The sequence below is a fragment of the Tyto alba genome, unplaced genomic scaffold (assembly GCF_018691265.1).
Source record: "Tyto alba isolate M040663 unplaced genomic scaffold, T.alba_DEE_v4.0 Super-Scaffold_14, whole genome shotgun sequence".
Lineage (NCBI taxonomy): Eukaryota > Metazoa > Chordata > Aves > Strigiformes > Tytonidae > Tyto > Tyto alba.
Genome location: NW_024881276.1, coordinates 44,173,166 through 44,389,766, shown reverse-complemented (window position 1 = coordinate 44,389,766; position 216,601 = coordinate 44,173,166). Strand labels below are relative to the sequence as shown.

Genomic DNA, 216,601 nt, shown 5'->3' with positions numbered 1-216,601 from the left:
CCCCTTGGCATGCCGTTTCCAATGTCTTAGGATTCCGTCTGTTTAAGAATTTCAGGTTTCTGTAGCACCGCAGCATGCCAGCTTCACCCGCACACAGCGTTATCACCTTCAGGGAATAGGGCTTAAGTAGCTGCTGCTACAAAATTCAGCAAAGGCAGTATGAATCCTGAAGTGGGGCCTACAACAGGTGAGAGAATTTGGGGAGGAAAGGGGAAGTTAACGTGATGAATTAAGTACCTTACGGTCTTATGTAAAGCTCCGCCGGAGAACATTCACCAGCAGACCAACACGGTTTTAAGACAGATCAGCATTTTGGTCTGAGCTACTTGACAATGTCCTGTTTGGTAGAGAGATGAAATAAGGCAGAGGGGGGTATGTTCCAGTTCTGGGGCTGAGCCTCAGCAGCACTAAGGAACACCAAAGGGTATCATCTTCCCTCGCCTCCCACAAGCTGTTTCATTTCCTTCCTCAGATTTGTTTTCCTTAAAGCACACTTTGTTTTCCACTTCTTTTGTTCCAAGTGCTCTTTTCTTTGAGAAGTCATTTCTTCAATATCCCTATTACCTATCTATAAATCTAACTAGCTCTTTGAAAAGTCACACAATATTAATACCACTTTTACATAATGTCAGAACAACAATTCTATTAGTAAAGCTTTCAGTGAAGTTCTGCAACCCGATTGGTGTCCGGAGGAAGAGTAGCTGGACAACCCACCTCTCCTCCTTCCTCCCTCCCTCCCTCTCTTCACAAGAGCTCACCAAGTTCACTGATAAAACAACTCAGCCCAATAGCACAATACATGAACATGTACGAGGCTACTCTGGGGAGCAAAGAAAGGAGTCTTCAGGGTCCCTCCCTTAAGAGAAAGACCACACGCAAAAGCTGTTGAACAGACTCTGACCTTGGACTACACTGCTTCCACACTCGAAGGAAAGAAACAGTTTTCCCTGACTGTATCCCAACATCAGCCTAAGACCTGCAGCACTGGGCAAGCCCCCCCCACCGTTTGTCTTCACAGAGCCAAAGCAACTCTGTGCAGAAAAGGTGGGAGCACCCACAAGAGACAAGGTCCTTACAGAAAGGGACACTGACCCAAAGCTCAACACCACCCCCCCCCCCCAGCTTCTCCTCTTACCCGCTCCGAGAACAGCAGAGCTGACAACGTATCAGTGCCTTTGGTTCCCTACGAGGCCACTGGGCGTTCTCCCACCCCAGTGGAGTCGAGCTCCTTTAGAAACCCACCTCTCTCGACCCCCCCCCCCCCACAGCCAGGCGCACACACGCACTTGCACACACCCCCACGCACACCCTCCCCTCTTCCCCCACTCCGTCAGCCTTGGAGGGAGACGAGAAGGGAGCCGGGGGGCCCAGACGGAGGGGGCTGCAACACCCTCCCAAGGCAGTAACCACTCGCTCCTCTGCTGCTCGCACCGCGACACCAAGACATATGCCAGGAGAACGACCCACTCCCTCGCCAACAAGCCCTCAAAGCTCCTCTCCCACGACTGTCTCACAGTATTTCAACCCTTTCAGGCATACCAGCCAGGTGTTAGGAGTAGGTTAGCTTTCACTTCTCAGTTTGGTTTTTTCTTTCATAGTTTTTGGTCTAGACAGGATTAGCATTGCTATTAGAAAAGGAAGTGTTTAAAAAGTTTTCCACCTATCATCAAGCACTACAAGCCCTACATTCAGTAACAAGACGAGGGGGATAAAAGGAACCTGTTTCACTTTTGCTCTCCCAGATAGATTAAGATGCGACAACCGTTCTTCTCCCTCCCCGAAGTGAAACACAACGGACCCAGTTCAGCTCTGGAGCAACCCAACTAACTGAAACGGATTTACACCACCTAGGTTGTTTCTAACCCAGTACAGCCATCTTCTTTCCCCCGAGCCTCCTGGAGACGCGTTGTCTCATCTTTAGATCCCAGCGAAGGGCAAGGAAAGGCCAAGAGGGAGGGAAGTGTGCGCACACTCGAAAGGACCCTGAACAGCAACCCAATCAGTAACCTGCATGCCACCACGTGCTGTGCTGCAGATTAGACCACAGATAAACCAACCAAACAACAATCCCAAACCCAGGAGCGACAAAATGTTTCCTTTGGCAAGACAGATACAAGGAAAAAAATTCATGAGCAAACATTTTCCTTCTAACACAGTCAACCCCCTTCTCTGCCCCCAACATCCACCCACCCCCACCCAACCCTATAAAGTTGTAACCTATAAACAGGATCTCAAATACATACAGCATAATCATGTTTATCAATCATAATAAACATCAGTTCAACTAAACTCTACAGCTAGAATTATCTCCACTATTTATAAAGTTTGCTTTTCTCTTCTGATTTTTTCAGTTTAAAACCAGTTCTGCGACAATGCTAAGCTATGCTGAGGTATTTTATGAAGGTGCCAGAAGCCAGCTGCTACCCACAAGTATTGTTCTCAGAGCTGTATGGTGCTACCTTTCGCTGACGGAAGACGGGGGAAGGAACAAGGAGGGAGAGGGAAAGAGGGAGGGAGGGAGGGAGGGAGGGAAGGAGGGGGCCCAGTTTATTCCAGTTATGGACGGTTCTTAGCAGGGTATTGCAGGTGGAGCTAAAAGTGGCCCCAGGACAATGCCCAGTAGTTGCTTCGGTTCTAGGAATTTGGTCGGAAAAGAAGTACCTGATACGTTCTACATGCTGACCTTATTTGTCTACTCAACTAAAAGGCGTCTTTTCTCTTCTCCCACACTTAAACTATCTGTAATTCCAGTGCAAACTTCCTAACACCCTTCTAACAGCATCCCACAGGGCTAAAAGCTCAGAGCATGTACCCACTAAGAGCGTCCTGGGAGAAGTGGCAGACAGATCCAGTGAAGATAAACAAACCAAAAAAAAAAAATCAAGAAGTTCTTCCTGCATTACTCTGTATGTTTGTCTGCGAAGCTACACAAGTACAGGAATTGCTTCTTTTCATCATTCCAAAAGCACTGAAAGTACTTGTGCTGACATACAGGGAACAAGGTACCATCAGATCACAAAGTCAAAGATCTAAACGTTCTAAGAAATTGCAAACTGTGAGCCAATAACTTTATGACAAAGCCTCCTCTGTCAAAAATCTCTGAAGTATTTTAGGGGTCTCCCTACTGGAAAGAAGAGAAAGAGTCACGAGCAGCAACAGGAGTGAGATGTAATGTCTGACAAGGGTAGAACCTCTGCAAAGTATGTATTCTGAATTCTGTATTGCTATAGTATTTTGGAAAGGGAGGGAGAAGCAAGAGGTATTGGTTGTGAAAATATAAAGGAATTTGTGTTGGCTGTGTGAGGACTGACAACCATAAACCCAGTGGGGGGCAGCAGGGTAGCTTACTCCTTTGGTAACACTCCACCCTAGGCAACAGTCAGGGGTACATCCAACAGGTTTGCTCAGGCCCTGTGGATAAACATCATTTAACCATGTCAGGCAGAACAGGGACGGGGAATAGTTACTCTTAACAAAGTTAACATTGCAATAAACAGATCTACAAAAACCAAGCACCACTGAAAGTTTGGACCAGGTGCCCTATTCTGTCTGACCCAAAACACTCAAATGACCATGAGAAGCTCCTTGTCTCTCTAAGATGATTTTGTAAAGTGAATCTTTATTTAAGAAAATATCGATTGATATTTAAGGTAATTTAGATACTGTTTTGGTTTAGTATTTGTGGTATAGTTACAGGGGTGTTCTGCTCCATTTGTAACAAAGAAAGAGAGAATTTCTGTTTTAAAGAATGTTGCTCTACAGGAACGTGCAGGAAGTTAAGGAGTGAACACTGCTGTCTCCTTCAGTAACTCAACTGCAGAAATGTGTGCTCAGCCAAAGCACACCACAAGGCTTACAGAGGCGACATTTAAACATCAGAGCAAACCAAGGTCTGAGGTCATAGTTCCAAGAGAAGTGGAAAAAAAAAAAAATTTCTATTGCTCACACAATTGTTGGCATGGATGCACACTGAGAATTTTCTCTAACGTGTTTTGGTAACAGCCATTCTCCTATTGCCCCCTGAGTAACTCTGGTTATTCCTACACTTTTTTTTTTTTTTCCTTTTTAAAAGAAATTTTTTCAAGATACCAAAAGATCAGAAGTATAATTTTTTGCCTACATCTCATGCTCACTGTAAAGTATGTAAAATTAAAAGAATTGGATTGCTCTTGCTCAAATGAAAAGCCACCATACTACGAGAGAACATTTGTTGCTGTGTGTTAAGATCAGCAGATAACTTCTTCAACCAGTGTTCACATCCCCCTGATTAACCTAAAAGGTAAAAAAATCACAAGCTGTAACTGCAAATACATTAGGAGCTTTACTGTTTCCACTGAAAATCTCCTTGCCAGCTTGTTCATTGAAAGATAAAATTCAAACTTGAAGCTTCTGATGTCATAAAAGGTCTATAATTCGAGCCATCAGAATAAATTTCTTCCTCCTCATGCTCTGGCACATTAGTTTTCTAGTACAAGATAAGCTCACTAGCACAAACAAAATTACTGCACAACAGCAGCGTGAAGATCCAACTAACTTTCAAGCATGTTCTCCTTGTTGGTTCAGCCGAGCACAGCTTTCCAATTCATGGTAAAGTGACTTTTTGAATCCAATTTAACTCGTGTTTTGACAACTATTTATTGAAGTGGAGGCTCTTAAGAAGTAGCGGAGCAATGATGTGCCATCACAAGTTACCCAAAGAAAGACAAAAAAGTGAACTGAAGTGACACTAGCCTATGAGCTGGGAAAAAAAAAAAAATCTCAAAAATCAGGTACTTGTGCACCTAACAAGCATGGTATCTCCCCAACAATTTTTTGAGTGCACACACATACACACCATCTCAGAGTGACATGATAACAATGTACTTAGACTAACACACACTGCACAGTAACTCAGAAACAAATAAATCCTCTTAAAGAGATTTAAATAGACAGGTGTGACTCTTGCAAGCAGCCATATCTGTGCGTGCCTTCTGTGAGCTGTTCATGAATCATTCTATGGTGAGTACAGAGAGTGTGTTCTGGGGAGATCAAGTGTGCTAAAGCCAAACTGGAATACATTTTATTCACATCAGAACAGATTTCAGTACCAGCCTACACCACCACATCTTGAAGCCATTTCCTAAATTGTTCTTGACCTGCAGGGTGTATCTGTATTTGTGTCTCTGTAAATCTCCTGCTTTTTGAGCTAACTGTCCTTGGCTATAATGAGAGAGTTTTCACCTGTTTTCCTGAATATGTACTTTGGCATGCTAGCAACTATGAAAAGCAACCCACACATCTTTAAATACGAAGACATGGAGCTCTGAAAAAGACACTATTATCCTTTTCTAACAAGCTACAAAATTCCTTCTGATCATATTTACTAGGCCTGTATACAGTTATTGTCTCTTCTCAGATACATCAATTTCTGCTGTCAGCATGGTTATGACTTAAAAAAGAAACTTCTGCTAAATTCTAGTACATGATCTCATATTCCTTTCATGCTCTGAAGGAGTGTACGTGCTCTAAGTGGGCAGACGTACAGCCACTGCCAATCTGATTTCCCTCTTTCACCTCAACACTGGAGGTAGCCAGCATCTGTGAGACAAAACACTGCTAGGGATAAAAAGCAGGCTCCCAGGAGTGACAGTCAGTCACTGGGATGTCTTAGGACAACAAATCAGAGCACGCTGGTGAAGAACACCATGCGGTATGTGCTGTTTGGGTATTATGTCAGCCTCTGCAAGCAAAAGCAAGCCCTTTCTGGATATGTAGCTACTCCGAGTTTCCAGTTTCTCTTAGAAAAAGACTTGCTAAGAAATTCCCTGGAATCTGGGCCCCAGAGGGGATGATGGGGTAGAGAGGAGGAGGGTAAGGGGGTATAAGGTGCTCACACCAAAGCCATGTGACCAATGCAAAGGTAGTCAGGAAAAAAAGCAGATTTTTATAATAAATAAACCATCCAAGCTGCATTAGTGTTCCAGATATGTACTCAACAAGACCCTCTCCCAACCACAAACCAGCAAGAATGGGACATGAAAACTTATTTAGACAGCTAATGGCACAGTCTCTTTGAACTGTGGAGAGAGGATTTTCCGCTGATTTAAGGCCCACCTTTCTTTGTGTTTCCTAGATATATGCAAGGACTGTGCCCCCCCACCCCACCACAAACCCCTCAGGGAGCAGAGGATACATCGGAGAAAAGACCTGTAGTATCCCCCACCCTTTAACAAAAAAATCGTCCTGATAAATCGTATTTTTGCACAGGCATGTAAGTAAGCGGGAACTTTCAGAGTCAGGAACGAACGTTATAGCTGCAGTTTTCCCCATTCTCTTACTTCACTGAACACAAGTCCCAGGGACTTGCATTCCTTTGGTAGAAACTGTAGTCCGTGCTGTGGCCTCCAGACCAGCATAGTGGGTACCAGCACCTCCTCTCCTACTTCTTCCCTACCTCCCTGAAGCTCACCCAGCTATACCTTTTACTGCTCTGAAGCTATTACTGGTGGGCCATTTCCATTTCTGCAGTATTATTCACAGCCCTAGAAGTCTCCTGCCCAGCCTGAACTCATAGAGACACATCAAAAATACTTAGATTTATCCATACTGGTGGGATGAGGGTGGGACCTGTTGGATTAACAATCCTCTGACATTGCCATTCTATTTACACATCAACTAAAAGAAAACAAATTAAAATCAAGTTAAGAGTCTGCCCCAAGGATAACACAAATTACCAACCAAAAAAAGAAAAAAAAAAAAAAGATTAAAAACAAGCAGCAACTTTTATATAAAATTAATAAAAACAAAAGACAAATGAAAAAGAAATTGTCAGTAGCATCTATCGCCTCTCTGCATCTGAACTGCACTTATACAAACTAGTCCATTAGTACAGCAGCTTGCTAGAAATTGACTTTGGTTCAAGCTTAGTTTTAAAAAAATAAAACATAAAAAAATCAAAAACACATTAGAAACGGTGGACGGACATTTGTTAGTTTCCCTGCTTGCAGTTCACTAGTTTTGACATTTTAGGGATAATTGGTTTAAATATTCAGTAAAATAGGAAGGTGGAGAGTTAGAGATGAACAGAGCAAAAACACGGCAGTGGGGGGAGAGATAAGGGGTTCTGCCACTTGAGTGCAAACGCAAATCCCACATGCTCAGGTCACAAACCAAAGCATATGTAGAGTTTAAAGTTGCTGCCTTCTGGATCGTGGATGAGAAGCTCCAGGATCCCCCTGAATCATCAACAAAATGAACATAGCTGCATCAGCTCATTATTTTAGGACACTCCGGTGACAAAAGAAAAGGCGGTGGGAGGGAAAGGGACTCTTCTAATACCCTCACTAGCTAAAAGTAATTTAGTTTTATACACTAAACCTATGGCAGAAACCTTTAAATCCATCAGGAATGGAAAGTTCAAAGTGAACTGCATTGCAGTGATCCAGTCTTCTCTTTTTAAAAATCTTTTTTTTTTTTTTTTTGGTTCAGATACTAGATTGTATATTTAAGAATATACAGATCTAACTTCTGTACAGTTCGTTACTCTTCCTCATCCACGTAAATCTCCTTTGCTACATGGATCAGAATCAACCTTGAAAAGATAGTTCCAGTGGCAGGCAAGCCCCGACACTCTGGTCAGAGATGCTTATTGTCATTTTTACATAGCTACCAGCATCACAGCTCAGAGACCACACGAGATCACCCAGGTATGTGCAAAGTCCCAGAGTCAGCTCTGCTGTGTTGGCATAAACGATGGAAACTTCCGTTCTTATACTGTTGGCTTCTGTGTTCTGCAGTCAGAAACACGTTTTTTACTAGAAAGTTTTTCTAAATACAACGTTGGAAGTGTCAGAATCAATGGAAGAGGAATAATGCTGTGAACAGGGAGAATGTGACCTTCTGGAATCTTCTATCAATTCACCTGGTGGGAACCTAGGACTATAAATGCTGGTTTACATACTGCCAATTAGCTTGGGTAGCTTGACTTTTTTTAAATATTTGTATATACCCTTAACAGCAAAATCAAATCAACAGAACAGAAGAGCCATCGGTATGTCACACAATCCAGACTCAGGAGGTCAAATCCCACTCTCTGAAGTAAAAAGGAACCATGCACACAAAGCTCAGAGCAGAATTTGGCCATTTTGTCTAAATAATTGGGAAGAGAGCTGCAGTTGGTAACTAATTCCCACCTCTGCTTAAAAAGCACAGACCGGCCTGGAAGTTTGCACACAATGATCTCTACTGCTACACTGAGCTTCCTGCACAAATGATGAAGATAAATTCTTCTGACCCCTATGAGTAACCAGTAGACAAATTCAAGGATGAGGAAATTGTTCAGAACGTTCCCAGAAGATTAGGACAGAAAGTCTATTTGTGCTCCATTCTTCCTCTCTACCCTCCCGCCCTCCCCCCATGGTGTGGGAGCTCACTGAAAATAATCCAGGAGCAAAAGACAAACGCGTCCAAACTATATATATAAAAATAATAATAATAATAATCATAATAATAATAATAGAGATACACCAGTAATACAGGCCTGCCTAAATTGTACCAGTTAAGAAAGGAACCCCCAACACGATTGATACGATTATAAACACCTTGTATGACATAATGGCCTGTACAACAGACCTATAAATGATAATTAAAAAAGAAAGATATTTAGACCAAAAAGAAACAAGAAATCCCCTTCCTATGTTTGAGTTGATAACCCACCTTAACTTGTCATTGTGACTGCTGGAAATGATAAGTAGTCCTTTCACTTTTTTTGTCTTTTTTTTTTTTTGTTGGTTTTTTTTTTGTTTTTTTTTGTTTTTTTGTTTTTTACATTTTTGGTTAGAAAGTTCTCCGATCCATGAAGCGATCCTGAAAAGACAGTGTTTATTATAAAATTAGGCAAATGTCTGTCCCAGCTTTAAATCCTTCCTGTTTTGCTTTTGTTTTTTTTTTTTGTTTTTTTGTTTTTTTAATATTTTTCCTTCTCTCCCTTGTCCCCAGCAACATGGTGAGAGGATGCCCATCACATCTGCAGTTTATAAACCCCGCTGGCAGCCAATCCCACCGCACAGTGAAGCAGGCTGCTGGCAGCACAGCTCAGCCCGGCTCACTGTGCCTTGGAGGCAGTAGTGGTGGTGGACGTGGCCCCGCTCGCCGAGGCCACCGTGAGGAGAGAGTTCTGGATGGACTCGGCTGAGGTGGAGGTGGCGTGAAGGCTGGCGACTGGTCCAGAGGCCCCTGCGGAGGCTGCAGCTGCAGAGACCAAGCTAACCGGGTTGCTGGTGAGCAGAGAAAGGTTCTGAGGGTTCAGGAACAGAGGGGCAGTTACGATGTTGGGAGTACCTCCAGCATTGGCAAACACCAAGTTTCCAGTTGCATCCAGTGATGTTATTGGAAGAGAGCCACCAGATGCAAGAGCTAAAAGAGGGAAAATTGAGCAGGGAGGAGATAACATTAGCAGTAAGCAATAATGCTAAATGTGCCTAAAAGCAACTGGTCTCTGCATTTTCCTTCCTCTGATAGGCGTGCTCTCTACACCGCTAACAGCAGTCATCTCGTCATAGGTTGCTTTTTAATTAAACCACTCTTTATGAAGAGTGGACAAGACCTTGCAGATACTGAAGTCCCTCTGTCATCTGCTCCGAAACTAATTCCATCATGCCTTTATTCAGATCTTTAAGTGCAATACAGCTCTGCGTTTCCTGCCACAGAAAACCTGTACATTTGAGCAACCTGTACTGGAAAGGGTTGAGATGCGTGTTCACACGAAATGATAGCTATCACAAGATGAAGAAGGTCATGTAGCCTTAAGCGTAACATTTTAAATGTTGATATATAACCACTGTTACAACTTACTCTCACCAGCCTACAGGGTTCAGTCTGCCTTGGATCATGATCTCCTAAAGGTACCTGTGACACTTTATGAAATGGTTCTTTCTTGTACCCTGAAAACAGGACTTGTTAAGCCAGTTTAGAGGATATTTGAATATACAGGTTAGCTAGTTCTTTAGGCACCTGTACTATCTAGTTTTTACAGATGAGAAACTGTGAACTGAGAACAACTCTTGCCAAAGTCAGTGGAAATTTCTCACTGCGTGGAACATCCAAAATAAATCTTTACTCCTCTGAATAAGGATTTATGGATTTAAAGTTCTACATAAGGACTTTAGGAGGTAGGTTCATTGTTGTGGGTTCTTTTTAAATACATACGAGGACAAGAATTCGGGATCAAGTCTTGCTCGGAACTGCCCTCCTAACAGACCTCAAAACAGTGCAACTCTGCTCAAGCTTACGCTAGAAGAGCTATAAAAAGCAAATCTCTAACCTGCTGGAGATACATGCCAATGGGGGTATGATAACAAAATAAATTCCAGATCCAGATATCATTCAGTATCTTAAATGCCTCCTGTAAATCACTACGAGATCATACACAGTTTTAATCTGCTTTCTAAAGTTGCACCTGCTCTTATCTCCGTGATACATAAAATGTATTTGAGCATTTAAATTTTGTAAAATCTTTACTCCTCTAATATTTATGTCCAGTGCTGAGGAGTCAGTGTGCTTTTTTGGTAGAGAAAACCAAAGCACGTAGACTGAAGTTGTACGAGAGAGATGCATTAAAAGGAACACTACTGACCTTGAATAGTTGCCAGTGTACTGTTGCTCATCAGGGCTGGGCTGAGAGCACCACCTAATGTCCCTGGATTGAGGCTGAGTAAGGCACCTCTGCAGGAAGCAAGACCGTGGAAGAAACAAAGACAAAGGGAAGGAGTGTTACTTTTAAGAAAAGGCTGTCACTGTTCAGAAGTACACCATCATATTAAAAAACCAACAAACCAACCAACCAACAAAAAAAAAAAATAACCCACAAAAAATCCCCACAAACACCACCCCCACCCCTCAAAGAAACCCTAAGAGAAAGAAACAAACAAACCAAAACAGACAAAAAACAAACAAACAAACAAACAAACAAAAAAGCAAAAAAAAAAAAAAAAAAACAAATGGGGTTGGGGGGGTGGCATGGGGGCAGGCAGGGAGGAGGAAAGCCCAGAGATTAAGGGCTAATTTTAGTTTATTTTAGTTTTTCCTTCATGATGCCTTGAGTAGATGTTGCCTTTCAGCTGTGTGGTTAGCGACATGCCTGAAGTACAGGCACTGTAAATACATGACTTGTATTGATTGTTGCTACAAAAATATTCTTGCATTTTGAGGAAACTGCCACTCGTTAGAGAGCTATCATCACCTCCCAAACTCAGATAAGAAGGATGTAAGTCAAGAGGAACTGAAGAAACAAAGACTCATCTCTCAGAGCAACTTTTTTAAAAATAAACCTTCAACAATACATCGTCATGCATCTTTTACAGCTTCTTGCTTATGATGGAGAAATGAATAGAAGTGTGCCATGAGTCTAAGCTAGTTCTCCATTTTACAATTAGTAGAACAGAGTCTATGATTCACTGGTAAGTTACAGCTCTTATGTCAGGCTCTGCAGTGGGATGGATGACTTATCAAATAACAACACTGCTGCAAGACAGCTTTTTCATCTGTCGCATGAATACAATATTTGTGTACACTGATGGGAATGGCCAATTACCATCTACAAGAAAACATTCAGAATTTGAGATACATGACCTTAGAATCACCAAGTGAGCTACCAGAAAATAGTGATACATAAAAGCAATTTATGCCAAGAATTCTCCTTCCCTCTCCTGTCATCTCACCTAAAAGGGTGTGAAAAATTCATCCTTACCCAGCCGCAAACTGTGAGGATGCCATCAAGCCTGGGTTTAGTCCTGCTGCAGCAGCCATGGCAGCAAGACTTGCATTTGCAGGCAACTGTGCAGCTCCTTGTAACGCGGCTGCTGCTGCTGTTTGCAACCCTGATGCCGTTACCATCACCTGGCTGGTCCCAAGAGGGGAGGACAAGGGAGTGGAGGTTGTCTGTGTTGTGCTGGTCTCACTGGCACTGGATGCCTCTGAAATGGAGGCTGAGGCAGAAGGGGAAGGACTCAGGGAGGGTGATGTCACTGCTGAAGAAGCCGGAGGTGCTGTTGAAATCACTGTTGCCATGTTGTTGGAGGTGGTTTCTGTTGTGCCTAGAAGGTTGATTCTGGTTAGATCAGTACAAATCACAGATATGACTGAACAGAAACCACTACCCACCTGAACTGAACTGCATATCCAACTGTAAGGGAGACAAACAAACATTTCTGTAGGACCAAGAAGCACCAAGAGTCCAAATAAGAAGCTCAGACTACAATGAAATGACAAATCCCAACAGGAGGCTGAAGAGCTCTAGAAGCTAGCAGTGGAATATAGCATATTTCATTTCAGCATCACCTGTGATTTTAGCCTCAGAAAAGTCAACAGAACGGTCACAAAGACTGAAGTTTCCTAGTGGAATAACAAGGAACAATGACAAGAATGTCCTGGGATACCAGTGACCAATCCTGAAAGACTTTTTGAAGAGTTTAAAAGGGGAAAACAGTAGGGGTTAACGTGTGGGCAAGAGAAATCAGCCCTTACCTGTGACTGACAGACTAGTTACAGCAGGACTGGTCAGAGGGAGCACAGGGTTGACAGTCAGGGTTGTAGCTGCACTGCTAGTCACAAGGCTTGGCGTGGTTGCCACCTGGAGGTCAAAAAAGAATACAACTGCTCAACTGCTAAAAGAGGAAGAGTTGGCTACTAGACTTGGATTTCTTTCTTCCCATCCTCAGCTGAGGAAGTTATCGGGGAAAACACTGCGTATAAACTAACTTTTCTGTGGTTGCTTTATCCTTCAGTAGACCAACTATAGTACCTTCTCTAATTACCAGAAATATCTTTATTCTTAATCGTTCAGTATTTGAAGTGAGGTAACATCCATTACATCCACACTATCTCAGCACTGCAAATTAGTCCTCCCTCTCTGCCTCCCCCGAAAGACAGCACCTTGTTTTAAGAGAGCTACTCTTCTAGAAAGAGTCACAAAACATATTATTTCTGCATGGGTTTTTTTCTTCTTTAAACATCTTTTCAGCTCCAAATCTCTTTCTCTGATGCAATTATTTAAATGTCCCAGCATTACCAGAGGTATTTAGGGTAATATGTTTACATGGATAAACAGAATAACATTTTGTTTTTACTCAACCGAACTATAAGCTCTACTTTGATAAGCTTCCTCGTGACAGAGGAACGATCTCTGAAATTTAAAACACTCAAATGACATTAGTTAATTTTACTTGTGAACAGCTAATTACAAGAACGCTAACAGTACACTGCACACGACAGATAAAAACCACCAAATATTTAAGGCTGAAGGAACTTGCTTATGAGGAAAATGAAATATAAGGAGAGAAGGACTTTTTATGGACAAGAAATGGTGTCCAACCGTATTTGAAGGCTGTTATACATCAATGAGAGAAATGAATCCTTTAGAATTGCCCAAGAGAACATAGCCAAGGATATAGGCTAAAACCTTTCTCCTTTTCACTCTCTTACCTTAAGTTTATTATCAGAGAAATCTCTCTCATGCTGCATATCCTTTTATAGGCAGTCAAATGCATCATGCATTTTAAACAAGACTGGGGCAACTGGGACAAATCTAAAAGCTTTCTGCCCATCTCAAATAGTGTATGAAATAAAGAAGAGCTAGATACATAGTACACTTCCCACTAATGCAGCCCAGACAATCGTATCTGTCATCAGTCCACCTAACACTTAAGGCCAAGGTCACAATCCATGTTTCAGGGCAGTGGACAACCTAGAATTAATACAGCTAACCCCGTGGTTACAATCACTGACTTCAGCCAATGCAAAAATAGGCTGCCATCAAAAGGAGCATTCCCCTCCAATCCTGCTTCAGAGCCCTCGCACTTGTGCAGCCAGGCTACCAGTCAGATTGGTTATCTAGTCATACTGAAAATGGATCATTGTTCTTCACATGGTTAATTTGCAGTCAAACTATTAAAGCCCAATCATCCTATAGACACATAATCTCCACAGCTGACACAAGGAATCAACAAAACACATAGCCAGTGAAGGCTGGGGGCAGCAGGGCTGGAATATCCATTTGAGTGGTAGCACTGTCTTAAGAGCAGCTTACAATGAGTGAAAATGCTTAGTTAAACATTACTGAAAAAAAATGGAGACTGTGGTTAACACCTCAATTTCTTACCTACAGTGGCACTTTATAACAAAAGGGAAATTTATGTAGGAAAGCCTTCTGAAGTTGCAGTCTGAATAAACTTGCTTGGTTACTAAAACACACTATCATAAATCTTACTACATTCTGCTTTGGTAGCAAGGCATGCAACCTTGCCTTCCAATTGGGAAAAAAAAAAATAAATAAAAAGACTAAGTACATTTACCACATCCCTTCCCCTGAAACGAAAGAGGCATGCATGCACACATCCTGAGACAGGGATGAGGGAAAAGAATGACACATCACCAAAATTAATGGTTTAATGAAGTACTGGAAGATATTAGCTACTACAGTGATGAGGGTGGAATAAATACTACAAAAGGACAGCTACAGGCTACATAAATTCCACCACATTCCTATTAGCATAGCTACTATGAAATCTAATAGCTACTGTTTCTATTTATGAAAACAGACCTCCATGGACATTGGTAGCAAAGATGCTGAAGGAACCTTGATGCATGTGTTTTGTTACTCTTATTTTCATGAAGTTTGTGTTTACCTGAGGCAAATACAAGTGTGGGAAATTAATTACATAAGTATTAGCTAAATTGTTCCTTTGTTCCATGTCTTTTTTAATATAAATCATTCCTGACTAAAAGTGGCAACAACAGTGTCATTGGATTTGTGTGACTTAAGTCTCCAAATGATATGTTGTACTGCTGCTCATCTACTTACCAGGGCAGCCAAAAAAAAAGAGAAGAGGGGTAGAGCTGTTAAGCATTTTTTTTTTATTACTATTATTTTACCAAAAAAAGTTTGGGCAAGAGAGAAAGTCCAGATATAAACTGGAGTTACTATCTGGAATATGTTCAAAGCAATAACCCCAACTGCAATTTTGCTAATCAGAATATTTACTCACAAGCTGACTAATAAAACACCCAAACTGAAGGCTCAACTAGTGCCTGATTTGTAAGTGTTCTCTCTCTTAGATAGTTTGCAAGTGGGGTATTTAAAATGTCAGTAAAATATAAGTTTGTGCGAACAACTCTGCTGTCCAAAGAAGATGGAGCATGTGCAACTTCCACAGTGAGCACAGTAGAACTATCTCTTCCAGTCATCTTTATCAACACAGTTTCTTGATTCTTACCAGTGAGGTTGGGCAAGGGAAAATTGCTTTGATGGGCGAGCTGCTGGTTCCACCACTGCTGGGTGGGTTGATCCTTTTCTCCTTCTGGCGCCGGTTACAGAACCAAACGCGGATCACCTCCTTCTCCATGTTTAGCTGGTCAGCTATCATGGTGATCTCATCCGAGGTAGGCTTTTGGTTCTGAGAAAAGGAAACGGTACTTGAAAAGCTGTGAAACCACCTTCTGAAGTTTTATATTATAGCTGCTTCTTCGCTAGGCAGAAATCTGGATGGGCCATTTATATCCAGAATCTGGTCATAGCAGATACTTCTGCCCTCCATCTTCCTAGCTACAGGAACATTTCTACCAGTAGTAAGCTGTGTTCCTCAGAGACAGGTGATGAAGACTAGGCTCACATGCTTCTTTTTGAGAGAAGGGATCTGACTTGTGAGTTAATCTTTCAAGGAATTCTAGACCTTGATAAGGATATCTTTCTTTCAGCATCTCTCGAAAAAGAATAGGAGAGATTAACTATAGCAATAGCCAAATGAACCCCAAGTTGTCTAGACCTATAATGAAAGACAGGTAGATTGAATAGACTACTTACAGAGGCTATCTGCTCATAGAGCTGCACAAAGTGCCTAACAAGAGTAACATAAGGCCAGCTAAAAAACTCACATTATGTATGTTTAGACTGTCACCCCATTTATCCATCCTCAGAAAGGGTAATCTTTTTTTCTTCTTTTTGATGTGCAGAATATCAAGCTTAGATCTATGGCTCAGTATCTTGGAATGCGAAATCACAAAGTAGTCAGCGAACTGCAAGAACCAATGAGTTTTTTTGAGGGGTTTTGTGTGTGTTTGTTTTGTTGCTTTTTTTTTTTTTTTTTTAAGTGAAGTAGACCTTGATGTGTGCTTCTCAGCACAGCCTTCGTATTCACCTTGTTTAGTACAAGTACTTTCCTAAATAGCACAGTAATGGGTTCACTCTAATAGATATGATTGTTAAGCAAAGTTTCTTCATTTCTTTATAGGCTGAGCAGAGCAACAGGATCACTGACCTCCAGGAAACTCTTCTCTAAGGCCACACGTATGTTGGTCTCTATGCTGGTGCGTTTCTTCCTCCTACGGTTCAAGCCTTCGACCCCCAGCCCTGGAGAATTCAGGGCACTTGGGCTGGAGAGAGTCGAATCAGATGAAAGGTGTTCTGAAAAAGAAAGTAGGAGATTTTATTTGAATGCAGTGCAGTCTAATGCAGACGTTCTTCACCTGTGCAAGGTATGGTAAAACCCATTCTGTATCTATTCCAGATATATAGAGATTTCTGAAGATGACACTCATCAATCATGGTACTTGTAAATTACAACAAATACTTGAAATTTAAAGCTACAAGTAAGCCCAGAGGGTGCTCTCTGCTCCTGTATGATACTGCAGTACCCCTTTTACAATACCTATACAAAGTTTGTCTCCCTTATCTCATTCCACCCCACACTCTCATTCACTGCAAGTCACAGTTTAATGAAAAAAAGGCAATAACTGATATCCATAAGCCACAGCTGTATGTCACAGGCGATTATGAAAAAATCTGAGCAGCCTGAAACTTCTTTTACCCACTCTGCAATACACTAAAGGAAGTTCATAGCCAGCCTCACGGTGTTCAACCTGTTCTCTCTGGAGATCTTAGTAGATACTCAGTGCTGTGCAGTTCTGAACAGCCTACATAGATAGCAGCTCCCCACCCTTAGCTTCACTAGGTCTCCAGCTGTCAACCACTAATCCTGTCTTTTTGGCTCCACAAAAGAGCAAAGAGAACACACTTGACCCCACTTTGTAGCAGAAAGTTCAAAATAACCAACAAGCAGGTTCCAGCAGGAAATTTAAGCAAAATTATTAATTATGGATGGAAATCCCTCACTACACTGGAGTTTGTGGGTGATAAGTAGGTGTCAAAGTTCACAATGCTTAAGATCATTCTGGTAGGCTCAAATAGGCAAGTACATTCAATACATTATATTCCAGATTTTTATTTTTTTTAGTAATGGCACCCATAAATGTGCTGAAACCCCTCTTCATCCTGAAAACCCCCCAGAACGAGCTGAGTTCTATAACTATATATTCTCCAACAGTCTAATGGAATGGAACAGAAGGTATCATTGGTATGCTTCTCATACCTGGTTTTATCTAAAAGTAGCCTTTAAAGTCATCTGAATCTTTCTTCCAAAGGTTTTAATGAAACTGAATCAGAGCCAAAGACAATGATTGCCAACTTTCAGGCTGTGAAGGACCCTGACACTCTTTACAGTCCTTAACTTTACAGATCCAAGTATTTCTTCGGGTGAGCACGAAAAGCCAACTATGACATTCCTTGCAACACTGGACTCATCCAGTGTTGCTGGAAGGTTTGGGGACCACTGGCCTATGGACTAGAGAACTCAGTGTGAAGATCTTCATGTTTTCTATCATAGATCTAGATTACCTAAAGATAACCCTTTTCAGCACAACAGAATGGCACTTCCTTGTTTCAATGCAGGACAGATTTTCTACACTGCATTCAATTGCTTTCAAAATTTCAGAGAATGCTGTAGGCACCAGCATAAAGCTCTCTTCATTTTGGTAAAAATAGGAAGGCACACACCATCACTGCCATCTGTTTAGCAGATCCATCAGTTTTATACTATGTACAGTTGTATACTTGCAAGAGAAAAAAAATGGCTGACAGCACTCTTAAACACTTTCTATCTTAACACCTAGCACCACCATCCAAGTTCCTCTTGCTGGTGGAAAAAATAGAAAACAAAAACTTTGTATCGTGAATAACTTATATCCCAGGAAAAAATAATTCTGGAAGGAAAAAGCAAAACCTAACCCACAGAAAACTCTTCCTATGGCAAGAAAGAGAATCTTTATATGGACCCTTGGAGAGCAAAGAAAAGAATGCACGCAGGGGTGTGGGAGAAGATGAATGCAATAAGCTCTGCCTACTGAAATAACAAAACCATGCAACCCTCTCTCTGCTACACATCTGAAAAAGAAAGCTAGAAGAGGATTAGAAGTTATATGCATTAACATACATGAAGGAGGAAAACCATGACATATTATACCTCACCCCATGCAATTATTCAACTGGCTGCATACTGGAATGACTTTGGATACATATAGGCACATGAGAATGGAGGTATGGACCCTCTGCCTACACCATGGACAGTTACAAAGATTTGTGGCTTCATAAAACCATAAGGGCACAAACGAAGCAGTTTTTCAGAATCCTACTGATTTTGATAGGCTGGTGAAGAAATACACAGACTCATTCACCTGCATCATTGAGCCACTTTTCCAGAAGTGGCTTTAACTTGCACATGTTCTTAAAGCTGAGGTTCAAGGCTTCAAAGCGAGAGATGGTAGTTTGGCTGAAGTCATTTCCATAGAGTTTGCCCATAGCGAGCCCAACATCACCCTGGACAAAGAAAGAGAAAAAAGGGATTCACTGACATAGGCACTTCCAAAGCAAGGAATCCTGTCACATTTTTATGTTACCCACTGGTGTGGGGGATTTCAGTTTCACAGAAACTTGCTTGGCATTACCAAGATTCATGATAAAGCAAATAATAATGAAAAAATGTCAAACCTCAGTCAGTTTAACCATGTAACTCTTTCCTGGAAATCCCTGATGCTTTGTCTTCTTAGCATTATCACTGAGCAGAACTTTCCACTGAATATTAACTTTTAATTTTTTTCGTAGTTCTTTAAAGTTAGTAAAGCCCAAGCTCTCCTTAGGAGCAGATTCAAGAATCTGCATATTTCATACCAAAGAAGAAAGGTTCAAATAAGCAGAAATGCAGTGAATTCATGTTCTCATATTAGTAGAAAACACTCTTGAAAAGATGTCTGCAAACATATATCACATTTAAATAGAGACAAAATCATTCTTATCTGAACTTTTAGTAACTTAGGAGGTTCAAACCAAACTTCACCCCACAGATACGTATTTCAAAGAGGACAAGAAGTTGAATTATTTCAAATAATGATTAACTGCAGTCTTCACTACCATTATGCATCTGCCAAAAAGCTATCCAGGAGATTTACAGACAGATGATCACCTCTTTACATCTGTTACTGCTTTTCAAAACTCAGTTTTAGCTAGCTATTAGACATTCTGCTTATCCTTTAATACACACACACACACACACACGTCTCCCTATGTAGTTTACACTTGGAAAGTCTTGTTTAAAAAAAAAGAAAAATCAATCTTGATTGTGGCTATTAAAAACTCCCTAATATTTTCTTGTTTTGTTTTAAAGCTGGAAGGTCCTGCCCTTTGAAAAAAATCTACTTATTTTCTGAAGTATGCTATTTGGTTTAAAGTAGTTTAACTTAGATTTTTATTTTTTAACACAAAAAAAAGTACAAAAAGTCTACAAGAAGAGATTGAAAAGCTTGAGCACAGTTAGTGGAGTTTAATTGCAAGTGGGTTAGTTGGATTGTGCGCAAAGCCTGCTTTCTCTCCTTTTAGGTCAGATCCACAGCCACAGATTGATACAAGTGTACTAATAGCATGCAGCGTGGCCACATACAAGCGAGGAAGAAAACAACCTTTGGTAAGCTTAGTAAACTGTGCAGGTTGTGTAAAGAAAACAATTTCCTTCCTAGAAGAAGACCAGAACAATGGGTTTGTATGTCCTTCAATCACAGGAAACATGTGGGATCTCAAATTTATACCTCTACCCATATGCCAGGATTCTGTGCATTTTAAAATTCAGAAATCATTCCAAGAGAAGTAATATGGATGCTCTACTGGGCTTATGAAGAAGAAAACCTGGCTAGGTAAACCTTTTTAGAGATAAGTTGATTTACGTCTTGGCAGGAAAGAGTTATGAAATTTGCTCCAGTCCCCCAACTAAATTTAATTCTGATATTTATGTTGTTCTTACTAACATTTGCCATCTGATTTAAAATGAATAGTTAACCATTTCTTTGTCAATAGTTTTCAATGCCAAAAGGTGGCAGTATTTCAGCTGTATGCAAAGGAATTTATATATTGGGATGGGCCACTGAGAGGATGGATGGAACAGAGGATAAAGCACTGTATACACATCTGATCTACTCTGTAGGTTGAATGAAGCTCCAGTACTGAACAAAAACTAACTATAAGACACATCATTATTGTGTGTACTGGTCTGTTACGAAGCTCAGATGAACTAGCAGAGGTAATACCTTTTACAGCATAAAAATAACATCGTCTAAAATGTCTGCTCACATAGCTTGAATCTGTACCAACCAATTAGTCACATATCTGCGATAATGCTAAGATGCAGTATGCTTATCGTGTCTCTGTATGTCAAACATGGAGATATTTTTAAGGAAAATTAAACAAAAGGATTTAAATCCATCACCAACTTTTCAGGGTGGGAGAAGAGACAGAACTGCTGAAATTCAAAACCTGCTATATTGGTAACAAGACAGAATGTAGTGAATTATTAGTTTACAACGCAAACTAAATCTAACAATTATTTTTGAAAGGCAGGGATGGAGTGAGTCTGAAAAAGCTTACAGTACCACTGGAAAAAAATTTCTTTTATCCTTTGGAAGGCGGTCTATGTATCCAACTATAAGAAACCAGAGTAACAGCGGTCTCTAATTATCATCCAATTATACAATTAGGTAGAAGTTATTAGAACTGCCTAATTATACACATACAAACTCACGAGTAGGATAAGAATGATCAAATGCAATTTTATCACTTTCTCAAGATTCCCCTGTTTTAAACTCAAAAGCAAATACCGAAGTGTAAGCCTGAACAGTTGTGTTCATTTTTCCTCACCATGAAAATTCACAACAGGGTCAATAAAGAAGGGTTAACCTGTAACTTAAAAAGTCTAGTTGAGCCTTTATAATCATCTCACAGCAGGGTAGATTAAACATAATAACTAAAGAGCTACATGAACCTCCTCAGTCAGGCTATAGGGAAGCTATTGTATTTTCCTCTATTCTGTTCTGTTCTGGCTTTTGTGTATTTCTGTGCCTCCCTCTAGTGGAAAGAAGAGGGGGAAGGAGGCACACATGCCAGCAAAATGCACTTCATTTTACTAAGAACATTCTGTTCTTGAGTTATAATTAAGATGCTGCCAGGAACTTTCATTATGAACCCTGATTTTTCAAACATTTAGGCCTTTGCCAGAAAAATAAATCTGACTGCAGCACATACTTTCAAGCTAGAGTAGATTTACTTATTCCAAGGGGGGAACAAATCACATATGTTGGATTGACTCCTCTGAGCTCAGACTTTTAAATATCTACTTTGATTTTTGCATGCTATTTCTTCCAGCAAAAACACGCCTATGTGTATCACAGACTCTTGACAAAATAAATTGTTTAAGTGGACACATATTTTAATTTTGTGGGGAAAAAAATAATTTTTATATTAATAAGAAATTACTCTTGGATCCAAGCAGCATTTCCCTTCAACAGAATAACGGAATATCTAAATGCACTTTTAATTGTACTCTTCATTTAACCATTTTCACTATGTTCAAGATTACTCTTCTTCTACTCTATGGGTATTTCTGAGCTTTTAAGCAAACCAAAACAAATCCCAACTCCAGTTCACCTCTTTAAGGAGAGAACTTCAAAGGTGACAGTCCTTTCAGGTTTTGTTTAGGAACCTTAGCAAAAGCATTAAATACAGAAATCATTGATGTTTAATAAGAAAATACGCTTGAGAGATAAAACCCCTTTGACATCCAAAGGAACTCCACAGTTGTGATACACTTTTTAAACATATGGAGCAGTTAATTGTGCTGTATGATTTTTGGAACTTTGTACTTCTGAAGGCGGCTTTAAAGTGCTTTGTCCCATTCATTTTACATCCTACAGAATGAATAGTGCACATGCAACGACATCTGGAGCTGGTAAATGCACGTACCTGCTGGGAAAACGGCTATGCTTTAAAACCAACAGGGAAGTAAGATGGATGTATGGCTTTTTCTGTTATTTCTTAGAAATCCCCTACATAAAGGCCAGAGCATAACCCTATTTAAGAAGGTTCTCCTAGGAAAAAGTGGAATTGTAGTCTCCCTCCAGACTTGAAAGATGAGACCTCAGATTCCACACTGGCAGGCACTAAGGTACACAGTCTCACCTGAGTGAATCCAAGTTTGATCCGTCTTTGTTTGAAAGTCTTGGCAAACTGCTCAAGCTCCTCAAGGTCACTGGGCTCCTCCAAGCTGGGAGTGTCAATTCGCTTTGGTGTTGACTGGCTCTGTGGAAGTGGCTGAATGGGGGTCGCTGCTATTGTGCGTGTTGGGGTTGCTGGCTATTAAGATAGAGAGCAAGGAAAAGATGAAAATCAGACTTAAAAGCATAATCAGCAAAAATTGAATTCAAAAAAGGTATGTGAGGTTTCTGTGAGAAAGATCAATGAATTTGACATTTCCAGCAATCTGAAAGTTCCTCCAATTTATTTACATTCCTCTCAAGAACGAGCAATAACAATCCAGAAAACTGTATTAGTATGACAGCCTTTTAAAGGCTCTGTCAGAACCAATTAAAGAAAAGAGATGTTCAATGCAGCAGATAACCAACAACTTTCGCTTGCTACAGAACCTGCTCAACGAAAGGCTGAACACTTTCACTTGATATAGTTCTATCATTTATAGTCAGCTTGGCATTCATCCCCGTTTAATCATTTTAAAATTGAATTTACAGCTTGTGCGAGGTGGCAGACTGTCATCAGCCCAAAAGATTCTACTCTCCTATTTAATCTTAGAACAGTGAGCACACACAGGTGCAGCAAACACGGCAAGTTTCCTCTAATGCCATCTCTTGTGACTGACTCAACTCTTTCAGTTAGAAAAAATCAGATCTACCTCTAACCCTTCTGTTGATACTTGCAACAGTAAGAATGAATGTACTGGTGATATGAGAAATTAAGCAAAGGCAACCTGAAGAAAATAATTTATTTCAGGTCACATTTTTCTTCTATATAAAAGGCTAATTTTCCAGGAAGTCCACACGAGGTTCACTATTCTTGAACTTTGGCTTACTAGGGCATTTTCTATGCTGTAATAATAAGAATCTGCAAAAAACTGAGCCTCACGGAAAATATTCACAGGTGAACAAAATATATTAAGATGTGATATTGCACAGTTCAGGCTTTATGTGCAACAGGAACACTGGAAGCGTGTTTTGAGTGCATAACCTAACCTTCTTACATGCCATAGATGAACTGAGATGTAGAGACAAATTGTTTACTCTAATTAAATTCTATTCAGTTCAGCTGAGGCTCTGAAGTAAGGGTGACTTCATGCTTTTCTGTCCTATGCCCCATTCTGAAACTACAGACTCCTCCAGGGCAAATAAGAACAGCCTCAAGTCTATGCAACACTACAGTATTACACAAAGTCTATGCAAAGGTCCAGAAATTGCTGTTCTAAAAGAAACAGCCTACATATAGCTGAGTCTTTATGTAGCTCCTTATGTTGTTTTTCTCCTGGGTTAGTGCAGTATTTTGCAGTGCACAGCAGATGGTAGAGGGAGGTCAAGATCCATAATTCCATTACTTGAGAAATAATGTGATCATATATGATCTTTCCAGGATTACAGATATATGTGTCACACCAGAAAGGTTTTAGGGTTTTTTAATTTACATTAAACATAGTGGGCAATTACTTGTAATATGTCTTTACTGACTTCACCCTGTTTATTTAATTTATTTTCTCTTTGTAGTTTTGATACATTTTTTTTTAATCCAAGTATAACCTTTAGTAGGGAGTCATGCTGCTAACTGAGGTATGAACTACAGAGGTGAGACAAATTCTGTTTTCCACATGGTGCATGATAAATACTACAGGTAGTATAATAGAAAATGTAGTTTTCTAAGACTCTGATAGACTCAGAAATCTTACTACAGACTAAAAAATTCTTGTATGTAACCAAGTTGGCAGGAAGATACCATATGATACTACTTGTTATTTGAGAAACAGCATGCAGGTACGTAACTAAACTGCACAGGGAAACCCAGCGTGTAGCAAAACTAAATTTGCAGGCACATGCAACCATAAAATTGCTTTTCTTTACAGTCTGAAAGCTCAAAGGGCTTTAATATTTTAACATATATCTCACAGAATATTTTAATGCCCTTCTAACAATCTTTTCACTTTCACAGAGGATAACTAATAAGATTGCCAATGACTTAGCATTAATAGCAAAAGAACTAGGCTACAATAGATTACCACTGCGATCTTTAGAAAAAGATACTTATCAGTAATCCTCTTTTTGAGCTTTTTAGGTAGCCCACACCTTGGTCCTCTGAATTTCACAAATTTGTAGATTGTCCAAGAAAGTCTTAAATAAAAAAATCAAATGATGCTCTAGTGCCATTAACTCAAGATAGCAGTCATGGTAATTTTCAGCTAAAAATAAAAATGTAGAATATCAAATGCATGAAAAGAGGCACATATTAGGGTAGAAATTACAAGACTGAAGTTACTGATACTTCAGCTCTACACTGAATCTATCTAGAAAGACAAACTCACTATTACAGCTACAATATCTACTCCAGTAACTAATACAAAGGGCCCACTCGCTTGCAGTAGTTTAAATTCTCTCAAAGCAACTCATGAACTGTAGAAATAAGACTGACCTGCGAGGCAAGGGTGATGCTTGGCTGAGACTGCAGGAGGTTGGCTTGGCTTTGCTGAGGTAGTTGCGTTAAGAGATTCTGCGCTTGCAGGAGACCTGGAAAGAGAAACAGGCGGGTTTAGTTTGCCATTTTAAAAGCCTAAAACATTAAATGAGGTTAAATACGGTTCTTGCCAAATAACAAAGGTTACAAAAAGTTTGAGATGCAAGCCTTCGTCTCATCCCTGCATAAATATCTTCAGACTTTGGACTTTTCAGTCCAAAATCCCCTTGTGTCTTCCTGAAGTATACGTGGTGATGGAAGGGTAAAAGGGAGAAGTCTTTTCTAGTCACTTCTGCAGAAAGAGTTTGTAATGATCTAGGTTATCCTAGTTCTGTGTGCAGGAACCATACATTGTGCCCAACTGAATACTAATCAAAACCACAAATCTGGCTCCTTGATCAGCCTTCTTCCTCTCTGTATCACCCCATGCCAGCTGCCTAACAAGAAGGCAACCTTCTCTGGCAAACTTAAGCAGACCACTCTAGAAGACAAAACAAGCCTGGATAACCTTCTCCTGCCTGAAGTACCAAAGGAATCTTTTGGAAAAGTAATCAGAACTTAAAGCTTAGACAAGATACTGAAAACTGCTTAAATTGCACAAATAAAATAAACATTACACTGAATATATGCAAACCCCTGATATGATGAAAAGATAAAACTAAAGAACAGTTGGGACTGATGCAACCAATATACGCAACATGCTGTCATTCTAAAAATAAATTATCTTACAGTTCACTATTTGTATGGTTTACTAAACATCTCTGGAAATTGAGATACATGCTTGCACCTATATATACATTGTAGCTAGAAACTATCTTGAATTTTTTTTTTCCATTTCTAATACTAAAATTTATGTATTTTTAAAGGGTAAGAATCTCGACAAAAATATACCTACATTTAGTCAACCCCCTTGATTTTACTGTGAAAAACATTACTGCTATTCTTTAGGCAACTCCTGGTTACAACTATCAATTTCCTTTATAATAATTTAAGAACTTGATTAATTAGACCTACACTTAACAGGTATCTTCAACATACCAAGTTCCTAAAACTAGGGGGGAACAATGCCATGACAATAAATGGACACTATGGCTGCTCAGAGGACAGAACAACAAGTACTACTTAAATTGTGTAATTTGAGTTTGACATGGTCTGTTCTGGCTCATCAGCTGGCCAATCAATCAGAGCACACCACTCAAGACCAGTTACCTTTTAGCAGAATACAGGTAGGGGATACAGGAATTTAGGACTTGATAAATACTGAGAAACTGGATGTTTTATGTGAGGTTAAGGCCATAGGAGACATGAAAAGAAGGACTACCATGGGTAGGAAGGAGAAGATGTATCCTCAGCGAGGGACACACAACTACACAATTGTCTTCTGACAGTGATAGTACTGTTACTTTTATTGTTGTTGTTACGTGTTGAATATGTATTTTAAATAGAATGTGTTGCTATGACCTACATAATAAAGCCAGCTCTCTTATGCAACATAATAGCACAGCATAGACAACTATGTAAATTTGCTTTGCTCCTCATATTCAATGTGTTCCAGCTGTGTTTTTGAGAAGCCAGTGAGGGAATGGATCAGCTTAAGGAACTTCCAAGACAGCTACCTTACTACTGTTACACAGTGCTTTTTACAATGCAAATATTTGTTCACTCAAAAGATGATTTTGGCTGCCCAAACTAACTGCCAAGTTAATTAGTCAACAGTCACCTCTAAGTGAAGAAGTTTTCACCTTCATTTATTTAGTGACAGTGAATTTTAACTGACAACTTGAAGTAGAAAGGGACAAGCCATCACACTGACATTAGAGTGGCTGAACAGCAATGAAACAAAAAATAGGCAGCTGACAATGACCACATTTGACCTCTAGTCCACTGGTAACACCATCTATCACAAGTTACTGACTCATCTTATGACTGTAATCAGAGTAATTAGGACTGTCCTTTTGTAATTTCTTTGTCCTCAAAGAAATCCCAGAGGATGTTTTTCTGGGAACACTTTCGCTGAAGAGAACAAGATGACTACACTCTTCCTCATTTTATTCTCACTCATATTTCTGAAGTAATTATCACTGAAGGACAGTATTAAATATTCTGGACATGTCTAATCGACTTGGTTTTCACATCATTCCATCCTATTTAAGAAATACTGATACAAGGCATCTCAGGCAGAAAATGGAGAAAGAATAAGTTAGTTCAACCTGCAGCTGACAGAAGTAATGATCAGGAGGTGGGGAAAGCTGCTGAACGGTTTTGGCAAATTATGCACCTCTTCCACTGACAGTGTCTTTCAGACAGTCGCTGTGAACGTGCTTGGGACTCTGGTTGGCTTCCATGGGTGGGCAGTTGCAGTTTTGCTCTTTTCAGACATGACTTGAACTAGACTAAGATTCACCTCTGGGTTTTTTTTGTGGTTTTTTTTTTTTTTTTCTGAGGATACATTACTGGCCTACACTTTGGTCCAAGGTAACTTCAGTGACTTAACTTACAGAGTACATAGCACAGCCTTTTACATACAGTGCAAGTCCAAAACTGCACCTTTTAGGCAACTGCTGAGATACACTTTGCTGTTTCCTTAGGGACTCCTACTGGAATCACTACAGTTTAACAACTTTGTTACCAGTAAGGCTGATGGGATCAAATATAATCTCAGCAGGTTTATGGACAATACCAAATATGGAAAGGTTGGTCAACAGGCCAGAAGTCAGGGTCCAGACAGGCTGAACAAATGGAACCTCATGAAGATCAATACAAGAAAAGCATTCTGCATGGGGGCCAGAAGAACCCTGTGCAGCAGTACAGGGTGGGCACAGGCTGGCTAGAAAGAAATTTTTCAGAAAAAAGACCTAGGCCTCCTGGAGGACAGTAAGATGAACAAGAGCCAGCAGTGTGCCCTTACCATAAAGGCAGCCAACAACGCCCTGGGCTGTATTTGCAAGAGTGCAGCCAGCAGGTCAAGGGCTGTGATTCTTCCCTTCCATTTAGCACTTGTAAGACCACATCTGGAGCAGTGTTCAGCCTTGGGTTTCCCAGTACGAGACACAATGACATCCTGGATTTTGTCCATTCAAGGCCTATCAGGGTGGCTAACAGGCTGGAACACCCATACAAGGAACAGGTAAGTGAGTTGGTTTGTTCAGCTTCATAAGAAGGCTATGGTGAGACACTATTGCTGTCTTCAAAGACAGAAATGGACCCTTCTTGCGGATGCACAGTAATGAGATGCAACAGATATAAGTTGGAACATGGAAAACTCCCAATTAGATATAAGGAAACTTACTTTCTTTTGGTTTGTTTTTTTTTTTTACCATGAGAGTGGGTCAGGTAATTGAAGAGGTTGCAGAATCACCATCCCTGCAGACGTTCAAAGTCAACTAGCTGAGGTGCTGAGCACTCTGCTGTAATTGGACCTGCTCTGAGCAAAACTACATGACCTCTAGAGTTCCCTTCCAACCTACATGATTTTTTGAATCTGTAAAAACTAATATTGTACATGTATACTTAATTTTACAGAGGTAGTATTTCTAACCCTCTGGTTTGCGTTCTAAGAGACCAGTGGTATTATTACATTCAATATGGCATACCAGTCACTTATGTGATGCTCCAAAATAATGACTGCATGGAGGTAGATAAGGATTTATTCAAAAGTATGATGCCTTAGAGGTATTATTTTTACTTTATTTTAATACTTAAAGTAAATACATCTACCATCATTCAGTACTTTTCCTGTAATGTCTACAAGTAGCATGAATAATGGCCCAAGCCAAAAAACTCTTCCTGCCAGCCAACAGTCCTCAAGGACTGATCTGGGGTCCAGTTCTTATGGTTTAAAATTAAGTAAAAGATAAAACAAATATTCAAGTGCAGACTTTTTCAGCGTAGTTTTTAAAAAGTTGGCCCAGAAGCATAATATATCCCTAACTGATCTCCCAAAAGAGTGAATGTTTTCATCTAAGAAGAACTTAACTGCTTTTTCTCTCCCAAAGCTGTTCATCTTCTCACAGACATATACTGGAAGTTAGCTTGCAGGACAAAGCCATTACAATGTCATATTTTGATTAACTGGAAACAACAGCAAGGGAAGAAGGAAGGGTGTTATACCACATATTACATACACTGCCATTTGATCAACTCTGTTGATCACTGTTGATACAGAGAAACTTCTGGGCACTTTGGTGTACCTCATTTTATCAAATTCAGATCTTCCAAAATGGGGACTTGTAGTTGGAATTATACTGGGATCCAGCACAGAAGTACTAACCTATGCATTCCTACACATCTGTTCCACTGAGATGTTGAGTGGCTGAATGCTGCTGCACCTTTTGTAGCATCCAGGTACCCTTTAAGATCAAATCAAGAACATGACGGAAATGTGCTGAAGTTGGTGAACTGCAGTTTTGAAGAGTACAGATTCAGTGATCCATGCAAAGGTGCTGCCACACTACTTCAATGAAAGTCAACGTTTTTATCCATTGATGCTGTTCAGATGGTTAGAAGCAAAGACTTGATTTCAAAGAGGACAGTAGATATTAAGCATTTCATTCATATCTTGGTAATGAGTATTTGCAGCACAGGAAAAAAAAAACCTCATCATTTAAATCACTTCTTCCAAATTCTTCATTCCAATTCAAGCTCTCCCCTCTATATTTTCTTCAACTGTCGTGTCAGCAATGTCTCTTGACAATGAAGAGCTAGGTCTCCTCATCCGCATATTGAGGGGACCAAAGCACTTCTACCTGGTTCACACAGCGTATTATTAACAAAATGAGGAGTCGTCTTGTAAGGGCAGTGCAGGTGCACAATCTCAGATGCAACAAACACTTATCCATTACAAATTTGATACATCTGAGGAGAAACATGGGCAGCTTCAAGCATCTCCATCCTCACAATGAGTGAGGGAGCTGCACTCTAATTTATGGTACCAAAGACCAGCAGGGTAGGTGCCAATGTTTAACATTCATTGTCCCATTTTAAAATTGTATTGTTTTGCGGTTTTTTTTAATGATGACAAGTGAAGTCTCAAAGTCTGCAGGATAAGTACACAAGAAGAGAACAGGACTGGATTTAGCCTGATACCATCATCCCAAGTATTTTTACAATACAAATGAAATCATAAACAAGGTCTTTAAAAATGAGCAGCAATAACTTGAGAATAGGTAGGCCCAGTTTCAATGTTTAAAGCTAATTGGTAGCTTGTCTTCCACATTTGCCTTTCTGGATAATTTATTTATAATGACTGTTTCTAAGCCTTGTTGACAATGATGCAGTCTTTTCTCAGATGTTATCAACTTCTGTTTGCAAGATTAATTTAAATGAAATGCAGCCCCATTTCCCATCTCTGTTCAGATTTTTACCAATACGATTTTTATTGTCAGTATCTTCCAAGTAGAAAGGCAAATGGTCATCTGATGAAGTTAGTATTTCTAAGAAGCAGCTATAATTGCAGTAAAGGATGTTGAATTGATTATTCTAGAAACAGATCTATTAGATATGAGAACAGATACAAGAGGTATAAAGACTGTACGAGGTGTTACATTCCTGCATGTGACTAACAATAATATGGGGTAAATAATTGTTTTGAATTAGTAATTGTTCCAAATTTGTACTTCTATTCAATCTTCTGCATATCTGCTGAGGCTTGAAACAATTCCTTCAGTTACAATGTTATCCATCACAAGCCATGAAAAACAGGAACTTTACAATTTGTTTCACGCAAGCTGCTGAATAACCAGAAATCATGTGGAAAAGGAAGATGACTACATTAGACATATGGCAGTGGATTTATGGGGAGAATTTCACATCTGCTGCTGTGATCTATAATGTGTGTTGAAGAAAGGTAGCAGAATAACATCCTGATTGTTGATTAATATTTTAGGTATTGAATTTTCTAAAATTTTTTAGAAGTTGAACCTAAGCCATGACGTTCAACCCCTTCCAAGAATCTAAATATGATTGCTGATCATTGCATTACTCTGCATCCCATCACCTCTTCAAGTAAAAGAAGCTTTTCTCTAACAAATGTTTACATGTCTTCTACAATCTTGCTTATAGATACTATTCTTCACTTATTTCCCTCAAAACTATTCTCTTGTACTAAAACCAATGTTTTTCATTTACATGACTACATGTACAAAATACATAGTCTGTAAAGCAACAGATTTCTTCCAGAATAATTTATAAATAAATCTGAATTTACATTTTAGTTATTAAATGCATACACATATCTACAAAGCTGCATGCAGTACCAATGAGGCATTCAAAAAAAATCTGAATGCTGCTGGTTTTAAGGAAAGCTCTATGCTAGTTTCTTCAGAATATTTATTATTTTATGAAGTTGACTAAGTGAGTAATAGGACAAGAACAACACGGAAAAGTCAGCTGCAACAGCAAATAACAAAATAAAAATACACACTTTCTCAATCCCTCTCATAAATAATAATATAATGTTTGAGATATCCTAACAATAACCATTAAATACTGCAAAAAAGGCGTACCAAAAAGTGAGATAAGGGGTATTATGACATACATGTTGCTTTATCATTGAGTGCTCATGAAGAAAATTAGATCCATTCAAGCATTTAAGTTTGGAAGGTTGTCACACACTAATGGCCTATGGTTAGAATACAGAATATAAATCATCCTACATTTTTGAGCTATTCAGTTGTCCAGGCTGCACATTACCAGTAAAACATGGGTGTTTCTATACACACTGCGTCACTTATGACGGCAATATGCAGGTCTTAAATTGTAGTGAAGAAATAATTTTCAGAGATGATCCCTGGAGAAGGTAATATGAAAACCTCTTCTGGCAGTTATTCTACTTCAGATTTTAAATAAACACAAAGCCTTCCTTTCTTTCTATAATGCAAACAATTCATTTTGAGAGATGGATATAATTTTCTTCTGATAGTTTCCTGTTTTGTAAAGCATCTTCAGAGATATTTTAGAAAACCAGCAGAAGTTAGTTGAAAAATGTAAGCAGACATTAATACTAGAGTTTTTCAAAACAATGCTTTTGTGCTTTCCGTTTCCTTAAAATAATATATTTATAAAAAAAAAAAAAAAAGAAAAAAAAAAAGAGGTCTATTTTAAAGAATCCTTGATGTAAATTTTGGTAAAGTTCAATTTCTTTTAGAAGAATAAGTTAAGCTTATAAGTTCTGCTTCATTTTAAGAAACTGCTAGTACATCACTATATGCCTCCATAAATAGTCTTTTAGCCATTTTCTACCAAAGCTCTTCTAAATCAAGTCCTATTAAAAGAAAGTTAATTTTGACTAACCTTTTATTCAAATGTGAGAGCACTCAGACAGCGAGAGAGAGCTACAGCATAATGGAAAGCCAGTTCTACCCAAGTCATAGTATATAAGAAGGAATGACACATGAAAAAAATTGAAAGGAACAGAAGAAAATGAGGTGCAAAAAGCTTGCTTTATATGATAGCCAGGCTCTGGAGGACTCTTCAAGCATAACAGGATTTGCCTTCTGAGCAAGAATCTTTGGATTAGCAGACCTGAACAACTAAGTAGAGTTCATATAGAAGAGAAAGGGGGGAAAAAAAGACCATTGGAGTGTATCAGTGTAAGAAGCCATGGCCAAAAGCAGTTTTCTGTGGGCATCAACAAACAGGGTGCAATCAGTCCTGTGATGTACTGCAACCTGAATGCATTAGTTCTTAGAGCAAAGTTCCTGTATATCATCCTAACTGGTCTGGCACACTGCTACCTACCACTGCTTTGGTTTGCCTTTAGCATGTAAGTCATACCCAGCATACCATCAAAATATTATTTCCAAGAGTTGTTATACAAAATAAAGCATTTGTAATTATTATTTCAGTTTATGATAAAATTCTCTTTAGGCTTATGGACTTTTCCAGTCTCCCACAAGGACTGTCAATTTTGTAATCTTTTTCCAGTCTTAGAATTTTGTAGCCCTTTTAGCACTGACATAATCCAGACAGCCCACACACCCTCTAGGCCTCCACCTCCTAGGATTCTGCCTATGAGTTCTGGAGAGTTGTCTTCTCCAAGTTGCCTTCTCAGTAGGCTTCCTTCTTGAGAGCCTGACCCAGAAATTCAGATGCTGCAGTATTTCCCAAGAGGCCTTGTTGTTAACAAATGTTCCCATGACATCTCTTGAGATGTGAACTGCACGAACTTTGACATGGCTGAAGTCTAACACTCAGAAAGGGGACAATCTGTTAGAGTCTAATTGCAATACTATTATTTCTCCCAGGGAATATCAAAAGTTAGTGAAGGTGTATGAACCACTTCAATTTTACCTTCTCCTCTAAAAAGCTATGTCTGATTTTTTTTTTTTTTTTTTTTTCCTAGCAAGGAGCACTTACCCTGCTGCCCCTGCGGTGTTTGTGAGATGATGAACTGTGCTGGCTGCAAGTTGGTTGTTGGATGCACCAACACAAACTGTTGCAGGTTGAGATTCTGCTGCTGAAGCTGCTGCAAGTGCTGCAAATCCTTAAGGAAACAGGAGAAGAAGGAAAAAAAAAAAAAAAAAAAAAAAAAGAGACAAAAATAAAAGGAAAAAAGGGGGGGAAAAAAAAAGGGAGAGAAAAGAAAGAGCTGTGTGTTAGACATTTAAGTCAGCCATGACTCCCAATTTAACTAAATTTCCTATCAAACAGTTACATTCTAACATTTAGAGATAAAAGCGGATGTCAAACACAACAGTCCTGCTACTGAATATCCTTTAGGCTGGCAATGTGAATTTCACTGTCCTTCATAAAATCAAACAAAAATTGTTTATCGAATAACCTAGCAAAATACCTCCAGAATTGTTCTGCTTTAAAAAAAAAAAAATAAAATAAAATCAATCTCCCTCCTCCCCAAATGTAGAAGTTTTCAAATACTTTAGACTTATCAGCACCTGGAATTCTCAGAGTTATGTTTTGAGGATGCAACTCTTACAAAATTCACTGTTGACAAATCAAGCTTATGAGCTGGGAGCTATTTTTGTTTATAACACCACCAATCTGCATTTACCATTCTAATCAGTAACAGGAAAGCAAAAAATTACAGATTCTTAGTTTGTACTCTGTTTTTTCAGGTCAAATTTTGGGAAGTAGCTAACTCAAATAGTAAATAAATATATTTGATTAGTTCTGAAACAAATTACAATAAGCTTAATAGACATGGCTAGATTTAAAGGTTAAAAGGAATAACCCAAAACACTGCGCTATTGTAGAACTATTTTTATTTATTTAAACCATTCAGAACTATTAATTTTCTATAATTAAATGACTAGTCTCAACATAAATGTTAATCTCTGACAAACTGAATCATCAAGAAAAATGCTTCATATTGCTGCTCAGCTGTAGAATGAAAACAGAGAACCACTTAAAAATATACCCCCCCAAACTAGCCTTTTTCTTTACATCTTCTCCAAACAGGGTAACAAGTAACTGAAATTTGAAAATTGAAGCACAATGTGAAGCCAGCCAACATAACAGAGGTAATCTATGAAAACTATCTACACATATGTGTAGAATATTCCCATCTTTCTGAGAAGCTGTTTCAAAATACCTGTCAAGCAGGTGGATAAAAGCCTGAAATATTTCCCACACTTACAAGCTCCCATTAAACAAACCAAACTAACCAAACAAAAAACCTCCCAAAACTCTATTTCAGAGATGTTGCTCAGATACCAGGGTACCTGTTTGCAGACAGATACCCTCTTCTGGGTCCAACTGTGTCAGAAGACAGTAAAACTGCCAGTTCGCTCCTAAACAGTGCTCAGTCTGGCTGTTTGAATGGAGCTGCTCATTTTTATATACTTTCTAACATACTTCAGTTAAAGTGAGCCAGACTAACAAAGGCCTCCTTCTTAAGGCCACTAAAGTAGCCCCCACACGTTTTGACTGAGGCAGTCTGAGCACCTACACAAGCTGCTCAAGCCAGCAGGTGTGAAAGACCATTAATCGCCAGCAACAGAGATGGTGATGGAAAGTCAAGACAGACTGACAAGGACAACTTTTTATTTACACAATACAACTATTTGCAGCATATAGTTATGTGTCTATGACCTTACATTATTTTAAAACTGTTAAGCTAAGACTTAAAAGTTGCAACAAATCTCCTTCTAGGAAAGAGGGCTGGGGAGTGCCAGGGGGTGGAAAGGAAGACTAGGGAGTAGGAAAAAAAAAATACAGAGTCCATTGATTTATGAGACCATAGACATGCATTATAAGAAAACAACTACTTAACCTGCATCACAAAGACACTGGCCATCAATCACTTAGGCAACTTGGACATCTTAAGTCAAAAGCATGCAGTGTGATAATATGGGAGACAGACACCAGATGGATTGGCCAAGCAACGCTCTTTAAGAAATGGAAACTTCCATTTTATAAGAGAATGGTAAATTTTTAAAAAGTGTTCCCCAGTGCAACAGAGTGGTTTTAAAGTTGATAGTGTTGCTTGCTTTCAGAGGATTTGAGAAGTACTACAACCATTCCAATGAAATCAAGGCCAATTTCCTTCCTAAAAAAAAGAGAGATATAACTGCTCCAATTTTTCTCAGGAACGCCATGTTTCTTCTGACTTTTTATCATAAAGTTGCATTGCTACTAAAAAGTCTTACTTCTTGAGCCCAACATGATATGGACCTTCACTTATTTATTCACCGATTTTCAGTGCTGTACTGGTTACCTTTGCAGATTGAGCAGACCCTCGAGAACAGAGGGGCTCATACTGAATTGGATGCAGGGACTAGATGCAGAGGAAGAAACAGAAATAGGAGACTTGGGCAAGCTAAGGCTGTGAACACTGGGCGGAAGAAAAAGAAATTAAGAGAGGCTTAAGGATGAAAATAGAGGTACATAAGAGAAAAAGTAGAAACACAAAGGAAGAATTGGGAAGAAATTTTTGAAGGAAAAAGTACGGGCAGAAAAAAACAGACTGGGGACCTCCCCCACCAAAAGCAAACAAATGAACACCCCCAACCCCCAGATGACCAAGTATATCTCAGATGATTCAAAGCACCACCACAGGAGATGGAGTTACATACAAGAAAGAATACAAAGAAACTGTGGCAGTGTATTTGTAAGATCAAAGGAGGAGAGCTTTTTGTTTAAGACTATAGTATTCATAACACAGGGTACCCAGCTAAGACATGACAGCTCTTATCATCAGGCTCTTACACTTTAATATGAGAAAACCATTTTAAAATTGAGGCCTCAGGGATAACTGGTATAAGCAATCTTATTCTGTGCATCTGCCTTGGTAAATTGTATGCTGGCTGAGTCTTGTTTAAATACAGAAATATAATTCTGTAACGCAGAATGGAAACAATACCTCAAAGGCTAATCACTCTTAAATAGTCCTACCAGCCCCCCAAATGCATTTGAAGTCTGACTTTATTTCTACCTTGGGAAAGTTTTATTATTTAGTTAATTGTAGCATTACAATAAATCTCCCAATAGCAAGCATGTGAACAACCCTGACACTGTTTTCCTATACTGATCTTTTTTTTCTCAATGGTAAAATCTGTATACTAGCACAAGCACATAGAAATGGAAAGACTTTTGGGGAAATATGCATGTCTTCTGGTGCTGCCTAACAATTTAGAAAGATCAAAACAATCCAACTCTTACCTTGACAGAATAATCTGCCAAGTGCAATGTCTTGACATGAGGAAGTTCTTTCTTGTTTTGTTTTGGTTTTTTGAAATCATCTGAAGTACTAAATTCAATGTCATTATCTCTAGTTACAACTTCAGTACAAAATTAAGCACCTCTGTCATTCTGAAGTTTACATCATATAAACACTAATCATGGATCCTGAAAACAAGTAAAATTTACAAAGAACTCCAAAACTTGGTACAACTGTTTAGAGACAATTCAGCATCAGCCCAGCAGCAGCACTAACATCTTACCAGACTGCTGCAGCAGATACTTTACATTAGCTGCAGTGCACATTAAAGAAGTCATGCTTGTGCAATTAGTTAATTAAAATAAATATGGTAATCCCCCTGCTGCAGAGACCTGCCAGTTAATCAATTATTCAAAAATCATCAATTAAAACAAACATTCAGCTATTTGTGTAATCAGCTATATGTTTACAACAGTGATGCAAACAAAGCTGAGTACTGTTTATAAATTGTTGTCACGACGGATCAGAAAGCATGGTGTTATCCACCTACAAACCTAGATGGTACAAGTTTTCCATAAAGTATCTCAAATTATATCCAACACCTGCACAAATTATGCCCTGCACTTTCATCATAAGAAGCAGCTATCAAGATTCAACCAAGCTACATTTATGTATCTTATGTGATTTGAGCACAGAGGGCAACTGAGCACTATGCAGCCATTCACCTACTCCTTCCCCTCTCAGGAATGGGAAGGAGAAAACGAAGCAGAAATGGCTCAGGAATCCAGATAAGGACAGGGAGGAGTGGCTCACCCATGGTCACAGGCAACAGACAGACAGAAAACTTCACTAACTCAAATGCTAACAAGACAGCGCTTAGCAGACAAGGTGGGACAGTGAGAAGGTCATTACATCTAAAACCCCTCCCCAGCACCTCCCTTCTTCCCAGGCTCAGCTCTGCTCCCCATCTCTCCACCTCCTCCCCCAGGGGCACAAGGGGCAGGGGATGGAGGCTACAGTCAGCTCGCCGCTCCTTCCCTCTCAGGAGATGGATGAACGCCGCACATCGCTCCCCTGCTCCGCGGGGCTCCCCTCTCACTGCAGACAGCCCTCCAGGAACCTTCTCCGGAGTGACTCCTGCCCACGGGCCGCAGCCGTTCCCACGCTGCTCCGGCGTGGGTCACCCCCGCGTGTTGCAGCCCGCCCCAGCGCCGAATCACAACAGCGGGGGCCGCTTCTCCCCTCAGAGTCCCGGCCTCCTTTAAGTGCAGCTGCTTGTCCTGATGTGGGCTCCTCCACAGGCTTCAGGTCGGCCTTTACTCCATTGTGGACCCCCATGGGCGGCAGGGGGGGGCAGCCCTGACATCTCACCACAGGATACAGTGCTCTCTGCTCTGGTGCACCTCTCCCCTTCCTCCTCCTTCCTTCCACTAACCTGGGTGTTTGTCCTTCTCACAACTCCTCCTCACAAGACCCAACCCCCTCTCTGGTTACCCTTCTTAAATACGTTCTCACAGAGGCACAGCCACCAATGCTGATTGGCTTGGCTCTGGCCAGAGACGGGTCCAACTTGGAGCTGGGGCAGCTTTCAAGAAGCTTCTCACAGGGGCCACCACTGCAGCCCCCGCTACCAAAAACCTCACCACAGAAACCCAGCATAGTATCAAAATTATCTATCATAAAATAAATTAATTGTCAAACATTTAAGTAACTAGGAATGCCAGAAAACAATTGAAACTTTAATTTGTTCCCCTTGTGCTACAAATACAGATTATATGGTGGAAACTACACCATCACATGCTATTTCTCATAGAGCCTTTAGCTCATTTATGCACACAAACCAGACAATGCTCACTTCAGAAGCTCCTGTTTCACAGCCTGATCTTTTCAACTCTTCTCAAACACTTCTCTAAAGGTTTTGTAAGTTCTAGAGAAAACCCCAGAACTAAATTAATAACTGTAAATGCTTCACACCTTTTCATAGCTTCCCACTGAAGTGGAAGAGCAGGATTAGCAACATCTCACACAGGCAGAAAAATGCCTTCAAAAGCATCCTCTAATTTGGTGGCATATTTGACAAATGTGAAGACAGAAAGTAGAAGGTACAGATTTTATTAAAATGAAATTGTAAAGCTTTGCACTTCAGTAAAGCAGACCTTGCTATCTTAAGCTGCACACCTGGAAGACAAGAGGCACACACCTCTGGATCACTTACATTTAGGTTAAAAGACTCACATAATATCTGGCTGTACATTCAGTTAACCTTGTCCAGAAGTCTAAGAAGTTTCCACACTACTTATGCTAAATGTAGAGTCAGTGGCGCTGCATTCTCCACACTGAATAAAGCCAATCCTGGAAGATCCAGGAGGATCTCTGCCTCTCCTAGTGAGCAGAAATTCCTTGGCAAGCAGTTCTCCAGAAATAAGAATTAATGGGTCTTTAGCAGCAGACCATAAAACTGGACAGATTCTAACACCAGACTCATTCTGGCAAGTTCTTCTTTAGACACACAAGAGTGCCCATTCTTTGTCACCAAACTCTGAGCATTAAGCACCAAGCCAAAATAGCACACAAATGTGTCAATTCAAGCTGTAGCCTTGTAGACCATACAAATGTTTCTCACCAAGCACAAGGACCCCTAATCACTGGCTCCACTGTGTAGGTCTGATACAATCCAGGCCTTGCTAACAACTTCAACATTGAAGAGGAGACGAAAGAATGATAAGAGATGAGCATCCTTCCCAGTTGGCGCCATAGGCCAGATGGTTGCCCAAGAAGCATGAAGTCAGCAAAAATCTGTGGAAACTGGGGAAGAAGTAAAGGCGGCAGGAAGAGATCACGACCACAAACTCAATTCAAGACCAGAAAGACTTGCCCCAGCCCCACCTGTAAGGAGCATGCTTGCTAATTTGCACAGCAAGCGAGGCTAATACAAATATAACTAATCAACAGCAGATGGAATGGCAATTACGGACCAATGAGTGTACACTTAGATAGGTTTTTACTAATCATGTAATAGGATAAATAGGCTGTAGTTCCTTTGTGTTGCATGCTAGCTTTGTGGAATTATCACCTAGCATCCATCTCTGCTCAACTATGGAATAAACTGATATCTTGGCTCTGTGTGAAACTGGCTTTTCCATACTGGGTAATGAAGCCCGCTTGAGGGACAACAAAACTGCCTTTCCTCAGCTCTATCATTTTTCTGTTTGGATCTAACAATCAACCTTTGCGCTACGTAGATATCCCTTCCAATTCAAACAGATCTCGACAAGTGTAGTTTCTATAGGCATCTCTCCATACCCTTTTTTTCTCCTTTCTCAAGCTAACTACAAGGAGTAAAATTTGGAAAACACAGCATCTACTCAGACTCTGGAACAAACTCAAAAGCCCAGTGGAACTGATGAGCAGCTGGTAGGCATTCTTTGCTAGAACTGTCAACTTCAACCTCATTAGCTAAGGATGCATGAGGAAAGACTAACAGTACTCAAGGACTCTACAAACTCACTGAATAAGGAATAAAAATATTATTTGAATGATGCAATTAGTCAAACCTCTTTTATTTTCCACCCTCTCAAGCCTCAAGGCTCACCTGTGCAATCTGTATTGGCTGAGATAGAGGGATCTGCGTCATCGGCGTTGCAGCAGAGGCCGAGATGGTGGCACCAGCAGCGCTGTGCTGCTGACTGGCTGAATGCTGCACTGCAGCCGCCAGCAACTGTGCCTGCGCCTGTTGTAGCAATAACTGTTGCTGGGCTGTCGTCAACGTGAGCTATAAATAATTAGAAAACACAGCCATTAACAATGGAAAGAGCCACTTCAGCTACAAAGTCATTAGCTAGCTCATTACTAGTTATATTAACCAGACATTCCTACAACTATTACTACAGTTCAGCCGTTAACTAGCCGATGACTCTGGCCTTAAGTAAGAATAGCTGTCTACTCAACACAGTGTAGAAACCAACCTGCCACAGACCTGACATAAACCAAACCGCACCAACGCAAACATTTGCACTTACTGGAACTTACAGCACCTATCTTTACTCCCAAGTTTTCTTCACAACACTACCAGGAGGTCCAGGAGAAAGGTAATTAAGTAGCAAGCAAAAGAAAAGAATCAGTATTGCCAGGATTTGAAAGGAAATTTACACCCAGCAGAACAGCAAGTGATTAGCCAGATGAATGAGAAGCAGGAATGCTGGCTATGGCTACTGAACAAACTGATAACACCCCAGCTGCTTCACATTAGCATGAATCCCTGCCATATTCCATCATTTCCATTATGCCCTAAGATATAAGTAAAGAACATGAGCTCCATTTGTTTCTCTCCAAGTCTCCCCATCTGCCTTTTTTTTTTTTTTTTTTCTTTTTTTAAATAGAATAGAATTGGCAAGTTTACATCCCTTCCCTTTCCCAAACACACATTATCTCTGTGAAACAGGTGGCAGCAGTCTCCCCTTTACATATAAATGACTCTTGATACCCATATTTACTACAATCCATATCTGCCTAGGCCTGGAGTTTTGGATGTTTCACTACTGCAAGACAATCATAAATTAAAACAAACCAGTATTTTTTGAGAATGAGAAGAAAAATATGTTGAGTTTTAATAAGGTATTAAAACAGTCTCACTTTTAAAACTTTCAAACGCAATTAACCAAGAACTAAATAGGATGTTTATTTATACACTAGCACACAAGAAGATCTGACAATTGAACATGAAATTAAGACGTCACTTCATTCAAGTGCAGAGATGATCTAACCTAATACTTCAAATCATAAATACACTGTTGGAACAACTGCCCTGAATTCCTTATTAACATTCAAACTCTTAAAACTGCAAAGCTGATTACGTAGAAGCAAACTCTTTAACCAAACCAGTCCATTCACAAAACTTGCTCTTTTTTTAGATGACTGAAAGCATTTATATCAATTCAGAAACACCAGCAATCCTAAAACAACAAGTATTCCATAATTATTCCCAAAGCTTTACAAATTTACAATTAAAAAACTCAAAATTGGTAGGTTAAAATAGAAGGGCTGAATAGACTTAAGGCAAGCACTAACATAGTTACTTAAAAAGAAATATGTTTGAGAAGAGGAAGAGCATCAGCAGCTCTCATCATTTTTGTCCTCCACCCTTACCTGCCGATAAGATTTAGTCTCATGCTCCTGTTGCCTCATTTTAATCTTGCGAAAAAATAAAGAATAAAAAATTCCTCTTTATGACATCAGTGACTTTCTTATTTCTATCGACACCAAGTTTTAATTTCATTGCAGAGTCAAGACGGATACTGAGAACAGAGGGAAATTTTTTTTTTTTGGAAGCAGCTACTTTGCAGCAAAACCCAAAGATTAAAGTCTGCTTTTTTTACAGGAAGGTATTTTCTCTCCCCTCTTTCGCTCAAGTTTCTTCCTGTGTTAAAGGAAATTACAATAACCTTCACTGACAGTTCTATGGGGACTGCTGTAGATCCTGCCATCATTTGCTGGACAGGAGGCTTACTGCAGTATACTTGGGTAAATCTTACCCCAGTGATCTGTCCTCCGGCCAGCATGAGCTGGGTCTGGGGTATGGCCGCCTGCACTGAAGGCTGCTGGGAAGGCTGGCTTGGCTGCTGAGAGTCCCCAGATTCTTCATTAGATTTAGACTAGTCAAAAACAAATACAACTCTTTATAGTGTAAAACAGATGTTAATGTATAACACTGCTATCTCAACACTGCACAATAAAAATCTTTCATCTGCATACAAAAAGCCCTTGGGTTTATTTTAAGAGTGTGTTTAAGCAATGGCTCTATGTGCCCACCATCTCAGTGACGATTGCTCAAACATGCCTGTAGGTAATGCAGTTTAAACAAAACAAAAAGACTCTCAGGGCTTTTGTAACTCTGACATTATTTTCAGGTCTCATTTCATGTTATGCAATGCAACTGAAGCTGACACTACCTTTCAACATAAAGAAAGGTTGTTAAAATCATTCATTCCCTAAAATCCTGAACAATGGAAAGGAGATTGCGTTTCCATTTTCTGGATCTGCATCTCTAAGTCATCATACTGTTGGCTTATACAGAACTGGTTGAAGAAATCCTCACAGGTTTATCTACCTACAGCAAAATACATAATACATACAGTGCTTTTAAATAATGAAATTTTAGCATTTATTTAACTGAATGCTGCTTTATTTTAAAAGATTATTTTTCTGTGTCTGGTTTTGGGTTTTGTTTCTTTAAAAAGAAGAAATAGTGAAGACATGAAGGAGGAAATGCAAGTGCATGAAGGAAGAGAGATAGTTTTATGATAATTAAAACTGGTTATGCAGAACATTAAAATTCTGCATAGATTTGCATATTTTCCACCACCTGTTTTGGGGACTGCAGAGCAGGCTAATTAACATAAAGGCTCTGATTAATTCTGCCAGTCATTGAGCGATAATTACAGCGCAGGACTGTAAACATTCTGCACTGGAGATACAGCCTGTTTGCCAACATCTCTCTCAGGGATGGAAGTTTACCATGGCAACCAAGGCAATTTTCTGCCTCCTTCCTCTTAGAAAGGAAGGTCACTATACCTCCTCTTCTTTCCAAATAGTTATTATGTATAAGCGGCTCCACATTCTATTGCATTTCATGTAATGCACTACCTACATTCTTTAATAACAAGCAATACTGAAACCAGTTTTCAATAAAACTGCATCCCTTGCCCCTTAATATAGTACTGAGAGAAACTGGCACATTAACTGATACACTGAAGTGTTCAGCATCATAAAAAAGTTTGAAAGCTTTGTTGTCTCACGTACATTACTAAACAACAATTACTCTGACTTATTTTGAAATCACTATATGTTATTTACACAAGCAATCTACACTAGCCACATTACATAGTTAAAGTTACATTATACTCCTATATTCAGCTACCACAAGTAAGGACAAATTGCAAAGTAATATTTGCTATGTTTAAAATAAGTGAATAAATGGAAGAACATGAAATATTCCTGGAGTTTTATAGTTTTCATGATACAGCACCTGACTGAAATTCAGTATAAAATTATGATCACTGTATGTTTTAAACTACACCAGTTTCTGAATGCTTACAATCCTGAAGCTGATTTACAGCTGTAAAATGATTATTCCCTCATACCTATTACTTCCAAGACCAGTCAGAATGAAAAAACAGAGTAACATATCTTAGGTTAAAAACTACCTCTAATGGGACCATAATGCTGTTGGGAATGAGAGAAGGACAAGCAGCAGAAGGAAATTGTCTTTACCTGTACACTTAAGGACTGAGCAGCAGCCTGTAAACTTGTTCCAGCGAGCTGGACCTACAACACAGTGCAAAAAATGGAAATTAAATAATGTAGAATCCACAGAAAACTTTAACAATGTAAAAAGAACAACCTCCCCACCCTCACCCCAACAAAAACTCCCCCAAGAACAATGCATGCCCCTCTAACACCTGAATCAGTGAAATACGGGTTGTGCTCCAGGCTGAAAAAAGTCTGTAAGACTCTTCCACAGTGTTATCTGTCTACCTCTTGCTGAAGGTATTCCTGCCTAGGGATCTAGGTATTATCATGAAATTGAGTTGAAACACGAGTATTTTGTGGTGGACAGGCTAACTATTCCTGTTCCTATTAAAAGAATCCAGGCTTCAGGGGAGGGCGCTAAGTTCTACTCATCATCATGCTTCTAATATTTCACAATGGGTCTTAGCCCAAATATGTACACTGCATTCACCTGCTTCCTTATACAACAGAGGAACAATCACCTGCATAGCACAAACCCCACAGCATAAGCACTCTTCCTCAAATCAACCCGTTCAAGTATTTGCAGTCCTCAGCCACTGAAAAGAAGATCTCAATACAGAGGACTGAAGACACTTTACAGAGGCCATATTGATTCAGGTATACTTAAAACTTGAATTCAATGTTTGTGATTAACAGGTCCAGGGAAGTTCTTGCGGGTTAGCAGTGAAGAAAAACTGATGCTTCAGAAAGCGAGATTTTTAAAGAGTGCTATTTTATCTCTAATAAGGACTTTCTCTGTAAAACAAATGCTAAATTTTCATTTACTGAAGACTGTTTTAACCAGTCTCCTCTTGTTTCTACCACCACTCCTACTATAAGGAATGCTATGTAATTAATTACCAACACTTTCAAAGGTCAGAGTTACAGCCTGTAGTGAATTCCATCTCTGGTCATGTTTGAAAACCACTGCTCATTCGAAAACCAGGCAACACGTAAGGATACAATAAAGCAAAGCAAAATGTAGCACTCTTGCCTCTATAAAAAGATGTCCCCACATAATATACATCACAAAAGAGAGTCCACACATCTGCAAGCACAGGAAGGAGGGTATTAATTTAAATTGCAGTACATTAAATTAATAACTGAATATTTGAACAGGCAATCCTTAAGAGTCATCTTGGAAATATTTCCTGCTGCTATAGATGAAGGCACTAGACTTACTAAGCATGTTCTACATCTAAGCAAACACACCCAAAAAAGCTCCTCCTCATCAGAAGCACAATATAGTTTTACAGTTGATGTGATCCGAGCTTTTAACATGAATTAACAGCAGAGAATAACCTAAACAACAGTAGCCTACCATCCAAAAAATATACTCAGAAATAATACTTTAAAAATTACATAATAATAAAAAACCCACATATAAGACTACAAAGGTATCTCATTCAGGTATGGCCAGCATATTCCTGAAAATCGCTTTGAATGAAATTTGGACACCCCTCTGTCATGTCCTGCTCAGAAGAGGGAGACAAGTGACTTAGATTTGTAAATACCCAACAGAGTGGACAACAGTGAGACAAGTCTCAAAGTCCATACAAAAACATTTATTAATTTTCCACAGTGTATTAATTGCATACACAATAATTGACTAAGTATATAACAAATTATGGCAAGCAGTATGATATGCCTTGCATTACTTAATGATTACAAGGAAAGGGAGGAAAATAGAAGAAGAGAGAGAGAAATGAGGACAGAGATCACCAGTCCGGGTTCCTGCGTTGGTCCCGTTGTTAGCAATCACAATCGCGAAGAAAACTCATCTACACAAAGTAGATAAGCAGGAACTTTTATTCCAGCGCTGGGGAACATGGGGGACAGCTCCACCAAAACCATGTTCCCCAGCAGATACAAAACACAACATATTTATACACCTTTTCAGCAGAGTCATGGTTACATAAGTTCTTTTACATAAAAATGCATAGAATGCTCGCTTCTTAGTTTTGACCTTTACAATGATTGGTTTTATCAGTTACCTCACCTTATTCATACTCCTATTCTAAAGTAATCATTGGTTAACTTTACTGATTGTAATCCTTGATATTCAAATCAAAGAGGGGAGGGTGTATTGACAATAGTGATTAGCATATTCATGTTATTTCCTGGAAATCATTATCATACGCAAATGTCTCCAACGCATGCGCGGTTATGTTGGACGGGGGTCGTCTGGTGGTTGTCGATAGTCTTCCTCACTGTGGCTGCTGACTGAACTCCATCCTTGCGCATGCTCACTTCATTCTTTGGCTGATCTCCCAAACCAAGACCAGTTTTTTCTGGGGCCCATTGTTTTAATTCAGAGTCCATAACGATTTCCATAGTAATCAAGGCAAACACAATACTAGTTACTTATTTCTAAGACCTTAACATAGCCTATGTTCTCATAGCTACTGTAACTCTGTATCACCCATATAACCAAAAATCAAAATCATATTCTAAGATCCAAGCTATTTCATTAGGGTAATTGTAACACCATCAATGAGGATTCAAGGATGCATCTGTCTTCTTCAGTCCTGTTATCCTTGCCCCTCCTCAATTTATACACACTTTCCTTGGGTCCCTCCCTTAGGTCAACCCACATATTGACATATCATATGTATGGGGAGGAATAAGGCACTTCATGCGATGTTGCAACTAGCATGATCTTGTTAATCTTCATTAGCATATGCAGAGGTGTCAACTTTAATATGCATTTCACAGATGACAAAGCAAAGGTCATTCACTGGACAGATGGCCCTTGAAACTTTAGAAGATGCACCAGAGCAGAACTGTCCTGTCTCCACAGGGCTTCCTCCTCCAGCCGCAGGTGAGTTTTCTCCTGAATGGGTCACGCGAGTGTCAACCTTATCAGCTCAACAAGCACAAAGATTGAGTAATCCAGACTCCACATTATCCACCCTGTGACTGTAGTTTCATTTTAGGGTACTTGCAAGTGTTTGAGACATTCCTCAGAAAGCCTTTGAGAGCCTCCGCAACCTCCTCCTCCCCCCATTCCTTATCTTTACCAAGTTTCATCGCTCGCCATCGTTTATGCTTCACTCAGGCTACTTATCTCAGTCCTTGTTTTGGGGAGTTACAAGTCATCTCCTACACTGTTCCACCACACAACAAACATTTTCTAATTCGAAATTAAACTGTTCCTGAATGTTGCCTACAACCTAATATTTTATATTAGTCTGGAGGAAAGCACTCTGTGTTAAGGCTGAATCACCCCACTAACAGCAGCCACGCTAGAAAAGGACAGTTTGACAATAGATTCACACACACCTGCAGGTGCATGAAAGAATAGCTGAGATTTTCCTTTGAACTAGAGTTTCAAGAAATGAATCACACTTTATCAAACATGAAGTTATAAAAATCCTGACAACTGTTTAAATAAATACATTTCCAAAGCATGAGAAAGCACTGTGCTAAATACAATTACTGTCCCGGATCAATCTATACAACAAAATGAAGACTAAAACAAACAGAAAATTCTGCAGAACAGCTGTATCTGTCTCCATGTTAAACACATACTGACAACCCAGGAAAACTAGTCAGCTTCTCTCCACATAAAGGCAGCCTACAACAGCCTATTGGCTCAGCAAATTCAAACACTGGCACTCCCTAGGTCCTATATAACCCAATCTACTAGGAAAATTGTAATTATGTGACAAGACATGTGGAATGTTCCATACAATAAAATGGCAGTTCAGAGCTCTTAAAGGAGGGCATAAAAGCTTCAGTACGTCAATTATACCACAATAACTGTGCAACCTCAGACCTCAAACATTCAAGGTCAGCCAATTAGGTACAGTACTGTAAAGTTTAAACTTGCTACTGAGGAAGGGAAAGAAATTAGGACATTTGTTTTCATACATCAAGTGTGAACAGATAAAAAACTACCAAAAAATGCCCCTTACACTTCTCTTCACCTAGGGATGCCCCACTTTGCTTCAGCCTACATCTGAAGTTCAGCTTTGATTCCCTAAACACAGCAGCAGCAGAATAAAGGGATAGTAGTGGAAGCCTGAATATCATCTGACAAACAGATCTTTGAAATAACTTTTTTAAAAAATAAATTTAAAAACTCACAAACCAAATATGCTTAGTAAGTATGATCACTTTATATTTCTAGTTAATGTGTAAGAGCTTGAAAGACTGAAGCATACTTCTGACTACCATTCAATACAACTTGTGGCTTCTTAACTAGGTAGTGACAGTTTCAGAACCTTAGCAACTGTTGGGCCAATACTTTATATATTTAACACTTTATATATTTTAATATTTAATCTTTACTAAAAAGATTAAATTTTACCTTGCCTTTCAATTTGGTATCTCCATTAAGGTTTAAAAAAAACCAAACCAAACCAAAACAAAACAAAAAAACCAAAACAACAAACCAAACCAAACCAAAACTAAAAAACAAACAAACAAACAAACAAAACACTTTAGGCATTCTCAAGTCCTCAGAAAGGGACTTTGTAGTTCCCCCAAATAGATCTCACCCTACCTTGATATATTCTACAGTCTAATGCAATGAAGTAAGGACCACAATAAGAACTTCTTCCCATGCAAGCTATTTAAGCATGTGGTCTATCCATATGTTCCTTTACACAGCTACCCATCATTCACAGGAAGAGACAACATAGAACATACAAGAGCAGCTGCATTTGTACCTGCCCAAGTCTCCCTTACTTTGAAATGGGTCTTCTCTTACCTGATGAAGGTGCCCAAAGAAGGCCTGGGCCTGGGCTGTAGAGATTGCTCCTCCGACAGGCACAGGCTGCTTTTGAAAGTCCAGGCCATTTGTTTGCGTGCCTGGAGAAAGAGAGATATTAACAACTATTAGTTATTACTTTTATGAAATAGAATAAGAATTAATATTCCCAAGTCCCCTGTTATTCTCTCAATACTACGTAGTAGAAAAATAGTCTGAGAGTAACAAGAATTTCAGTTTTTTTACTGAAAAGGGGTATGGGGAAGCAATGTCACTTCTAGACTTCAGTAATATAGCATTTGTCAGCTGAACAAAATCAACATAATATTTTCTTTAGATTCTATCATCTTCCCTACTCTACCATGATTTGAGAACCAAATGGGTGCATGCTGCTACAGTTAAACTGTGTTTCTATTTTCCATGCACTCTCTATCCAGCAGGTGACAACTATCTTCAACTTCAGAAAGTGGCAAGAACAAGGTTCATATTAAGTCACCTTTCATTACAGACAGGTAAAATAATACTTGACTAAAACATTAGTGCCATATATACACAGCAGTTATGGGCCACAGTTTTACTCTTTTGATAAAAGATATCTCCACAATTCCATGAATATTTGTGCAGAGCTCCCATTACATAAGATAACTGCCTGGGCTTGCTTTTGCTCTTACCCACCTTCATATAACTAAAACCCGATTATTTTCCTACATTTTTGTTGTTTTAAACAGCTCATCACACATGAAAACCCCCAGACTATCTCCAAATAATCTGGCTGTGACAAGCAAAAGGAAAAAAAAAAATAAAAAGGAACTAAAATTTTTTTCCATGAGAAACTACCACAGAATTCTCTTCTGCCAAGAGGAACTATACTACAAACTTTTAAGAATCATTCTGTGGGGAGATGATAAAATCAACATTAGGGATTATCAACAACTGGTTTTGTATGTTGGGTATTACTACCTACAGTGTCTAACAAGAAAGGAGACTCTATCAGGCTGCATGGAATTTCTAGAACAGATGATGCAATTTAAAAATTATGTGACTGAAATGAAGTAAAACCAGCTTTAGACTTGCATGTTTACTCTTCATGACAATCAGATTTTGTTCAATGCCTATGGACAGGTGTTCAACTAATTCCTACTTCAAAATTCCTTCCGTTATCTACATTTTTCACCATAAAAATCTAGGTTATCCATTATGCAGGAGAGTCACTGGGGTGACTCTCACAAAACAACAGGGGTTTGTTATTCCTTTGAAACATCTGCAAAAGCAAGTGGGTACAAAATTTGGTTAGTAAAATACACTATCCAATATTTTACATTGCTATTTTGACCTACAAGCAGATTACATAGATAAAATTTCCAAAGATGAAGTCACTGTTCAAATAAATACAGATACAATATAAATAGTCAAGCTTTCTAGTACCCATGTAAGTTATACCTCACATGGCCCTTTGACACATCTTTGGTGGAGGTGTGGTGGAGGAGGTGTTGGTCTACTCTCAAGTTTTTAATTCTATGCTTTGGGCCAGGGTTTATAGACTTGAGACACATGTGCAGCCAAAGATCCACAGGCATGTTAAAAATATTAAGATTTTAAACTACATAAAGTTGTTTCGCTTTAATGAGTCTAAAATTCCAATCCAAAGTGAATGGGAGGACAATCACTGGTCTGAAGTGATCTTGAATGAATGCAACTTAGTAGCATTTCTCCAAAGAAAAGTAGGTAAGAAGGTCTGCTGCAAAGAGGTAGAAGAATAGCATCTATTTTCATTCTTTGCAGTAAACCGTAGAATTCCCATTTCTGAGAGGAACAGTTGGAAGCCTCCCTTAAATAAACAGGTGAAGCTGTTCTAGTTAACTATCTTTCAAAAAGAACCTCAAATCATGATACCATATTAAAAGAGCACTGTTGTGCATGTGTGCAGAAGAAATGCTCCAGTTAGCGCTTCTGCCGGCTCTTAACACAGAAATTTGAAACAAGCCTCCTAGGGTTGATAGTTTTGAACAAAGCCAGTTCTAAGACTGAGCTTAAAATTCCCATGGGTCCCAAAAAAACAGATCTAACTGGTACTGAGAGAAAACAACATTTTCTTTAAATTCAACCTTGAAGGACTCCAACTCTCTCTCCCCACATCTCCCAAAACCAAACTCAGAGCAAAAAGCCCCAGAAGACACCTGTTCACTCTATGTTCTAACTTGCATCTTAAGCTTTCTCTGGTGTTTGGAAGTACAGTGTCCCTTCCCCTTTGGATGCAGCTTTAGTTTTGCAAGCAATGTTACACAGGTTGCTTGCATTTATCACAGGATGCCAGAGTCTCTTGAAGAACATCAGGGAAAATGAACTTTGAGTCGAGCGTATGAGGCCTTGCTCTTTAGGTGATCATAAGGATGTGACACCACTCCTGTGGAATCCAAGAAATCTGATATGGAGACTGGAAAATGGAGCTGTCAAAAGCAGAAAGTCAGCACATTGCAAGGACACGAAAGGACCAGAATGCCACTTCTGCTCAAGGTTAAATGCAAAAACCCATGATGATTAATAGACATGGCAGATGCAATGGCAAGTATTGTGAGTTTAAGAGTGCCAACTATTTATGTCTTTTCCACCTCCATCCCATAACTGCTCCCGTAACTGCTAGAGCTGATCTAACAGCTCACCAACACCAAAAAACAACCATGATGGGTTTTTTTTCCCGATCTCCCATCTCCCCTTTCTTCTTGGTTCCAACTACTTTGACCCTGTCCTGCCCCTTCTGGCAGTTCACGGACACAGCAATAAGCCAATCCACCTTTCTAAGTGAGTAGAAAACTATTCACGTGAACTGTTCCAGTTATGTGAGATTAAATAACTGACTTTAGGGCCCAGCAAGCGGCAGATAATGCAAAGCAGGGGAGGTCAGAGATGTGGTAGCAGGGAAGTGAACCTCACCTGCCCTCAAGTTGTTAAGACTGAATCAAGCCGTAGGATGAAATTTCATCCTTATAGGCCAAATCCAATGCAACTTAAGCACGTTTAAATTCTGGCATAAATTCAGCCATGTGGTTAGCTACTTCATGGAATTGGTTTGGATGAAGATTCATACTAAATGCAATTAATCTTCAGCCAAATCAAATCTCTGAGCTACCTCACTCAGTGCCACTCCAGGGAAAGGAACAGGACACTAAGTACCAGGACACCCTGAGCACGGATGAGTTTATGCTGTCTTGGAATTGTACCTGCAGAGTGTAAAGGCACGACAAAACGAAGCAGGCGAGATAATGTTGCATCTTTAGCCAGGAGAAGAACATAATCTTAAAATTCAAGATCATTAATCATCAGACTTTAGTCTGAGTTTACAAACTACCTAAGAACAAAAGAGGAGTGAGGGACTACGGGTCTGGGGAAACGTGGAGTAAGGTGCACGAAAGGACTCAGGAAGTGGAGGCAAATGAGGAAAAGGAAGATTTCAAAACTAACTTGAGTGGTTATCTGCACTGTGCTCTGGGAGACATCTGCCAGCATCTACAGTACGTGTTTCCATCTCTCCCCCGCCTCTCTGTGTGTGTATGTTGACAGAGAGAGATATCCCCAATACTGAGAGTGTTGATTCCTTGTCCACATTGCTAATAAGAAGTTTAGCATTGTTATTTGCCCAGAATTTTATCATTTCAAAAATTTTTCAGGGTCCCTCTCCCACTCTCCTATAGACTTTCTTCTTATGGAAACTGAAAAAACAATCTCTGGAAATGAAGCAATATAAACAAAAATTCTTAAAATCATTCCAAATACTACACTTAGAAATATTATTTTGCTGCTATGTCAAGGCATGTCAAAATACAACACTTTCTATAGATATTATAACCTTGGCTTTCATAGTACTTAATTTACACAGCTTTTTAAAAAGAATATGCATTAAACAAACAAACAAACAAAAAGGTTTAACTGTTTTGAAAAATGTTATGCTATAACCTATAAAAAGGGAACCAAAAGGGCTATCTGTTTACTGTAAGACACTCTTCTTACTTATCTCTCTTTTTTCCAGTAGATATTAAGTAGACTGTCCACCCACAACTGAAGGTTGGAAAATGTTTGTGTAATTCTGCAATACTGATGACCAGTTGATCAATTAATATTTTTGTGAAAACCACCATGCAACAACTCTTGCACTCATACAGACTTATTCTGTTGCTGGTTTTAGCTCCTTTGAAATATGGGTTGCTCTTTCAGATGCTTAAAAGGGAATTCTAGTTCGCACAATAATTTTAAAATTAAAATCTGTTTCAGGCATTTTATTGTGACCAATGGATTCAGGGGGCTTTTCTGTGTTCCCTAAATAGTCAGAATTAGAAATACAAAAACCTAATTTGATAACTTCCATGAAATTTAGCTGTTAGCTCAGAGAACTACTGATGTTAAGTCACCTTTAACACAGTGGCGACCATATATTTTTTTTCCCCTGAGAACAGTAGCTCTGCCAAATGTAAATTCCATGCACTACTGTAATTTCTCTTACAATTTTCAAATTGCATCAGCTTACTACAGTATAAAACAGGAATGACCCAAACAAACATCCAGTGAGGTTTGAAAGACAGACTAGTAGTGCTTACACAGCAGACAAGTGATTTACAAATGTCACTGGAAAACAGTTACAGGAAGTTACAAAAATAAGAACTCTGAGTGTTTATAAAAATCACCTTCACACATTTTGCTACAGGGCCTATGCTCCCCAGACAATGGCACCTCCAGTTTCTTGGTATCCAAGGCTGAAAGTTGACTTCTTTTCACTAAGTATGCACAGATCCCAGATCCAAAACCTGAGTACCCTGATCAGAAGCCTAAAATTACATTCCTTGAGTTTTCCTATCAGGGTTCAACACCTGCCAGTTGACTAATGCAACTGATGCTTGAGCCCCCAAAGAATGTCACAAATGCCATTAATAATTACTTCCAGTGGTTTATAAGCACTATATTTAAGAACAAAACAATGACTGCAGAACAAAGGGTCCTAAAAATTTCTGGATTATTTTAGTTTTCATCATTTAAAAAGTCAGGAAACAAAACTGAAAGGAATCACTGGGAACGCTTAAATTACAGAAGTAATGTTTGCAAAAGGTCCAAACATGGGTAAAACTTCTGTAATAACTAACTTTAGTATTAGAGTATAAAAAAAATGCAGATGTGTAAAGTACCTACATGCAGCTTTACAATCCGTCAGTTTCTTCATACCATGACCACTACCTTCACACTGATAAAGTATTTGCCTAGGAGAGCAGAAACAGGGTTCTGATGAAGCTGATCACAGAATACCAGGTTGGAAGGGACCTCAAGGACCATCTGGTCCAACCTTTCTTGGCAAAAGCACGGTCTACACAAGATGGTCCAGCACCCTGTCCAGCTGAATCTTAGAAGTGTCAGATGCTGGGGAAGCTGCAATGTATCTGGGATAAACCAAGTCCTCCTGATTAACAGCTTGGTTTAGGTGAAACTGCTAGTTAAAGCTGCACTTAAGGAAGCACATTGGGAATACACTCTTCGGAGAAATCATAGGCAGGGAACTGTGGTCATACAGAGTAGGAAGTCTGAATTTTCTCAGAAGTTTACAACACACCCTCCAGCTATAAGGATTCTATAGGGATATTTAAAACTGTTGTTCTCTTTATGCTGTTTATGATTATGAAATATTTACAGCCCATATGTTTTTTGAAATAATGTTTTATATCATCCTAAACCAGTATTAAATACATAATAAATCATTTTTGCATGTAACAAGAATTTATATCTGTCCTGTTACAAATACAAAGGAAATTATAAAAACTGAGAGGCCAGTAACAAAACACACGTTAATAAGCGAGCAGAATTCCTTTTGACCGACAACCTGTATTGACAGAAAGCATCCAACCACTTGGACCAGTATCAGGAACATTCAGCCACTCTTAGCTGCATTAAAGCCTTGCACAAAGAATAAGAAGACAGCAGCATAAAGTGAAATAAATTGTTAATTTCATCCCAACTCCAGGGTTTAAAATAAAACTCTTATTATTGAACCAAGAGGAAGAAAAATAATTTTCCTCATACAAGGTAACTAGACTTCTCTCAAAGCAACAAGTTCCTTTTCATTATTCTCTTTCCAAATGCTACTCAGCTCAAAGAAGATTCTGAGTTCAGTTAAAGTATTTACTTTCCATTCAGAAATGTTCTCTTGTTTTAAAAATGAACATTAAATTACCTCCAGAAAGGAATTAAAGCATGAGATAGCACGATTGGGTTATAGTGGCTTAACAAGCTTTTTCAATGGCTTAGAACTTGGCCACATCTTAAGGATGCACCAAGAGGCACACTGGCCTTGACACAAAGGCTATTCTTCCCCAGCCAAATTTCAAGATTTTGTTCTAACATATGAAGAAACTACAGAAAAGCCAAATAACTTTTTTTTTTTTTAATGTTGAGAAATTATGCTTTCTCCCTTCGACTTGTTCTTGAGAACTGTTGTGAGAGCTTGAATGAAATCTAAAATGGAAACAAGATCAGCCAATGGCACACATCTGCCAGGGAAGATCTGAACCCGAAAATAAATGACAAAATTAATGGTGGTGAGGGTACATTCTGCCAGGAAACAATGAGACTACTTATGGAGAGCTAGTGCCACCAGACCTTCCGTAATATCAGAAACATTAGAGATAGAGGAAGAGGGAAATGTCTTACATACAAAGTGTGGATAGTGCTCTGATACAGTATGTGTAAATAACGCCCTACATACAGTAGGGTTAATGACAAAAGTTCCCAAGTCTCCAAAAACAGTAGGTGTGGGGGTTTTTTTCTGTTTTGTTTGCATTATTTTTTTAATTCTTGTAAACTGGTGAAGAAATTTTGCTTTTAATTTCCATTCAATTCCACCAGAAAATATCTGTACACCAATTATCATTTCTTACCTGTGTTCCCATCCCCACTCTCCATGGATGGTTTACTGGTTTCTGACGGATTGTTCATTCTTGAGTCTGCATTAAAACAGAAATAAAGATAAGCTAATACAGAGGGAAAAAAGAAAAAAAAAACACACACACAAATCTATTCATATCTACTGGTTCAAGGGAACTACAGCACATCAGGAATTTGATGTGTTTTACCCTAATTCAGATTACAACACAGAAAGAATGATCAGAAGCAGAACTCAATACTGAATCTTCTGATAAATATTGTTTCAAAATTTTTTATGTCATTATTCTCATATGCGAAAACATGGTGTTAAGGGAATAAAAGACAGCATGCTGAGCGGCAAAGATAGGTATGGACTTAATTTTCAGTACAATGAAAGTCATAAAAGCAAAACAAGGGAGGGGCAGGGGAACGGAGGAAGGAACAATGACTACATCAAGATTTTAAAACATTATGTCTGTAGGCCACCACCATGGCCTACATTATTCTTGTGTTGGGTTTTTTCCCCCGTAAGATAAAGAAAATTCAGTCATTATAATTAAATAGATGCCATTTTCCTAATACTACATTTTTATCTTACAAGAATGTCACTGATGTTATTTTATGTTTCCTATATATTCATGCAAAACCATACAAATATAAAATAATTCCTCTTCCTTCTCCCTTTGGATGAATCTATTGTAAAGTCTGCTCTTGGTTTCAAAGCTTGTCAGCTGAATATAGTGCAATGCAGAGAGCCTCTCCAGATGGCAGACAGAGAATATAGTTTCTTTGTATAGAAATCTATACAGATGTTCTGTGTACAGCATCAGCTCTCCAGCTTATTACCTCCTCATTTGTTGCTACCGACCTCAGTATGCCACATTATCACAAACCAAAATTACAAAAAGAATCTCAAGACACACCAGTTGATAAAATGAAGCATAAGCAAATCCTTAAGCACATTCTTCCATTCCCATAACCAGTTAAACCCAAGTTCAATGAACTCAAAATAAACCCTTTACTTGAGGATATTCTCTTGCTAGGTGCTTAAAAGGTTACCTCTGTCATGCACTTTCATCAAACCAGTGATTTCCAAAATACCAAAGGGCTGAAGAATACAGTAATAGTATTAACTGCTGCATCTTTCCCCCAGATATTTCCGAGAATGCCCAGACACTTCACTGCTTGGCAGTCTGTGAGAGCTGGAAATGAGAAGCCAGATCACTGCCGTGTACTATCACCTGCTACTGCCCTGAGACCAGTGCCAACCTCAGGCTACCAGAACCTGGCACGACAGCAGCAGAGAAATGCAAGCACAAGCCAGGAGGAATGCAAGCATGTAGACAGGGCCTGAATGAAAACAGGAGTCCTGATGAAGCCTGGCTGGGAGCACAGGCTGGGAAGAGGAGGGAACTAGTTAGGAATGAAGCACATGTGAGAGAAAAGATAAGAGACATCAACCTTGAAAGAACTTCAGTAAGCAGTCAGGAAACACAATTTAAGACCCGTCAATATTTTTAAAACAAATGTAATTTTCCACATAAGCAACGGCTGCAGTTGAACCCAATACGGCCTAGAAAGCTCTAAGGACTGTAACAAACAGGAATCTTCCCCCTGAGAAGTTAACGCAACCTCTCCAGAGCCTCAACTCTTCTCAGAAAGTTCCTGTGCCCATCCATGCTTGATTCTTTCAAATGTCAACCACACATAAAAGAGATCTGAACTATCAATGTTACTCTTATAATAAAGGCAGACATGTTAAACTGCTTTTTTGAAAGGGAGAATGAGTGAGGAGAAACCTTCCAGCCAAGCACTGCTGGCCCACACTTTGGCAGAAGGCTGAAAGTTTTGCCCTGTTTTTCACAACCTCTGCTAAGCTGATTCAAGCTATGAGTTCATAGTCTTGAAAGACAGAGCTCTGCTAAGGTTGCAGATACAGAACCTATTGCTTCCCAGCTCCTTATTTTGTCATTTTACACATTTGAATAGTATGATCCACAATCTAAAAGCAGAACATGGGTTTCACTGATCACACAGAAATGTTTGTTATTGATGTGCCCCTCCCTGCTGATAGATCTGTGTGTAAAACAAATACAAAGTATGCTCCTATCTAGAAGGTTTTGTGTAGCTTAAATTGAGTTTATTGTTGTGGCAACAGCACATTTATTTAAAGTGATTATGGGCAACATTCATTTGATAAACAGCATTAGTTCATTCCTTGACATGCAGAGAGCTACTAAAATTAGTTTAGGTTCAGATAACACTGAATGAGAGACTTCACTTCAGACACAAGCAGGACGAGTCCTCATCCAACAGGAAAATGTGCAAAGAGGGCTTAGAAGTCCAATACACTTGGTTGTGGAAACCAGGCTAACTCATGGGGCTATTGGACATTGGGTGTATTTTTTAAGCCCAGAGCACAAAGATAGCCTGAACTCATGAGAGCACTAACCACAGAAGGGAACAGGCTGGGAGGATTGTCTCTCAGTGACATAGGGTCCATTCACTAAATCATTTCAGAAAGCTCTTGCAAGAAAAACAAGACAGAGCCCTCCTGTGCTAGTTTGTTGAAGTGTTAGAGCCACTGTGCAGGATACTAATGATAGAATAAACAAACTAAACCCCGAGGAGTGACACAACTGTCCTGTGCATAGAACTCCAAGCAACACACTGTCCATTCCCTCTATGTGAGGAGGCTCATACAACAAATCTTCCCGCATGACCTGCAAGTTTGCTCAGGACAAAGTTATAAATGTACAGACATGGTTTTTGCCAGGCTATGCTGAAAAATAAATCATTTTTTTAAAAGGTTTTCAGTGTTTGCTAGTACTACACATAAAGTTTACTCAACTACCAAAAGCATGTCTAAATGAAGAATATTTTATTGTAAAGATTCATCCCTAACAAAGACCTCAAACATTGCTATTGCAAAAAAGCAGCAAGTTGGATGAAGAAACATCTTTCTGCTATTGCTCAGGTTCAAATGAAGGATAGCATCCATTATTTCACCAGCTGACTATTTCTTGTTCAATCTGTGGGCCTTCTGCATGTGAAGCATCGAGAACAATGCCGCTATTTCCATTGCAAATGCTATGACATACATCTGAAGCACAAAACTGCTACCAGCAAAACAGACACGTATCTGCAGGATACTAAACCTATGAATTCATTATACATCAAATAAAAAGATTATTTGGTTTATACATGTTCATACGATTTCTGCTTTAAAGTTAAAAGAATAAACAAATGAAGTGGGCTAAAAAATCCAAACCATAATGCCCTCACCTTTTCTTTGTCCTTTAGATCTTACTTGGGTTTTAAATAAAAGCCCTGGGTTACAACTTCTGCCAACATTATCTAAAAACAAACTCCACAGAAGGAAGGATCGAAAGCAGCAGGTGCATGATTGAAATCAAACTCTCAGGAGTGGATAACGCTCAGTACTGCTACTGCACTAGCAGGGCTGAGGGTGTCGCAAGGCAGTGCTGTGCCAGGCTTTCATACACCCTCAGTAACATTTCAAAAGGTATTCAGAAGAAAGAAGCAGCAGACAGGACACTGGACCAACCTGGAGTATTAGCAACTGCACAGCTAGTAAAACACAGAAAATCTTAACACGGAATATATCATTAACTATTTCCTTTCACCCATTAAAGTGAAACTGCCTGACACTCCATCAGCACCAGCAAAAATGATTCATTGATAAATATGGAAAAAACAAAGTTCAATGTGAGCAAAAACATGCCAAAATTTCTTTAGAAATTCATTTTCCAAAAATCCTCTTCATATTCAGAAACAAATATCCAGATGTCTGCTTTAAAACTTAGCATTGAAAAATACATTCTCTTTGACATATAGGTTCTTATATGGACTTATATAATGGAATCAAAAGAATAAAAAAAATCTCAACATTTTGCTTTGGAGAAAGAGCCTTGAAAATAAATTAGACCTATTGTAAAATTGGGATGATCTGTTATTATAAATAACCTTAAAAGGCATGAAGAAGAAATTATGGCATGTCTGTTCTGCAGTCCTGATGGAATCTCAGCGCAGGAAATACATTATCCTAGTAACCTTAGGCACAGCTTGCAACGGTATCAATGGCAACCACTGTGCACTCCACCTTATTTTCTAGTGTGCCTGAAGAACCTAGCTATTACATTAAAAATACACAGACATAACATACATTCTGTTGGGGAATGGCTCAATACAGCTACTAAATTCTTTGAGACTGGGACTCTCATTCATTTTAATGCTTTAAAATTCATAACACACCAATATGGAAGTCAAGTCCAGTGTTTGTTAGAAGCCAAATGCTTCTCAGATTGAAATCCTAAAAGCAAAAGGTCTGTATTAATATCATCCAAGCCTAGCAGCAAATCTCTCCAGTGCAAAGGAAACAAATTCTCCTAGAGCAAGGGAAAGAAGAAGAAGAAAAAAACCAAACCATGTATTTGCCTGGTACAGATCTACCTATCTACCAGGCAGCTACTTGCTGCCGATTCACTGGTGAGCTTCAGCCTTACAAATACCTTCTCCAGCCTCTGCATACATGATTAAGCCTCTATGCATAGTCAACCTCACAGCCTCTATTTCCATATTAAAATGCTCATAAGAAAGACCTGAGCTGGTACCCACCTAGAACGTAGTCGTTGCAGTCCAGCATTGCTGTGGTATCTTCTACAGGTTCAGATAGTCCAAGGAATGGGAGAATGGCAATTTCTATCAAATCTACACTACTGCTCTCGACCGAACACGACAGGGAGTGGGGAGGTGGGGGAAGAAATACAACTTCAGTTACACCATAGCAATCTTCAACTGAACAGGGAAACTTCAGTTGCTCTGTGGAGTTTTAGTCTCTCCTACTAGCTGTGTCTGACATTGTCAAGGCGACTGAAGCGTGAAAAGTTCCCCTTTTTGTAATAAAATAGAAACAAAGATTGCAGCTGGCAGTTTCCATAATGAAGCTTAATCAGTATGCGCCTGATTAGGGCCTTATGCAAATCTCCTCTCGTTAGCACAGCAGCCAGCACTTTGAAGTCCATGAACAATTCATTTGCAGAGTACACTGAAAGCGCTCCCTGCATAATTTAAATCATGGTATAAATATTTATCAGCTCATTTGCATATTAATTGGCAGTGCATGAAGGGAAAAATTATCTCCCGAGTGCCAGCATAATAATTAGGGAACAAAATGAATTTTCTTCCAATAGCTTGGCTTCTCAGCCCTAACTCAAGCACAGTACCACAGGGGAGCAGGGAGGGGAAGAGACAAAGTTCTGTTCAAATGCCACTGAAATGACACGTACAAATTAGAAACAACTCTACAGACTTAAGCACCTTTAATCTTATTCCTGCTGGCAACAATAACTTCAATAATAAAGGGGATTTGGAAAAAGCTTTCTACACAATCCAAATAATCCCACGAAAACAATTAGCAAGGTAGAAGCTGAACACAAAGCTGTCAAACTGGTGCTTGCACATCTGCATGGAGTTTTCTACATTCGAACACGAACTGTCACAAGAAGGTCCTGGGCAGGAAAGAGAGTACCACCAGGGCAAGGAAGCGGCACAATTCCCTTTAAATGGCTAAAGAGCTTGGTGATTCATTATCAGGTAATCCCTTTGCCACGGCCAACTTAACAGCAGTGGATATGTCAAGTATTGTGTAACATTTGACACCCACTAATCTATCCCGTGTGAAATCAAAATAGATTTAGTCTTTTGCTTTCCAATGACTTCCAAGAAAAAACAAAAATCTATCACTAATCCCTTCCACAAACGTATACAATATAGCCAAACAAAGCCTACTGCAGAGCTAAGGTTTTTGAAAGGGGAACTTTACACCCGGGTTGCATCTTTGAACCACTCAATGATAACCTGAGCACACTTGCTGCTGTGACCACAAAGTATGCTGAAAGACTGGAGAAGTGGGAAGAGGCTTTGGTCTATGGATTAATCAATCTTCTTTTCCAAAAGTTGCCCACAGAACTAAGTGTACTGATGAACTATGAGGCTAGATTTAACCGTTTCAAATAGTTTGTTTACCACTCAAATACTTGTACCCTGAACAGCAAGAACATTTATATAAAAATTCAAGTGAAATGTGGGCATCACAACATTTGTTATTCCATATTCTGATCAGGAAAAGATAAGGTGATGATGCAGGTGACTACAGAGTTGAGCTCCCCACTTCCAGATATTAATTTGAAATTTAAAGAGTAAATTGGGATTTCCCCCCCCCTTTCTTTTTTTTCTTTAAAAAAGCTAGCTGTACTTTTATTCTCCTCATTTCTGAAGTGAATTCAAGCACCGCCTCTCCAAACAAGAGGGAGCGAGAGAAAAGGGACTTCTCATTCATCCAGTACTGACTGGAATTTATTTCCACGCTTGACCTCTTCTTCTGTTCTGGTTCATATCTTTACTTAACACAAGATGTTCCCTGCTATATATTTAACATGAGTGATCTACACTTGAAAAAGATTGCAAGAAGGGAAGGTGCAAAGGTGCTCCCAACTGCAGGGAAACAACTGCGTGTACTGAATAGGTTTCCCTAGTACCTTGTTTCCAACTTGGTTTTCTACTCATTCACGTGTCCCATTGAGAATGCCCAGGCGTATCTCCATGGTTTGCAGACCTTCAGTAAACTTCACTCTTCCATACATGCTTTTGGAGTGCACTGGGAGATAATCCGTTTGCTTCATCGGAAGAGTCTGGACATAAATGGTATAACAAGCCCAGCACTTCACAAAGCAAGTGCCAGTTTAAGTAGTGGATGAGCTGAGGCAGCCAGTAGCATAGTAAGAGGACAGAAGTGTTATCTTTGGGATCCTTTTCAAACGAGAGTTTGTGTTGAGCTGGTTGAACACAGGTGCAGCGTCAGAAGCCCACGACCGCAGGAAGTGACCGTTAAATGCAGGCACGTGTGTAGTGATGGATGACTTGTGTCAAACAACAGAACAAGCAAACAGCAAACAAAGGCCAGGGAAGGATGTGCCTGAAGCAGTGTTAGTGAGCGTGCTGGTGGCACCACAGTGCTACTCACCGTCCCTAAAATCAACACTGCATTGACAGCTAACAAGGACAAGGCAGAAATTTTCTTCCCATTCCCGACTGTGCCAACCAATCTGCCTTATAATCACAACCCCCACACAAATGTTTAATCGAACTGTAACTTCCACTGCTAATTGTAATAAAACCTTATGCATTGACTTTTCAAAGTAATAATAGGCAAAAAAAGAAAAAATGTTCTTCCAGTGACCACTTAATTCTTTGACAATTTTATTGTCTTTCCTTTTATGCAAGTTGTTGATTTTTGACCAAAAAAACCCCTATTGTTTCACTCAGGCCACACTACTGCAACTATTTATCTAGTAGGCTTCCAAAAGAGACCTGAAGACAAGAGTAGGAAAAGGTCTGGGAAGGAACAGTGCATACCACCCTGCTTCAAAACCAATGGCAGAATATGCTAGTTTAACTTTCTGTTTAGGTTCTGCCATATCATTTGCCATTCTTTTCTTTCTGGATTCTTATATCAAAAGGTAATTAACACCCTGAACCAGTCATACTTCTCGTACTCACATTTAAGCAAAACAGAACAGAACTCTGGACTTTGCACACAGAGTTTCCTTTTTCCTCCAAAGGCACCTTAAGAAGAGAAAGTGGTGCACCTTGTGATCATCAGTGCAAAATTCTCCACATCCTGCACAACTAAAGACATCTCAAAAATTGTTTCTCTCCTCTTCACCCAATTCTACAATTCTTACACTGATGATTTTTCCCATATAAATCTACTCATATTTTTCCTTAAAACCCAAGGAACTAAGTCACTAACATGGAGCCAGGTGTGGTAACAAAGGCACATGTCCTTCAGTCAAACACTTCAGAGTCTGCAGATAAGGCTTCAGGAGACAATTTCTACCCTATTCTAATGATTATACTTGATATTTTAATACTTTACTTTTTGGAAAGGGAACCTTATTTTTCCCTGCAGGTTATGCAACTCTTGGTTAGACCTGCTTTTGCATCTTCTCTTTTATTTCTCCTTCTGTTTTGTTTTGGGTTTGTTTTTGTTTTTGTTTTTTTTCCCCATTCATTATGCCCAACTGACTGACTGTAAACTCCACAAAATTATTCCCCAATGTCATCTATTGTAAATAAGTGTTATAGATACTGAAAATTATTACAAACTAGGGAGAAATGATGTTGAAACCCTTGTCTTCTGATGGCCAGTTGATCTCTCCTTTTTCTTTAAAAAAACAACAAAAAAAGCCCAACCAACCAACCAACCAAAACAACACAAATGAGGTACAATTAATGGCATAATGGGCCAAATTGTTATCAACATTATTCTATCCAACACCTTTATGAGGGAAAACAATCTTCATTTTTATGTAGATATGTTTCCATATATTAGCTAAATGTCATTTACTACGTGCCCTCAATGAGAGCTAGGAAATTTCTGCCACTAGCCAGCTCTGTGACAGGCATGACCTTTGTAAACTTGGTGGGCATGCTTTCTGAAACAAGATGGCAAGATTAACCAATAAACCAACAACTGATTATTTCAGTTTTGAACAAGGTACTTGGAATAATACAAGAAAAGGAAGTAAGGTATTAATTGTAACGTATTAGTATAATGCCTTCCTTAGCGTATCAGTGTCCAGTATATTTTGTCTTGAAGAACCACTGAAGACTGGCCACCAAAGCTTTGAAAATAGTGCGTGAGTAAGCACAATGTCAATGAATACCAGCAACACTCAAGAGTAACACTGCTTTCTACATGCCACACCAGCCACGACCATAGATACAACTAGCCCTGAACTGACACTACACAGAGCTACTACATTTTAACTCAAGACATTTCCAAGTCTCCATTCCACAAGCTAAATGAAACCTAATAAAAATTTCGTCAAACAGAACTTCAATGTGCTATTAAAAAAATTATTAAAAAATCACGTACTTCAACAAAATAAACTGTTATTAAAGCTGGCACAATCCTCTTAGAGTAATTATGGACAGACAGACAGCAGCCTGTTCATAGTTAGGGCTGAAAACTAAGCTCTAATTTTAGCCACCACCTTTGACTTCAACTAACAAAATTGATTTTATCTGAAAATTGCTAAGTTTGCTCTGAAAGCCAAAGAGCAGTTGTCTGGAAAAGTCAAATAAAATTGGCCTGCTTTAGAATAACCAGTCATTACGCAATTGCTATGAATTGGAATTTTAGTCTACATTTAATTTTACTTCTCTTTTACAAACTCCAATCATAACTATCCTTTCAAACTTTCCACCACACAAAATGTCTTTCAAAATTCTTCCGTGTACCTTTTTTGAAGAAAATTAAGTATGCAGACAGCTAAGCAGGAATGATAATTCATCCTACCACTGCAGGACAGCAGATACTCATAAGCACCTGACACATTATATAAAGGGGGTTGTTGGTGGGTTTGTTTTTTTAAGTCTCGCTTATTTTTGTCCACAGGAGGTTGCAACTATCATGGTTTAAGTAATTTTTTTATTGTAAGAAAACTGTGGTCATGACAAACTCACAGTACAGTAACACCCTATGAGGAGGGAAAAAAATGGGTGGCTGCCGGAGGCGCAGGAGAAAAGAAAATAAATATCCTTATTCAAAAACTACAGCAGGATAGCTTTCACAAGAAAACTGAGCCTTATTTGAAACTTATGGCTAATGCTACCATTCTGGTGCATTATCTGAAGAGTTTTGCCCTCCCCTTACTGCCTACAAGCCATAAAACATAGGAAAGGATCCATATTATATTTACATCATTTTTTTCTTTCATTCTGTTGAGTGTTTCCTTGTCAAAAGCAAAGGATATAAATTCAGTGCAGTCAACCCTTGTTGTTCAAACTTGATCCATGAAACCATCATAACATTTACTTAGAAATCATAGAATATTTTGAAGAGTAGCAAACATTAAGTCTTTACATCTCCTGACTTAAGCACTCATGTTTCACTCATATTATGTTTTCATGGTTTTCATCACCATCTCAAAGTTACTTGAGACCTATTTATTTATTTATTTATTTACGTACATCAAGCATTACATCATAAGCACTGACTCCAGGAGCTTAATTCAAAAAAAAACACCCAAAGTGCAGCACATTTGAAAACAAATTTGTGTTATTTAACTAGCATGTTGCACCTGCCATACAGCTGTTGCACAGTAGCACTTTTTAGTATTTGCAGGAGGGCACTCACCTTTTTGAATGTAATGAGAAGTTAGCATAGAAAAAGAAAAAATCATGCTTTGATTCCACCACACTTGAGGTACGGTTCTATACAATTACATATTCATTGCTCTAGTAAACTTGCACATGAAAAGTAATATCCGAAGTGAAACAGGACTGTTTAAAACACACACACAAAGAATTTTAAAATGTAAATATCTTAAGGAAGACACCTGTTTGAATTTTTATTCCCATATAGGTGGGTCTCAACTTCCTTTAAAATTACTAGGTTGTCAAATCTGAAATACATCACACTGAAAAGTATTGAACACCTGGAACAGATGTGTATTGTTTTATTAGTAAACACCTCTTATATTTTATTAGTTTTACAAGATTTGCATGCCTCGCATTGCTTTTCAAAAAAGTACTGCAGGACACACAGTACAGAAAGCCTGAAATGAAGACTGACGTGAAGCTGCATGTACAAAATACAAGGGAGGGCTGAAGAACACGATCAGTAAGTCTTCAAAATTTATCAGAATAAGAAGAAAAAGCAGCAATCTAAGAGCACAGGTCTACAGTGGTACTGAAACAAAACAAACTAAACAAAAACAAACAGCAGCAAAAAAACCCCACCACCACCTTGAAAGCCTGCAAACTTTTATGGGAGACTGCAGCTTGGGGCAGTCGGAGAACCTGGGGCACCGCCAGGCGCCAGCCATCGTGAGGAATGGGGTAACCTCAAACTTCCCCAGCCTGGGCTGATGAATCCCCTGGACCTAAAGTGGTCATCTCTTACTAGTCGTGTGCTGGGGTGACATTTATAGGAACACATCTTCTACACATACAGTGGCTACTGAAATTATGCACACATTTGAATGGAAAAGGTAAACACAGTTCATACCACCAAAACACCATGTAATGAAGATGGCAATAATATTGCTAGTTTCAAATTGCTATTCCAATACACATCAAAGATACCAAGTATTTGAGTAAAATAAATATTCTCTAATATGTAAATCACAACACAATTAATCTGACAACATATGAAAGCTACTTATGCCAAGCTCAAATAGTGAATGGCAGTATCTGTTTTAGCAGTTGTATGACCTATACATTTTGGAAACATCACTGTATGTGCATTCCAAAAGCATTAGATTTGCCTCCCCGTGACCATCCACATAACAAGGACAGGCCCTCAGAGCTTAAAAACATTATTTTAAAACTCACCTGTAAATAAAAGCATAATGCCTTATGCAAACGCACTTTTTCTCTGTTCTCCACTTCTCCAAAGTAATAATCGCTAGTCTAACCTGATGAACAGGGGCCCTACAAATAATAGACTAATTCAGTATATGACTTAATCATGCATTTCAGTTCAATTCAAAGCCCAGAGTCTCCTTGCCACTTGTCATTAAATACACTACAGGTCACTCTCAAAATATATAAATCAAAGTCACAGGTTTAGGTTTATTATGATTTCTGCTGGAGCCAACTGGACGCATCAAGATCAACAGCAGAGATAGTATTTAGCTCTAGTTAGCATCAGACTGCTTGACAAACAAATTAATAGAAAAAAGCACATGCAAAACCTCAACAGTTCATGGTATGAATCAAAGTTGCACTGTTGTTATCACCATCCTTTGCAGAAACTGCTTTTGCTCTCTCTTCCTTAATAACTATCTCAAATCTGAAGGAGGATATTGCTTTAATGCCCTCAGCACACTGATCCAGACACTATTAACACCTGTAGGAACCACAAGACATGTCATGAGAATGCTTCTTTCTGAAGCTTAAATTATTTGATCTCAAAGAGTAAAAGGCCAAATTCCAGACAAGCTGCTTTGTATGTTATAAATTGAACAAAAAATTGCCAGATGTAAGATCTGAAGAAAGAAACGGAGTTATTCACCCTGCAGACACTGATTCCATCCATCAGCACACCTATCCAAATATCTATCATTTTGGATGGTCAGAGCTAACATAAGACTGCATTTGCTATCAGTCAGAAAAAAAAAAAACAACAAAACAAAACAAAAAACAAAACAACCAATCTACAAAGTTCCTGGGCACCTGGGTCTTTAACTTATGATAATTTAGGGACTGTAGAAAGTGAAAACCACAGCGTAACTACACATATAAAGTATTACCTACATAAGCTTTTCCAGGAAATGTTCACAAGCAGAGTTTTGTCCATTTTAGCAGCTGTGCTGTGCTAAAGCAGAAAAGGCATTGATTAGCTTTTCCAGGAAATAACCACCCGAACGGGTTTACCAGCAGCAATGCTGGAGTGCACGCAGTATGACTATCATCTATGGCTGTCCTTGCAGAGAATTTGCTGGGAAGACATGCACATTTTATCTGCAGGACCATGGACACACAGCACTGAAGACAGGAATGTCTTCGTTATTTCTTCAGCAAACCTAAGCAGAGGTAAACTTGTCCGTGCTGCCCTGCTTTCTGTAACTTATTTTGATTGGAAGTCCTAGGCTGACTGATAGAAGACTCTCAAAATAAATTAATGACCTAGTCGCAAACTACAGGGCAAAAGAAGCCAACTGACAAAATTTGGTCAAAAGACCTAAGAAAAAAAAAAAAAAAAAAAAAAAAAACAAAACGTTTAGAAGTGATACCCAGAATAATTTAATTCTTAGTTGCCAATTCCTTGATAAAACACTTTTCATAGATGCATATCTCACCGTTTTCACAGAGACCAAAAATTTAAAACAGGACACTTAAATTAGGACCCTGAATAAAACGTCTGTGAGTACTACAGCCGTGGGCCATGAATGCTGAGTCAGCAAAAAGCCAGCAGAACACCAGTAGCTGCAATCCCACTCATCCCCACTGCTACACCACCTCCTCTCTGGTGCTGCCACACACAGAAGTACACAAGAGAACTGATCTGAATTAAAAATACTCCAAGTGCAAGGAGAAAATACTAACCCAACCTGTTTCTCAATCCCAGGGGAGAAACATTTACCCTGTTGAAGCATAAAGGCAGCAAGGAGGCAAGAACAAACAGCTGGGCAAGACTGTTTCAGCAGCAGAACTGCCTTAAAACTGTTATTGTCTACAGCTTAAATACACTCATATGTTACACATTCATCTTATGAACATGTGACTTGTGTGACAAATAGAAGAAATTCAAATCTCACAACTATTTGTCTCCTCTTTGGGACACTGACAGCAATAATGTTGACAACTCCTATCAATTAGTATACTTACCTATGCACATACCTCTCCAATTCCACTCTTGAGAATACTGTTTTTGATTTCTGGTCTCCTCACACACACCATTACCATGCTCAAAAATGGAAATGTGATTCCTCCACTGTAAGACTTAACTATGTAACGACTTATTTTCACCAGATGTGTTGAAGAAGGCATTTGAACTACAAGGTTTAGAAAGTAAAGAAAACAGGGAGTATTGATGAGAAACTAACAGAAGCATCAGCAGAATAACAGCTACAATTACACCAGTAAATAGTTCAGCATAACCCAGTTTAGAGTGCTAAACCCCAAATTCAAGGAATTGTTTATAGAAGAATTTAAAAATAACTACTAATAACCCCCTATAATATCATAGTAGACCAAACTATAGCAAATAAACAAAAAGTACACCTTATAAATGTCTGATGCATCTATATAAAAAGCCCTTATGTTAGTCTATGGCATCACAACAGGCTGAAAACTTGAATCTTTCAAGGAAGACCAAGGCTCTGGTGACATTATAATAAATCAGAACTGAAAAAGTTTACAGGTAGACAACTACCCATCAACTCTCAGAATTTTTTTTTTTTTACATTTTTATATATAAATATATATATATGAACTTCATCTGTTTTATAAATAAACTTATATACTTTATATATATTTCTACATATTTCATGTGTTTAATGGAAAAACATATGTACTATATTGTATATATAGTATGTTTTTAATATGTATACATATTTTTAAAATAATTAAGCACTAAGGTGGCGACCTCTGATTTCTCAAAGCTTCTAAGCCTACTGTTCTGATATTAATTTACATGTTCCTGTAAGGCGATCCTGCAGAAAGGTACCAACACAGTTTGTCAACCCAGTGGAAGAAGTAACATAAAGAACAAGTCGGCATACAGTGCTGTTTTAATCATTTTTGTCCAGTCTTAGTCACAAGGCAAGCTGATATAGTGAGAATGAACAAACAAGAAAGAAGTAAAAATCTTAAGTGCCAGGACACCATCATCCCCCAAAACCCAGCCACAAATAGCCTGAGAGCTTCCAGCAGGCTTGAATGAAAATCGTTCCACAGCCTTCTTAGGGAGTCAGTCACTGCTTCAAGAAGAATAATGCAATATTCAGAAAAAAATCAAGCTAAACTCTCCAGCAACATTCAATATTGCACTGAGTTGAACGTGCCATTTTAAAAGAATGACCTGCATTCCATACTGCCTTCACAATCCCTCATCATCACAGAGAGATTACTCATTAAAAATGCAGAGAAAGTTAACAAATTTTCTGGGATTTAACTAAATTAGAGGCAATTTAAAAAAAAAAAAATCCTCTGCGACACTGCATTTCCAACAAGTCACACCACACTGCCAAAATGCATGAAAAAGGCTACAAAATTTAGAACCCTGCATGAGTCTGCAAGAACCATGAATACAAGCAGTTTTTCCATCCAATATAACAGTCTCAAAATGACAAGCCCTTTTTTGCCTGCCTACCGGCTAGTCTACACTCCTCTTTTCTTCTTTTGAATTTTCCCCAACTTAAATTGAATGCAAATAAGCCAGGTGTGGTCCCCAGAGCAGTAATCTGCAGATAGTCCCCACCGAGTTCCCATAGCAACTTGCACAGCTGGCCATGAGAAAGAGGTTGTATCTGCTTCATATTGGCTACAGAGTTTGAACACTCAGCCAGTGAAACACCAATTACGGCATCTTGTAAAGGAAACATCTACTAAAAAGCACATCCATTTTTCCTTGATTGGTACAGGAAAATAAAATTCTGGATATGCTCCTAGTTCAGCAACTGCTCAGCATGTAAAGTGAGTATCTGTTATTACAGGGGTGATGCCTGTGAAGGAAATGGCAAGGTACTTAAGTTTAAAAAACACGGCCTGTCATTCTGTAAATTGCAATCAAGAATACACAGCTGAAAGACAGAAGTCAGAAACCCAAACACAAATCCTTCTGGTCAAGTTATAAAACTTCCACAAAACAACACCTCTCTGATAAGTGCTTTGTAGTATTTCCAGTTTTAATTGTACTCTTTCTGTATCAGCTTTCTAAGTCTCATTCTAAAAATAGTTACTCTGTGACTGACAAACAACTGTTCATCATGTACAAATCCTGCCTACAAACACGTATCCCACCTTCTATCCATCCCACTCCGCACTGCATCCTGCACACATAGCTAACTGCTTTTGCCTACATCTAAGCCTACAACTTTTCTCCTTCACTCTTCACCCCAGCCTTCTCACTGTGTCCCCTTTCCTATCTGCTGGCTAAAGAACAGGGAGAAGGTGCTGGGGCTAATTTGGAACTTTGGGTGTACTGACTGGCCATAGGTAGGTACTTGTTGGTCAACTAACCAGATAAGCAATAGATAATGACAGCACTCTCTGCTTTTCCTTTAGCATGGCCACAAACAGGACATCTCTCCTCAGACTGTGGTTTCAAGTAAGAACAGCTCTACAAGCTTAGGGAAAAGGGCCCGTGTACCCCAGCTAATACCTTAGGGCTAGCTGGGAAGCAGGAACCAAAAGCTGATGCTTAGGCAAGAGTGCAGGAACACAGAAGGTATATAAGACACTGCCCTCCCAAATTACAATTCAAAGAGTGTTGGGGGCAGAGGATGTTGATAAACATTAAGTAACCATCAACCAATTTTTTCTCTCCCATGAATCCACATCAAAATCATACTGAACCCCCGGTAAACTTCTGGGAGCCAACTTGCAGCAAGGAGTGCCACAGCTTGAGTATATATTGAAGAACATTCTTTTTTATTTTGTTTGGAATCTATTTTCTTCTGTAGTACTATTTCTTGCACAAAAAAGAGACCATGAACTGCAAGCCTCTATTCACCCTTCCATGACACTTCACTGACTTTTGCCATATCCTTCCTTAGCTCTATCTTTTCTAGGATGATAATTTCTAGACTACACAATTATTCATAAAAAGTGTGAATGGCTTCTGTACAAAGATTCCTAATGCTGCTTTTCTACATCTTTTTCATGTAGGGGGAAAATAACTGCACAGTACAGTACCCAGGAGAAATAATCAGTAATGGATTGTGGCACAATGCTATTTTTTCTTATATTGCTTTGCACTCTCTTCTTTTCCTAGTAAATCCTACCATTTGATTTGCTTTTTGACTACTTGTTGAACATGAAAATACAGTAGATATTTCCACGAAAACTCATAACATGAAAGATCTCATATCTGGAGTGTTAAGGGTACCTATACTACTGCACATAAAGTCGGAATCTTATCTCTAACTTATTCACCAGTTTCAGGAAAACTAGAGGAGCTTAGTATTACTGAAATATCATAATCATTCAATTTAGTTAAAATTGGCCAACTATTTATGAGGGAGAATGGAAAAGTCAGAAACAACACAAACTTCTCTTTCTTCATGAAATTTGGCTAGCAAATATAACAACATACTTACCTGTTTCCAAAAGAGCAGGCAGTTGTTAAGAAATGAGACTCCGTATCAGTCAGTTCTGTTTGTGCTGACATTACAACATGCCTGTCCTTGTACCTGGTTTAACCATCTCTCTGCAAGAGATCCCTGTTTTTCAAGGAGGGCAAGGCAAGCTTAACCAGGAACATTCAGCTTCTAACTACACAAGAGGCCACCATTATGCTAGCTGTCTCATATGAGAACATACATTTATGTATATAAGCAAACAGGAGCAGTTTAGTGTGCATATTGGAAGTTGGCTATAAATTTTATTCATCAACCAACATATGTAAGACATTGTACACCTGTGAGATTTACCCATTATCCCACCTGTGGGAACTAGTCTTAATCCATCACTAACTTGAAAGCTGCTCATTTGCTTAAGTAGTTTAGTTCTAGTTTTCTTCTCTACCCTTTCTGCATTCCCTTCCAAATTTCTTTTCAGACTAATCAGCAGCACTTCAAAGAAACAGCTGAGCTGGTGGCATTAAAATGACCAGGGAAACACACAAAGCTTTAACAGGAAACACACAAAGCTTTAACAGGGTACAACCACTGAGCAAGTGAACATGCCATTTAGTGTTAAAAATGATGACTGTAAGCCCACTCAATTGGGAGGGAGGGGGGGGAAATCACAATTCATTAGGAAAAAAAAAATTAAGTGTTCCCCTATACGCCTGGCATAATTTGTACTTTAAGAACTACACCATATTAACCTTAACAGTCCATCATATGTTGATAAAAGCCAAATAATTGAATACCAAAGGCTCTTGGTCTGTATTGCATATTGCAAGCAATAGGTTTACACAATTTACAGAAAGAAATTAAATGGACATACAGGTGGCAGAGTCTGGAATCTGAGAAATCAAAAAATTAAGAGACTTTACATTGGAAGCGAATGTGACATTTTGAAAGAATTTCAAGTGTAGTACCAGCTAATACTGGTACAACAAATAAATGTTTAATATCAGGTGTTGAGAAGACACTCCAAATGCAAGCATGCGTGCGTGCGCACACACACACTCTCACTCATATGTATCTTTTATATCAACAAAGAGGCAGATTTTGTACATCGCAAAAATACAGAAGATTTAAGCACATATTGATTCTGTCCTCTACAGCTCTTATCTCTGCTGTGGTTTCTATTCATGACAGTTGATGCATGCTGCTGAGGACAAACTTGCAACAAAATTGTTCATGTGTAACCAGAATGTTATTTGGCCAGAGCAAGACTAACCCTGCATGTGGTACTTGCTTATAAACAATTTAAATGGGGGACGGAGGGAAAGGGAGAAGGTAATGGGGAGGAGTGAAGGTTTGTCTTCTGAAGAGACTTGGAGACAAGCATAGTATTTTTGTAATAAAAAGCCATTAAGCTCTCCTGTGTAACTTGGGCTTCAACTTCCAGGTGACATATTAAATTAAAAACACTGTATTCTCATTAACACACTCCAAGAGATGGAGCTGTACCATTTTCTTAGCTTTAGCTGTTAACTTCAAGTCCCTTTTTGATAAGTACAAGGCATCCTTTAAGACTGAAATCACCTAGGATGAGTTTCCAGCAACTGGATCTTGTTATGCACCTCTGGCTGATTAAAGAGGCTTCCTTAAACAGAAGTCCCCTTATGCTGTGAGCAAGTCACTGTTCACTTGGTCCGACTTGGTTTAACCAAAGATTGACAGGCTTTTCACACTCTGAATCCAACATGACTCTTCTCAGAAATACCTTGGCGTTATTTGCAACTCTTCTGATATTACAAATTTCTTAGTAGTACCATGAGGTTAGTCTCAAATGTATTTCTAATTATTGTAATTGTTATCATAGGTACAGTCTCACTCCAAAAACCATTTCCAGATTGTAATCCATCTCTTCCAAAAGCGGAATCTACATCTTTTTTGTTAGATGTTTAGCAGGCACTGTATTTGGCTAAATTAAAATACATGGTTTGTTTCCCAGAAAAACTGGTGAATCTTAGATCCCTTTGTAGTAACTGATCTGACAGGAGTAACTGCACCGGTCTTTGCATCCTCTGAAAACTTTATCAGTGAAGTTTCCATATTTCTTCCTGATTGCTGGCAGATATAGAAGAGTAGCTGCTGAAGAAAAAGACACAGCCAGTAGATTTTGACTTCCCATTAAGAACTATACTGAGATTTTTCAGTTATCCTGTCCTTAATCCTTTTAGTGTGTGTTACTATTGATTTTGTATCACTTTAATTTGGTAATCAATGAAGTAAGCCATTCTAAATCAGATACATTATAAAAGAGTGTGTTTTATCAATACAATTACAAAACAAAGCTTTAATCTTAACAAGAACTGAAAAAGCTTAGAGCAAATTCACCTGAAAAGACTTTCTCTCCTACCCCAGAAAATCTCATAAATTGACATTAGATTATTTTTATTGACCAAAAATTGTCTATCAGCAAATAAAATTATCTAGTCACTCAAGTAAGTGCAACTGGCCTCTAGCTTTTGAAGTAAACCTGCTTCATTTTTTTCACATTATTGACGTGATCATTTTTCTACCTCTGCAGCTTCCTTGGCCACTTAAGATTTACTGACATCAACAAACACATAACATCAACAAATTACAGAGATTCCTTTCCAGTCACTGTAAATTACTAAATGCAAACAGCCTCATCCTGCAGATTTTAGAAATCCAACTCATACAATCTCAAGCATTCCTCCCCCTTCCCGTTTACTTTGAGAACAGTATTTTCCCTCTGTTTTTAAGAAACGCCTAAGGCCACTCAAAAGCAGGTAAGTATCCAACCAAGTTCAAAGACTGCATTCTCAGTTCTGACCCTGATGTTACAGAGTTAAGAACACGTATGACCCTCTCCTGATGAGCAAACAAGGTAGTTTTCAGTTACGCCAGCTCAACTCTGTAAGCTTGGGGGGGGAAAACGGAAAGATCCTTTAAAACAGGTTAAGAAGCATGCAAAGGTGTCAGAATGTAGGCTCTCGCCCTTCAATGTTTCAAAAAGTGCCTGTGGACTACAGCTCCATGGGCTGGTCTGCCAACAGCCGGCTCCCACCAAAGCGCAGAGGCGGGGTAAGCGGGGGGAAAGCTCATTGTTTCCTCTTTTTTGGGTGTTGGTACGTTTTTTTGGCACTGCTTTATCAGGCCACAGAGGTGTTTAACTAGCACAAGAAATGTCTAAGAGAGCAGAGACTGGCTGCAGAGCAGTGGGAGAGATGCTGCTGCTGTCGACAGCAAGTTGCTATGGTGGTTCACTTTGCCTCATGAAATCGTAACTGCAGAAATATCTTTCATCACACAATCATAAACATATAACAAGTGATACATGTAAATTTTGCAATGGAGGCATTTATTGGCATTGCTTGAGCTTATCAGCTTGCTACATTCCATCAGGGAAAATAGATTAGGGTATTGTTCCAACCAATTCCTTGTATACTTGTATTCCAATAGTTTGAGAAAGGTAGACGCTGTATTTCCACATGACTACACCAGACAATGCTTCCCAAACCATGATACTGCCTGCTCTCCTTATTTGCTAACCAAAACATAGCCATCTTGGAGAGAAAACAGCCTGCTATTTCAGAAGGAGAGTACAGTGAGCAAACTGATGAAGCTGTAGCTTCCAAGCCAGCAGAAATACTGAAGACCAGACCCCCATCTGGACTCTTCTTGCCTCATCAGGAGGGGGGAAGCCAAGTAAAATATTTAACACATTTATTTTTCAAGAAACGTGTTGTTTTTTTGGGTTTGGTTTTTTTTTTTTGGTTTTTTTTTTTTTTTTTTAATCTGTAGCATCCTTTTAAATATCAGAGTATGGGCAGTTACTTGTCTGTCAAGCAGATTTTGTTGATGGAAAGTAGATACCAAGTAGCTGAGGTACAATTTAAATGAGTCATCATCACTGAGTTTATTCTTTTATTTACCTCATTTTTACATTATTTTTAAGATATCAGCCCTCAGTATCTGTGCATTTCACTGATATCTGTTTTCTCAGAGATTATTTGGCTGCAGTAGCCAACAGGTAGACTCCAAGATCGGGAAGCCCCTTCAAACAGCATTCCTCACACTTCCTCTTTCAACTTTTACTTCACTGTGCAAGTTGGGGGTCTTACAGCATTACTTCATCTTACAGCTAATTTATCCTACCTGTGCAATGAATCATCAGTTTGACTCCTAAATTAACAGCCAAATAAATAATTTATTTTCTAGGTTTTTCTCCTGCCTAATTACAGAAATACAGGTATTATATTAAGGGCCTTTTTTATTGCTGCTGATCTCACCTTATTTGGTTTTAATACCAATTTTTACTAATATATTTTTATTATATTTTCAATATTTTAGCTGTTAAAATTATCTAATTGATAATGTTAATACCACTGACCTCTCCCAGCACAGTTTTGATGTTCCAAATGCTCCTCCTCACTTAAAATTTTCACCATATACCCTTACTGCAAAAAATAGTCCTTGCTATTTCTTTGACAGGTTTCTGGTTACACTTTGATTATTGTAGACCCTATCTTTCTCCAGATGCTCTCTTTTCTAGAAAGAAACCTTGTGCATAACTAAAGTTAAACTTTGCTTCCCTAAACAGTCTTTCTAGCTACACATTTCTATTCAAATCAACAGCTAGCATCTGTTTAAGTGGTCATAAGAATTGTTGCAAAGAGATGCATCTCCTAACCTAAAACTTGCCTGACTACGATTAATTCTAGGTACATGAAACCTCACAGTGGACACCCATGAAATAGCCTACTTACCAGAGAAGTTTCTTCCTAATCCCCTTTGGTTAGCACTTTATTTGTTCCCTGTTGTATAAGGGGTTTTCAATTCTTTACAAAGGCTTTACAAAGCTTTCATTTAACCTAACATAATGTACTGTAAATGAATAATCCCTTTTCTTTCCTGATCCTGTTAATCTTTTGGCCTCAGTTACATCTCACAGCAGTGAGATGCAAATGTTAATTATGCAAGAAGTGTAAGATCTGTATTTTGATTTCCATCTGTCCAATACAAGTCCAGCACAAGATGCAGATAACCGAGTGCTTTCCTATCACCATGGGAACACAATTGCCAGGAACATACCAAGAACAACATCTCATATTGACTCCCAGAAGCTCCAGTCAAGTGCCTTCTACCCATTGGAGCCTCCTTTATCTCCTCTGTTAATTCATATTTTCCACAAAGTCCTGATTATTCTCACTGTAACTCAGTCTTCCTTGAGACTGAAGAAACACTAACTCATGTAACATCTCCCCCTTGCTAGTATTGTGTATGTCAACTACCTCATCTACATAATTTACATGGACGTAGAAGTAGCTGAAACATTTTATTAATCCAATAGTGAAAACAACCAAAATTGACAAAGTTGCAGGCCAACCCGCTTTTTCCCAGGCCATACTTCCCATACCAGCACCCAAGTGACCCCACAGTTGGCGAGATTAGCAAATGCAGAGAATTGGGCAGCAGAAAATTAACCCTTCTGAAAAACAGTTTTGACAGCTCAGCTCCCCAACCTGGATGACTAGAGTCAAACAAGTGCAATGGAGCAAATGCCACAGAGGGTGGGACTAAACAGAATCAATCTAGTCTGGTTTAAATTGTTTAAACCACAGCCTCACAATACATTTAGATTTTATAACCAATCTCATCTAATGACTGTCCACCACTGAAATAGAAAGGCTTTGTTTTCTTTCCCTTCCCCAGTCACAAGATGGCTTTACCTCTTTCCTCACCTAACCTGCTGCTCACATAACCAGAGGGAGAGACACTTTGACTTGGCAATCCAGAAGAAAATTAACTTGATAAAAAGCTAACAGAAAATTATTTTTCTTTCAAGTTAAAGCAGCTATGTGTGAAAGTCAAAAACTGAAAACACACATGGACAGAGGCTGAATCATGAAGGAGTGGGAGAGAAAGGGGAAATGGTCTGTCCTTCCAGTGGCATGAAACTTGAAAAGGTTTGTGTTACAACTTCAGCGTGAGGGTTAAAAAGACAGGGTACAGCAGTGTGATGACTTACTACTGTTAAAAGAGGCCGCGCTCCCCACTTGGATTTCCCACTGTTACTGGCTGTGTTGTGCTGGCTTTGTCACCCTTTCCAGAAGGATATATAACTTGCCAGAATGATAGCAGACTTTCCAAGGGAAGTAAAGGCAATATGATGACAATGAGGGTAATGAGTAAGGGTAGTCCAATTTCAGCTTCAGAGATCAGTTATGTCAGCTTAGCTATGCTTGGAACTGTAACTTAATTATATACACTTCTCTTTCAGAAACAGCAGTGTGTGGTTACACTTTTAAAGTATCTAAAAAATAAAATTGTAATCAGCTATACATTGGTAGGAGTCACTCAAATCACCACCACTGCTACTGGTAGCCAATTGCTACCTTCTCCACTACATTAGTGATTGCAAACTATAACATTAGCTTTCCTCTTAGATAAAGCATTGGACTGTGACCACCCAGAAGCCTTACACTGCAAGACACACTTGAACTCTTATGTTTTCAGCTTCCTTCAAACACAAGACAATGAGCAAACTCCGGTGCATCAAACAATGTCAAGGGAAGGCCACAGAAGACATTGCCACAGCAGCAAGACATGTTTTGTCAATACTGATTCAAGACAGCTGAAGTAATGCTCATCTCTTAGAATTACTAGTTAGCTTTTATTGATCAACAGTTGATAGATAAGCATGTTAAAAATTAGTTGATATACTGCTCTGACTGCAAAATAGCACAAGGCTGAGTTCTATCAACTCTCTTAACAGCAACAGAGAATGACAAGACATCCATAAACTTTTCATTTTTTTTTAGGGTGGTTTTACTATCTACCACAGTAGTGAAGAACAAGATAGAGCCCACCATACTATAAGCAATTGATTTGAGGTTGAACTAGAATCTGATATATGTAATACTCTTAATAGAGAAGTTAATGGAAAAAAAGCTGGCACAGTTCTGCTCAACTTCAGAGTTTTCCTTAAACTCTCAATCTATTTACATACTAGCTACTTTCTCAAAACAAGAGCTTCCAGAAAATATGGTGGATATATACTATTTTCACATTTTGTTAAAAAGTTGTCCAAAATCTTCTTCCCCTTGAAACAGTGCAAGATATAAGTGTTATTAAAACATAAGCACTATCTGTATCTTGCCGTTGTTTTGGGGTTTTTGTTTTGTTTTGTTTTTTTTTTAATTGGATTATGATTAAAGCAAGAGCTTGCCCCTTTTGATATATCAGAGACTCCATCTACAAAAAAGATGTTCTGCATGTCCTAATTTCCAGAAAACTTAAAACCTGCATCACCTCAGAACAAGAATCCATGTGGCAGAGAAGTCATCTTTTTGGCAAGCATTTCTTTTGGCAACCATGCCTTCTGAATTAAATTTTGTGCCCCGTACTAGTTTCCACCTCTGTTCTACTCCCTCAGTTCTACCAGTATGATCATTTGTAGTCTCCCAGGAACAGGATTAAAGAATTAATATAGGTTAAAAGTAACTACACAGTTCACCATACAAAAGACTTGTCTACCTTAAGGGCGTATTATACATACACACAATAGATTAAAGATGAGTTTCTCTGATTTATTGAACTTCTGCAATAAGTGTGTTTATAAAGGTCTCCTCTGCATTAATTTTCCAATAATTTGTGAGTCTCATATTCATATGGAATCCCTTCCTTTCATGAGATTGGTAGCAGAATTTCTTCTATGTGACCATCTACGGGGGAATGTGTAAGAACTCGGTCTCCTTCAGACTTCAATGCATCTGCCAAATGTGACCAACTGGACAGTGGATGGAAAAAAAATGGTAAGAGATGGGCTTAACAGTCGGCATAATCAAATAATGAAAATGTTCTTTGGAAATCAGGCTTAAATATTCCCCTGCCCACCTATGAGGTTTAATAAAGTATAAAATCTAAATTAGAGATTGTAAACAGGTTAACAAACCACAAAAATATATTCCCAAAGAATAAAACCAGGACCTTTTGTCAGTACCTCATTTCCCTGCCACCTAGAAACAATGTAAAGGCATATTTACTCTCCTCTTAAATATTTCTTTCTGTTCTCTCCCATTCTGTAATACACTGTGTGTTTATTTTATAGCCTCTCACCCTCAACTTGAGGGACAGGCTGTTCTCTTAAATCTCCCATATTAGCTTCACAAATGCATGGTGCATCAAGGTCAAGATATAAGGAAAAAAACTCTTAGGGCTCAAAGCAGGTACAAAGAAAGGAAATGCTTGAAATAAGGGCTGAAACAGTACATGTTCTAGGAGAGCATATCTCAAAGAACCAGATTCACACAAAGGGGAAAAGAAAACGTTGTGCTCCAATTTAATCAAAATCTACTAGACACATCAGCTGACTCCACAGTCCTGGTGACCTGAAGAGTAATTTTATTAGTTATACGAAAATATACTTTAAAGTTCCAACTTCCATTCTTCCCTACTTCCCCACTCTGCTTATGAAGAGGAGGAAATTTATACAAGCAGCATTTCTATAGGCTACTCCTCAATAAATTCTCTCAAATGGAATAAGAGTTCCTTTCCTTTATTTGAAGCAGCACACCTTTTTAAATAGTACATGCTGAAATGCAAAAAAAAATAATTTTAATTTTAAAGCAGCACTGGCATTTGGAACTTCTATGCACATCAGACAAGCTCAAAACTGATCTGAATAAATAATATTGGAAACACATATATTCAGCACACCTATTTCCACAAAATCTAGATTTCAGTACAATTTACAGAAAATTAGCAGGAGTGGAGTAGGTAAAGCTGTCCCAGTAATGTTTTAAGGATCTGCCACAAATCAGTTCAGCTGTGTTCAATTTTCATCTGAAAAAAACACAGTTGTTACTTGGGAAGGCAGGCTACAATACATTATACTGTATATTTTACGCTCTGGTAAATGCAGCATAAAAATATTTTCTGTTATTTTAATAGCATTTTGCCAATTAGTATACAGCATACCTTTAACTTGTGTCTTTAGTCATGGTTTCCCTATGAACAAAAAAAAGAGCATAAAAATGCCATTTTTTGTTTAATACCTAAATAGGTTCTGACTACCTGCAAGTCCTATTAACTTTACACTGCCACTGACTAGTAGACTGTTGAGCAGAAGAGGTATCTCAGTAGCTTACTGTAGGCAAATCAATACAAACACTGTATAATACACAATGGGTTTGTATTTGGAAATTTTTTTGCCATTACATGAGTTGATTTTTATATTATGAACTTCAGTTTTAGAGGTATGAATGGCATAAATCACTATCTCAGCCCAGAAAATCTTAATTACTTAAAAGTGAAACAACAAAAGAAGTGAACATTTAAAGCTCTTCCCTTATTAACAGTAGAATATTTCAACAGAAAACAGTAAGATAACTCAGCTAGCACAGAATACCACATGTACACGTTTTTTTCTGTGAAACACAAGATAACTGAGCTCTGTGGTCTTCACTAGATTAATTATTTCTCTACCCTTGCCCTGTGCAAACTCCAACTTGCTTTATACCAAAGACCTTTATGGTTCAAGTCCCAAGAGATGCTGAGAAGGTGTTCTCAGTGGAGCAAACTTTTCCAGAGAAATCACATTGTGATTTGAGAGAATTCATTTCTTTTGGCCTTTGGGGGAACACTGCAAGTCCCATGTATTTGTTCAAGTCTTTACCTAGTGAGAGCAGAATCCCTTCTAGGCTCTGTCAGGTTCCTGCTGATCTTGCAACATCTGGCTGTGTACAGCCACATTGTTCACATATTTTTTAATTTTGTACATCAAGAAATTTTAACCTTTTAAAGAACACTGTTTTCCAGTCCTTTAAAACAAGAATTTAAGATAAACCTTCAAGTAATACCGAACCAATTATACAGAATTAAAATATAACATGTTCAACAATGAAGAAACAGTTGATTAGTATTAAACAAGAATATACAACTAGAAAGTTAAGGTGAGGTAAATTTTAAAAGACAGGAGTGAAATGCTATGTAGGCATGTAAACCACTTCTAATATTGACAATAAGATCACAAAAGACATTAACAAGTGAGAAAGTCGTCCCAAGTGGCACAAAAGCAATTTTTACACATTTGAAATATGAAATCTTATTATTCAGGAAAAAGCAAAAAAAGAGTAAAGTAAAAACAAACAAAAAAAGGCTGCAGAGGAAGAGAAAGAAATTAATTTAAGGGCAACCCTTCCATTTTGAACAGCCACAAATATTTCAAGCACCTACACCATAATTGCTCACATAATTAATTCAGCGTAGCAGTCAGAAACAGCAATACTGAGACAGCCACAGTTCAGCAGTCTACACTTTGCTGTAAGGAAATTTTTCCTGAAGACAGATGCCACCCGGAGGAACAAAACCAGAAAAACAATTGGCTGCCTGACTAGAGGCAAGGCAAAGAGAGATTAGAACTGCAAGCCTTTCTCTCCTCCCAAGACTCCCAGCCTTCGTTGGCAGAACAAACCCACGCAGCCAACATCAGCAGCAAATTTCCAAAGGAAGACAAAGCAAGCTGCATTTTGGCTACGAGACAAGCGAAAGAAAAAGTGGACTGGCCTCTCAGAAAGGGCTGCAAGAAGAAAGCATACATGTTTCTCCTAACGGCAAGCACAACCATGAATGCTACTTTCCAGTTGCCCAGGATCACGCCAATGTTCAGTGTGTGCTGGTAAACCAGAAGACAGGGGCTTTTGCTCACTAACTGTAATTTTTTTTTAAGTGGATTGTCAGCAGTGATTCTCTGTTTAGGAAACCTGTGTTCTTTCAGCAGAGAAAATTATGCCTTCTGGGGAAAAGAACTGTTTGGGCCATGCCTGTTAACTCCCACGGAGAGCTGAGCATTTAGACTTAACAGCTGATAAGCAGCCTCAAACATAACAGCTTCATTTCCTTTCTGCTTTCTTAAAAAGCATGTTAATGCACATCAGGAAATGCAGATCTATCTGGAACAGTTATCAGTTCTGTTAATTAACCTCTCCCAGTATGGACATGGAAGATACCTCACTGATGTATGTAAAGTTGCATACTGCAAGATTACTGTCTTCCAATGTGGGTACTATGCCCAGAAACAGAATCCAGGACCACAGTGCTTAATCCTAGACAGTGAATCCCATGCAACAGCTCCAAAGTGCAAGTCATATATATGACTCTTGGACTCCATCAAGAATACCAATAGTTACTTCAACACAACAGTACAATATATGCTCATATAAATATGTAAGTAATTGCGAAAAAATTTGGGAGGGAGATGTTCCCTAAATGTAAACCACAGTGAACAGGTAAGTATAGACACCTTACATCTCTCTAGGTAACAATTTAAGACTACATTTTAAGAAGTGCTCCACATCTAAACCCTTCACCTGAGAACAGATCTCCCTGAATTCTAGCGTTACACTCTCATCTAAAAATCAACACAAGAGACTCATTGCCCAAAAATGAATTATAGACAGGGAGATACATACAGAAGGAAGGATCCAACTTAAAGGAGTTTAGAATAGTCCCACCCTATCTGGAAAGCCTATTGTGTCATGGTAAGCAGAAAAAGAAAGAGATATAATTAAAATACAGGCTTCGTGGCTTTCTTTGATACTGTTGCTGCTTTTAGCAAGAAATTCTAATGGAATGGTTAATACTCATAGAGGGTGAAAATCCTGATCTATCAAGAAAGAAAGAAAAAAAAAAATCTATAATGCTCACTGTATTAACTTCAGGCATAGAAGACCTGGTTTCAGACTTCCCCATTCCCAACATATGGGTAAATCAGAAGAAAATCCACAAGAGATAATTAGGAACCAGTTTGACCCTGATGGTACCTTTAACAAGGTAATTCCCAACAAGAGAGAAGTACCGTGTCTAAATATCTGTACAGACTTGCCTTTAGTGCCTAGGTTTATTATCTGTAAAAATCCTTCCTGCCTCACTGACTATTATGAGGAAAGCTCATGAGGCTCCCAGATACCGCAGCTGCAGTGACAGTGATCTAAACCAGAGACATGTGACTTGATTCTAGTCCCAGAATGGAGAAGATCAGCTAGAAATAGTTCTGAATGCAAGGTAAGTCTTTAAAAAGCTCTACATTCAGGTGTGCAGCACAAAAAAACGGGAAGGGTGGTGAAACTAAATAGGTTGTAATGAGCAAGAATAACCTAGACTGCATCAGTGAGAACTGGATAAGGAAAATAAACATCAAAGATGAAGAATTAGAGTTGGTAGAGTCTTTTAGTATAGCAGTGATACATTGTACCAAAGTAAAAACTGTAGACATAAGAATTAAGAAATGATTTTATGCTTGCCTAAGTACACCAAAATATTACACCTTGCCTCAGCAAATCAAAGTATTAGACATTGCTTGTTACCAGTTTTGTACTTCCCTAAGCAAATCAAAATACTACAGACACTGCTTTGCTTCACTAATATTGAGACAGCAGGGTGTAAAGATAGGTTTAACAAAGAAAATAAAGGAACTTGTGGTCAGAAACCGCAGATTATGGAGTAAAATGACCAGTAATGGCATACTGCGTATGCCCAGGATGCCCCTGAACACCACCAAGGACCCCTGAAGACGACCCCAGTGGACTGCAAGTGCATACGTAATTAGTATGCAGATATTATAGTGAGTTCTAGGAAATAGAATGAATATGTATGAGCATTCCAGGAAGTTTAATGCGTATGTGTGCAAGGATAATATAAAACTTGCTTGATTAGATGTTCATCACGCATGCCTGAGACACGAGTCTGAGTTGCGTCCAACACTGCAATAAAGAATGCCTGCCTTCTAAAACCAAATTAAGTCTTAGAGGGTTTTCTTGATCGATTTTATAGTATTTTTGGTGACCCAGGTGGGACACTAGCCTCACCTCCCATGGCTCCATGGGATCTCTGGACCTTCACACCAGCACTGAGTGCTTGTTGGGAAGACCCTCAGATCCCCAGATCACTTCAGGACAAAGGTAATCTCCCTCTGGAATTTAATGTATAAGGCATTCTTTACCTGGGGTTCATGACCCCACTGGTTTTGGTTGTAGTCACTTAAATGAGACGTGCAGAAGTCTTGCATATCAAATGATTGATACAGCAGCCCAGCACGTTTAGTGATGGCTGTGGACTTGGGGTTCAAGTGCCCAGCTGTGTTTGTTGCTTAGGCGAGACGCAAGGGGACATCCTGCGCATTAAGTGACAGCAAAGGTACCTGGGTTTGAGTTCAAGCCTGATACTGGGTTTAGTTTGATCTTTGGCATCTCTAAGTATTTTGGGTTCTGTGGTGTTTATAAGTTTTAAGTGGCTGTTTGTATATTCTAAGTATATTGGGGTTTGGTCGTGTTTATAAATAGTGATATGGGTACTGTACCTTCAAAAAGGGGAATATTGGAGAAGTCCCCCTTAGGATGCATCCTAAAGCACTGGAAATGAATCATGGGACCCTCAGGGGGAGTTGCAACTAGAGATAGTCTTATCACATACTGTAATCAATGGTGGTCATTACATAAATTGGATGAAGGGGGAAAATGGCATGTAAATGGAACTCTAGAATATAATACATTGTTACAATTAATGTTGTTTTTAATAAGAGAAGGAAAATGGGATGAAATGTTATATGCAGATGTGTTTTTCACTTTGAGGAAGCACCCAGAGTGGCAGAGGAAATGTGGTATTAATCTCACTCTTAGTGATCCACTTGTAATAACACTCAAAAAAGATAGAGGTAAAACCTTGAAAAGATGTTGTTCTACTTGTAGTATAAGGCAGAGATGTTTGAAGGCTGTAAAATGTGCAGAGGAGAATATCGAGTTGATGGTAGCCCCTGAACACCATTTGGGGCAGCGAAATGCTGAACTGGGAGGTGGAGCTAATGACAAGGAATATAATCACCACGGAGAGAAACCACTACTAGAGGCGGAAGGTTTCAGTCCTATTGTGGGATGTACTACGAGTAGACAAGGGAAAGTTATACAGGCTCCCCTACACCAGGCTGTGGGAAATGAAGGCCTGGTGACTGCAAGGGTCCCATTCTCAATTACAGATCTTAATAACTGGAAACTGGCAGCCAAGAATTATAGGGAAGACCCGGACAGAGCAGCAGGTGCTTTTGAAAGGATGATTAAAATTCAAGACTCCAATTGGAAGGATATTGAGGCAATAATGCAGGTGGTGTTTGATAGCACGAAAAGGGAGATGATATGTAAAATGGCTAGAATGCAGATAGAAGTGCAGGTTGCATCAGGGACTCTGCCAAATACAGTGGAACTTAACCTTCCTTCTGTGGATCCCAATTGGGATCCGAATGTGGGTGAATCAAGACAGCTCTTAACATCAAAAATGGATTCTGTTCGGTATTTGAAATGCTATGCCTAAGGCAATTAATTAGTATAAACTGTATGAAGTCAAACAAGATCAAAAAGAGTCTCCTACTGATTTCCTGACAAATTGAAAGAGGCTCTCCACAAGTATACAAAACTATTGATCCCAATTCTGAGGAAGGTAAAAACCAATTGGCACCTTTGTTTATCAGGCAATCCTCTGACGACATAAAACAGAAGTTACAAAAATTACCGGGAAATAATGCTGAGGATTTAGGTAAACTATTGGATGTGGCATGGACAGTATATAGGGATAGGAAGTGTCAGAAGTAGAGGGCTAACAACAGACTGATCGCAATGTTGGAGGAAAATAGTTAAATGAACAGAAATAATCAGGGAAGAACTAGGGGAGGAAGACCTCCACATCATAGAAACACTGGAACATAGTTGAGTAACAATCAATGCTCTCCTTGCAAAAAGGAGACAATGGAGGCACAACTGTCCCTTCCAGAAATGAGGCCCCCTAGCCAGACTCTTGTTGGCAGTCAACAATGACTGAAGGGGACCAGAGGGGAATTCCCCAGCACAACCTCTGGTTAAAGTTAGGCTGGGAAATGGGGAAATTGAATTTCTAGTAGATACTGGGGCTACCTATTCAATTTTAAATACATTGGAGTGAGAATTTAGTAAAAATAATGTCCATATTGTTGCTGTGACAGAGGCTGGGGAGACACGACCATTCTTCAAACCCTTAAAATTAAAGTTTGGAAAACAATGGGCGACACATCAATTTCTGTACTTGCCAAATTCACACAAACCTTTGCTTGGTAGAGATTTGCTTGAAAAACTAGAAGCAGAGATTAAATTCAAGGATGTGGAAATAGAAATCTTGATCCCCAAGTCAAAATATCTCAGCTCTGATATCGCAGGAATTAATCCCCAAGAAAATGATACCCCAGGAAGTGGATGACACTGTAATTCCTATAGTGTGGACTGGATGTGTTCCAGGAAGAGCTAGGAATACAGAACCAGTAAAAATCTATCTCAAACCAGGAACTAAACCAGTAAGAATTAAGCAGTATCCTCTAAAATTGGAAGCTGGACAAGGATTAGCCCAAATAATTCAGAAATTTCTAAAAAACAAATTATTGGTAGAATGCGAGTCAGAATATAATATACCTGTCCTTTCAATCAAAAAGGCAAATGGGAAGGATTATCCATTAGTTCAGGATTTAAGGGCTATTAACCAAATAGTGACAGATACTCATTCAGCTGGTAGTAGCTAATCCTTATACTCTACACTAACAACATTAACATTAACAGGAACAGGAATGGTTTACTGTTGTAGATAAGGATGCCTTTTTCTGCATACTCCTTGACTCTAAAAGTCAAGAGATTTTTGCTTTTGAGTGGGAAGATCCAGTTACCAGGAAGAAAACACATTATACATGGACAGTCCTGCCACAAGGATTTAAGAACAGCCCCACCATTTTGGGGAATCGACTAGCAAAAGAATTGGAAATTTGGAAAAAGGAAAAGCCCGCAGGGACTGTTTTGCAATATGTAGATGACATCCTAGTTGCTGCAGAAAACAGGCACAACTGCATTTCCTGAGCCATAAATTTATTTAATTTTTTGAGCCTAAGTGGGTATTGTATATCCTGAGGAAAGGCCCAAATTGCTAAAAGAACTGTAATCTGCCTGGGATATGAGATTTCACAAGGCCAATGGCAACTAGGGGTGGAGCAAAAGAAGCCATCTGTCAACTCACAGAACCACATATTGTCAAGGAACTCCATGCCTTTCTGAGTATGGTAGGATGGCGCCAATTGTGGATTGCTAACTATGGACTAATGGGGAAAGCCTTATATGAACTAGTAAAATTTTCGGAAAGAGGCTGGGTAGATTGGACAGGCTGCGTTCAGAGGATTGAAACCAGCACTAATGAGAACGCCAGCTCTATGACTGCCCGACCTTAATAAACCATTTGAACTTTTTACTCACAAAAGACTGAACGCTGCTTTGGGAGTGTTGGCCCAAGCACTGGGGAATCAGAGGCCAGCAGTGGTGTACTTTTCCAAACAAATGGACGTCATCGGGGGATGGCTCGGGTGTCTCAGAACAGAGGCAGCTACCGTATTGTTAATCCAGGAAGCTTGGAAATCCACACTGGGGCAGAAATGAACTGTGTATGTGCCCCGTGTAGTAGTCACAGTACTAGAACAGGAGGGCAGGCACTGGCTATCCCCAAGCTGCATGCTTAAATATCAAGTCATATTACTAGAACAAGATGACATGCTTCTCAAAACCGCATCTGTCATTAATCTGGCTATAGTTTTAATTGTTGCTAACCCTGAAAGCTGTCCAAAACATGACTGTTTGCAGACAGTTAAAGACACCTATTCCAGTCATCCTGACCTTAAGGATACCTCGCTGGAAGACCTGGACTGGGATCTGTATAAATATGGTAGCAGTTTTGTCCAGAATGGGAAAAGGGTGTTGGGGTATGCTGTAACAACCATCAACAAAGTGAGAGCATCACAGGCATTGCCTTCGAAGATATCAGCCCAGAAGGCAGAATTAATAGCTCTTACAAGATCTTTGGACTTGAGTGAAAGAAAAAGAGTTAACATATGGACAGACTCTGAATATGCCTTTGGAGTAGTACATGTGCACGAAGCCATTTGGAAAGGAAGAGGGTTGCTACTGGCTCAAGGGTCTGAAATTAAACATGCTGCTCAAATCCAGGAGTTGCTGGAAAGAGTCTTAGAGGGTTTTCTTGACTGATTTTACGGTATCAGCAGGGGGTTTTGTTCTGGGAGCGGGGGGAGCACAGAAGCAGAGCAGGTGGAGCCAGGGTTTGGTTTGTGGATTAGGTTGGAGTGGGGTTTTTTGGAAGATAGTCAAGTGACTAGAGACAAAAGAACCCAAACTGACAAGAATAAATCAAGATTAATTTTATCAATTATGCCCAAAAGCTCCAGAACTGTTGCCAGTGTCTTTATATCAAACAATAAAAAGGGGGTGGAGTGGAATTAAAAGAAGGAAGAGATGCTATAATGGAACACCTTGACTATGGTCACATGAATGGGGGGGGAAGACAAAAAGAAAAACAAACAACAAAAAAACCACCAAAAAACAAACCACCCCTGCCCACAAAACCAAACAAAACACCAAAAAACCCACAACAGAGCTGGGGGAAGAAGCCTGTTGAACCTGTCTTAATACTCCTGATGACTCTAGAAACAGAAACACACAGAAAACACAATGATTCTTTTGTTCTAATCCAGGAGATGGTATGGAAAAAACAGCCAAGTCTCCAGCACCACAAGTTATAGTGTGTCAATAACCTGTGTTGAACAGCTGTGTGCTTGCAGCTACACAAAACAATCCAGATTAGCTTTGTCCTTAATAAAAGATTACAGTCAAAAAGATGCTGACTATTCTTATACATGGCCAGTTACTGTATGCCCGTCAGAGTCAGGGGTTATCATAAAGTAATTTGTTTGTATATCAAGTCCTGTCTTCTCTCTTCTAATGCCCAGTCAGGATAGGCCACACTGTCATGGCAAAACAGACAGGTAGTTCTTTCCTAAACCACTATAGCCTGAAAAATTCACCTACCAAAGAAGTGACTCTACTGAATGTGGGTGAATGGATTTTGTTACACCAATTTTTAATTAATTTAACATTTTCTTTTGCCATCTAGAAAAGAAAACATCAAGTGTCAGTACACAAAACCTCCTCTTCACAAGCCTGAGAAAAGATTGATTTAACACACAGCAGAATTACAGTAATAAATTTTGGAAGTTCTACTCAGTGTTCAAAATCCAACATCCAACACAATCTTTTTGCATAAGTTTCCATTTTAGCATTTTTTTTCAGTCAGCAGCATAAATACAAGAAACAAGAATAATCTGCATCTTACACCATAGAGCAAGCTAGTGAGAAAGAGCCCATTCCAGTGGCAGATAACTCAGCATGCTAGCTACAGTTTGAAGTGCATGGAGTCTTGCTTATTGTTGTCTGCAAACCAAAGAATAAAAAAGCAGAAAGTTTGATTTAACTCAATAAATTTTACATTTTGTGTGATGAGGATGAGTGTAGTTATACAGCTGCAAAGCTCTACTAGGAATCTAATAAGAAATATTAGCCCTTTGGGAAAAAGCAGATGATGTAATGGACCGCTTATCCTGGACTGACCCCCTGAGAATCTCAATGCCTAGAATAACCAACCTAACATTTCAGAGCTCTAATAAGCAAGCCTTTCCTGAACAACTAGGAGTTCAAAATGAAGACAAACCTGAGAAACTTCTTGCAGCATCAGTGCAAAAGAAATAGATTTCATTTTCATACTACAGGATAAAGTTTTAGATATAGAAACCCCTTTTAATCAAAGCATCAAGTAGACATTCTGTAGGTCTCAGTTGCACATGGTGGCTTGGCACTCATACTAAAGAGCATTTAGGATATCACAAACCTAGAAGAATGCTGAGATCTTAAAAATGTAACGGCAAGTTGACAACCTTCACAAGAGCTGTGCTCAAATTTTAAAAACTTGAAAACAAAAAAACTCTTTTTTAAAAGAAGTCTCTTCCAGGGAGTCACAGGAGCTTAGGTCAAAAAACTGGCATGGAGGCTAGAGAAGCAATCTGGTGGCAGCATAGACACCTGCTGACAGCATCTTGTGACCTCACCATTGGCACAGGAATGGGGGCTGCCATCTGGACAGTTGACTGCTTTCCTCCTCCACCTCTGTTTCTCAATCAACTTGAGGGACTCTGTTGTCATGAGAAGGGCAAGATCATCTTGCTGCTCTAACTGAATAGGACTTTTATTTTCTTATAGTATGTTTCAGCCATACCAGCTCAGATGTGAATAACAGAGCTGGCAGAAGTACACATCCAAAGGCAAAAAGAACAGGATCTCTCATGCACCGCAGTCTTGGAGTACAGTGTTAAGTCTCATAAAGCCATCTAAATTTTATCTGAAAACCCACAAGTCCACCAGTCCCATGCCCACAACTCTTCACAAAAGCAGACCTAGGTGTATTTCAGCCGGTTTAAAGACTCCTATGTCTGTGTGTCACATTCAGTGCTTTTTAAAGCTATGTCATGGATCTCAGTTGAACAACTGTTTTTTGCAAGCACCAACGTGGTGGTGCAAAACCATTCTGAAGACATCACCACTTCTTAAAAATGTTCAGCTTATTTCAAGACAAGCAAATATAAGCGTTTTCTATCGCAGGGCTCCACCTCAAGGCACTAGGTAGTACTGTTGAAAATCTGCAGTTAGTATGTAAGTAAGGAACACAGTTTTGAGTAATTAAAACTAAGCCTCTTGCTAATATATTCTTTCATTACTTACTTCAAGATGCCTTCAACAGAAGCCACCAAGTCTAACTTCTACTACTGTTACTGATCTTTACACAGCAATTACCAAACAAAACTCAAAATTCAGGCCCTAAGTCTGTTTTCTGCAGACATACATGATGTATGGTTAGAAGTGGTCTCTTCTAGGCGTACATTACTTTTTCTTTAAGAAAAAGATGAGGAAGAATATCATCTGATAGAATTTAAAACCACAGGTTATCTACAAGATATTCCTGGGAAAGTCATTCTCTTATTAGTGTTGGAAGGAATACTCAGAAGCTGCCACTCACTGTTTACTGTGTTTGTAAAGTATATTTATGTAAGTTCCTTTCTATAGACATTCCAAGTGGTATTAAAATCCTAACTCTAAATTGCATGATAGAGCCCCACCTACCTCAGAAACTCTTCCTCTTACCCTATCCGACATGAAGCCTTTTAGTCCAGTAGTTCACAGACTTGTCAGTGGTGATATCTGCGTTACTCTCGGTACACAGCACAATTCCCAACAAAAGCATCTCTATGCTAGGGATCGGTTGCTAACACTAATCAACAGTTGCTGTAGCTAAACTATGGATGTGGCAGCTGCATCTCCTCACCCCTGGTTCTACTTCCAGCAGCTACTGCGCCTGTCCTGGCACAGTCAACACCTGCATTTGCTGCTCAGGACCTGGGTGAAGATCTGCTCCGAGTCAGCCGAAGATCACTGATCAGTGAACAGAACCGTCCCCGCAGGCAGATGAGCAGGGAGGGTTTGGCTCAGGTTTTTGAGGCTGGGAAAGACGACTATAGGTACAGTTCCATGGTGGAGTAAGAGGATGTAGGTTAAATGACAACAGGAAAGGCTACATGACAAATGGTGCGTAGTAAGGGGGAAGGGGAAGACAGAACAAAGGTTCATCTTCCACACTCAGGCAGCTGTAGCCACTGCCATTAATCACAGCATCCACATCTACTACATGTAGATGTACTAATGCAACCTACACGGTATTCTACCAGAACACCAGTAGTTACACATTCCATTTCAGACAATCCATTATTGCATAAAATATGGATCAAAATAAGCCAATTATATACTGAAAGTTCATTAAATGCCAACATCAACTCCCACACACACAGCAGGAAGCTAAGTAGGCCAATTACAAGTGGATGGGGAAGCAAGTTTAATTCCTTTGCAGGGAAAGGGGTGTGTGAAACCTTGCTCAGATAGACTGAAGAAAAATTTGACTGATTACAATCCATAACATTTATCGTAAAATTTCTTATGTGACATGATCAATAGGGAGATGGGGAAAGAGGAAAAAAAAAAATAAATAAAAGCTGCCGTGAAAAGTCAGATTTCAAGGTGGATTTTCCCTGCCTTGAAATCTACAAAATAGACTGATAAGAGTCATTGTTATTTCTTTAAGTGGCCTTGTTGACATTTTCTCTGGAATTACTATGTTCATAACAGTATACACTCACAAAAGCATATACTCCAGGAGGTGAGGTGGTAGCATTAAGAAGCAGTGCCAAAAATATAGTGAGGCATGTTTTGTTAATAATTACATATTTAACTGTTACACAGGCTAATAAAAATACTTCATGTCAGTGAAAACGCAGAACTAGAAGATGAAAGCAAGCACAAATACCAAACCAAATAAATATCCTTGAAAATCATTTATTTGGAAATAAGAAGTTGGGAGAACATAAACTCCAAATTCCAAGAAATACTTATGTGCTTTACAATTTCCAGACAATTTAGGCATGTATTATGCTAGCCTACATCAATTATTTTCATCTTTCAAGACTGCAATAAAAGTCAACTCCCCAAAAGAGGTCTTTTAAACTAATAGCAAATTTTGTCATTTAAGTACTAAAAAGTTTAGTTGCCATTTTAAGATACAGTGTTTTACACTGGTTTCAATTTTTTTATATACATGTATACATTTCGGTGCTATTTTTAAACTTCTCTTCAGTTAGAAAGACCTGGCTCATTTATTTTTAAAAGGTGCACACTACAAAGTTCACATTTTAAATCCGTCTAGCTCTGAACCTTAGCTGGTACTTTTCACCAGAACTCTGGAACAGATAGCTGTCCAAAACACAAAGAAAAAGAAATAAACAAGAAGGCTTAAGAGAAGATTTCTATGGCATTAAAGTCTTGTGGCATGCATTTCCTAACAACTCTGATTTAGCCCCATTTCCTTGTCTGTTTTTCAAACAGAAAGAAATTATGAACTTCCCTGAGATATGTAAGTGTAGCTAGGGCACAGAGGCAGCATGTTGAAAAGAAAAGAAAACATCTGTATTTCCTTCCCATTCTCTTCCACCTGAAATAAATTCTTTGGCTGCAGTTTGTCTTCTTTTCTGGAAGCATTTACACAGTATCTAATGCTATCCACCACCATGACTACCCCTGGGGCTTTTATGAGGGTGGGAACAATCAGTATAAGAATTACTAGGGACATCAAAGAGACAAAACATTTATTGAAGAGGGAAGAGGAAGAGAGAGTGTGAGGTAACGAGGGTCCTACTGTATTTACCTTATGTGCCAAGCATGTGGACAGCAATAAAAACCATGTAGGGAGCAATTTTGGTCAGAGAAAGAACACGGCAGCCTAATGGGAGGCCTTTGTTCTTCAAAAGGGTCTCCTTTTCCCCTTTTGTGCTTCACTTAATTCATGGCATCTGAGCTGCTCTTGAACTTGACAGACAGAGAGAAGGAGGGGGGAGAGATAGAAAAAGGGGGAGACAGAGACACAAAGAAATAAAAAAGAAAAAAGGACTTCAAAGAGTTTTCCTTTGAAAAATCAGTTGTGCTGTATGCATTGCTGAAGGTTTTAGATTCAAAAAAAGGGCAGAAAACATTTCATATAATTTCATCATGGGGATAAATTGTCCAGTGCTCTTATTAAGAAAGCTAGAAGAAAGGAACCGAACAAAAAATGTTTTTTTTTAAAAAAAAAAAAAAAAAAAAAAATCTATCTGGGCTAAGGGATATAAATAAAATAGAATTACTCCCCTGGGCGCTTTTTATTTATTTTCATGTTAAATCTTATTCTCCCTGGACCCCAATACATTTATCAAAATCTTATCAAAACCATCTGGTTGGCAGCAGCCACCTGCGAGCCGCCCCTTTCGGCGCGGCCCCGGCCCCGGCCCCGGCCCGGCCGCCGGCGCCGCCTGCGGGCAGCGGGCGGAGGGACCGCCGCCCCGGGGACGCGTCCTCCTCCCTTACAGCGGGACCCCCCCCACGGGAGCTCTTCGCAGGCCGAAGGGGCGCGGTTTTCTACAGGGAAAACATCGGGGTGTAGCTGAGAGAGGCTGCCGGGCGGGTCCCCCCAGGCTGCTCGGGTCGGCTCTCCTAATAGAGCCGGCTCCTCGCCCTCTTTCCATATCCACGCCACAGGCAATATTTATATGAAATAACTCATAACTGAAGACTGCACTTCTCTCAAGCATCTTTTTTTGTCCGCTGGACCACCTCCTCCCCTCAATACTGTGTGTCAGCTACTTACACACAGTGTATATATTCCTTTGTGGATTTTTATCTACACTGTATATACTGAAAGCGTTTGCCAATGGTATTCATAATAAACACAAGACTGCAAAATGTGAGAGATTTGTCTGTCAATATCACAATAAATTATTTTTGGTTTAAGTTAATTACATAAAACGATTTTTAATGCAGAAGGATCTTAACTTGTCCCTTACTGACAATTAACCCCTCTCCTTCCTGATCTACATATTCTGGCAACATAAGCGTCTACCTATAGCACACTCTTTCCAGAGTGCAGAAGGTAACAGCAAATCCATAATGCAATATTCCTACTTGACCGTGCTCTTTTCATTATTTGACCTTTTTATTTGAGAACGGATCTTTTCTTCATCTGAACAAAAATGGTACCCAAAAGCAAAAAAACTTTTAAAATTAATTCTGTAACTTAAACCACTTTTCTTCCTTTTTCAAATAGGGCTATAAAGTGCATCCATTTTTAAAGATATGTATTTTAATGAGCCTGCACAAGGTTAATTTTATTTAAAAGTCCAAAGGCACAATTAGACTATGCAAATTACAGAAAAATGCATGCTTATAAACTGACAAGCAAATAAGCCTTCAGCAGTTGCTGGTGCAGCCACTGACACCGCAGAGTTTAGTTGTCACTGTGCTTTACAGAGAGGTTTCTGTCTCACACTGACAGCATATTTATAACCTGTCATTATATTATGCTACCTGTAAGGTAACCTGGGAAACATCATGAAATAAAATTGGCAGAAATGTTCCTTTATCACAAGCTTGTTTTCTATGATTAAGAACTGTGGTTTTTGAAGTAATTCAGTTATGTTTGGGCTTGGGGTTTTTTTTTGTTTGTTTCGTTCATTTGTTTGTTTGTGTTTAATTTGGGGGAATTCCACTAGAGAGATTTACAGAACCTGTACCTATTACATCAGCTTTACAAACTAGACTGAATATATTTCAGATTATAGATACTGAATAGAAGCAAAAAAGATGGAAGCAAAGAGTTTACAGAGCAATTAAGTAAATGAAGATAGCAATTAAATCTTTTGCTGACCAGATGTGTTTTTGAGTGTTAATTAAATTTATAGAAGACTGAATACTGACAGTGTTACAGCCATATAAAGCAGACAGCACTGGAATATTTCTGAGGTACTAATTATAGATATGTAAAATATTTGAGACCATTACTAACATAACTTTGGGTAAGAATAGAGAAGTTGAATCCAAAGATTCTGCTGCTAATTCTTGGAACTTGTTTGCCCCCACATTTGTTTCTTTGCAAGAGGAAGTTTACCTTTGCCACTCAAAAACCTCACACGTACCTGAAGAGAACTGCGGTCACAAGTATCTGGTGATGCTGGACAGCATTTAAGCTCCTACAGCTGGCAAAACAAATATATTAATGACTTCATAGAATTCCAGCTGTTTCTGAGAATTCTCATATACTAAAAAACGAAAACAACCCACACAACAACAACGAAACCGTACACAAACATGTTAAAATTACTTTTATTTTACCAAAACCCAGCGTTCTGATCATCTTAAACATGCCATTCTGTGAACACTGGCTTGTCTGCTGTTTTCACCTATTATGTTTGATCAAAGCTTTTCTTATGTTTGGGGCATTTTTAGGGATAGCTTTAACTCTTCCATGCCTGTGACATGAGAACATCTTCCTGTCATCATCTCAGAGCATTCCTAGGATCCTTCTCCTCCCCAGCTCAGTTTCATGGAACTTGCAGAAGAATTTCTAAATACATCTGTTTTTCTGTCCGACTGGTCGAAATCAACCAAAATACAAGAAAGTTAATCAGAGAACTGGAAACAAAAATACACCACTACTTAAGAAACGAAGTTAAAAACTAATTCTTTCCTGCAATAAGAGATTTAATTTGTATAAAAACTTTCTTCTGGCTTAAGCCCAGTACTCCCAACAACCATCTTCTGACAATTCTCATTCAAAAGATTAAAAACTACCTTTATGCAGCAGAATATTTCAAGTATATGGCTAGAAAATAACAAATACTAAACAACTAATACCTACTGTGATAGTATTGACTGACAGAAGAGTCAAACCACTCCTTCAGTAGGCTGGTCCTGAATCATTTTATCACATGTAAACTGGAGAACAAGACATCAAGCACAGCTTCTGAGGAAAAGACACTTCTAGAGTATAGCTATCACTTAATATTTGGAGCAACAAGCAGAGTATAGTCATATACCACACTTCAACCAGTCATTGAGAAATAGTTTATAAAGCAACACAAATAAAATATACGGCATTAATCCAGCATACAGATCACAAAAAGAAGTCATTCATCATGCCACTGACTGGAGGCAGCAGTTGTATTATTTTAAAGTTAAAAAGAAATCTCATCTGTTTATTTTGTTAGTGCAGCTTCCAGGCATATGCTTACTTAGCTTTCAGACAGGGAATATGTATATTGTGTAAATAGCTTTCATACAGTCTTCCTTCTGTGATGTGCACAGCAATCACCTGTCTACTTAGAGGTTTTCTATTCTTGAAGTCACTATGTAGATTACATATTCTATCTCAAACTACTTACTTCCTTTAATTGTGCATGTCCACTGGGAATACTTCAGAGAACGTCTCCAGAAACGTTGCCACACTACCAAAACCAGGCTATTGCTCTGGTATTTTTATTTTACGTTAGGATACACCAGATTTCAGGGCTATACTAGACCCACAATAAGAAAAAAAAAAAAAAAAAAGAAAAAATAAACACGCCACACATAATAATAATCCCTCCACATTCTCATCCTCTTTTTACAGTTCCAATATTGTTTCCTAATCAAGCCACAGCACCAAAAAGATGAATGAGTATGAATTCCAGGCTTCCTACTAGTGTCTGTAGAAAAAGCAAAACTACAAATTCAAACCAGAACTGGAAGCAATCAGGCAAAACATTTCTTCATTCCAAAGATACTTTACTAATACCAGATTGCTTCTTTAGAGAGAACCTGAAGCAGACCAGAAACAGCACCGTTCTAAACTGAAGTAAATATGGGTTATTACACAAAGTTCTTGACCTTCCATCCTCTCCTGATGTCTGCACATTTGACCCTACCACAGCACCTGCCTAGCAAGTGGCAGCAAGAATCAATCCAGCAGAAGCTTGGTGGTGGGCAGGTGGCAGCATAAGTTAAAGGAATGCTGCATGGGGATGGAAACATGAGATCCTACCTGTTCAGCAGCAAGCCACACCTGTGTCAGTTTAAAAAAAAAAAAAAAAAAAAAAAAATAAAAGACCACAGAACTCAGAGCATCAGACTGGTGCCACACTTGCCAAAATAGATAAGTCAGTCTGTGAATTAGGTGCACAAAGATGATATGAAGGGACAAGATTTCCCCAAAGAGCAAATGCTCCCACTGCTTCCCTCTGTCAGATAGTTACTATGGGGCATCAGGGGAATTGGTTCCCCTAGCTGATGCAGAGGAAAACCAACTCTGAAGAGGGGTAGATTTCCACTCACTCAGTAAATTAAAGCAGGTAGATTTTAATTCCTCAATTACAAAACAAAACACTTGGGGAGAAAAGGTATAAAAACCAACAGCCAAAGGCAAGAGGATCTCCTTCAGCAGGGGCCAGATATCAGATAAACTCTAACGTGAAACTGCACTAGAGGTAACGTTTCTGCAGGATTTAAGAGCCAGTGTGTTTATAGGAGACACAGTGTAGCTAAAACCCATTCTCAAAAAAAAGACCATCAAGAGAAGAAAAAAAAAAAAAAAACAAAAAAAAAACAAAAAAACAACAAAAAAAAAAAAAAACACATCACCTTAAATTCCAAAATACAAAACCATCAACTTGGTTGGTACAAGACACTGTAGCATGACAAATTCTATTACCACTTACTCTTTAGTACCCCTAAATATTTATACACGTGCCTGTATCAAGCTGAGTTAACCTGATAGATGGCATATATGCATGTCTTTTCCACCCACTCTCACTATACTTTTATAAAGCAGTATGTTCCATGGCAGCAGATTGGGGGATATGATCTGCCTTTTTATGCAGTTGAAGAGAAGCGTACTTACACTTGCTCTACCTGCTTCCATTTTCTGGCACTTTGTTAATTAGCAAGTCCTGAATGATCACGAGAGTCAGCATCAATATTGAGACAGTTTAGTTTGTTCTTCCAAGATTTGTCAGTTCAAAAAATCAATGTAAAATCAGTGTGGTGGAACAAGTGGCCAATGGCTATTCCCATCTTTGCAACTTTTTCCTTCAGATAAGGATGTCTCCTGAAGAAGGAAATGCTGCCTAGGCAGCTCAGCTTTTCTTATACACATATTCTCATCCAGAGATAGACTTGCTACTAACACTAAGGAACTAGAAGTACACAGGGCAATTGCTGTATCAGTTCTCCCTAAACCAGCAGTGACACCCACCTCTAGTTTTGTGATCTGTAAGTGCTCCTGCTTTTTTTTTTTTTTTTTTTCGGGGGGGGTGGTGGTGGTGCAGGGGGGGCCCTCCCCATCTCACAGCAGCTGCTGCTGCTGGAAAAAGAGAAGCTATTGTTTGAACGAGAGAGATAAACTAACGCTTACACAAAAATAGGATTAGATAGCACTTCTGTACCCCAAATAAGGTAAGATTTGGTCCATATAGAGTACAACTTGTCAAGTAGTCTCAAACTCTTGAGGAGTTTACGTAAGCTTCATAAATCTGATAAGGCAGAAAACCAAGGAACCATGCCTATCCCAAACAGTCAAATGCAGTTTATGAAAACTGTAGCCTTGAGACCTATAGCTTCAGTGTAATCCCAAAGCTTCAGTTAAATGGCGCTACAAAAACAATATATAGTTTTGCCCCATCTTGGTAACACCACATTCTACTTTTTGTACCAGAAGAATGCTATCCCCCTGATACCACCTTTAAAATTACTCTACCAGAAGAGTCTACGTCTGGTCTTGGCACAACACAACTTCCATGGCAACTAAAAACACCCTTCATGCTTATTTGAGAGAAGCTGGGAGACTCATAAAGGAAACTACAGTAGAGGGAACAACTTCCCTCATGACAAGGCTTTGTGCACCACGCACTAATGGGTATTTAAACAAAGACTGACTCATTTCCTCTCAATTTATTCAGTCTTATTTTACTATACTGAAATGGCAACAGCAAACATTTGACATCACCTTCATTTTAATAGAAACCGATTAAGATATCACAGATACATGATCATTGCCTCACAGCAGCAGCAGCAGCTCATACCAGGCAGTTTATAAACGCCGCCTAGGAAGAGCATTCCTAAAGTCCTTCTGAGAATTGCCTACCTTCTGCAATGCATTGCTGGCGACTCCTCACTTAGTTGTCCTCATGTATTCACTATTAATTCAGTCAGAAAAGCATGCTGCTACAACAGCTTTCCTATCTGTATGGCGTTTCTTTTTCAGGAATCTGACATAACAGAGCCAAAGCTTTCTTGGTAGCCATACTTTTCTATTCTTACTAATTCTTATTTTTGACAATTCAAAACAAAAATATTCCTGTCATCAGTGCTGGATTACTACATCTGTGATCTTTACGTATTAGTGAGCTCCAAAATGCCCAAGAGAACTATCCAAAGCTGACCAAATAGCACAATGCCAGATATTAGACAGCAATCAGAAGACCAAAGCCTGAACAGACAGAGCAATAAAAGCCAAGTGCTGCAAAGGCTTATTGTAGCTTATATAACACTGAAAACTACAAATCGAATACTGAATAATATAAAGCAGACTGGGGATTCAGAGGGAAAAAATTCCAAATTTAAAAATTAAATTCAAGACATTCACTATTTCTTGGGCAGGTAAAGTAAAAACATACCTTTGTGTATTGAGCCATATCCAGTCAGAAATATCTTTTATCAGTGGGACAACATTAGGGATTACTTCCTCAAGCAATACTTAATTGAAATATTAGGGGAAGAATGGAAAAATTAATTATCTATTACTGTACATCTATTTAGTATATTTTATCTAATGATCACCAAATACATCCCAAACATTAAAACTTCAATCATCCAACAAGGTAGGGAAGTTTTTGATTATTTGGGGGTTTGTTTGGTGGGTTTGGCCTTTGTTTAATTTGTTGGGTTTTTTACTTGCCAGTGAAAGCAAATCAAAACCCTACAACTTGAGAAACTGAGGAACATGTAAACTAGGAAACTTGTTAAAATACCATTTGGAGGCAGTATAAACCAGCAAAAAATCTCTGAAGTCCTAACCTCAGTTCTCTGAATTTACTCAGAATAACATATTTAAAAGCAGCATACTAATATCTTACTTGGTAATCAACCCATTATTTTAAGGATTTTATTTCATTTTTTGTTTTGTTTTGCTATGGAATCTAGTATCTCAGAGCTTTCCTCGTTCTGTCAAAATACAAGTTTGTTGCCAAAACAATTTTGCAAACCATTTATTTTAATACACATTCTGTATCTTATTTCTTTGCTCCTCACTTAAGATTGTGGTATTTATCCTGTTGAACTGGTTTTCTGATTTCCTATCTCAATATACCCAAACCCTTAAATAGCAAGTACATAATGTATATGAAATATCTTTAGCTGAATATGCGCAAAGTAAACGCATGCAACCTTAATATAGGGGAGAAGCAGCAACACCTTGGGGCAGAATTTTTTTCAAGGGAAAAGGGGAAAAAATCTGCTAATACTTATGAAACAAAGCCCCTCAAGGAATTTCAGTTGAGACAAAAGAATCCCTAAACAACAATAAAATTAAAATTTGGTGATGATGGCTAGATGCCAAGAGTTGCAAAGCTTCTGCAATAGCCAGTGCCTCTCTGTTGCTGGCTCCAAGATCAAAGCTGAGAGACCTTTAAGCCTCTGACTTCGAAAGCAGAAAGACAATGCTAAGACCTTTGGTTTATTATGCCCCTTTGAAAGACTGAATTTTTTTAGCTTTCAGAAAATTTTCACAAGCACACCAAACTTCCGATTTGGAAAAGATAACATCCAGCCCCTTTTCATGGCTAGTACTGTTGTACAGTGCTACAAAGGAATCTTTAACTATCCCTATTCATCCCCGTACCAGCTTTTATTCTTTTGTTCATCCAGGTTTTCAAGTTTCACCAGAATCCTGATGAACAGATACGCTGTTCCCCAAGATCTACATGCAAAAGTAAGTTTTTAACTATGAATGAATTATAATAGCATTCTTAGACCCTCTGTTACTGTCACTATGTCATTAAATTAATTTGAGATATTATCACTAAAAATACATTCTCCTTTCAGGTGAAGAGCAACTGTGTACTTAACATTGTTGCTGGATTAGACCCATTCATTTTATTAGTGCTGAAGGAAGCCAAAACTGTCTTTAAATTTTATAATGAGAAGTTTCTCATTCTGAAATTTAAAAGTAATTGGAACTATGGCTACTTCATAAAAGGACTATTCTTTAACTTATTGCTGTTAAACAGCACATTAAATAAGGTATTTGTTGTATAAGGGCAAGCAGTCTTTCCACAGAACAGCTGACACTCCATCAAATGGAAGAGTTCAGAAAGAGAACTCATTTCTTCTCCTTTGCACACGAGGATTATTGATTACGGTAGCCTTGAGACAGAACAGCAAGCACCAAGAGCTGGGTTCTCAGGAAGCAAGTTAGGAAGTGCCATATAATTTCTCAATATTTGTCCATTCAGTTTTACCTTGAATTAAAGCATGTCATACTTATAAGACTCCTCCAACAAGCAGAGTGCATTCTTGCAGCATTAGCTTCACATTCGAGACTTCAGGAAGGTAGAGAGTACCTTTGAATTGCTACTCAACTGAAAGGTGATCTAACTGCCATCATCTGAAAACTCAGGGAAGGGCATTTTGAAATTACTGTTTTAAATAGCAGAATGCCCCATTTTGCAGTGAAGGCATATGAAAATCTGTTTCTGCTACAAATGTAAATTCTGGCACTCAACTGCAGGCTTGTACTGTACCGCCAGTTTACAATCCCAACTTGTCATGCATTTACAGACTCTCTATTCCAGAGACTTTCTAAGGGCAAAAAACTTCCTTGCTAGAACGCTATAAATACAAAATAGGCTTTTATTACTGTAAACTTGGACTACCTTTCCAAGTTAAACAGTCATAAGACTACGTATGCCAAACATTTGTTTCTGCTCACTGGAACCAATGCTTCAAGCAGTCTGGACAGCAATTTTTTTTTTTCCTGTGCTTGAGACCCTTTAACAGTACCATCTATCCTTATCTGACCAACCTGTGTCTGCTGAACTTTTCTGTGTCTAGAAGTGAGACAAGGCATTATGCAGCTTCCTGTCCCAATGCCCATTTCAAAACACTTTTTACTCTGTTGTAAGTGAAACACACATCAATGCTGCTGCTCAAAGTCATCAAAAATACAGTTCTAAGGAAAAAAAACTATACACACGAAGGCCATCATCTGCCTTAACCAGTCAGTGACTCACTACATAAAAAACAGAGTTGCTTAGCAGAAGTGCTATATCCTAGTATTGTCCAAGAAGACCCCATTAAAGCCTACAAAGCCAAGTCACTCCAAATGGAATAACAAGTATCCTGTAGCCAGAAAACAAGCTCTCCTGGTACTTTTTAGGAAAATAATGTATTTCAAGCAAAGAATTTATCCAGGTATTCTGATCTAGCACTGCTCCACTATCTTCAAGATCATAGGTGAAAGAGTCTATGACTTACTACCAATGAACAAGGTCAGAAGCCAGTCACTTCAGATAAAAAGTTTTTCATTTATGATCCTGCAAGCTGGATTGTTAAGGACTTTCTTACTTCTGTCTTGTGGGTTTAGGGAAGGAGAAAGAGGGAAAAGAAAAATAAAACTACTGAATCCTGCTAGAAACATTTTCACAGGAAAAAATGCAGCCCACATTAAAATGATTATTGCCTCCCAATTGCCAAAAGAAAACAATAATTGAAGCCTAGCAATACATATCTCACTTAAGCTTTTTATTCACAGGGTGGGCTGGAATGCCCTTGTGCAGGCACTACTCTATCCTAAGCACCCTGCAACCACTTGGTAAGGCTTTATTTTTGCATTCAATTTACTTGGGCTTCAGGAAAAAAAAAATTGAAAGGAAGAACGCCTCTAAAAAGATCATTAACTTTACTTAAAAATAACCAAAAATAAGGTGAGATATGGGGGGAAAGGAAAAGAGCAAAACTTAACAGAATCTGAGATTGTGTCAACCAAACTAAGTTTGCATCACAGAGGACAAACCTCAGAAGAAAGACATCAAAAGAGGAATTACATTACTATGATAAAGATGAGGGGTGAACATGAGAGAAAAATGGGAGGAAAGCTGTGTAAGGTTTCAGTTATACAAGCAAAAAAAAAAAAAATCCATCTCCATTCTTTCCCTTCTGAAAGGCCGTAAAGAATAAAATACTCCAGCTGTTAATTTTAAGATGGCTTTGCTTTCTTTTTTCTTTTTGGAACTTGAAAAGTGATTTCAAACCAGTTCTTACTGTTTCCTCCCCTCATTAGAAAATTCTGATCACACAACTAAAAGCACTGACACCTGGACGAACTGAACTGTTTGCCAGTGTTACAGCAGGAAGAAAAGAGGAGGAGAATTCATCAATTGCACTACTGAATATGAGTTCATTTATACAGAAAAAATGCGCATCTTATTGAATGAAAGCAATATGAAAGGAAAACGCCTCTGCAGAGGCACATCATACAGTATTTAAACAGTCAAGTGTTAGCATATCTTTTTTAAATATAAAAATTAAGTAAATCTAATACGGATTCTCAAGCACAGGTTCTGGAACAGAATATCAGACATCCACGTTCTTGCTACAAAGTCTGTATGTCTTCTTCCTGTTGTAGACACTACAAATTAAAATACAAACCCACCAACTGAGCTCAACCAGTTGAGTTATATAGTCTCTAGATTCCAATTTCATTCTGGATCAAAGAATAAAACGATTATAATGTATGTGCATTTAGTAAAACATGATGGTAAGGGAATTCCTTTATCTTGAAAAAAAAGATGTCACACACACAGTGCTCTACATGCTTTCAGAACTTAAATCATCCCTAGAAATCACATATGGAACCTTGTGATCCTCTCGGAGGCCAAGAAACACTGTTTGTCTCTGCCATAAGGGCTGTGGACAACTGTTTTAAAGAGAATATTTCAAGGGCACTTTTCTCCAGTCTGAATAGATATCAACCTTCTATGCTTATTACCCCACCCTACAATTAATTGCTGCTGTCTACATATGAAAGACTGTTTACTGTAAACATAATTTTTTTCCTACTCAATCAATGCTGTCTGAGAAGCAGAAGCCAATGCAAACACCACAAATTTGGGAAACCAGATTATATGCTAATCTGTGCCTAAAATCTTGAGGTTGCATTACTTGAACACTGTACCTACTACAACTGATCTTTTTAAAGTTACATGCATTAATAGATAACTGAATGACAAAAGAGTCCACTGATACTAAGATTTCTTCTTCAGTTTGTGACTTTTCTCTCAAGAAGCATTTATTCCACCAATATTTTGCAATTACAACCACACAAGTATCTATCTACTACACCATAGGCATAGATGTGTACTATGATGTACTATTTATAAAGGATAAAGAATATGCAGAGTATTCTTTTCCTATAGAGCTGTTCTTTTCCTACTATATGCTTCTTCAAGCACTTTTTGGTCTCTTATTCCCCTGCCTTCATGCTTCCTCTCCCTTTCTCCACCATAGTACTACAACAGAAGCGTGTTATTCGGTAAGCAAAGAGAGAATCTTAAATCATCAGAAAGAAAAGGGCATAAAAATATGTCCTGTCCTGAGACCCCAAAAATCAAAATTATCTAGAGAAAGCAAAACCAGAAACCAACAAGTTTAATCATGAAAACTGTTGTTAGGTTACTGAAATTAACCTCTCCTTCTCTCTGTTTACTACATAGGCAAGGCCACACTTTGCTGCAAATGCAGTGTTTTAAAAAATTGGATTACCTAATGTCATTAAATAGGGCTATCTTACACAAAGCTATCACCAATGGTTTTCATTTACAATAATACAGAATATAGACCAATCTTTGACAGTTCATTAAGATGGGTTTATGCACGGTAATCTGGATACACAAGGAGCTTCATGCCTACCATTTGGAACAAACGTCAGACTTGACCACCTGAATCATCACCCACGCTGACCGTAGTGGGAGCCTCGGTAGGTTCAAATTAGTTAGATATACATTCAGAAAGCTATTTGGGAAAAACCAAACCAAAAAAAAAAAAAAACAAACAAAAAACAAACAAAACAACACCCCACCACCACACCCCACCACATCATTAACTTAGGGGTTTTTTCCTATTACTACAGACAACTTTATCAAACTTTTTCTTGTTAACCATGTCTATATTTTAAACTATCATTCATCTGTGTTAATGGGAAAGTTATTTCCCAAAATTTAAATTTGTTTTTAAAGAGAAATTCAGGACTCGGAAAGGTGTTTATCCTAACATTATTTACATAACAGCCCTGAAAATTTCAAAAGGGCTATAGTAAACCTTCACCTTCTCTTTCAAGTGGGATATTAGGACAGTTTGTTTCTTCAAGTTTATGCCTTTAGTACAGTACCTTCTACTGTGCTTTTGGACAAAATAACACACATAATAACACAGTACTTCAACTGCTAATGGTATGTTTCTGTTTCAGTAAAATCACAATTTAGTGCCAAAAGAAAGACAGGGGAGTTCTTTATCAAGGAACTGCTGAAAAAGAATCCCCATTTTTTTAAAGAAAATATACTGTATTTCTAGATTTCTGTGTGCAAGGTAATGTTTCACTATTAAAGCAGGCACAGTAATTTCCCAAACTGATGATTCAATGTCTGTAATTTAATGATTACTGTTAAAACATGATTCATTTTTTTACCGATTCATTTTATTATCAATTAATTTAACACCAATATGGCATGCAAGAAACAATAGCTGAGGTCACCATGCAAAAACCCTCATGTAGCACGGATGCTGGCAGTTAACTGTGAGTTGAAAAGTTACATGCTTAAGTACAACCAGGGTATCGCACCTGATGATTACACTCTTAAGAATGTCAGAGAATGCTCTGGCAGTAATACATGAAACGAGGAAATGTCAATTTTTTTGCTTTCCCAACAAGAGGGGAAAAAAAAAAAAAAAAAAAAAAGAGGAAGGCATTTTTATTGTCATAGCACTTCCAGCAAGTTGATATTAAAAAGGAGATTTCATGCCAAAGTCGGCTGTTTAATCAGATAAAGAAGGCTTTCCTATTTCCCATTGTATAGATCAAGTTGGCTACAGGAGCCACACAGAGCTTTGAGTAGCACATTTTTCCATGAGGGCTGTATCGTTTGATCATAGCAAAGCACGAGGACTGCTGGGTAATCTGAATCAGAGCTGCAGAAAAAGGGAGCCAGGCAGCCTGCTGAGGCCAAGGTAACCATGTCACCCCGGCACCCCACACAGCACTCCCAGTCGTGGACTTAGGTGTGGGGGAAATCACCCATCTCCATTTACAAATATGTCATGCAGGTTTTCACATGGCTCCCAATTAATGCAGTATGTTTTCTCCAAAGCTATTCTATAATGATTTTAATATATGCTTAAGGCCAGCCCCCCTGTACTGATGAAGATTCTCCCGGTTGCTTTCAAAACATTAAATTTCAAACCCTTACTGCTTTGAAAGGTGATATACAGATATTTTTATATAGGTCTTTGCAAGAGACAGCAATTTATGAAACCAATAAAACCCTGTCCTCTAAAGACAGAGTTTTTGTTAGAGGACAGGACACATCTAAAAAGGTGTCTCTCTACCCGTGATGCTGTTCATAGCATTCCCCAGCAGACTGGAAGCAGCACAGGACTGGTAGGTTAGGTCACCTTATATTCAGAATGACAGATGAACCCATTGACAGGTTAATAGGTCTGAAGGGACCCCTGAGCTGGACCAAGTTTTGAAGCTCAGTTTTTCACCAGGTACTGTTCCTGCAACACCTCCCTGGCATTTCCAGCTCCCTAGCCTTTCTACAGTAGTAAGCAGCCCTTCAAACTTCCACTTTCCTCTGTGAACGCCTCTTTCCTACACTCCTATTCTGAACCAAATTTGGTTCTTGGCTCTGAAGTAGGCACTGCAAAGTGACCCATCCAAGCATTTTCACTCTTTTCACTGAAATCGCATTGAAGATGCTCAACTGGAAAAAAAGTCTTCAAAGCCACAGCCAAAAAAAAAAAAAAAGTACCAAAACACCACCATTAGTCCTAGCCCCTGACCAAACACAAACTCAAGCCACTATCTGCCACTATATCCTGAAATGCAAACTAATTACTCTGACATACTTCCACTAATATACCACAAGTATAGGTAGTAACTTACAAGATAAGTTGTAGTGTCTCTGCAAAACAAAGCATGTAGAAGCTTGTAATATGAACTAGGCACTAATGTGCTACCCTGGTTCTACGCTGCACTTTTAAGTAGAAGCTACAGCACTAACTGAGGCAATTCCAATCAGTTTATTTCTTTTCAGAGTCCCAGTGGACAAGAACATAACTGGTTCTCATAGAAGAATTCAGAGTAGAATAAAAGCCAGCCCTGGAAGTTTACAGTTCTTCATTTAGTAATTCTGAAAAACAGGGGCCAGGTTGGGGGGGGGGGGGGGGGGGTTAGTGTTTTGACTGTTTTGCTGTCCTTGCTTCCCCTCTGCCCCCACACCATCATCCTCATCTCTTAAATGTTAAGTTTGAAGAAACTGCAGCAGGTTCCTTTCTGATCTATATACTGCAGATAGGCCATATGCCCACCCATTCATAAAAGGTAAGGGACTCACTATTGCTTTTTCCACTCCAAGTTTCCTTTCATTTTCACACACTGAAGTTTTGTAAAGATGATCACTTTTCCTAGGCATTCCAAAAAACTTCTACATTACCCTTTCGCTTCTTCAGAAACATTTGCATTGCCAAGGCACCTGCAGTCCAGAATTTTAAATTCCATATATCTATTTAGTCTAGTATTAACTGCTATAATACTATTTCTCAATGCAACACTCATTCATACAAACACTGCTGGGAACTGAATGATCTAATCTCCATGTGACTAAAAAGTTAGAATTTTGAGTTAGTAACTTTTCATGCGCAGTTACGTCAGTTTGCCATTAAGAAACGTATTATTCTTTCCAACAGCTTAATCCTGGAATCCTGGACTAGCCCAGGCAGGAAGAGACCTTGAAAGATCACCTGGTCCAAACTTTTGTAGGAAAGGGAGCCTAGATGAGATTCTCTAGCATCCTCTGCAATCTCATCTTGAAAACCTACAAGTTTAGAAAAACCTTTATGTTTAGAAATGAACAGAAACAAAAAACCCCACTGAAATTACAAAAAGGTACGCTGAGGATCACATAAACCTAGTCTAAAGACCAAAAGCTTTAGCAATCAAATCATACCAGTACTCTTAAATTAGTAAAACCCTCCACATGTACAGGCATTATAGCAAGATAAAAATGTTTAAAGTTTTGAAAAAGCATGTAGAGAATTTAACACAAGATACCCCATCAAAAGCACACTTATGCTGATTAAAGAAAAAAAAAAATCTACTAACTCTAAACACTGCTGTTACCAACATAAATCAGTAAATCCTCAAGCACAGGACCTCTGCACTTAGGTAATGGGAACAGTACCTGCAACAGTATTTTGCAGTTTGCTCTCTGTTAGTAGCTCATTAACAAAAACATCTATCACATATTCCTAACTTCAGTTGTAGCATGACAGAATTCAACTTCCATGATATGCTTATCATAAATGACAGGCTACACAGGATATTTTTTCTTTTCTGCAGAAGGACAACTGCAACTTTGATTTTTCTGTTATGTTTTAAATCTTCCCTACGTGCTGTCCATGACATCCTCCCACTTGCTAGTGGGTGTTTTTCAAGTCTACATTTTTCTTCCTCTGAAGAAAGATGGAAAGAAGTCCTTTAATTCTAATATCACCTGAACTGTATTAAGCATATATTCATTTAATGGAAATGATCACTGCAGCAGTAAGTCACAGGAAGATATCAGCACATCCTTACATTTTCTCCTGTTACTAGAAAGGCTTTAGGCATACTTACAACATACTTAGGCCCTACCTATACATAGAAACTGTTTTTGTCAAAAACTAAACCAAAGGTGAAGAACTTTCTACTTCCAAGGCCAAAAAAAAAAGACTTACAAAAAATACATAGCGTACCACTTCAACACACTATGCACTATTCACTGATAATGTAAAGTCAGATGGCCCAGAAGTCTCAGGCAACCTTTCAGTTAAGCCAATAAGCTAGCTCTAAACAGACACACAGTTATGTCAACAAAAGAAATGCAGGCTAGTTAGACTCAATGTTTTTATTGGCATTTTTACTGGGGCTATATTTGGAAGTCATATCACTTTAAAAATATAGGAAAAATGCTAAATATTTCTTTTTGACTGTCAGAAGGCAATGGAGGAGAGGGTAAGGGTATGCACTGAACAGTCAGCTCTGCTACCTGTGAAATGGAGGTGCACAACCCAGTGATAAACGGAAGTGTTCAGGGAGCAGAAAACAACTGACCGTTTGGAAAGGCTGATGGGTGAGAAGTTTCCCTGGTACAATTTGAGAGTCAACAAACCTTTGAAAAGAGACTAAGAAAACATTTCACCTGCTTCAGAAAAGAACTGGACTAAGAAGGGCAAGCCAGAATTGAACAAATGACTCAGAGAGAAAAGACGTAACAGGACTCTGCTACTCTCACATTTTCAGTTTCAAAAGTATGTACATTTCCCTCAGCTGAAAAGAATCACATCTGAGTGATTAAAAAAAAAAAAAAAAAAAAAGTATTTTCTTCTTCATTCCTATCAGCAAACTTTTTGGGCTAGTATAGCTGAAACAGGTCCAGATAAATAAAAACGCAAAGTCTCTGTTTCCCAGACTCTGGGGGTGATTTTAAAGGTAAGCAGCAGTTAGGTTTACTGAGAGAGAGAGATCTGGATCATATTAGTCATCATTATCACATAATAAACAAGTCACAGTATCACACGTAGATGCTTTCTGGTTTGCCAGCAAGATCTGAAGAAAAGTGAGAATAAAGATAAAATACACTGCAGTGAAGTCACTGTACTGAATTCATGACATCATAATTGTTGCCATGGCAACTAGCTGGTATCAAGCATAGAATACTGCCTTCACTGCAGAATCAAGGAGCACCTGTGCTGCCACAAAAGAAACGTTCTTATTCAAACACAAATGTAGTCAACAACGCGGGAAATAAGATATTACTGTAAGTGGATTGCCTTTTCAATACCTCTTATTTTGTTCACCCGGTGTGAGACTTTTTAAACACTCAGGCACACATAAAGACGTCTGATAAAGTATACACGTGATAAAAGAATCTAATTGAAAAAATGATGTTTTTCTTCCACAGTGTTCCTCAATTTTTCCAGTACAGAGTAATTCTTCTCTGCACTTTCCTCCCCTATGCATATGACTGCAGTCATATACAACAAATGCCTGTTCAGACACAAAACAGAGGGCAAAAACTCCAAAGAAAAAAAGAAAAAAAAAAAAATTCCAGTTCTTATTTCAACAAGCCAGACAGATAGTCAAACTGGAACTGTCACACAGCAGCAGAACTGATAAAGAACATATTCCACATTTAGAGCCCCTAAGTCCTTTTGTTTAAGGACTGCCCCAGCAAGGCCTTCAAACATGAGCCACGTGTTTTTCATGCACTCACTAAATGCAATGCTTCAAATCAGCAGGGCTCTGAGAACAGCCTGAGAGTAGCTCTCTTGCAAATAAAAACATCATCCCTTTTCCTCTAAAAAGTCCTCTTTTACATGAGGAATATCTGCTATTCCCAGCTCCTCACCATTCACAAATATAAAAGCTTCAGAAATTACATATTTTCCAAAAAAAGCTAAGCAGTTGACAATTTTCAGGTCACAATTAGGTTTGTGACTAACAATTAAGTATTAAATGCACAAATGCCACATTTGATGTTGTTATCTCAAGTATTTGTCGAAATAAATCACTTGGTATTACAAAGGCACATAAAGGAAAGCACACCTGAAAATTAACTATTTTATATTAACTTTCTGAATAAAAAAAGTCAGAGCTGTAGGTCAGTAATACCAGACAGTGTTTCACAGTTCAACCTTAGAGTTGATTAGCACCAAAGAAACTGTTTCAAAACAAAATCTGATAGACCTGCCACATTATATAGTATACTTATTTGCTACCTCAGTGGTTCTTAAAGAGCAATCCATAAATGATCACTGAACCAGAGAACACTTCCACACATCCATATGTAATTAGTTAATGTGTCTAAACAGTCTCAGGAACGCATTGATGGGTTTGGTTTTTCGGTTTGTTGTTGTTTTTTTGTTTTGGTTTGGTTTTGGTTTTTTTTCTAGATTCAAATAAACAAAACTGTTCTAGTTACCAATTGAACAACAGGACCACATTTCTGTATTGGCTTCATGCCTTTCTGGAGACTTTATTGCTATCAAGTACACCAATTACACCAAAACCAAAGGACAGCAGTACTGAAGTAACCTGCTTCGCCAGTCCCTGCTGTCTATATAAAGACTGTCTCAACAAATGAGTATCAGACAGAAGATACAAACAGTGAGTTTCAGATACAGATTATTAGTGGACAGCTGTATCCCATATGCTTGTCTTCAGTGTTCTCCTAATATTACTTAACAGAACCAAGAATGATGATTACTACTTGAATGACGATGCCGTGAAAATCCCCAGTTTAACTAACCTTCTGCCATATGAAGTGTACTTGAGAAATTACTATAGTTGACAGCATATTCTGAGGAAATTGTTGAGTATGTCAATCTACTCCCTGCCACTGAAAAGTAAAGAAATGAACAATCTTCCCCATATTTTTAAAAGCCTTAGGAATAGATGCTGCCTTTGATGCTAACTTGTATGTACAAGCATATATCTTAATATACCAAATACAGTTCATACAACTACCACAAAAACTCAAAAAACTGAAAGCAGCAAATTGATAAAACCTCAAGTTACATCAGAAATGCAGAGGCCTCAACTCCTCTGCAATTCTGAGTATAAATTTCTTGAAGTGTCTGTACTACACACTGACAGACCTATTAGTGGTATAAATATAGGACAAATGGCAATGACATTCCCTTCCTCATTAGTAAACACAGCATTTCTAGCTCTAACCCGCACAACATTAAATCACTACTTAGTAAGTAATGAAAATACCATTGTGTCTGCAGTTAATTTTGCTTTTTGAAAGACTGAAAAATTAACTGATCTCTTAAGCGACTAATGTGTCTTCTGTGAGCACACACAGAAAATTACAGATTGTCTCAAGAGTTTAGAAAGCTTTCTATATAACTTTAAAATGACTTGTTGAATTAGGTCTTCCCCAGCAGTCCTTCTGCTAAATCTAACTTTTGCTTATGTTAACACTAGATAGGGGAATGAGAAGATATAAGTGCTGGCCCACTTTTGTACATGGTATTTTATCTTGTATTATTCTTTTACCAATATTATAACAGAAGCAGCAACCAAAAATTTTCTTCTAGGATCTTTAGAGATGCCCACAACACTTGCAAACCCGACTAGAGACACCACAACACAAAGAAATACTACCTGATCCTCTTCTCCCCTCCACCAAATCAACTTGAGAAAGGCTAGGGTATTTAAGATGACAAACAACTATTCTAATTCTTCATGCCTTTATTCAAACTTCCATATAGCAAATCCTTCCCACTGTTGCAGAGTTCATCATACAAAATTATGGAAAACTTAAAGAGTATAAGCACTTACATGCAGCGTTATATCCTTTAAATTTAGCTTTTAGTTTATAAAGTTGTTTACGATATATGTTATTAAAGCGTGTTAGAAGACATGCCTGGATCCATCTTCAATTTTAACAATGCTGAGAACGCTATTAAGTAAGTAAATTTTCCCAACACAGGAATGGCTGAAGCGCATTCTCAGGAAGTTTTAGGGGGCTGATGAAAGCCCAGTGCTTAGTAACAAGTCCCCTGCACCACTGAACTGAACCATGTAAGGTGCAACCATGTTGCAACTAAGTTCCAAACCAAATTAAATCATATCACAAAAAAACACAGCATTTTTCTCTCTGAGAACTGAGATATTCTTTACAATGCCACTGCCTCCCACCTTTTCTCCCATGAGAAAAGGAATAGTCTTGAAATAAAATTAGCTCAAAAATTATACCAGTATCTGCAGTCCCCGTCTGTAGAATAATTCTAAAACACGCTCAAGACCCTCAGTGGATCCTTAAGGAGTTGAGAATCCACTCAGTTGTGGATCTTTTCCATGGTAGTAACAGAGGCTGAATTTTTAACATCCACCCTCTTATATTCCCTTATCTTCACAAAGTAAGGGTGCAGAAGCAGCTTCCAGTTCTCTAGTTCCCTGGTATTTAGAAATTAGCAGGAAAACCTTTGGAGCAACCGTCCAGTTGTTTCCCAGAGCTGGAAATGTGCGGAACAGACAAGGAACATCATCCTTCCTGAACTCTTTTACGGTGTTCCTAAGTACTTTAGGATAGGAAAAGAACCATGCAGAAAACTTCAGATAGACTGAGAAATAAGTGGGAAGGTGTTTTCTTTTTGTTCAAAAGAGAATACTAAAATCACCATACTGGCTCTGACCAAAGATCTACCTGACCCTCCTCCAACTGCAGACACCTAGGAAAGAGTGTAAAACAGGGCAAGCACAGGAATAGTTCCTTTGATTACATTCCCAAATGCCAAGAATTTGCAGCTCAGCACTTGCCTGAGCCAGCGGTGAACAACAACATGCAGACTGTTTAGCCCTTCTTCATACAACCTTACACACACTGAAAAAAGGGTAAGCAGCAATGGTTAGTTTAAAACCGGACACATGAAAAATCTCTGCAACTTCAGAAGATCCTTTTTTTTTTGCAAAACTGAGTAAAATCAACTTTGGAAAACAATCAGGTTTCTAGTTTACACTTTTCCACCTCATATGTCCTCATTTGAGAGCTCTGACTAAAGGTCTGTCCTACAACTGCTGCTACTTCAACACGTTTTTTTAGGGCAGTGCCTGGCAAAATGCAATAGGCAGCAGTGCGGCCTGGGAGCTGATGGCTTCTTCCTTACTTTGGCACACCCATCCTAACCAAAGAGGAACCATGCTGGCAGTAAAATAACAGTTGGATAAAGGTTAGCAATGATGCGATTCAAACAACTTGCTGTGCGAGACAGTATGATTTGAAGTTAGAAGCCACTAGACCTTGGACTAAATAAATATGCCGAAGTGTAAATTCTCAGCTGTTCTGAAAGGCACTCTTAAGCTCCCAAGTTTAGCTAGCTGTGTTGCCATAAGCTAAAGTAACTATATTCTGTATGCAAGTAAAGATAATCTTATGATAAAGTCCATTTAAGGGAAATGACTTGTAAATGGCATGCTTCACTTGAGATATTGGAAATATAACAATTTACACGGTGTATTTCAAATCGACAAAAATTCAATAAAAACAGAAAAGTACCACTGGAAGGTTCAATAAAACCTGAAAAGGACCTCGTCTTTCTAACACTGAGAACAGACATCCTTATTCAGAAACAAACGTTACAAGTGGAAAGTTACTGCTCCCTTTGCCCTCCCACCTCCAGTTTATCCACACAATCCCAACCCATTTCTGCCAGAAGCTAGGACAGTTTTACACAGGCTCTGTCAAAACAGACAATAGTCCAGATAGTGATGGCCCAATACTCTTCCTGCTTCTGTTCCCACTTCTTTTTGGCAGCAGCCCACCCTTAAATTGGATTAAGTGTAACATGAACTGTACCCTCAGGTATGATGACAAAGCAACTCAGACGATCCCTCACTCATAGATTTCCATCAGAATTATCTGGGCTCCTTCAGGCAGCTTAGATCACAGTCTTTACTAACCCAGCTAATTTTAACTGAAATGGATTAGACAGTACCTGAATGGGAAGACCCACCAATAGATGGTGTGGAACAAGAAACTCCAACAGTCAGAAGCAGTACTGTCTTCTACTACTATCACCATCAGAGCTAGAAGAAACTGTCCCCAGTCCAAGCTTTCTGGTACTTTTTTCGAAGCATGTGTGCACACAGGTGTGTGTACATGCATTGGAGGACTGGGTGGGAAACACTCCTGAAGGAGTTGGTAGGGAGGGGAGGTAGCATTTCCTGGCATATCCCTATCTCTGCAGCCTGAGAAATAAGCAAATTCAAGTATCTATTTAAGCCTCTATTTGAAAATTCAAATAAAAGCAATAACCTTCTAAAGATCAGCAGGTAAGAAACAAAATTATGAATAATCAGAAAGGTATCTTTGCAAGAGGATTCCCAGAAGAAATCTCGTTTCTCATTCAGTAGACTGTATTAACTAATAATGTAGAAATAAGTGATTCATCAAACATTTGAGTCATTTCTACCTGTATTCACTGTATACTCCTCCTGCTTAGCTATATCCAGACAGTATAAAGCTACAACTTCATACTGGTATGGTCAGGCACAAATTACTAAGTCACACGGTATTTTTCAAGTATAAAGCTACAACATCACACTGGTATGGTCAGGCACAAATTACTAAGTCACACGGTATTTTTCAAATAAAACTGAATCATCGAAAGGACAAAGAGAACAAATAGTGAAGGAGCTCACTGCAAAAAGGATGGTGACTTCCTACCAACCCTTAAAGAAAAGGAGGGGAAAAAAGAAGCAAGCTACATCTCCAACCACAGTCAACAGGTTTTTCTACATTTATTTTTAAGTTTTCAACTGTATTTACTATTTCAGTAACTTAGCTGTTCATATCTTCCTTTTCCAAAACTTCATGCCCTGTCATACAGTGTCAAGCATGTTATATATGCTACTTCATTTCTATATAGCCAAATCTGATTTCTGGAAGAAAAAAATAAAAGGAATGATGAGCAAAAGGTTCCTTGTCACAATATCATGATTTATAGAAAAGATAAATCTGTCTCAGAGTGATCGTATTAAATGGCTGAAGCAGTTATGCTTGGGGTTTTCGTGGGGTTTTGGGTTTTTTTGGTTTGTTTCGGTTTGGTTGGGGTTTTTTTGTGTTTTTTTTGTTTTTTGTTTTTTGTTTTTTTTTATGTTGCATTATGGGGATATCAGTCCAAAATTTAGGAGAAGTAACAGTGTCTGTAATTTCCCAAGTACTTTTCCCAATACATCCTTTTAAACCACAGTCCTTTTCAGAGAAGTGCCTCACTGTAAGCAGCACTAAAATAATGGAGCCACTTAAAGGTTTCATCCACAATTTTTATTTAAGAGTTTCTGCTGTGGCTACCATTACTGCAGTCATACCTAGAACAGCACAAGCCACACCAAACTTTCAGCATCTATTGGTTTCTAAGCTGCTGTTTTACTTAGGTGCAGTTTCATCACTGGCTTCAGAGATCTATGTACAGCCTGCTGCTAAAATAGGAGGTCCAGCATAGTGCCCGTAGCTATACATTCCCATTGCTTCACTTGGGCCAGTAGCATTTTAGATCACCTTGAGCTCATCAACTCAATCAACTGTGGTTTCACAGTGGTTTATGTCAATCTAAACGTAAAGCTATGCAATATAACTAAGCTAAGCATAATGCTTGGTGCTGCTTCTGAAAAGAGGAAGTTTCAATTCTTTCTTTCCCCTTCTTCCACTTTCACTAGCATGGTTCCACTCTCTTGCACTTGAAACCCTTTGTTGGGCCAACTTCAACTCACAAACCAAAGATCTAAAATGATCTGGAGAGCTAGTTTTCCACCAGGTTAGCAAGTTAAGCTAGAGCATCCTGGAAACCAGTAAGTGCTAGGACAGGTGCCAAGTGGTAGGATCACATGGCTGAGAGCATGACTCCCCATTTATGCCAGCAGGAAAGCCATCAAAGAGAATGAAATTATGAGACGACTTGGGTCAACACGTGTGCTTCTTGTTCCCTTCCTTGATTGGTACTGCTATTTGCCTAATCTCATTGTAAGGCAGTTCAGAGAGCTATATCAACAAAAAAACTATTCATTATTTTTGGCAAGGCTTGTTTTCTCCCAATTTAATTCCCTGAACTAGCTCAGCAAAGGAATCAGGCAAGCATCTGCATCAGTGCAGAGAAGGGAGCAGGAACACACAGGGAGATGAGGACAGGCTCTGGCTGATTTAAACTGTCATTGAACTGCATACCCTACAGCAGATCTGCATCACACTGTAGTTAGAACTGACAGTAATCTGTGCCTTTACAACAGGAGGCCTTCATCACTGATGAGAGTATGGGAACACTACCAGCACTGAAACATCCTAAGCAAAGTTTAACCTGGACACAAGCTGGGATGTTTATATGTAAAAGCAGAAGAATCACAGTACTCTTACCTTCAGAAGTACTACAAAATATTAGCTAATTATTCCCCCCCCGCAAGACCCCTGTGAAAATGTGCTCTATAATTACCATCACACAGATTTAGCCCAGAACAGCAAAGCAAGCAAAACTGGTTACAAACTCTGGATTGGAACCCAGCAAACCCTCTATACCAAACCAACATTTTATCACTCAACTGTGTTGTTTATTAACCCTAAACTAATTCAATTAGCCAGTAGCAGTCTATTAAAAAACTCCTTTTTCAAAAGACTTTGTAATGCACTATAGCGCTCATAATTTATAATACAGTTATGTTAACAAATGTGGGTATTTCCCATGAAACAAGAAACTAGGGAAAGGAATAATGCTGAGATTTTAAGTAATTGTTTCATTTTCTACAGAGAAAAATAAATGCTTATTGTGAGAAACGAGAAACGCTCAACTGGCAATTATCGATGGCTCAGACAGGATACGTTGTGCAGCACTTTTTATTACCTTCTTGCAAGACCGGGCGCCCCACCAGGTGGACGCGCCGAACAGCCATCCTGCAATGAATGGTTTATATCCCTTTCTCCCGACCGCAAGTTCCCTCCCCTGATTCCTCCCTGGCTGAGTACTACAGGGTGCACGGGCTTCCCGAACCACCTACCAACACGCCCCTTCACGTATGTGTTCATACGTCGCATGTTCATGGAAACGAACCTTGGCTCCGTCCAGGGCGGAGAGGTTAATCTGCACAAGGTCATCACGCAAGCATACAAAGATGAGAAGTTCGGAATTGCAGGTTCCCCAAGCCCTTCGGTATCGCCATCCACCTAAAACCAGTTCCAAGTACTGGGTCGTCACAGTTGACAAAAGTACCACTTATCTTCTAGCCATAGGCTAGGGACTTGAATGGTTGTGATTCGCTCTCCTTAATCGCTCTGGTGAATCTCCCCCTTATTCTTATCAGGCTTGTTCGGAGAAAACAACCTTCTTTCCCTTACACTTATGAAGCAGCATGAGGGCCTAGTCACACAATTCAAGAAATGTCATGCAAAGAACTACAGAAAGGAAAATACATCTATGTTTTTTCTCAATTAGCAATTGTCAGTTTCAAGTGAAATACAAGCAATTACTTAATACACACTAACCAAGATCATGATCTTTCCTTAAATTTGTCTCCCACACTCAGTCCAACAAATCCCACACTTAACTTGCCCTGTATAACAATGTAGCACATTAGGAAAACGGGTGAGAAAATTGGTTAACACAGAAGCAAATCTCTGCAGTAGTAAACAGCCAGCACTGTAAGTCTATCCAGCAAGATGAGATAGTCTTTCATTCACATACTAGCTTAAGCACGCAAACCAAGCATATCACATTTGGGACACAAGTCATACTTAATTTTGTCAAAAGAAGGTGTTGAACAACAGCTTTGTCACAGAGACTGAAAATACATATGTCATAAAAGAGTAATTTGCCAGGACTGTCACTGATTCTCTCAAGATAAAAATAATAAAGCTGTAAGTGCAAGGAGCAGAGGCTGCTTAATTGTCAGCTGTATAAAACATCAGTATCAAGATTATTGTCCTAAGGGCAACAACAGTTTTAGGAGAACAGAAAATAATGCTGGAAAAAAAGGTTAAGAAAATTAACTGACTAGATTTGCACATTAAAAATGCTGTAATCTGTTTTGAAGTCTTGAACTCCACAGGAGCCAAAACGCGGGGAAAGCAAATGAAAGCTTATTGCATGCTTACTGCAAATTTGCCAGAGAACCAGGAGAGAAAACCAACCTGTCTACGGAGGAGATAAACACTATTTAACAGAAAAAAGGTAAATGACAGATCAGTCAAACATTCTGGACAGCACAGACAAACCATTTACCCCAAAATTCTTTGCATCCTCACACATCTGAACATTTAAAAAACCGCAAAAAAGCGCTACTCTAAATGTGGAATTTGCCACTTGAAATTTGACAGAGATTATTTAAGTGACAATGGTGCTCAAAATCTCATTTTTCCGGGCAATAAATTATAACAATCAAACAGAAGTAGCAACACCACTTCTTCACACTGCATAAGAGACTCCTAAAACAGAATATATTAGTGCTTCCTAGGTTTAAGGGACAGGCTGAGTTGAAGGCTACCTCAGTGATTGCGTCAAGTGAGGCAACTCCAGACATCATCACCATTACTTGCTAAAAGAAGCATTCAGAAGGCATCCACACTCAGAATCAGGAAGTCAGTATTAACACTTACTTGCTTGAATTATTACTGTAGGCTAATCTTTGAGAAACTGTAAGTGACAGCAAAACTGAGATTTTTTTTTTTCCTCTTACAGTGAGAGGGGTGGGAAACTCAGATTGTTCCCCCTTCCTTAGGAGTAAGCTCTAGCTCTTCTAGCTGTGAAATCACCATACTGACACACACCTCAATTCTGCTCCACATGTGGCAGCACGGGCTACTGACACAGCTTCACCTGTTCTCTAACCAGCTGTTAGGCCCCCATAAGTTTTGGTCAGTTTTGAAAGAGAAAAGAAAAAATAAAATACAAGAGAAAAAAGGTAGAGACACCCTGATAACTGAGCAGAGGTAATCAGGCAGTGGAACTGTTTCATGGGGAGGACAAGCCATCCTCCTTCTGTCCCTAGTGAAATAAAAGCTGAAAGGACAGCCAAAATAGGAGTACTTATTCCCCTGATAAGACTTAGGAAGCACTGCTACAGTAGCACAACCCCTAACTCTCACCACAGCCAAGTAGCCCATAAGGAAGAAAAAAGAGTTTCTTTTACTCTCTCACCCACCACTGACAGAGAAGGTCCAAGAAGCAACTTAAAATCTGACCCTCACCAGTGATAAACGAACGTGAAAGTCCTTACTCAAGACCGAGGGGTATTACCCACGCGCTAGTCTCAGCACCTTCCAACAAGTGAAGATGATGCCAGGGTTTGGGAAAAGCGGCTTCCCACTAATGTGTTGCCTATGGGCTTCACCAGTGAAGACGCATTTCTGTGCACATCATGTTTCAGTAAAATTTTAAGCCACAACACAGGCAGACAAATATACGTTTGAGAGAAATACATCTGTATTTTGGCATGTAAATACCTGAATTCAGAGTTATAAACTCCAGCTTGGCCATAAGACTGCACAAGGCCACTGTCCAGTATTCCATTCTATAAAAATTACTAAACCGTCAGTGACAAAGAAATTTTGTTTGCAAGATGCAATGTACATTTTTATCATGCTGGATAAAATATCTACAGTCTCAGCAGTGGTTAAATTACTGCTATAAAGGAAATTGTCCTCAGATAAATGGTTTCCCTATGAGAAGGCTTCAGTGCTACACCTCACCCCAGGTCAATAAATCAAATTAACTGCACCTTGTCCTCTGGCCAATGACATCATCGGCTTGACCACATCTTGTGAAGCGAGTGCAAAAACATATGCTATTTAAGGCATGAAATCATATTACCGCTTTTTGTCCAGCCAGCCTTGTGCTGTTGGTCTGTGAAACAGTCAGTCACCTGAACAGTCTCATTACTGCTTCTACAGATTTTTTTTTTCTTCTAGTATTCAAGGCCTGTCTTCACCAAGGGTGAAGAAAAAGGATAAATAATCTGAGTCATTATTTTTTAAATCAAAATGCTTTTCATTAGGTGCAGTGTATATTTTGTGACAAATTAAATTTAGAACCAAACTACAGAATATGCTGTCTGCATTTGTATGTGAACTCTCTTCCTAGTCATGTTTCAAAGATGTTTACATGCTAATCTGGCACTGCTACTTTGAAGTACCCTGCTGTTAGGTCCTTTTTCTCCACAGAGTGAAAACAATGGTCACTAATGAAAACCTACACAGTTTTATCTGAAACCCATCCCTGCATTCTTTTTTTTTTTTTAATTACTGCCTTTCTCATAAAGAAAACAAATGGACTACTTTATAAGTAGACTGATATCTGGTTTAAAACTGAATTACTCCTGATAATTTAAGAGGATTAATTTCAATTTTAACTTTGTGTTCTTATGACACAATCACAGAAAACTTATCTTCCTTTCTAGACCATGTACTGCCTAGTAGTATCTTCTGTTTTGAAAGCCAAATCTAAATGAAAGAAAGGAAAAAAAAAAAAAAAAAAAACCCAGAACAGTCAAATATACAAGCAGTGACAAAAGCCTCGGACACACTGCACTGTTAAACTGCATCCACATTAAGCAAAAAGAAGGTGAATAAGATTATCTTCAATGTATTCAATTCTGTTTGTGTTCAGAGGGAGGAGGAAAGCTGTTCAGATTTTGAGTGTGTCTTCTATAGCTCTCTCAGTGCCAGGAAACGTAAATTAGAAGCAACTCTCCTTTAAGGAAAAGAATCAAGGACAAAGGGACCAAAAATGCCCAAGCCTCTGAAAAGCAAATATGAAAGGAACAGCTTTACAGTCTTGAGTTGCTATAAATTAAAAATAAGCTCCTTATTTAAAAGACATGAGTGTTTGAGAATCTGTGAGCAGATCTGACGCTGCTCAAGCCCCAGGAGGGTTTTGTTTTTGCTGGCAGGGGTGGAGTGGAGATGGGGGGGTCATTTTGGTTATTAGTAAATAAATCAAGCAGCAGAGACTGAGGCCTAGGCGCCTGCCAGAGGAGCCAGGGCCTAGCTCTCCCCCCTCCTCTCCTCACACAGCCTGGGTTTGATCTCGGGGCCCTGTGGGTTGCCAAGAAAATTTAAAAAAAGCGAGAGAGCGAGAAAGAAGAATCATATTGAACCACAAAAGCACATGGGGCGAATGTAAAATATAAACACGGCGTTGGGCTCTGAGTGGCTGTTATTAAAGGTCTGAATTACTAAACATGAGAGGCGGGGAAAGCCGGGCGGCCATTTCAATAATATAAACCTCCCCGAATTAGACATTATTCAAATGAGAAGGAGAGGGAGAGAGAGAGAGCGGGCGAGAGGGACGGGACCCGCACCCCCAGCGCCAGCCCACCGGGGCTGCCGGCACCACCGCCCGCCCCTGCCCCGGCATCCCGGGCGAGGGGACGCGGGGCCGGCGCCCGCAGCGCCCGGCTCCCCCCCAGCCCCCGGGGCTGCCGAGGCACAAGGGCAACGGGGGAGGAGGGCGAACACCGGCGGGGCAAATCCAGCCTTCGGGGGTGCGAACACGCGGCCTCCGCCGCCGGAGGGGGGCACGGAGAAACTCTGCCCGCGCACCCCCCCCCCCCCCCCGAGTCACCCCACAGTGAACCTGCACTTTGGGGGGGGGGGGGGTGTGGGGTGTGGAAGCTTTAAATAAAAAGCCAAACCACACTCTCCACCTACCCCTCCCCGAGGCCATCCGCATCCATCCACCCCGTGCCTCCAGGCCCCAGGATCTGGGGAAATAACCCTGGCTTGGGGAGGGGGGGGGATGCGGGGGAAGAGCTGGGGGGTCACGAGAGGCAAGATGAGGGAATCAAGTCTTTCACCTTCACCCGGCCCCACGGCGGGGACCGGCACCCCCCGTCCCCCTCCGTTCCGCCGCCGCCGCGCCGGCGGGGGAAAACCCTGCCCCACTCGGGGGGCCACCCGCGCCCCCCCCCCCCCCCCCAACCCGGCGGGCCGTGCCTCCTCCCACGGCCCTCTCCGGGATCGCTCCAGCAGCCTGTTCCCCCCCCCCCCCCCGGCTCCCCCCCGCCATTAATATGTAAAGCGGCTTTTATTGTGGGCGTGCGGGCCGGGGGGGAGCCGGGCCGGGTGGCGGCTAGCCACCTCCGACCGCTTTTGGGTGCGGGGATGCCTGCCCCCCACCCCCTCTCCCGGCTTCCCCCACCCCCCCGCCCCGCCGGCTCCCCACCCCGACCCCACCGCCTCGCCGTTGCGCCGCCGCCCGCCGCCCGCGCCGCCGCCCCCCATCGCCCCGCTGCCGGCCCCGGCGCCGGTGCCCCGGCGTGCGGGCGGGTGCGAGCGCGGCTCCGTGTGAGGGAGCGGGCGAGGGAGGGAGCGTGTGTGTGTGTGAGTGTGCGAGTGTGCGAGTGTGTGTGTGTGTGTCTCCCCGCACGGGGAGGCTGCTTTCCTTCTCTCTCCCCCCCCCCCCTCCCCGCTCCCTCCTGTGCCGTTAATTATAATAATCCTGAGTACTAATAAATTATGCTAAGCGGGGCGGGCGGGCGGCGGGGGGGCCGCGTGTGCGAGTATGAATATGAATATGTAAAATGCAGTAATGATTACCTGCCGCTGCCGCCACCGCCGCCGCCGAACTCTCATCTTGACTCGCTGCTCCTCCGTCCGCCATTTTGAATATTTTAACCAAAATCGGCCGCCCGATAAACCCTCCCTCGCTCCCGGGCCCCCCCCCCCCCCCCTCCTCCTCTCCCCTCCCCCTCCCCTCCCCCCTCCCGTCTCGCGCCCCCCTCCCCCCTCCGCCCTACTGCGCAGCCGCCAACCGACCGCGCCGCCGCTTCTCTCTGCGCCTGCGCAATGTCGTCGTCTCTCTTCCACACCACCACCACCACCACCACGCCCCCCCCCCGCCCGCTTTCCCGTCGAGCGCGAGCGGCGGCGCCGCGCATGCGCCGAGAGACCGGACTCATCGCTCCTCCAACAGCCCCCCCCCCCACCCCCCCCCCCCTTCCCCGCCAGGGCAGGTTTCGCGCGGCGCAGGCGCGCGCCGGCCTTCCCGTCACCTCTGGCCGGAGGCTCGTTAACGTGTAAACCGGCGCGCCGCGCGCGCTACCGTTGCGGCTGCCCCCCGCGGGCCCGCGCGCCGCTGTGCGGGGGGGGGCGGCTCTGGGCGCCGCTCCGCGGAGCGAAGGCCGGTACGGGTTAACGGCGGCGGGGCAGGCACGAGCGGCGGGGAGGAGCCGGTGCCAGCGGAAAGGGGGGGGTATTTCAAGCCCTGCTCCGTGCTGCCTTCGTTAACCGTTCAGCCGCCAGCGCGACGGGGGTTAGCGCGAGTGGTTAATCGCGATAGGCAGGGGCGGCTGGATGACAGTGTGCTCGAATACGGCCGTTAGGCTGAAAGGGTATCCCGAAAAGAGCTGTGTCTGCCAGTGGTTGCGGGGAAATGCCTGTCGTGGCTGCCTAGGCGCGACAGGTACTCCCTAAGCCCAGAGCAAAATTAATCCCCTGTGAATAAAAAGCAATTGCATACAGAGAAGATGAAGTGACAGAACCTTTACTTCTCCGTGGAGGAGGGCGCGTGAGTGGTGGTGGTCTGATTTTCCTTCAGAAAAGAGCAATTGCAAGGAAGTGATTCTTTCCCCCTCATTCTGGGTAGTACAAGGCTTCTGGGGTGTCTTTCTCAAACAAGTATTTTATTCTCTTCCACTTTCCACAGCAACTTTGAATAATCTGAGAGGAAGAGGTAGTTTGGCTTCATGACTCCCTCATTGAAAGGGAGTAAACAGTAAGAGACTAGAGGGACCAATAAATAAAATCAGTTTTGGATTCAAGACTTACAAAGCAGAGCAAGCAATCAGCTAAACAGGCAGAGTGGCAAAACTTTGCTGATTCTCCAAAGATTTGGCAGAGTAAATCTAAAACTTGCATGCATTCTTGATGTTGCATAGTTACACGTTATCCCTGAGCTGTGTAATGTACATCCATAAAAAGAAGAAACAGGGTGGTATAGGACGGCATTCATTAAGGACTCAGCCTTAAGGTTTTCCAAGAGTCATTAATTTCAATGGGTCAGGGTCCAAGATGGATTTTCTTCTGGGGCTTAAAACCCTGTGGAATAAGAGACACTGGCAAGGATCTGTTCTTGCATGATGTTGATGAAGAAATTATGAGTCGTATCAGGCAGTCACTAGATTTTTTTCATTGGTAGGGAAGAGCCAAAAAGGAAAGCTGAAGGAGGGAGACAGCAGGGTTTCTCTCCACAGGCTGAATCAGAAAGGTAATTTTTGACATTTTTATTTAAAACTAAGTTCCTCTGGTAATGGGATTTTTTTTTTCCATACAAAAAAAATAACTTCTTGATACTGCAGAAAACATTAGTAAAAATGGACTGCACTATGGAAGAGCAAAAACCTTCTCCTAACATTAATTCTATTCTTGCACATTCATTTGATGACATTCCAAACCAGTAGTTTAAGCACGTTGTCTCACAGAGATCTGTGCTTTACTCACAGAAGTGAACATGTAAACAAAGGCATATTGTCGTGCTCCTCTTCTGTTCAGCCATGATCCTTGTGGGCCAGTTAATCCAGTTTTATGGCCAGGTTATACCAGCGCTGCAGCACACAGTGGCTGCACCATGGCAGATAAAGGTGTAGAGAAAGGGCTGCCTAGATTAAGACTCTGCACAGCTCTAATCCTGCCTACGCTGAATATTCTCTACCGTATCTTCCCATCTCACCCGTAGACTTCTCAGTCCTTGCATGCAACTTCCTAATAACCTCTTCCCTATAGTAGTAGCTTCTCGCCGGAAAGAATTTGCTCCCATTAACCACACCTGATTTAGCCTTTGATCTTGCTCAGTTTCTGCACAGTTAACTGGAACCCACAGCTGCTGAAGAAAAGCTGTCTGAAAACAAATAGTTACTAGAGTTTTTTTTCTGGTAGTTACTAACCTGCTCTGTGTTTTGTAATTGACCTGCTATAAAGAGAACTTCATTCTGTTTGGCCACATAGCTGCTCTCCCCCTCTCTTTAAAGATTGCTCTGGACCTGTGTCTGCATCCTCTTCTCTAGTTTACTTTGAATGCATCTCTATCTGATGCCTTCCCCAAGGTGTCATACATCCCTGTGGCTATATATCCAGGAAAGCTGGCCAAATCATTAGTGATGAATAATTTATCGGGTAAATTTTACCTCTATTTCAGTTGCGAGTTGTCTGCAAACAGCTTGTGATTTCTGCAAACTTATTATTTGGTGTTACTTGCCATGTAGTGCCTGACTGGTGTCTTACTCATGAACAACTTGCTGGAAATACTTGAAATTTGAGATTATTGGACACAGAGATGATATGAAGCTTAGTCCTATGCAAAGCTGGGCACTCTAGATTAATTTCACAAAAAGACTAAGTAGGAAACTGAGTTGTTTGGCTGCAGTCAGCAGGGCTGGGCTCACACCAGTGGTTAAGAACGGGCTTACATTCTCTGCTGAAACAGCCCAAAGCAGCGAATGCTTTGAGGGACTCCATGTTTCTCTTCTCTGACTGGACTTGTCAGCCTTGTAGAATCACCTCTTGCAGGGATTTTGCTTTAAAAATATTTTCTGACAGTGAAAGCAATACAGTGTTCAAAATCGACACACCTGTAGAGGGAAGAAATAGTATTTCAGGATCTTTTAAAGCTCTGCAGTATATTTCTGTCCATTGTTTTGATTTTGATCCAGATACCTATTTTCTAGCCCTCCTTGGCCTGCTCTACTTATGCCTGTAACCCCAAATTTTCTATGATTGCTGTATTACCTTCTGGAATTTCTATCTCCTGCTAGTATTAATTCAGTAGTGTTTCAGAGATGATTTTTTTTTCAAGGTGGGGAGGCAGGGGACAAAAGAAACACAAGGTGAGAAGGCAGGGGGCAAAAGAAACACAGATCGCAGTATTTAAGCAAAAAGCACATTGGGAAGGAAATTATCCTCTTCCACACACAGCTGTAGTGTATAGAGAAATTAAGAGCAAACTTCTCTGCTCCAGTTCCACTGTGCTGCTCAGATGTGAATCCCAGGTGCTGCGTTTCTCAGACAATGCCCCTTCTCTCTATCATGTTGTCTTCACATCAGATTTCTCTCCTCAAGGAGGCCCAGTGTCTAGAGCCACGTTTGCTTCAGCTTTCCCTTTGGTCCTCCAGACAGTGCAACACAGGCTTCTGCCTCCAAACAGTTGTTCTTTGCCCCTTACGCTTTTGTGCATGCCTCCCCAAAACCTCTCTATTCCTTTCACTTTCAGACTGTGCAGATTGTCTCACGTTTAATTAAATTTACATTTATGTCTCTGTTTACCATTTTTCATGTGTAATACACACCCTTACAGAGAGACTGGCAGTCTCTCTGTTGCAGTCTCATTTTTTGAACGTGCTATCGATATGAACGGGAGAAGATGTCTCGGAAAGCTTGCAATTTAGAGAGATGGCAGGCGAAGAACAAGGGAAAAATCGGATTAGTAGCTCCTTGATTGAGGAGAAGTGAAGAACAGCAATATAAAGACCATGCATAGTTCCTCCAGTGTCACAGCGGACATTAATGGGACTCAGCCCTGGGCCTGGGTATTCTGAGGCTGTGCAGTTCAGTACTTTAACCACAAAACTGTTTTTCCTTTCTCATCTGGGTTTCTCCCCACCTTCTTGTTCCTGAGTGTGGAGGAGACAGTCCACCCTCGCCCCCAAGACTTGAGATCCACCAGAACTGCCTCTTTCCAGTATTATGCTCTGCCCCCTCCTCAGAGCTCCTTCCTGTGCACCTTGTGAGTGCTGAGCACAAACAGCAGAAGAGGGATGGAGGCTGTCCGTTGCATATATAGGCTGCTCTTTTCCCCTACACACTCCTCTGGCTGCCTTTGACCAGACTGCTTTCTAGCTCTGTTTCTGTCCCTCTTCTGTTGTCTCCAGATTGGAGAAAGGATGACTCTTACTTCCGAGAGTTGGCACGGCTCCTCTGAACCTCCCAGCTAATGAAACTGCAATGGGAAAGTTGTACCATTTCCTAATACCCTGCCCCTCCCAGGTACAGCTAACTGCTTTTTTGGAGATAAGAACTGGAGCACAGATGAAAAGAAGCATGTTTTTAATTTTCATATTTAAAAAAAAAACTAATTCAGAGCCTTCACACATCTTCAGGAAAGGGAGAGGTAATCACTAAGAGGACACTTATCTTTTTAGGTGAGTTTTTCAATCTATTTCTCACTCTAATGCTTTGGCTGCACTTACTTTTTCTAGCTCAATTTTTTGTATGCATTTCAATGGTCGTCATCAATGCAGCATCTGAGCGCCTTCCAATTTTAATCAATTACATCTTACAAATCGCCAACTTAGAAGATTCAGGAAATTATCACTGTGCTTTTTTAGAGACGGTAAGCTAAGGCAGAGAAATTAAGTAACTTGTCATCAGTTGCATGTGTGGCTGGGCAGCCTGTGAAGGGGAGCCCCTGATTCTCTCTATTGTGCCTTGATTGAAAGACCCCGTTCAGCTTGTCGTTGTTCCTCTCCCAGAGATCCACAAGGCTGGCTCCATCTTTACCTGCCTCTCTGCTCCGAGAGGGACAACAATGGGGTCCTACAACTTGATTCAGATCTCTTGGGGAGTGGGATTTGCAATTGCCTGAACCAAGCTGCCGCTCAGAACTGCCACAGATCTGTTTTCAGTGGTTTTCTCTGCCTCCCTTTACTACAATGGAACCCTTAAAAATGCATAATACTTTGTTATGAGGTTATTAACTAAGGCTTGAGAAAAGCTTAGATACTACAGCAAGAGTGTCTGGAGTCTGACAAACCCCATATAGAAGGACAAACTGTGGTTTGTACCTATATGAAAAAGAGGGTTGAACTCCTTTTTTCGACCAGTTGTACAGCACACTTTCTGCTGTAGACCTTGGGAATGCTTTGGTGCCGCTTACATGAGGAACCAAATTGGTTTTGACCTCAGTGAAGAGGGGGCCAAGAGGGACACATCTGACGCCTTTTAGCAACCGCAAGGTTTTCTGTAGAACAGTCATAGCCTACGAAACAAACACACAGCTGGAGTTAGGGTGCTTTTGAAAACATTGTCTTTATTCTCTACCTCCCTTTCTTCCATAACGGGCTCTTTGCTTATTCCCTCTTCAGAAAGGGACTTTTCTGGCACACAGCCTAGCCTGGCTGGAGATTAGGGATTCTCTCTGCCCCTTCATCCTTGAATATTTCCTTTTAATTTCACAGTTTAAATTCCAATTGTGTAATTACATTCTGCCTCCCCCAAATTCCTCTGTAATTTCAATTGGACACGGTGTCCTTCACTCTCTAGGCAGAACTCTTGCAATGCTGTGGGGCACTGTTAAAAGGCTGCCACGCTCCACTCTAGTCCCATTTCATGTAAATGGGAAAAGAGAATGGACCTAGATCCCTTTGAACTAAAACTGCTGCTCCATATAGGCGAGACAGGGGTTGCTATAGAGTGTCAAGGCAGCCTTACCCCATGGCAATACACTGGGCATTTTTTACAATGCCTCAGTCTGAACAGATTTTTGGAGTGAAAGTCTAAATCTGTCTGGAAGCTTTTCTCCCCCACAACACCATACCCTTTGATCTCAAATAAAGCTGTACAGGGACCCCCAAACCAATACTTCACTGAATTTATGTGGCCTGAGAGTACCTGCTCGCACCGTTTAACATGGCAGAAATGCCGTAGTGATTTAATTTAGGTTCAGGGAGCTGTGTAGCAATGAGAGGGTATGCAACACAGATGCCTAGCTCAGTAAAACACTTTACAAAACAGGCAAATCCCATGCATTTTATGACCCAACCCAAATATTTCTGGTAAACTTTGCCAACGTTTGCCCTCGATCCTACCCTGGTGGCAATCACCTGAGTCCCACATCCCATTTTGTTTTATCACAACATTCCTTTTTTAAGTGTTGGTATCTGCATGAATGTGAGGATGTCACTGCCTCTCCTGCCGCCTCTTACTTTCTGCTTCCTTCCTTGCTGTGGCACAGATGCTTACGTGGTCAGTGTGCCTGCCTGCTGCCTTTCAGGTATCAGACATTTACCTGTCTTATTTCCACCACCTTCTGCTGTGGTCTTTTGTGGAAACTCCAGGTGGAGAAGGGGAGGGAGCATGTTTCAATGGGTGAATGCTCCTCCTTTGTCTGTCTTTTAGAACAGACTTCCTCTCTGTAGGCATTCTGTGTCAGGCTCATGGAAAGGAGTTGCTCACCTGGTTTACAGTGATGTTTTGCGCAGCTCAGCAAAAAGGAATTGGTTTACTGCAGGAACTGGCATTGTTTGATGTTTGATTGTTTTCAACCACAAGCCACATTCTTTTCACCATGTCTACGCTGTTGTCCAAGGAACCCAGCGTGACATCATTAGCGACAGAGTCCCTTACCAAAGTTCATTTTCCTTCACTGCAAAAGTACCCTGGGCAGTCCCCCTACCACGCAATGCTAAATCTTTACCTGAAACAAACATCCAGCTCCTTGCTGGCAGTGCTGTATCTACATGGAGCCTCAGTCATTTTGAATTTTGATGGGACTTCTGCTTTATATATTCTGCAGATTTGGTCCTGCTCCCAGAGGACGTCTTTACACCTACTTCCAGTGGTAGCAGACCTGAGGCTGCTGTTTGCTCTCTGGCAAACAGCAGACACATCAGGTGAGATCCAAGTAGACCACATTTCCATGTTTCCTTGTTTAGCTTATACTGTTAAAAGTGAGTTGTTGTTAGGAGGAAACAGAGCATGTAATAACTAGAGTTGGGTTTTGTTTGGCTTTGAGTCATAAATCTTAAAGGAAAGGAAAGAGCCATCATGTTCATCCCCAAGTTTGTCATACAATCAGCAAGGGGCAAGGCAGTAGTATGGGCAAGAAAATGAAACATGTGAAGGTACAAGTGCCAGCGGGGGGAAGTCACTGTTGCTTATTGTCAGTTTTGGTGTGACACAGAAAGTTCAGCTAATCCTCTTAGTTACAGAGACACACGGGTGGGGAGAGATTGTTATCTGAAGCAATTTGCTGGCTCTACTCTTTTTTTCCTTCGAGTTTCTTTTCGCCTAATTGAGCAGCATTTCTTCCTGGGACTAGTTTGCAATAATCCTGGGGCCTCATCTGGGAAAACACTGAAAAATACAGAAAGAAGAAGCAGGCCGAGTGAGGCAGCTATCACCATGAGTTCCTCTCCAGAAAGGTATCGGGTTTGGCTCCAAGTGCTGAGGATTAAAAATAAGAAAAAGATAGGAAGTGATACAGAACAGTCTGTTGATCAGAGTGATCACTCAGAAGGATGTGTATCAGACATAAGCTAGAAGGACAGGTAATTAACAAGCATTCAGAAAAGGAGGAGCATCTGAGGTGGAGCAGGGGGTGAGAATTCCACTGGAATGCATCAGAAATGTGTTGATTCCACTTTCATTGCCAGAGGTTTGTATCTGCGGTAAATCTAATCAAGAGTCAAAAGGTGAACAAGAACAATAATAACTGGCGAGGTTTGTTTTTATTTATCCAGGAGATAAGGATTCAACTACAGAAATAGAATGAGAAAAAGGTGCCTCTTTCTGAGCAGACAATTTTTCCACCCACGCTCACTCATCATCAAGGTTTTAATATTCTATTACCAAGGCTATTTAACAGTTTCTCAGCCTCAAGGCTGGTAATGTTTGAATGTTTGTGTGGATACTCTGCCAGTTGCCACAGGTGTCTTTTTACAAAAGACCTGAATAATTAACATCAGATAGTTCTGAAGATGTCAGTAGCTAGGAGCCTGCTCTTCAGTAGATTCCCAGCATTGTTCCTGGTGCTGGAGTAGGGTTGGTGTTAACAGTCAGAGGACATAATTGGAAACTCTGTTTCCATATGCAGACAGAGCCTTAGGCCCTGAAGGCACAAGACTGTTTCCAGCACCATGATTTTACATGCCAGGGGAGTAAGGGCTCTGGTTCCCAAACCTGAGTGATTCAATCTGGAGAAGTTTGAGATAGGGCCATTTTCAGCTGCCTGCATTACTAAGGTGCTGATGGTAGTTAACCCAAAGAAGAAGTGACAAAATGAATGGTGTGTCCACTGCTGTTTCAGCTTGTAGACTGATGCAATAATGTAAATCTGATTTCCACTGATACCAATTTACTCTGATACCCTGAACTGAGGACTACAGAAACGAGTGATTAAATTCAAGATCATATCAATGTATTTTGCTGTGGTGGCTGAAGAATTTATTACCTCTGGCTGTGGAGATGGGTTGCCTTTTCAGTTAGGGCAGCTAAATCCAACAGAGACCAGGAGTCGAAGCCATCAGATGAGAGAGAAAGGGCCAGAGTGCACATCAGTCACAAAGCAGTTGTAAAATAATTAGTATAGTGGTTTTAAGAGAAAAGATGTTCTGCTGTTGTCCTACTGATGAGTTTAATAACGTATGTCACACCTAGACATTCTTTTTGATTTGGCATGAGCAAGTCTCTCTCAGATGCTGGCTAATCTGGGGCTTTGGAACACCTCGCAGCTCACAGGTCCAGAAGGAGGCCCTGGGTTTGTCCCTGCCTGGATTTGGCCTGTGACACACACATAGTGCCTGTCACTGGTTTCCAAAGGAAACCCCAAGAGTGGATCAAACAAGAGTCATGGTGTGTTCCATCAGGTTTTTGACTCACACACTTGGAGAATGAGAGCCCTACCATGTGCCGTGTCTTGTTCCTTCAGGTCACTTTGGTGTGTCTCTAATGCACACCTGCATCATAGATAATAACTGCATTTCCTTATTTCACATCCATATTGTGAGAATAAATGCATTAAGAAGTGTAGTTACCTGATGCTACAGAGGCGAGGGCATCTTCAGTTGATTTCTCTCAGTTCTTTTACTTTTTTAAAGATATTGATAAAATCTGATCAAAGCCAGAATTTGCTTTTCCAAACTGTATTCATTTATGTTTAGGTTGTGTGGGGGAGCAGAGGCAGGAAGAAGGGAACTTGTGTTTGTGGCACACAGCAGCCTTTGGACCACGAGATACACAGGGAATGCTCCGTGATGACTTCCTGGGAGTCTGCAGTGCTTCAGACAGCACAAGGAGGAGTAAGGACAGGGCAGGAATTGGTGGATTCATGGGTCTGTCTCTTCCTCATGCAGGTCTGCACAGCTAGCTCGTTGCATGCAGGACTATAGCATGCTCTTTAACCCTCTCAGTGAGTATTTCAGTATTTTTAATACTGAAAATATATGGAAAAGTAATATTTTTTTTTTTAGCCATAGATATGCTTCCTGAATCCTACTCTGTAGTATCAAACTGCAGCTCTGACAATGAGATAGATAGCATTCACAGTTGCAGACTGTGAAGAAATTAGAAATGTTTAAAATGCATACATAATGGCTTTTTAAAATATGTTTACTTTAATAAATATTCTTGTAGTTCTGTTTCAGATGTATGTGTTAGATTTCTGTTAAACAGAAAATGAATGTTTAAAACCACTGGAAGAAAAAGACAGAATTGCAGCTGAATATCATGAATGAAGAAGCATTCACCACTGTGAATAGGACCATCATATTTCCCAGTGGCAGCTCCCTGTCTTCCCCTAATTCCCCTCTCCCTTTCCCCTCCCTCCTCAAACACATATGCATACACTATGGGAGGAATGACAGCTGTTCTTCATGGAATGACAGCCCAGGGATATTGCATCCTCCCTTAAAAAAAAACAGGCAAGGTACAGAATAAGGTCAGTGAAGGGAGACAAAGGGGTCTCCCAGAGATGGCAAAGGGTAATTTATTGACAGATGAGATAGACATTACTACAGAAAAATATTAAATGGATTCTTTTCCCCTGTCTTTGGAAGGGAAAAAAAGTGGGAAGGGTTAGGAAGGACAGATGCCAGAAATGGAGACAAATTTCCCAGGAGAGGAAGAAGAAATCCTGAAGGAAATTAGGATCACCACACACACAAAAAAATAAAAAATAAAAAAAAAAATCAGAGCATCTGAAAACCTACAAAATTTTGTCCTAGAATCCTGTATGGAAACAACAGAAAAAGGGCAGCAGAGAAGGAACCCCACCACTATCAGCAGCGTCGCTTCAAAGGCACTCTGTGTGAGAAGGAAGTGCTGGTAAAACAGAGTGCCTGATTGAAAGCCAGGGTTTGAAAAGGGCTGTCGGGAAATTACAGGGCTGTGCATGCACCCGACGTCAGCAGTGAGGAAGACTCTGGGAGCACTAATCAAAGGGAGGCTGAGGGAGCATATGGATCCTGGAGATTTTATTAAGGACAGGAGGGAGGCAGGGTTCATATAATGGGAGCAGCCGAGCTCAGAAGATGGGAGGAAAGAAAAGGCCAGGCCTTCTGGTGCAATAACTGGCATAGTGCTGTCAACTTTGACAGGATGTCAGTTCCCACAGCAAGGAAAGAACCTGAGCGTGAGACTTAAATAGTGTATGTTATGAATATAGTTTCTCTGGCCTGGATTCATAACTTTCCCCAAAATAATTGCACAGAAGAGGGCAGGAAAAGCCAGTGTATGGGTGTGCTCTGGTTGGCATTCTGTAACTCGATGTTGTCCCCAGCCAAGGCAAATAGGAAGATACCAAGGACGTGTTCCTAGAGCTTGTGATGTTAGAAGGGTTTATGATTTTCACCTGTCAGGGCCAGAGTGATGACACAGGAGTCACCAAGGAAAATTTCCCCAAAGAGAAAAGCAGTAGAAAAAAAATAAATTTGAACGAGAACAGATTTAATTTACATTCACAAGCAGGAATAGATTTAAGCCAAACTATTTTATTCTGCTCCTTTTTGCAAGGAACATGTTTTTTAGAGTGTGTAACTGGGTCTATGGGGTAGAATAAGGGAATAGGAAAACTCTGTGTGTCCACTATAATATGCCACATGCACTGTCTTTCTAATCCTGTCATTGCCTGCATAAATCTTGACAAGACATTTCCCCCAGAGCAGGTTCTTCTGCCAGTTGGCTAATCTCACCTAAAATCATGATGGCACTCCCATTCCAGCAAACACCTTGAGTTTACAGGATCATCTCTTATTATGTGCAAATCCAGCAAAAGCACAGGACATCACGTTGCCCTGTGTTGTTAGCCAACTACTTTCCAAACTAAAAGTCAGGTTAAAAAGTGACAGAATTAATACTAAACACAGGTTTTAAATTATCTAGATGGGGAGCATTCATCCCAGCTCGGTGACTGCCATGCTCACAGCTGAAGGGAGTAATAGCCAGTCTACATTTGATTTGAAGTTTTGATACTCCAGAGACGTTTGCAATCTTTTGAGCCTTGGGAAGGTAAGTATAGGACAAAGCAAAAATAAAAGCTGGTGCTTTATGGGTTTATCTGTTAAATGCTAAAGAAGGCTTGTACTTTCAGTGGGTGATTTAGCCTAGCTTTCGGCTAGAAGGCTGCTGCATGCTCGAGTGCAATCTGCCACACAGGTCCAGAACCAATCTGATTGTTTATGAATCATTTCTCAAACAGGAGAACATAGGTAAAGCTGCCAGTTTTGCCAGGAATGTATGCCCCATCCCTGTGATGGCCTGCATTTATATTTGAAACCACCTGCACCATCACAGTGTGACCCAGATCCAAAAGATGATCTAGGCACCCTAGAATTCAGTGCAGCCTATCTAGCTTTTAGGGACTTGCCTGCCTACCGATCCTGCAGTTCTGTCTCAGGTACCTGGCTTCCATATGCAGTGCAGCCACTGCTGTAACACCACCACAATGAATGGGGAACCTCTTCAGAAAATATGTAAGAAATGCCAAAGACTGGGTCTGCTTCAGTCTTAAGGTAGCATTTTACTCTGGTATATTTGAGGATTCCCACTGAGGTAGAGCCTTGCTGACTCTCATCTTGGAGATAGTGACTTGAGTGGTCATAGGGTAGTCATTAATACCATGCCCCCACCTCTAAAAAAATGATAAACTTTCTGTCAAATCACTAAGTTGATCTGACAAAGCCCCATAGTAGATCTGACGTAAGAAATGTGATGTCAGTGTGCTTCCTGGAGCCTGGGGAAGGCAAGCTGAGGGAGATGGGACCACCACTTCTGGCAGCACTCCGCAATTATACTGGATTATAATGGATAAACATGAAACTGCAACAAAGGACTTCTTTCTAGCCTGTGCTCACAGTCCTAAAATTACCTTCAGTTCTTACACTAACCTTATCCGCAGGCAAGACATAGCCCATAAGCAGCAGGTGACAAAAAGCAGGGTGGCTTTTTTTAACTCAGTAGCTCAGTGTTCAGGCCATCTCAGAATGTAACGCTTTAACTCAGTGAGAAAACCTGAATCAGTGTCCGAGGAAGCGTCAGGCTCTTTCCCCATGCTGTTGGTTATTCTGGAATGAGAGAGTCCTACATCAACTATTTCCCTTTGAATTGATTATTTAAGTATTCTTTGGGCCAGAAAGACAGAGCACAGCTTTCCAGGTTAGCAGTCAGGAGCCATGACTTGGGGAAAAGCCTGCACTGATGAACGCTTAACTCTTTCACGTCGCGTATTCTCTGGCAAAAGGCCTGAAACCTATGTCTGCCCCTCTCAGGCGAATGCCTTAATCACCAGTTTAGAGAGATGCTTGTGCTCGCTGGAGGCTAGTGAGTATTTAATTGTGCCACATAGAGCTGAGTGATTGCTCGGGGAGAATGACTTTGTTAGCAAGATGAATTTAGCCCGATCTTTTGAGATTTTCTGCAGACTTCCTCTGCTGCAGTATTCATGTACAACACTGGGCTCAGTTTCTGGGTCTCAAATACACTGACAGATGCAATCTCTTTCTCCCAGCCTCGGTCTGTTTTGTTCATTTAATTTGTACGTCTTTGAGGGTGAGAACATCTTGAATTGTGCTGCATGCAGTACATATTGCAGTGGGGTCCTGGTGCTAGTTAAGACCTTGGGATACTAATGGGGTAACAGTAAATAACTATATCCTTAGCTATCAGTAAGCCCAAAAAGATGCTGAGAAATAAAAGATCGTAAAGGGAAGCTACTTGGAAGTGTTGAGCATGGATATCAGACAAAAAAGGCTGTCTCCACAAAGGGCAGGAAAAGCACACCGTCTCCATGCATCAAGGCTGGAAACGGTTCTCCAGCAGAGCTCTTCGTAGCATTAGGACAGGCAGAGGTGGCCATGCTGTTTGTGAAGAAAGTTTGTGCTCTTAAAGGTAAGCTAAAACATCAGTTTAAAATGCTGGTTCTCTATGTGGCATGGAACGTGTAACAGTTCTTGGGGAAAAGGGAAAAAATGAGCTGAAGGCAATTTTCTGTTCCTGTTTCCCCGTGTATAAAGTGGAGGTTATGTTCCGTATTAACTTCAGCAACCAACACTGAAAAAATTTTTTGGCCTCTTCAGATGGAAAATGCCTATTTTGGAAATTCAGTATCTGTACTTTTTCCTTAACTGGACTAATTTTTTTAAAACATGGGACTCACTTGTCAGAAATATTTTTGATGGTCTCTGCCTTTTTCTAGTGCTTTTGCAGTGAATAGCTATGATTTTTTTGCAAAGTAGAGACTGTTTCACTGAAGATTTCTAGGAGAAAAATAATTTCACCTTAGCAGTAGCATTAACGCCCTTGAATTGGGCCACATTCTGCTGCCAATGCAGTTCTGGGGACACGTAGAAAATATTCTGAACCAGAGGGAAGAACAGTGATTACTACTACACAGTTTCTCAACGGTGTGAATACTGTGTGTTATTTTCCCTTTGACTGTTTATGGGCTATTTACAGTATAATCACACCAAATCAGGTTATGACATGGCTCTTTTCTTTTTCTGTAGTGAAAATAGAATCTAGCATATTTTTTTTATTTACTGTAGCTCCCCCTCAGAGCTAAGGAATTTTCAGGCACTGAGCAAGGATGATCTCTTCTTCAAGACATTCATAACTGAACGAGAAGCAAGGAGAAAGGTGACTAGGAAAAATAATAGGCAGGTTATTTACAATTTCTATACAATTGCAATAGCTCTGTTGTTGTAAACATGGCAAAAAAGTGAAATTATAAAGGGGATTTCATTGCGGACAGAAGATAGATTTGCCAATGAAGTGAGGGGTTATTTTACGGTGTGTAACTGTCATCAGACCAAGCTGTGGACACATGTATGAGGTCAGTTCAGTGAAATAATATTCTTGTCACCCCATCCATACCAGGCAGTGGCCCTGTCTTATGGGATTAGAAGAAAGCATTTAGTTGTCTGAATTTGTAAATGGCAGCTTAAAAGGGTAACAGCTGTGCCATGTTACAGATCGCCTGTTAGATTGTTTGAGCAACAGTCTCTCCCAAGTATCTGCTCACCAGAGAAAATATGGCATCAGAACTAGCCAGAACTAAACCCCTCGCTTTCTCGCATCTCTTGGAGACAGTGGGGGAAAAAAATCTGCTAGCCAGCACAGAGAAGGCCTGGGCATCTGTCACCTGAGAAAGCAGAAGACACAAAGTTCTGCCACAGATCTACTGCTGGAAAACAACGAGCCTGTGGGAAAAACAGTTTTGCTCCCCAATGTTGAGAAGGATGCACACAAATCAAAAGGACAGTTTACTAAGCTGATCCACAGGAGTTAGCAAAGGCGAGGCTTTCAGAGGGACAGCCATGGTTTCCATTCTTTACAGTGTGATGGTATCTCACAACTGTGATTCCTTTATTTTGCAAAGGAGAAATGAGCTTAAATGAGAAATTACATAGTGGTTTGCTTTATCTTCATAGAATCATAGAATGGTTTGGGTTGGAAGGGACCTTAAAGACCATCTAGTCCCAACCCCCCTGCCAGGGGCAGGGACACCTTCCCCCAGCCCAGGTTGCTCCCAGCCCCGTCCAACCTGGCCTTGAACCCTTCCAGGGAGGGGGCAGCCACAGCTGCTCTGGGCACCCTGTGCTGGTGCCTCACCACCCTCACAGGGAAGAGTTTCTTCCTTTTATACAGTCTGAATATATGTTCTTTCAGTTTAAAACTGTTACCCATCGTCCTATCGCTACACTCCCTGATAAATAATAACCCCTTGCTTGCTTCTTTCTTTTTTGTTTGAGACCCTGGCCTTTCTGTGACTGTTCACTCAACTCCTGCTTAGATTTTGGCTAACCCAGCTCATGCCAGGGCCTGACCTAGGCAGGGAGCAGCACCATTAGGTCAAAGACCAAGCACCAGGTAGGCAGGACAGGTGGCCAGGAAGAGCTAAAGGGCCGTTGTGCATCCGTGCTCATCTGCAAAGTGCTGTCTCCAGAAGCCATTATCTTTGGCACCTTCCCGTAAATTTGAGAGATCCAAACAGACTGTGACATTTTATTGGTGTCAGAAGTGGAATCTCTCTTGGACACGCTCTGTTGGCAAGCACAAGGTGCTTTGCCATGCCTGTTGAGGCAATCAGTTTGGTGTGAGTATAAAGATACTGTCTGTGTCTCTGTGTGTCTGTTGTCTGTGCCATGAAAAACTAAACACTGAGTGGCAACAACTGGGATAAGAATTTGAGAATGAGGGATGGCAAAATCCCAAGTCGTATTTGTCCTGGGTCAAGAGCCACTGCACAGATGCTGATCGTATCTGGCAGGAGTTTGCCAGATGGTAGGCTTCTTCTAAGTTAAAGAAGGGAAAAGGGAAAGATGCTATGTGCTGGCTACTAGGCAGTTGTCGTAGGGCAGCAAGTGATATGATCGATGAGTTGAAAGGGGAAAATGTACAGTTGAAAAAGGAGAACAAGAGAAGGAAAATGGAAAGAATACTTGGGAAGTATAAGCAGTTAGAACTGCAAAATAAGAGTGCTTGAGTCAAAACTTCAGCCCCGGGTAATTGCTGAAGCTGAAGAATGCAGGAGGAGATTGTTGGAAGCTACTACAGTAGACCCAATTAAAGTATTGTTCCCTGTCTGATGCTGATTGGGATGGGGATACCTGGAAAGAAGTAGAGCCAATCCCCTTCCCTCAGGGCCAGGCGATAATGATTCCCTGCCCCCTGCTCTCTTGGCACCAGTAATCAAGACTGAACAACAGAGCACAAAACTCACTTCCCTCCACAACTACGCAAGGGTTTGCTGCCCTAGAGTTAAGGGGTCTGGCGGAGAGATACCGAGCTACCCCGGGGAGAAACACCGGTGGGCTGCATAGCACGGATCTGGACAGCCAGAGCCAGCCAGCTCCACCTTGCCCCAGCTGAAGCTTGGTTCTTGACATTAGGTCCAGGAATGTTGTTGGATAACGTGGGACCAAGTATTACCAGTCCCTTCTGGACTTGCACTTCGTGCTGGGGAGGTATGATGCATCCTGCTGACTGTGGGGGGAAAAGTGTGTGGCCCTGGGCCTTGGCACCCAGCCTGCAGACTGCCCTGCTGAAACCTGTGATTTTAGCTGAATTAGAAGGACCAGCACCCATTGACCCAGGGGCTGAACAACCCCTGCCCACAGAGCCGCACCCCTGGGAGGTGGTTTGGGAGCCTGTACACTTCTGACCTGTAATAAAGGGAGCTGAGGGGGATGTGGAAATCTTTAGCTTTAGCCATTGAGACAGGCTTAAACGGTGTTAGTTTCCAAAGAGATCCTTCAACATATGCTAGCAGATTTACCACTAAACGTCCCACAGGATAAAAACCAGGGGAGAACCTCAGCTAACGTAAATGTAAAAGAGTCAGCCTGTCTCCATGCAAAAGATAAAATCAAATATGGAAAATTGGGAAATGCCCTTAGTTACTACTGAGCATAAGAGATGATGGAAAATGTGTTTAAAGAAGAGGCTCTCTCCCAGTCAGTTCAATGGGCTGACAAGTCCCCTTGGGCGGCAGCTGGAGGGGCTTCCCTCATTCACTTCTCATGATAGCCCTCTGGGACCTGTGTCAGGAGATGAGGTGGCACTACAGTTTAAACAGATAATGACTAGGGAATCAGAGAATGCAAGGGATGTGAGCTCAGGGATATACCCAAATCTATCAGCACTAAATCTAGGCCATGAATATGCAGTAAACTAGGGTGGGGGCTTGGTTCAGTGGCAGTACTGAGGGCTGCTACTCCCACTGCTGAGGATCCCAGTCCAGAGATGATGGTTGCAGTTAATGATTGCTACCTCACAACATTCCTCATTTACACAGGAGCCCAAATATCAGTGATGAGTAAGGACACTTACAAAGGACAGCCTCTGCTTAGCAAGCAGTTAGTTTCTATTGTAGGCGTTAATGGGAAGATCACTAACCACCCACTGGTCAGGGCTAAACTAGTTCTGTGTAATGGACAGACAATCTACTTGACCTTACTTTTAGATTGCTGTAATATATTGGGTATGGATGTATTGAAGGGTCGGCCATGGGTGGACTCATGGGGAAAATGGGAAATAGGGACACCACCCCCTTTGCCCCACAGTTTAATTCTAACCAATGCATCCCTGACTGTTAATCTGTTGCAAACAGCTGCTCCTTTACCCCATAGCAAGCTAGTTAATATTCCACAATACAAATTACTTTCAGAAGCTATTCATCCTGTTACTGAAATGATAAAGGAGCTGGAAGAACAGGGAATCGTTGTCACGTCTCATTTCCCCTACAATTCTCCTTTATGGCCAGTAAAGAAACGTAATGGCAAGTGGCAACTAACAGGACATTACAGTGCCTTGGACACTGCCACTCAGCTGCTCACTGCAGCTGTTCCCAGTATAAATGATATAGTCACTTTTCTTAAAGAACAATCCCCTGTGCTGAACCAACACCAGCAGGATGCTTTGGATACCTCAGTGTAGCATCCAGGAGATCAGGTGAGATTTCATCACTCATCACTTGGAAAACGCTGGATCGCTTTGCATCACTTTTGAGGGAAAAGAATATGGGAAACTGTGGATACTGTGGGAGTGAAATTAATTATTACTGAGGCTTGGATACGATCCAAGACATAGGTCTTCTTTCCCTCTCCCTGGGAACTGCTGAACTCCTGGACAAATAAGCAAAAGCTGTCATTCAACTTGCATACTGTGGAAAGTATCCATCTAGAAAGTTCACTAAGCATTTCCTGGAACTTTGTTAATGCTTTCTATGGTAAATTGCTATCATTGGAGGTAATGTTGACAACTTCTAAAAAGTCAAGAGCCTTCACGTGTTGGACAATTCTAATGCTCACATTGGGGCATCTGGCATTGTGTCACATAAATGTCGATGCACTATGCAATGATCAAACAAACCCACAGGAGCTGGTCACTTCTGTGATGCTTTCAGATCCGTTCTGTGTTTGATTCGGGAGTGTCAGCAGCCATCTCTGTTTATAAGATAGGGACAAGGGCTTAGAATGGAGTATCTGACTTTGGGTTCCTAAATCCTTTTCAGGCAGTAGAAAAATAGCCTGATTTTCATTGTTGTTCAATGTCTAGTAGCCCCAGATTACTGCAATAGCTTTTCAGAAATGAGTAGTGAACTTCAGTGGAAGAAAAAGCTCCCACAGAATAAAATAGAATAGTTTTCTCAGGAGTAGTCTCATACTTCTCCAGCTTTAAAAAAAAGTTTATAAATAAGGGGAAGTATTGATGAACAGTAGTTTCAACTAAGAGCTGACTTTCGTAGTGTGCTCCAGGCTGAAATCTCTGAAAAGCAAAAATACTCACTTGCAAGCTATCTCTACAGCCCAGATCAGCAGGCAACAATTAGTTTCTCAGGCACTCACTCTTCTTTCCATCTCCCTGATGGATATTTCATCTGAGTTTATGCTCTCCTCCCTCGCCTTCTCTTCACCTCTCTGCCTCTCTTTCCAATAAGGCTGTGATCTGTCACAGACTCTCAATGGACAAGACCTATACATCCCATCACAACACTGTCATAGGCAGTTACATTAGACAGGCCAGGATGAAAAGTGCTTTGGAGGGAGAGAAGCCATCATGCTTCAGGGCACAGACTTGAGCTCTAACCAAGGAAGAGAGATGAAGGAGGCCTTTGGGCCAGGTGGGGAGAAAATTTTACTCAGGGCAGGTTATTCCATAATTACCCACTTAAACTTTCTTTATACCTTCTGAGATGCATCTGGTTCTGACCAACATCAGAGACAGAAGGGGTGGATCACTGGTCTGATCCAGGAGGGGAATGAGTTTCTTCATTCTTTTTGCCGGAGCACTGAGTTTATAACATTTCCTGAAACCACAATGAAATCCCTCTCCAAGCATGACCCTTGCTCTGCTAGTGATAGCCAAAACTCCTTCCCCTAGCCCCGTCCTTCAAAATTCCACAAGCAATACAGAGAGAAGCTGGTACAAAGCCAGGTCAAGATGATAAGAACAAAGCCTTGAAGACTGCTCTTAGATACCCGCTTTACTTCAACAGAGGAGGAAATTTTCAAAGAGGTGAACTCTTTCTGTCTCTCTCTCAGGCAGGAGTCTCCTGGGAGGAGAAGAAAACAGCTTTCATTTTAGCGAGTCATGGTATTTATGGCCCTTTTATGGGTTTTGTTTGAAAATACAAAAGTAGATGGACTTAAATCTGTTTCAAAAGAGAGGAGATGGGAAGGGGAGAGACAGAGCATATGAAGGGCACGTGGGTCTGAATCATCTGCCCATGTTCAAAAGAAAATCCAACACCTTCTTTGTTTTAATATGGACCCCGTCTGCCCGTCATGAGGATAATGTCTGACCTTTTCTTGCATGGACCCTTTTATCCCTAATGACTTACAAATTTTATATGTACACTACCACCAAGAACACTCACCTTGGGATGAAACATGACAACTATTAAATTATGCAACTGCAGCAGCATGCAACAGTTCAGGTGTGATTGCTCCCAGGAAGCAGACTTTCAGATCACGTCTCCTGCAGAACTGAAAGCTTTATACTGTATTCCTGAGGGGCAACTCTCAGCTTCTGCTTGCTCACACACCACAGTCTCATGTGGGCTTTTATCCATCCCATTTGTGGTATCTGTTCAGCAACTGAGGTTGCACCCTTTTGAGTGCCTCCTGCTTTTCATACGTGGAATCTCCTCTGACCCTTTGCCTTTAGGCAATACTTTTGATCTGATTCACAGACTAAGGAGCATGTTCCTTGCAAAATTATTGAGGGGAGGAAGTTTAAGTTGAAGAACTGGGGTTTGCATTTAGTTTTGAATGCAGTTAGGCCTGTGGTCATTTTATCTGCTCTGGGAATGAACCTTCATAGGTTATGACAGTATTGGGAAACTTCTATGAGCAAAACATACAAAGCTCCCCATTAATTGGTAGTTTCATGGAGGCTGTTTTGGTTTCATGCCGCTGTCCTCTCAAACAAGGAGGGAGAGATGTTCTGCCAAACAAACGGATGGCTTTCAACTGGATCTGAGTTCAGTAAGGAGTCACTGCAAAGATCAGATTGCTGGGATGGACCATGAAGATGGACCAGTCACACAATGTTTAATACCAGCTGGTGTGTGCTCCATCTTTCTTTGATATGATGCCCTGCAATAATCAAATGGAGAGATCACAAATAGGCAAATCTCTAAAATTAGGCATGTTCCTGGTAGGACATGGCCTGAAGCATATAGCTGCCCAGCCAGTTGTAAGCAGTTCTTGCCACCATGGTTATGTTCTGGTATCACTCAGAAGTCCAAAAAGACTTTTTAAGACATTGAGCTCCATGTAGATGCTGTTGATAGTTGGGTGATGCTACAAAAATGATCCATTCCTTTAAATGTCTCTGTCTTCTAACTAGTATCACCTATGTCTTGGTTCAGTTTTATGCCCACATACGTGCCCTTCTGACTGGCGTCATCCTTCCTGTCATGGTTACTTGTGCAGAGTCCTTGGTAAGTTTGAATCAGGTTTTAAGATTTATTGATCTGGCCTTGTCCATTCTGTGGTGTGTTCTTTGATTTAATTTAATGACCATAAAGCATTCAGGCATGTTGGCATGAAGGGTGCACTGGAAAAAAATGATTGATTGATTGATTGATTGATCTATTGATTATGTAGAAGCATTGTTCTTTCCATAGTTAACAATGACACTAGTTTTCTGTTACACCCATTTGTGTCTTCCAGGGCATACATATCTTAATTGAAAGTAAACTAGTCTGCCTGCAGGTATGAATCATATGTGGAAGCAGTTACACTCTTGTGTAAGGATTACATTTGTCTATTTTAAAGATACATGCAAATAAAAATCTTTGAAATGCAATTCAGAGGGGAAGGTTCAAAGCACAGACAGGATGTCCTTTCTCCTGTTCTCTAAGACAGTTTTCACATCGTCACACCAGGATAGCTTGGCATAGACATCCCAACATTTACTTTAACCTATTGGTCCTGGGAAGAACTGAATTCATATTGTTGCCTGTTTTTATAAGTCACAAATAGTGTTTTCCCTTTACATGTGCGTGTGCACTTGTGTGCTTGTGTGTGTGTGCACCCTGTGGCAGGGGAACAGCAGCCACAGGAAAACACCAAGCTCAGAAGCTACTGAAAGGTTGTAACAAGGGGATACATGGAAGCAACATGAAATCAACTCCTGAATAAGTTGAAATGAACCAAAGAACAAAAGGCAGTCTAGGGAAAAAAAAAGGATAGGATTCTTCCATGTCCAAAAAATTTCTGTTCCTAGGGGTAGCCAAAATGACAGGGTATTCATTTAAGTAGATTATGTTGGTATTGGCAATACACAATCTAAATACGTGTACTTTGTACCTCTCTCCATTTTTTACATGAAGAACAATGTAACAAATCTTATTGGCATTTAGATTATTACTCCTGGGCAAATAAATTAGACCTTGCTGAGATGACTGGGGCAATTTACACACCATTCAGCATTATGCTTCCCACCTCTCTAGAGAACTGTTGATTTGTTACACACAGTTCCAATTTTGGAAGTTTTCTTCACAATTAGAACTGCCAGAGATGTAACCCACTTTCATTTTTCTAAATGACAAGTGAAATTCCGGAGAATAGGTAGGTAGCTCTCAAAGAGATTTTGCTGGAGTACATGAGCATGCAGTGTCTGTTTCCAAGCCCTAGACTATATTAATCACATGCTTTCTGCATCTCTGTTGGACTGTCTATAAATTTAGGAAGGTCATGGCTACTGTGTTTTCATGTTATAATGTCTATATTGAATGTATTCCAGCTAAACCCTTTAAGGAAAGGCAGACACTGCAATATAAGTAAAAATCCCCAAGTAAAAATTTTTGTCTCATAATTCACCTAGCTCTCCACTACAGCTAATGCGTAAGCATTTCTTGAAGAGCTGTAAAAGAAAGAAATGGTGCTAAACTCCTTTTAAAATTATCCAGTCTAAACTAGTGCCACATGCAATAAATCAAATTGCCCTGAAAATCCTAAATGAGGGGAAATGGGCCATGGCCCCACACCTATCAGTATTACAACGCAGAATGCAGCTGTTACACTAGGAAAAACTTATTTCTGGCACATTTCCACTTCCTTCCAAACTTGCTTCTGCCACATTGAATTTCCAGTCTAGCACAGATATCATTTTATCATCTATGTCCCACTAATGTCTTTCAACCTTTCCATTTCTCACAGTTCCCTTCACATTTCTCACAAACCTGTAATTACCATAAATCACACCATCTCCTTCCTTTCCACATAGATTGCCCCATAACCTCCCGCAGATTTTTTGACATACAAACAAATTAATATTTTGCATTAACCTCTTCAGCTTATATACATATCTCATGTCTCTGTCCAGTGTAGGTCCCCTTCTTAATTTGCCTATTGTCTTCAGATCTCTTTTTGATCACTTATCTCCTAGCTCTCCGGCTTTCATCACTTTCTTACTTCACTCAGACCAACATCAAATGAGTTTCCCTCTCATGTATCCCTCCTTAACTTCTTTGCTTCCCACACACTCTGACTTTCTACATTGTTCAAAGGACATTAAGGAAACAGAGTAGTAGAAATGAGAGGCCAGGTGTGAAAAAACGCAGGACTTAATGAGCCTGAGAGACTGAGCACTAAGATGGCAGGTGAAATTCAAGGCTAATAAATGTAAAGCATTATATTTAAGAAAACTTTTCATATAAATTCATATAAAATTATGATCTCGGAGCTGACCATTGCCATCCAGCAAAACGATTTTGTAGATATAACAAACATTTCCATTAAAATATCACCTTGGTGTTCAGCAACAGCAAGCAAACTGTTAGGAGTTAATGGGGAAGGGACAGAGAACAGAAAAAAGAAGGTTGTTATGCCACAGGATAAATCACTGCCACACCTGAACCCTGACTACTGTGTGAGGATTTGGTCCCTCATCTCAAATGTGACAAAGTAGAACTGAGAAGCGTTCGGAGGAGAATGGCCAGGATACTCAGAGACAAGGAGCAGCTCCCATATGAGGAATGAGTAACTTGGGCTGAAAAACAGAGCGCTAAGGACGGGGCGTAAGGATAGCGGGCGGTAAAATCTTCTGGGGCATGTAGACACCAGCTAGAGATTATCTTGGCATTAAAGGAGGTTAGTGGGCAGCAGCTTCAGAACGAACAAAAAGGAGATGGCTAAGCATTCAGTGTAGAGTAAGTTGGGGGACTTCTTGCCACAAGAGATCACAGAGGCTTGCAGGTACAAGGCTATAATGGCTATAACTCAAAAATGTCTAGGCACCTCCACAGAAGGAAAATCTATCAAGGCCTATTAAATACAAAAATATCACATCTGGCTCAGGAAGTCCTTGAGTTGCAAATGGTTAGAAGCTGGAAGATCATTCTAGGGAAATATCATTTATATCACTGCTCCTATATTCTTCCCTAGGTATGCACTGTCGTTCTCTGTCAGAGACAGGATATTGAGCCAGATGGACCTTTGGTCTGACCCCATACAGCCTTTCTGATGTTCTGGTGTTTATATTGTTAACTGACTATACGGATGCTCCTTGCACTTTCACCTGCCACTATACAATGTCAAAAAACCACCTCCTGCCTACAGCAGCAAACTGAGGCTGAGCAAAAATATCAGTCCCAGCGCATCCTTGCTGAAAAGTCCTTCCCAGATAAATTTGGGTACTTACCTACTCTTTTAATCTAGTGTCAGACCAGTGTCATTGCTGAGAAACCATTCACTCTGCAGCTCTGGTCTCCTGAAACAATCTGTGCAGACCTCTCCCCTTTCACTGATTCTCTATCTCCTTCTAAATTCTCATCTTAAAACCTGACTTTCTAGCCTGCCTTCAGCCTCTCCATTTCTGTCTCTCCTGGTTATTGGTCTTATGACTGAATGCTTTAATATTTTCACCATGCAAGGTCTTTATGTCACTGTTTCATGTAATTTATACCTGTGAGCTGGAGCCTTTCCCATCTCGCTTTCAAGCACAGGCTGTACACTGAATGGAGTCCAAAATGATCCCCACCCCCTTATTGCTTTGGGGGTTTGTCTTTATTAACAAGGATATAAGCAATAAGAAAATAAAGTTCAGCTATTTCTAAGGCTTCTCCCTCATGACTGCTCAGCCAGCATCTTAGATGGCCTCTCCCCAGCAAACCATTTTTATCTTCCTTTTACACACGTGAACTAATAAGCCACCTACCTCAGTGAGTCAGCAGAACCCACTTAACCCTTTCCCAGAAGGGTCAAAACTTGCTATCAGGATGGTTTGACTCAGGCTCGTTACAGAACCATATTCTGCCCCTCAGTCTTGAATAATTTATTTGTGCGGCAGACCTAGATTACTGTTTAAATCAAAATGCTACCCAAACAAAGGCTGTGCTGTACAGTGCAAAATGAAACCAATTACTACATCATATAATGCTCATCTTTTACAGTGTAAGATGCCCCCTACAGTACTGCAGCGGACAGACATTTCTGTCAAGAACAGCAGCCAGCCATAGGAAGAGGGAGAGATTTTTTTAGAGGGAAACAGCCTTTGATAAAAAAGTAAATTCAGTGCCAGAAGGTACTGCATGCTCCCACTTTCATCCATCAAAACTTAAGACCTTTTCTAGACTGAAATTAAAGCAAGCTCCAAATACGCATATGCAAAGTTGTTTTCCGCAGAGCGACTGTACCAGGAATGAAATGGAAAATGGCTATCCTAACACACATTGCAGAAATCCAATATAAAATCTCAGAATGTGGATCAAAGCCTGGAATTCCACTACTTTAAAAAAATACAATTCACAGAAGTATGCAGAAACAAGGGATGCACTGTATCATATCTTATATTGTAGTAGAAGTGCATATAAGCCTTACAGCATCTCTCGATGCCTGAAACATTAATAAGACCATGTTCCTTATCTACTTCAAATATACAATCTGAGTCTACTCAAAAAAAAACAAACCCAACCCACACAAGTAAAACATGTTCTTTCTCTTATTTTTCTACCCTTGTTATTGTTCAATCACCTGATTTTGAGGCTCCATTCACCTGACAATAGATAGCTATCATTTACCCTAGTCTTGGCTGTCAGAAAGAGTCGTCTTTATCTTCAGAGAAGCAGGGATAATGTCTAATCAGTGAGTTACAGTCGAGAGAAATGATTCTAAGTTTAGGAAAATTGGCAGCTGCATTTTGTTATCAGTAGCCATTATTTAGATAGCATTGCTGATGTGCATGGCGTCATACAGACAAGGACAAAGACCAGGCCCTTGCCCTGTGGAGCTTACTGTCTATATTACACAATTAAAATAGGGAGAGGTACTAGCATAATAGTCGTAGTGAGCTTTAAGCATCCCAGTGGGAGGGAGAAGAAATGACAAGAAAAAGAAAGACAAAACTTCCTATGAGAGAGCAATACTGCATCGTCTCCATTGTTGTTTTATACTCAGCTCTGCCAGAGGGTTTTGTTGTTTCAAAATACAGTCTGTACAGAAGTCGGAACACGTAATTCCAGAGTAGAAATCAGGAGGAACTGGCCTAGGTGTTTATAAGAGAGAATGGGAGGATGCTGACTGGTGACAAAGAGTTGGGTGCTTTGATGCATCAAAGACACAGCGTCATACGAGCCACACAAGTGATGCTGTGGCAGGCCTGGCAGGTTGTGTCACACAAGCTCACGAGGCTCTGCAGGGCATGGGAAAACCCAAGGCTCTCAACTTGGTGTACCCAGCTAACATGGAGACTGTGCTCCTTCCACTCACTCTGAAAAGTGGGCTCTGTAGCTCATGATACAAACAACACATGAACTATAACACACCAACTCAACCTACCATCTCCTAAAAATGAGCTTCCAAGTACCACATTCAACAGACAGACAACTTGTCCCTGGGTGCACGGTGCCTTATACCAACACTTCAGTTATACATCATTTTATTATGAGGTCACTTTGTATAACACTCTTTTCTTTTAAGGCAATCATGTTGAAAATTAATACATGACAATCTGACTATAGACATAAAAACACAGACTTAGCTGAGCTGCATACATAAACCAAATTGAAGTCAGTACTTCAGAAACTCAGGCTAACCTAACAGTAACCCTAACCATAACTCCATCTCTTTAACTACATCAGAACATAACTTTTAGATGGCTCTTAACTTTACTGCATGTTTCCTTTGTTGACTCAAAGTTATTAGCAGGAACCAACCATATTGGAGCAGAGATGACTCCATGTAGTAGAAAACAATGATACCACAGGAATACATTCAGTACTTAATTGAACTTCTAAAAAGAAGGAGATATCTTCTTTTTTCTAGCATTTCACTTTGCTTCTGCTACTTAGTGAAGTGAAACAGTACATGTATTCCCCCAAACTGTCTTATTTCTGTAGACATTCGTAAGACTGGTGCAGAAAATGGAGCCTACCTGGCAGTATCTTCTCAGTGGTATAAAGTAAAGCTGATTAAGAGAGGAACATCCTTCAAGTTGCTAGAAAAGGCTGTTGGCTTCTTCCATTTATGATCAAAAAAGATCCTAGAAAAAATACGTCCAGTCTGTAATGAGAAGAGGAAATTGAAATAACCAAAATGGGATGTGATTGGTCTTTTGAATTGAGGTGCCACCATTACTTGCTTTTGCTGCTGAAACATCGTCTGGCTCCTAATGGCTTCTAACATTGTGTTCCTACCTACATTGATCATTTAATACTAGCATCTTCTTTCTGACAAACCACAAACACTTCCAAAACTTGACCTCTTCCCTTTATCGCCTTTGATTAAGAAGAGAACTATCTGCAGGAAATGCCCTACAAACCACAAAGGATTATCAGAAATATAATGATGAGTGATTCAGGGACTCTGTGGCTTTGCTTGTGTTCCTATAATCTGATCTTGGTCACTCTTCCCTTCTGCGCCGGAGCTTTGCCGTAGTTTCTTCTAGTCGGCTTCTCCAGGCTGCGATAATGGCATCATCGTCCATTTCTTCTTCCTCTTCTTTACGCATGCTTCGCCTGTACTGAGAGAACTGTCTAGATGCAAATCTTTCCTCACTTTGTTCCACTTTTGCCTCCTTCTTTCCATCCTCTTCAGACTTTGAAAAGCTCTGGGTGAACTTTCTCTTAGCTCCAAATTCTGACATGTCTAACCTGCCCTCCTCTTCGCATGCCTCCACATGATGAGATCTAACTCGACTCTGTGTAGATGGTTCAGGGGATTCAGAGTCAAAGGATGGTTCCGGTGTTTGACTGAAAACATGCAGCTCTGGGCTCTTTTCTCTGGAACTTGTCTCACTGACCCTTGACCTTGTGAACTTATACATCTTTTTATCCTCTTTTGCAGAAGCAGAAGAAAATCTTGACATGGTTCTCAGTGAATCTCCTTTTGACTCGTAGGAAGAACAGCTGTCTAGCTCTTCTCTTTGGGATCTGGAGAATCTGTAACTGGATGTTTCAGAATCCATCTCTCTGACTTTGGATGATCTGCTATATTTCTCTCTAGCCTTTTCACTTTGATCATAATATGATGGTGGCTCTCTTTCTGCTTTCAGGCCACTGAGCCACTTGGTAATATCAGTCTCTATCTCTGACTTTGGTGCACCTGTGTTTGCAGGCTGACTGGACAGATCAGAGACTCTATCAGTTCTGTCAAGATCTGCTTGCAAGAGGCGCCTGTGGCTGTTTGTTGTACTCCCTCTGTCATCTTCTATTTCATCTTCCTCTCCTTTGGTCATCTTTTTTTTAAATAAAGTGCTGCGTTTATTGTCTCTGATCACCTTTTCAATTTGATAATCTGACATCTTCTCTCTCATTTCCATTTGCATCTCCTTCTCCTTCCTCCTGAGTTTCTTTAGGTCAACTTCATCAGCAAAGAGGCTGTACAGTGGCTTGCTTGTCTGTGTTGTCTTCATGTTTGAACTAGTCCCATCTGTCCTTGCACTCACTGAGGTATTGCAAGACAGGACAGACTGAGACTCAGCCCTGTGCATGTCCTGCTGGTGAAGCTGCGAGGTAGAAAAAGATGAGCCACTCCGAGCACTGAGAAGAGAAACCTTATCATCATCTACACGCCTGCCAAGGTCTCCTGACATTACACTGGAGGCCATTGCAGATGATGGACGGGACAGCATCATGATCTCATTTTGCTTTTGAGCAATAGTTTCACTGACCACATTAGCGATCCAGTTCTGAATGCTCGCCATGGATATTGTGTCACCTGGGCCAACTGGGAGATTGGGAAGGGGTATACTTGGCTGCATTGCCCCTGCATTGCTCCTGGTCTGTGATAAAGATGAATGATTTGTCTGCATGCTCAGTGCAGAAGCTGCATCCTCGGCACCACTTGCAGAAGGCGCTGAAGGCCAGAAAGCTGACAGTGGGATACTCCTACTCATCGTACTGTCTGTCTCCCAGCTGCACATGGACTGGCTTTCTTCTAAAATTTTCTTTGAACGTTCAAGGAGCTCTACACGCCTCTGCTTCCTTTTAGCTGAAGCAAAATCCTCACTTTTGGCAAACTCCATAAATTCCTCCTTTTTTTCACTGCCTACCTTCTTCTGCCGCTTCATTTTCCAAGCCTGGTAAGCAGTCAGGTTAATATCTGACAAACTCTTCCCTTCTGTCCCTTCCCCATCTTCCTGGCTGCCATCTTCTGCTGGGGATGGTGCAGAAGATGATGATGGTTCTAAATCCTTCTTGTGAAAGCCAAACTGGATCCTCTTGACTTTCCACCTTTCTAGAGGAGTCAACTTCTCTTTGTTCTTTTGGCAGAAATTGTAAAAGGAGCTACTGTCTGAAAACACGCTCTCCTCATCCACATCCCTCTCCTTTCTTCCTGTTTCTGGGGATTGTCTCTCCCCACAGTTTTTATTCTTAGAATGATACCTCTGAGCAGCTTCCTTCTCAATCTCCAGAAGCCTCTGGTTCCACATGTCCCAAGTGCTCTCTGAAGACATAGAGCCTGTGCGGCTCCTCCTCATCCTGCTAAAGCTACTGGCTTCCAGCTGTTGTTTTAGGGTTCGGATCTCAAAACTGCTCACACTCTCAACATCACTGAATTCACCTGACAGGTAAGGTCTTCCTCCCATGCTGGAATCTCCATCCTTCTCCCTGGGTGGACCCTCCATTTGGTATTTTTCATTTCTGCACTGCCAGTCATGGATCCTCTGTTCCACATCCTCCTCAGATTGTTCTCCCTCCTGAGCCAGAAGCTTTGGAGATGTTCTTCCTCCATGGTTAACTCTTAGTTCCTTTGCAGGCAGGCCTTGTTTCTTCCTCCATTCCTCATACAACTGTTCCTCTTCCTCCTCACTGATGAGCGTGGAGTGTTTGGAAACACAGCTAGTTTTTCCCACCGATGAAGAGCTCATAAGACTGCCCAGCAGGCTGCTGGTGTCCTCTTCTTCTACTGTGATGGAGTGGGCTTTGGCTCCCACGATGCTTTCTGTGTCCCCAACTCCAGACAGCTGGGAAGAAGGCCCTGCATGGACAACAGGACTCTGACTAGGAGTGACTTCTTCATCTCCAGTATGCTCCAACTCTCGTTCTTCCAACAATTGCTCATTGAGCTCCCTTAGCTGTTTCAGAAAGCCATCGTTGGGGTAAATGGCACGCTTCTTTCTCAGAGTCATCAGAGCCTCCAGAACGGTCATATGGTGGTAGATCATCAGGTAAGCAGCCACCAGCACAGCTGAGCGACTGATGCCCATTTCACTGCTGACAAGGATTTTGCCTACAGATATTGAATATAAAAGTAATTAGTTATTTCCAGTAACATTGGTTGCTGCTCTGATATGTAGCATAAAAGCATTCTCTGAATAGTGTTAAAAATTAGAGAGATTCTATGTTTCAGTGACTGAAACCAATACAACATACATGTTAGCTTTATCTTAATAAAAATCTAGATACATATGAACAAAAAGCACATTAGTTTCAAATCCTGTGGGCAGGCACATTTTAAAACAACCTAAATAATATTTGTATTTTTACCTTAATTTCCCCAAATAATCAAAAAGCTTATAATAGGTATTAGAAAGACAAGTGATACAGTATTCTTGACTCTCTGGATGACTTAAGGTAAGACATTTAAGCTTTCCATGCTTCAGTTTCCCCATGTGTAAAAAACGAGATATTAGCAGTAGCCTCCAGGAAGGTATTGAGAGGATAAGCAAATAACTTATTTTTTTATAAGGTACATTATAGGACTTAAATACAATTTTATATTAATTTAATTATATTTTTGCCAGAATCCAGATCTGCTGTTTTGCAAGGTACACTCAAACAATAACATGTAGACTGGCTGGAGGCCTGGGTCATAGTGTATCTCCGAACAGGAGAACCAAGCAACTAGTAGAAGAGAGTTGATTTAGACTCTGACAAACTGATACAGCTGCTTCAAACTACTGGAACACACCGTTCTGTAAACAGTGACTGCAAGAGCTAGAATCAAAGCTGAGGACATGCTTTATTTCATGGCATTTACATAGAAACCACCTCCTGCAGAAAACTAAGCTTTGGTACTGAAGAACTGGTTTTGAAAGTTATTTTTATAGCAAATTACAGTTAGAGAAAAGCTTGTAAATATGAAGAGAGAGTAAATGAGGCTTTGCTAGCTTGCAAGTAACTGAAAACACTGTTCCTAATTGCGTGATAAACTCCAGTTTAATCAAACTGTTTGCACTGAAACTGAATGAAGCCAGTTTAAACACCACCTTTCTGACTGCTGGTATGTTACCACAGGTATTTACCCAATGGACCTATTCCTACAATCCCAAAATGTCTTTTACACCTTTCTTAGTACCAAAAGTCTCTGCTGCCTTCCAAGTGTTTTAGCAGCCAGTAAAGCCTATCTAACAGCTCACCAAAAGGGGGAGATCACATTTCTCTGCTTTCTTTCAAGAATCCTCTGTCTCTGTGCATCCTTTCCTGTGTCAGCTCTGGTACTTGCCTGGCCCTTTGATGAGCTGGTTCAGCTCACTAACCCAATGGAAAATCATTTCTTCCCCAATGGGCTGTCATTTTTGCTGGGTTAGTGAGTTGAAGGTCACTGAATGGCAGCAGCAGTAAGCATCTGTACTATGCCAAGGGTAGCAATGGTTGTTAGGAGAATGAATATAGATGGGCAGAATGTCCTTCCTTGTAGTGTTGTTGTTGTTGAGCTATTAAAATTGGTTCAACTTTTCTTGTGTAATAACAAAACTTCTCACTTTTCTTACTGTCCTTCTACCAGGAGCTAACCTGTTGTCTCTCTACAAAAATTAAATGCATTGAATACATATATGAAGAGTATCAGTGATACCACTGATTGTGGTGGTCATTTTTTGACTGAATTCCATAGAGATATTTCTGTTCACTGAAGCGTCAACAAAGTGACCAGTATGTACTGGAGGTGCACAGAATAACAGTTGCTATAGAGCTGGAGTCTAGCAAATTATACAGTAGCCTAGGTTTAGACATCCAGGGGTTCAACCCAGCTGTTTGGATTGTTCTAGTGAATCAGCCTGTTCTTTTGTAGTAAGCATCATGGCAAAACCTAAACTCACAGTGTACAGGAATATATCAATATATACAGTATTATGTAGTATCAATTAAAACAAAAATATTGGAGCAGGGCTTCACCTCTTTGCAATGGTAGGGTACTTTCAAAGCAGCTGAGGGTGGTGGGTTGCAGCCAGTTTGGGTCAGAAGACCTGGGGCTTGCAGCAGGGGCTGCTGGGCTGCCTCCTCTCACTAGTTTGCCCCTTCCTGTTTTGCATGAGGCATGGCAGAAATGGGCAAGAAGTGTTCACCGTAACTGGATGCAGAGGACAAAGTATCTGCCGCCTACCCAATTACAAATGTGGCACTGGCTGTTTATCAGAGTGATGCTTCTGCCCATTAATTCCCACGCATTCTGGAACCACTATAACCTTCTCCTCTTACCCCTGTAAGTCAGCAGTGCTTCATCAAGGAACTCTGCAGCTGGGCGGAAGTGTTTGGCAATATCCATATCTGGAAAATCATCCACTTCAATGCCCAGGTATTGGATATTCAAACCGTTGTAGAAACCCGGTCCTGTGTATACACCTGTACCATGAGCTGCATTCAGGACATGCGTGATCCCCAGCCTCTTCAAACGGCTTTTGTTCACTGCAACACTTCTTCAGAAAAAAAAAAAAAGTTAGGTATCAGTGCTCCTATTTTGGGTAGGAAAGCAGCTGTCTGCTACAAGGTCTACAGACCTCCCAGTCTGTGTTACTCATCCAATATGTGGCTCCACTCAGACCTTAATGTCGTTTGAGAGTTCTACGGGTATTTCTTTCCAATACTCACTGGGAAAAGGAAATGAGAAACCTGCACTCAACAGTAGAGCAGCATGCTCAGTTTCCACTCCAGCTTGATTTTAAACTCATCCTGCCATCCTAGGTTCAGGCTGTTTACTTATTTCTCAATTTTTATTGCTCCACGGTTGATGTTTTACACTATATCACCTTCTAATTCTGTCTGGTCACTTGCACGGGTGTCTCAGATAGCTGAGCCATGGTACAGAAGACCTAACCATTTCCACTCAGTATTTGCTACAGCATTTATTTTTTAACTCTCTTGTACATAACAAAGACTGTAGTTCCAATTTCAGGGCCAAATTCCAATCAGAACAGTGTAATTTGGGCTCATTTGCCTTTTCTTCTCCTAAATTGTCAAAGCATCAGAATAGAATAGGAAAGCTGCTGATTCTACTCCAGAAGTATTTACTTTTCAGCACACAGAGATCCTTGTGAGCATATTCTGAAAAACACTTTGGGGCTCTCTAGGGATGAAAGGTATTAGATGCATGTAATACATGTTTTGCCTTCAGTGGTTCCATCTGACCCTTCACTGGGAATCTCGTACAACTTGATGATAAAAGCTGATACTCACTTTTCTGCTATGAAGACATTAGGCCAGACTTCATCCACAGCATCCCTGGGGGTCTCCAGCCTGTCCTTCACAAGTGCCCTCTGCAAGTCCATCACACATGGCGTGTTAAACAAGCTGGTGTCATCAATCTTTTCCTTAACTCGGTTGTACAGATCTTCCACCAACAGCTGCTGTGCAGACTCTAACATCCTGGGACAGCCTGAATCTTCCTTGGTGTCCTTTGTCTTCAGTTCTGGAATAAACTGACATTGTCACTAAAAGCATGTAAAAACAATGGAAATATATAACCTGTCATTCTTTGTTCCTGGGACAAGACTTGTGGCTTGCTTTTTCCCCAGTAACATCACTCTGCCCTGCTGGCAGTGTGTGCACGTGCATGCTTATCTAGTAGCCTCAAGGCAGTTAATAATGGGAAGAGCATATTGCACTGTCCTCTCAGTCCAGAGACCCATGCTGGCCAAAGGCCTGGGAGTTACAGGCATGTTCATTCTAGCCCCAGAAGAATGAAGTCACTCTCTGCAGCTTCCTGAGAAGGTGAAGTGGAGAGGGAGGTGCTGATCTCCCTGGTACCCAGTGATAGGACATGTGAGAATGGTTCAAAGCTGTGCCAGGGCAGGTTCAAACTGGACTGTGAAGGTGATCAAACACTGGCACAGGCTTCCTAAACAGGCAGTTGATGCCCCAAGCCTGTCAGTATTTAAGAGGCATTTGAATAATGCCTTTGATGACATGTTTTAGCTTTTGGTCAGCCCTGAAGTTGTCAGGCAGTTGGACTAGATGATCATTGTAGGTACCTTCCAATCAAAACATTCTATTCTATTCTATTCTATTCTATTCTATTCTATTCTATTCTATTCTATTCTATTCTATTCTATTCTATTCTATTCTATTCTATTCTATTCTATTCTATTCTATTCTATTCTAATTCTATTCTTATTTCTATTTCTATTCTAATTTTGTTGCAGTGAGCAACCAGCAATCAAACTGTATTTGCCACTGCAGTACATAATTCTGCCACAGATTCAGTGCACGTTAAAGGAAGTCACCAAACCTTTCTGTAAATTGTTATTTCTTTGTGGGTTTCACCTCTTCCTCAGGTGGGGTTTTCTCATAAAGGCTTTTTTTTTAATTTTAGAATCTCTGGACGAGAAAGGCAAAACAAGTGCAACTCAAGTCTCTATTACTTACGTAGTTCTTTTATCCTTCCTCTTCTTACCTTCATTGATTATTTGTTTGGCAGCCACAGCAGATGACAGATGGATTGGCTCCATGAAGATGCTCTCTGTATCAGTGTCCGATATCACTGAATACCTGCCAACCAACCACACTGCCTATTAGGCAAATGTCCTCCACCGTGATTCCATCTCCAGGACTCTAGCCCTTTTCACCCATTCCAGAAGAGAGCAGCAGGGAACTGGAGCAGTGAGGATCCTTTGATGGTAGAAGGGAAGCCCCCGCTCTTCTCCCACCCCTCACACCCACCCTGCTCTCCAGAGTGGTGCTACAGGCTTCAAATATACCTTGGTATCCAGTGTTTGAAGGATGTAGACAGGTCCCATGGGGAGGAGCTGCAGTGGGTGGGGAGTGCAAGAGAATGGACTGGTGGAGGAGTTTTTGGATAGAGACCAGTGTCTGGTTTGAGACTGGGAGGGGGGATGGATCACAAGGAATAGTTTCACAAGTCAAGGAATAGTCTCACTTAGACAGACGTACATAAACATTGTCCTAACTAGACTTTCTTGAACAATTCAAAACAGATTATGTTAGAAAACTGTTGGTTTGTTGTTTCTGTTTTTGTTTTTTTTTCTTGTTAGCTAATTGCCTACAAGCATCCTTTGAGTTATCACAAGCTGCAATGCAAGCATTAAGACTGAAGCCTGTCAATCTCTCCCTCAATACTCAGTACATTGGTCACTTCATAGCATGAATCTGTGGTCAGTCTCTCCACTCACAGTGCTGTCTAACTGGAGGTCAGAAACAACTATGAAATCCACAAATGGCTCTGAGGGGAGTTCTCTGACACACAGTGTGATTTAGTTAAGCTTTTGTTAAGCAAAAAAAGGCCACAATATTGAAAAAAAAAAAAAATCTTTCCATCTGGGTCCACCTGTACAGTCCAAACAAATCTCTTCTTATTTAGACTATCTTAAAAAAATATTTTACAGAGCTCTTTCCCTGATGCACACACTCTACATTTCCTTCCAAATAGATGGTACAGCTAGATCATTAGGACAAATTTGCTGCCATCACAGAAGCTATTTGGCAATGCAGGCTTGCAGTACTTGTAACACACTGTTTGTTTTTGTTTAATTAAAGCAAGAGAGGGAGGGTGATTAACGTGCAGTCAGGGTGCTGCAAGGTTTTCTGGAGAGCTAAGCTGCTTTTACTCTCCAGAAGCAAAATGGAGGGTACAGCCATTGGAAACCACTTAATGGGCTTGTGAAGGTCATTTAGTTGGGTTCTAGCACTTGTCAACCGTGACTGAAAGTAATCCTTTTCTGGCTCTTCAAAGGAGTTTATGAGATGTGCAAGGGGATCCTCACTCTCATTTACAGGAGCTGACACAAATTTGCAGCTATGCCTTGCCTTCAATTCCTTTTGCTGTAAAGGTTGCCTCCAAACTCAATAAAAATATAACAGTTGGTAATCATCTGCCACCACAGCCTCAACACATTTCACCTGTAGCTGCCCCAAGCATCCATGAAACACACAGGTGCGAACTGGCCAAGCCTGGATGCTTCAAGGGCCTCGTTGTGGTTGGGAAGGACCTTGCCATTTTCATCATTGCTTTTGACATTGACAGCAAGAAAAAAGGAGAAGAAAAAAAAATAGAGAAGGGAAAAGAAAGGAAGGGAATAAACTGGAGAGGTGCCTCCGTCCATTTTGAGTGACTGATGAGCAGTGGGAGAGTGATTTACCAAGTTCAATACATAATTTCACTTTATGTGAGATCAGTGAACTTCCTAAACAATTTTTAAATGCACGCAGTTAGGTGAAATAAGCACTCTGTCTTCATTTTTTCTGCAGTTCCAGACAGTTAATGGAAAACATTTCATAACCTCCTACTTGTTGAGGGCCACTGGGGCAGGTTCTTTTCAAACTTGATCCCTACTCCCTGCCTTCAGCTAAATGATCTCAAAGTATACAGAAAACCCTGCAGAGCATTTTGCTTTAGGAAAAGAGTACAAAGGGATGTATTTTTACTTGTATAGGAGAAAACACATCTAATCATGCTTGTTTTGCTTGAGGTAACTCAATTTCGGTTTGCGTTGTGACAGCCTCCTGTTCAGTGCCTGAAGCTCGTAGCTAAAGATGGCTCTGACCCAAACCCAAATCTGAAGACCCTCAGTTTTTCTAAGGCTGGGAAAAGCTAGTATCAGCATTTTAAAAATCCACAGGTCCTTATAATAGACAGGAAAAAAGGGCTGAATTTGGGAAGAGTTAAAATTTGGAGCAGAAGTTTCTGTGTGGGGGTTGGACATGAGAGGATGAGACAGGGAAGAGCAATGATACCACCCCATAGTAAAGCTTTCTGCAATTTATCCCCTCCGCGTGCACACACACTCTCAGCAGGATGGATTAATTAGCACAGGAGTTCTGTCTCTGCAGTTGTTCTCCCTTCTGGCACGCTAACCCCCGCTCCAGGGAGCGGAGGGAAGCCCTGCGCTCCACGCTTGATCCAAGCGCCTGTGCGGAGAGGAGGCGATGGAAGAGGAGGGAAGGCAAGCTCCTCTACCTCCCACGTGCTACCAGGAGGCCGTGGCAGTGCCTGCGGCAAGCATACTCACCGGCTGGGTGAGGGGCTGCGGAGATAGTGGGCCTGCACGGCTTTCACATCCAGTCCCTTGTCCTCCTCATCGTGTGGCACCGGCTGCTCGCTGTCCGAATCTCTGCCGCTGGCCATGGCGGCTGCGAGAGGATCCACTACAAGGGGAGCACGGCAGGACGGAGGGCCATTACAGAGGTCTGCGCCGGAGGCCATCCCCTGGCCGTGGGGCAGCAGTGGCAGGGCGGGTATGGCAAGAAGGAGCGCCCACATCTTGTCCCCACAACCCTGAGAGCAGCCCTTGCCACAAGCCAGCCGCACTGCCAGGGTGCCTGCCATTCCCGAGGCCTCGTGCAGCTCCTTGGCTGCTGCCCAGTGAGCGCCGATGCCCTTCTTGCCTGTGAGTAAGCGTGCAGGAAGGCCAAAAAGGAAGGGGTGGTGGGGCAGAAACCCTATCCTCCCCTTGGCCAGCTCAGCCCATGCGCGGTGGCTGGAAGGAGCTGTACACAGCCAGAGCCGGGCTGGAAGGAGAGTCGGGGGCAAGAAACATGAGACCTCACCTCCCCAAAATGAAACGCTCTTAAAGCTCAAGGCCGAAGGCGCTTTAAGCCTTGGGGCTTTGTCCTTGTAATCCTTTGTGGGGAGGCTGCCGTGCCGGCCCTGGGCACGGGAGAGCGAGGGGGCCATAGCTCGGTTAGGAGCATGAAAACGCAGCAGCTGACGCTCCCCCGGGTCGGGCCAGAGCGACTCCTGCCTCGCCGTGCCACAACAGCCGGCCATGGCTCCGAAAGGCCCCAGCAGCCGGCCTCGGGCCGCAGCCGCCTGCCACCGACCCGGCTGAGGAGCGGCGGCCCCTCGGGGGCTGCCAGAGGGGAGGCGGGGGAGCAAGAAAAGGGCACTTACCCCCTCTGCCTGGGCGACTCCGCCGGGGGGTCCCTGCCGGAGGCACGGTGAGGGAGTCCAGGGAAGAGGGCAGGAAACCTGGCAGGGAACGATACTGAGGGGAGAGAAATCAGCTGCCCCCCTCTCGCTCTCTCTGAGGCTTCTTCATCAAGGGGCAGGACAACTGTCGGCACCAAACCTTTATCAGCTTTCTAAATATAGTGTTGTCCTGACGCTGGCTGCTGGATTGCACAGGGAAAGAATTCAGTGCCTCATAGACGGCAGCTGGTCAAGCACTTAACTCCTTCCCCACTGTGGGCTGGATCCTTTGACATTTCCCAGTTGCAGGAGAAGCCCAGAGAAGAGTCCAGAGCCAGTGAGGCTGGACCTCGGCCTGCAGGGAGCCTCCAGGCAAGTGGGATCTCACCAGGTGCAACTTAAAATGCCAATATGACCTCTGCTGTCCTTGGGAAACGCCGTGCAGGATGAGCCACTCCAAGCTTACTAGAAGCAAGCTACCTGTCAACTGCCTGGACTTCTGTAAGGTCTTTGATACAGTCCCCCACAACATTCTTACCTCTAAATTGGATGGACTATTTGATGGATAAGGAATTGGCTGGATTGCTGTATCCAGCTACAGTCAACAGCTCTGTGTCCAAATGGAGGTCAGCAACAAGTGGTGTCCCTCGGGGTTCCGTACTGGGACCAGTGCTGTTCAATATCTTTATTAATGACACAGACAGTGGGACTGACTGCACCCTCAGCAATTTTGCAGATGACACCAAGCTGAGTGGTACAGTTGATTCAGTAGAGGGAAGGGATGTCATCCTGAAGAACAATGACAGGCTTGAGGAGTGGGCCATGTGAACTTCATTAAGTTCAACAAGGTCAAGTGCAAGATCCTACACCTGGGTCAGGATAATTCTCAATATCAGTACAGACTGCGGGGTGAATGGATTCAGAGCAGTGCTGCAGAGAAGGACTTGGGGGTACCAGTAGATGAAAATGTGGATGTGAGCCAGCAATGTGCGCTCACAGCCCAGAATGCCAACCATATCCTGGCCTGCATCAGAAGCAGCATGGCTAGCAGGTCGAGGAAGGCGATTCTCCTGCCCTACTCTGCTCTTGTGAGACCCCACATGTAGTACTGTGTCCAGCTCTAGGGCCCCTAGCACAAGACATGGGCCTCTTCGACTGGGTCCAGAGGAGGGCCACCAAAATGATCAGAGGGCTAGAACACTTCTCCTATGAAGAAAGGCTGAGAGAGTTGGGGCTGTTCAGCCTGAAGAAAAGGCTCCAGGGAGACCTTATTGCAGCCTTTCAGTACATAAAGGGGATTTTATAAGAAAGATGGAGAGAGACTTTTTACCAAGGCCTGTAGTGATAGGACAAGGGGCAATGATTTTAAACTAAGAGGGCAGTTATTATAAAGAGATTTATATTAGATATAAGAAAGAAATTATTTACCACGAGGGTGGTGAGACACTGGATCAGGTTGTCCAGAGAAACTGTGGATGCCCTATCGCTGAAGTGTTGAAGGCCAGGTTGGATGGAGTTTTAAGCAACCTGATCTAATGAAAAATGTCCCTGCTTATGGCAGGGAGGTTGGACTAGATGATCTTTAAAGGTACTTTCTGACCCAAACCATTCTGTGGTTCTATGATTGTATGATTAGCTGATTTTTGTTCTTGGAAGAGCTAGGACTGAGGTACGCTGTGTCTTCTCTGATGCTTGTCCAAAGAGGAAACCTCCAGTTCTCATCTCTTGACTCCACAGCAAAGTTCATGAGCCACGCTGATCTGGGGCAGAACCAGAAGAAAGCCTAAGTGCTATTTACCTGTACTGGGGGCTCCAGTTCTGAGTCTTGCAATGACATCCCACTGTTGACTCCTTTTGAAAACAAACAAGCAAACAAGAAAGAAAGTGAAGAACTGACCTATCTCATACCACAGATACCTTTGCTGCTGCATCATGCTGGGCAGGGCCTGCATACCCCATTACCTTCTTACTTGAGTGCTGCATCCCCACGTGGGTATGGGGCAACATCTGTAGGGATGCCACATGACGGCAGGGAAGAGCCATGAAACAGGCATTCAAGTCTTGGTCTGCTCATAGCCTAGATTTGTGTTAATACAGTTACTGGGGTGAGCAAGTAGGAACAAGACAAAGTGGTATATTGAATCTCAGGTGTCATCAAGGGGAGAAATGGATTACTGATTACAGGTTTGAAGAGATCGTAAAGGTTTTATGTACCAAAAGAGGGTGAATTGTGTTGATTCTATAGCTGTCTCCTATGGGCAATGTAATTTTTAGCCCCTTTGCAATGCAGTGACATGTGTTCTTGTTAATTACTGCTAATTGAGGCAGGAAGTAATCTAAAGATGTTTGCCTATGGACTCCCTTATTATTGGAGAACAGAGTTTTCAAAGGACCTAAATGTTATGAGAGCACTTATACCACTGACATCAAATAAAACCTGACGCTTTTAAGTCATTGAGCTGCTTCTGAAAATCCTGTTTGTCAGTCTTTAGGACACAACTGCAACAGGGGATGATGGCTACACCTGAAAGCTCTGCTATGCCCACTGCAGCCGTTCACACATAGGGATGCAGATGGGATCACATGTTGCAGACTTGCAGAGAATACACAGAGAGCAGGCAGCCTGGCAGCTCTTCCTCACTACTTTTTACAAGTTAGTGCTTTATGGGATCAAGATGACCATGCATTACAGAGGCAAGGATGCTAGAAATCTTTGCTAATGAATGTATGCACAGGCAAACATAGCAAAAAGTAACAAGTTGTAAGTGGGTTGTCTTAACGTAACAAGAGTTACTATCATTTATAGTGTTAGCACTATGCTACCTACGTATTAATCCTCACTGGCTTTCACAGGCGAGCCTTATCAGAGTATGTATTTTTGGCAACACAATAACGCCACCCTAGTTTCGTATTAAAGCTTTTAATGTCAATGGCAGTTTAATTTAAATAAGGTAGTAATATCCCCTAAAAATCTTATGTATCAGCAAAAAGATTCCCCGGAGCAGCAGCCATCATCAAAAATAAGACTTTAAATGTTTGCATTGCCCATGGGTGAGTGATGAAGAAATCGATGTTCTTTAGCCTATGTTAAGACATAGGCCTGTGTTAGCCTAAGTAGGGCCATGGCAAAGCTCTGGCAGTGTTTCTGGTATCTGTATCAGTTCTTTTAGCTGCGGTGCCAATGCCTGTGAGTTTTGGCAGCTCACACTAGACAAGGAAAGAAAGTTAACCCAGAAACAAAACTAAATTCTCTTAAAATTGCCAGCTGTCCCAGTTTTTCTCTTTGGGAAGCTCTACTGACTTCTCATACGTAACCTGTATATTTGCCTCCTGCATTTATCAACAGCTTCTGCGACCCCCAACAAGAACTGCCAGGGTAGAGTGACTGGATATAAGTGCCTAAATACCTTCACCAATCTGTGTCTAAATAACTAACAAAGGCAATAAATAAAGTGCATCTAGACAAGTGTCTTACTATCAGATTTATGTAAGTATCAGGTGTTGAAGCATATGCCCTCTATGATACCTAGGAAACCAGCCTTACGTAGCTAAGTCTCCAAAACAACAGAACATTATCAATTTGAGGGCCAACTAACTTACTTGTAATGCGACCAAGTGGCTGACAGAGGCAGGGTAAAACTGTTCCCACAGTGAAACATTGCCACACCAGTATTTCTGCACAGACACCAAACGAGGCAGCCTGTCCAAGTTATGGACTGTGAGGCGAGATCCAGTGCCTGTCCTTCCCCCTCATTGGAGTGGAACTAGACATATGTCAGTACACTTGGAGAGGAAGCATCTTGTTACTTTTACAATTAAATGACAAATCTACATGAAAATAGTGCATTTGTTTCAGGATTAACATGCAGTGCTTAATCTACATACTATCTTTTAGACAGTAAAGTTACTAAACTCAGACCTGCTTTAGGTATTTGAGTAACTATTGTTATAGGCAGTTTTCAGCTTCACTCTGGAAGTTCTCTCTGTTCTGGGTTTTTAACTAGCCAGTTGCTGAAGTTAAGAAAACAGACTAAACCCCGTGTATTTCCACAAGCAGTGGGATTAACAAGCCTGGTTTCCAATGGATGTGTGTCCTGCAGTCCAGGCGCCCCAGCACGATAAACATCCCTCATGGAGCCATCAGCTCTTGCCCCCTGTATTTCCCTATCTGCCTGGCTGCGCAAAAGATGAGACAGACCATGGTTGGTGCATTGGTTGCACAACCACAGATTCTTGGAATGGAAGACAATGATTAGTGCCTACAAGGTACCATTAATTTAGATTTATCTATTATCCCAACTGATTTGGGATTGCCGATTTTTATGAAACTGAAAAGGACTTCCCATCTTTAAGATTACTATCTGTCTGTCAAATTTAGCTGAAAACAATTGAGTGGGTTTTGAAATTACTGGGGAGAGGGAAGATAGGTTGTATAAATGATAGTGAAAGTCTTACTTCTGTGAAGAGAATAATGGCAAGCTTACCAAGTTGGTACAGTGTCTGTCAGGGTCTGTAACCAACTTCTTTCGGTGAATACTCAAAGCTGTTATGTAGAGAACTGAGAATTAACAGAGGAAGTATGGGCAGATGGTGTCCAGTGAAGGCATTTTTGTCACTAACGCTGTTGATCAGATTCAGGTAAAATATTAAATGGGAGCAAAGTCAAAAGTGTGGAAGCTAGAGTAAAGATCCTACATGTCTCTCCCTGCAGGCTGTGGGATAAACCACAGAGATCTTAAAGTCCTTAAAGGAGATAAAATAAAGAAACTCATCCTTGTGATGAACGTCATCCTTGTGGGCTCCAAAAAGGAGAAAGGAGATTACTGACCTTGCTCCAGTTTTGTTTATGTCATAAGTAATTTGTAGTTAGCATTTGGAAGTAAGCAAGCTGTTCCTGGAAAAAGGGTCTCCTCTTTGCAGCATCCTTGCCACCTCATAATGCCTGCAGCCTACCAAAGATGAGATGTATACAGCAGGATGGATTTTTCTACCTGCTGTCCTCATTTGGAAAATTACCAAAGAATACAGTTTCTGTACTCCTATGTGCTTTAATTTTCTTTGTGCTAACACTTTGAAGACAACAGAGATTATGTATCAAGCACAGAAGAATAGATTGGATTTCCAGTCACTCATAAGTTTCATTGTCTTGGAGGTGTTTTGCATAACTGTCATGTCAAAAAAAAGGCAGTCTTCAGTGTGCCTTTTGGCAGGTTTACCATGAAAGTATAGGGTCACCACAAGATCAAGATCCAGATCCACTTTACTGGACTAAACACATGTATCTCTGGTGTAGACACCAACTTTTGAGGTAGCCTCCTTCAAGAATCAGAAGAGAGTTCATCAGTATTATCGCACTGTGAGTATGATAATTTCATCTGAAAATGATGTCTAAAGACATGAAGTTACCATCTAAAATGCCTAAAACGATCACTCACACCCTAAAAGTGGCTTTGTCTCTCAAATGGCTAGAAACATAGATGACTATCCCAGATGGAGACTTCCCTTGCTGCCTATTGGAAGTGAAGAGTTTAAAAGACATGCTAGCCAGCTGCACTCAATTAAATGTAATGTCAGATATTTGCCTGAGCTGCCATCAATCCTCCTTTTATTCTTCAGTCCGTTACAGTAGCAGTTATTTGTGCATTCCAAATGCCCATCCAGAATACGTGAACAATGGCTGGACTTTCACTGTGCACGCCCCGATGGATACGTAGCTAGCCTGCTACAAGCCTTCCATCGGTTTATCTAATGGCATTTTTCAGCACAAAGGTAGACACACACTGGGAACAGTTGGCATAAGGGTGTAAGAACCTGGCTGTTGAACAGTAGGCATAAGAGCGTAAGAACCTGGCTGAGATGCGTCTCACTTACATAACCTGTTAGTCATCAAATTTTCATAAACGATATATTCTTCGAGATATTTAAAGTGGATTTAGGTACCTCAGTTTCTTAAAGCCTGGATGTGGGCAGCTCCCTTAATAAATATCTAAAATGAATGAGGCTTATGCTCGCCTAGTTACGCGTCATCCATCACATGCATGACTTCAGTTGTTTTATTGTACACTCCCAGTCACCACACCCTTTGGTTTGCCTCTTGCTTTATGTACCTGCACGTTAGGAGAAACTGGGAAAGGCAGTTTAATTGGGGAAGAAAGTTCACAAGTCTCCTCTCTGACCCTAGGCAGAGAGCAGCAAGCAATGTCAAAGCCTACTGGTGATCTGGCTTGTCATTCTGGCTGGGAGGGGAGTGGCAGACCAGAAGAGCAGCACTCTAAAAGAGACTGAGGAAGTGAACCTGTGAGGTTTTAGTGAAGCAGCCTTTCAGCTAAAGCCAATTACTTACTCAGCTACCTAGAGATTACAAGAAAGAGCACCTTGACGTGAAACAAAGGACAGATGAGGAGGATGGCAATGAAAAGACTTTGGCTGTTCTTTTTCAGTGCGAGTGAGTACTAATTTGTTTATGTCCTCAAGGGTTGGGTAGAAGGAAAGAGCACTACGAAGTCTGAGTACGCCAATGGAGTTTGTGTGATTCTTTTTGTTTAGTAAAAGTTCCTTCGTGTTTATGATCAGGCAGGTGTGTTTACTGTCTCTGTGCTTAATGTCCAGACTCCTAGGCATCTCCTAAAGCCACAAGACAGTGTAAAGAACAGGAAAAGAATGCTATTCTTCATGAGGTTGGAAAATACTTTTAAAAAACAGTTTTAATGGCTTCTGTTAAATACAGTGTTTATCTCTGAAGAAGGAATTCCTCAGCTGGAAGTGGTGAAGTCCTTGGGTTTTATTCTTTTACACATAAATCTGCATGTAGCGTATATCTGTCTAAGTCTAAATCCTACTGTTTATAGAAACTCTGATACAACTTGTGATCTCTATATATTATTCATGTCAAGGGGATGCACAACAATTCCCACTAATGCATATAAATCAGCCAGCTCGCCCCTGGCCTTCATCACAGACTTGCCCTTTCTCATCCTGCCTTGCAGAGCCTCCAGGCTAAGTTCCACTGCTTTTTGACCTGTCCCACCTTCTCATACCAACGCTCCTATACCTGCTTCCAGCCTCCAAAGAAAGCTATGCACGTTTTTCTTACCAAAAGTCCTGAAAACCTCACTTCAACCGTAAGACCCACAAGAAGAAAATTTGCAAAGTTAAACGTATTTAGAAAACTAGAAGTGCTCCATATGCAACTTGGGTCACGATTTGATGATCATTATGTAAATTGTTTAATGCCATTGGTGTTCACTCTCCTTTTTCATTATTCTCTCCATTCATGCTATCCAAATTATAGATGAGAAACTTCTCAGGGCAGAGATAGGTACATTGGGTAAAGCTCTTCTTGCCTGTTTGGGCAGGACTCAAATGGTAATAATTCAGAGTTGAAACACTGGCCTGTGAAAAATTTTTTGAGAAAGTATAGTAGATTCCTGCACTGCACCGGAGTGAAGAAACTGCACAGCAGTGCAGTGTTGGGATGCCAGAGCTGCCCTGAATGAGCTACATCAGGCTCCATGCACAGGCTGATTTCTGCTGTACAGCTTTTCACTGCAGTTGTGCGAGTAACTGGTACTGTGAACTTGCTGAAGGAAAAGCCCCAAATGGTCATTCTGAACCAATCAAAATATTTACTTTTTTTTCCAAATTTCACAATTAAGAAGTTTTCCCTCACCCACTTTGGACTTAAATTTCAGATAAATCCTGAGGTAAAGTATTGAGAAATTAAGTTGGAGCATTTCCTTGTAAAAATTAAGTAAAACATTTGGCTAGCGAGAAAAGTAGGAAAAGCGGAAAGCTACCAAGACAAATTAACAAGAATAATTTTGCTTGATCAGAATCTCAATTTTTTTCAGCAAACAAAATATTTCTCAATTTGTTTCCAGCTCTATTAATTGCCCTTCATTCTGTTTTGATTAACACTCTGTAAGAAATGTGAAAGTAGACAGATCACTTTGATTTTCTTCTTCCTTTGTATAGGTACAAATGTTTAAGTTGAGCAGAGGGAGATAAAACCTTTCTCAATCTCTTAAAAAGTTATAAACACACTAATGGATAATACACAAAAAAGTAATTCTAAGGCTTAAATCTAAGTGATGCCATCCCTCTAGTACTATACAGGTTATTAGTCCTCTCTCTTTTTCTGAAGTTCTTTCAGAATTGGTCCTCCCCTCCCTTCAGCCATACTTTGAATAGATTCTGTTTTGTCTCAGAAAAAAAAAAAAACAACCCCTGAAGAATAAACCCCCCCTTTTAGACATGCTGACTGTGACTAGCTGGCTGTTGTTGACTTTGTGAAGAAGTGAAATGTGGTGAGAAGGGGGGAAGAGGAAATTGGCGTGAGTAAATGGCATCCCAAAATGAAACCATGCACCTTCCCCCAGAGCCAGAAGAAGCCCTAACAAGGGAGGAGTGGGAGCCAGAAAGAGATGTTGCTGGTGAAAGACAGGAGAGCATCAGATGAATTCGGGCATTAGGGTGACAGCAACAGATGAATAGGCAGTCTCCCTTGTTACAAGCTGTGTCTCTTGTATATGGGCTTTGCTTCAGCTGTTTCCCTACGCTGCACTTAAGACATGTTTGGAAAAAACCAAAGATATCATTTATTGTATGATTTGAGTCATCCAATTGGCAGAAGGAAAAGCACTTGTGAGGGCAAGCCTTGGGGTTGGGTAGTCTCTGCCTCAGGGCTGAGTTAATGACCTGTCAGTGAACCCCAGCCTGGTAGAACCATTTTCTGAGTGATAAAAGGATCAGGAGACGGGTTTTGCTCCATCTCCTAGTACAGATGGTGGTGATTTTCACCTAAATGCAGAAAAATGTCTCTATCCAGTCACAATAGGCAACCATAAAGCTTTTATAGGGGTCTTATATAGAAGGCACAATGAAAAATGCAGCCAGAAAGATCCCTGGGGCAACACAAACATGGCCCTTGCTCTGGGTGCTCCAGAGCAGGGAAAGACCTGGGAGTGGCTGCAATAAAACCATGCTAGAAATACTTTGCCCTGCTGGTTTCCTTCTCATTCCTGTCAGCAGCCGTAAATGAATTAATCCCCAAGAGAACAGAACACCACTGCCATGTCATAGAGGAAGAGACTAAAACACATGCTGAATTAATTAACTGTGCCAGACTACAGAACAACTCTAGTTACGGGATGGAGAATGCAGAAAGATCGGAACTTCAGCTAGAAGCCTCTGGCTGTGGTCACTTGGCTGCACTTCTTGCCAGGATGCTAACAAGTGCAGAAGGCAGCCTTTGTACTCCGGCTGAAAATGTCTGAAGCTGCTTCTGAAGGCAGCTGTGGAGGGGAGGCCATCCCTGCCCAGCAGCAAAGAAGGAGGTGTGCAGAGGAGGGAAAGGTTTGGTTGCTATGAAAATTCCCATCAAACTCATCTCAAAAGATGCGACAGTTCTGGAAGTATGGGCTATTTCTAAGAAGAGACTTGAAGGACCATTTGCTATGGAGAACAGACTGGATCTGGGAACCTGTTAGAGAAGATTTTGCCTCTCCCAAGCAGAAGCAGATCCTCATGCCAAATGTCCCATGTTACCCTGTGCAAGTACCTGAATTGCTAACAGCAGGTTCCTAGCCCAGTGACAAGAAAACTTTTTGTGTCCCTACGTTGTTATTTTCTAAGGGACACTATCGGTCACTTGCTATAGTCATGGATCTGCTAGTGCTCAACTTGCCAATGGCTTACTCTTATTGACCTAATGGACGTGTCTCTTTTTTTCCTGTCTAAAATATCAAGTATTCACAATCAGCTTGCAACTCAAGGTGAAATCTAGATGTCCTTTGCTCTCTCCCTTACACATTACACTTCCTTATAGATCTAATCTGGACAGAAATATGGCAGAATGAGGACCCAAAACTTGCTAGACAGCAACTTCTCAGTCAAATCCTCTCCAGGGAACACTGACTCAGCCTGGTTCTTCCAGAAGTAAACCTTCACCACCACACACAATGTGCCCCTCCCAGGGAGAGCATTCATCTCTGCTCTCCTCCACTTTCCTCCTTCCTAGATAATGTTCCTCTTTGCCTCCGAGCAGCACTCCCTCTCCCACCTCCCTGCCTTCTCTCTAATTGGTTTCAGACTTAGACTTTTTTCATGATATTCAGTTTGGTGCCATAAAAACCAAACAAACAATACACCCTCACATAAACTGTAAGGAGAAAGCAGGTGTTTTTAAACATAGGTTCCCACAGGCATGAAGGTCACCTGTGGCAGAGCAGAGGTAAACCTCCAGCCCAGCTCTTAGAATAACTAATATCTGTCACTAGCTAGTTCTCAGGTATGACGTATTAACATTAAGTCAAATGGAATACAGCGTACAAGAAACACCTACCCTGTGCTCTGCATGCTTCACTGAGGCACAGAGGATTTCTGTTTTATTCAACTCTCAGCTATTCCTGTGCTTCACAGGTAGGAGCTACAGTTCTTGAAGAAAGATGACTACTACCCTACTAATTTTTAAAAATTAATAGCTATTCGTTTCTTGTTTCTTTCAAGCTTTCTTTACTTTTCTAGGTTTTTCTCTTTCCAGGGCATTACATGGACAGGTTTTGTTTCCCTAGCACAAAATGTCACTTCTGTGTAGACTTGGATTGAGGCAAGTTATTTGACAGTTTTCCTGATCCCTGAAATTTGACAATATCAATTCTTTAGTTTAGCCTGAATCCTTAAGACTGCTGATGCACTTGTATTATCTGTTTATCTGTCTCCCTCTATACGTTTAGAACTGTCAAAGGTTGTCAGTCACACTGAAAGAGAGATTAGAAAAAAAAAAAAAATCTTTATTAACTCCATGGCAGTGTATCTCTAGGTAAAGAAGAGGGAAGCAAGGGAAGGAAAGCAGAGTTTAGCTCTTAGCCAGCCCGTGCAGCAGCTTCCTACAGTCAATCAGCCCCAGCCTATATCACCTCTTGCTCAGTGGGGATGGATGTCATGGATGACAGAGGGGATGTGGGGTGGTCGTGGCATGTAAGAAAGCTGAAGAGATAAAACGTGGAATCCAGATGTCGTTAATTTTGCTGACTGCAGAATTTATTCTGTTCCTAGTTCTGGCGACTGCTCATGCCCTCACTGTGGAAGCACCCGCCAGGGAAATACAGGTGGCACGGGGGAACAACGTTACTCTCCGTTGTCATTTTAAAACAGAGGCTTCTGTTGCCTCAGGAGATGTTGTTGTCTGGAGGAAAATCAACAGTGAGGTAAATCAAATTGCGTAAACATATAATAGGGCATCCAAGAGGGGGGTGGGAGGAGAGATGGAAGCAGAACTGTGGGCGTGAATGTATGTTGGAAGAAAAAGATTCCTTCAAGGTTTTCTTTAATCTCAGAACTATGCAAACAGAAACTCTGATTCTAGATGCAATTTATCCCAAATTTATTGCAGGATATAAGGCAAGCCCCCACCCTTCTCTTTCCTCTCTCTTGGTCTTGCAACTGTGTATTGAGAATACATCACTGTATGTACTGTGGGTTTACATCTATTAAAATATGTGAAATACTCACACACTTTATAAAAAGATATGCATATTTTAAATTATATGTATTACAGATATGTATTTTTATATATACATATCTTTGATACTATATAAAAAGTTTAAGGTTGATGATAATAGTACACAGAGAGAGTCTTGAGGTCTTCTACATTCATATGTAGTATTTGAAGGTAAAGAGACCTCTGAAGTTCTTGACTTCTTGGGAATTAGTGAGGGGAAGCAGCCTTTGGGAATAGCCTTGCAGTAACTGCCAAAGATTTCTTCTCTTAAGTTCCTTGCTGGAAGAAAGCAAGGAAGTTTTTGTAGTCATAAGGGAATTTGACATACGGATCTCAGACAAGTCTCATGGGTCCTGTCATGGAGAAGAACAGTGAATAAGGCTCAGAAAAAGATATCAATTGTCTGTGACTTCAGATAAGGTGGGAGAGGGGATTTCAGACATAAACGTAGACCCTTTGAATTTCTATGTTTTTCTTGGCTTTTTGGTAAACCAGGGCAGTTTAAGGCCCTCTTTTCCAAGCTGCTCCTCTCTTAAGAGTGGGCTAATCCATCAGGTTAGGTTGTACACTCACACAGAAGAAACTAGAATTGATCGTTTTCCCTCTCTATCAGCATGATGCTGTTACTAGGTATTTTGATGGACTTGTACAGTATGGCAAGGGCTATGAAAACCGTATACAATTTAGTGGTGATGTAAACAAAGGGGACATCAGTATCACCATTAATGCAGTGACCATGGAAGACAATGGGACATACACCTGCAACGTTCGTCTAAGGAATGACCCCCCCAGGCAGACTGCAATCTTGTCGCTTTTCGTCCTTGGTAAGCATGATGGAGGCAACACCAGATCTGTTAGACAAAATACTGTCCTTTCCTCTAATATCCACATTGTTTTAGACAACAGACTTTCTAATAGAAAAAAAAAATTCCCAGGAAGTTATCATCCACAATTCCATCTTTGGTCTTTTCCTATTACTATGGAAGTAGGTTGGAAGGCTTAGAGCACCGAACTCCCCTAGATACCCAACTGTAGAAAATAGCCTTCAGAGTTGTATAGTTTGCTTTCCTAATAACCTCTGCATCATTACAGTGTATTCCTGTGGCTTGTCATACTCTAGTTATCAACGGACGAGTTACCGAACACTGTTATATCTCAAAATGCATCTTATAGTTCCTTCTTGGCTAACCAGTGCCAAGAAGGGAGAAACAAATTAGAGACAAGTTCACTCCAGTGCCTTTGAGAAGACAGTGGTAGGTGCAAGACCAGGCTCTGTTTAGCAAGAATAAAAATCACAGGTGTAGGAGGTGGGTTGAAACAAAAAATGACTTTTCATTAATAAAATTCTTTCCTTTTTTTCTTCCTTCAGTTGCACCATCCAAGCCAGAATGCAAGATTTTGGGGACACCAGAATATGGACAGACAATCAATCTGACCTGCATTTCTCATGAGGGCTCCCCAAAGCCCAGATATACCTGGCAAAGCTTCAATGTACAAAACGAGCCCCGTGTACTACCAACAACAGAAGGTATGAGAAATTGAAAAACATTAAGTCTTTGAGATCTCTATAGATCAGGACTGGCAAGATTTTGAAATGCAAATACAAAAACACACTTAAGGCTTTTTCTGACCATGATTTTGAAAAGTTGTCCTTCTGATACAAGACACATTCACAAATAACTTGGCAGGGGGAGAAGGACTGATACCTGAAGTAACAGTGGTCAGTAAGACATTCACTTCAGCTCCTACCTGGGGAGAAAGCTGGCTCACTCTGGAAGCAGCCAGAAATAATTACTCTCAGTTGCTGGGCATAAGGGGACATAACATGAGGAATAACATAAAGTTTTCTAACTGGTGTGTCTTTATATCCCAGCTCGCTCAGTAATGACCAAGTCACTTTCCAGGGTGAAAGCAACCAAAAATTGGCTCTGGAAGCTACTTTCTTCCAGAGATGGCGACTTGCCATGGGGAAGATGGTATGAGAAACAATTACACCATTCCTGCTTTGAGCATATAAGAGGCTTCTGGCTCTTTAGCGATGTCACACAGGCCCCAGTATTTTATTTGCTGTCATTTTAAGTCAGAATCTGGAAAAAAAAGGAACTGAATTTCCACGACAGGACCTTTGGTAGAAGTATTCACACAGAAATGAAGGCTTAATATTCTTTGAAGTGTAGTAGTGACAGAGAACTGATTTATTTCTTCAGACAACTTTGTTTCTTCCTGGTATGTTCAGCTTCAGAAAGACTGAGTATCTGAACCTACCCTTCCTGGTTTAACTTACTGTAGCATCGCTATGGAGGTAAACTATGGTCAGACTCGACAGGATATTCAACGCTCACTAGCCGATTCTTGCATAAATTATGCAAAAGACAAAATATCACCAGGGATACAAACCTTATTCATTTGACTGGCCACTAAGTGGTGCCAATGCATCATGCACAGCCCTGAACATTACCCGGATTTGCTGTCTTCCAGCAGCAGCTGCCTGCCTGCTTCTGCTGTCATCCTGCTCCTCCCTGGGACAGGAGTCTCTTCCAATCCATTTCTACCTCATTTCTGTTTGCATCAGAGCACTGATGTCCAAGTAGAGTGCTGACCCTCCCCTTCTGTCCCAAGCTGGCTGGATGCCCTGCTGTCACTACAAGCTATTTCTTTCAGTGCTAAGCAAGTCCCAGTGCTGCAGCATGTGCAGAATCCCCTTAGGAGCCACTGCAAAACTGATAGCATCTGACCCGCACTTTTCCTGATTTGACTCACTAATTACTTTTCATGTAATACAAGAGGATTTACAGTCCAGTTATAGACTGCAACTCTCAGAGGTATAAACATCACACTGCAAAAAAAAAAAAAACAAAACAGAGAAGCGAGCACAGACAGTATGTAGAGACTAAAAAAAAACAAAACAAAAAAAAAAAAAAAAAAAAAAAAAAAAACAACCTCAAATCAAGCATGCAGTCTGTTATTTCTTGGTTTGCATGCTCTTTTACTATCTAGCACTAGGTGCCAGCAGAGACTAAACAGAATCCCGATCCCACGATTTGGATGGAAAGAAGTGAGATCACAGGCAAAATAAACAGGAAAGTCACCGAAATGTATTTAGAGCCTTTTGCTTTTAGAGCAGGAATGTGAACCTTTATCAGTAGATCACAAGCAAAAAGCATGGACTACACATGCAAATGTCAGCTGGAGATGTAACAAACACAAACTGACTGCCTGAGCAGAGAGCCAAGCTTTAATATGGCTCTGAGTCCTGTTAGGTTGGACAGAAAACAACAGTATCGTATCAATCCCATGTCAATGCATTTCTTTACTTTCCTTTGTTTTCACAGCCTGCATGACCTCTCCAGACTAGAAAACTGGTTCCCACCCTACTAAACAATTCCGATCTGAAATCCTAATAGCTGGAGGATTTAAAAGTTTTTTTGTTATTTTACAAGTTAATTAATCAGATGACGAGTTCTCAAAGCCAAATGCCAGTTTGGGCCATCTTATGTTTGTGTCTTGGTTTGGGTAGAAGCCACTGCAAAAGAGCTTTCACTAAGCACACATACTTCTTTACCCTCTACCTACAATTTTCTTTCTAAAAGGAATGATCAAATGCCACATTCTCCCTGTAATCAAAACTGCACACTTCCGTTTGTCCTCCCACAAATCACACTAAAACCTAGGGACTAGCATGGCAGCTCCCGAGCAAGATGGAGCAATCCATCAGCTTTGATAACCTCTCATCACTCCCACTACCTGGGGCCAGAATTGAAGGGCTGCTGTCCACACTTCCTTCCTGCTTTAATTATTCTCTTTTTTTGACTGGGTTTCTGTTTTGCAACAGGGGAACAAATAAGTCTGAAGAACATCTCAGCAGATACCTCCGGCTTTTACATCTGTACTTCAACAAACACTGTGGGAAAGGAATTCTGCAACATGACAGTCAGCGTTCTGCCACGTAAGAGACAGGGTTGCTTACCACCAGAAGAGTTGTACCAGAGAAAGTACCCTAGCTAAGTGGCAAGGGATTCATGAAGGCAATGCAGACAGAAGTATAAAATTGTGCTTTCTCTCAAAAAAACAGCACTTTTTTTCACCTTTAAGACAGATTCTCTGCATTGGTTTACATGCTCACAGATCACTCACTAACTCCTAGGGTTAGTTCAGAGATGACCAAAGAAAATGCATATAGGCTTGAGCCCCCAAAGTCTGAATCTAAACTTTACTGATAAAGTGCAGCAGTTGTTCAGAACCAGGGGCTCTTCCCTATCACCATCGAACTGACTGCTCGTGCAGACTTAGCTATCCAGTACAGAATTAATTCCAGTTGCTGTAGTCAAATAAATGTGGCTTCCACTTAGTCTGGATCTGGTAGTGAGAGCTCATGTCTGGTGGTGGGATTTGAAGTCCAGCGATTGTGCTGACTGCATTTGATATCACTCTCACTGCAAAAGTCGAATTCTTTTCTTCCTGTATAGCATCCATGAACATAGCTCTTTATGCTGGCATCATTGGTGGAGCTGTTGCTGCAATTATAGTTATTGGTATTTTAGCCTATTGCTGCTGCTGTCGGGCAGACAAGGACAAGGACTATGAGATGACGTAAGTACCTTTCCCTAGAAAAGTGAATGGAACATATCAAGGGTTCACGTTCTCCCTCTGGCATCAACATATGGAGTGGAAAGCATGGGAGAAAAAAGAAAATCAAGGAAGTGTGCACTGCTTCCTCCTTTCAGTTTCTACCCTAGTAGCTCCCATCTCTTCTCACAGAATATGCCCAGTATTACCAGACACCTTTGTGGTCTCTGGGATAAAACCCAAACATTCAAATCTTGGAACTGAATTAGCAAGCCCAAATCAGTCAAGCATGCACACTTACTTGATAATCAAAGCCCAGACTGTTTCTCAAGTCACAGAGTCTCTATAGCTGTGCCTGTCCTTGCTAGCCTAAATCACCATGAGGCTCTGTATTCAGGTTTATCACTCCATGATAGAAACCTTTTGTTTATTCTCATGATGGAAACAGACCATTGGAGCAAAAGGGGGATGAGAAAAGATATACCAGTCACCTTTTCTCTACATATATGCTATTGGGAAAAAAAAAAAAAAAAAAAAAAAAAAAAGTAGCTTACGCATCTGTTGAATTACCAGCAAGACTTAATTTATGGATTTCAGTTTGGTACACTTCCAGGCCAGCTTAGAGCAGTCTGAACCCATCCTAACACAAAATCTCTTCAGTATAATTTCTAGCTGTTTTTTATTAACATCTCTACTCCTGAACAATGTAGGGAGAAAGAAGATAGAAATGAACCCTCCAGGGAGACGCCTACAAGAAACCAGAGAGTAGATGATGAAGTTGAAGATGAATGAAGAAGCAGGAGGCCAATGCCATCTTCAGGATTTGCTGAGGCACAGGCACCACTACAGAAAAGAAATCAATCCCTCTTTCTTACTGCAAGAAGGTTTTTTTGAATAATAAAATGAAGCACATGGCTCTGCCTTCAAGTTCTGGGAGATAATATGCTCGTCTCCCTAGAAAGAAGTGCCTAAAGTACAATGAGTACTAATATATAACCTCACAACAGAAAAAACGCGCGTGAAGCACTGTTTCACCCAGTCATCCAAAAATAAGCAGTCTTCTAGACTTTCTGCAAAAAGAAGCCAGGCAGGTTTATTTGGAGGAGAGAGTTGCTGCTGTATCTGCAGATCTACAGAAGGTTTCAAGGTCACCACCTGCAAGTCACTGAGGAAGGGAGGTCTTGATTATGGTGTTACACTAATGTCACAGCTTACAGCATTGTTCAGTATAGAAATTATTTTATGCAGACCACAGCAAGCTGATTTTTAAGGACATTTTATGAAATGTATTCTTTGTATGTATTATACATGCACATATGAATAAAAAAATGGAAAACCCCCACAGATGACCAATGCAAGTCTCCTGTTTGGAACAATGCATAACTAGTGGAATGGATAAGGTAAGAAGCTAGATGGGTTTGTAACTGGCAGCTAATAAGATCTAGAAACAGTCTAGTAGCCTACATACTGTCAGATTCCTTAATTTATGAGTTCCAGCTCAGAGTTCCTAAATACTAATTTTCATTACATTATCCTTTTCTCCTGACTGTTGAATGTGCAAGTCAGAAATAGTCCATCGCTTCTGCTGTTGCTTCTGAAAAAATGACAGAGTGAGAGCATGTATATGGCAAGTACATCTTTAATAAAAAAGGAAAAAAAAAAAAAGAAAAAAGGGGAAAAAGGAGGAAAAGTACCTTTTTATTCTAAATTTTAACAATTTAATCAGAAGTGCTGTACGTGCAAGATGTGTACAAATGTGGAGCGAACTCCTGTCACTAGTATATTTGGAAGAAAACGGACTATCTGTCTTTGTCCAAAAGACTGTCAATATAGGATTAAAGCTAATTAAGAGCTGTTTTGGTGTTTTGTTTTTTTTTTTTTTTTTTAAAAAAGGATATATTCAATAAATGACTTACACTACAATACTTATCCCTTCATAGCTCTCTATCGCATCTTTGACTTCACGAGTTTCAGAAACTTACTGCAATGCCTCCCACATACCCTTTACCCCCAAGGAGTTACTTTTAAATCTGTAACAAAAATCTAAACTATAACTTTTAAAGAAGAACCAGCAGTCCTCCTACACATGGGTAGAATTTTCTGGATTTTGAACTATGCAAATCAGACTACCAGAATTGGCTTGCTTTCTGGCTGCCTTTGTTTTGCATGGTACTTAAAATATATTTATTCATTTGTACTAATAACAACTGCACAGACCAACAACCAGAGTTCTTTATAAAGTACATATAAACCCAAATCTCTCTGGCAATGAACAATCTGAAATGCGACTCAGCAAGACATGCTGAAGACCTATTCCCGTGCTTAGTTTAGATGCATGACAAAACATTGCAAAAACTGGATGACTAAAAAAAAATATGCACACAGGAGCTGAAGGCAGATAAAAAACAAGGTACATAGCTCAGAAACAGAGCTGGTATGTATTTGATTCTCTTTTGTAACAAGCAAGTATAGTATGAATTATCTAATTAGCATTTTAACAAGTTTTTACTGTGAAACAAAAGCTATCTTTTTTATAAATATTATACTCAGCACTGCGCTCCCTCAGAAACAGCTATACCTTTGGGCTGAAGAGGGGTTCTGCTGAGGGATAGTAGTGGGGATTCTCAAAGATCTTAACTGGAAAGACCAGCAAAAGGACTTGGCAATTATCAGAAATAATTATGGCCAGAAACTGGCTCTGGCCTCTAAATCATTTTAACACTGTGTTATCTACCTGCTAGTCTTCACTTTTAGGATATGTGAAGCTTAATTGCTGGTTGTCAGCTGAAGTCATGAAGTAACATTTATACATTGGTCATTTTAAGCATAAAGAAAAATGCAGATTAGCAAATCTGCATTAAGTTATCTGAAGCAGCCAGCAAAAAAAATACAGAAGAGTTTACATAATGACCCCCAAAACCATTAATTCAATTCTCTGTAAGCAGGTTCCACAAGAACTATCAGGGAAAAAGCAAGAGAGTCAAACTTGACAACCATTACAGCAGAACTACTTATGTTCTGCAATGCTAAGGTCTGTTCTGCATTAAGTGATAACACATAGAGAGACAGCTAAGATATAAGCAGGACTGAAATATTTTTTCTTCTTAATAAGACTAAGATTTTGGAAGTTGTGTATTTGTCAGAATGCTACATGTGTTTTTCCTCAACTGATTTGTTAAACTCGGTCAGCCAGAAGTGCACATATTCAAATTGCTATCTTACACCAAGGTTTTCCTGTGATTGAATTAATAACTTGTGTGTCTTGTATGTATTTTGAGGCAGAAGTAACTCCAAGAGCCTGTAGTATACCCACAACTTTAAACAAAATTAAAGACATGCTAATGTACTTGGGGGAAAGATAGGAAAAACTAGCAAAACTTACATAATTCCAAAGAATTAATGTATGCATACCCAACTTCAATACTCCCCTCAAAGGCAAGAAATAGGCAGAAAATTAATAACCAGGCAGAAAAGTAAATTCCTACTTTATCCTTTACCCAGCCTAGAGTAAATTAGTGTTTAGCTGTGTTCAACTTTCACATGGAAGAATATGCACACATAAGCTTTATCTGTGCATGAACGGGAAAAACTAAAACACAAGGATTTAAGCCCTCACCAAACCATTTTCCCCATCCGCAGGACTGATGAGATCTGTTACCCCAAGTAAAGCAATCACCACTGTAAGACTGATACATCATTACTTAGCAAGATTTGTTTTAGCAAGCATACCAAGAGGATATTTAAAAATTACCATTTTTTTTCTTCTGACCCTACTTCAGTAACCTGCAACAGGCCATTCACTCTATAATGAAGCATGTGAAGGAAACAAAGAAGTTTACTTCACCAGTTTATGTGCTGCGTTTGAGTGAGTGGTGAGGTTTTTGGTGGCAGGGGAGGGGGGCTATAGGGACGGCCCCCTGTGAGAAGCTTCTCAAAGCTCCCCGGCTCCAAGTCAGCTCCACCTCTGCACCAAAGCCGAACCAATCAGCTGCACCTCTGCGACAGCGCAATTAAGAAGGGACCTGGGAAGAGGAGTGAGCTGTGAGGAAGTCACCTATGTGATCACCGAGGTCAGTGGGACTGGGAAAAAGGAGTAGGTAGGAAAGGGGGGGTAGGTACACCAGAGCAGAGACCCCCCTGTATCCTGTGGTGAGATGGCAGGACTGCCCCCCTACCACCCACAGAGGTCCATGGTGGAGCAGATGCCCACCTGCACCCTGCGAAGGGCCTGGGGCTGGACCAGGTGACTGAAACTGAAGAAGGCTGGGACTCTGAGGGAGGAAGCCCCCTCTGCTGTAGGTTGGCACTGGGAGGACTGCAACACGCAGGGGCATGCCATGCCAGAACATCACAGGAAATGCTGCAGGCCGTGGCAGGGGGGGACACATTCATGTTGGATAAAGTTTGTGGGAGACAGTCTCCTTTGAGCAGGGAATCCAACTAAGGTAGGGGAAGAATGCGAATTGTTCTTTCCTGCTCCCCCCCAAGTAGAAAGAAGAGGCAGCACTGACTGCACCCCCCATTCCCTGCCCTCTGCACCAGTGGTGGGGAAGAGGTAGAGAAGTCAGGAGCTACACTGAACCTTGGAAGAAGGGGTAAAGGTGTTTTTCAGATGTGGTAATGCTTCTCACTGTCCTACCCTGTCTGATAAGTGTTGTTGTTAGTTTCTGAATTAAAGCTATGTTATTTTTTCTTCCCCTAAGGAGACTTTTGCCCGTTACCATAGGGGGTGAGTCATCCCTCCCTGTCCTTGGCTGGATTCCCAAGCCTCACACTTTATTTTCTCCTTCCCAGCACTGGGGGGGGGAAAAAGGGAGTGAGCAGCTGTGTGGTGCTCAGTTGCCCTCTTACCTCAAACCATGACATTCTAGCAACCCAATGAAGAATAGGCAAGATGAAAATCTTGCATGCAATTTGAAAAACTGGCTCACCTGGCACTGCTCAAAGCAATTACGAGGATTATACCACAGTTCCCTCTTGTGTTTAAAGGGGAGGAACATCTCCCCAGTACACTGCTCCTTCACTTTCCAGCTTTGTTTCCATTCACATTAGTGCTTTTACTTGCTTGTAACATTCTGAAGGCAATATACTATCTGACTTACTGGGGAAAAAAATATTATTTGTTCCTAGTATCAGTCAGCATTTAAGACTTACTTCTAGCTAGGCACTTTTCCTTCAAGGAACTAACAGGTCTAATGAATGGTGCAAGCAAATCACTACCATTTATGAGTGACAGAGTGATGTGACAAAAGTTAAATGACGTGACTGGAAGCAGATCACCACAATGCAGGAGAAGCATGGAGATAAGAAGTCAGGATTCACAATTATATGATATACCCTGCAAGGCAAATATTCTCATCAACACTCTGGTTCCTATTTCTCCTTCCAAATTTCCTTTTTTTGGTTTTGTGCTCTTCTTAGATTTAGGCTTTCTTCTTGGCAAAGCTGCTCTCCTGCCAGTCCTGGCTGTACTGTTGCAAAGGGTTCTTCCTTCCTAGGTACAAGACTTCACTGCATTTCATAAGGTTCCTCTTAGCCTTCTCCTCCAGCCTGTTTAGGTCCCTCTGTATAACAGTCCTGCTCTCAAGCATATCAGCTGGTCTCCCAAATTTGGTGTTTTCTGCAGGCAAGAGTGCACTCCACCTCCAGATCACTGCTGAAGATACTAAACAAGCTATAGTATGGAATTCTCCAGTACCCCACTTGTTACTGGCCTTCACATAGAGTACGACCACATGTCTACCCATCTGGTTGTCCACCCATCCAGCCTGTAACATCCCAAGGATACAAGCATATTGTGAGAAACTGTACTGAAAGCCTTGCTAAAGTCACTACTGACTGTTTCCCCTTTATTCACAAACCTATCATGGAATGCAACCAGGCTGGTCAGGCATGCCATTAGCCTTGGCAAATCCATGCCGACTACTTCCTGTCTCTCCATATACCCCAAAACGTGTTCCAAGACTCGCTCCATGATTTTTTCCAAGGAGTCCAGTGGAGCTGAGCAGCCTACAGTTTCCTAGATGATCATTCTGACAGATGGGTACAATTTTTGCCTTTCACTGCTGTGGACTTTCTGTGCTCTCTATGGCCTTTCGAAGATGAGAGAACAACCTTGCAAAGGTATCAGGCAGCTTTCTCAGCATCCTCAGATGCAGCCCATCTACCTCTATGGATTTGTATGGGTCTAGAACTCCCAACTGATCCCCAACTTACTTCTTCACCCACTGCTGGTGTTCTCCTCCCTGAACCCTTTCTGAGTATAGAGATCTGAGATACCTTCTTAGAAAAGCCTGAAATAAAGAAGGTACTGAGTACCTCAGCCTTATCTGTGTTACTCCAGCTATGTTACTAAATCACTCACACCATTCAGCAACAGGACTACTTTTTCCTTGTTCAGTCTTTTGCTGCTAACAAAGTCACAAAAGCATTTCTTGTTGGCCTTGATCCCTTGCAACCCTGGCCAGTGTTCGTGGATTCTTCTTCTGTAACCCCAACCTGCTTCTACCTCTCTTATACTGCACTAGGACTAGGTGCAGCCATGAATTCCCTGTAAAGACAAGATAGTCCCCTGATTGATCTACCTGTATTCCTGGGCTGTTCTTGCATTTGTAAGACACTGTTCTTCATCAACTCCCAACACTAATGAACTCCTTTATTCTCCAGATCTGCCCCCCAGGGATTCCACCCCTAACCCTTTCCCCTTATAACCCCCAAAGTCTGCTCTCACTGCCTTCCTCACTCTTCTCAGGATTTTGAGAAGTATTTCCTGTATTAGAGGCACAAAAGCTGGTGCTGACACTGTTTACTTCAAGATTCAGTATAGTGCACAATTCAGAACTGACCAGACAGACAAGAGTTAATTATCTCACAATTCTTGTTGCTAGAGTAACAGCACTACTTTTCTATTTATTTGTATCATCTGTTCCAGGAAAGACACCAAGGCAGTCTTCTATCTGAAGAAGTTCACAGTATGATGAGCAAACTGCCAAGATTAATTCTGGATGCGTTAGATCCAGTACTAAATTTATTATAGCCCAACATAAGGGATTTTGGAACTTCTCTCTCCTGCATTTTACCTGTTCACTAGGGAGCGAAGGGAATGATTTGAAAACAGTGGGAGCTTCTAAGACAGAACCAAGGAAAAGTGAGGGAACAGAGCTAATATAGGCTTAGACTAATGGACGTGTTTGCAGATTTCTTTTTACTGAATCATTGCAATAAAAATTGGCAGCTCATTTCAAGGTGAAAGTAAGGGATGATAATCCTACAGAACACATCAAGGGCAGAAACCAGAGAACAAACTTGTTATTCCCCTGCCCCACTACAGTGCATTTCCTCTGACAAATGGAAAGATATTCTTAAAGCCTTTGCAGTCAGCTGCATACACCTCTATCTATTCTTGCTAGGGGAAAGGATTAGTACTTTTTAATTCAACTAACAGGTCAAAAAGCACAGTCTCTCTGTGTTAATTATGCAGGGTTTTTAAAATATATCGGGAACAGAAAACTGCAGCTATTTTGCAAGATAATCCAGACAGAGCTTCGTCAAAAAAAGGTTTTAATTCACCCAACACATTTTTATTTGGAAGAATGTGACCTTCAACACAACACCATCTGACTATGATGGCTCAAGACCCAGAGTCCCTGAAATGGAAGCAAGTTTACTATTTGGGTATGATTCAGCATGGACCTCACTGTAGGTAGCTGGCAAAGCACACCCCCAGCAGAATGAGTATCAACCATGCTATTTGATCAAGGACCACAGAACTGCTTCCTCCAGTTTGACAAGCACCTGAACAGCAAAATCCAACATCTAATATTTGACAGACCCTTCACCCAGAAAATCCCTGCCAAAATACTGCTTTCCTTCTCTTTTATGTCTTTGATGACTGACATATTGCTAAAGATGAAATAAAGATTCATTTTAGACACAGCAAATACTCTGTGATGACTTAACTAGTTATAATGCAGATCCTGAAACTGGCACAACTGTTGAGCCTCAGGAGTAAAGAGGTTACTAGGCTTCCCTTCCCACACATCACTGACTGTCCAGTTTGTTTTTCCACACTTGGGAGGTGAGAAGGAAGAGTTGCTCTTTTTGTGAGAGCAGCTGGGATGCAGAGAGCTCTGCCTGGGGATGGACAATGAGCCAGTCAGGAGCTCATGGGTTAGACACAGAGGGCAGACCAACATGGGTGACATTCTACCAGATGTCTACCATAGACAGCCTTACCAGGAGGTCTCCAGACAACTGGAAGCCACCTGATACTCCTGATACAAGTGACTGAAGAGCCAAGGAGGGGAGGTGCTCTCTGCTGGACCTCATACTTACAAACAAGAAATAACTAGTCAGAGATGTGAAGGCTGCAAGGCAAACTTGGCTTCAGTAACCATGAATGAGATAGTGGAGTTTGGGATCCTGAGAGGAAGACAAAATGCAAGAAGGATCACAACCGTGGATATCAGGTAAGCAGTCTTTGGCCTTGTTCAGAGATCTGTTTGGAAGAATCCCCTGGCATATGGTCCTGAAGAGAGGTCCAGTCAAGCCTGCTGATTTTTTTCAAGTGTCACCTCCTCCAAGATAAACAGGAAAACAAGCAGAGGTTGACCAAAGAGCTCCTGACAAAAGACAGACATAAAAACAAAAAATACAGGAGGTAGCAGCAGGGACAAGTGATTTGGGAGAAATACAGGATGCTGTGTAAATGTGCAAGTATGGGGTTAGAAAAGCCAAAGCCCACCCAAAGCTAAATGTGGCGAAGCACATGAACAGCAACAAGAACAACTTCCGTGGGTGCATCTCAATGGGAATGGGAGTCGGCCACAAAGGACAAAGAGAAGGTCGAGGGACTGGATGCCTTCTTTGCCTTGATCTTTACCAGTAAGATCTGCCTTTAAATTTCAAATTAAAGGCATCAAAACCAGGTATTACTGTATCTACAGTATATATGTATATATCTAAGCAAACATTTCTGCTAAATGAGAATACAAAGTACCGATAAGAATATTCTTACCTGGAGCAGAGACAGTGGTCAATAGGAACTTCTGCATACTTAAGTTTCTACAGTTTACTGGAAGAAGAAGGTGGACCAGCCAGAAACGCACAAGTAACAGTCAAATTCACAGTTTCTACTACACAGAAGCAGTAACTGCTGCTTATTCTATATGAACATGCTTTATTTTTCAGTATCAGTTATATACTCTTTGAATAGAACATAAGAGAATATGTGATTACAGATTAATATATTGATGTCATAGACTAGATCAAAGTTGCCACCACAGTCCATTGCATTTTCATGACCCTCAGACAACTCTTCTCCTAGCCAAAACCTTTATAGTGGAGTAGTAACACACAATTCAACAACTCATCTACTATTCATGTAACAAGAACAAAAATACCTATTCACTTTCCAACACGTATGCAAAACCAGGATGACTTTTACTCATTATTGTCACAGGACTAATTAAGCTACACTAATAGGAGTACAGAAGGTCAAGTCTGACAGAATCTGTTAGATGTCTCCTTTACAAAACCAACGCTTAAGACAGTTCAATTTGTATGGTACCTATACACAGAGGGTATTAAGTTACTTTTTACCACAGGGAAAGTACATGTTTAAAGCTCCCAGGCTGCATTACTCAAACTCTGCTCAAGAGCCATTCTACCTTCACTTGTTTTCATTTCCTCTTAAGAATTCCGTCATTTAAGTGGGAAGCATTTTGTTCTGATTTTGACCCACAGTTTGCTGTGCCTTACCAGTACTATTCCTTGCACTTAAGAAGTGTGCTAAGGCTGTAAGTCACCATCTTTTCCTCATCTTTACTTTTCTATTAAAGGAGAGAAGCATTCCTGTCTTGTGCTTATTACACAGAATTTATTTTTTAATAAATCAAGCTGTTTCAAATTGCAAAACAGCCAGGGAAGCAAAACTCCAAAATTAAAGGATTTTTCTATAATCCTCCAACAGCTGTTAGGGATCCCCCTCAATGTATGCAGAATAATAGTATTAAATGGGCTACATCAAATCAGTGTATTCATTCCCATTATACAGATCTTATAGTTTTCACTACAAAAAACACCACAAGTTGTTGGTTATTACAGTAAGACAGTTACTGCCCTAGTCAACCGCTCACTGCCTACAGCATATAACAAGGTCTTCTACAGCTTATGGACTATTTTAAGTTACAAGTGATAAGATAGAAGACATGCCATGGAACTCTTACTCTGTATTTCTCCATTTCTGCTCAGATTCTTTATCTCAGTCTTGAAGATATATAATACCTTAAGCATAGTATCAAATGCTCTTATTTGTGTACTTACACTGATTTGGAATAAACAACAATGAATTCTCTTCTTCCTAAGAACTGAAACATGAAACTTTTATTGCAACACTGACCTCTGAAAAGAATTCAAAAAGAGTACAGTTCTGTATGTTTTGAAAGGCCAATGCAGCAATGGCTGTCAGTTAAGACATTAAAAACTTGAACAACTCTATTCCAATGCAGAAAAGCCTTTACCACTACTAAATGGATACACTCTTACTCTGTTATAACATTCGCAGATGCTTCATTGGTAAATCTCAGTCTCAGAGGTCTCTTATCAGGTGATATTTAACAGGTAGAACAACATCTTCAAAGTAAGGAAATACAGAATAATTCCAGAAAATTCAGTGATATAAACAAACTATTAGGTAAGATGCATGAAAAATGGTTCAGTGATCCTGCAATACTGGAACAAGGGCCTCAACTGGCCTTTCAGCAACTGTAACAGATTTCCAACTAAACCAGCAATTGGCCTTTTTGACACACATCCTGATTAGAATGCTCAAGTTTATTCATAGATATGTTGACCTCTTATTTTGGCTGGGTTTATGGGTTTGGTTGGTTGGTTGGTTTGGCTTTTTTTTTCCCCCCCTATTACCCAAAAGAATGAACTGCCTAATTTTGAGTTTCAGTTCCTACAAGGAATGAAATAAGTATCTTCTCACAGTTAGTTGCTATGGAAATAGTATTTCACAACTGGACCTCTGCTGAAACAAAACATAGAAACAACTCAAACAAATAAGCTCTTATTTCTAAGAACCAGTTGCTTAAAGACATATGGACTAAGGATGAGGCTCAGACAAAAGACAACTTTCTGGGGACAAGTCCAAGACTTGTACCTCCATAAAACAGAACATCTAACTTCCTAGTGACACATCAGACAGTCTCACAGTTTTTACTTGTTTGCCCTCAAATAATTATGACTGGTGTCTACTCAGCCTGACTAAACTTGTGAAATTCTATTTGCAGATTAATTTATGTTTGAATTTTATATTCCTTTCAAAAAAACACGTAACACCTACACTCTTAAGTCTGTAAGTCTGAGGGACGTGCAATTTTTTTAAACAGAAAACTGATGCAAATTAGAAAAATATCTATGTTGTACTTGTTCCTCATGTATATAGTCTGTGCCTCTACAAGAACACTAATAGATGAATAAATTTACCACATTTCTTCCAAGACATTCCATAGAAACTCTGCTTTTTTGCCTTGAATGACAACTCAAATTCTTCATGGCTAGAACTACAAATTCATAGCAAACCTTCAAGACTGTTATACCTTTAATTCTCCTAGTGCAGCCCTTCATACCTTCAGTGATTTTCCCCCTCCCCCCATCATTTTTTGATGAAAGGGTGTTCTACACTGAAATTTTATCTTCCACATGCAGAAGAGAAGGAAGTTATTAAAGAAAAAAGCACTTGTTTGAAGTCACATTGGCCACTAAAGAATTCCTCTAATCCAATGATATTGACTAACAGATCTTGAATTTGCACTCCATCCATTAGGAAGCAGAATTAGTATGGCATGTATTTAAAGAGAGGATGCAACCGTCAGGTCCCTTCAAAATAAGCCTTCCTGTAGATAATAAACAAGATTTTCATCTTCTTTAAATCCAGTCAATAGTTTTATCATTCTAAGAAGAATTTGAACTGTGGAGGGTTGCACATAAGATGGAGAATTGCAGTCTGGAGAAACTGCTGGTTATTTTAGGGAAACAATTAGAATTTACAGCTGTCCTGGATGTAAAAAAAAAAAAAAAAAAAAAAAAAAATTCAATTACTGAAAGACTTGGATAGATCAGATGCACTTTCCAGCAATCGAGTAATTCCTCTTCCTCGCATGGTACTTGTTCCATAAAGGGAAGTCTTCACACCACATCGAGAATCACCTATTAATTTAAATACAGTTTGCAAATCAAATCATCCTTTAAAGCTTGAATAAATTAACGGAATTGTTCTTCATATGCTGTGGAGCTAAACCTACTCAACAGCTCTAATACAAAAAGTCAGAGACAGGGGTTATGTCCTCTATAAACACGAAGACCATAAGATCTCATGCTTTATAATTGGAACAGTTTCAGGGTTTAATTCGGCGAATACTTCATATGCAAGAAACTAAGCTGCACACTCAGAATTCTTACAGTTACTTATCTTGCAAACTTGATTCTGTTCCTCTGAAGATTAGCCATGAACTGACCAGATGCACTGAGATCACATCCCTTCTATTCAAAAAAATTCATGTCCCAGAAGACTTTAAATGAGCAGTCTTTATAAACTGCACTATAGCAGAATACTTGCAACCCGTACCAGGTGAGTCTGCACATATGATGACTTAAGAGCAAGGAGAGTATTTTAAAGACGGCCTTGACTCAGAGTACCTAAGCATACGAGAACAGACTCCATGTAGCTGAAAAATAAGGGGGTATAAATCAGAGAGCAACATTTATATGAAGAACTAGATTTTGAGAGACCTTTTTGACCATAAGATTGCATCCAGTAAGAAAAGGATAGCCCTTTATGTTTAAGCCTTCAGAAATTCAGTGAAATCCATATGCAGGAGTAAGTGCAGCTCCTGCAAAGCTCTTTAAGCTTTATGCCACTGACAGGCAACATCTAAGCCCAGAAATTTGAAAAAGCAGCAATTGGATAAAGTTCAAATACCTCTTTCCCCTTACAAATGTGGAAGTTTCAAACTCACAATTAGAAGGGACAAGCTCTTGATCCTGACTTGGAGAAGTGAAATGTCTGTCACATCCAGAACCCTGAGCCTTCATTTTCTGTATGAAGAAATAAACATTCAAAATAATATATGTGTCTTCTAAAATGCAGTATGCACAGCTATCTATGAAATCTACGAATTATGGTAAATAAAAAAAATCATGTGAAATGACCCAGCTAGTGATTATTTTTCTTTCACCAGTCTGTCCAATACATGTCTCAAAAGACAGCATCTAACAAGAAAATAGCTAATCTGAAATTGGCCAGTTTGAACACTCAAGTTAACTAAAAATAAACCAGGATATTAGTTTAAAGAGTCTGACCTGAAAACGTCCAGCATCCAGTACCACCATCTTGGTATTTGTGCTTTCACCATAATCAGAGTCTTGAAGAGGAAGGTGAGCTGCTGTCAGTGAGACTCCATACACACTAGCTAAAGACTTACTGATGCAATAACTTGACCAAGAAAAAAGAAAACAGGAAAAGTTTGGCTAAGAGGGCTGTAATGTTGATGTACAGAAGAACAGCATTTTTAGTTCTTCAACTGGCAACAAAAGCAACCACAGACTGAGATGGACAGAGCAAATGACAGAAGGCAGAAGGACATCACTGCAGCAGCTAAATAGTTACCCTGCATCCTTCCAAGACCACCAGCCTCTTCTACAACTACACGTGAAATTAAAACAACTGCTTCCCCACACTATCAAATGCAGCCACTTAGAAGCATAAAAAGCAACATTTTTTTTGCAAGGCATAGCAGCACATAAGAATTTTTTGAATGAAAAATTACTCATTATTATCTCTCTCAAAGTGCTACTATTACTGACTGAGATCTTAAATGGCATTTCCTTGTTTTCCAAATATTTACTTTCCCTTCTCCCACACCAAAAAGCTTACAGAACGTATGTACCTACATTATATGTAGGGCAGTATAAAAGTTTCCGAAGTAGAGATATACTAGAATATAATGCGAATTTCTCAAATACAGGTATACTAAACCTCTGAAGAAAAACAGCGAATGCTAATGTAAATAATACTTCTCTCAACTTTCCAATAGTAAGCACAGGTAGTGAAAGGATGACTACAGAGTGATGGACATTACATCTAAGTGACAAGACTTAGAGCATACTGCTAAGCCATACAAACAACAATGAAAGTTACAGAGAACAAAATCTTGGGGATAGAGGGAATAAATAAAACTCAAAATCTAGAACTACAGTGCCTCAGGCAGTCACAGAAGCCAGAGGCAAAAACATGCATCTCTAACAAAACAAAAAGTCATCATACTGGAGAGAACTCCTTAGCAATACTCACGCAATTTTCTTACAGGAGGCTAAAGCACAGCAGATTATATCATTCTCTTCATGCCACTTGCACCTACAAAAGAAATGAAGTTCAGGCTTATTTCAGAAGCATCTACATTGTTAATTAACATGAATAGTTGGTCTGGTCAGAAGGAACAGGAACAAATATTAAATATGCTATCTTTTTGTCTCAGCAATCATAGAGTACCTTTAAAATTTCAGAGGACCAGCATTTGAAAACTAACTTCTAAGTAGTTTACGCTGAGTTAAAAGGCATGCTTAACAGGCAACCTGCTTCATGCTGAGGTGGGGGGAAGAGCAAAAGAGAATCCTGAGACACAAATGGAATTTAAAAGATAACAGTTTGAAGCTTTCCATTAACATGAAATAGTTCTTCTCAGTATAAGCATCCCCACCTTCGTCCCCAAATGTGTATTTTAAAGTACATTTTTCCATTCTTGTTAAGATCTCCCTCTAGTGTGAAGATACTCATAGAAAGGGAAAACTGCCTGACTATAAAAAAAAAGATAAAGTGACACTGATTATTCTAATGGATCTTAAAATCCATACTGTAAGCACTTTCAAGGTTGTTTTGGGTTTGTTTTTTTTTTGGTTGGTTGTTTGTTTTTTTGTTTTTTGTTTTTTTTTTTTTTTTAATCTACTAAAATTTACTATCAAATTATTGGTTCTTACTTAAAACAGTGGCAGAGGAAAAGTTAAAGTCATTGTGTCATTAAATATTCTACTGGTATGTAGCTTGTAGTGACCACTACTTTGTACAAATATGGAAGAATGCGAAAGCAGGAAAAGCTTAACTGTTCAAGACATGTAGGGGAGTAAAAAAAAAAAAAAAAATAAAAAAAAAAATCCTACAAAGTAAATACGATTCTGGATGTGTAATAAAAATCATTCATTCTGGAAGAAAAAGACAGGATCCAGCTTAACGCTTATGCTTGAGAACTTGATTTATACCACTGGCAAATATACCTTGTCCATCATCACAGCAGCAGCATGAGGCATTTGATGTATAGCAACAGCCAGGTCCCATTCAAATTACACTTTCTTGAAAGTCTGAATCTTCTCACTTCTATGATTTCCAGTTAAATACCACAATATATTTTACTCCCATTTTCTACCTCTCCTTTACATCAGGCCTCTGACTCTGCATTAAAAAGCCATCTATCTTTACACTTCTTTTAGAAAAGTATTTTTCATTTTAATTTGTATTCATGATGTGACAAAAAGCACTTCTGATTGTAAGACTTACAGAACATTCTAGCCTAGAAGCATACAAGCTGTATGTGAAGCACGACATATCAGGCTAATACCTGTTTCCACAAAGAAGAACCCAACATACCTGGTATTACTGGAGAAATCCCACAGGAAGACATCCAATTCTCTACACACCCAAGTCTTGGATGGCTCCTTTTGGTATTTCTTCCGGTACAGTTCTACTACCAGGTCTTCTACAGCAAGGAGCTCCAGATGGCTCTCAATGCCTGTAGCTCAGAGAAAATCCAGGTCAGAAGAACAAGAGTCAGTGAATAATTCTGCACAGCTCACTTCTCAGTCAGTCCCTGTTTGTTGCCCAGCCTCTTACCAGAGCATCAAAGCTCTTGTAAACCTTAACAAGTCATTCCACCAGTGGTTTTAATAAAACCTGGCTTCCTAGCAAGTGGGTCATCCTATATTCCCATCATTTTCTCCACCTCAGTAATTACATGACCTACTCGCGGGCCATCTCTCCTCAGCAGCTGATAGTCTTCCCATGTGTTACCACATGTTCACCCTCAGAGTCATCTCACCACCTCTAGTGCTCCTTTAACTGGCTGAGCAAGAAACAGCATGTTATTCTACAGATGTGCTCACTAGTGAGTTAGCTGACCAGGCTGCTGGTTTACTGTCACTGATTGGGCAGAAAAGAGGAAGAAGCACGATCCGTTTCCCACCTGTTACGCTAGCCATTCGACTGAGACACCAGTTAATTCGGAATCTGTCATTAGACTAGAGGAAAGAAAATTTCAGTCACATTGGAGAAGTACAGTATGTAATTCTGACATCTGCAAGTCTTCTGACTACATCTGAAAAAGTCACCTCAAACACAACTGCATGTTTGTGGGACTGAACGACTGCTTGAAAATTATCTTGCAGAGGGACCAAATGCCACAGAGGCCTTCCAACCAAACCCCAGGAGAACGTCTGGACTAATGTTTGAGGACAGGTTAAAGGTCAACCCATACTACACCTATCTCCATTAAGTGCTCTGAGATACTTTTTTCATGTGTTTTTTTTCAGAGCCCTGTATTTACAGATGGAGCCCAAGATCTTGACCCTCCCCACCTTTTTAAGGATTATCATTAAGCTTGTAGCTGTCATGAAGCTTAAATGCCTCGAATCCTAACATTTTGTTTTGCTCACTGGCAAATGAAACTTGAGCAAAAATTCAGATGTATGGTACTCTCATGGGGAAAGAGTCATGAAACCATAAAAACATCCCTTTGTAAAGCAGGATTGTGTGACTTTTATTCAGAACAATCAATTCAAGTCAGTCTTAAAAGCCCTTAGCCTAATTCAAAACAATGTCAGAGACCAAATGAAATGTTCATCAGTAGACTCAAGTGCAGGCTGAAAGTAAGGCAGAAAATTAGGTCTCTGCTTTATAGGAAGGTTAGATTCTAGAGGCCATTTCTTCCTGCATGGAACTGGGAAACTTTGGAAAAAAGTGTCTTTTCCCACTCATTAGGTTTTAGAGTGAAGTATCTCCTTAATCATCCAACAGAAGTGAAATCAGAGGTTTTGATTTAGAGCATCTTACTTTGACCTTGATCATACCCTGCAGTAGAAGAGAGGACAGACGCCTCTGGCTGGCTGGACAAACTCAAGAAGTTCCTGTAAGACAACTGCATAGCCACTACGTGAAAGATGAAATCCAGATATAGGGATCTTATGAGTGGCATCACCTAATGAAGCCGGGGTGGTGGGGGCAGGAAAAAAAACAAAAAAGTTATGAGAAGTCCTGTTTCCTTAAATGATACAGCTCTCCCCTCCTTTGTATCTTTTTATATACATGTATTTATACACACAAACACACACATCTCCTGTTGTCTACATACAGTGTCTGTGATTAAGCTACCAAAATCTTGCTTCCGTTACCAGAAGACTGGTGGGTCTTGGCCATGAGCACACACACACAGATTTACCCCTTTTAAAAGGCCATTATCTAAGTGTTTGACAAAGGAAAACATGGGCCAAGTTTGTTCCCTCATACACAAGGGAAGGAAGTGTCCTAATTGAAACAAACTGCAATCTATAAACACTGCTTAAGAGTTACAAGGTAAAGGAGGCAGGCCAAGCCAGACACAACAACGGTATAAATACTTGAACTTTGTCCATATACGTAAAGCTGCAAAATACTTACAACTTTTAAATACAAACTAGTATCTTAGCACTTCATGCTGCAGATACACACAAGGACTATCAAGGGAAGGACACTCTGTTCAGATGGGCTTGAAAGCATTTAAAGCTATACAAAGTTGTCCCATTTAAGAAGAACATACTGCAGTTATTACTGAATTAAAATAGGAAGACTGAACACTCTGCCATTGACAAAACCATTTTGGGTGAAGTGCTCTGCCATTTGTGGGTACAAGAAACATACAAGAGGTTACTGCAACAAGCTGTGCTGTCACCCCTTTGTAGTCAAAACTTGACAAGTTCTCATAAGGAGAAACTGCAGACTCACAAAACATTTGGCTAAACATCAGATAAGCTGAGTCTAAATCTGTACACCCTTGCACACCATCCCTTTTCTCCACTGATACTCACTAGCAGCCTGGCAGTGGTACCGAAAACCACGTGGTGGTACTTCTGCAAGAAGGGCAGGGGAGACAGGAGAAAAAGAACAGTCATCATCCAACATCCACAATGACAGATCTTAACTCTCAACTATACATCATAGTTTCATGTACAGAAAGGAACAGCTTCATCTTCTCTTGTGGCCTTGTACAAGTGCCACAACTATTTTTGAAAAAGTTATTTTCAGTTATATGCATTTTAAAAAACAAAGTATATTGTACAGTGTGTGTGTGTGTTTAGGTCCAATCAAGACAAACATTCATTAAACAGATGCTGGCATGAAATATAAAGCACAAACATCTGAAGGTCCTTTCTGGATTTCCTCCTGCAGTTCTGACGCTTAAGCACATTTCTACAGAAACAATCAGCACTGCTCTGATATTTTAAGAAGTCCAACCACTTATAGTCAAAGAAATTAACCTGTCTTAATACTAGAAATCTAATCTAGGCAGCAGTGACACTAGAAAGCCTCCCTCTCACCCCAAAGCAAGATGAACTACTTCTCATCTCTCTTGCTTGGAGCTCACCTGGATCTATGAAGCGATGGAACTCAGCCATTATGCCATCCTGTAGGGAGTACTTGACACACCCAATCTCGCAAGGAAGGAAGCGCTGTTCACAGTGGGATGGCAGCTTGCCATGGCTGTAAATGTTCAGGAAGTAGAAAATGTCTGCAATCACAGCTGAAAGAAAAAAAAAAAAAAAAAAAAAAAAAGAGTATTTTCCAAAGAGCCACCACAGATTACAGCAAACTATCCTGGCCTCACCTCATCCAGTGAAAGCTGCGGTGCACTGTATCATATGAGTGAATAAAGTAAGGTAATGACCAAGTAAAACACACAGATCTTTCTCTGTGTCTGAGATGACAAGGTAACTAATAATTATGTAAGAGTTGGGCATATCACCAGTCCTGGTACACCTTCCACAGATGCTACTGTGTATAGAGATCAGGGCAAAACAGCCCCAAAATACAAGTAATTTAGAAAAATAAAAAAGTCAAACCCCCAAACCCACAAGAATGTTAAGAGGCCTTGAATCCAACAGGAACTACTATTTCTTTTTACGATAGCTTTCTTCACCCTTTAGGAAAAAAAAAATAGTAACTGCAAAGCAGCCTCATAAGCTCAATTCAGTAACATACACAAGTTAAATGAGCTGGTAATAATCTTCTGGGGTAAAAGGAGATGAGAAGTCTGCTAATTAAAAGAACTGTTTCTCCTCTGCTAAATGAGCTCCCAAAGAAGGCAGCAAGAACATCCAAGGCAAATGTTAAGAAATAAATCTATCGTTTACTAATTTAAAAAGTATTCAACTATGAAAAACATTTCACAATACACCTTAATCCTTCTCTTCATGAACGTCACATAATGTTCTTACTGAAGGTTAAGGTAACTATTTAATCCTTACCCTTAAATTCTGCCCCCATCAAAAAATCCTACTTGTTCTACTAAACAGTAGAGATGTATAACTGTTGTTACACAGAAACAATGCTGTATGCCAGACTTTGTGGCATTTAACACCAGTTATACTAAGCTTGAATGCTGGTACTTTCTCACACAGGTCTTAAACTCTACAAGCTGTGGGGTCATAGGAAAGATACCTCTCCTACCTGAGTTTAAGCTGCTAGCCTTATGAAAAAATGAGTATAGCTACAGGGATCCATACAGGACTTTTATGGATAAATATTAAGGAGCAGCATCATAAAATGCATCTCAGGTATCTTTTGTCGTAATCCCTCTCATTTGGTTTAAAGATCAATTGTGTCAGCTCAAGCCACCTTGATAAAGTTGATCAAATTTGCATTACAATTACAGAAAAGCATGACCTCTGGCAGAGGGGACACTAACAGGTATTACACTTTATATGGAGCTGCTTTTTCCTGCCCCTTCATAACCATGATAAGAAAATAGTTCAAGACTTGTTAGGTAAAAGGCTTGAGCTGAGACTTAAGCACACAGTAGATACAGCCTGTATTAATTGGCCGCTTGACTTATCTTGTAAGCACTACCATTTATCATTTTTCAGAATAATGTAATATTCACTGGGGAAAAGATTACAGATACGTTCATTACTCAATTCTAATTAAAACACCCATTTGAAGAGGGGGTACAGATAAGAAAGGTTTAGTTTTCAGGAGTTCTTTCAATCGGGAAGTAAGCCAGGATGTTATAAAAGCACTGATAAAGTACCTATCCCCTCTTTTATTCTCCCAAAGAGGCCAGGTCATCATCTTATTTAACACCTCTACCATACAAATTTTGAACTTTGTTATCTAACAACTCTTTGTCCTTTAAAATTGGTACAAACATTCTTTTACACTGAACTTGGATTAGGTGTTGCAAATCATAAATGTACAAGTTGAGGAATTACCTTCTTAAAAGACATTAAATAATTGTAAAGAAACTATTAGTAGCTATATTCCCATCAATCTAAAAAACAGAGGATAGAATTATTGGGGGGGGGGGGGAAGGGGGACGGGGGAGAAGGATGAGGGACATCTGCATTCACCGACTTCCCTCTAAACTACAAAAGACCTTTTTACAACAGGATACCATTAGTTTAAAACACAGTTAACACCGATGGCTATTAGCAAAATGTAAACAGCCTCTGTTTAGGTACCATCGAGAATATCTATAGAGGGCAAGCTTTTATCTACCAGGATCAATTGCTTTACAATCACTATACCCTGATCATTCTTCCAAGACATAGCAGAGGCATCTGGAAGAGAAGCAACACTAGGCATCTTCGTGGTCAGACAAGCAGGAACTGATTGAGCCAGATTACGTGTCTGGAAAAGATGAGAAAGTTAAAAAAATCAAGAGAGTCTACTAACTCCCAATAAAGTCCTTCACCTCCTTATATCAGTGGAAAATATAATGTCCACTAACAGTTATGGTTATGTGGAACAAGTCTGCAATTTATATACAAGTGCCTGTGTACTTGTAGACCAGGAAGGCAAGATTTCTAACAGAAAGAGCGATAGGTATCTTAGTACCTTGGTCAACTCGCTACAACTGGAAAGAACTATCACTAAATGTACAAAATGTAATTAAAAAAAAAAAAATTGTATCATTTTGTTAGGTTCAACCGTTTGTCACAGGTGAGGAATTTTTCAAACTGGAATTTCAAAATTTCTTCCATAAACTTTATGAAAAGTTTGGCACACACTAGTTGCCTCTGACTAGGAAATGAATTAATGAAAAGCTGATAAAGCCTCAAGGAAGTCATCAGATTGCACCAGCACAGAGCAATTAAGAGGCGCATATGCCCATTAAACATTGCAAATCCATGCACAAACATTAAGCTTTTAAGAGGACAGAAAGAGAAACCTGGCAGGCTTGCAGAATTCAATCATTCAAGAGCCAAACTGGAAATAACATCCACATCTAGGTATACTAATTCCAGACGACCATCTTAGCAGAAGTTTGTTGATTATCAGTTTGAACTATGTAAAATAAAATTAATGAGTACAGGAATTAGTCCCATACCAGTAAGCTTAGGTCATCTCCAAAAGATGATCAAGACCTTTCACTACACAAAGTAACTGTGGTTGTCTGTGTACAGGGGTGTGATTAATAAAATGAGATCACATACAATCTCATACATGCACATTCCCACATTTCCACTGACAGATATTATGTTCTTTATTTCTGTAAAAGAATTCTTTCTTTCCCCAGTTACAGCTTTCTAAAATGCTACTGCTTGTGGAAGGAAATAAAGAAGACTCCATTTATGACTCATTAGTCATTTCAGGTAGCTCTCCATTATATATGAAAATGGAGCTTCATTAACTACATATCCGTAGCCTGATAAGTAACACAATGTTAATCACATTTTAAATAGCTCTTTCCCATACACGCAGGCTCTCCAAATCAGAAAACATTGCCTAACATCTCCCTACTAGTCTAGATTGACTAATTTAACCAATCCAGATTTACTAGTTACTGCAAACTATGAATATCCTGTCATTCCCTTTAGTGTTGTGTATGCGTTTTAAAGTCCTAAAATCTACCTCACTGGTAATTCATAGATCATAGTCAGTGTCTAGAAATATGGGATAAAGAAGGAATTGCAATGTATTATCCATTTACTCAATCAGACTCTGCTTTCAAAACACAAGTTTTTACACTGCCAACCAAGACTGGAATAAAATAAGCTTTCTGACACCTCACATAATTCAAACTCTGAAGCAAACTAGGCTTCAGGGAACTGCTGGGAAACAGGCAGAAGGGAGAAAAAAAAAAAAGTAATAAAAAAGACACCCCCTCCTCTTCAAGACAGTCAATAGTAAGAGGGATCTGTTTAGCACTATTTCTGACCACAACCACATGAGCTTAACCTAACTGCTTACTTCTACATTGTGGAATTTTGTCTTCCACCATAGCATTACCATTCTCTCCATAATCAAATCAACCTAAAAACAATGGCAAGGTATAATTTCTCTTTTTGTGCATAGGTTGCAACATTTCACTGACCTGGTCCACCACACTCCCACTCAAAAATGCCAAGTCAGCTGCATAGATGATATGGTTTCAGGCAGTCAGACAAGAACCACCCAAATTAAGGATGTCCACAAAGCAAACCCAACATGAACTAACGACCAGAAGTCATACAAATTTACAGTATTATAAATAAAAACATTGTCAGTCATTGCAAAATATTGTTAAACATAAAACTAAGATGTTAGAGAACTACATTTGGTAAAAAAAGCCCAAAGGAACAAACTGTGCTGGTTTAGAACGGTATAGCATATTCTCACCTTCAATTCAAACCAGAACAATTTTCTGCATAACCTTCCTAACAGAACAAACTACCACAACAGCCATAGTGAGGTTGGAGACAATGGAGACCAGGTGATCCTCCATAGCACCACAGCTGACCAAACCCCAGCATCACTCCCCCTCTTATTTAGCTACTCTGAAGGGTGTTCCTTTCTCAGCATTTACCTCTTCCACTGCCTTCTGAGAGTGTTTCTTTTCATTCCACTTATAAGCCTTCTCTTTATATATAGTCTTTTCTTCCTTAGTCAGCAACTTGAAGGAAAGAAAATTGTTAAAAAAAGGTTTTTACTGCTTCCTTCTAGCAGTCTCACAAACCAACAAAGTCCTTGTCAGACATTAATTATGCATTTCCAAAGGACATTATCAATGCTTGGCAAGAACTTCCAACCGCTAACGTTTATTCAAACATTTCCAGTAGCTTTCTCCCTAACAAAGCCATCAGCTTTGGTTCAAAACACCCAGCAAGCACACGCTTCTGAGGCATCTTCAGATGAGGGCAAACTAGCACTGCCCCACCACAAACAAGAGGGCTTCCAAAACTACTCTTGCCAGCCAGGGATGCCACTGCCCCTGGCACACAAGGCAGAGCTGTCCCCACACAGCTGAGGGGAGGCCATTGTAGCTTCTGCTTCTTTGCTAGAGGCAGCGGAGGTCACTCGGGATACCCATTTGAGCGACTAAATATACAGCAGCTGACACACCAGCTAGCTCGCTCTCCAATAAAGCCCACGCTGACATTGTGTGCCCCCATGCAACCTGCCCAAGGGCCACACACAGACCCACCCGACGGGTGCTGCTTCCCCGGTGGCCAGAGGCAGACGAGCCGCTCAGTAGCCCACGGCCCCCTGCCCTCCCTGCCATTAAGAGCCATTTTCCCCGCCCCCGGAGAGGCGAGGGCCCCTTTCCCTCACCGCCCACGCCTGGGAGCAGTAAGGGACGGCGTCAACCACGCCGGTCAGCGGCAGCCCGCGCCGCTGCAGCTCGGGCAGCTGGTCGCGCACGAAGAAGTAGTAAGGGCTGCGGTCGGGCTGGCGGTGCGTCATGGCGGCGCTGGGCGTCGCGGGGAGGAGAACCCCGCCGCGGGATGGCCGCCCGGCCTGCGCACTGCCCCTCGGCGGCGCCGGGCGCGCCGCGGGGTGTAACCGCCGCCTCAGGGCGGGCCTCCGGCGGAGCGCGGCAGGGCTGGTTGGGTGGTGGGGTTTTCTCTTTGTTTTGTAGCGCTGAGGGGGGAAGAAAGAGCCGGTGGGAGCGATGGTTTGCACCAAGTTCTCATAGATACTCAAACCGCGGGCCTCCCCGCCTTCACAAAATGGCGGCATACTGGTTTTTCGAAACAGAAGGGTCATACTTTTGGAGACTTTTGGAAATGTTCAGAGATCATTACTGCTGGTTGCAGCTGCCTCGCTAGGCCCAAAGCAGGCATCCTACTGCATCTTGCTGTAGGGCTGGGTGTTACCAGAAAGCGGTAATTAACTCACTCTCTGAGACTCAATTTTGGAGTTTCAGAAAGCAGGCATTCTTTATTACAGCGCCGGACACACAAGGGAAAGCTCCTCCTAATGTATGTGTGTGAAGACAAAATCAACAAGCATTTATGCTACCTTAATCATACATATTCATTACATTTTAATCATATTTTAATAATATTCATAACTTCCCTGTGAAGTCATTAGCATATGTTAATGTCTCTTGCGCGTGTCTGTTGGAGTCTTCAGGTGGTCATCAGGGGTCTTCAGATGAAGGCTTGCAGTCTTCTTCACAGTGTCTGCCAGCTGACCCTTCTGCACAAACTCAGTCCTGTGGTCACGTATATCTTGTTCTCCAAGGCTGGCCTGGTCTGGTTTTGTTGCTAATTTGCAGCTTCCTTATCTTTATGTTTCTTTGCACCTGATACTACAAGGCTGAACTGCCTCAAGTCAGATTATTTATGAGTTCCTTATCCTACAGCTATTCTAACTATTCCTCTAAAGGTTAGTATTTGTTCTGCAGCACAATGGTTAAATGATTAAAACAGCTTAAATTGATCTTAATAATTCTATTCCACAAGTATCTATTTTCTAATAATCTTAGTTCACAGCTGTCATGGGCAATGGCAGGCAAGGTGCCTTCCATGCAGCCCACAGGACCCCACCTTGGCTCCCGGCTTTCCTCTTCTGAGCTCATGAAAGAGCTGGTACTCCATGAGAGGAGATGATCATGGTGATGTACCTACTCTGACACTTGCAGTAGTGCTCAAAGCGCTACCAGGAGCTGAGGTCCTAGGTCTGAATAGGGGGTGACAGCTAATGGGGGTAGGGGCCCAGGAGATGCAGGAAGCAATGGGGGAGGAGGCAAAGACCAACTTCAGTTAAGAGGCCTGAGTTTGGTTTTGAGATATGTGGTCGAAAAGTGGTGGAGGTGAGAGGGCATGCACGTGCTTGGAAAGGTAAACTTGCTTATTAAAAATAATTTAGGAATTCATGTTATACAAAACTGAGGTTGCTGTCGAGACTCTCTTTTTGTGGTTTTGGGTTGTTTTTTGTTGCATTTTTTTTCCCCTTTCATCTGTCTCATTGACACTTCCTTCACTGAAAGTTTGCATAGTGAGTCACAGTTCAGATAAGATAAAGGTTTGAAATAATCTGATCTGCATCATCTTGATGAGCAGCATGAGGTGCTTCCCCCTTTAAGCTTTCTATTGATCTCTCAAAAAAAATGAAATTATCTTCACTGGCCATAGTAAAAAAAGGAAATTAGCAGGGCAATAACCACCGTCTTAAAAAAAAGTTTAAGCAGTTTACAGAAGAGATTGTGAAACCTGGTTGCCTGGAACAGAGGACTCTACATTTGACCTGAGAGAGTTACTGCAGTGGCAGTGTTGGCACAGGCCCTGATTAAATTCTGCCCAGGTTTTGCTTATCCCAGGTGTGTGATTGTCTCCCAGATTCCTCGCTGTTCCCGTTGTCTTTCAGGGCATCTCCTTCAGCGTGCAGTTGCAGTTCTTGCAGAGCCTGCACTGTGCAGCAGAACAAGAGCTAGCAATGCTGCTTCTCATGCAGCCATCTTCTGTGGAGTTACCCAGACAATCTTGATAAAAACGAATCGTGTAGATTCTTTGGAGAATTGGAAGATTCTTTCCAGTCCTCTATCCCAGAGTCCTCTTGAATGTACTATAAACCTAGACATGAGGATAAAAATGCTGATAAAACACCTCCATGCATTTCCAAATCACTGGAAAACTCTGCCTCTTCCCCACAGTCTGATTTTTTTCATCCTCTGGTTAGGTAATGTAAGCCTGTTTAGCTCCAAAAGAGGTAGCTGTTGTTTAGGCTTAAATGTTTGGTTTAGCTGGTTGTGTTTGTCACTGCTGGAACTGCTGGCAGGTAAGGTCAGATCAGATTGCTCTTGCATCTCACTGGTGGCTGGTTTCTCTGAGGGTTAAAAAATGCTGGTGCAGTTTAGTCTTGTGGAGACTATTCTGTCTTGCTCAAATCCACTGAAACAGTTTGTTTTATGTTTGTGAACCACTTGACTGAATTTGCTGTTAAACATACAGGAGTAGTCAATCACATTGTTAAAAATGTATAAAATCATGATGTAAACTCAATGAGAACAGGTGACCATTTTTAAAGTCACTTTCACTGTTGTGGAAAATAATTTATATTCTGGTCTAGTTCCTGATACATTAATGCTAAATCTCTGTGGAGGGACTGCAAGAAATAACTTGTATCTTATAAATACAAACTAGTTTTTCAGGCAGAAAGGCGAGTATTTACTGTTACATTACTGTAAGAGTTGTTGCTAGGAGTGCATCTGTGCACATTTGTTTTACTTCCCATCACACCATGTGTGCAGCTTTGGGACCCACCCTTTAGCAGCCCTTCCTTTTAAAGAAATTCAGATAATGTGTGCATCAACTGTTTGAAAAACACAAGGCTCCAGTAATAGCTCTCCTAGGGCTAGAGGTGTGGTTGGAAAATAAAATTCATAAGCAGTGGAGAAAGGATTTTCCTGGGGTGGAGGGCAAAGAAAAAACAGGGAACAAATCATCTTCAGAGCACCATGTCATCAGTATTTTTCCCCAGAGCCCTGAGGAGAGCCCAGTGCCTCTGAAGAAACCTGTGTTTTAACTATTCGATTGTCTGATGTTTAACTGAGCTGGCAAAGGAGTTCTCTGGACCATTTATACTGATTTGTAAATAACTTTTGTAGCACTGGGGCCATTCCAGCAGATAAAAGCAAATGTTGTGCCAGTATTTATATATTACTTTTTTCTTTTCCCCTTAAAGCACTTAATTCAGTTAAATGACTTGATATGCCAACACTGAACTCCTAGGTACCTGGACTTGGAAACCCGGCTCTGGAATTAGGGGCCTGTGCTTTCCCATCAATGCATGGAATTTGTTAGATACCTCAAAATAGGGTCTGTGTACCCTCGTACTATGCAGAGAGAAAAACTAACTGGAACTGCTCTACCAGTAACGCATTTTCATTCATTCAGGATTCATGGCTATAATCTTTCCAAGATATGTCTCACAGTATTTTGTAGGAAAGAATGAGCGGAGTTATTCTAAAAAACATGGCAGTGACTACATCTGCTGCTACCCACTTGCCTACTGGTCTGGGGCTCAAGCACTTTCACACAAAGTGAAATATTTGATGTTTATGTTAGAGGAATCAGGCCAGATCCATCAGCTCAAGAGAGGTGAGGCTGACACAGCCCCACGCTCCCAGGTCCACCTGAAGTGAGGTCGAGCACGCATTTGCAGTCTGGCATGCCAGCTCCTCCTGTGGTTTTGCCCTTAGAGATGCACCATCCATGCTGCCTCCTCCCGGGCTCTCGGGGCACATCACCTTCTCGCCAGCTAGCCCAGATTGATCGTGAGTAACGCTGACGCACCCACTCGCACGCTCGCTCCCCACTGGCATAAAGGCTAGAGGGGACGGCACTTCTCGTCGCTGACTCGGGTCTCCCAAAGCTGGATACTGGGCCCAGCTTACAGCACCCAGACCCTCGGCTCCTGTCAACTCACTCCTGTCTCTCCAGTCACTGTCACCCAGGCACAAGGGCTCTCCAACCCGTGGTGATCTAAGGAAACCAGATGCCCCCACCCCAGGAAACGTTGCACCTGGGGGTTGAGACATGCCCTTTGTCTGTTAAGACATGCCGTTTATCTGATAACATGGGAGTTGCTAGGGGAGGGTCGGCAGCTGGGGGCTTGGGGTGGGGGATATTTTAAGGATTTCTTGGAACTACTTGTAATATTCCCTCCCTATTCCCGGAATTGTGATACATATGTAACATTCTACGTAATAAAAAGGAGCCGCTTTTGGCTCCAAGGTGCTCGTGCATTTGGAGGAAATGATTCCCCCATGCGCCCAGGGCTGAATAAACATACCTACTTTATAACCTTACTGGTTGTAAAGTCGTGATTCCACGCCTCAGTGGCTTGACTAGAGGCTGGCACTCAGATGCCCATACACATGCGTACACCCAAAAGAGAGGGTCCTTCACTCAGACAAAAGAGTTATAAAGGAATTTAATAAGAAGATAGGAATGGGCTGTGCTGAGCAGGTGCAAGGCATGGCAGACAACCGTGTCACCCAGAAAACTGCTCACACACAACTCACCCTTTCTATCCCCTTATCTCTATATTTTCCCGCTTGTTCCTTCCCAAATCCCCTAGATCTCTCCCTTTCTTTGCCTTTGATTCCTCCCCTGAGCATTCCATAAGAAGTCTTGTGCAATCCTGAAATGCTCTTCCTTTGCATCCAGTAATGTATCCTGTATCCATAGGCTGCAACCCTCCTCAGTGGTAAAGTGCCTGTGGTGTTGACTCACCTTGATGGGCTTCATGCCTGCACGCTGGGGCTGAGGCTTTCCTGGGACAGCCTTGGCAGGGGCCTGGACAGGTTTTCCTTTCCTCTGAGTCCTTAGTTTGGGTCCCCATCTGCCATTGCGTCCCCGGCTCCTCTGGACTTGTGGAAATGGGCCTTTGATGGGCTGATGGCTCTTGTAACGGGTGTGGGTGGAGCCAGGGCAGGGTATTATTTGGGCTACACTCATGCCATCCTCTCTCAGCACTCCTTTGTGGCTGTGTAGACAAGCTCTTATCACATAATCTCACAGTTGGTGTCTTTCTCAGCCTGGTTATGGAAGTTTTAAACCTACAATTCCCCTGGAGAGTGATACAAAGGGAGAACTTTGTCTTTCCAGTCCAGTAATTATTATTTTTTCATATGTAAAGCATAAACATTTCAGGGATCAGACTCTGCAGGCTTCCCCTTTCCTCAGCGAATGATTTAACCAGTAAGTTATGGCCGTCAGCATTCTCTTGGTTTCACTCATTTTGACCTAATGAATCTTGAGTTTCTTTCTGAACAGTGCTACAACTGCAAAAGGAGTGCAGGGTGCCTTACATCTCAGCTGTGTGATTAAGGACATAACTTTGAACACCTTAGGAGTCAGGAGGCCTTTTTACAAAAAGCCATATCCTCCCACCTTGTTCCCTTGACTGTCTTTGCAGGGCTTTGCTGGGTGTTAGACCTACTGTGAATATCCTGGATCAGCCTGACAGGTGGTATCAGCATCTTTCTTCCAGGTTTCTGGGGAAACTCAAGTGAGGGCTGCTATGAGTCTGTTTGCACTTCAGAAATAGGAGATTTGCGTTGGGAGTTGCAGTGTGTGTGCGGTTTTTGAATCATTTACCAAGAGCAGAGTGGCGCAGCGGAAGCGTGCTGGGCCCATAACCCAGAGGTCGATGGATCGAAACCATCCTCTGCTAACTGGGAGTTGTATTTTCTTTTTAAAACATGTGGGTTAGGATAAAGACAGTTTAATAGGTAAAGCAAAAGCTGGGTGCGCAAGCAAAGCAAAACAAGGGATTCGTTCCCCACTCCCCACCAGCGGGCAGGTGCTCAGCCACCCCTGAGGACAACCAGGCTCCGTCACGCTTAAGGGTGACTTGGGAAGACAAACACCATCACTCTGAGCATCACCCGCTTCCCCTTTCTTCCCCCAGCTTCACATGCTGAGCATGACGCCACAGGGTCTGCGACGCCCCTTGGGTCAGTTGGGGTCAGCTGTCCCGGCTGTGCCCCCTCCCAGCTTCTTGTGCACCCCCAGCCCACTCGCTGGTGGGGCTGTGTGAAGAGCAGAAAAGGCCTGGACTCTGTGTAAGCCCTGCTCAGCAATAATTAAAGCACCCCCTGAATTATCAGCACTGTTTCTAGCACAAATCCAAAACACAGCCCCATACTAGCTGCTGTGAAGAAAATTAACTCTACCCCAGCCAAAATTATCACAGACTATTAGAAGGTATGCAGCAACCAGCTGCCTATGTGTGGTACAGCTGCATCCCCTCTATGTTGTAAATTGCAAGTATCTTTAATGCTGTGTCTCTGTTGAAATCAATACATTGTTCCACTATCCTGGTCAAATACCAAGAAATCCTTAATAGCTGATAAAACTAGGTTTTGAGGTGGAAACCAGGGACCTGGCTGTGACAACACAGATGTATGTAAGCCTTAGCCTGGGTGCTTGTTAGACATCTGTGTTCTCAGAACTATCTGGGCATGCAGAGAAGGAAAACTAAGTGTGTAGTCAACTTTGACAGTACATGTGTGCTTTCAGTCTCAAGTTGCTGCTGAATGAGGGGTTTTTAGATTGCAGTTCTAAATGTTAGGTACCAAAAATTTTCCAAAGTCTTGTTTTGGATCTGGCCCTAAGTAGGATGACCTGAGTAATTGTAGACCTGTCAGACTGACAGGGATCCCAGGCAAAAGGATAGAATCACTGATACAGGAGTTGCCTTCGATAATGAATTAAAGAAAAGTAAGGTAATTAATGCAAATCAACATGGGTTTGCAGCAAATAGATTGTTTACATTGGTTTGTAATTGTATCAAAAAGATATCGTGGTTACTAAAGGTAATGCATTCAAACACGTGAGGCACGTGACTTGACCACACAACACTAAATCAAGGAAATGCAAAGATACAGAGACCATCCAGTCCCCAGGTAAAACATCAGCTTAGGATGTCTCAAAATGTAATTTTAAATGAGGAATTGTAACTGCACATTTTCAGTAAGATCTTTCTTAGGTCATTACTTGGCTCTATGCCACTAAATATTTGTTGGTACGTTTGAAGGAAAGATATAGTCATCACAGATACTTGCCACTGCTACAAAGATTGAGGGAATAGTTAATAACATAGGTGATAGAGTGGGATATTCACCACATAGGAAGTCCCCATGTGGTGCTACGTCAAAAAGGACTAAATGTGATCCCTGGAAGGATAAACAAATTTTAAGCAGGAAGTATGATTCTGTAGTATTTCTGCTTTCATGTTTTTAGCTACTGTGCCTGGGATGCTCTCTCCAGATCTGGTGTTAGCTCAAGAATATAGCAAAATAACAGTCTGTTGAACTTCCAGAGAGTGTTAAGGGTGCTTTGCTCATAGTCTGTCGTTACCCCTGTTCAGAAATGCCTTAAGAAGGCCCCTCAATCTAGCTTGACAGTACTAGAAGATTAAATTGGATGAAATCAGGGGCAGGGCGAGGTCCCTTCTAACCCAAAGTATACTGTGATTCTTTTTCTAACAGGTATGCTGTAGTTCAAACAGGATGTAGTGTGGCAAAGTGATGTGGCCTTTTCTATTAAGAAAGATGGATTAGACAATCACAAAAGTCCAGTTCACGCACTCCAGCACCCTAAAGGTATTTATGCTGCCCCACAGTTTCTCTACAGCCAAAAGCTGCAGAGGGTTTAACAACTCGTTATCTCCTCTGTTATCTGTAGATATGCAAGCAGAGTTTGTCTTACTCCTGTGTATTTTTGCATATAGTGACACACAAAAGATTGTGAGCTGTGGCGGTTCACTTATGATCCTGTATGTCTATAATAACTTCACAAAACATTATTGCTGATATGCACTTAGTGTTTTTCAGGTTCCCTCGGAACGTGTAGCAAAGGTACGCTATGATTTTTGGTGTCGAAAAAAGAATCAGGAACAACACAGGGAGTTATAGAGAGGAGTGAATACTATAGAAAGATGCTGTTCTCTTAGTTTTTTTCTTATGTTGAATTTATATTACAGAACTCAAGGTTCATTGGAAGGAGAAAGTAAAATTTCTCCATTAAAGATTCTAAACATTTGTTGGTACAAACATCATGGCTGAGAACAAAAGCAACTTATACATCCATATCACTCACTCCTGACATTAATGGGAAGTAGAAGCTCTGTATTATTGTGCTATCAAATGTAGCCAGGCAGCTCAGAAAAAAACAACATAGACAGAGGTGAAAGTGTTTCAGCAATGTCACGCTGTGAAGCTATCAACAATTAATACGAGATTCCAGTGTAACAAAGAAAAGAAGGAAAAGTTTTAGTTAGTGGCTATTCTGAAGAGACTCACTAAACGCTATGATTTGATGATGTGATACCTAATAGCTTCTGTAGTGTGCTGGTCTCAGTACTAAATCAAGAGAGCAGTGTCTAATGGCTGAATCTAGTATGACATCCCAGAAAGCTGTTGAAATCACTGTTTCTATGGAAATTTCTACAAGGGAAATCCAGGGGGCTGAATGGATGTGCAAAAGTATGCGTGAAGAGAGGTATTTTCATGCAGCATAGCGGGTTTTCAGGGATGTTGCTGAGATGGGTAATTCTGAGTGAGGTACTGTTGTAAATCATTCCAGATGCAGGTAACTTAAAAAGCTGACTTGCTTATCAACAGAGGAAATGACCACAGATTTGGCCATTGGAAGATGAAAGGAAGGAGGGAGGAACAAGGCAGTTGGCAAGAAAAGAGCCAGCAGCTGCTACAGCATGAGTAAAAAGTGAGTTTGTTTGCTTCCCTATTGTTCAACTGAATTTCTTCATGATCCCATTGCATAGAGGAGAACTGCTCCAGATAAAGTCGAAGTGTCACTTACATCAAACAGTGTTGTAGTGTGGTATTCTGCAGATTCAGTCTGGGGCTAAATTATGCAGGACAGGCATGCGGAATTTGGTCATCCAGCATGAAGGTTGTCAAGTGATTGAGAGAGATAAGGTTGAAGTCTACCAGTATGCTGCTTTTCGGGGGACAGAGAATCCCTTCTGGCTTGTGGCTTGAAGCAATTGCATAGGAATTTACCCACCGTTTGAAGACTAAATTATGCTAACTGCAGTCTTGCAGCTTTCTGTCTCCAAGAGCTGGCTAAAAGGAAGGACAACATCCCAACATTAACTATTAAGCCAGCTCAGATGTTGCAATACTCAGATCAAAGGTCTGCAGAGATCTGGAACATCTATTCAGGGCTCAGAGATCCATCATACGTGCATACATATAAATGACAGCTCACATTAAGTGAAAAAGAACCGTACAGTGAGTTTGAGTATATGAAAATTTCAAAGCAGTTATAAATCCAACGTTACATGCAAAACAATGGTGCTTCCTTGTATTGAAAATCTTTCCTTCCTTTGTTGTAAGTCAAAAGTTTAGCAAAACTGATGTATGCCAAAGTTATTTGCAAAAGCTGGAGTAGATTAAAAAAAAAAAAAAAAAAAAAGCTAGGAGTAGCTAACAATAGTGACACATAAGGGATTGTGCTGCTCCCAGTGTTAAACATATGAGATAATATCAACATCGTCTCACGAAACTCCGGATCAGACTCCTGGCCAATTAACTTACAGAAAGGCAAGGCACCAGGATTTCTCTTGAAATGTTGAGGGTTATCATGAAAAATGGATAAGGGAGGGAGAGAAAAAATAGCTTTGTGTTCACCTTTTAGGAGTTAGTTCAGCTCATACAAATCTTCACAGATTATATCCTATAGATAGGTAACAGTGGTGAGTCAGGCCCTCCGCTGATGTGAAGTATTATAGCTCCATCTGAGTTTTCAGAAACTACATGTATTTCTGGAGGTTGAAGTTGTGGTCCTATGAGAGTTTCTACTTTGCCTTCTACCTGCAAGTATGTACAAAGGCAGTGAGTCAGATCACTGGGTGCTGAAGGAGAACACTGCTGTGCGCTGCTGCGTATGTACATTATTTAGCATAATAGGGTCTTAGTTCTGAATAGTGGCTTTTACCTAGCAAAACAGACAAGTTCATAATGTACCGGGTCAGAGGAACTTCAGGACACTGATTAGGCTGGGTATTTTTTTCTTGAAAGCAATGTTGAGTAAATATAAGCTTCTATGTGAAAAGTATTTTTAAATAACATCGAATAGCTCTGAATAAAACACTTAAAACCAGACTGACTGCCTAGGGATTTCCTACTTGCTCAATTCCACTTTAACTATATTTACAGAGGGACTACAACTGTTCAAAAACAACCAAAATGTTTCAACACATCTTTTATCATAGCAAACATGCTGGTTTGGTTTTTCACTCAGAAATTATTGATCTGGTTTTATTCATGCTTTTCAAAAAAGCTTACCTTGCCTGTAGAGAGGTCCAGTCTGAAGGGTAAAATTAGAAGGGATCTACAGGCAATTTGAAAAAACCTGCTAGAATGCAAATGGCTCGTACAGTTTTACCTCAGGCATCCCTTCGTACCCTGCCTTTAGCAGCGGGACACACCTAGAGCTGCTCCCTTCTGGGGCCCAACTTGGCTCTAGAAAATCAGAACTGTTTATGTTTTTTGGCAGATTCCAGATTTGAAGAAGTTGAAGACTACTCCCATCTCTCCCGTGGATCACTGACGTCTGCAGAATCCAAATTTGATTACAAAGACCAGCCAAGACCCCGAAAGAAAAACACCCAAAGACAAACAACACGCAAAGGGAAGCCGTGCTGGATGCTGTGGATGGTGAGTGCCATGTTGGAAACTGCTTCTCTCTGGTGCTGAGCCACCAAAGCAAGCACGCCGCTGTTGAGCCAGCTCTAGGCCTATGAATTGCACAGAAAGTTCAGAAGTTTTATGTACAGTATGTACTCATACATGTGGGTCCACTGTGGCCTGCACCGTTTAATTTCAGAGCAACATCCATCTTTTTAAAAGTGATCTTTAGCCGTTATTTCTAGATGGCTGTCCCCTTTCAGAAAACTTCCATCTCCTTCCAATATCACGTTGGCATGAAAAGTTAACACCCCACAAGTCAGCTGTCTGCCGTTAGCAGCCAGAACACCTCCTCCCCAACTCAAATGTTATCTCCTCTTCATCTAAAATTACGGTAATTAGCCGCAGCGTCCACGCTGGAAGTGGAAACCGCAGCGAAACGAGGAACTGGAACAGTCTACATTCATTTCCCAAGGTGTACACACTTCGGGGAGGAGAGAAGATCTGAGCGGACATTTCCAAGCGCTCGCTAGCGAAGTTGTGAGGCGGGACGGGGCGCCCGTAGGTTGCGAAAACCTCCGGTTCTCCCCCCACACCCCCCCCCCCGCAGCGGCACCTGGCAACCAAAACGCGCCTTTGCCGGAGGGAGGGAAGCGCTTTCGGGAACCCGCGCGTGTGTCAGTCTGCGTGTGTGTGTGTCCACCGGCCGCCCTCCGCTTGCCTCCCGGCGGCAGTGCCCCCCTCCCCCGCAATCTTCCCCCCTCCCCTCCCGGGAGCCGGCCGCGGGGGAGGAGCGGAGCGGAGAAGCGGAGGAGCCTGACGGCGCGGCCGCTCGCCGCCAGCCCGGCCGGGCCCGCGGGGAGGCGGGTGGCGGGGCGGGCGCGCCGGGCGGGGCCGCCCCCGGGCCTCTCCCGCCGCCCCACGGCATGGTCGCGCCCGCCCCACGGCGCCCACGCCCCGCGCCTGCCGCCCGCCCGGGCCAGCGGGAAGATGGATGGGCACGTCCTGGGATGGATCGTCCTCCTGTGGCTCGCAGGTAGGGGCCGCGGCCGTGGGGGCGGCCCTCGACCTGCGCCCGGGTCGTGCCCAGCGGGCTCTGCCTCTTTGGGGCGTTAAAACGGGAGGTTTGGGGAAATGCCCCCCCCCCCCCCCCCCCGCTAGGCTGCGGGAGGGAAGCCGGCGGCGGGATGGGAGTCTTTTCGGAGCCGTCCCGCGGTAGTTTGCGGAGACTTCGGGGAGAGGGCTGGTGGCGCCGCTGGGGACGGGGAGAGAGGCGTCCCGGCGCCTTCCGCCTGCCCGGGGCCGGTCCGAGGGGCCCACGGCGCTTCTACCCGCGGGGGGCGCTTGGGCCGCCCGTTACTGCGGGGAGGGGCGGGAGCCGGCCCGGGGAGGCAGCAGGAGCGCGGCGCGGGGAGGGGGGGGGGGGGGCCGAGTGTCCTTGGCCGCGGTGCGGGGGGCGGCGGGGGAGATGGCGACAGCCCTCGGCTCCCCCCGCCCGCCCACGCCGGGCCGGGAACAATTGCAGGAACTTCTCGTTCCCCGGCGTCCTAGCCGCACACGCCGTCTAACGGAGGTGTGAGAGGAGGGGGCTGCCCTGCCTCTCTCCCCGCTGCCGGGGAGGGTGGGGGGGGCAGGATCCGGCCTCCCCGGTGATGGTGCAGCAGTGCCCTCCTGGCCTTCGGGAGCAGCACAGGGTGGGACTGCCGGCACTGCCTCCCCCCCGGCGCGGCTCCCGGAGAGGTCGGAGCAGCCCTCCCTTAGGCAAGGGGGAGGGGAGCCGGAGAAGGAGGGCAGCCAGGGCTCTGTGATGGGGAGAGGGCAGGGGGAAGAAGCTGGGAAGGGGCCGGGTCTGCGAGCTGGACAGCGAGGAGAGGAGAGGGTAGGGGGTTGCAGCGGAATGAGAGCGGCAGGGCAGCCGGGAATCGGGGAGAGAGGAGGACCCTGTCAGGTCAGCGGCAGGAGCTGCCGCCGGTGCGGCACCCAGGGACAGGCGGGAGCAGGAGGCTTTAGGAAAAGCTGCAGCAGGCTGACTTAGGCAGGCAGGCTGGTTCCAGGCTGAAAGAAGAAACCGACACACTTGGATTAAGTGGCATATCTCCCACCACCACCGATGTATCCCACAGAGAAGACCTCAGGCTCTTCCCTCTTCCTATTCAGATTTATGATTCACAAGCAGTAAATTCGGCTTTTAGGCATAACACCTCTCTCCCACCACCCACCCACCCACCCTCCCCTCTCCTTGCTTTTTCACTCTGAGTCATCTTCGGCACCGGTGCCTGCCTACTGCTCCCTTCCAGGGTTTCACGGCCTCATCTGGGGCTTTGGCAGCTTCCAGCTCATCCTCCCTCTTTGCTTCTCTCCCTGCTTCCCTCCCTGCCATTTGGCTGCTTCTGAACATACCCCGCGTCACTGAGTTGGTCTGGAGTGCCAGCGCACCCACAACTACCGCTCCTTTCCTACTAGCCATAGTAGTGTGCTGATAAATAGCATCCAGGGACTGGTAAAGGAGTATGGGGTGTAGATAAACATGACATTACATTCCTCCCCCCTTTTGAAAGGGCTTCATTATCTGGACATGTCTGGCTAGATCAGGACTTTTCCATCAA

General features: G+C 40.9%; 4 protein-coding genes and 1 non-coding gene across 19 annotated transcripts; 2 read left to right on the top strand and 3 right to left on the bottom strand.

Moving 5' to 3' along the window:
- Positions 1 to 2,208: 2,208 nt before the first annotated feature.
- On the bottom strand, positions 2,209 to 125,101 carry POU2F1 (POU class 2 homeobox 1). 14 transcript variants are annotated; one of them, XM_042788470.1, is made up of 18 exons: positions 125,002 to 125,101; positions 55,434 to 55,499; positions 48,523 to 48,623; positions 43,791 to 43,844; positions 42,053 to 42,172; positions 40,114 to 40,293; positions 33,263 to 33,389; positions 24,866 to 24,960; positions 22,364 to 22,537; positions 18,541 to 18,682; positions 16,290 to 16,435; positions 15,907 to 16,047; positions 15,249 to 15,428; positions 12,502 to 12,607; positions 11,726 to 12,071; positions 10,613 to 10,701; positions 9,319 to 9,393; positions 2,209 to 8,844 (listed from the first exon to the last, which is right to left on the bottom strand). In XM_042788470.1, exons 1-18 carry the CDS (start codon positions 125,063 to 125,065, stop codon positions 8,738 to 8,740), a joined length of 2,313 nt encoding a protein of 770 aa, XP_042644404.1. In that variant the 5' UTR covers positions 125,066 to 125,101; the 3' UTR covers positions 2,209 to 8,737. The 14 variants fall into 14 exon arrangements, with proteins under 14 accessions (XP_042644404.1, XP_042644402.1, XP_042644399.1 ...); XM_042788468.1 differs by adding an exon at positions 68,842 to 69,008 and having other exon boundaries at positions 8,843 to 9,393; positions 125,002 to 125,060; XM_042788465.1 differs by having other exon boundaries at positions 8,843 to 9,393.
- A 26,463-nt stretch (positions 125,102 to 151,564) lies between these two features.
- On the bottom strand, positions 151,565 to 162,416 carry STYXL2 (serine/threonine/tyrosine interacting like 2). The gene is made up of 5 exons (XM_009969452.3): positions 162,301 to 162,416; positions 159,729 to 159,823; positions 158,513 to 158,744; positions 157,538 to 157,755; positions 151,565 to 155,348 (listed from the first exon to the last, which is right to left on the bottom strand). Exons 1-5 carry the CDS (start codon positions 162,414 to 162,416, stop codon positions 152,518 to 152,520), a joined length of 3,492 nt encoding a protein of 1,163 aa, XP_009967754.3. The 3' UTR covers positions 151,565 to 152,517.
- Positions 162,417 to 169,478: 7,062 nt separating this feature from the next.
- Positions 169,479 to 181,079, top strand: GPA33 (glycoprotein A33). The gene is made up of 7 exons (XM_009963899.3): positions 169,479 to 169,644; positions 174,255 to 174,406; positions 175,313 to 175,523; positions 176,069 to 176,227; positions 178,532 to 178,645; positions 179,166 to 179,289; positions 179,976 to 181,079. Exons 1-7 carry the CDS (start codon positions 169,596 to 169,598, stop codon positions 180,055 to 180,057), a joined length of 891 nt encoding a protein of 296 aa, XP_009962201.2. The 5' UTR covers positions 169,479 to 169,595; the 3' UTR covers positions 180,058 to 181,079.
- Positions 181,080 to 190,124: 9,045 nt separating this feature from the next.
- Positions 190,125 to 203,328, bottom strand: MAEL (maelstrom spermatogenic transposon silencer). 2 transcript variants are annotated; one of them, XM_032988243.2, is made up of 12 exons: positions 203,159 to 203,328; positions 202,413 to 202,499; positions 200,152 to 200,254; positions 197,994 to 198,149; positions 197,437 to 197,478; positions 196,444 to 196,571; positions 195,561 to 195,615; positions 194,969 to 195,110; positions 193,622 to 193,684; positions 192,631 to 192,763; positions 192,288 to 192,366; positions 190,125 to 191,478 (listed from the first exon to the last, which is right to left on the bottom strand). In XM_032988243.2, the coding sequence occupies exons 1-12, from the start codon at positions 203,288 to 203,290 to the stop codon at positions 191,363 to 191,365; spliced, it is 1,236 nt and encodes a 411-aa protein (XP_032844134.2). In that variant the 5' UTR covers positions 203,291 to 203,328; the 3' UTR covers positions 190,125 to 191,362. The 2 variants fall into 2 exon arrangements, with proteins under 2 accessions (XP_032844134.2, XP_042645030.1); XM_042789096.1 differs by having other exon boundaries at positions 190,125 to 191,326.
- A 5,611-nt stretch (positions 203,329 to 208,939) lies between these two features.
- TRNAM-CAU lies at positions 208,940 to 209,011 on the top strand. The gene has a single exon. It is a non-coding gene; the product is annotated as a tRNA-Met (tRNA).
- The last annotated feature ends 7,590 nt before the right edge of the window (positions 209,012 to 216,601 follow it).

What these genes read in the sequence shown, in the direction of transcription:
- POU2F1 (XM_042788465.1), bottom strand. Translation starts at nt 125,065, where the DNA reads ATGGCGGACGGAGGAGCAGCGAGTCAAGATGAGAGTTCGGCGGCGGCG. An exon ending in TCTTTGGGCACCTTCATCAG is followed by an intron (nt 43,845 to 48,522) that starts GTAAGAGAAGAC and finishes ACTGTGTTGTAG; the next exon opens with GTCCAGCTCGCTGGAACAAG. An exon ending in TCAAACTTGGATTCACTCAG is followed by an intron (nt 18,683 to 22,363) that starts GTGAGACTGTGT and finishes TTCTTTGTCCAG; the next exon opens with GGTGATGTTGGGCTCGCTAT.
- STYXL2 (XM_009969452.3), bottom strand. Translation starts at nt 162,416, where the DNA reads ATGGCCAGCGGCAGAGATTCGGACAGCGAGCAGCCGGTGCCACACGAT. An exon ending in CAAACAAATAATCAATGAAG is followed by an intron (nt 158,745 to 159,728) that starts GTAAGAAGAGGA and finishes AGTTTATTCCAG; the next exon opens with AACTGAAGACAAAGGACACC. An exon ending in AATGTCTTCATAGCAGAAAA is followed by an intron (nt 157,756 to 158,512) that starts GTGAGTATCAGC and finishes TTTTTTCTGAAG; the next exon opens with AAGTGTTGCAGTGAACAAAA.
- GPA33 (XM_009963899.3), top strand. Translation starts at nt 169,596, where the DNA reads ATGAGGAGGATGGCAATGAAAAGACTTTGGCTGTTCTTTTTCAGTGCG. An exon ending in CTTGTCGCTTTTCGTCCTTG is followed by an intron (nt 175,524 to 176,068) that starts GTAAGCATGATG and finishes TTCTTCCTTCAG; the next exon opens with TTGCACCATCCAAGCCAGAA. An exon ending in TGTACTACCAACAACAGAAG is followed by an intron (nt 176,228 to 178,531) that starts GTATGAGAAATT and finishes GTTTTGCAACAG; the next exon opens with GGGAACAAATAAGTCTGAAG.
- MAEL (XM_032988243.2), bottom strand. Translation starts at nt 203,290, where the DNA reads ATGACGCACCGCCAGCCCGACCGCAGCCCTTACTACTTCTTCGTGCGC. An exon ending in ACTGCTCCCAGGCGTGGGCG is followed by an intron (nt 202,500 to 203,158) that starts GTGAGGGAAAGG and finishes CTTTCCTTCAAG; the next exon opens with TTGCTGACTAAGGAAGAAAA. An exon ending in TCGAATGGCTAGCGTAACAG is followed by an intron (nt 195,111 to 195,560) that starts GTGGGAAACGGA and finishes TCTGAGCTACAG; the next exon opens with GCATTGAGAGCCATCTGGAG.